The sequence below is a fragment of the Pelobates fuscus genome, chromosome 5 (genome assembly GCF_036172605.1).
Source record: "Pelobates fuscus isolate aPelFus1 chromosome 5, aPelFus1.pri, whole genome shotgun sequence".
In the NCBI taxonomy this organism is placed as follows: Eukaryota; Metazoa; Chordata; class Amphibia; order Anura; family Pelobatidae; genus Pelobates; species Pelobates fuscus.
This window is the reverse complement of record NC_086321.1, coordinates 318,569,120-318,857,477: the sequence shown is the minus strand read 5'-3', so window position 1 is coordinate 318,857,477 and position 288,358 is coordinate 318,569,120. Positions and strand designations below refer to the sequence as shown.

The 288,358-nt window shown below is 43.0% G+C and overlaps 3 protein-coding genes across 5 annotated transcripts; 2 read left to right on the top strand and 1 right to left on the bottom strand.

The window, feature by feature from the left end:
• Positions 1–8,501: 8,501 nt before the first annotated feature.
• Positions 8,502–10,730, bottom strand: LOC134612229 (tubulin polyglutamylase TTLL5-like). Its single transcript, XM_063456577.1, has one exon. The coding sequence runs from the start codon at positions 10,728–10,730 to the stop codon at positions 8,502–8,504; it is 2,229 nt and encodes a 742-aa protein (XP_063312647.1).
• A 94,118-nt stretch (positions 10,731–104,848) lies between these two features.
• PALM (paralemmin) lies at positions 104,849–195,374 on the top strand. 2 transcript variants are annotated; one of them, XM_063455577.1, is made up of 9 exons: positions 104,849–104,943; positions 154,322–154,367; positions 155,136–155,216; positions 159,764–159,894; positions 169,931–170,051; positions 184,342–184,363; positions 184,482–184,538; positions 189,021–189,152; positions 193,552–195,374. In XM_063455577.1, the coding sequence occupies exons 1-9, from the start codon at positions 104,939–104,941 to the stop codon at positions 194,064–194,066; spliced, it is 1,110 nt and encodes a 369-aa protein (XP_063311647.1). In that variant the 5' UTR covers positions 104,849–104,938; the 3' UTR covers positions 194,067–195,374. The 2 variants fall into 2 exon arrangements, with proteins under 2 accessions (XP_063311647.1, XP_063311648.1); XM_063455578.1 differs by lacking the exon at positions 189,021–189,152.
• Positions 195,375–200,645: 5,271 nt separating this feature from the next.
• Positions 200,646–264,528, top strand: MISP (mitotic spindle positioning). Of its 2 annotated transcripts, XM_063455575.1 has the most exons (6): positions 200,646–200,821; positions 233,740–233,914; positions 250,519–252,601; positions 253,060–253,196; positions 258,276–258,314; positions 260,257–264,528. In XM_063455575.1, the coding sequence occupies exons 2-6, from the start codon at positions 233,828–233,830 to the stop codon at positions 260,344–260,346; spliced, it is 2,436 nt and encodes an 811-aa protein (XP_063311645.1). In that variant the 5' UTR covers positions 200,646–200,821; positions 233,740–233,827; the 3' UTR covers positions 260,347–264,528. The 2 variants fall into 2 exon arrangements, with proteins under 2 accessions (XP_063311645.1, XP_063311646.1); XM_063455576.1 differs by lacking the exons at positions 200,646–200,821; positions 233,740–233,914 and adding an exon at positions 237,179–237,231.
• The last annotated feature ends 23,830 nt before the right edge of the window (positions 264,529–288,358 follow it).

Here is a 288,358-nt window from a genome sequence, read left to right as displayed (position 1 = left end):
CCGTTATAATCGGAACGTATTTAGCATCTTAAAACCACATACAATACTTACACATATCGAAAGCCGTAGAGTACGTTTGCTTAGTATTAGTGGACAAATCTTACCTGCGTAGTCTAACTACAGGCATGATTGATACCTTTTTTGAGCTGCAGAGGAAATCTGGACTGCGTGTTCTTTTATCTCAACCGTTACGTTTAAGCAAGGTCCGACGTCAGGACTTCGGAAGTGGCTAAAGTGGAGGAAACTGCAGGGGAACTTGAGACGTCAGGGTTAGTGTTTATTAAAGATAATACGATACCTGGAGCTATTTCTTGTAGCGTGCTGTGAGGAGGAAGGAAATGTAATAGGTTTAAATTATGCAAAACTCAGAAGCTCATTGAGCTTTCTCGTGTAGTTGAGCTGCTAGCTAATGGGAACCAATAGGTGAAGATAAGGACTATCCCGTAAGAGTTGAGGCCGTGCCAGTAGCCCTGTGTTTGAGAGAAGTCCTACCTACGATTTAGGCCATGTGGACTTGTACCATCTAAGCGTGGCAGGGTATAACCTCTTGTGGAAAAGTGATTAACCTGACCGAACACGTGCGATTACCTGCATTAAACCATAGCGAAAAAGGACTATAACAGGCGCCTGAAGAAACTGCCGTGACGTGAAACGAAGCATAGAATGCAAAACCGTGACCCACCGTAGGGAAGTGTTTGCACAAGAGAGGAACCTGAAGAGGAGCTTTGACAAAATTTGAAGACGATATGTGTTCGTATAGCAAGTACCCTATAGCGGTTATTTGATAGGCATGAGAACGTAAAGGATTGAACTACAGGATGCATGAGGTGATACGCCTTGAATCTGAACATCCAGCATGACCGAAAGTAACTCCCGATGAGCTACTTAAGCTTACATAAAGAGAAGCGTGAACGACAACAAATGCGTGACGAATGAATTGTCAGTGCATGGAGGACCCCGTGAATGTCGGGCGTGCAGACAAGTCCCTAATTAGCAGATAAGGATTCGAATAATATTAGTTTGGCCAAAAATGGAGGCGGAGTGATGCCTCGGTGTACGATATGAAACAGGTGGGAATTCCGTTCACCTGGTCCGAACAGATCGCTAAAGCTTGTCCTGCACAGCTCGTATAAGCGACGCCGACGTGAAAACTGGGTGATAGTATGAGTCGATAAACGGTAATTGAGAACACAGCGTACCAAAGTGCCGCCAAAACGTTGCGAATAAACGGTATATCCGTGATACCTGAGTCCAGAAGCGGTCACTGAACGTCACGTCAGCGCCTGGAGGACCCGACGATGGTCCGATACGAGGCCAAAACTGTGCGACGTGCAATGCGGAGGGCAACGTGAGACCCAACACACCAATTTGACGGAATATAAGCAAGAGATGCCCGAAACACGTTGTTGGAGGAACCGCTGGTCTTGGAGTCTCCAAGCTTGGACTGGGCACGTAGTGTACATGGTACCTAAGGATCGCCAGCGAGCGACAGGTTGGAGTAACATATATATGTATATATAAATATATACAACCATATATACATGGGTATCCTCGAACAGCTTAGCACTAAGCGTCTAGCAGACCCATTGCCCATAAGAGATAACGTATAGAAAGCACCGGAGTAGCCGAGTACGATAGTTCTTAAACACCGTTTTGCCTCAAAGTAGGAGTATGTAATGCACGATCGAATCAAAAGGCGGGAAATAAAGCGCCAGGATACCTGAAGCGGTTAAGGGGTCGAAAACATAGTGACTATGCTGGACAGGTCTGGGGATGTGCCGCCCCCCCCCCAGCTTACTAGGAGCGCGAGCGTGAGTGCGTGCGTGCTGGCTGACTAGCTAGTGCCGCGATGCAGCGAAACGATTACACTAGGTTGGTGACAGGTGAGGCCCTGCTAGTTGCCAAGCGGCATGAGAGGCTCTATCTATGCGTTGGCGTGAGGGGGCAGCGTGGCCACTGAATGAGGTGGCGGGGTGTCGGCCTCTCGGTGACAGTTAAACATAAGATAGAATGGGAGTGACGGATGAGGCCCTCTCTATGCCACAATGCGAGGCGACTAACTATGATTTGGCCCGAGGGGCATAGTACCTCCGAGTATGAGGATGGGTGTTGGCCTCGCGGGACCACTAACCTATGGCGAAGAAGCCAGGGGAAATAACAACTAGTGGACACCTAGGAACCTAACAGCCAGCAGTTGCTAACTAAGATGGAAGGTCGGGTAGTGAAAGAGGACATGCTACAGAGCGAGACGTGGGTAGCGATGAGGTAGGATCGTACGGTCTGAGCGAAACTGGAGTGCCCAGCGAGCATGTGGGGTCCGGATGGTCGGGACGTAAGAACTAGAATGCGTGTATGATCGTATGTATGGCCCTCGGGGCTCGTGGTGCCAGACCGTGGCCTTGAGTCGAAATGCAATGCGAATAAACGTGTATATCAGTTGTCGTAATACATATATGTTCGTAGTATCGTTAAAAGCGTACGTGCCTTAGCCGAGGCCCGCTCCCCAGAACTGCAATATGAAAGTAGACGCATTTGTCCAATAACGCAAGTGCTGGTCTGCGTAGGAGTACGCCGGGTTTTACACGTAACGCAAATCGCCGCGCTGACTGAGGATGAATTAGGGCTGGTAGAGACGACGCACCGCGTGCTGTGTACCCACATTGCTTAGAAGACCCTCACAACGATGAGCAGGCGAAAGAAAGTCAGAATAGCCAATTAACCAAAAATTTAGCCATAAGCAAACGAGCAGGCAAATGTCCGAAACCGCCAATGCGTGTCCCTGTATGTCCGTATGTCAGTGTGCGTATCTGCGTATGAATGCGTACGTGAATGTCCGGGATAATGTATTAATATAAACACGGAATCATGATATCATTATAGTTCTTTATTTTTTTTTTATTTTTTTTTTATTTTTTTTTTTTAAAGCTATAGAAGCTGTGACCTACAATCATAGGGCATGCATTCTAAACGAACCAGAGCGTAAAACCACCCACAGCTGTGCTCAGTATACCGCCAGCGTGCTGGAGGTACCGCGGGAGTGCTAAGTGACGGCTCCCCTACTCCCTGAAAATTAACGGCTGCGGTCCATAGACACGTAAAAACAATGCCGGTGGTATAGATACATTCGAATAAGATGCAAAACAGGCACAGGAGATAGGGAAAGTTTAAAACACAACCATTATGACAGCGAGCTAATAATGAAGTGTTTAGGAGACAGAGGTTTAAATGGAGTCACAAATTACGAAGGGTCAGTTCACCACCCGCTGATAATCCACGTGCAAGACAAAGGGGGAAATGCCTACTTCAAATATTCACCCCCTTAGCTACCTGTCTGCGCTACTGAACTTCGAATTGAGCAAACAGCTTGTCACATCACTAAACTCACTACTTAGTTGATAAACCCCGTACGACTGCCTTCCGTAACACGATCCCCCCAAACAGTGATAAACTATAGCCCCCAGAAACCCTATCCGCAATGGTTGAGAGTAAAGGGAGTTGTAGATTGCATTAGGTGTGAGTAGAAATTAGCTGTGTTCGAGATAGCATAAAGTGAATATAAATAAAACAAACTACACAGCCGGTTAGCGCCAGCAAGCCTACCTCTCCCTAATTAACTCCGTAACATAAGAAACCTATTTATTTACATATTATGTAATTATTAAATGATTAGTGTGTACATATATAAATTTGTGTACGGGAGGCATGACCAGGTACAGGAAGGACCCCCCGCCGGCGAGACGGCCATCGGTTCCCATCGGAGAAACGCGACAAACAGCTGTGGCTGCGAGAAACGAGGAGGCCGACGGGGTGAATCTGGCAGGAAATACCGTGGGTCAGCGGAGCAGGTAAGTGAAACCATTCACTCCCCTACAAAGCCCTGCCCGAGGATAGTACGAAAAGCGGTTGTAGCAGCTAGCTAGAGAAACGTAGCGGGAAGCCATACAGAGCGTTTGGTGTTGTATGAAAGGCAATGCGAACAGAATGTATGCGTGAAGGAAGGTAATTTGAAATAGACTCACGGTTTGTACGAGATCGATGGATGGCTTCCGCGCGTGAAAAATACTCACGAAACCGGCGGGCAGTGTATGAGCGTCGCGGGAGACTGACGTCGGAGGTCTGTGAAAACGGAAACGAATTTCCGAAATCGTCGCAGACAGGTGAGTGGGGGGAACGCGGGTTTAAATAGGCATTAAATCCCTCCCACAATTTCAGGCATAACGCCTTCTATATATATATATATATATATATATACACATATGCATACTGCTGTGTGTGTGTGTGTGTGTGTGTGAGGGTGCTGTTAGTGCGTGTGTGTCTGTGCTGCCATGCCTGATCCCTGTTGGTCCTAGTGAGTGAACTCTAGCCTGCAGGGCTAGAGTTCACTCTCACGAGATCTGAGCGTGGCCATGGCAACGCTCCGACCTCGCGAGAGGAACCAGGCGGAACTGCTGCTAGAGCTTCCCAGGTCCTCTCCTGCCTGTGGGCCGGTGAACAGGGCTGGACTGGGACAAAAAGTCAGCCCAGGCAGAGCAGCCCACTAGGAAGGGTGGGCCAGAAATGTGTCGCGTTATATCGCCACCATTGACAAGCACTCCCCGCCCTCCCAATTGTTATGTTAGTGTGATACCCCACCAGAGCATTCAGTGCTGTCTGATGGAGAAAAAGTCCTAGTGACTTGTCTCTGGTGTCCCCAGTAGTGGGAAAGGATTGTTAACGTGTGTTTTGCACGTTTGGGAATGCTCCCTGCTGTGTTATATGTGTTTGGATGTTTTTTATGTGATTGCATGTGTGTAGAGGTTATGCTGTAGAGTGTAAAGGGGTCTGTTTGTGGTGTATAATATGTAGCTGGGGCCTGTAGTGTATAGGTGTGTTTTTGGGCTGTATATTGTGTGTGTGTGTGTGTGTGTTTATAGGGTCTTTAGAGTGTGTGTGCCTAGTGGTGTGTTGCGTTTGCATGTAAGGACTGTATTTCATGTATCAAGGAGTTGCAGGGGATGGCATTGTGTATATGCATATAGGTGTTGTGCACATGTGTGTATTGGTGTGGTAATAATAGTGGGTGTAGTGTGTGTTTAGGGGAGTTGTGTGTGCATAGGGGTACAGTGGGTGCACAGGAGGTGTATATCGGCATAGTATGAATGCAGTGGTGAGGTGTTTATAGGGGTATAGAGTGTGTAGTGCTTTTGTGTGTGTGTGTGTGTGTGTGTGTGTATGTAGTGTAATATGTGTGTTTATAGGGAGTATAGAGTTTGTGTAGTGATTGAGTGCAGTGTATAGGGGGTATAGAGTGTGTGTGTGTGAGTGCAGAGGGTGTAGTGTGTATATAGGGGGTATAGTGTGTAGTGTGTATATAGTGTGTGTAGGTGCAGGAGGTGTAGTGTTATGTATAGGGGTATAGTGTGTAGGGGTGTATATAAGGTGTATAGTGTGTGTAGGTGCAGGGGGTATAGTGTTATGTATAGGGGGTATAGTGTGTAGGGGGTGTATATAAGGTGTATAGTGTGTGTAGTTGCAGGGGGTATAGTGTTATGTATAGGGGGTATAGTGTGTAGGGGGTGTATATAAGGTGTATAGTGTGTGTAGGTGCAGGGGGTGTAGTGTTATGTATAGGGGTATAGTGTGTAGGTGCAGGGGGTGTAGTGTTATGTATAGGGTGTATAGTGTGTAGGTGCAGGGGGTGTAGTGTTCTGTATAGGTGTATAGTGTGTAGGTGCAGGGGGTGTAGTGTTATGTATAGGAGTATAGTGTGTAGGCGCAGGGGGTGTAGTGTTATGTATAAGGGGTATAGTGTGTAGGTGCAGGGGGTGTAGTGTTATGTATAAGGGGTATAGTGTGTAGGTGCAGGGGTGTAGTGTTATGTATAGGAGTATAGTGTGTAGGCGCAGGGGGTGTAGTGTTATGTATAAGGGGTATAGTGTGTAGGTGCAGGGGGTGTAGTGTTATGTATAGGGGGTATAGTGTGTAGGGGGTGTATATAAGGTGTATAGTGTGTGTAGGTGCAGGGGGTGTAGTGTTATGTATAGGGGTATAGTGTGTAGGTGCAGGGGGTGTAGTGTTATGTATAGGGTGTATAGTGTGTAGGTGCAGGGGGTGTAGTGTTCTGTATAGGTGTATAGTGTGTAGGTGCAGGGGGTGTAGTGTTATGTATAGGAGTATAGTGTGTAGGCGCAGGGGGTGTAGTGTTATGTATAAGGGGTATAGTGTGTAGGTGCAGGGGGTGTAGTGTTATGTATAAGGGGTATAGTGTGTAGGTGCAGGGGTGTAGTGTTATGTATAGGAGTATAGTGTGTAGGCGCAGGGGGTGTAGTGTTATGTATAAGGGGTATAGTGTGTAGGTGCAGGGAGTGTAGTGTTATGTATAGGGGATATAGTGTGTAGGTGCAGGGGTGTAGTGTTATTTATAGGTGTATAGTGTGTAGGTGCAGGGGGTGTAGTGTTATGTATAAGGGGTATAGTGTGTAGGTGCAGGGGGTGTAGTGTTATGTATAGGGGATATAGTGTGTAGGTGCAGGGGTGTAGTGTTATTTATAGGTGTATAGTGTGTAGGTGCAGGGGGTGTAGTGTTATGTATAGGGGGTATAGTGTGCAGGGGTGTAGTGTTATGTGTATGGGGTATAGTGTGTAGGGGGTGTATATAAGGTGTATAGTGTGTGTAGACGCAGTGTGTATATAGGGTGTAGTGAGTAAGTGGTGGAGTATAGTTTATGTATATGTTTTGATTGTTTCATTATTTAAAAAAATTTTTTTTTAAAAAAACCTACACCACATTTACTCCCCTTCCCCTTATTACCTTATTACTTTGCAGGGGAAGAGGGAGCATGTTGCTGGTCATCCCTGGTGATCCAGTGGGCTAGTGATGTGGTCTGTACCTCCGCAGGGTACAGACCATGTCTTCCTCTCGCGAGAGCTGGAGTTTCAGAGCGTTGCCGTGGGTTACCACGGCAACACTCTGAAAATATCGGAGATCGCGAGAGGGCTGCCCTGTGTGCAGCCTGGAGGCTGTTAGCTCCGTATCCAAACGGAACGGAGCTCTAAGTTCAGAGCCTCTCTCGGGGCTAATCGGGTAAGCTTGAGCCGGCAGGGGAGATATTTTGATCTTCCCTGCCGGCCTCTATCCATGCGCGGCGCACGGGGATTAGGGTGTGCCCAGGCACACCCGGCACACCCCGTGCGCACGCCTATGCACGCGGCCATTGCCGCGCATGCGCATTAGGTCTCCCCGCCGGCTGACGTCGACAAGGAGGAGCGTGGACAGAGCCTGACCCGGAACCAAGGGACATTGGTGCTGGATTCAGGTAAGTGGCTGACGTGGGGTGGGGGGCACTCCAGAATTCTACAGTGCCAGGAAAATGGCTTTGTTTTCATAGCACTGGAGAATCCCTTGTAAAAAAAAAAGCAAGACACTTGAAATTCATGTTGAGCATCACATAAAATGTGCTTTCCTTGGAAAGACTTGTCAAAGTAGAGGTAAAGCAGGGCCACACTTTTCATGTTTATTAAATATAGGAAATAAGTAAACATAATAGTAAAATGCCACGGAGGTGAGGGTTCCACTTTAAAGGTGGACTATAGGCACTCAGACCTTTTCAGCTCATTGAAGTGGTCTGGGTACAATGTCCGTCGGTTCAATCAATAATTGTAATTATTGCAGTTGTTGTCTCTAGTTGCTATCTACCAGACAGCCACCAGAGACGCTTCCGGGTCGTTAGACGACTTTTAGTCACCTAACTAACTAACGCTGGATGTCCTCACGCTGTGCATGAGGACATCCAGGGTCCGCTAAAATCCCAGAGGAAAGCATTGATAGCTATAGTGATCGCCGCCAGTGCACTTTAGGTCCCCAACATCGGGGGAGGAGGAGCGGAGGCGGAGCCTGACACACCACTGAGGGACATCGGCGCTGGAGTCAGTTAACCCTTTCTGCGCTGCTGAGGGGCAGCATGTGGGATAGGGGCACTATAGGTTACTATAGTGATAGGAATACAACTCTGTATTCCTAGCACTACAGTTTCCCTTTAAGCGCTCGGTTCAGGGTCAGCACAGATTGAGGTCTGTCTGTCTCTGGCTAACTGAGCAGTAGAAATACTACTACCAGTCTTACCTGGCTTTGATAGTAAAGATGCCTCAGGAAGAATCGAATCACAAAGCTCCAGAACATTCTTTTCTAGATCCTCTTGTTCTAGTCCCTCCAATCAGCTCATCCTAAGGTTATTAACAAAAAAGCAAGAAAAAATGGTCACATATGGCCACATAACATACATTTTACAATCAAGATGCTAGATATCCATGGAGAATTCTACATATGCAATATGGAATAGGAATGTATTATGGATAAACATAAGATTAGCTTTTCCAATAGCTGTAAGAAAAGTCTAACAGATATTAACATTTTGTCTTAATTTATATTTTTGGGGTTGTCTGTAAGACAGAAAGCAGACATATCATTGTAATATTGTACCTGTTTTTGGTTTTGTGTCAGATTCGGGTGCATCCTAGTGCCACTATAGCCGATCGAGTTCTGCGCAAAGTTGTTGGTAGGTGGACGAGAAGCCAGTGATGATGTTTAATAGCTCACTGGAACCGTACACAACAGTAGGCTGTGGATCAACTTGTCTCATGCTTCCGGAGTCTGTGCTAGAGTCCCTGATGCCACATAGTCCCTGTCTCCTGATGTCTTTGGGAACTCTTTCGCTGCTCTGATGAAATATTTTAGATGGACGGACTGAATTATACCCACATTTTTGTGTGCAGTTTTTTTTACTATTAAATTGCCTGAGCGTCATCACATGATCCACGGGTCTGTTTGACTGCAATGGCGGCAGCTTTTGCTGATACAGTGCCGAGGGTCCACTACTGCTGGATTTTTGATCTGACAGCTTTGTTGATAAAAGTTGGCGAGGCTGAATATTATCCAAAGGTTTGCATGTTACTAAATTGGGCAATCTCTGTCTCTCCACCTCCCTGGAAACTCTTTCACTGCTCATGTGAGAAGTTTTAGATGGAATGACTGACTTATTTGTCTGCAGTGATGGCTGCTTTTGCCCACGCAGCACAGAGTGTTGCCCAACACCAAAACGACTGGCTTTTGGATCTGACATCTTTGCTGCATGCAGATGGAGAGGCTGAATCTTATTAAGGGGTTTGCATGTCCTCACATCCTTGGGAGTTGCTCTACTATGAGATGGACTGCCTTGACTGAGTGCCATCTCAGGGATGTTTGTCCGCAGTAGTGGCAGCTTTCGCTCATATAGCGCAGAGTGTTGGCCAAGTCCATTACTGCTGGATCCCGGCTTTGACGACTTCTTTGTAAAAAGATGAGAAGCCAGCATGCTATTAAAGGATTTGTATGTCAAGAAATTGCTATATTTCTTCCATGTATCCTTGTTGGGGAAGATTCGAATAAAACCGCCTCTTCTCTCTTCCTCCTCCTTGACCTCACGAATTATCTTCATCCTCTCTTGGGAGGTTTCGGTCTGTCCAGCCGCTGTCTTTTGATAACCTTCTTTCACTTTTGCAGTTATTATGGGCCCTTTGTCCATATTCTGCTGGGTATTTTGACACTGCACACCAATTAATGTCAGCGTGTCTGCAAGCAGATTTGCCTTGATTTTTAATTCAAGGGGTCCATCAGAAACCAGAGACGGCATTAGATTAACTTCCAACAGCCAGGGCTTTAAGGTTTCATCTACTAGGACATCAAAGCCGTACAATTCAAAACACTTTCTTCTGTCAGCGAGCGTTCCTTGCAACACTGAGGCAATAGAGCCTTCCGCCGATATTATGCTTTTAATAACAAGCTCTTCTATTTTAGACATGAGCGTGGCTGTGTCTTTTCCCAATTCCTTTAGGTGACGCAGCAATGCACCCATGCTCCATAAACTGCCATGATTTTCCACTTCCGGATTTGTGGATCTCACATAGTTTGCATTTGCTTTGTTTATGCTGGTGTTAGTCAAATGCATATATTGATTTTTCATGTTATCCTCCGTTGGTTTGTATTGATTAGTGGCAAACCTTGTCAGACCCTCTTCATATAGGTAAATAATGAGTGGATCATACGACGTGACCAGTACATAGAGGCGTAGGTCAAATTTAAATCCGTCAACAAGAAGTGGATTTTTTATGTAACGAGAGACTAGGAGTGTTTCCCTTCTGTTTATTTGAGAGAAGGAATTGATAATCTGAATTCCGCGTCCTTGACAGGCAGAGACAGGCTTTGAGATCCAGGGGCCTTGATCCTTGGAAATAACTTTGCGGAATTCCTTGTTATCATTGGGAAGTACATAACTCTGGGGTAGGAAGTTGTATGTCTGAGCCCCATGTTTCTTCTGCAGGGTTTGAATGTTTTTGCAGAGTAGATCCTTGCGTCCCAACTGCATAGAATTGGGGAAGTGGTTGATTTTCTGAAATTTGGAAAGATTTGCCAAGACAGAAGCATTATTGTATGGTCCTGTCCACATCAAATTGAAATTGCTACTGCTGGTTTCCACTTTCTGAAACCCATGAGCAGATAGCATTGTGCTGACCGGGCTATTCCCGATACGAGCCATCTTGTATGCCAGTTGGTAGTGTTCTCCCACCTCACGCAGGCATACCATTCCAGTTGCGCCTTCTGCTTGAAATTTCACCACTGGCGTTTTTTCTGAACCCCCAGTCCATATTATGCAGGGGTGGTGTTCTTTCTCCTGGCGCTCAGAGGGTTCACCCTTCTTAGGCTGTTGTCCAGCCATGATTATATATTTAGCTGGTATCAATATCTGTGTAATACCAAATAATGAATTTGCTACTGCTCTCTTAGCCTCCTGTTCAGTTGGCTGCTATGCAGTGCAATGACTAAGTGGAGCAGTAGCAGCACAGTCAGCTAAGAGGAGCATAGTGATGTCAGAGCAGCACTGTGAGGTCAGATGAGCATTGGGAGGCCAAGGAAAGAGATTTGCAGAATTTTCCCAATAAGGTTTCAGTTCAAAGTATAGCCCCAATATCAGATTATCCTAAAATTGCATTAAAATTGACGTTGCCTCAAAGATATACAGCTTATATGCTTACATTCTTCTTCGTCTTCAATAAAAATGAGTTTGTTGTTTTGAAAATGTGCTGCCCTGCTTGACTTTAGGTGCAACACGTCTTTTCAATGGCATTATTTTTCATATGCAGGTTCAGTCAGTTTTGCTTGAATAGTTGTTTTATTTTTAGGTTAGCATTGATTTTTAATTGCTATTTGTGTGTTTTATTTGCTGTGTTGCTTTTTTGTGTCCCTCTATGAAGCCTGCTTATTGTGTTTCACCACATTGAGAGCAGGCTGTTTTCCTGTGTGTCTCCTCGAGTACAAATAAAATCTCTTCTCCATGTTGTATTTAGTTATTTTCCAAGTGATACTGTTGCTTTGCACATGAAATGTTCTGCCCTGACTAACTTCAGCTGCTACTTGTCCATGGAGGTGCATCATATTTCTTCTTTTTTTTTTTTTTGTGTAAAACCAGAACTTTATCTTGCATAACATCAAGAACCAAAACAAACAGTTCTGCAGACACACAATACCACTCTCCTCAGGGAGATTTCTGGGTCTCTTACAACGGGCAGGAGAGCCTTAGCCCCCCATCTCTCCATCTCTTGGATGTGGAGATGCATCGTATTTCATGTGCGGGATCGCAGTCCAATTCAGGTTTATGTGGGTTTTTTGGTATTGATTTTGCATCTAGGAATCTGGATTTTATTTTATTTTTTTTCAATTTGAAAGTATTTTTTATTTCCTTTTGCCATATCATTGATTGGCGCCTGCACGCCAGGGTACATAAAAGAGAGGGATGAAGTTGCAGGTACATTTATTACATAGTGGGGTAACGCTGATGCTTTACATCTAGGTAATCGCGAAGCATTTGTTCATTTAAACGGCTATACAGTTTTACAGTTATACAGGTCACCATTTATACAGTTTCCCAATTTATCAGTGTGCCACTACCTCCTCCCGAGTTGTTTCTGTTGTGGTGTCTCTAGTGCTGTCTGTGATTGTTGTTCAATCCCCGTTGTTGCTGGAGTGGGGTTGTAGCCCCTCCCTCTCCCCCTCCCCATCCCCATCGCCATCCCCATTCGCCACTGATGCCCTAAATTTCTCCCACCTGTCCCCGGCTTGTCTAGTGTGTTTTCGTAGATTGAGATGTTTGTTGGCCATGAGTTCGTATTTCCAGTTCAGGGAAACTTGTGCAATCAGATTCTCGGTCGAGGGTGTCACCTGGGATTTCCATGCTCTGGCTATGAGCGTCACTGCCGCCATGAGCAGATGGAACAGTAAGCGCTCCTCCGTTTTGTCTAGGGCAGTAGGTATCATAAAAAGGATGCACTGTTCCACCTGTAGCGGCCATGCCCTCCCAAGCAGTCTTTGTATTGTGCCCTGGACCCCCTCCCAGAATGGTTGCAGAGCGCCACACGACCACCAAATATGGGTCATGGACCCCCCTGCCGTGCCACATCTCCAACACACATCAGGCGTGCCGGGGAATACCCGTGCTAGTTTCTCCGGTACCAGATACCACCTGTACTGGAGTTTTCTAATTGTTTCCAAGTGAGTGGTGCATAGTGTGTTGCCCCTATGTATATTGTATGCCCTTGTCCATTGGTCTAGTGGGATATTGTGCCCCAGTTCCCTATGCCATGCCTCTTGGTGTGTCACGTTTTCTGGTAGTTTGTGCGTGTGGAGGGCGTTATAGATGCGTGAGAGTATTTTTTGGGGGGGGGGTTGGGGGTTAGACAGATGTATTCTATGTCTCTGTCTTGTGGGGTTGCTGCTGCCTGTGTGTGTTTGCTCGTGAGAAAGGATTTCAGTTGTAGGTATTGGAACATTGCTTTGGTTGGTAGGTGGTATAGCTCCTGGAGGGTCGTGAAGGGCAGCAACTCCCCTGACTGGTATAAGTGGTCAATTGTGGTGCAACCTCCCTCCCTCCATGGCGCTGGGTCAAAAGTCGGTATTCCAGCTGCCAGAACGGAAAGTGGGGCGTTCCTAGGGATAGCCTCTGGTGTCCCCCCCGCCACTCTAACCTCCTCCCACATTTTCAGAGTGAGGGCCGTGGTTGGGAGGGGGTCCATGCGAGGTGGGCAAAGGTGTTTAGGGAGCCAGAACATATTACTTAGCTTTGTTTTCCCCGCCCAGTAGGCTTCTAGACGGGTCCACTGTGCTGTGTCCCCATCTGCCGTGGCGATTTTAACCGCCATTAATTGTGCCGCTTTGTAATATGCGTGTACGTTAGGAACCCCCAGGCCTCCAGATCTAACAGGCTGTTGAAGGAGTGTCAGGGCTACTCTTGGCCTTTTTTTTTGCCCATATGAATCTCGTCATTAGGCTTTGCATGGACTTGAGGAAGGATAGTGGTAAGGGTATCGGTAAGGTCCTCAGTAGGTATTGGAACTTTGGGAGCAGCATCATTTTTAGGGCTGCTATTCTGCCTACCCAAGAGAGATATTTGCCCTCCCAACCCTCCAGCACAGACATAAAATTAACTACGCCCCCTTTCAGGAATCTGGATTTTATTTTCAATGCTGCAGCATTGCCTTTTTTGTTCCCCTTCAGGGAATAATCTATACATTTATAATCTATATATTTATGATTAGTAAATGTGGCAGAAATCTTACTGAACAGATATTTAGCCTCGTCATGCCAGCAATGGCAAATGCCCATTAATTTAAATATGGGTATCAGAGCCTGAGAGAAATGAACAAAAAGTAAGAGAAGGAAAGGAAAGTACATAATATAGAGAAAGAATAGGAAACCAGCGGGGCAGCTTCAGAGAACAATTATGGAGGAAACATAGCTGTAGGAGGTAGTAGGAAGAGAGGTAGTAGTAGGGTGAGAGAAGGCCTGACACAAGGCCTGATACCCAGCTATACCTAGTTTGATCTAATGCACATTTTCTGGAGCATTCATTTTTGAGTCTAATACTAGCAGGCTCTATCATGAGAATGATACCAATACCTTTAGAACCAAACAGTTCAAGGGACCAAGTTTCAGTTCTGTGAGGTGGAAGATGGTTGGCAGATTGCCGTGTCTCCATATGACGTTTCCTCACTTAGTGTTGCCACATCAGTGTCTGCGACAGTAGTGGAGGTGTAGGAGAATCCATTTTTAAATACTAGTCCTGCACATCAGTATCAGACAAATTGAGGAAGTTTAAGAAGGAATCAACGTCCTGTATTTATTGATGATTATCAGGTCAAATGGAAACCCCCATCGGTATTTAAAATTCAGTTTTCTGTGTTTGGGACGACCATGAGAGATCTGGGACAAGCTGTAGTTACTGGCCTTGATATTGAATAGGTGAAGCAGCTTTACGTGCTGTTTGTAAAATTTCTTCCTTAAGGGGGAGAGTGTGTACCCTGCCGATAGCATCATAAGAGGAGTCCCTAGGTGCCACTTTGGGTTTCAGTGATCTGTGGGCCCTGTCCACCAGTCAGGTAGTATGATTGTGTTTTCATTTTTGTGGTGAGATGTTTTATCTGAGAAGCCAAGAGGTCCCTGTCATCCTCCAACTTAATGACACGTCTCCTAATATGACAAATTTCAGAGCTGATGCTATCCGATTTCTGCTGAATGATACTGCTATTTGTGGAGCATGCCAGCTAGGTACTCCTGCAAAGGTACGTTTCTCTACAGCTTCTTTTATGTAGATGTTAATCAAGCCTTCTGAAATTGCAGGGTTCCCCGGCCGAGGTCCTTCAAGTGAGGGCACCATATTATAATAATTGATGTCTGAACCTCTCTTCTCTGACCCTCAGAATAACAAGTAACAGCAGCTGATCCTTCCACCAGTGTCTTCACTGAGGAGATCGGAGATGAATGTGGCTTCATAGAATTGCCCATTTTAGTAAAATAGCTTCTGAGCAGCTATCACTAGATGGCCCTTCACAGTGGTGTATTTTGGATTTGTGCTGCCCTAGGCATGACGGAACTCGGGCACCCCCTAATTTAAAGGCCACACGTCTTAACACTTAACACTTGTTAAAGACTAACAGACGCTTTGACTGACATACACACAGACACACCAACTCACTGACCGGCACACACTACATGCCGTCTTCAGGAGCTATTACGTAATAGCTCCTGAAGACGGCGTGTATTCACGCTGGAGCGCTCTCTTTATTTATTTTTTATTTCACATTAGGTAGCACTTAGGTAGTCAGTATGTTTGGATAAGTTAGTTAGTTTACCAGCTTGTAAAGGATTTTTAGGCAGGCAGCTTTAGTCCTGTGGGGCTTCTCTGGACCTGGCACGGGGTTTGTTCACACTGGGTCTGTCTACCCCATTTAGTTTACAGGATTTTTGTCTGCCTTACGTTAGTAGGGGCACCTCATATATTCTTTTGGGTTATTAGCTCTTATCAGCCCACTCAGTCTGTGTATCCTGAGATCTAGGAGGCCTTACCATTTATATTGGGAGGAGTGGTTGGACCCCTTTTTATCTCTTTCTATACATTGTGTCATTTTATGTTGTGGATTTTGGGGATATTCAATCCTTCTCCAATAGATAGTAAGCTGTGGGTGGTATAAGGTAAAGATAGGGTTAACTTTTTCTACTCCCTTCCACGTTTTCCATCCCTTTACCCATTTATATGGGACCCCCCCCTTCTCTCTCCTATTATCTGGTAAATATATATGTTTCTTCTGTGTGTTCAGAGCTACTTTTGGGATTCCCTTGTTTCAAGGGTCTCTTCGCTGTATTTATTATTTTTTGGGTTACCCCCAGGGGCGGACTGAGAACCCTCAGGGCCCCCGGGCAAAATAAATCAAGGGCCCCCTTACAGGCCCCTCCCATACTCCGCAGCAAGCGCCACCCATGTCCCGCCTCCATGCACCGCCTCCAGCCACACCCTACACAATCTTTAGACACAAGGAACAAAAGTGCAATAATCCCTTCAAGGCCCCAGTAGAGACTACAATTGAGGGCTAATGGGCCATGGAGGGGGGGTCTTTCTAGCAGAGGCTATCTCAGTGTCCTTTAGAGAGTGTGTTAGAAAGAATCCCCTCCAGGCCCTATTAGAGACTACAATGGAGTCTAATAGGCTTGTAAGGGGTTCTTTCTAACAGAGGCCATCTCAGTGTCCCTGCTGGAAACAGTCGTCTCCAGGCCCCAGTAGAGACTACAATTGAGGGCTAATGGGCCATGGAGGGGGGGAGTATTCTAGCAGAGGCTATCTCAGTGTCCTGTAGAGAGTGTGTTAGAAAGAATTTCCCCCAGGTCCCATTTGAGACTACAATGGAGTCTAATGGGGCCTGGAGGGGGGTCTCTCCAACACTCTGGTTCCTATTCACAATATAGCAACACAACATAGCTCGCTGATACCTAGGCCAAGTTGGCTCCTCTTACCTTAATTACTGTTGTTGGCTGGCAGTCTGTGGGCTTGCTGGCAGGCTGTGGGCTTGCTGGCTACTGCCGGCAGGCTGTGGGCTTGCTGGCTGCGGCTAGCAGGCTGTTGGCTTGCTGGCTGTGGCTTGCTGGCTGGCAGGCTGTGGTTTGCTGGCTGCGGTTGGCAGGCTGTGGGCTTACTGTCTGCGGCTGGCAGGCTGTGGGCTTGCTGGCAGGCTGTGGGCTTGCTGGCTACTGCCGGCAGGCTGTGGGCTTGCTGGCTGCGGCTAGCAGGCTGTTGGCTTGCTGGCTGTGGCTTGCTGGCTGGCAGGCTGTGGTTTGCTGGCTGCGGTTGGCAGGCTGTGGGCTTGCTGGCTGTAAGCCTAACTGGTGGCCTGTGGGCTGGCTGGCTGGCTACTGGCCAGCCTGTGGGCTGGCTGGCTGGCCGGCCTGTGGGCTGGCTGGCTAGCTGGCTACTGGGGCACTTGGAGATTATTTAAATAAATAATCCATGCACAATAACCACTACTGCTCTGTGTAGTCGTTATGGTGCCAGGAGGGCCGGGCCCCCCTCCCAGAGTAAGTAGTCAGTGGTGTAATGTGTAAGGGGTGCAGTGTGTGTGAAAGGTTCAGTGTGTTTGAGGGGGTGTAGTGTGTGTGAGGGGGTGTAGTGTGTGAATGTGTAGGATGTGTGGGGCAATGTGTGTATGAGGGGGCTGTGTATGTGTGTGGCAATGTTAGTATGGGGGGCTGTGTGTGTATGGGTGGGCAGTGTATGTGTGTGTGTGTGTGTGTGTGTGTGTGTGTGTGTGTGTGTGTGAGGCAATGTGTGTAAATGTGTATGGTGTGTGTGGGGGCAGTGTGTGTGTATGGGGGGCAGTGTGTGAATGTGTATGGTGTGTGGGGGTAGTGTGTTTATGGGGCTAGAGTTCACTCTCACCACTGCAACCACCAGGAATCCCTGGTGGTCACAGTGTTGAGAGTGAACTCTAGCCCGTAGCTCCAGGGCTAGAGTTTACTTTCGCCAGAGCCGTAACGTTGCCGTGGTAACCGCGGCAACGATCTGTGCTCGTGCAAGAAGGACCCAGAGGAGCTGCAGGCTGAGCTCCCGGGTCCTCTATTCCTCCCTCCCCTGCCGGCTGCCCGCACAGTGCCTGCGGACAGGGGAGGGGGCAATTGCCCTCCTCTTACTCCCCCCTACCCCTCTTCTTACCCCCCTCCCCCTCTTCTTACTCCCACCTCTTCTTACTCCTCCCTCTTCTTACTCCCCCCTCTTCTTACCCCTCCCCCTCTTCTTACTCCCCCCTCCCCCTCTTCTTACCCCCCCTCCCCCTCTTCTTACCCCTTCTTACTCCCGCCCCCTCTCTTCTTACCCCCCTCCCCCCTCTTCTTACCCCCCTCCCCTCTTCTTACTCTTCCCTCCCCCCTCTTCTTACTCCCCCTTCCCCTCTTCTTACCCCCCTTCCCCTCTTCTTACCCCCTTCTTACTCCCCCCTCCCCCTCTTCTTACCCCCTTCTTACTCCCCCTCCTCTCTTCTTACCCCCTCTCTCTCTTCTTACTCCCCCTCCCTCTCTTTTTACCCCCTCTCTCTCTTCTTACTCCCCTTCCCTCTCTTTTTACCCCCCTCCCTTTCTTTTTACCCCCTACCTTTCTTTTTACCCCCCTCTCTTCTTAACCCCCTCCTTCTCTCTTCTTACCCCCTCCCTCTTTTTACCCCCCCCTTTCTTTTTACTCCCTCCCCTCCCTCTCTCTTTTTGCCCCCCCTCCCTTTCTCTTTTTGCCCCCCCCTCCCCTTTTTGCCCCCCCTCCCCTTCTCTTTTTGCTCGCCCCCCTCCCCTCCCCTTCTCTTTTTGCCCCCCCCTCCCCTCCCCTTCTCTTTTTGTCCACCCCCCGCCCCTCCCCTTCTCTTTTTGTCCCCCTCCCCTCCCCTTCTCTTTTTGCCCCCCTCCCCTTCCCCTTCTCTTTTTGCCCACCCCCACCTGTAGCGTGGCCGAGCTGCTGTGCGGTCCGTGGTGCCCGGCCGGAGTGATAGGAAGGTGCACACTGAGTGTGCACCTTCCTGTCAGTCCGGCCGGGTACAGGAAACAGAAACTCCTGTTCCGCGTGGAACAGGAGTTTCTGTTTCCTGTACCCGGCCGGACTGACAGGAAGGTGCACAGTGTGCACCTTCCTATCACTCCGGCCGGGCAGCGGACCGCACAGCAGCTCAGCCACGCTACAGGGAGGGGAGGTGAGAAGCTGCAGCCGCCTGAGCGCTCTTAAGAGAGCGCTCAGGCGGCTGCAGCATTTAAAGGGGCGGCCGGGCCCCCTGATGGCGGGCCCCCCTCCCGGCCGGGCCCTCGGACCTTGTCCGAAGTGCCCGACCGGTCAGTCCGCCCCTGGTTACCCCCTACCTTGTAGCTCAGAGGTAGGCTATTTATAAGATAGATTCTACAACTTCACATGTTACTGTGTCGTTGTAGATCTACCTTTTCTCTTTTTCTCATTTCTTAAACTCAGATTAGACTATCGAGCAAATTAGAGGTTACTTGTGTCGTAAGAAATACTTGTAAGCGCTTATTTAACAGCAAAATGGTTTTAAAATAGTGTAGCACAATAGATAGTGGATGTGGAATGTCTTAGATTTACAGGTTGGGATCCTGTGGATTCTAAACTGTGGTCGAAGTCAGTAAACTGTATTAGAAATAAAGTAACATTATTGCTGAAATTTCAACAATCCACAGTTATGGTACCTGTTCACCATTGATACTAGCAACCACACCCGGTATGTGTTCAGGGTTTGATCTGATATAGTGGTAGTTAAATATCTGCAATCGACAGGAGTCCAAATGTGGATCTTAAGACTTGCTTAAACCTAAAAAGGATACTAACATCTCCACTAAAGCTGAACTAGCCATAGACTTGACCTCCACCCCTCTGAATATCTAAATCGCTGAAAATATAACCTCAATAGTTACACTAGAGACTTTAGATATTGATTCCCACAAGTAAAAACAGTGGCGTCCACTCAACGTGCGTTTTGGCACTAGACTTAAGCAAGAGCAAGATCATTGAGCATATAATTAAATACTTTCTGGAATCTATATTGGAAAAACAAAATTGTAAGACTTATTGGTTCCCTCTTTTAAATCACTCCAATTCACTAATTTGTGTCTCTTTATGTGGGATTCTTTTTTTAGCTCTACTTTTATAATTTTTTTGTGCCGCATTGAAACATTATGTTTAAGAAGGTTTTCTTATTTCATTTTATTTCTTGTTAGTAGTGATTGACCGATTATTGGTTTTGCAGATATTAGCCGATATTCCGATTTTTTTGTGAGTATCGGCCGATAATCACCAGCAATACCGATAATGAATGAGTTGGCATGGCTCGTCCATAAAACGGCTCAAGTGGCCACCTTAGGGCGCACCGTCCCGGGGGGTGCTAGATCGGAATGACCGGCATGAGGTGGGCGCACAGCGCTTCCTCCTGCTAGGCATTCTGTGTAGCATGGCCGAGCACAGCAGTGTGCACCGCGGTACAGGAACTTATGTTTCCTGTACCCGACCAGACTGAAAGGAAGTGCACACTGAGAGAGCACTTCTTGTCAGTCCCGCCGGGTACAGAAGACTGAATCTCCGGTACCGCGGTGCGCACTGCTCCACTCTGCCATGCTACAAGGAGACACACCGGGGAGTGGGGACCAAGGAGGGGAGTGAGAGAGGGGCACTAAGGGTTGGGGGGGTCACTATGGGACGAGGGTGGGTGTAAGGGGTCCCTATGGGCAGGCCCGTCGCTACCGGGCAGGCAAACCAAGCAATTGCTTGGGGCCCCAAGCAGAGCCGGGGCCCCGAGCAGAGCCGGGGCCCCGAGCAGAGCCGGAGCCCCGAGCAGAGCCGGTGCTTCCTATAAGGCTGCAGCTGCCTGAGCGCTCTATAGAGAGCGCTCAGATGGCTGCAGCACTCCTCTCTCGTCACCTACCCTTCCCTGTAGCGTGGCCGAGCTCCTCTTCCTCCTGGCTGTCAGTCCGGCTGGGTACCGCGCGGTACAGGAGATTCAGTTTCCTGTTCCCGGCCGGACTGACAGGAAGTGCACACTTCCTTTCAGTCCGGCCGGGAACAGGAAACTGAATCTCCTGTACCGCGCGGTACCCGGCCGGACTAACAGCCAGGAGGAAGAGGAGCTCAGCCACGCTACAGGGAAGTGGAGGTAACGGAGAAGAACATGGGGGGGGGGAGTAGTAAAAAGAACAGAGGGAGTGGGGGGGGTAAAAAAACATAGGGGGGGAGTAAAAAAAACATAGGATGGGGGAGAGGGGGGGTAAAAAACATGGGGGAGTAAAAAAACATAGGGAGGGGGAGTAAAAAAAACATGGGGGGTAAAAAAAAACATAGTGAGGGGGAGGGAGGAGTAAAAAAAACATAGGGAGGGGGAGTAAAAAAACATGGAGGGGGAGTAAAAAAACACGGAGGGGGGAGTAAAAAAACATGGAGGGGGTGTAAAAAAACATGGGATGGGGGGAGTAAAAAAACAAGGGGGGGAGTAAAAAGAACACAGGGAGGGGGAAGGGGAGTAAGAAGGACACAGGGAGGGGGAAGGGGAGTAAGCAGGACACAGGGAGGGGAAAGGGGAGTGAGAAGGACACAGGGAGGGGGGAGGGGAGTAAGAAGGACAAGATGGGGGAGGGGAGTAAGAAGAACATAGGGAGGGGGAGAGAGGAGTAGTAAGAAGAACATAGGGAGGGGGAGAGAGGAGTAATAAGAAGAACATAGGGAGGGGGAGGGGGGGAGTAAGAAGAAAATGGGGGCAGTATGAAGAACATAGGGAGGGGGGAAGGAGTAAGAAAAACACAGGGAGGGGGAGGAGTAAGAAGAACACAGGGAGGGGGGAAGGAGTAAGAAAAACACAGGGAGGGGGAGGAGTAAGTAGAACACAGGGAGATGGGGGTGAGGAGATGAGGAGAACACGGAGGGGGAGGTGAGGAGAAGTGGAGATGAGGAGAACACAGGGAGGGGGAAGGGGAGTAAGCAGGACACAGGGAGGGGAAAGGGGAGTGAGAAGGACACAGGGAGGGGGGAGGGGAGTAAGAAGGACAAGATGGGGGAGGGGAGTAATAAGAACATAGGGAGGGGGAGAGAGGAGTAGTAAGAAGAACATAGGGAGGGGGAGAGAGGAGTAATAAGAAGAACATAGGGAGGGGGAGGGGGGAGTAAGAAGAAAATGGGGGCAGTATGAAGAACATAGGGAGGGGGGAAGGAGTAAGAAAAACACAGGGAGGGGGAGGAGTAAGAAGAACACAGGGAGGGGGGAAGGAGTAAGAAAAACACAGGGAGGGGGAGGAGTAAGTAGAACACAGGGAGATGGGGGTGAGGAGATGAGGAGAACACGGAGGGGGGAGGTGAGGAGAGGTGGAGATGAGGAGAACACAGGGAGGGGGGTGAGGAGAAGCGGAGATGAGGAGAACATGGGGGCGGGGGAGGAAAGACCACTAAGGGGCAGGGCAGAGCTCTAAGGGATGGAAGAGATAGCCCTAAAGGACAGGGGGCAGGACAGGGAGCTCTTTCACACTACATGCACAGCAGTTTTAGATAATTTGCACATGTTTGTGAAAACTGAAAAATGTGTGTGTATTTTAAGTATGTTGGATTTAGTTATTGTGCACTTTTTTAATGTATATTTGATTTTATGGTACACTGGTGTTTTTTGCAAATGTTAAATAGTTGAAAATGTTAAAATTGTATGCACATTATATGCAACAGCAGTATTTGCACTGTAAACCTTTTTTATTTATATAAAGTTATATTTTTTATAGTTTATAGTAGCCCTTCTCTGAACTCTCTCTAAAGTATCAATATCCTTCTGAAGATACGGTCTCCAGTACTGCGTACAATACTCCAAGTGAGGTCCACCAGTGTTCTGTACAATGGCATGAGCAGTTCCCTCTTTCGACTGCTACAACCATTCTGCTAGCATTTCCTGCTGCTCTATTACATTGTCTGCCTACCTTTAAGTCATCGGAAAAATATACTAATGGGAAACTGTTACTTAAAGGACCACTCTAGGCACCCAGACCACTTCAGCTTAATGAAGTGGTCTGGGTGCCAGGTCCCTCTAGGATTAACCCTTTTTTAAATAAACATAGCAGTTTCAGAGAAACTGCTATGTTTATACTGAGGGTTAATCCAGCCTCCAAAACCTCTAGTGGCTGTCTCATTGACAGCCGCTAGAGGCACTTGCGTGATTCTCACTGTGAAAATCACAGTGAGAGCACGCAAGCGTCCATAGGAAAGCATTGTAAATGCTTTCCTATGCGACCGGCTGAATGCGAGCGCGGTATTGTATGACCAGGGAGGACCACCACTCAGAAACCTAGAGTTTATAATTATACTCTTTGCCCGGTTTTTCATCACAGATTTGTTTACTATTCATGTTAGTCTACTTTGTAGTTATTTGACTAGTTCCTAGAGTCCTATTGAAATCCTGCATATACCTTTAAAAAATTATTCTGAAACACTTTGTTGCTTTGTTACATTTTAAAATGGGTATTATTTCCCTGTGTTACAATATTCCTGAAAAGCTTTTTTCCTTTCTATTTCTCCTTCTTTAACCCCTAAGGACGGCGGGTGTTCTATGTCGTCCTTTTCGGGGTGGCTCTAAAGCTGAACGGTGGCATAGAACATCCCCGCCATTCCCTGGGAGCTCAGGCAGACTCCCTCTGCCCGATCCGGCCCTCCCGTGGCATGTGATCGCGGGGTCCTTGCGATCGCATCGCCGGAATAGCTGGCTTATGCAGTGCCTGCAGGGAGACTGCCTGAGCTCTCAGGCTGTCCCCCTAAAGCCTGTAAAAAAGTTTTAAAAGTTAAAATAAAGTTGTAAAACACTTTATAAATATAATAAAAGTACTTAGGGTGTTCCACATTATAAAGCAGAGCACCATTGTAATGCAATATGGGGAAGAAAAAGGATCTCTCTGCTGCCGGAAAGAGTGAAATAGTTCAATGCCTTGGACGGGGTATGATAACATTAGATATTTCACAAAAACGTAAGCGTGATCATCGCACTATTAAGAGATTTGTGGTTGATTCAGAGCACAGATGGGTTCATGCAGATCAAGGTGTAGAGTCCTCCAGAGTCTTGCAACTGTGCATAAACCTTCTATTCGGCCACCACTAACCAATGCTCACAAGCAGAAACGGCTGCATTGGGCAGAAAAATACATGAAGACTAATTTTCAAACAATCCTGTTCACTAATGAGTGCCGTGCAACCCTGGATGCTCCAGATGGATGGAGTAGGTGATGGTTGGTGGACGGCCACCCTGTTCTAACAAGGCTCTGACGTCAGCAAGACGGTGGTGGAGTCATGTTTTGGGCCAGAATCATGGGAAGAGGGCTGGTTGGCCCCTTTAGGGTCCCCGAAGGTGTAAAGATGACAAAGTATGTGGAGTTTCTGACTGACCACTTTCTTCCCTGGTACAGAAGGAATAACTATGCTTTCCGTAATAAAATCATCTTCATGCATGACAATGCACCACCTCATGCTGCAAAGAATACCTCTGCATCAATGGCTGCTATGGGGATAAAAGGAGAGAAAGTCATGGTGTGGCCTCCATCCTCCCCTAACCTATATCCTATTGAGAACCTTTGAAGCATCCTCAAGCAAAAGATCTATGAGGGTGGGAGGCAGTTTACATCCAAACAGCAGCTCTGGGAGGCTATTCTGACATCTTGCAAACAAATTCAAGCAGAAACTGTCCAAAAACTCACAAGTTCAATGGATGCAAGACTTGTGAAGCTGCTATCAAATAAGGGGTCCTATGTTAAAATGTAAAATGTTTAAAAAGTTAAAATGTTGTTATAAGTTTGATTGAAATAGCTTTTGATTTCAGTAAATATGCTGCAAACACAACAAATGACAATTTTCAGTTCTTTACAACCTATAAAGTGTTTTGAAACTTACTGTGCGTAATAATTTGAAACAGTGCATTGTTTAAAAAAAAATACTGTTATCATTAGGTTTGTTCAATAAAATTTTAATTGTACTCTTAATAGTTGATAACATGAGAATTATGCTGACTGTTATATACATCAATTATTTAGGTAAATGAGAAAAATATAATTTGCATAATAATCTGGAACAGGGTGTAAAGTCGTCTTGGTGCTGGGGTGTCTCTTTATGCCAGTTAACTTACAGTACATATCTGTTTGAAATTGTATCCCACAAGAGCTTAAACATAATAGTGTAAAATTAGTAGATTACAACCACTAACGCATATCATTATTCACTTCTTCTTAACACAATTAAATAAGTTTGATAGAGTTTGTCCTTCATAACAGCAATGTTGGCGATCTAGAATATTATGACGCGCAAGGTATTCTGAAAATGTAAACCTAAAAATGGTTACTTTAATCACCGTAACACTTCAGTGATTTGAAATTGCCAGGGTGCAAGGAGTCACACATCCATCAGAGTCATTGGTGCTTCATTAGCCAGTCCCTAACAAGGATTGGAAACTAAATCGGAAGCCGGGGTCAAATTGGAGTAGAAGATCAAGAGACTGGAACACAGGCACTAAACACACAACAGGAACAAAGACTTGATAATGTTCCCAGGGCAAAGCAGTGCTTAAATACCAAGCTAATGACTGAGCAATCTCAGGTGAAGCACAGCAATTGATGAATTCCAGCCCCCAGTGCTGCAGACAAGCCAGGATGAACAGGACTAGAATAAGTCACAGGACTAGAATAAGTCACAGGACTAGGAACTGCTGTGGCTAAAGGGTAGATAGCAGGTTCAGGACCTCCTCCTGTCGGGCACTTCTGGGCCGACCACGTCTGGCCGTCTGGATGTCATGGTGAGAACCCTGACAGTGTGTTAGCAGTGACTGCTACAAACCACATGAGTGGTGACCCCTTATACCACTCTAAAGAATTCTAAAAAAAAAAATACTTACAGTAGGTGGAACACACATCTGATGATTCTACAAAGAAAAACAAAATAACATAGTGCAATATTGCCAATATGAATAACATATGGTTGATGTAGATATCAGGTACTCACAAACATGGAGCCAAATGGGTAGACAGAGGGACTCTTAATAGAATGTCCCCATGCTTATTCCAGCTGATAGATAGGTAGCCTTTGTGAATTTCAAAGTAATAATGAGATGGAAAATCTTCTCAAATGTAAAATACTTTATTAGATAAAATAAAAGTACCGTAAGCACAATGTGCAATAGAAGAAAGTGCTATATGGGTGAAAATAGAAGTAAAAAGTCCAAATAAGTCTAGATTAGTCCAATAGTGGTACAGCCTGATGGCTTAGTACCAACTCTTACTCTCGTATATATTTCATACCTCATAGATGGCTTTCTTTTCTTTTTAACATTTTTTTATTTTATTTTTGTTTTGTTTATTTCTGTCCTTCAAATGTATACATATACATATAAACATAAAGTCTAACACTGCGATTTTTGAGGACGAACAAAATGCCCCAGTGGAATGCACACGTCATACACATGCATTCCAGTGATGTTGACTCTGCGTTGTAACCGTGGAAGTCATGTGACCCGGAAGTGGAACACATGATGTGTGCATTGGAACGCATGATGCTTTCCAAGTGCGCACAGCCCAACCCGGGAGAGTCCACAATATATGATTTAAAAAGACGCCAAGGAGGCTCCCCCAATACATACCGACTGAGGAAGCCCCCACCATAGGGCGAAACGCGTATTAGACAAAATGTCTTAGAACTACAGAGATATGAAAAATGATTTATAATGATAACAATAATAATACACATATATACTTTTGTGTAGCCGCTTTCGATTAAAGTTGTACTCAGCAGCTCCAATTTTGCCAAAGATCTAGGTTTAAAACTGCAATTCACTCCTTGCAGTAACTTGCAAATAAATCTGAAATGCTGGACACATGCGTCATTTCAACAATCAATCAAGACTAAAAGGTGAATTTATTTGTAGGGTTTTTTTTTGGTTTTTGTTTTTGCTGCAAAACAAAAAAATTATATAATTTTACATTTCATTTAAATTGTAATCATAGGTAATGTTTTGAGATGTAATATATAACTTGCTGCTACTAGGTTCTGACCTCCCTTCTACAATTTGCCAATTCGCTCCATTAACCTTGCCACAGGTAGAATAGTTCCTGTAGTCTTTTGAATAGATGGTTAAGTTATATGATATAAAATATTAACAGACACATTTTATACTCTATTTTAGTTGCCCAGATGGCCTCTATTTCAAGTTCCCATAAATCCCACTCTGTCTTAAAGTGAGTTGGGTGTAATTAAGCTTTATACTTTATAATTAGTATATTACAAAATATTTCTGATTATTATTCTCTTAGTAATGAAGAAGGGATAATCTCTTAACCACCTAAGAAAAGGAAGGACAATTTGCATCATGCACTGTATATGATGAGGAATCAGTAAAAAGTAAGTGACTGTGCTCTAAATTCCTCCAGATGGCAGCATCTACCTCTACCACACAGAATTCGGATATGTTTGTATGAAACATAGAATGTGACGGCAGATAAGAACCATTCGGCCCATCTAGTCTGCCCAATTTTCTAAATACTTGCATTAGTCCCTGGCCTTATCTTATAGTTAGGATAGCCTTATGCCTATCCCACGCATGCTTAAACTCCTTTACTGTGTTAACCTCTACCACTTCAGCTGGAAGGCTATTCCATGCATCCATTACCCTCTCAGTAAAGTAATTCCTGATATTGTTTTTAAACCTTTTCCCCTCTAATTTAAGACGATGTCCTCTTGTTGTGGTAGTTTTTCTTCTTTTAAATATAGTCTCCTCCTTTACTGTGTTGATTAGCTTTATGTATTTAAATGTTTCTATCATATCCCCCCATCTCGTCTTTCCTCCAAGCTATACATGTTAAGTTCCTTTAACTTTTCCTTGTAAGTTTTATCCTGCAATCCATGAACCAGTTTAGTAGCCCTTCTCTGAACTCTCTCTAAAGTATCAATATCCTTCTGAAGATACGGTCTCCAGTACTGCGTACAATACTCCAAGTGAGGTCCACCAGTGTTCTGTACAATGGCATGAGCAGTTCCCTCTTTCTACTGCTACAACCATTCTGCTAGCATTTCCTGCTGCTCTATTACATTGTCTGCCTACCTTTAAGTCATCGGAAAAATATACTAATGGGAAACTGTTACTTAAAGGACCACTCTAGGCACCCAGACCACTTCAGCTTAATGAAGTGGTCTGGGTGCCAGGTCCCTCTAGGATTAAATCTTTTTTTTATAAACATAGCAGTTTCAGAGAAACTGCTATGTTTATAATAGGGTTAATCCAGCCTCCAAATCCTCTAGTGGCTGTCTCACTGACAGCCGCTAGAGGCGCTTGCGTGATTCTCACTGTGAAAATCACAGTGAGAGCACGCAAGCGTCCATAGGAAAGCATTGTAAAGCTCTTGCCGCGCATGCACATTCAGCCGAAAGGGAGGATCGGAGGCGGAGAGGAGGAGGAGAGCTCCCCACCCGGCGCTGGAATAAAGGTAAGTTTTAACCCTTTACTCTCCCAGAGCCCGGCGGGAGGGGGACCCTGAGGGTGGGGTCAACCGCAGGGCACTATAGTGCCAGGAAAACGAGTATGTTTTCCTGGCACTATAGTGGTCCTTTAAGGAAGAGAGAGAAATAATTGAACAACTATTTATTGTAAATAATAACTAGACTCTCTCTATGAAGTAGAGGACTGAAGGACAGATTGCAGGAGTTGATGTCCAAAGTGTGCTTCATTAGCAGCTCTAACATCCATATTATAATGTTTTACAAAAATGTTAAAGAATAACCAATTGACCGCTTTACAAATGCTTTCTGCAGAAGCATTAGCCACAGTTCTCAAAACTAAAAAATTGTCCTATTTGGTTAAAAATCTGAGAAGATAGTAATGATAGATAGTAATTTTGACCCTATTTCAGGCTCAAGCTCCAATATTTAAGGAGCATGAGCCCGAAATAGGGTCAAAATTCCCCTTTATAGCAATTTAAGGAATTAACTCTTATAGGGGGGAGGAGAAAGATTTAAATAAATAAAAAATAATAATAATTAGTTACCAACAATTAAATTAGAAATTAGAGTTTCCATTTTAAGATTATTTATTTTGCCAATGATGGATCTTTGAATACATAAGACTGGTCTTGGTAGAATACTGCTAGTGCTGCAGTTCCATTTATATTTGATATAGTTTGATCTGAGAATTGCTGGGATTTCATTGAATTTCCTTCTCGCCTGTCGAGTTGCTGGTGATAAATCTGGGAATAATTTTATGTCCTTAATCTGAGGATCTGTAAGAGAGGATTTCTGGTTAGCTTGCATTTACAGATTTTTAATATCGCCATTTGCACATTTGACTATTGTATCTCTTGGTGATGTGGGACACTGACACTGAACTTTCCTTATAGAGATTCATTGATTCAATTCATCTCTATGAGGAGATGCTGATTGGCCAGGGCTGTGTTTGAATCATGCTGGCTCTGCCCCTGATCTGCCTCCTTGTCCGTCTCAGCCAATCCTATGGGGAAGCACTGTGATTGGATCAGGCTACCACTTCTGCTGAAGTCAGCAGACTGCTTGTTTTTTTGAGACAAATAGCATGCCAATCTACAGCTTCAGGCTTGAATACAGTAAGATTTTGCTATATTTATGGAGACATGAGGGGCCCAGGGAGGCTAGATGGTGGTTTTAACACTTTAGGGTCAGGAATACATGTTTGTGTTCCTGACCCTATAGTCCTCATTTAATGTTCTCTTATTATCATAAAGTGTCTAGTTGTAGTGCTTTTTCAAAGTTGATCATGCTGCCTTCTACTTTGTATTTTCTAACATTAAATCAACAAATATTACTTTTCATCTTTCGTGATATATTCCCTTCTTTTTAATTAAAATTGTGTAACACTTAGAATAGAACATTAAAAACCAGTGAGGTGTACAGGACCAGCCTCATTCCTTACTCCTCCCCGCCCTCTTCCTCACCCACTCTCTCTCAAGAGCCCAGTGGACAACCAGTGTTCAAAGGAAGAGAAAAGAAAGGGAAAGTAAAAACACTGATAAAAGATATATATAACAATGTCCAAATGCTTGCACTCCAGTGTAATCAGTTATGTGGCCCGGTGCTTGTCGGCATCAATAATACATATAGTAGTTTTGAAAAGCACTCCAAGGACTTCATATAGGTGAAAATAAACTTAGCTTTATTCAGCAACAACCACAGGTGATCGACGTTTCAGTCCTACAGCAGGACTTTCATCAGGATAACAGTGCATTCAAAGTGTAACAATTTATATAATAAACATAATAATTCAAATACATTGGATACAGCTGAGTCTTACCTGAGGCTGTGTGTGCACCAGTGCTTTGCCCGCCGAAAAAACGCGGGCAAAAGCCGAATTCTACATATTGTATTCAGCAGCTGTTGCTGCTGTGAACCTCTGCGTGCAGGGGGTTGTCATGGCAACCGGGCGGGACGCTAGGAGGCGTGGCTACACTTGTTACTATGATCGCAAATGCGATCAGTGATCCGGCCCCGGCAACGACACACAGCTCAGGAAGAAGAAACACTTAGCGCAGGGGCTCAGTGTGATCGAGCATCAAAGCTCGGACAGGAGGAGCACTTAGCACAGAGCTTCAGTGTGATCGGGCATAAAAATACAAAGCTATAAATAAACAAATCCATACACAAATCAATACAAATATACAACGATTTGAAGGGAGGGCAAGGTACTAGTTAGTAATAGTATAGTTGGCTAAGGTCTATATACGTAATATCGGGGGAACTTAGACGAATATTCAGTGCCAGAAAATACATAATAAATATGTGAATATACTGATAATGGAAATCAGAAGAATTGGATACATAGGTAATACTTGCCCTGGCGGTATACAGTGCGATATATCCATATATTCTAGTTCCCTCTATTGTATGTAGTTATTAAATGGCTGATGCTGTGTATAGCTGATCGTATAGCCAACCAAGTGGTTCTACAGTAAATTTGGATGCTGAAGACACTTGCAGTCATCCATACATTGCACACTACCGGGACCCCGGCTTGCTACAACAAATACATATGTATATATGTGTCAGGCATACATACTGTACCGGGTGCTAATCGGTCATATCCTAGAGTTGGAAGTAACGGCTAAGGGAGGCCTAATGAACCAAACTACCATAATGGTGACCAGAATTAGTGGCATCAAAAGTTTATACATCTATTATCTTATTCACAACTCTGGCTGCTAAAGGTACCCTCGTGTACGGTACCAAAGTGGTTAGTAGTATCAGCTTGATTAACTGCTATGGAGATTAGCTATATAAAGTAAAGTGAAAAAACGCACTCAAAATCGGTGATAACCTACAGTGCAAAGTATATACATAGGAAAATGTCCATATTGCATATCTAGTATGGGTCTTATAGAAAGATGCCCAGACTGTATTTCTCGTTGAGGCCCCTAGGCTGTACCGTGTCCAAAGTCCTAATCCAGTGCAGTTCCCTCTGGAGCAGAATCTTCTTACGGTCTCCTCCTCTCATTGGTTGTGGGACATGGTCGATTGCTATGAACTTCAATGACGGTAGAGGATGGCTTTTTTCAAAGAAGTGTTTCGCCACTGGTTGTTCGGATCCCTTGTCTCTGTATGCCACTCGTATACTCGATCGGTGGTTCCGCATTCTTTCCCTCAAGGGTAGGTCTGTCTTGCCCACGTAAGTCAATCCACAAGGGCAGACGAGTTTATACACTACAAAGTCACTGGTGCACGTAAGTCTGTGCTTGATGGTGTAATTCTTGCCGGAATGTGGGTGGGTAAAGGTTTTACTTGGTAACATATGGCTACATGTAACGCACCCCAAACACCTGTAGCAACCCAGATTCAGATGGGGTGAGGGTTGATTGTAGCAATGAGATGGGTCCGTCTTGACTAGTAGGTCTCTCAAGTTCTTTCCCCTCCGGTAGCACATCATGGGTCGTTGTTTAAATTGGCTTGGTAGACTGTTATCATTAATCATCATCTGCCAGTTACTGTTAACGGTTTCTTTGATGTGGTCTGAGATGGTAGTGTACGTCACAGGGAATATCAATCTTTGTTCCTTAGGAGTTTGTACGGGCTGCTCTTCATAGCATTTACTGAGTGCTGATTGCAAAACAGTTGGGCTGTATCCACGGACCAGAAATTTGTCCCACATCAAATTTAACTGTAGCTTGGTATTAGTTATGTTGGAGTTGTTCCTGATGACCCTCATAAATTGGGATCGTGGTAGAGAGTTAATCAAATGTCTGGGGTGATAACTGTTGGCATGGAGTATGGTATTCCTGTCCATGGGTTTGTTGTAGAGTGTGAAGGCTATCTTCTCGTTCTCCTTGTATAGGCGTACATCCAGAAAGTCAATAGACTGGTCATTGGTGACCATAGTGAGCCGGACTGGTGTATTCAAGTTATTTATAGTTTCGAGCATCACTTCAGGTGATGTGCCCTCATCTTTCCACAATATAATGATGTCGTCGATGAAGCGCCTGTAAAATAAAATGTTGTTATGGAATGGCCTCAGTATGTGCTCCTGCTCAAACACATACATAAAGCCATTAGCATACATAGGTGCCATGGCTGCTCCCATCGAAGTTCCAGAGATTTGCTGGTACCATGTATGTTCAAACCTGAAGTAGTTTTGATTAAGCACCAGGAGGAGTAGTTCCAGTGTGTACTCTATCGGTGGTCCCTTGTACGAGGGTGATGCTGTAAGAATTTTCCTCATTGCCTCGGTGCCTGTGTCGTGCGGGATGATAGTGTACAGGCTCTTGACATCACATGTGATGAAAGTCACTCCTGGTTCCAAGTGGGTAAATTGTTTAAGTTGAGCTAGCAGGCTGGGAGTATCCTTAATGCATGTTGACAGGCTCTCAATTGGTTCTTTGAATAGTGAGTCCAGCCACTTGGCAATGGGTTCTAGTACCCCTCCGATTGCCGAGACTATAGGTCTACCGGGTGGTAGAGTCGGGTGCTTGTGGACTTTAGGTAGTGTATAGATAATGGGTGTCCGGGGTTTCTCTTGCAGTAGAAATTGGTAAAGTTCCTGTGTAATATAGGATGTATCTAATCCTCGTTGTAGTATTTGTTGAATTTGGAGCATGATCGCCTGTGTTGGGTCGGTTGTCAATTTTAGATAGGTAGTTACATCTCCCAGTTGGGTCAGTATTTCATGTCTATAGTCACTATAGTTCATCAAGACAATTCCTCCACCTTTATCTGCCGGGCGGATAACCAGGTTTGGGTCATTGGCCAATGAGGTGATGATTCGTCGCTCCTCTTTTGTTATATTTGGTCTGGGTTTGTGGCCATGCGTTAGGTGGTATTGTGTTTCTTGATTTAATGATTTCAAGAAGGTCTTAATGGTGGATTGGTTAGGGAGTGGGTCCCAGGTGCTCTTAGGTTTGAAGTGACTCATTGGTGCTGTCAAATTGGTTTTAAAGAAGTCTTTGAGTCTTAAAGACCTTCCAAATTTATAGTTTTCGACTTCTTGGGTCAGCGGTACAGGGTACGTTGTGGGCACAAAGGTGAGTCCTTTCGTCAGCAACTGGATCTCAGCACCATTCAGTTCTCGTGTAGACAAGTTGAAAACCGGGATTACTTTCGTCGAGGTGGTCTCCCTCTCAGACCGATATGTGCCGCCTCGCTGTCCTCGTCTCGTGATGAAACGTTTGGTTCTGGGTCTTGTCTGGCTCGTTGTCTTGTGGTTATTCCAGCTGTTGTTGTCCCTCTCTCTAAAAAATGACCCGATGCTTGGTTCTGTGTTGATCTTTGTTGGTTATCGGAGTCTGAGGTAGATTCTCCTGAGGTCTTGTCAATGGTGTATTGTCGTGGTTTTCAGATAGGGCGTCTATTCCTTGCAAAGCGTGGTAGTTCGTTTTGCCCACTCAGCCACCTGTACACTCTGTGTTCTGCGTAATCACTCCTCACCTTCTCTTGTTTTTCACGTTTAAACCTGATGAGGTCTGTTTTATATTCTTTGATATTTTGTTCCAACCTAAGTATGGTCGGGGCTGCCTCCGTTGATGTCAAGAGTAGTGCCTCTCTGGATTCCAGTTGCGTGATTCTTTGTCTGATTTTTATCAGGTCTTCCTTGACGTCTTCCATAATAATGAGAATCAAGTCCAATGAGCATTTGTTCAGGACTGCTATCCACTTCTTGCAGACTTTTGGTTTGGCCCTTCCTATGGTTGGAATATTTTTTATTCTAAATCCCCTAGGGATCTGCAGTTGTTACATAGTTACATAGTTACATAGTTAGATAGCTGAAAAGAGACTTGCGTCCATCAAGTTCAGCCTTCCTCACACCTGTTTTTTGCTGTTGATCCAAAAAAAAAAAAAAAACCCCAGTTTGAAGCACAATTTTGTCTGTGATAATCCGACAGGAACAATCCATGCAGGTCCAGATCAGTTTCTTTCTTTTTAAGACGGGTCAGTTCAAGGTATATGTCTTTCAGGGTCGTAGTTTGTGGTAAGTCAGTTGTTAGGGAGTCCCATCTAATGCGATCTGCATCCTCCTCTGTGTACTGGAAGGTTTCTGCCTGTTCCAGTAGTCCTCCCGCTTGGGAAAAAAATTCTTCCATGTAGATTTGTAAACTCAGTGTAATTCCAATGTGAAAAAAAAGTGATTAGTGAGTAGTGAATACCAATATACTGTCTAAAACAACACTGCAATCTGTGCAGGTTAGAAGAACAGTAGTGCACTAAAAGTAATAGGTTGTCGCTTTGGTAAGCAGAGGTTCTCCCCGATAGATGGATATTTACACTCCGATCCGATTATTCAAATCAAGGGAGACTGTGATACACAAAGAGTATTTAAGAGTTCACGGGTGCAAAGCTGGTCCTTTGCCATCTAGACCATAATGTATAACAATGTCCAAATGCTTGCACTCCAGTGTAATCAGTTATGTGGCCCGGTGCTTGTCGGCATCAATAATACATATAGTAGTTTTGAAAAGCACTCCAAGGACTTCATATAGGTGAAAATAAACTTAGCTTTATTCAGCAACAACCACAGGTGATCGACGTTTCAGTCCTACAGCAGGACTTTCATCAGGATAACAGTGCATTCAAAGTGTAACAATTTATATAATAAACATAATAATTCAAATACATTGGATACAGCTGAGTCTTACCTGAGGCTGTGTGTGCACCAGTGCTTTGCCCGCCGAAAAAACGCGGGCAAAAGCCGAATTCTACATATTGTATTCAGCAGCTGTTGCTGCTGTGAACCTCTGCGTGCAGGGGGTTGTCATGGCAACCGGGCGGTTGCCATGACAACTAAGTTTATTTTCACCTATATGAAGTCCTTGGAGTGCTTTTCAAAACTACTATATGTATATATATATATATATATATATATATATATATATATAGAAGGGGAAAGAAAAAAAGACAAAATGACTCCAAAAAAAAGATAAAGAAAAAAATATAATCCCGTAAAAAAACAAAGTTAGCAACTCTTTTAACTCCCCAAAAACTAATGCGATCAAAAGGAGAATAAATTAACGGATATAGAAGATCGATTCAGAAGAAATAATATTAAAATAAGAGGAATACCTGAGTCAATTTCACAAGATCATCTTTAGCAATACCTTAGATTGTTTTTCTCATCTTTAATTCTATCTCAACAATTGGACAACCACCCCTTTGAGGGATTTAATTGTCCCTTTAAACCACAAAATATTTCTCCCACATCACAGAGAGATACAATAGTCAAATTTGCAAATGGCTGTATTAGAAATCAGGCAATGCAAGCTAACCAGAAATCTTCTCTTACAAATCCTCAGTTTTACCAACATCAAATTATTCCCAGATTTATCACCAGCAACTCGACAGGCGAGAAGGAAATTAAATGAAATCACAGCAATTCTCAGATCAAATAATATCAGATATAAACAGAACTTTCCTGTAGCACTAGCAGTATTCTACCAAGACCAGTCTAATGTATTCAAAGATCCATCATTGGCAAAATAAATAATCTTAAAATGGAAACTCTAATTTGTAATTTACCCCCTTAAGGACACATGACGGAAATATTCTGTCATGATTCCATTTTATTCCAGAAGTTGTGTCATTAAGGTGTTAATTGTTGGTAACTAATGACTTTTTTTTTTTTTTTTTTTCTTCATCTTTCTCCTCCTATAAGAGTTAATTCCTTAAATTGCTATAAAGGGGAAATTTGACCCTATTTCGGGCTCAAGCTCATTAAATATTGGTAAATTTGTTACGCTATATTGTGTTTATGGGTCTTAACTGCGGGATTTTATTGTAGAGAACCAACCTACCTTTTCTAACTCTACTTTATAAGATTTATAATAGCAAGAAAATGCTATAATGTCTTATAACAGTTATTGGTACAATACTCCCCTTCCCATTTTTTTCCTTAAATCTAACGGTACTTTGTAACAAGACATTCTGACTACTCGTTGGGTGTAGGAGCTATTGATAATTACCAGATTTTACTAATTACATGACGTAAAGTCATGATTTTATAAAGGACACGGAGGCGAGTATTAGGCTTATCTCTTTCTTTTATTCCTCAGCAGCAAAGAAAAAAGCTAAGGTGTTTATTTGTAGGAAAAAAAGAAACATGCATAACTACCCTCACAGGGTTAACATTGCATCATATCTCTTAACCAATAGGAACAGTCCTAGTCTATATCCTTCCATGTTTTCCTCTTTCGTGATGGTGCCGAAGCTAACGTTTTCCATCATAACTTCTTATAAACTGAACACAGGCTGATTGATAACTGGATCCTGATGTTGAATCCGCTCATGAGAGAAAAACTGTGGATCTTCTGAACTGATCCTCTTAACTGTGAGAACAATCGCCATCAACCATGGGTGTTTGTAGGTTGTCATGCTGAAAGGACAAAGAAAAAACAATGGTAAAACTTGTCCTTGCCAACTATTTTCGTTTCCAATATTCTCTAGCCAAAATTGTTTGATTTATTTATGTAGTCAGTATATGTAAACCTGTAAACTTACTAGTTCAATAACTTCTCAAGGCAACTATATACATATGCCATTAAGTCTGTTAGAGTACCTATTACGTACCTGGGTTGGGGTACAACATTGTATGTACCTGATCCGGGTGGGCTAATACTCGCCTCCGTGTCCTTTATAAAATCATGACTTTACGTCATGTAATTAGTAAAATCTGGTAATTTTATTAAAGGACACGGAGGCTCTTATTAGGCTAGTTCAAAGCTGTGAGATGACTACACTTGATACATGTTCCATAGGTCGAAAGTAGTATTCCTTAAATGTTGATTCCCGAGACCAATCCGCTGTTCTCAAGAGGTCTTCTAATCTACCACCTAAGGTGAAAATCTTTGACGCCATGGCTCCTCTGGTAGAGTGTGCGCCATAGACAGTGATATCTATGTGTGCTAAAGCCATTATCCATTTCACCCATCGGGCAAGCGTCACCGTGGATACCGGTTGGTGAGGCTGTCTGATGGCCAAAAACAATTCTGGGTTTGAAGGATTCCTGAATCCCAAAGTTCGTTTCTCATATTCCCGTAAACAGTCCACTGGGCATAGCTTCCTGTTATGTGGGAACGAAGGGTAAGAAACTGATGTGGTTGACGACTTCGTACGCCTGGAGATGTTGAATGAGACACCTGTGGGAGTAAAGGATCGTGCATCAACGTCCAGTGCTCTAACATCGGACACCCTCTTGCACGAGATCAGGCAAAGGAGCATGGTGTCAGGATCGGGACAGGGATCCAATACGCAGAGTACAAACAGGTACAGGATACGTATACCGGACCTTAGAATGGCCGGACTAACGTACGGAGAATATAGAGAATAGTCAAAGACAAGCCGAGGTCGAGGGAACGAGAAGACAGGTAAGCGAGGAACAAGCCGGGTCAAGGGTAACAGAGATAAACAGAGTAAGTCAAACAAGCCGGGTCAGAACCAAAGGGATAACAGAAATACAAGAGCACTGTGTGACTAGGCAGACTAGAACCACGACAGGGCAATGAGCAAATGGGAGAAGCAAGTTTAAATACCCTGGCTCGGAAGGGTAGACACGCCTCCGACGAGTCCTGATTAGTCTCTGAAGGATTGAGTGACAGGTCGTTCCGGGTTGGCGTCATGACGTCGGTTTCTGGACGTCATGCTAGAAAAGGAAGTGAGTCCCTCGCGGCCGGCGTTTACGTGACCGGATGGACCGCGAGGAACAGAGGAAACAGCCCGTCCGGATGGATGGACGTCTAAGTCTCTACCTCTCTCGGAGGTAGAGACTTCAGGTACCCTGACAGTACCCCCCCTATCAGATACGCCCACCGGGCGGAAGGAACCGGGACGAGATGGGAAGCGGGAGTGAAACGCCCTGCGGAGACGAGGAGCATGAACATCCTCCTGAGGTACCCAACTCCTCTCCTCAGGACCATATCCCTTCCAATCGACCAGATATTGTACTCTCCCCCGGGAGATTCGAGAATCGATAATAGAGTTAACCTCATACTCCTCCTGACCCTCCACCTGAACAGAGCAAGGAGAGGATGATGTGGAGGAAAATCTGTTACAGACTAGTGGTTTCAACAATGAAACATGAAATGAGTTAGGGATGCGTAAGGCAGTAGGAAGAGCTAGACGATACGCAACTGGGTTAATGCGAGTTAGCACCCTGTAAGGTCCAATATAACGAGGAGCGAACTTCATGGAAGGCACTTTTAAACGGATGTTTCTTGTACTCAACCATACTCTATCACCTGGAACAAACACCGGAGCCGCCCTTCTACGTTTATCAGCGTGTTTCTTAACCAGCATAGAATTGTGCAGAAGAATCTGTCGAGTCTGATCCCACAACTTCCTCAAATTGGCAACATGAACATCAACCGACGGCACCCCCTGGGAAGAAGAAGCCGAAGGGAGAATAGATGGATGAAAGCCATAATTCATGAAGAAGGGGCTTGAACGAGTAGAATCACAAACGAGATTGTTGTGTGCAAACTCCGCCCAAGGAATCAAACCAACCCAATCGTCCTGGTGTTCGGAAACAAAACAACGTAAATATTGTTCAATCTTTTGGTTGGTGCGTTCAGCAGCTCCGTTAGACTGAGGATGATAGGCAGAAGAGAAATTCAATTTGATACCCAGTTGAGAGCAGAAGGACCTCCAAAAACGGGAAACAAATTGGGAACCTCTGTCAGATACAATTTGGGAGGGTATCCCATGTAATCGAAAAATCTCCCTTGCGAATATCTCCGCCAATTCGGGAGAAGACGGGAGTTTAGGCAGAGGAACGAAGTGAGCCATCTTGGTGAATATGTCAACCACGGTGAGGATAACAGTCTGTTTTTTAGAGATAGGTAAATCGACAATAAAGTCCATAGCCAAACAGGACCATGGCTTCTCTGGAACCTCTAAGGGGTGCAGAAATCCACAGGGAAGGGTATGAGGTTGCTTGGTCTTAGTACAAACCTCACATGCACCGATGAAATCTTTAATATCCTTCCGTAAATCAGGCCACCAGAAGTCCTTAGAGATCAAAGCACATGTCTTGCGAATACCAGGATGTCCAGCCACCTTGCTGTTGTGGAAACATTGCAACAGTTCCAGTTGTAGAACAGGAGGAACGAAACGTCGACCTTCAGGAGTCTGTTTAGGAGCTAGATGTTGCAGTTTAATGATCTCGGCAAGTAACGGAGAGTGAATCCTGAGATTCGTGTTGGCGATAATATTGCATTTCGGAACTATAGAGGAAAGAACCGGTTCAGATATAGTAGAAGGTTCATATTGGCGAGACAAAGCATCGGCTTTGGAGTTCTTAGAACCAGGTCTATAAGTAAGCACATAATTGAAGTGGGTCAGGAATAATGACCAACGAGCTTGTCTGGCGGACAGTCGCTTAGCTTCCCCAATATAAGACAAGTTCTTGTGATCCGTTAAAATAGTAACAGGATGTAAGGTCCCCTCCAATAAATGTCTCCACTCCTTTAAGGCCATAATGACTGCTAAGAGTTCCCTGTCGCCAATGTCATATCTACTTTCAGGACCAGACAGTTTCTTAGAAAAAAAACCACAAGGGTGTAGTGGTTTATCCACCCCTAACCTTTTGCCACAGAACAGCCCTTACGCCTGTCTCAGAGGCATCGACCTCGAGTAGGAACGGCAGAGTCGTATCAGGATGGACTAGAATTGGAGCAGAAGCAAAAAGATCCTTGAGAGTCTTGAAAGCGGCGAGAGCTTCATTAGACCAAGTCTTAGTGTCAACCCCCTGTCTGGTCATATTGGTAATAGGTGCAATAATAGAAGAGTATCCCTTAATGAAGCGCCTATAATAATTGGAGAAACCAATAAACCTCTGAATAGCCTTGAGTCCCTTAGGCAAAGGCCAATCTAAAATGGACTGGAGTTTGTCAGGGTCCATCTTAAAGCCTTCCCCAGAAATCACGTATCCAAGAAAGTCTATCTGAGACTGGTCAAAGCTTAATTTCTCCAATTTACAGTATAAGCCATGTTGCAGGAGTTTGTGTAATACCTTTCTGACCTGTCTGTGGTGGGTCTCAACCTCTCTAGAGTGTATCAGTATGTCATCCAGGTATACAATAACACAATCATGTTGAAATTCCCTAAGAACCTCATTAATCAAATCCTGAAATACAGCAGGTGCGTTACAAAGACCAAAAGGCATGACCGTGTATTCATAATGCCCATAACGGGTATTGAACGCTGTCATCCACTCGTGTCCTTGCTGGATTCTCACCAAGTTATATGCCCCTCTGAGGTCCAACTTGGTGAAAATTTTAGAGCCTTTCAGACGATCAAACAGCTCGGTAATCAAGGGAATCGGATAGGCATTTCTGATGGTTATCTTATTCAAACCTCGGTAATCAATGCAAGGTCTTAGTGAACCATCCTTCTTTTTAACAAAAAAAAAACCAGCCCCGGCAGGAGAAGAAGATCTCCTAATGAATCCCTTGTCTAGATTCTCCCGAATATACTCCTCTAGAACTGAATTCTCCTTAGTGGATAGGGGGTATACATTGCCCCTCGGAGGCATGGTACCAGGTAGTAAGTTAATTTTACAATCAAAGGTCCTGTGTGGAGGTAGAGTGTCAGCATTCTTTTTGTCGAATACTGCTTTTAAGTCTAGGTACAGGGGCGGTATCTGTATCTCTGTAGACTGGGTAGAACTACCTGGTGTGTTAATTACACCCAATGGGGAAACCCTCCGTAAACAATTCTCCTGGCAACCCTGGCCCCATGAGAGTATCTCCCCTAACTCCCAATCAATAATAGGGTTATGTCTTTTTAACCATGGGTAACCCAGGACTATGGGAACAGAAGGGGATGAAATAAGCATAAGCGATAAGTTTTCCTTGTGTAAGATACCAACAGTTAAGCTAACTGGGATGGTCTCACGAGAGATAACAGGCTCAAGTAAAGGTCTACCATCTATGGCCTCAACGGCCAAGGGTGTATCCCTTAACTGGGATGGGATAGTGTGTTTAGTAGCAAAGGCTTGATCGATAAAATTCTCAGCAGCACCGGAATCTATCAAAGCCATGGTCCTTAGTAGTCCCCTTTCCCAAGTTAAAGAAACTGGTAGCAGAAGCCTGTGATCTTTATAATTATGCGTAGAGGACAAAATAGAAACACCCAAGGCCTGTCCTCTAGAGAAACTTAGGTGCGAGCGTTTCCCGAACGATTAGGACAATTCAGGCGTAGGTGACCTCTGACTCCACAATACATGCATAATCCCTCCCTTCTCCTGTACTGCCTCTCCTCCTCTGAGAGGCGAGTATTGCCTATCTGCATAGGTTCAGGACATAGTGAGGTAGTGGAATCAGGACTTTGAAATGCGGGAGCTAAATTAAATGAAGGTCTAAGGTTCCTCTCTCGAGTGTTCTGTCTCTCTCTTAAACGCTCATCAATACGAGAAATGAATGAAATTAAATCCTCCAAATTTTCAGGAAGCTCTCTAGTAGCAACCTCGTCGAGGATTACATCTGATAGCCCACTCAAAAATACATCTATATATGCCTGCTCGTTCCACTTAACTTCTGCCGCCAAAGACCTGAACTCTAGTGCATAATCCACAAGAGTTCGGTTCTCTTGTCTCAGGCGCAACAGTAATCTGGCTGCATTGACCTTTCTACCAGGAGGGTCAAAAGTTCTTCTAAAGGCAGCTACAAAGGCATTATAATTATATACCAAAGGGTTATCATTCTCCCATAATGGGTTGGCCCATCTCAGAGCTTTCTCAATGAGTAAGGTGATAATAAATCCAACCTTCGCCCTATCTGTAGGATAGGAGCGAGGTTGTAATTCAAAGTGGATACTGATCTGGTTAAGGAAACCACGACACTTCTCAGGTGAGCCACCATAACGTACTGGTGGTGTAATACGGGAAGAGGCACCTACAGTGGCTACCTCTAGGCCTGAGCTCACAGGAGAAATAGAAGTAGTACGCGTCTCCTCTGGCGGGCTATTAGCACGAGACAATAACGCCTGTAGTGCTAGCGCCATCTGATCCATTCTGTGCTCCATGGCTTCGAACCTAGGATCAGAAGGACCAAGCTGACTGTTTGTACTTGCAGGATCCATTGGCCCTGTCGTAATGTCAGGATCGGGACAGGGATCCAACACGCAGAGTACAAACAGGTACAGGATACGTATACCGGACCTTAGAATGGCCGGACTAACGTACAGAGAATATAGAGAATAGTCAAAGACAAGCCGAGGTCGAGGGAACGAGAAGACAGGTAAGCGAGGAACAAGCCGGGTCAAGGGTAACAGAGATAAACAGAGTAAGTCAAACAAGCCGGGTCAGAACCAAAGGGATAACAGAAATACAAGAGCACTGTGTGACTAGGCAGACTAGAACCACGACAGGGCAATGAGCAAATGGGAGAAGCAAGTTTAAATACCCTGGCTCGGAAGGGTAGACACGCCTCCGACGAGTCCTGATTAGTCTCTGAAGGATTGAGTGACAGGTCGTTCCGGGTTGGCGTCATGACGTCGGTTTCCGGACGTCATGCTAGAAAAGGAAGTGAGTCCCTCGCGGCCGGCGTTTACGTGACCGGATGGACCGCGAGGAACAGAGGAAACAGCCCGTCCGGACGGATGGACGTCTAAGTCTCTACCTCTCTCGGTCATGGTCAATTTCGCTGACAATTGTTTAAGCGTGAGTGTTTCGTTGTGTGGCCAAGTTTCTAACAGTTTCAGGACTGCGTTGACGTCCCACATTGACGTGTATCGGGGTTGTGGTGGACGAGCGAATCGAATTCCCCGTAGAAGGTGGCATACTAGTAGCTGTTGGCCCATGGGTATTCCATCCACTCCCTGATGTCCTGCCGAAATCGCCGACCTGTAGACATTAATCGTTCTGTAGGCTAAACCTTGATTGTACAGGTTAGTAAGGAAGCGTAACAGGTAATTTACAGGAGCACGTACAGGATCCACCTGTTGTTCCATGCACCAACAATCCATCCATTCCAGGCGTAGAGATAAAAGCGTCTAGTTCCTGGTGCCCAAGCTCCCGCCAGTAGTTCGATAGTTTCCTGTGGAACGTCTGGTACGATCCAGGGTCCCCTGAGAGGAGCCATGCTAAAAGTTTGAATTGTCCCTGGGCCATCAGGGGGTGTGGGTTGCCCTCTGGGTCCGATAAAAGGAACAAGGCCTCTGGGAGCAATCTCGGAAGGTCTATGGACATCTCCATGAGTGTTGGGAACCACGGTTGAGCTGTCCAGAATGGTGTTACGAGGACCAGTGACGCTTGGGTACGTCCGAGGTGTACCAGTGTTCGAGCTATGAGGGAGAATGGAGGAAAGGCATACAATCGGCTGTTCGGCCATCGTTGGAGAAAAGCGTCCGCTGCCAGTGCATCTGGATCTGGTCTCCAGCTGAAGAATGCTGGTAGTTGGGAGTTCAACCGAGATGCAAATAGGTCTACTTGCATCGGGCCCCAGATCGTCTGTAGCTGTAGGAACACGTTGCGGTCCAGGCGCCAGTCGCTGGCGTCGTGCAGGTGTCTGGAGTGCCAGTCTGCCACTACGTTGGACATGCCTGGGATGTATTCCGCTTGGACCGAAATATTGCGAGCCAGGCAGTGTTCCCAGAACTCTTTGGCCAAATCTGTCAAAATCTTGGATTTCGTGCCACCGAGGTGGTTGATGTAGCGGACCGCCGAAATGTTGTCCATCCACAGGACAATGGAGCAATTGGTTGCGCCCCCGAGGAGGCTCTTCAGGGCGAATGATCCCGCCATCAGTTCTAAGCCGTTGATGTGTAGAAGTTTCTCTGAATAGGACCAAATTCCTCCGGTGGAGGTAGGCCCGCATCGCGCTCCCCAACTGTGATTGCTCGCATCGGATTCGATGATGAAGTCTGGAGCATTCCCGAAGATTGCCCTGCCGTTCCATGCCTCCATATGTTGTAGCCACCACGTGAGTTCCTGTTTGGCTGCATAGTTGAGTGGCACAGAATCTGAGTATGAGTGCCCTGAGCGTAGTTGTGTGGCTTTTAGTCTTTGCAAGGCCCTGTAGTGGAGTGGCCCGGGAAAGATAGCCTGGATGGAGGCGGAGAGGAGTCCGATTATTCTGGCTAATTGCCGTAGTGTTAACACTGGTCTTGTGAGTGTTCTGCGGATCTCCTTTTTGATGCTTTTGACTTTCTCTGTTGGTAGGCTGAGTGTCCCGGTAGTTGCGTCTATATGGAAACCCAGGAATTCTATGCCTTGGGATGGGGTCAGTATCGATTTCTCCCAGTTGATGAGAAATCCTAAGTTCTGTAACAACGTCAGTGCCCCCGATAGGTGTTGTCGAAGTTGGCAAACATCTTGAGCCATGATCAGCATATCGTCTAGATAAATGATCATTCGTATGCCTCTGCTGCGTAGCAAGGCGACCACCGGTTTCAGCAATTTTGTGAAACACCAAGGAGCTGATGAGAGTCCGAAGGGAAGGCATCGGAATCTCCATGTCGCCCCTTCCCATTGGAATTGGAGCAGATGGTGACACTCTTCCGCCATGGGGATCGTGAAATAGGCATCTTGTAGGTCTAAGTTGACCATCCAGTCCCCTAACCTGAGAAGGTCTCGTAGGCAGTGGATACCTTCCATTTTGAAATGGTGGTATCGTACAAATGCGTTTAGTGGCCGCAAGTTGATGACTGGGCGGACTCCGCCGCCCTTCTTGGGTACCAGGAATAGATTGCTCATGAACCCAAGGGGGGTTGACGGGACCTGATATATGGCGCCTTTTTCTTTTAGCGTGAGAATCTCTTTGCTCACTAAGGCCTTGTCCCGTGGTGAGAACACTATTCGATGAGGCTTGGTTGTCTGAACAGGGGTTTGTACAAATTCTATGTGATACCCCATCACAGTATCGAGGACCCATGTGTCTGCTGTCAGTTGTTGCCAGGTCTCTATAAAGTGTACCAGTCTGCCCCCCACAGTCGGTGTACCCGGGGGGGAAGCAGTGCACTCACCATAAGGTTGTCTGCTGTATGTGTTGCCTCTGGGTCCTCGCGGTTGCCATGGTCTGGCTCTGGTTGGAAAGAAAGGTGAGGGAACTCTCGCCTCTGGAGGCTGGAATCTAGACGTGGCGGGGCCTCTGTATCCCCGGTAGACACCGTGGGATGAACGGCCGGGCAGACGGCCCCGTTGTCTGCCGGCCCCACCAAAACTCTGGGGGAGAACACGCTTTTGATGTTCGTCTGTGCCTTGTCTAAGGCCGTAAAAGTGCTTACGTAAAGTCCCAGTTCTTTAACGAAACTGTCACCGAACAGGAGACCCTTGGCTTGTGGTCCTGGTTCGGTGAGGGCCATGTTTACGAGCTTGGGCTCGATTTTCATCAAAATGGTCTTGCGCCTTTCGGTGGCTAGCGCAGCATTTGCTTTGCCAATGAGGCATATAGATCTCTGGGCCCAGCCTCTAATGGCTAATAAGTCAAGGGGCGTTCCGTCATTTAAGGCCGCCTCGACCAGTTCAAAAATTTTGGCACTAGGGCCTAGTGTGTCCAGCACTTTATCCTGGCAGTGGCGCAGGGAGTAGTCAAGCCCCTTTTTTGTTTTCCAGACAGATTTTCCTAAAAATTGCGCAATTTTGGCGTCTATGTCTGGCGTGGTGCAGGCCATGTCAGGCACAGTTGGGCGAGGGCATTCTGCTCGCAGTTTCTGCCTGGTGGCTTTATCCAGGGGCTTACGAATCCTGGCCGCTATATACCGTGCCACATGATCTGTCGGGTACCAGTCGGCCGACCTGGGGTTTTGCAGCGTATCAGGGTCGAACAATGGTTCGCCCTGGGGGTCTAGTATGGCGGATGTATCCGCGGTGTCATACCCCGGTTTGTGTGCCTTGCGTGTTGGACTATGGCACGGGGAGGAACCCTCCCATTCGGCTGAGTCGACTACGTCGGACTCGCTCGTAACCTCCTCAACGTCCGAACCAGAGTCGGAAGATTCTGTTTGGGCTTTTGCCCATTTCCATGTCCGCGCCGCTTTTGCCCGGTGGGTGGCTCGTTTTCGTGGGGGCCCCACGACCTCAGGTGTGACAGGACGTACCCTGTCCGTCATTTCATTTTTGGAGGCATGTTTTCCCACGTTGTGGGTTTTGCACACGGCTTTACGTCCCTCTCTGCGTACAGGGGGCTCATCTGCGGCCCTGGCGTGGGTTATATTGGGTTTAGATGCCTTAATGGCGTTCGAAATGGAGTGGGAAATGTTGTCAGACATAACCCCCATTGCGTTATAAATAGCCTGGGTGACCGATTTTGACATAGTGGCATCTAGGAGCGAGTGGAACTCCTCTGAGTCCAGGTGCTCCAGGGGGTTCACCGCGTCCCCTTGCAGGGTTAAGGGCTCAGACCCTGTGGTCCTGAGGTGGGTTTTGGCGTCCCCCTTATCACTGGGGCCAGGGGCAGAATATTCACTGGTGTTCTGCATTTTAGAGAAGCTAAAGGGTGCGTGACACAGTAGCTAAAAAGAGTTAACCTTCTGCAGTAGCAGTAGAGAAAAAGGTTAACAGGGGCAGAGACAAGGCAACAGAAAAACCAGAGACAAAGAATTTGCACTGTCAGCTTACCGAGTGTTCCCTCAGGAATGGCCTCTGGGGGCACTGGGAAGCTGACAGGCAGGTTGGGCAAACCAATCAGCTTGCACCTTCTAAAGGGCTGTGCAAGCTGAGGTAGAAAAAAGAGCGGCAAATTTTTTATTATGCCGCCCCTTTAAATGGCTGCCGTCCTGCGTGGCACCCGTCCGCAGAGTGCAGCGGCGGGAAAAATCCCCTGGGAGAGAGGCTTCCCTGCGGCGAGAGGACAAGGAGGGTAATAAACTACCCGGTGGAACCCGCAGGGCCGGCACACCCGCGGGGGGGGGGGGGGGGGGGGGGTGCCGGCGGGAACGCGGGGAAGAGGCTCCCTGACGAAAACGGCAATTAACAGTAAAATCACCTTACAAATACATTCCAAACACAAGATATTGTAATGGAAAAATAAAGGTGTACTTAGCTGAGGCAGCAGCAAAGAAAGAGGAAAAGGAGGAGGTTACATGGAAGGATATAGACTAGGACTGTTCCTATTGGTTAAGAGATATGATGCAATGTTAACCCTGTGAGGGTAGTTATGCATGTTTCTTTTTTTCCTACAAATAAACACCTTAGCTTTTTTCTTTGCTGCTGAGGAATAAAAGAAAGAGATAAGGGGGGCGGGGCCAGGCCGCCATGCTGAATGGTCGCACGATAGTGCAGCTCCTGCAATATCTCCCAGGTTTAACACAAAAACTCGACTTTATACTTACCTGGCAACGACCAGCAACGGCAAATCAGCGCAAGCAGTCACCCTGGTTCCGAGGAGAGGCTTGCTGTGAAGTTCTAGTCCCTTGGAGGGGCGCTCTCCGTCTTCCACGATGGAGGCTGCTCGGGCGGTGAGTGAGGTGGACGGCCGCTGCCCAGCTATCCTGCCCACCAGCGGTGTGAGCGAAGCACAGAACTAGGAGGGTCTGGCCCTGTTCCCCCCCCCCCCTCTGGACCGGTGGGGGTGATCCCGGTCCCCACCCTGGGCCTGCCAGCGCGCAGAAGTTCCGGCGCTCCAGGCTACGGCAGAGCTACCTATACACGCGGAGGCCGCAGCCAAAAATGGCGGAGACTGCATGGCGAGCCACCCAAGAATGAAGGAAGGCGGACACACCCGCCACAAACATTCAGCGAGCCGATGCGGGAGGCAAGAAAACTGGCAAGTACCTGATCAGACCCATTCTGGGACCAGCCAAACCGGGACGAGGAAACCGGGGCCACGTTGAACCACCGAAGGCAGCAATTTAAGCGGCTGGCAGAGGTCGGCACCTACGAGCTACCACTAAAGCACGACCAAATACACAAATGGAATGTGCACCTGTGGGACGAGACCCCGGCGACGAAATCGTACAAGCTGATCCTCTCAGATAGCCGCTCAGAAACAGAGATCCATAGACTGACAGCCCGCGGCGTCGAGAACACACTGGGGAGACAATATGGCGGCGGCACTGGACTGAATCACAGGCACAACAGCGGGAATATTACCCTGCCACACAACCGGACCGCAACCGACACGACAGTCCCCGGGTTCTTGCCCCTCTGCTGACAATATATCACCTAGGTGGGTCTCATGCCATACAGTCCTGGACTTTCATCTTGCTGGTTTAGGGTGGGCCTGGGGCGGAAAACCTTACACATGTTTGATGCTCACATTTTTGTTTCATTAATTTAAGCGGACAGCTCTAGAGGCAGCATGATAGCACTTTTGTTTAGTCACCTAGGAGACTGCAATCAGGACCTAGATATGTTATCACAGCATGTAAACCATAGAAACTACAGAGCTAGCCAGAATCTAGACTACTAAATAATGTGACAAATAAGCTACTACTGAATAACAAATAAGCTACTACTAAATACTACTACTAAATAATGTGACATGTAACCGTATCCATGCATGTTTAGTTAATACGCTACACGTAATAGACGCTACATCAAGAATAACAATGTTGAACGCAAACTAACCATAAAATTGTGCACGTACTAACATACCCCTTGTTAAGCATGTTTATGACAAAGCTTGGGGAGTGCCGTTGGGGTACCTCATGCGTGTTGTTCCTGCAATTGCACTGCAAAAATAAAGAATATAAAAAAAAAAGAAAAAAAAAAGAAAGAGATAAGCCTAATAAGAGCCTCCGTGTCCTTTAATAAAATCAGAGACACCTGGGAAATAAATATTTAGGATTCATGTATTTTCACTATTGTAAGTGCTGGGTAATGCCAGTAGTTCATCAGAAAACTGAGATTTCTTTCTTCAGACCTGTATACTATCAGACAAAACTCAACTAAAAGCTCTCACTGATTATGTGAAGGATCTAATAAAAGAACAGGTCATTGTTCCCCACTATATCATGTTCAATAGTCCAAAGTGTTATAGAGACCAATATTATACATTTGTTTACTCAACAAACAGCTAAATATCAGTCCACTCAGGAAGGAATCTCTGAGGAGCAATATTATCATATCCCAATACATCCAGATCATTACTATCTTCTCAGATTTGTAACCAAAGAGGACAATTTTCAGTTTTGAGAACTGTGGCTAATGCTTCTGCAGAAAGCGGGTAATTGGTCATCCTTTAACATTTTTGTAAAACTTTTTAATATGGATGTTGGAGCTGCTACTGGAGCACACTTTGGACATCAACTCCTGCAATCTGTCCTTCAGTCCTCTTCTTCACAGAGAGGGTCTAGTTATTATTTACAATAAATAGTTGTTCAATTGTTTCTTTCTCTTCCTTAACCCCTTAACGCCGTTACGGCGTTCTATGCCGTCGCGGCTTTAAAGGGCTTTAAAGCCGTTGCGGCGGCATAGAACGCCGTAACGGCTGAAGCCCCCAGGAGGTAAGCTATACTTACCTCCGCCGCGATCCTCTTCTGGGGGTCTGCCTGAGAGCCCAGGCAGCCCCCCTCCGGCAAATGAGGCCCCCGGGGGCCATGTGATCGCTCTCAAAGAGCGATCACATGGCCCCCTATAGCTGGCTATGGATCTGCCAGCAGGGGGACTGTCTAAAATATTAGAGAGTCCCCCTGCTGGTAGGTAGTGTAAAAAAAAAATTAAATACACATGTTAAAATAAAATACAAGTATTTATATATATATAATATATGTATTTATATTATATATATAATATATATACATATTATACATATGTAACGTCATACGTAATGTATTTTAATATTAATATTAGTATATATATTAGTATTAAAATACACTTAGAATGACGTTACATATATAATATGTATATATATATTATATATATAATAGATCTACATATATATATTATATATATATATACGTATAATTACAATAATAAATAAATAAAATAATAAAATAAATAAATAAAATATTGAAACAAAATTTAAAATAAATTATATATTCATATGTAATTTCATTCTAACTGTATTTTGTTATTAATATATATATATTGGAAACAGAATACACTTAGAATGACATTCTATATATATCTATCTATATATAAAATACAAATAACCGCAAATATATATAGATAGATAAATACATATAATTACATGAAAGATTACATTAGTATACACGTAGAATTTAAATACCTATAAATGCATATATATTAAAATTCTACGTGTATATTTAAGTAATTTTTTAACATAATTATGTCATTTAATTAATTAAAATTTGATTGACATGCCTGGCAACACAGGGAGAAAGTGCAGAGAATTTAATTCGCAAGCACTATATTTGACCCTGTAACTCTCCAAGACACCATAAAACCTGTATATAGGGGGTACTGTTTTACTCGGGAGACTTCGCTGAACTCAAATATTAGTGTTTCAAACTGGTAAATTGTATTACAACGATGATATTTTAAGTAAAAGTGAAGTTTTTTGCATTTTTTACAAACAAACGGCACTTTTATGGACTATATTATTGTTGTAATATGTTTTACTGTTTTAAAACACTAATATTTGTGTTTAGTGAAGTCTCCCAAGAATAACAGTACCCCCCATGTACAGGTTTTATGGTGTTTTGGAAAGTTAGAGAGTCACATATAAGGCTCGCATTTCATTTTTTTGACATTGAAATTTGCCAGATTGGTTATGTTGCCTTTGAGACCGTATGGTAGCCCAGGAATAAGAATTACCCCCATGATGGCATACCATTTGCAAAAGTAGACAACCCAAGGTATTGCAAATGGGGTATGTCCAGTCATTTTTAGTAGCCACTTAGTCACAAACACTGGCCAAATATTAGTTTTTTGCTTTTTTCACACAGAAACAAATATGAACGCTAACTTTGGCCAGTGTTTGTGACTAAGTGGCTACTAAAAAAGACTAAACATACCCCACGTTCAATACCTTGGGTTGTCTACTTTTTCAAATGGTATGCCATTATGGGGGTAATTCTCATTCCTGGGCTACCACACCGTCTCAAAGGTAACATTACTAATCTGGCAAATTTCAATTTGAAAATGGAACGTTCTATATTTGACCCTGTAACTTTCCAAAACACCATAAAACCTGTTAATGGGGGGTACTGTTGTACTCGTGAGACATCGCTGATTACAAATATGTGTATTTTGTTGCAGTAAAACCTAACAGTATTATGACATTTACAGCTAAAATGTGAGGCGGAACTACAAATTAAAAAAAAAAATTCTAATTTCTTACAGTTTTTTTTTATTTTATTCATAATAAATTGTTTCATATATAAATATTTTATATGAAATGAAAGCCCTGTTTCTCCTGAACAAAATGATATATAATAAGTGTGGGTGCATTTAATATGAAAGAGGTGAATTACGGTTGAACAGACATATAGCGCAAATTTCAGTTTTTGTTTACGTTTTGTTTTGATCAGAACGTGCACTATTGACTCCGTCCTGAAGGGGTTAAGTAACAGTTTCCCATTAGTATATGTTACCGCGGTTAGCCAGTAAAACTGAAAATGTATTCATACTTACCATCATTTAATTTTACTGGATATTATCCATGGTAGCATATAGTTCCCTCCCAATAATGTATGACAATGTCGGGACCGTGAAGCTATATACTGACTAGTATTTAAATACCTACAAAAACAGACTCTGATCTCATACCTCTACCCCTGTAAGCACAGTGAGTATTTGGATTACCCTTTTTGCTTAGGTAGGGCACGAACAAATTGCATTGTAGCAAAAAACAGAGAATATGAGGACTCTGAGAACGGGCAAGAGCTTAGGAAAATTCAATAGCTTGCCCTGCAGTTAGTCCTTGCTCAAGTCTCAAATATGTTTACTCATTTGTGCCATTACAGAAAGAACCTAAACTCGAAATGCTGGCACGTTCTTTCTGCACAAGAGATAGAACAACCTCTGACGATCGTTTTGGCCTTCTTTGGGCCTCGTCAGCGAGGTGTTGCTGATATACCTCTAGGCACAGTGAACACTGGGTCGACCTCTGGATTACCCAGATCCAGAGCACTTGCAAATTGCATTGTAATAAAAACATAGAAAATATATAGGTGTACATGAGATATTTAACCCCCAGAATTGAAACAAATTGTGGCTCCATCCCTTCGCTCCCATTTATTCATTTCTCTGCATGCTCCTCACATGTTTTGTGCTCCTCACACATATTGCTCATTACACTGACTTGTTTGTTGGATACCCACATAGCTCCATAACTGTAAAACTTACAGTAATGTGCAGAGTGTATGAATATATCACACAGCTCCTCAGAGGTATGTTTAAAGTGTATGTATGTATTCCAAATTGTATGTATGCATCCCATAACTCCTCAGCAATAAGAATCACTGTAACTTTTCACTGTTTGACTGTGTCACAGACCTCCAAAGCATACAACTACAGCATGGATTTATTTTTGTTGCACTGGAGTTTTTTTCTCCATGTTTTTGTATTTGTTTATTTTTTAAATTGGGTCATTTTTATTTTTAATTGTTATGTCGGGTTATAATGGATAGGGTAAGTATGATTTTAGTTTTTTACAGGTAATAGATGTATTGGTGTCTCCCCTCACTATCATTCTGTGTTAACAAATAATATGTTTGTTGCAATTTAGCAAATCCAAAGTCGTTAGTTCCTTGTTAAACGAAGAAATAAAATTATATGAAGCCTGTGTCTTTTGCTGCTCTTGAGTCATCTACTACATATTATGTATAGAAATTATACCTAAAAAATAATAATGACATAAAAAGGTATATGTCTCATTAATGAGAGCACATAGACCATACTTTCTGACAGTCTTGTATTCAGCAGGACAGTCCCAATTTGAGTCTTCTTTCCCGCGCCACTGTGTTTGCTATCTGGTATTTTTCATTACTTACGATGCCAGTACAAAATTTGCATTGCACTTTAACCCCTTAATGACAAAACTTCTGGAATAAAAGGGAATCATGACGGAATATATCCGTCGTCTGTCCTTAAGGGGTTAAACCATGGTCATCTTGGCCAACCCACTAGTGCATCATCACCAATATTGTAAGCTATGCGTAGAGACAAAATAGCATGATATGACTTAGTAATATAACCACTGAAAATAACATACTGTATATACTCAAGTATAAGACAAGTTTTTTGGTACATTGAGTCTTATACTCGAGTCAGTGTCTGTATTATGGCAACTTACATTGCCATAATACAGACCAGGACCGCCGGGCTCATTACAAGCCCGGCAGTCCTGTTGGGGGCTGGGAGCAAGCTCTTACTTACCTTTACAGCAGCTCCGTTCAGCTCCCTTCTCCTCCGTGCCGTTCAGCTCGAGTGTAAGTCTCGCGAGAGCCGCGGCCGTCAGAGCGTTGCCACGGGTTACCATGGCAACGCTTCGCGTGGCACGCAGACCAAGAGATTTACACTGGAGCTGAACGGCACGGAGAAGGGAGCTGAACGGAGCTGCTGTAAAGGTGACAGCTTGCTCCCAGACCCCCTCCTGCACAGCCCATCCACTGGACCACCAGGGAATAATATAGCCCCCCTCCCCGGCCATGTATCAAGCAGGGAGGGGGGTTGAAAAAAATGCCCCCCCCCCCCCCACCAAGGTTTCACACTCTGCATCACATACGCAAACACACTCTGCATTATATACACACACTGCATTCATACACACACACACTGCATTCATTATATACACATACACACACTGCATTCATACAAAATACAAACACACACTCTGCATTATATACACACACTGCATTCATTATATACAAACACACACTGCATTCATTATATATATATATACACACACACTCTGCATTCATTATATACACACACTGTAAATAAATATTCAATTAATGTAATTTTTTGGGGATCTAATTTTATTTAGAAATTTACCAGTAGCTGCTGCATTTCCCACTCTAGGCTTATACTCAAGTCAATATGTTTTCCCATTTTGGGGGGGTAAAATTAGGGGCCTCGACTTATATTCGGGTCGACTTATACTCTAGTATATACGGTAACATTGGAGTTTAATTGGTCAGTACCAACTTCAAATATGTGATATATACTTCCAGAATAAACCAATCATAAGCAGCCTAGGATATCTATATAGTTTTTTTTTATATTTTGCAACTATATGTGATCTTAGAAAAAAGCTCTAAATCAACATCCTGATTTTGGCCCATCAGTTTTCCATATCAACATCTCTGCATCGTATCCCATATCCATGGTAGGAAAAATGAGACACGGGTGTACACATCTGGGGTGAGAGGATTTCCACAATATTCTCCAGAGAAAGAGATCACTCCTACAATACGATTCCTGCATACTAGAGGTCCTCCAGAGTCACCCTGTAGAGATGGGTATAACACTGGTTAGCATACAGTTTGTTAGGCACAGAGATGCTTGTCTCAGACTTAAGAGAACTAATGGAGAAACGTAGCAACAGTATAATTTTAAAGTAATTGGGTTTTTTACTCACCCTGCAGGATCCCTTGAGTTCTCCAGGGGTTGCAGTGCATATCATGCTTTCAAAGATATCATCATAAACTTTCATACAAGATTTGAGACCGATCACATTAACTTCTGTCTCCATAAGAGCTAGGGGTTTCACACGTGAATCCCTCACAAACCCCCACCCAGCAACTAAGCAAGGGGTTTTAGGGGCTAGATATGAGTTTGTACATGGGAGGTTGATGGGCCTTACAGCGGTATTGATAAAGGCAGAATCATTCAGCTGAAAACAGAGGCACAAGTAGAACACATTAAAGACAGTTTGTAGTTGAAAAAAGTTATGACAGTTTGTAGTTGAAAAAAGTTATCAACTAAGGCCAATGAGACTGCTAATGAAAAAAAAGACATGGTTTACTGCCACACTTGAGGGTCAGAATTGCTACAAATAAAACTACCCACCACCACGTGCTCATGAATCTGATTAGATATCTCCTTCTACAATGGCGCACATATCCAATTACATTACATGTGCATATTTATTGGATCAAAGCATTTTGGGATATTTATTATGCCATGTGACATGTTTACCTGTGGTAATGATGAAAATTAAATTAAATTTTGTTTTAATAATATTTGTCTAATTTCTTTAGTAAGTTGTTATGGCATACATTTGAAATTATAACAGTTTGGATGTTTATTTAGCAAAAAGCCAAAATTAGCAAAACGGCATATTTTTTGCCGTAACTTTGCTGTGAATGGTTTTCTATTTTGGCAGACCTAATATATATCTAGAGCATTTGTCTATGCAAATTATGTCTAAAACATACTAGTTTTAAATGCCCGTAGGGAAGTGGTTTATTAACTGTGAGAATGATGTTGATGCTTACAAATGAAATAGCAATATTGCCTAGTAAAAATAAATAAAATATGCTTTCTGTACTTGTACAGGATTTCAATATATGCTTTCTGTACTTGTACAGGATTTCAATATATGCTTTCTGTACTTGTACAGGATTTCAATATAAAATGTTAGAAAAAAACTAAGTTATTGATATCCCCTCAATATGGTACTCTGCATGGCAGAGCTCCCTGAATGTCTGTTTGATGAATGGATTCCTTTATTACCTTCAGCAGTAGGATATCATTCTGGAATAAAGTGCTGTTGTACTGTGCATGTGGAATAGACTTCAGGACACTGAACACCTGCACGTATTTGTCTGGAGCAGCAAGTGTATGGGCACCGAGTATCACATGTACTGATTTTACAAACCTGCCACAGAGATACACAACTTTAATTACAATAGACGTTTGCAAATTCACTTGCTTACTTTTAATTTGCAGTGATGGATTTGCTCTCCTGGTTATTGTATGCCTGGCATAGGCAACCTTCGGCACTGCAGATGTTTTGGACTACACCTCCCATGATGATTTTCCAGCATTATGGGTGTAAGAGCATTATGGGGGATGTAGTCCACAACATCTGGAGTGCCGAAGGTTGCCTATCCCTGTTGTATGCAGTGCTTGATTTGATGTTTTTTGTTTTGTGTGCCGTACAGGAAAACTTCAAACACCTAAAGCAGAGACTTAACTAGAAACTCCACCCCAATGTGTCTCATTCTTGTCCCTCAGCTCATCCATATGTCTCATTCCCCCCAGCCCCTCCATGTTTCTCAATTTCCCTCCCGGCTCCTTGGTCTTGCCACCAGTGAGGTACCTCAGGGATCTGTACTTGGACCCATTCTCTTAAACATTTTTATTAGTGATATTGCAGAAGGCCTTGATGGTAAGGCATGTCTTTTTGCTGATGATACTAAGATAACAGGGTTGATGTTCCAGGAGGGATAAGCCAAATGGCAAATGATTTAGGAAAATAGAAAAATAGTCAGGGTTGTGGCAGCTCAGTGCAAGATAATGCATTTTGGACATAAAAACCCACGGGCAGAGTACAGAATATTTGATAGAATCCTAACCTCAACATCCGAGGAAAGGGATTTAAGGGTAATTATTTCTGATGACTTAAAGGTAGGCAGACAATGTAACAGAGCAGCAGGAAGTGCTAGCAGAATGCTTGGTTGTATAGGGAGAGGCATTAGGAGTGAAAAGATGGTTTGCATCTTTCTCAAAAGGGAACAAATGTTCTCAGTGAGCAGTTCAGAGGTTTTGCTAGGATGTGTTTAAACTAGGAGGGCGGGTGGGGGGCAAAAGGGTGATAAAACATCAATCCAATTGTCCCCCAAAACAAGGACAGAAGGTGCCTGTAGCAAGTGTGTTAAAAAATGATAAGCTTAGAGTCATGTCTACAAATGCTCGCAGTTTAGGGAATAAGATCCATGAACTTGTGGCAATAATGGCAACTGATAGTGTAGATTTAGTCGCTGTTACTGAGACATGGTATAATGAGAAAAATGACTGGGACATGGCAATACCAGGGTACTCTTTATATAGAAAAGACAGGGAAGGCAGGAAAGGGGGAGGGGTGGCCCTGTATGTGAAGGATAGCATAAAATCTAGCCTAATAAAAGTTAGTGAGGTGAACATAGAGTCCGTTTGGGTTACGTTAGAATTTGGTAATCACACAGTAATTCGTGTAGGTGTGATTTATAGGCCCCCAGGACAAATTGAAGAGTTAGATAATCTACTAGTTGAGGAAATAGCTAAAATGACAATGAAGGGGGAAGTTATCATCATGGGTGACTTTAATCTTCCTGATGTGAATTGGAAAACAAAAATAGCTGCTTATGCCAGGAGCACACATATTCTACACTCCCTACTGGTATTGTCTCTAAAATAAGTCGTTGAGGAGCCAACTCGTAAAGAGGCCATACTAGATTTAGTGTTAACAAATGGAGATTTGGTATCCGATACTACTGTAGGTGAAAGTTTAGGATCCAGTGATCATCAATCAGTGTGGTTTAATATAAGAACAGTGACTGAGTCACACCACACAAAAACAAAAGTTTAAGACTTTAGAAAAACAGACTTTTCTAAAATTAGAATATGTGTAAAGGAGTCCTTATCAGACTGGAGCAATTTAAATGGCGTCCAAGAGAAATGGGATTATTTAAAAGTTGCACTACTGAAGGCAACAGAAAATTGCATTAGGCTTGTCAGTAAAAGCAAAAATTTCAAGAAACCACTGTGGTACTCCGCAGATGTGGCCAAAATAGTAAAAAACAAAAAGTTAGCATTTAGTAATTATAAAAAAACCAAGAGTGAGGAAGACAGAATGATCTATAAGATTAGGCAGAAAGAGGCTAAGCAAGTTATAAGAGCTTCCAAATCACACACAGAAGAGAAAATAGCACAGTCAGTAAAAAAGGGGGACAAAACTTTTTTTAGATACATAAATGAGAAAAGAAAAGTAAAACAAGGATTAGTTAGATTAAAAACAAAAGAAGGAAGGTATGTAGAAGAGGATAAAGGTCTAGCTGACTGCCTCAATGAATATTTTAGTTCAGTATTTACAGATGAAAATGAAGGAGAGGGACCTCAGTTAAGAAAAAGGACAAATTAGTTATTTATTACACGTGAGTTTACAGAGGAAGAGGTTCTATTTCAACTGTCAAAAGTAAAGACAAATAAGTCAATGGGACCTGATGGAATACACCCAAAGCTATTAAAAGAGCTTAGTGGTGTACTAGCAAAACCATTAACAGATTTATTTAACCAATCATTGGTAACAGGAGTAGTCCCAGAAGATTGGAAGTTGGCGAATGTTGTGCCCATTTACAAGAAAGGTAATAGGGAGGAGTCGGGCAACTATAGGCCAGTAAGCCTTACTTCAGTAGTGGGGAAAGTGATGGAAACCATGTTAAAGGATAGGATTGTTGAACATCTAAAAACACATGGATTTCAAGATCAGAGACAACATGGGTTTACTTCAGGGAGATCATGCCAAACTAATCTTACTGATTTTTTTGATTGGGTAACTAAAATTATAGATCAGGGTGGTGCAGTAGACATTGCTTACCTAGATTTCAGTAAGGCTTTTGACACTGTTGCACATGGAAGGCTTATCAATAAACTGCAATCTTTGGATTCCAATATTGTTGAATGGGTGAGGCAGTGGCTGAGTGACAGGCAACAGAGGGTTGTAGTCAATGGAGTATATTCGAAGCTTGGGCTTGTCACCAGTGGGGTACCTCAGGGATCTGTGCTTGGACCCATTTTCTTCAATATTTTTATTAGTGATATTGCAGAAGGTCTTGATGGTAAGGTATGTCTTTTTGCTGATGATACTAAGATATGTAACAGGGTTGATGTTCCAGGAGGGATAAGCCAAATGGCTAATGATTTAGGTAAACTAGAAAAATGGTCAGAAAAATGGTTGTGGCAACTGACATTTAATGTGGATAAGTGCAAGATAATGCATCTTGGACGTAAAAACCCAAGGGCAGAGTACAGAATATTTGATAGAGTCCTAACCTCAACATCTGAGGAAAGGGATTTAGGGGTGATTATTTCTGATGACTTAAAGGTAGGCAGACAATGTAATAGAGCAGCATGAAATGCTAGCAGAATGCTTGGTTGTATAGGGAGAGGTATTAGCAGTAGAAAGAGGGAAGTGCTCATGCCATTGTACAGAACACTGGTGAGACCTCACTTGGAGTATTGTACGCAGTACTGGAGACCGTATCTTCAGACGGATATTGATACCTTACAGAGAGTTCAGAGAAGGGCTACTAAACTGGTTCATTGGTTGCAGGATAAAACTTACCAGGAAAGGTTAAATGATCTTAACATGTATAGCTTGGAGGAAAGACGAGACAGGGGGGATATTATAGAAACATTTAAATACATAAAGGGAATCAACACAGTAAAGGAGGAGACTATATTTAAAAGAAGAAAAACTACCACAACAAGAGGACATAGTCTTAAATTAGAGGGACAAAGGTTTAAAAATAATATCAGGAAGTATTACTTTACTGAGAGGGTAGTGGATGCATGGAATAGCCTTCCAGCTAAAGTGGTAGAGTTTAACACAGTAAAGGAGTTTAAGCATGAGTGGGATAGGCATAAGGCTATCCTAACTATAAGATAAGGCCAGAGACTAATGAAAGTATTTAGAAAATTGGGCAGACTAGATGGGCCGAATGGTTCTTATCTGCCGTCACATTCTATGTTTCTATGTTTCTAAGTGCTCATGCCATTGTACAGAACACTGGTGAGACCTCACTTGGAGTATTGCATGCAGTACTGGAGACTGTATCTCCAGAAGGATATTGATACTTTAGAGAGAGTTCAGAGAAGGGCTACTAAACTGGTTCATGGATTGCAGGATAAAACTTACAAGGAAAGGTTAAAGGATCTTAACATGTGTAGCTTGAAGGAAAGATGAGACGGGGGGATATAATAGAAACATTTAAATACATAAAGGGAATCAACAGAGTAAAAGAGGAGACTATATTTAAAAGAAGAAAAACTACCACAACAAGAGGACATAGTCCTAAATTAGAGGGGCAAAGGTTTAAAAATAATATCAGGAAGTATTACTTTATGGAGAGGGTAGTGAATGCATTGAATAGCCTTCCAGCTGAAGTGGTAGAGGTTAACACAGTGAGGAAGTTTAAAGGAGCACTATAGTGCCAGGAAAACAAACTCGTTTTCCTGGAACTATAGGGTCATTAGGTCCCCCCACCCTCAGGGCCCCCCTCCCGCTGGGCTGAATGGGTTAAAACCCCTTCAGCCACTTACCTTTCTCCAGCGCCGGGCTCCCTCTGTGCTGGGGAGCTCTCCATCCTCTGCCGACGTCAAATCCGAATGCGCATGCATGGCAAGCCCGATCAAACAGCCCATATGAAAGCAATACTCCATGCTTTATTATGGACGTCCAGCGTCTTCTCACTGTGAGAATCGCGGAAGCGCCTCTAGCAGCTGTCAGTGAGACAGCCACTAGAGGCTGGATTAACCCTCAATGAAACATAGCGGTTTCTCTGAAACTGCTATGTTTTCAGCTGCAGGGTTAAAACTAGAGGGACCTGGCACCCAGATAGTGGTCCTTTAAGCATGAGTGGGATAGGCATAAGGCTATCCTAGATATAAGATAAGGCCAGGGACTAAGGAAAGTATTTCGAAAATTGGGCAGACTAGATGGGCCGAATGGTTCTTATCTGCCGTCACATTCTGTGTTTTGATGTTTCTCCTCCATGTGTCTCAATTCCCTTCCCCAGCCTCTTCATGTGTCTCAGTTTCTCCCCCATCCCCTCCATGTGCCTCAGTCCCCTCCAGCCCTTCCATGTGTTTCAATCCCCCTAGCCCCGCCATGTGTCTCAATCCTACTCATCCACTCTATGTGTCACGTCCCCCCAGCCCCACCATGTGTTTCAACTGCCCCCAATCCCTCTCTATGGGTCTCAATTCCCCCCAGCCCCTCCATGTGTCTTTATTCTCCACCCCCCCAGACTCTCCATGTGTTTCATCTCTCTCCCCCTCTAGCCCATCTCTGCTCTGCTCTCTCCTGGAGCTTGGCCAAGAAGACCGCGGTACCCATCTGACAGGAAGTGATCCGACAGTAAAATACGCACCGCCATTCTGTGTGACATACTATTTATTCAGTGGGCACCTAATGGCAGGCGGGGCGCATCAGCTGCAGTGGCGTCACTTGGGGGGCAGAGGGGGCCATGCTCCCCCTACATTATGCAGTGCCCCCCCCCCCCCCCAATTAAAATTGAAATCGGGAGCACTGCGTCTACCTTCACAAGCTGCAGCAGCTACAGCTCTTTGATAAGGACACATTGCAACCGCAATGCACATACACTCACAATGCTGGAACCAAAAAATTATAAAGACAGTGTATCTAAGGCGCTTCACAGTATTGATGATAATTCTTATTGTAGCACCAACAGCTATTACACCCTTAGTGGATATCCCAAAAATCCACTTAAATAAAAGATATAGACAAAATGTGAACTCAATGGTTAGGTGATTTGCCCCACTCACAATGCAGCCGCTAGATGCACATGCACACACTTTATAGGCCTTTTCAGCACGCACACACACATATTTTCTCACACACTTACAAATTGCTGTTTTTATTTTAATTTAAATCCATCCAGCCTTTGGGAGAGCTGAGTGGATCTTTCCCTGGTGTCCAGTGTGTCTCCTCTCAGTCTTCCTGCTGTTTTTCTCTGCTCCCCTGTGCGCTCTCTGTAGTGATGCCGGGGCCGGAGTGACATCATGTCACCAAACAACTTACAAGAAAGCAGAAAGGAACTGCTCCCCGCAGCGGCCAACTTTAATGTTTCCTGCGTGGCTTAGCAAAGGGCTGACAAATGCCATGTGCCAGGGTGAAATGTCTAGTCGCCATTACGACCTGCTGCCTGGAATTTGTTGAGCCCTGTGTATGTATGTGCGTATATATGTGTATATATATACACACATATATATATACACTCCTTTTATAACTGTCCCCCTACTGTTGTCCCTGACTCCTTATGTGCCCCCCCCCCCCAGTATGAATCCTGGAGATGCCACTGATCAGCTGGTGTGCTCAGCCTATCACCTTCCTTTAATGCAGCGCAGAGAGAGGAAACCAGGAGCCCCAACAGTCATTGCCCAAACACCCCATAACAATTTAAACTAGCGTATTTAATGAGTAACTCTGTAAGCAGATTTGATATTATATAGAGAAGTGTGAAGTAGGGTATTTGCAATCCAATCCAATCCATAAGTCATTGCTGGTACAACTTTACAAAGTTATAAAGCTCTCAATAATAATATGTAATTTATTTTAGAGTTGTTCTATCACTGCAGTTATAAGAAACACTCATCTTGGTAGTTTTGCTGTATATATTTGATATATGTCGTTTGAGAAGATATATATGCAGTAATACTGGGCAGGGAAAGGTGCTGAAGAATCCAGTATGGTACCTTTTATGCATACAGTGTGCGGCAGTGAGCACCCATTTACACTTTATTAGGGTTCCCCCACAGAAATGTCCTCTTCTGTCCTGAAGGGATGCCATATAGGGTCTGGAGAATGGCCTAACAACATGACCACCAACTATACGAAATTCACCTATTTGAAGAAATTGGATTATGGTACTCAAATACAGAATACAAATAATTAATTTTTTTTTTAATTATTTTATATATATATATATATATATATATATATAGAAATTTTGAAAATCCCCCGCACTCACGCTTAATTCTGTGTCCAATTCGCCGGGTGCCTGGCATGAACTCCAATAGAAATATAATTGCCAAAAAACTGCCGCTCACCGGTCTTGTAAAAGTCCAAAATGTTATTGAAAAATAATTAAAAGAGAGACCAACGTTTCAGTCCCAGCTCGGGACTTTCCTCAGGGTAACAAAACAATAAGTACAATTGCAAAAAACCGACAATATATAGGTAAATCTAATTGGTAACACTCACCCAGGTGCAGTGAAAACAGATCAGCCGAGTGCAATAGCCCTTCCGGGTATGCGCGCGCACGCCCGCTAAGACTCCTCCCCCTTTACGTGCACGTGATACGTGCTATGACGTGTATTGTGTATACAGTTGCTAAGCAACGTTATGTGTGCGAAATCTGCAGGCTGAACAAGAACGTAGTGAGAGATCTTACACACTGTGATAATATAAAGATACATTATCGTATCGACAATGTGCCCGGGATCTACAATTTAAACGAGCATGTAGTGAAAGGTCATAAACATGTGAAGTTATAAAATATTTACATAATGAAAATATTTACATAGTGAAAACAGTGTATGTTCCGCTATATTGCAGAACTTAAATATAGATGTGATAGATAGCCATGAAAATGTAGAAGTTTACTTATACCCCCAGTGAGGTGTCAATAGTGTATGTTCCTCAAAATGTAGAACATAATTAAATACATGGTCATTAGACATCTGAGTATACCTATGCCCTTGGACCATAACAACCGTGCAATAAACACCTGATGCAGTGTGGGATACCCAGCCACCTTATCTGCAAAACAAAAGTATATAAAGTATATAAATCCAAAACGCTTCTTTTTGGAGCAGCATCCGACCCCTGTTACCACCCCTTCTTGGGCAAGGTACATGGTCTATACCCACAAATTTGAGTGAGGATAATGGATGTGCTTTCTCCAAAAAATGTTTGGCCACCGGTTTGTCAGATTGGCCATCTCGATAGGCCAGCCTGATACTTGACCGGTGGCCACGTATACGTTCACAGATGGGGGTTTCCGTCTTACCCACATAATAAAGCCCACATGGGCACATGAGCTTATAGATGACATAGGGTGTCTTACAGGTAATAGTGTATCTAATGTCATACGTTTTATTAGTGTGAGGATGGCAGAACTTCTTAGACGGGATCATGTGCCCACAAGTAACGCACCCAAGGCACCGTACACAGCCACGTATGTTGGACTTCAGTTTCTTGGTGTAACTGTCCACAGGGTCTGTATGTACCAAAATATCACGTAAGTTTCGATTTCTTCTGTAGCAGATCATTGGCGGTTCCTTAAAAATCTTAGGCAAAGAGTCATCAGTGGATACCATCTTCCAATTGTCCTTGATTAGTGCTGTTACCTTGTCTGCAGAGTTATGGAAGGTCAATGGAAACACCATACGTTGTGAAGAATGAGCCTTATCCTTACTTGGGGCTAACCTGGCTTGGATGAGTGCTTCTTGCAGCACTCTATCTTCATAGCCTCTGTTCACAAACTTCTGGGTCATTGATCTCAATTGTATCTCCGCTGTTTCTGTATTCAAGTTATTCCGTATAACCCTCTGATATTGCGCCTTGGGTATCGATTTTTTCAAAGCCCATCGGTGTGCACTCTGGGCGTGCAAGAGGGTGTTTCTGTCAGTGGGTTTCGAAAACAAGGTATACTCAACACCCTTTGTTCCATAGGACAGTTCCAAATCCAAATATTGGACTGAATGTTCACTGATATTAGAAGGGAACCTGATCGGTGTAGGTAACTGATTCAGTGTATCCACCATGTTCTGAGCTTGTTCGGCTGTGCCGTTCCAGATTATAAGGAGATCATCAATGTAGCGGTAGTACCCCATTATTGATGTTGCATATGGGGTTAGTATGTATTGTATTTCATACATATACATGTATGCGTTGGCATATCTTGGTGCTACTGCCGAGCCCATAGAGGTTCCTGCTATCTGTAGGTACCATTGGTCTTCAAATCTAAAATAGTTGTTATTCAAAATAAACAATAATAACTCCAGTGCAGCTTCTATGGGGGGGCCTTGATATAATGATGTGTTACACAATACTTGCCGCATCGCCTCTACCCCTTCTATATGTGGGATAACTGTATATAGATTTGATACATCCATGGTAATAAAAATCGGTATTGTTTCTTCAAACTCCAAGGCTTTGAGGTGTTGTAGTAGAGACTGTGTGTCTTTGACACAAGTATACAGGGCTTCAACTGTTTTTTTGAAGATAAAATCTAGCCACTGTGCAATGGGTTCAAGTATGCCATCTATGGCTGAGACGATGGGTCTCCCAGGTGGTCTCTGTGCATTTTTATGTATTTTAGGGATACTGTATATCACCGGAGTGCGGGGATGGGTTTTGTTCAAAAAGTGATATAATTCTGTATCTATGTATCCGGCCCTTAAATACATGTCCAGTATGTCTACTAGTTTATTCTGTATTTCTGCTGTGGGGTCTCCCTTTAATTGGAAATACGTATCACTGTCCATGAGCTGTCTTTTCAAATCGTCGGAGTAATATCCATAGTCCATAAGGACAATGCCGCCTCCCTTATCCGCCGGTCGGATAACTATTGTGGAGTCGTTAGACAGTTCTTTGAGTAGAAATCGCTCTTGTTTAGTCATATTATGCTGTGGTTTGGACCTGCAAGAAAAAATATCCTGGGACATCTTAGCAGTTGAAGATAAAAAAGTTTTGATCGTATGTTTGGTACTGTGCGGATCAAATGTAGATCTTGTCTTGAATCTACCCGTTCTCATCTCTGCCTCTGATGACTCCTGTGTTGAAGCATTTTGAAAAAACTCCTTCAGTCTCATATGTCTCCCGAATTGAAATAATTCAGTACTCCATTTAAATGTATTGGGGCCACAGGTAGGTATAAACGACAGCCCTTTGCTTAAAGTGCTGATTTCAATAGTGCTAAGAGGTCTGCGGGAGAGATTGAAGATGGTGAAGATCTTCACAACGTATGGTGTTTCCATTGACCTTCCATAACTCTGCAGACAAGGTAACAGCACTGATCAAGGACAATTGGAAGATGGTATCCACTGATGACTCTTTGCCTAAGATTTTTAAGGAACCGCCAATGATCTGCTACAGAAGAAATCGAAACTTACGTGATATTTTGGTACATACAGACCCTGTGGACAGTTACACCAAGAAACTGAAGTCCAACATACGTGGCTGTGTACGGTGCCTTGGGTGCGTTACTTGTGGGCACATGATCCCGTCTAAGAAGTTCTGCCATCCTCACACTAATAAAACGTATGACATTAGATACACTATTACCTGTAAGACACCCTATGTCATCTATAAGCTCATGTGCCCATGTGGGCTTTATTATGTGGGTAAGACGGAAACCCCCATCTGTGAACGTATACGTGGCCACCGGTCAAGTATCAGGCTGGCCTATCGAGATGGCCAATCTGACAAACCGGTGGCCAAAATTTTTTGGAGAAAGCACATCCATTATCCTCACTCAAATTTGTGGGTATAGACCATGTACCTTGCCCAAGAAGGGGTGGTAACAGGGGTCGGATGCTGCTCCAAAAAGAAGCGTTTTGGATTTATCAGTTGGGAACAATGGCTCCGAAAGGGTTAAATGAAAATATCCCATATTATGCATTTATTTAACTCCTATAACTTGTATCAATTTTTATAGTGGATTATTTTATATATTATGATTCATAGTGTACTCGGGTATTTGCCTTTATCATATAGGGAGATATGAATTATAAGGTATTATTATAGTCATTTTTTATATTTAGAATATTGCATATACTTTTGTTTTGCAGATAAGGTGGCTGGGTATCCCACACTGCATCAGGTGTTTATTGCACGGTTGTTATGGTCCAAGGGCATAGGTATACTCAGATGTCTAATGACCATGTATTTAATTATGTTCTACATTTTGAGGAACATACACTATTGACACCTCACTGGGGGTATAAGTAAACTTCTACATTTTCATGGCTATCTATCACATCTATATTTAAGTTCTGCAATATAGCGGAACATACACTGTTTTCACTATGTAAATATTTTCATTATGTAAATATTTTATAACTTCACATGTTTATGACCTTTCACTACATGCTCGTTTAAATTGTAGATCCCGGGCACATTGTCGATACGATAATGTATCTTTATATTATCACAGTGTGTAAGATCTCTCACTACGTTCTTGTTCAGCCTGCAGATTTCGCACACATAACGTTGCTTAGCAACTGTATACACAATACACGTCATAGCACGTATCACGTGCACGTAAAGGGGGAGGAGTCTTAGCGGGCGTGCGCGCGCATACCCGGAAGGGCTATTGCACTCGGCTGATCTGTTTTCACTGCACCTGGGTGAGTGTTACCAATTAGATTTACCTATATATTGTCGGTTTTTTGCAATTGTACTTATTGTTTTGTTACCCTGAGGAAAGTCCCGAGCTGGGACTGAAACGTTGGTCTCTCTTTTAATTATTTTTCAATAACATTTTGGACTTTTACAAGACCGGTGAGCGGTAGTTTTTTGGCAATTATATATATATATATATATATATATATATACACACACACACACACTTTATTGAATGGCGTGTATGTAATGTAGACTGATGATTCTCAATTCTAAATGTTTTTTAAAACTTTTTTTTATGTAAACATGAACCACTTAATAACCATTATCTAATAAAATGAGGAGAGCCAGGAGGATCTCTGTCACTGGGGCCTTGTATCATGCTACATGTGAACAGGGTTCTCAAGCCCTGAGGACCCTAGGACCCATGACTCTTACAGTGGTATTGGCAGTTCAGCTGAGGAGCTCAAAGAATGCACCATTGCAATATCCTCTCTTACTATATAGTGTGGCAGAAAAGCAGCCAATTTCCTTTAAGGTTCAAGCTCAGGCTTCAGCTCATGCCAGAGACTGTCTGGACGATACCTGTGTACCACCTGGACTTCTATGAACTGGTTCTTTGGTGGTGAGGCTGTGAGAAAGAGCACAGAAAGGAATTCGGATGAACTATATTTATTTTGGCCATGCTAAATATTATGAAGTAAGAGGGAGGGATATTTGGAAGCTGGTTTGAAGATCACTAAAATTCAGTATTGTGAGTGAAAGATTGGCTACTGAGTATAACTAAGCTCTGTGGATCTATATAACTAGTGTAAGTGGTAGCAATGCATGACAATAGGAAACAACTTTGTTATTGATCTCATCTATAGTTAGCAAGAACAATGTGAGTGAGACCCCAGGACATATACACAGGCAATTTAACCCACAAGTGGATAAACTCTTAAAATGCCTGATTGTGAAATGCCCTGGCCCCCTCGAGAAATGTAAATTTCCCGAGCGGGCAGGATATTTCAAGTCTCCCAGCACCAAAAGATTAACTCCTAAAATGCTGATGGAGCCACCCTACCTAGGTTCCCAAGCCAATAGAAATCCCAAATAAATGTCTCTACCTACATCTCATATTTAAGAGTAAGAGGTGCCAAAATATTCTAAAGAAAAATAATAAACATGTACAAAAATATTTCATTTTTACCTGTTGAAATATTTCTTCAACCACCATAAATTCATTTTTATCTGAAAGCAACGATATCAAAAATATTTGGGTATAATGAATGATTTTTTAAAAATAATCTATGGGGGTTTCCTTTTCAGCATCATTAGGAGTTAATCTCTATATGGTGTTAACCTTCCAGAGCTGTAGTGAATCTATCTGACCATTTTATAATTAATTTATTAAAAAATATATATATGAAAAAAATAATTGTTTATTTTTTGGGGGAAGGGGGTTCTTCGCAAATGGCAAGGGGGGGTGTTTTTTTTTTTTCTCTTACCAGTATCATGTGGGAAAACATCTTGGGGAAAATGAGCTTCAAAAGTCGGCACAGAACCAAGAGAAGCCTGAAGATCTGTCCCTCTGTTCTTCTGGCTATGATGCAACATCTCCGTTAGAGAGCACCCATCAAAGAATAATAGTATGTAGGTTATAACATACATGCATAGTTGACCCATGGTCATCAGTTAAAATGAATACTATCCTCACAGTAATTCCCATAGAAATGCTGGCCAAAAAATGTAACCTATTCTTGCGGTTCATAAATTGTATAAAGAATGATCTGTGAGAAACTACTAAGTAGAAACAGAAGCATGCACTGTATAAATAGATACTTTCCTGTGAGGTAGTTGCAACATCAAGTCAATACTCAAGCAAAAATGTTTTATTGGAACTGCTTAGCTTCTCCATAGATACAATCCTAAGTAGCAAAAATAGAAAAGTTGTAAATTGGAGTCCACAATAAATGCCATGCATAACAATACTAATTTATGTTAGCCAACATGTTATCAAACTAGTCCTGGTAACAACCTTAATTGGCAACTATCATTTGTCTTGATATCTGCATTGAATAAAACATTGTAAAACACAGATGATGGTCTGTTTTCCTTTAAATATATATTTAAGATTTAGTTGACACAATCTTGTTCAATCCTCCCTGCATAGAGGGAGGATAAACTGAATGATTGTCTCTGTTTCTTCTCCTCCTTTCTCCATACTCTCTCTATGCTGACTGACAGGTGCAAAAGGCAGAGCATATGGCAAATATTGATAGGAAGCCATGTTAAGGGCACTTGGTTCCAGGATAGAAGTTAATATCGTGGTCAGGATTTGAACATTTTATTTTATTTTTATTTTTACTTCCCAACTCCATATCAGTGATATTTAGGGCAGTGGTTCCCAACCTACTCCTCGCGTGCCCTCTAACAATCCAGGATTTAGAGATCACCCAGTTATCTAAGGTGTTTTTAGAAAAAAACAACACACTTTAGACGTAGCATGGTGGTACCTAAATCCTGGACTGGTAGAGGGTACTTGAGGACTGGGTTGGGAACCCATGATTTAGGGGATACGTAAACATACCATTTATACTCTAGTAAGTGGAGGTTCCATTTTAAATCTTTGAAAATGTTTTTAACCTATATATTCTTCACTAAGGTGCCCATATTTAACAACGGATTTAAGTTGTGATGAGTCCAGAAATTGTGCAACCCCCTGCATATCTGAGAGGGACATACAGATTAAGATCAGACTCTGACTATACATTTAATTGGGAATTGCCAGGAATTAATCAAGGACATTTAAATTTTAGATCAAAATCATCAAAATTGAAAATTCTTCACCTATATTTCCAGCTTAGCTTTCTTGGAATACAATTTGCAGTTCCCCTGTCAATACACAACAATTCCTGGTTTACTAAATTTCCCTATGAGAGTACCAAGATATGACCATCAGGTCTGAACATTTATTAAATACAGAAACCATACATTGAGCCTCTTACCTCTACAGCCACCTGTACACATTTTCGCAACTTGGTTATATCAGTAGGACACACACAGGGATATGTTTTCCACAGACAGAGGAAAGACTCAAATGAAAAAAGTGATCCAACACTAGTTTATTCATGCAGTGACTGCACAGTAGAGATTTGATACACATGTTTAACTTTCATGACAATGTACACTATTGTGGTTTTATTTATATATTTATCTATCAGGTCTATTCTTGGTATATAAATTCTTCTCTCAGATCAATTTTCATAAAAAGGTATTCACTCCGTTTTGTTCAGCATTAAAAGTGAATTCACAGTGAATGAAATTCTTTTAGGTTAGCTAATGAGTGAACTCCGAGCAGAAGATGCTGAATGTGGTTGCTCAGTTCTTTATATGGCTGATATTGATAATGGCTGCCCGATTTCTTGACAACTTTTTGAAGTATTTTCAATTTCAATTTTCAAAGACACAAAGCATACCAAAACCAAATGTAGCCAAATTTTGAACACTTATTATTAATTTAAAAAAAGGCACTTGTAAAACTTAATACTGGGAAAACTATAGAAAAACACTTGCAGAAAGCAGAATTCTATTTCAGCTCAAACCTAACTCTTAAATATTAAAGATGTGACTACCATTATCATCGTAAAATAGAATGTTGTTTGACAGTAGCCATTTCTCTGGTGACTAATTCTGTATAAAGTTAATGTATTCTATATAAATGTTAGGCACCAGATGAGCATTGTTTACTTAATGTTTTCTTAGTTTTAGCAAACCTTGTGTAACCCATACCTAGTCAACATTTCTTTGCTTTTGCGTTGTCTAAAGTGTACTAACTGGTATTCATTTAACACATCCAGTCTACAAAAAGTTTCATTCTGAAAAAGAAAAGAAGGAGAAAGGAAAAATATGAGTGGTTCACTGGAAATAAGAAATATATGAAGTTGTGCTTTTTCTAGTAAATAGTTCAAACTTAAATCTTTAATAAACAACAAAAAAATCTACAGAATAAAATCAAATTCAGATTAAAGTTACGTGACATATACTACGCAAACATTATTATAATGTTTTAAAGTGTAAAACCCTATTGATAGGTCACATTGACTAGATAGAAAATATCAAGAGGCACATAGCTTAAATAATACAGAGGTATGTGGGGGAATTATGCTGTCCCACCAATATTAATATTTCACATAATAGTATGGGCACACTCTGTTCAAGGTGATAGTATCCTTAGGTGAATTCCGTTCTCCTGTGTCTTTTTCCAGTTGATTGATATATACGTCTTTTGTATATATAGTCTTGGGTCAAAGGCTCGCACATTAATATACGTCTATATTAATGAAAAGTACTAATACGCAATCTGACTTACGGTTTCTTAAGGTTTATCCTTAGTTACTGATACATAATAAAACAACAAAGGATGTTTCATGATCATGGATGTTCAACAGCAGATGGTAATTGCTGGACTCCTGAAAGGAGAGCTACATCATTGTGCAGGAAGAAGAGCCAAGAGAGAGAGTTAGAGATCTTAAGTAGTCATCTTAATATCAACAAGTCAGGAACACACCAGGAGAGGAGAGCAGATTGTAGGAGGAAGAGAGAGTGGTCTTTTGTCCTCAGTCCTTTGTAGGCAAAATTACGTCATAACGTTTAACGTTAGACGTTAACGTTAGACTCTGGCCACATAAGGAAACTCCCCATATAAGGACCCTACCCCCAATCTCCCTATACAGCACATTTCAGAGTCTTCATGGTACAGAATAGCAAACACCATCTGTTCTTTTTAACCCATTAGACAGCCACACCTTAATATGCATTTGAATAGGAACATATAGAATATGTAATATTCTACATACAACATGATAAATTGTTATCAAAGGAAATATTACAACTGTAACCAAAGTGCAGGTTATGGAAAACAATGTAACATATATTTACAGTTGTAGTGTCTAAGAGAAAAAAGGAGTAGAATGTTTAACTTAAAGGACCACTCTAGTGCCAGGAAAACATACTCGTTTTCGTGGCACTAGAGTGCCCTGAGGGTGCCCCCACCCTCAGGGACCCCCTCCCGCCTGGCTCTGGAAAGGGGAAAGTGTTTAAAACGTACCTTTTTCCAGCGGTGGGCGGGGAGCTCTCCTCCTCCGATCCTCCTCTTCTCCTCCCCGTCGGCTGAATGCGCACGCGCGGCAAGAGCTGCGCGCGCATTCAGCCGGTCACATAGGAAAGCATTCATAATGCTTTCCTATGGACGCTTGCGTGCTCTCACTGTGATTTTCACAGTGAGAATCACGCAAGCGCCTCTAGCGGCTGTCAATGAGACAGCCACTATAGGAAATAGGGGAAGGCTTAACCCATTCACAAACATAGCAGTTTCTGTGAAACTGCTATGTTTATGAAAAAATGGGTTAACCCTAGAAGGACCTGGCACCCAGACCACTTCATTAAGCTGAAGTGGTCTGGATGCCTAGAGTGGTCCTTTAATTGGTAACCCTAACATGCCTTCGAGGCACCCTACTTGGATCAAAACTAAGCTCCCCCCTTTAGCATGTAAAGCAATAAGTCAATATACTAGTAGATTAAATAAAGGTAGAGTTGGTTAATCATTAATCACTTGAGGATCAGAAATTCTTTAAAGCTAGGTGTCTTTAAAAAGTATTGGGTTCATAGGTATTTAAGTGGGGTGCCCTTGAATGCAAGGGAAAATAAAGCTCTACAATGAAAGGCATTTGAAAAAGGTTGGAGCAGCAGGAATAGTTTTTTTTGATGGGTTAACTAGGGCAGGGGTTCCCAACCCGTGGTACGCATACCCCCAGAGGGTCAATTCAGCTCTGGAGGAACACAAAACAATTTCTGTAATGGCTGAACTGAGTTCCGCAGGGCCGATCCAGGATATATTGCTCCGAGACTGACGTGCCCTGGATTTGTTTATGTCATGTTTTATGGCAGGAAGGAGTGACAGGATGGAGAAGCCTTACACTGCTTCTCCATCCTGTCAGTAAGATACAGGAACTCTCACAGCTCTTTTGGTGCACCCTCCTCACTGTCATCTCCCCCTCCCTACTGTAACTAGCCCCCTCCCACACTGTCACTGTCCCCCCTCCCCCCCCCCCCCCCCCTTTGAAAGAAATTCTCCAGGCACTCAGGGTGTTAAAGCCGCAGGCAGTTTTAATGAAACAAAAAAGAGAGCAGCAACTTTTCAACCTACTAGGTCTTTGTCAAGCTAGCTAGACACTCACTGGCAGACACACACACACTTGCTGATTTGATACACACTAACAAGCACACGCTCACTGATAGACACACCCACAGACTGTTACATGCATACTGACACACAGACAGACATACTGACACACACACAGAGGCATACTTGCACACACACAGACAGACGTACGGACACACAGACAGACATACTGGCACACTCACACAGACATACTGACACACACACACAGACATACTCAGGGCCGGTGCAAGGATTTTTGGCTATACAGGCAAAGATGCATTTTGACGCCGCTCCCCTCTTTAAAAAAAAAAAAATGATGGCTACTATTTGGGAAAGGGGCTGTGGTGTGGGTGATATGGGTTGCAATTAAGTGAGAAGAGCTGTATTAGGGATGTTATGGGGCTGTGGTGTGGGTGATATGGGTTGCAATTAAGTTAGAAGAGCTGTATTGGGGATGTTATGGGGCTGTGGTGGGGGGGCATGGGGCTGATGAAGGGGCAGGAGCTGAAAGGGGAGACAGGAGCTAAGAGGGGGGAAAGGGGCTGAGAGGGGGGCAGGGGATGAGGAAGAGGGACAGGGGCTGAGGAAAGGGAACAGGGGCTGAGGAAGGGGGGCAGGGGCTGAAGTAGGGGTACAGGGCTGAGGAAGGGGGACAAGGGCTGAAGAAGGGGATAGGGGCTGAGGAAGGGGATAGGGCCTAAGATCTCTACTCCCTCAATAGAGTCTTTATGCCTAATTATACTTTCCAGTGGTTTTATTGTCATTAAATATGGAAGTGGGGAAAGTGGACATCCCTGCCTTGTGCCAGGAGGGACAGACTTTCTTTTGATGCCATATCTGCAATATCTAGTCTCCTAATGTTAAATATTGGGGACCTGCTTTCTACAAACCCGACCTAGTCATGATGAATAATTGTAGGTATGATGATGCTTATCCTTGATGCTATAACCGAAGAATAAATTTTAATATCACTATTTAGCAGTGAGGTAGGTCTATAGTTTGCTATTGCTTCAGGGTTTTTTGGGGGGCTTTGGTATTGGTACTATATGGGCTTTTAACATCTAACTCGGTATATCTCCATAATTCATGAAATAATTAAATAAGTCTGTAAGAGGCCATGCTATGTTTTTTTAAATATTCGAAAAAAGCAATTACTGAAGCTATCCAGCCCAGGTGCTTTTTTTGTTCTTAACTTTTTTATAGCTTTTTTTTCTTCACTTTGAGAAATTGGTTTATTTAATTGTATCAATTGATTCTCTGATATCCTTGGAAGCTTAAGTTGTGAAAAAAAATCGGACATCTTAACTTTGTCTCTTTCTGGCAAGTTATAGAGTTCTAGATAAAAGTCTTGAATTGCTTGACCGATGATATAAGGCAGAAGAATAATTTCCTTTCCCTTAAAAATGTAAACAAAAATTTTTTGGTCTTCTTTATTAACCTGTTCGTAAGTAATTTGTCAGCTTTATTGCCTTTGTAATACCAGGTTCTTCTTAACCGTTCAAGGGCAAAATTGGATTTTTGAATCAAATGGATATTAATTTTTTTCTCTGATTATTTTTATTATTATTCCACTCTTGGATAACCAGCTAGTGGAAACCACGACAGGGAACTGCCAAAAATGTAATTTGGGTTTAAATAACGCTCCTTAGGCAGTAATTGGCTGTCTCTGACCTCTGACCCTCAAAGCGTGTGTGCATGATGTGACATTGCACGCTTGTTGGCGCCATCTTTGATGTGGGCGGAGGTAAGTCTCCTATTAAAACCGGAACCGCATCGGCCGGTGTCTCTAGGAATGCCATACTCGCTGGGGACCAGAATAGAAGGAGATTGGAGAGCAGTTTGCTGCGACCAAGGTAAGTATATGATTTTTCTGTCCACGTAGCCACTATGTTTGAAGGCGGCCACGCCGGCAGAATCGCGGGGACCATGACCATGGAATGTTGGTAATTATAATTTTTTTTAACCAATCTTGCTGTATCTATCTCTGTCAATATAGAGTCTATCCTGAAATATATCTGGTGTAGGTGGGAAAAACACGTAAAACCTGATTTTCTAAAGATTTCACTGAACCTCATAGAGGAGTGTTTTAAGTGTCTTCTATTTACTATTTTACATAAACAATTTCTATCCATACAAGGATCTAATATGCAATTAAAATCTCTGAGGTATATAATTTTCCCTTGTTTGATCCTTTCTAATTTGGGGACTGTGACGAAGTGCCCTTCGCCACTTGTGCCTGGAGAGGACTACTTGCCAGGTGATTATGGTCACTGGAAGATCTGGCCATTTAAATACAGTATTTGGGCATATTGTATTTTATTGTACTGTTTCTGGCCCTTTTAATACTTTGGGAAAAGACCTGCAGTTTTGGCATGGCACTTCAGATGCCGCACTTCGCCACCATTAGAAAATCGAACACGTGGCGGCGGCCATTTTGATTCATTCGAATGCAGTCAGCGGAATGTGCCGTCAAACTCATGGAACTAAAATCGTCTACAGAATGGCACGAACACTGCTGAAGTTTTACCTTCCCTGGAACTAATGCGTTCGACAGTTCATTCGACAGTTCATTCGACAATTCGAATGGTTGTTGTTCGTCTGTTTGAACTGACTTTAACATGGGAAATAGACTGGCGGCACATCCTGATTCTCTGGAACTGTTTTGGGCATGAAAATGTGCTTGCGGTCAGTCAAAGGTGACTTATGTCTATCTCCCGAACGGCTGAACGAGTCAAATGATTTTTGGGTATGTTTGTATTTGAAATATGCGACTTTTATTAATATTGAATGTATAGTTTTAGAGTTATGAAAGTTGGGTAAAAAGTATGTTTTAAACTGTATGGCTAATTGTGTTACCTCTCAGGCTAAGGGGAGGAGATGTGTGGGATGTAACCAGTGTGTGATTGGGTAATTCATAATTGTCTGTGGGCGTCTCCCTTGCATGGGAGAATTGCATGAAAGCAGAGTGTGTGTCATTAAAGAGTTCAGTTCTTCTTCACCCTCTATCTGAGTCCTGTCTCTTATTGGGGGAATCTGCTACAAGGTATTGCTATGCTCGTCACACTCCCTTGCTATAATCACTGAGCTCTTGTAAGAGCTGTTCTGTTCCTGTTACGCTCTCTGGGGAAAGAGAGGTTCACCCACTGGAAGCTGGATCCTGGCCTTGGGTCCTGGGTGGGTGGAGACGGTGAGACCCTGGCGCAGCTGCATCGCTGGAAGTGTGGTCTGCAGTGCTGATGGTGTCGGTTGGAGTGCTTGGAGTCCTCAGTGAGCACTAGGAGCATCGATTGGGGGAGGTACTCGGTCGGAGTGCCAGCGTTCCGTCACAGAGACCATTTTATATATACACTTTTGTAGGTGCTCTATTTGGGACGCATATGTTTACTATATTATATTTTTGGTTATTGATTTCACAAATTAAAATATGAAATCTTCCTTCAACAGTAACTTCTTGATGTTTTAATTTGAAGCCATCTCTAGTCTTCTTCTCGCAGGGATTATACCAAACAAAAACATTGTTACTACATATAAGACTTCACATTGCACGCCAACACTTAACATTTATTTACCCCACTTCTTTTTACCACCGGAAAGAAGAGAAAAAAAAAACTCCTGACAGGGGCGGACTGACAACTCACAGTGCCCTCGCGCAATAGAGGATCAAGGGCCCCCTCCTGATGCAAGGTCTTTGTGCGCTCTCACACAGATATTATGTGCACGCTGCCCAGCACGCATAATGGCCGTGTGAGAGGGCCTCCGAACAGGGCCAGATTTAAAATTAAGGGGTCAATCCAACCAAAAACAATGTTTTAATAAAACACTGTTTTTGAATGAAGCAACCCTTACTGGCATTAAAATAAAGAAATAAAGGAAATTTAATTACACGATTGCTCTGTGTTTGTTAGTGACATCACAAGTAGCGTCCCCCCACATGTGCAACCATACTAGTCCTTAAAAGTAGCCTCCAAACACATGTGTTTGTAGACTACTTGTGGGGTTGAGGGATGCTGCTTGTGATGTGTTCCTGTATGTCAATGTGCTGAGTTAGAATGAATCTGTCTTGTTTTACCTATTGTACTGGGTTGCTGAATATGTTGATAAACACTATACCCCTACCTACCCCCCTCACCCTAAAAATAATGAGGGGGGGACCTTTAACTAAGTACCTGTAAAAAATAAAATAAAACTTACCATTCAATGTTTTCTTTCTTCTAAAATCTTCTTTTTTCAGCCCCAAAAAAGGCCAAATAAAAAAACATAATAACCAACGCAATTATAAAAAAAAAAAAAAAAATCCATCTTCACCCATGGAGGGCTCCGCGCACGCTGAGCTCTGCAGGGTGGGGGAAGGCTTATAAAGCCTTGCCCCGCCCTGCAATTAGGCTCAGAGCACTCTGATTGGTGGGTTTAAGCCATCCAATCAGAGTGCTCTGACAGAGTGCTCTGATTGGTTGGTTTGAAATCCACCAATCAGAGTGCTCTGTGTCATTTTACACAGCGTGGGGAAGTTCTTTGGAATTTTCATGGGTGAAGATGGAATTTTTTTTTGCGCTAGTTTTTTGTTTTTTTTTCTTATAATTGCGTCGGCTATTATGGTTTTTTATTTGGCCTTTTTGGGGCTGAAAAAAGAAGATTTTAGAAGAAAGAAAACATCGAATGGTAAGTTTTTGTTTTTTTCACAGGTACTTAGTTAAAGGTCCCCCCCTCATTAGTTTTTAGGGTGAGGGGAGTAGGTTCGGGGATACGTTTTATTGGGGGGGGGGGAGGGGATGACTAGGGGTCTGGGGACCCCTAGCCACCTGGGGGGGCATTTTTTTAGGGCCCCCACCCGCCGCTCAGGGGTGGGGGCCAGGGGGGAGGACCTTAGGTCCCCCCCTTTTTAGTATTTCGGGCCCCCACCCGCCGCTGAGGGGTGGGGGCCAGGGGGGAGGACACTAGGTCCCCCCCTTATTACAATTTAGGGCCCCCACCCGCCGCTCAGGGGTGGGGGCCAGGAGGGAGGACACTAGGTCCCCCCCCTTATTAGTATTTAGGGCCCCCACCCGCCGCTGAGTGGTGGGGGCCAGGGGGAGGACACTAGGTCCCCCACCACTTATTCTTGTTTAGGGCCCCCAACAACCGCTCAGGGGTGGGGGCCAGGGGGAGGACATAAGGTCCCCCCCCTTATTCTAGTTTAGGGCCCCCACCCACTGCTCAGGGGTGAGGGCCAGGAGGGAGGACACTAGGTCCCCCCCTTATTACAATTTAGGGCCCCCACCCACCGCTCAGGGGTGGGGGTCAGGGGGGAGGACATTAGGTCCCCCCCTTATTAGTATTTAGGGCCCCCACCCACCACTGAGGGGTGGGGGCCAGGGGGGAGGACATAAGGTCCCCCCCCCCTTATTCTAGTTTAGGGCCCCACCCACCGCTCAGGGGTGGGGTCCAGGGGGAGGACATAAGGCCCCCCCTTATTCTAGTTTAGGGCCCCCACCCATCACTCAGGGGTGGGGGCCAGGGGCAAGGACATTAGGTCCCCCCTCATTAGTTTTTAGGGCCCCCACCCGCCGCTCAGGGGTGGGGGCCAGGGGGGAGGACATTAGGTCCCCCCCCTTATTAGTATTTAGGGCCCCAACCCGCCGCTGAGGGTGGGGGCCAGGGGGGGAGGACACTAGGTCCCCCCCTTATTACAATTTAGGGCCCCCACCCACCGCTCAGGGGTGGGGGCAAAGGGGGAGGACATTAGGTCCCCCCCTTATTAGTATTTAGGGCCCCCACCCACCGCTGAGGGGTGGGGGCCAGGGGGGAGAACATAAGGTCCCCCCCTTATTCTAGTTTAGGGCCCACACAGGCTGCTCACTGTTTACTAGACGTGCCCCTACTCGCGGTATAGCGAGTAGGGGCAACATTTACTAATACTAAGTAATTTTTACTTAGTATTAGTAAATTTGGCTGAAAGACCAATTTAGGTCTTTCAGCCTTTTGGTAGATAACTCCCTGATACCATGGAAATTAGGGAGTTATCTACCAAGCGGCTGCAAGAGCCGCTAATATTTCTCGCTTCTCGTGGCTTTTCAGACCCCATCCATACTGCTCAGCTTCCTACACCATCCGCAAGACATGACCAGCGTGCATCCTCAACGTCATCACTCCACCCCCTAAGATTCTAAGGACAATAATTTTAAGTGGATATACAACTATAATAAAAATTGGGTTTATTGTCAAAATTTACAGACTTCCAGCTGTTTGCAATAAAGAAACCAAACAAAAGCAAATGAACAGAGTCCTATAAGGAGAGGGATAGTGGCATGGAGAGACGGCTTGCAATAAGCCAGGAAAACTGAAAAGCCCCTCACTAAAAAAAAACAGCTTTTTGTACCCTGATTGTTGCATGGTCTAGCATACTGCCTCCCTCTCGTTTTTTTAGTGAGGGGCTTTTCAGTTTTCCTGGCTTATTGCAAGCCGTCTCTCCATGCCACTATCCCTCTCCTTTTAGGACTCTGTTCATCACTACGCAGTCTCAGTTTTTAATAGACTTTAATAAAGATTTTTTTGTTTTTTGCTACTTTACCAACTTTAAGATTGGACTGGGCTCCTACCCTTTTGGTTGTCTTCTTGTAAGACACCCGTTTGGGTTCTCTCCTTTTCACGTTATTCAGATTTTGGGTTACCCCCTATCACCCAGTCTAGGTGACCGTCTCTCTAGAGGCACGGAAGTTGGGTACGATTTGCTCTTCCCAGTCTTCTGGCCCCTTGAGGTCTCTATCTTTCTAATACATACACCCATACACGCACACTGCCTAATACATACATCCAAACACACATACTGCCAAATGCCAGACATCCCAAGTCTCCCGGTAGTTCAGGGAGACTCTTGCATGTTGAATGCGGTTCCCTGACACCCGCAGATCATACACAATATCCCGGAAATCACACACACAATCAAATCTATAAAGTATGACTTCTGTGCATGTCAATATGTGTGTGTATCTGTGTGTGTATCTGAATGTATGTGCCAGTGTGCATTTCAATGTGTGTATCTGTGTGTCAGTGTGTATGTGCCAGAGTGTGTGTATGTGCCAGTACGCATATCTGTGTGTCTGTGTGTTAGTTGAGGGGGGGGGGGGGGGGAGCGCAAGCATGTCAGGGGGAGGCGGAGTGACCGCACATGTGCACGGGGGTGACGTAGTAACTTGTGAAGCCACCTCCCTGAAATGCATTTTTGCATGTTGGGATGTCTGTAATACATACATTTTACATGAAATATATAATTTATAGCTGTGATAATAATATTTTTATTCATTTGTCGGGATTTTATTTATAATATTGTGGGATTTAATTTATAGTAATGGGTTTACGTTAATTAATGTTACAGTGGACCTGTCTGACAGGTTCACTGTAAGAAAAGATTTTTTCATTATAATCTATCAAATGTATTATGAATATAATTGGTCGCATAGTCACTCGCACACAATGTCACTTACACACTCTAACATACACTCTTACTGAAGTATACACACGTCACACACTCTCACTAACACACATTTATTAAGTATACACACAATGTCACACACTAACACATTATTACGTATACACACGACATCACTGACACACACTATTAAGTATACACACACACAATGTCTCACACTCTCACTAACACACACTCTTACTGAACTATACACACACGTCACTCACACCAGTTTAGTCACACTTTATACACACAAACATCCCCAAATTAGCCCCCTTGGACTCCATGTGGGCCATACCTGTGCTAGTGCTGTGGAGGAGGAACCATTCTAAACTTACTGCTGGCTGGGCTCCCTCCAGGTTACTGAGAGCCCAGCCCCTGAGCAGATGGATCCTGCAGGCAAGGGGAATCCCCCTGTAAACATGCACAGACACTGGAGGGAGGAGGAAGCAGGAAGCAGGCTGAAGGGGAGACTTCTAGTGCTGTGGAGGAGGAACCATTCTCCAGCCTGCAGGAAGTCTCCCCTTTGTTTCTGCTGGGGGAGCAGGAGAGCAGTGCACAGTGAGCACAGCCTGCTTCCTGCTCCCTCCTCCCTCCAGTGTCTCTCCGTATTTACAGGCCTGCAGGATCCATCTGCTCAGGGGCTGGGCTCTCAGTAACATGGAGGGAGCCCAGCGAGCAGTAAGTTCACTTTCAATTGGGGGGGGCACAGCCTGACCTAGGGGGGGGCCATGGCCCCCTCTGCCCCCCCCCGCACCCTCCCTGGTGACGCCACTGCTGGCTGCATGTTCCCTGTAACCCTGGGATAAATCAAGAGAGCTAGGCCTGAGAGCCGCAAGTGCCTTTGTAAAGGCAATATCTATAATTAATTGAAGCAAAGCTGCAGAGGAACAGGCAGAGGGGACAATACCTGCCTGGAAGAAGGGCTGCAGAAGAATAGGCAGAGGGGACGATACCTGCCTGGAAGGAACGCAGCAGTCTGGTCGGGTGGAAGAGCTCCTGAGAAACCCCAGTCAAGCTTCGGTGACTGGAGCGGAAGCGTTCCATGGTCCATGCAAGCAGCTAGGAACTGAATTAGGCGGAGGTACTCTGTCGGATCCTGAATATTCTTAAATATACTTGAAAAAAATAATGTGCTTGGATATTTTTTTGAAAAATAACATCTGCATAATATAATAAAATCTATATTGAAAGAACATTCCATATATTTTATTGCACTTACTTTAAAGAGTCCTTTTGGTGTAATATATACAATATGTTTTATTTTTTTAAAGAAATTTATCTTTTCCAACCCATTTTAGTGAATGTGGAATCAATGATTAGCTGAGAGCGGCCAATAGCCAGTCAAGAGCCAATTAGCGGCACCCCTGCCCAGAGGCACTCTGCGCCTCCTGTAAGTGAACATTCTAAAGCTGGATGCCACCGGGGGAGATGAGACCGGTGCTGGAGGCATCTTAAGGGTTAAACTGTTTGAGAACAGTTTAACCCCTTGAGGTAAGAGTTCCTGGAACTATAACATCTTCATTTAGATTAAGTTGTTTTAGTGCCAGGAGTATCCCTTTAACACAATCTATAATAATAACATTGTGCATAATTGTAAATTCCAAATAAATCTATGCAGAGGCGGCTCTCTAATTAGGCGGTTTAGGCGGCCACCTAAGGCCTCGCACTGGCTGGGGCCTCGCGGCCGCCTAAACCGCCTGTGGGCAGACTGTGTCAGGACCAAGGACCCGACACCAGGAGGGGGCCCGGCGGCTTGCCCGGTATGCCGCCGGGTACGAGGCCCCTCCTGGCTGCCTGGCCAGCCACCGCAGACACCGGTCTGCAGCTCCGCAGTGAGCAGTGTGTCTCGCGAAAACCGGCCAATCAGAGCGTTGCCTTGGGTTACCACGGCAACGCTCTGACATCTCGCGAGATTACATGGTCCACCCTCAGCATCACCACCCCCAACCACCCTCAGCCTCACTACCCCCACACTACCCTCAGCCTCACCCCCACCACCCTCAGCCTCACTACACCCCACACCACCCTCAGCCTCACTACCCCCACACCACCCTCAGCCTCACTACCCCCCACACCACCCTCAGCATCACCACCCTCAGCCTCACTACCCCCCACACCACCCTCAGCATCACCACCCCAACCACCCTCAGCCTCACTACCCCCCCCCACACCACCCTCAGCCTCACCCCCCCCAACCCTTAGCCCCACCACCCTCAGCCTCACCACCCCCACCACCCTCAGCATCACCCCCCACCACCCTCAGACTCACCACCCTCAGCCTCACCCCCCCCACCACCCTCAGCATCACCCCCACTACCCTCATCCTCACCAGCCCCCACCACCCTCAGCCTCACCACCCCCCCACCACCCTCAGCATCACCATCCCCCACCACCACCCTCAGCCTCACCATCCCCCACCACCCTCAGCATCACCCTCACCACCCTCAGCATCAACCCCCCTCACCATCAACCCCCCTCACATCACCCCCCTTTCTCACATCAACCCCCTCCTTCTCACATCACCCCCCCTCCTTCTCACATCATTCCCCCTCCTTCTCACATAATTCCCCCTCCTTCTCACATCACCCCCCCTCCTTCACACATCACCGCCCTTCCTTCTCACATTACCCCCCACTCCTTCTGACATTACCATCACCCCTCTCACATCACCCCCCACACCATCACCTCCCTGTCACCATCACCCCCTCTCACCATCACCTGCCTCTCCTTCTCACCATCACCCCCCCATACACACAACACACTTCAAGCAGCTACCCCATACACATAGGGTCTCAGACAAAAACGCAAACATGCTCACAGAGACATACATTCACACACAAGTATACTCTGTCAGACACACTCTCAGGCACATACACAGGTAAACTGTGCATCAATGTGTAAATGTGACACTTTTTTGTTAGTGGGGCCTCATGTTTGAGTTTCGACTAAGGCCTCATAAAGTCTAGAGCCGCCTCTGAATCTATGGTACACAAGTATATGTGTAGCTTTGCCAGTATCAATGGGCTAGAGTAAAGTTTGTCTTCTCTGTTAAGACACCTTTTGTCTTAATAAGTAAATCACCGTTTAGTCCACCTTCCCCTCTCACCGTATCAAGTCCTTGTTCGTATACTGTATAATCCACGAACCATAACCAGGGGAAGCAGTAATTTCTCGAATAACGATATCCACCAAACGGCATAAGTTTCCCAATAATAGTCCTTAAGCGTAAATAAGAATCCCCCCAATAATGAGACTGAAGCTCCGTGTTGAGGGTCAAAACAAGATCTGAGGACTGGAACATCCAGCCTGCTTTTTATTAGGAAAAGGCACACACAGGGCACTCCCAGGGGGAGGATGAAAATAACCAATTATACACAGGGTAACACCCCCACCTCTCCTCCCCTCAGATAACCACATAACACAATTATACTGTACAATATTTCACCCCAGTTCTGGATGTACCCCAAAACCAGGGGGTACACCTTTAAGTCCAGCACCGCTTGAAAGGTCTTGGTTAGGGGAACACTCTGTCCAAATCCCAGCCCATTCGGTTAAGGGGTTCGGGAGTTATGGATGATTGAAGTTTTGACCGACTGCACGGATCTTCTAGCCGAAAAGAGTTCCACAAGTTTTGGCCCTGCAGTCGGTCTCCGTTCGCCGGTTAGAATCATACGAAATCCTCATCATCCACAACTATCTCCGAGTTCGCTGGATTCCCCATAGCCGATTACAGGTAACTACCGAATGGCTCGTCGTTCGGTAGTTCCAACACGAATTTCTGGGTGTATGGAGGTCTCAGCGGTGTTCGCCTGTTTGGGTATCCGTTTTTAGTTCCACGTGTTCACAGGCAAACACCGCTGTTCGCACGCAAGATGGCCGCGAACACGTGCAAAAGTCCCGAAATGGCGGCCACCCATATGTTAGACATGGAGTTCGTGCGAAATGAGGTGAACGGCTGGAAAACAGGCTGGAACGGTAAAACATGCTTCATAACATAACGAATCAGTCATTTAGACGGATGGCACAAAATAGCCGAATCCACCAAAGCACTAGACAGACGGATGGTTCTGTCACATTCTCTATCCCAAGATAATGGTAGAATTGATCTGCACAAATTAGGCAGTTTAGATGGTTTATGGGTGTTTATAGACTTTTTCCCCATCTAGAATATATAGGGGAACCTTTACATTTTTAGTAAGTTAATAGTTACGTTTGCTAGTTATTGCATATACCACAGTATAATGTTAGAAGAATATTTTTTTACTTTAAAAAAAATACATTCATTTGACACCTTTTTTAGCTAACAGATTTTTTTTTTAAACTTGCATAACAGCATGTCACAGAGTAATTCAGAATATTATCAATGAACATAAATACTGTACACAGGAAACACTATATACAGGAACATTTTTTCTGTTATAGATAATGTACAAACATTCCACAGAACAGAATGATGGATTAAAACAGTTTAAGTGGCCCCTAATACATCCATTTTTCATTGCGTAACTGTGCATTATCAAAGTATCTCATCTGTGTCTTAGACACTTTCGTTCTTTTTTTTTTTCTTTAAAATGTAAATTCTGAAACCATTGACAATTCAATTACACTGTCTTACCCCTGAGTGCTTTATTTCCTGTAATTAGACATAGTCATCATGTTTCCCTTGTAGAAATACTTCTGAGCACATATAAAAGGTAGTCTGTTACACAGACAAAATGAATGTATTTAAATGGACACATACCATTGTAACAGTATTTATACCTGCTCAATATATCTGAAAATTGTAATACTCACTCCCTATTTATTAATGGAGACTGGTCAAGTTATGTCCCAAACAATGCACACTGTAAAATGATTATGATTATTGGCATTTATATAGCGCCAACTTATCTGCAGTGCTTTACAATTTTATAAAGAAGGGAATTTAACTACATATGAAATAAACTATTGAAAATTTTGACAGTAACTCTAGGTTGATGAGGAACCTGCTTGAACTAGCTTACAATTCAAAGTAGGTGGGATATAAAAGCCAGATTGAAGAAGGTCACGAAGGAAGGTTGAGAAAGCCCGTTATACGATTACAGGCCACTCATTCTAGAAGGTTTGAGGAGAAAGAGAGTAGAAATATGGGACGGTAGTTGGGTATAGGAGATGGGTCAAGAGATGTTTTTTTAAGGGTGGGTATGGCAATAGTATATTGAAGGGGAGCACGTACGATGCTGGAAGAAACAGAGCATTGAGAGATATGCATTAAGGACAGCACAAGTCAAGAATAGGGGGGCCTGGGGGCGGGGCCGGACCGCCAAGCTGGATGGTCGCAAGACAGAGCAGCTCCTGTAATATCTAAACCTTTAAGCCACAAAAATACGATTTCTGATCCTTATACTGACCAGCAACAGCGGCCCTCAGCGTGCAGAGAGCACTGAATCCAGGGTGAGGCTGGCTCTATGAGTATTAGTCCCTTGGAGGAGAAATCTTCACTACTAAAGTTGAGGCCTACTCCGGCGGTGAGTGGAGTGGACGGCCGCTGCCCCGCTATCCTGCCTAACAGTGCTCAGCCAGGGGCCCAGACCCACGAGGAACCGGTCCTGTTTCCCCACCCCTTTGGACCGGTGGGGGTGATCCCGGTCCACACCCTGGGGCCCCGACCACGGCACCACAGCTAAAGCTTAGCGGCATTGCCATCCCGACCCGCAACCCAGGGGTTACACCTAAGATGGCGGAGGCCGTGTGCAACAGCACCGAGATCAGAGTGCCTGAAAGCCACCCCCTCGTACCTGCTGCAACCAGCGCGGATCACACAAACCAACAGATCCGACACCTACAGCGACCAACTACACGCACGCCTTCTAGCAGCCTAACGAGTCACTCAACTCCTGAGACTCACCACGAGACCACGATGCCATCTCAGAGCCAGGCCCTCAGCAAGCGGCAGAGAGAGAGGCACAGCAGGTCAGCGCATGCCGAACGGCAAGGACCATCAGTCCTCAACCCACGCCACTCTACTCTCCAGATGCACCAGGGTCCAGGTCTGCCATGCCGGATGCCACACACCATGCCCGGAATGCCGTGCAGCACATACCAGCCAACCCCACAGGAGTCGCAACACCCGCAGACAGCCGGACTGAAGCGGGGATAAGCTAAGCCCACATAGGGCATAGGCTAGACAGAGACACACCGGGACTCTTTGATAATGGCCCCACTAATTTCAATCCGCTTATTTTATAGATGGCAATGCCGTAAACTTCATCTTTCATAATGCATCAACCACACTAATCTTATGCATGTGTAGCTATAGGGGTCTAAGGGGTGACGTTTTGTCTCTCATATCTAAAGCACGCACCCAGCTTAATGTAAAAAGCGTATAATGCCCACCTGTAACAATATAAGCTGGAAGACTTAAACTACCTTCTCATAACCTACTAATCGACCCACTATCTACTCATAGTCCCTAAAAAGCTATGATTAATAGATGCTACCTGCAAGTAGTCTAGTTAAAACATGCATAATCTGTTTCATTTTAGGCTCAAAGCCAGTTTATCCAATGCCATAACGTGTTATCCAATCTGGATTGTGTTCCTTTACTTAATTTGTCTTTAAACTAATTGTACGCAACCCTAGTTAACCATATTATAGAAACGCTACCTTGCATTGACTAAACATTGTCTAGATGGCATGTTGGCTTCACTGATAAACCTGTTTATTTCTTATGTTTAAACGAGCAAAAAAAAAAAAGGCGCAACAAATCCTCTTTACCACTATGTCACTGCATCAACTCATGTAACCTGTTAAATGTCATAACTGCACACTGTATCTGACATTGCGCTTCAAAAATAAAGAATTAAAAAAAAAAAAAAAGAATAGGGGGACCTGATAACATGAGAAAGAGAGAATGGGATAAAGTGGACAAGTGGTGGGGTAAGAGAAAAGGATAAGTGCAGACATCTCCTGTTCAGTGACTGGGAAAAGATGCCTGAAGGTTAGGAGAGGAACAGTTTAAGTCTAGTTGAGAGAGAAATGAAGGGGGAAATTAATTCCTTAACTGATTGATTTTATCAGGAAAATATATTGAAGGATATCAGCTGAAATGTTAGCATGGGGGGATGACCACACTCGGGCAAAGCAGAGAGTTGAAGGTAGTAAATAGACAGTTAGGATTGTGCGATTATGTACTAACGATGTGAAAGTATGATTGTTGAGCAAGGAAGAAGGCTGTGCTGTATGAGCTTAGCATGAATTTGTATTAAGAAAGCCTGACAAGGTACAAGACTTCTTCCAGCAGTGTTCAGCTAAGGGAGAGCATCTTTGTAAGAAGAGGTTGACTTAGTGTGCTATGGTTGAAAATGTATATGCCTTGAGGATTAAGTTTTGATTGGGGCTGCTTTGTCCAGGGCAGACGTAAGGGTGGTGTTGCTGAAGGTCTAGAGATTTATGGTTTCTTCTATGTTTAGGAAGGTTAGGCTGACGAAGTCAGATGAGGGAGTTATTGATAACAAAAGATAAGAGTTGGTGACCTGAGAGAGGAAATTGAGTGTTAGAGAGATGAGAGACTGAGCATGCATCTCAAAATAAAGAGATTGAGGGTATTGCCAGCAACATGTGTGGGAGAGGTAGCCCACTTGGATAGCACAATGTAGGATGTACTAGAAAGAAGATTTGAGGTCAAAGGAGGGTTAATTTAATTCTCAGAAAATTAGGGATGGAATGTGAAGTGAAATGAAGTGCGGAAGCTATACAGCAAAATGGACTAGGTCTAGGAAGAGGAGAGCGGGTCCAGGGGATAGTAAATGATAATGTTTGCAGAGATTGGTTTTGAACTTCAGATGAGAAGAAAAACATAGAGGGAAGAAGGTTTAAAGGAGCAGTGGTGGGGGGATTAACTGAACATAGAGGTGGCTACATTCGGTGTAGAGCACTGGCATTTTAGCATTGTTTGTCATGAAAAGCATCATTAGAGCATGGATTGAATGTTATGCTGTATTGATATAGGCACAACAGCGTACCCTACTCAGTAGCTTTAGGGGACTTAGAGTTAGGGGTGTGGATTATGGTCAAGAGGTCTACAATAATGTATAAAATGGATAGATCATTGGAGTTAAGAATGGTTTAGAGATAAGGGGCAACTGCTATGGCCTGCCTCTCACATTATTCTTAGTGAGAAAAAAGTACTCCTAATACTAAAGACCCAATAACCCCAAATACCTATCACTGACCTAGTGGCATAATGTATAATTAATTGCACTGTAATGATGCTGTGCTCTTATAAATGCAACAGAAATTGGTACTTTTATAAAATAACTTTTTTAAGTCCATTTTTTAAGGCAGACAAAATATAAATTTGTGTAGCTCAGTGAAGCTAAACTCAAGAGGCAGCAATTACCCAGATCACGTGCCTTGCAGAGATTTCTCATTGGGAAGTCTTTGATTGGACAACCACAGAAAGTCTGGGCGGGGTCAGAAGGGGAGGGCTTCCAAAGGCAACAGACAAGAGAACTGAAGCTTTTCCAAGCTGTTTTTAGATATATCCCCAATGAGAAAAAGGCATAATTAAATGCATGGTATTTTCATTTGGGGTGTATTTAAAACAGTGATTTTTTTTTTTTGTGGGGGGAGGGGACAATGAAGTAACCCTTTAACCCTGCAACATTGCTGTAATTACCAAACGGCAATGTTTAGTATTGTAGGGTTAAAACTGCACCCAGACAACTTCATCTCAATGTCTGGATGTCTCTAGTGGTACTTAGTGAAATCCCACTGAATCAGATTCTCAACACTTTATTGGATACTACTAGGGCTATTCACTAAACTAGGAATAGTGAAGAATTCAAAAGGCAAATATCCAAACTAATTAAATTCTCAAACTTTGCTTTAGATAATTCAATTATGTTGTCATTTCTAAACATATAGTGAATAAGGCTCCATGAGACATTAACACATGGCTCATTTTACTAGATATCAATATTAACCTTTGACCTTAAATGGACACAGTGAGCACCATAACCACTTCATATTATCAAAGCGGTTATGGTGCCCAGGAGGTCGCTTTTACTATGCAATGTTAAAATCTGTAAAGAATAAAATATACTTTAATTTAAGCTATATTTTAATCTAACAATTTATATCATGTTTGCTTTAAAATATTGATAAAATATATACCAGAAATTAATTTGCATTGGAATCTGCCCATGTTTAATTTAACAAACCCACAGAAACAGATCTAGAGATATTAATAACTTAATTATGCATGTAATTAATGCAGAACATTCCTGAAGATTAGATATAAAACATGTTCGCTTTTCATCAATAGAGTGTAACATTGCATTTGATACATTTTGAGGATGCAAGCATAGCTCATTTAGTAATTTGCCATAAAAAGCCATAATTAATAGACTTGTTCATTATGGACAAATTTGGTTTGGCTTGGTGAATACCGCTCATCTGGCTCTAGAGCTTTGTTTATTCTGTAGTTGCTGCAATACCTTGTCTTAGCTCATCTAATTGCATTTTTTCTGTAAGTTTTTTTTGCAACTATTATTTGCAGATAAATAAGAAAACGAGAGAGCGTGATCTGTCCTAATAGTATCACTATTATAATAAAGATGACAAATATAAAATATACCATTTAATGGGTTTAGTGAAAAAAGGTAATAACCTCAAAACACGGGGAAAAGGGGGGGAAATTAAAAATTGAAAGCCTTCAAATTGAAAGCCTCCATTCCCTATAGCCAATATCTCCAAGCGAGGAGAAACTGTTTGGAAAATGTAACTTTCCCAGGGGTGCCAACTCTTGAGATTTAAAAATCTAAGTTACCCAAATATAGTATTAAAAAGAGCGTATCAACGAGCCATAGAGATAGATAGACCCTCTAGTTTGAGGTCTCTCAGAAGAAAAGACAATTCACCTACACTGAGATGCATAGGTACCTTTGACAGGGCTTGGCCTACTATGTCTAACATTCTGACAAAGAATTGGCCCATATTGCATCATAACACTATAATCAAACCTCAGTTACTGGATTGCCTGGCAATCATTGCCCGTAGATCACCATATCTGCAAAATTTACTTGTACATAGCCACATGGCAAGCATCCCCCTAAATCCAACTGGCTCACCAACACCAAAGAAACTTTCAGATGTGGGCACTGCAAGGCGTGCAAGTTCATCACTCCTTCAACTACAGTTATATCTACGCAATCTAAGATCAAGGTACACACTAATGCACTAATAAATTGTAGCACCACTCGCATTATATTTATCTTATAACATGTAGTTGTGGTGCTCAATATATTGGCAAGACCATCGAGCAGTTTCAACGTCGGATACTCCAACATGTTGGCTCCATCACTAATGTCATCACCCCAACTCCAGTAGCCAGACATATTCAGAAATTTCATCAAGGACAAGTTGACAACCTTCACTTTCAAGCAATTGAAAAATTCACCCCTAATTCAAGAAAACTACATTTTAATAGACATTTATTACAAAAATAATCCAAATGGATTTATTCATTTCAGACATTAACTCACTGTGGATTAAATTAAGAATTTAATTATAATTACACACCATTTATCCATAATTGAGTTCTGTAATGGTGAATCACCTCATACCGATATACCTAAATTTTATTTTCTTATATAGAATCACTCAATCTTTATCTAATTTACTTTAACCCATTTTTTCATTATTTAAACTATAATTGCATTAATATTTTAAATAGTGCTCCAGGTATACTTTACTTTATAATCTTATATCTTTAATATATACTGTATATCAAAAACTCGTGAGTAACTTGGTTAAGTCAAGTTTATCTTACTCTTATAATACATAAAATATACATTGCACTAATTCAGTACACGATACATAATGATCTCTGCAATGTATATCCACATAATGTATTAGTCCACCCCTCGATTATGATTGATTATGATGTCATCATCAGGGTCTAGGTGGACCTATCAGAACAATGGGTGCGATATTTAAACAAAAAAAAAAACAGGACATGGGTTGAAGAGCCACTTACTGGCAAAACGCGTGTTGGGGCTCAGCTGTATTCCTTACCTTGTTATAAGACTTAACCTCTACATATAGATATCCACAGCTTGATTCGTATTTCCTTGTTCCTCTACATTGCATTATCGATCTTTGAGGTTGGCAGGGAGGGTGTTTGTTAATGTAGTGCATAGACATCAGTATTAGGGCTTAATGGGTCAGAGCAACTCCAAACAAGCAAATCTTAAAGGGTGTTCATGGTATGCAGCTGTTAGTAACTACCAAAACTGGTGCAAAGAAGGACAACTGGTGAACTAGCATTAGAGTCATGGGCATCCAAGGCTCACTGATGCATGTGGGGAGCAAAGACTAGTTGATCTGTTCTGAACACACAGAAGAGCTACTGTAGCTCAAATTGCTGAAAAATATAATGCCATGGTAGAAATTTGTCAGATGCATACATTTACTGCGTACCAGTCAGAGGGCCCATGATGATTCCTGTCCACCACCGAAAGCGCCTTCAATGAGAACTTGAGCATCAGAGCTGGACCATGGAGCAATAGAAGAGGGTTGTCTGATCTGATTAATCATATTTTCTTTTAGATCAGGTGGATGGCTAGGTGTGTGTGCATTGTTTACCTGGGGAAGACATGGCAGTAGTATATACTATAGGAAGAAGGCAGGCCGGAGGAGGGAGTTTAGCGCTCTGGGCAAGTTCTGCTGGGAAACCATGGGTCCTGGCATTCATGTGGATTTTACTTTGAGATGTACAACTTACCTAGATATTGTTGCAGACCACATACACCCCTTCAAAACAATGGTGTTCTCTGATGGCAGTGGCCTCTTTCAGCAGAATAATGCCCTCTGCCACATTGCAAAAATTGATTTAATTAAGCATCTGTACGATGTGCTGGAACAACAAATCTGATCCGCGAAGGCCCCATCTTGCAATTTGCAGGACTTAAAAGATCCACTGGTAATGCCTTGGCTCCAGATACCAAAGATGCATCAGAGGTGTTTTGGCAACATAAGGTGGACTTATGCTGGTGGTTTTAATGTTGTGTCTGATCAGTGTATATGAAAGCAATGTGTAGTTTGTAAAGGGTGTGTGAAATATTTAAAGTCCCTGGCTGGCTAAGCATTACTAAAACTGTAGACCACCGTAGCAGGGGTGCAACTGATACTGTAGCAGTCTGTGTAGGAAATAGCATAGTGTGAATACACAAGGTGATGCACATTGAATATCCCAGCAAGGATTGCACTGTGGTGGTTATCAATCACTCCTATCCATACCGCATGTACTTACACACAAGCTGTCCGGGGCAGCTGGCTGCATACTTTGTCCATGCAAAGATGTGATAACATCACTGAGCTCAGTATCTCTCAGCCAGCTCTGAGCACATAGCATATGGCATAGGGTCTCCTGCATGCCCCTGGACTCTGCAGTAGGACATTTCCTAGGAGTGAGTGATCCATGTCATGCAAAGTGATCCATTTCAGGCTAACCTGGGTGTCCAGCAAGAGCAGGGGTTGACAAGTTCTGGGCTGTCAAGAGTGCATGGAGCCATTCATAGTCTGACAGCAGATGCAACCGTCTTCTCCTTCATGTGTTACCGTGGTGGGAGCCTGCCAGTTGCCCTGGATCCTAGGATTCTTTGCTGAGGGGGAGTGAAGGACCTAAAGAACAAATTGGTCTGCAGCATCGTTCCCCCGGGACTCAGGACGGCATAACCGGTGTGGTAAAGTCTTAATTCTTATCATGTGGTGGTGGCCTTTGAGAAAGCTGCATTGCTAGAGTAAAGAAATGCAATCGGTATAGATTGGTATCGTGATCACTGTGATGAGGATTACTATATCTTTAAAGCTAAGTAATAATTACACTTTTTATGTGATAGTATTTATATTTTGGCTAGAACATTGTATATAGAATTTAGCCATTCAAGTGAAAAAGACTCATGGCCAGATTTCCCCGAGGGCAACCAAGGCTACATCCTCAGGTCGCCACGGCATGATCTCTCAATTGAACATGTTGCCCATCTCCTGACTGCCAAGATCTCGTGGCCTTATGGGAAATCAACTTCTGCTTTTAGAAGTGTTTGTGGTGTTAGGAATCCACAACTTGAAATATTGATATATTCACGTTTGTACCAGGGGCCAGTTACAAACCTGGCACAAATGACTTGGGCAGACTGGAACTCTATCCTTCCTAATGTTAGCTACTACCATTGCAGGCAATTTACCACTCCCTCCTTTCCTCTCTCATATAAGTTCTCCCTCATTTCGATCTCCCGATATTTCTAATAATCCCTCCACATTTTTTCTAATTGCTCCCTTCCCTGACCACTTCCTATTTTATCCCTCTCTCCCCTCCCTGGCTCACAAGGTCTGAGTCGGTGAGTACGGTCCAATCAAATGCTTGTCTTTGAGTTGGATTTGATTGGACCTCTAAGTGGCAGCAGTGATGTCTAAGCGAGGTGTGGAAACCACTGTAGGGAGCTTGATTTCAGGTAAGATTTTAAGGGGCTGGTGGAGTGAAGGAACGAGTAGTAATGCCCAATAGGGCATTCAAGATTTAAATAAAATGATTATTTAAAAAGAGTTAGAGTAACCCTTTGAGGTTTCTTTTTACTTTTTTCAATGAAAAGTAAGCATGTATATTTTATTAGTTGTAAACAATGCATATGCTTGTGTAAAAAACAATTAGCTGGCTCCATTCTTGGAAACATCCACCACTAAAATAAATGTATCTCAGGTTTCCTGGTGGACTGATTCTAAAATGTTAAATTGTTCCACACAGATAATGTAAAACAAGTTGCAAATTACAGGAATGTGATTTTATTTAAGCCAACGGGAAGCTGCTAGTCCAGGTTTGCCATGACCTATAGTAGGTTGCTCCATCATAAAATATCAGTACAGATGTTAGGTGTTCCTTTCCTGCTCTAACACACATATTTCAAGCTTGCTGTTGAGGGAATTGTTTATACTTGCCAGTTTTACTTCACTAGATAATGGCGGACAGGAAAAGTTTGAAAAGATCAATTATTATTACTTCTTAAATCCCACAGTGAGCATCACTAGTATTGAATTTTTTTATGTGGATTAGGGGTTATGATGGTAGGAGTACCCTGGCTTACCGTGTCTCCTTTTGAGCAGGATTACTTCGCCTGTCTCCCGCAGAGCTGCAGAAACAGAATGCTGATCCTGCAGCTCATGATTGGCTGAGAGTTTCAGTTGATTGTTCTCAGCCAAAGATTGTGTCACTGGTATGCAATCTCGGAACAATGTCAAAAATTGGACATGTCCAACATTTGAACCTATAGTGTAGAATAATTCATCACTGTATACAGCATGGGTAATTGCTGTGATTCGGGGATACAGCTGAACACAAACCGAGAGGTTTTTAAAGAATAAGACACACAAGGCTTATGAAACTCACAACAAATATATAGTGTATGTATAATAAAATTCAATATAAAAATAGAACACAAACATTTGCAGAAACCAGCAGAAAATCTATTTTGAGTCAATTTCTTTTGCTCCTTGAGTGGTGTACCTATTATAATGGCACAAGATGAGCAAAAAACAGCTTGAGAACTGAACGGTGACCGACCGAAGGGCAGGCTATTTCAGTTGCTGCCCGTTCTCAGTATTCTCTTGCGACCCATTTTTTACTCTCCACAAGTTTAAGGGATAATCCAGACGTGGACCCCTTGCTCACGGTGCCTAGGGAGATATCAGCTATGCCTCACTGATGATGCCTTACAAGGCTGAAACGATCGTCTGGGGTTGCTGTGTCTCTCGTGCAGAGGGAACTTGCTGGCATTTCGGATCTGGACTGCCCGTATGGGTGGGACCAGTCTGATATGTTTCAGAGAAGTTCTCTCTGTAATGGCACAAGATGAGCAAAAAACAGCTTGAGAACTGAGCGGTGACCGACCGAAGGGCAGGCTATTTCAGTTGCTGCCCGTTCTCAGTATTCTCTTGCGACCCATTTTTTACTCTCCACAAGTTTAAGGGATAATCCAGACATGGACCCCTTGCTCACGGTGCCTAGGGAGATATCAGCTATGCCTCACTGATGATGCCTTACAAGGCTGAAACGATCGTCTGGGGTTGCTGTGTCTCTCGTGCAGAGGGAACTTGCTGGCATTTCGGATCTGGACTGCCCGTATGGGTGGGACCAGTCTGATATGTTTCAGAGAAGTTCTCTCTGTAATGGCACAAGATGAGCAAAAAACAGCTTGAGAACTGAGCGGTGACCGACCGAAGGGCAGGCTATTTCATTTGCTGCCCGTTCTCAGTATTCTCTTGCGACCCATTTTTTACTCTCCACAAGTTTAAGGGATAATCCAGACGTGGACCCCTTGCTCACGGTGCCTAGGGAGATATCAGCTATGCCTCACTGATGATGCCTTACAAGGCTGAAACGATCGTCTGGGGTTGCTGTGTCTCTCGTGCAGAGGGAACTTGCTGGCATTTCGGATCTGGACTGCCCGTATGGGTGGGACCAGTCTGATATGTTTCAGAGAAGTTCTCTCTGTAATGGCACAAGATGAGCAAAAAACAGCTTGAGAACTGAGCGGTGACCGACCGAAGGGCAGGCTATTTCAGTTGCTGCCCGTTCTCAGTATTCTCTTGCGACCCATTTTTTACTCTCCACAAGTTTAAGGGATAATCCAGACGTGGACCCCTTGCTCACTGTGCCTAGGGAGATATCAGCTATGCCTCACTGATGATGCCTTACAAGGCTGAAACGATCGTCTGGGGTTGCTGTGTCTCTCGTGCAGAGGGAACTTGCTGGCATTTCGGATCTGGACTGCCCGTATGGGTGGGACCAGTCTGATATGTTTCAGAGAAGTTCTCTCTGTAATGGCACAAGATGAGCAAAAAACAGCTTGAGAACTGAGCGGTGACCGACCGAAGGGCAGGCTATGTCATTTGCTGCCCGTTCTCAGTATTCTCTTGCGACCCATTGTGTACCTATTATATGCCAAGTTATGAAAAGTTTGCCGAAATTAGCTTCCTATCATGAAAGGGAGATGCAATTAAATTAAATATAACAATTAAACGAAGTATACCATGTTAACATCAAATCACTATTTCCAGATTTCACTATACATAGAAACTGAAATACCTGCAAATAACACTGGGAAGAGCCCCGGGCCCTTATTAGCAATTTGGTCCTTGACATTTAGATGCAACTGATTTAGGCTTTAAATCCATTTTATTCTAAAGTACACTGTATTTCCCAAAGAAAGCAGTCCAGATACAAATATTTGGTGTCTATACCCTGTCTTGACCTGGTAACTGAACAAATGCCCAAAGGGCCATGATGACTACAGTACAATTTCTATCTTTGGAGCTGATCAGGTCACGGGCATCACATCATATTCCTATAGAGTGGCTGAGTGACATCCGCTACTGCTTGCCAGGTCTACGTTATAAAACTGCCAGGCCACTCTACACTTACGGTATGGAGAAGGGAGGGAGAAAATAGAGCATTGATCAGAAGCTCCTAATCTTAACCCCTTAAGGACCAAACTTCTGGAATAAAAGGGAATCGTGACATGTCACACATGTCATGTGTCCTTAAGGGGTTAAACTGTCTCTGTTACATCAAACTTTCCTTTCCTCTTTCAGAATCTGTTCTTCTTCTCTTCGTTTCTGATATATTGTTCTTTAAAACATAACACAAAGAGCAAGTGTTGGAAGTTATGTAGAGAGGGCCCTGGTGCAAGAAATGCCTTTGTGCTCCCCTCTGGCAAGAGTAGCAAAAATGTAGATCCCCATCTGTCATACAACTCCCATAATGCCATGCTAGATGGATTTGGTCATCCTTGCAAGGTTGTATTACTGAACAGGGTTTGTGCATTTGTTTTTGTATAGAGTATGTTAGTCCATGTAGGGACCATGTAGGTGTATTTACTGTTGCCCTTGGAATGCAGTGGTGTACTTGTGTGTAGTGTTTGTGTTTAAATGTAGGGTGTGTTTGTATGTAGTGTGGCTTTTAAATGCTGGTGTACATTTTTGTGTACTATTGGTGTTTGAATGAAGGGATGTTTGTATATATTTTTGGTGTTTGAATGAAGGGCTGTTTGTATATAATGTTTGTGTTTGACTACAGGGGTGTGTTCGCAAGCTGTGTTGGTGTTCGATTGCTGGGTTGTATGCACCTACACACATACACTGCCACATACATACTTACACACACTGACACATACACACTGATGTACAATATGCACATTGACACATACACACACACCTTGAGACAGACTTACATATACACACACTGGCTTACAGATACACAGAAACTGACACACACATACATGTTAAAAATGTTATATTTGCAGCTACCCTCCTGTTAAAATATCTGTGTGCAGGAGAGTGGCTTGCTTGAAGTGATGCTGCTGGTTGAGTTGGATTAGAGTGTGGGGTCTGGAGCAGCCCTCTCCTTGCTCCTCTCCCCCCTGCTGCTTGTACCACCACCTCCTCCTTTGCCTCCCGCACAGGCTCTCCCTGTAGCTCGGGGGGAATGACCTCTAACTTCCTCCACACATCACCAATATGAAAGGGGCATGGTTGCACTGCTAAAGGGCCGTGGCACCCCCAGCATGCGGGCTTTGGTGCAGCCGGACTGGCTCCACCAGCGATAGTTCCGCCACTGCAAAGAGTCACTTTAATTCCCCTAATGTCCTTAACTATAATTAGACTACCACCCCTAATGCTATTTCTCCTAACTATTTTGCTCTTAACCCTAAACCCATTAGTTCCTATAAACAATAAAATAATTATACACATTTCTGTGAGGCCAAGACTTGCCATTTTTTTTTAAAGTCTGGCCTGATTCTTTGATTTGGTGAGATAGAGCGCTAAATAGATAGATAGAGAGAGAGAGAGAGATCAGACAGACACACAGACAGACTGAAAAGAGAAATGCGTCCACCAAGTTCAGCCTTTCTCACACCTCATCCAAAAGAAGGCAAAAATACTGTTTGAAGAAAAGAGAAGAAAAAAAAAATTATGTTCAACCCCAGAATGGCAGTCAGATCTATTCCTGGATTAAGAAGCTATTACATAATATAAATGATATCCGTGAATATTATTTTTTTTGCAGGTATTCATCCAGTTGCTGTTTAAACATCTGAACAGACTCTGATAAAACCACCCGTTCAGGCAGAGAAATAGATAGACAGATAGAAGAAAGGTTGCACTTGCCTGAACATGTATATTTTATAAACGTGCTGCTGAACCAATAAATACAACATTTGGATTTTAAAGATCACAAAGATAAATACATAATGGAAATTAAATATATTTTAGTTAGCCTACACCCCAAATTCTATTTCATATTTCCTCCTAGCCATATTTCTCCTAACCCTAAACCAACTAACACTAGTTTTCCTAACCTTCATTTTCCTAATAATTTCAGATTATCCTAGCATTAGTACCTGAAAATTCAAAATTTTAGTAAAGACATGAAGCGAATATTTTGCATTACTTTCTTTACTCAACCTCGAATAGCAGCAAAGTGATGTAATGTTAAGAACAACCAATGAACAAAAAATAAAGATAACATAACCACGCCTCCCTTCAACTACCTCCTTTTTCTTTGAGGCTCACTGATAAATATAAAAGTCCCATAACAAAAAGCATGCAAAAGATGATGACATCCAAAATATCAACGAAAGCTGCAAAACACGTAGGCACAAAATACAAACAAATTCAAGGAAATCTGTACGAAACAGCAATACAGATAAGGATCGGTGTCACACTGAAATGAGAAATAGAGAATAGAGAGTAATAATGATACCAATGCAGCCAAAATGCCATACAAACAGAAATTTATATAAATTGATTAGACTATATAATAAGGTGAATAAAATCAATCATGATAATATAAAACCACGAAATTGACTGCAACGTAAACTAACAAGCAACTAATCCTTAACACACATGTACAGTACAAGTTCAATGAATCATAAAATCATAGGTATTTAAATTAAAGAGACTCTATAGTCTACATATAAAAGCAAGAAAGACAGGTCCCCCAGCCTTCCTTCTTGCTTTTATATGTACTTTCTGCCAAAAAAAATATATTTTCGTAGCTTTTTTATATTAAAAACTTACCTCCGTTCCAGCGCCAAGCTCCCAGCCATGCCGCGCCCCCTTTTTGGTCAAAATGATGAAATCGCGGGGCACCAATCGCGCTCTTCATAGAGCGGCATTGACTGCCGCCCTATGAAGACACTCAGCGCTTTACCGTGCATGTGCACGGAATGCGCGTTTTTCGAGCTGAGCTGTCTGACTGGCAGCTCAGCTCGCTTTCTATACCCGCCCCCTCCTACTCCAAACTTTGCATGCAAACACTATATATAGAGCGTTCTCTATATATAGTGTTTGCATACAAACACACACATATTGTTAAACATACACACACACTTTAAATAAATATTGTTAAACACATACACACTCTATTTCTACTTCTTTCTATTTATCTATGTCTATTTCTATCTAATTCTTTCTATCTATCTATTTCTATCTATTCCTTTCTATCTACCTAATTCTTTCTATCTATCTATCTATATCTACCTAATTCTTTCTATCTATCTATATCTATCTATTTCTTTCTATTTAATTATTTCTATATATTTCTTTCTATCTCTCTATCTATTTCTTTCTTTCTATCTACTCCTTTCTATCTATCTCTTTCTATCTAATTCTTTCTATCTATTTCTATCGATCTAATTCTTTCTATCTATCTATTCCTTTCCATCTATCTATTTCTATCGAATTCTTTCTATCTATCTATTTCTATCTATCTATATCTATCTATCTAATTATTTCTATCTATTCCTTTCTATCTATCTAATTCTTTCTATCTATCTATTTCTATCTAATTCTTTCTATCTATCTATTTCTGTCTATCTATATCTATCTATTTCTATCTCATTCTTTCTATCTATTTCTATTTATTCCTTTCTATCTAATTCTTTCTATCTATATCTATCTATTTCTATCTATCTAATTCTTTCTATCTATCTATATCTATCTACTTCGATCTATCTATTTCTATCTATCTATATCTATCTATTTCGATCTATCTAATTCTTTCTATCTAATTCTTTCTATCTATCTATATCTATCTACTTCGATCTATCTATTTCTATCTATCTATATCTATCTATTTCGATCTATCTAATTCTTTCTATCTAATTCTTTCTATCTATCTATTTCTATCTATCTATCTATAGCTTTCTATCTATCTTTCTATCTAATTATTTCTATCTATTTCTTTCTATCTATTCCTTTCTATCTATCTATATCTATCTATTTCTATCTATCTAATTCTTTCTATCTATCTATATCTATCTATCTCTTTCTATCTATCTAATTATTTCCATCTATTTCTATCTAATTCTTTCTATTTCTTTCTATCTAACTATTTCTTTCTATCTATATCTATCTCTTTCTATCTAATTATTTCTATCTATTTCTATCTATCTAAATCTATCTATCTCTTTCTTTCTATCTATCTATCTATCTATTTCATTCTATCTATTTCTATCTATCTAATTCTTTCTATCTACAGGGAGTGCAGAATTATTAGGCAAGTTGTATTTTTGAGGATTAATTTTATTATTGAACAACAACCATGTTCTCAATGAACCCAAAAAACTCATTAATATCAAAGCTGAATATTTTTGGAAGTAGTTTTTAGTTTGTTTTTAGTTTTAGCTATTTTAGGGGGATATCTGTGTGTGCAGGTGACTATTACTGTGCATAATTATTAGGCAACTTAACAAAAAACAAATATATACCCATTTCAATTATTTATTTTTACCAGTGAAACCAATATAACATCTCAACATTTCTGACATTCAAAAACAAAACAAAAACAAATCAGTGACCAATATAGACACCTTTCTTTGCAAGGACACTCAAAAGCCTGCCATCCATGGATTCTGTCAGTGTTTTGATCTGTTCACCATCAACATTGCGTGCAGAAGCAACCACAGCCTCCCAGACACTGTTCAGAGAGGTGTACTGTTTTCCCTCCTTGTAAATCTCACATTTGATGATGGACCACAGGTTCTCAATGGGGTTCAGATCAGGTGAACAAGGAGGCCATGTAATTAGATTTTCTTCTTCTATACCCTTTCTTGCCAGCCACGCTGTGGAGTACTTGGACGCGTGTGATGGAGCATTGTCCTGCATGAAAATCATGTTTTTCTTGAAGGATGCAGTCTTCCAGAAACTGGCAGTAGGACTGGGAGTTGAGCTTGACTCCATCCTCAACCCGAAAAGGCCCCACAAGCTCATCTTTGATGATACCAGCCCAAACCAGTACTCCACCTCCACCTTGCTGGCGTCTGAGTCGGACTGGAGCTCTCTGCCCTTTACCAATCCAGCCACGGGCCCATCCATCTGGCCCATCAAGACTCACTCTCATTTCATCAGTCCATAAAACCTTAGAAAAATCAGTCTTGAGATATTTCTTGGCCCAGTCTTGACGTTTCAGCTTGTGTGTCTTGTTCAGTGGTGGTCGTCTTTCAGCCTTTCTTACCTTGGCCATGTCTCTGAGTATTGCACACCTTGTGATTTTGGGCACTCCAGTGATGTTGCAGCTCTGAAATATGGCCAAACTGGTGGCAAGTGGCATCTTGGCAGCTGCACGCTTGACTTTTCTCAGTTCATGGGCAGTTATTTTGCGCCTTGGTTTTTCCACACGCTTCTTGAGACCCTGTTGACTATTTTGAATGAAACGCTTGATTGTTCGATGATCACGCTTCAGAAGCTTTGCAATTTTAAGAGTGCTGCATCCCCTATACAGCTTGGAGGAAGACAACATGCATAAAGAGGATGATGTTGTCAAAATACTCATTTGCCTAATAATTCTGCACTCCCTGTATTTCTATCTAATTATTTCTATCTATTTCTTTCTATCTATCTGTATCTATCTCTTTCTATCTATCTATTTATTTCTATCTATCTATATCTATCTCTTTCTATCTAATTACTTCTATCTATTTCTTTCTATCTATCTATTTCTATCTATTCCTTTCTATCTACCTAATTCTTTCTATCTATCTATATCTACCTAATTCTTTCTATCTATCTATATCTATCTATTTCTTTCTATCTAATTTTTTCAATCTATTTCTTTCCTATTACAGTGGGGGGGATCTAGTTCTTCCTGTGCCCCCAACTACGGGCATCAGATGGACGACTTTAAATTAAGCAACGGGGTGGACAGATCACTGTGACCAGCAGGTGGGGTATATTCAATTAAAAAAATTGGGGGCGTCCTAAAATTTTTACCATTCCCCCACCTATGGCCAGTCTATGGGGACTACTTATTGAAGGGGGGACCTTTGGTTCAAAGTTGTAGAATTGCCTCTCTTCTTAAGGGGTTAAATAAATGACCTAGAAACAGGGCCTATAGGCCAAATAGGCAGCCACCTCAGGCGCTGCTTAAGGGGGGCGCTGGCAGCAGCTTTACTGCAGTTTGGGCCGCCACTCTATGTGGGACTAATTATGTATTGCGTGCCGCAAGTCATAGCTATGGGCGCTAGGGAGCACTTACATAGCTGCAGACTAGCTCCCAGTGGCATGTCCTGCGGCATGCAAACATCACAGAGAGCCGCCCCCCCCCACCCATCTAATAAGCTGGCAGCACATGGGAGCAACGTTCCATTGCTCCTGACCCTTGCCCTGTGCACGGGGTCAAGTAGGCAGGAGGATAGTGGAGGCGGAACTGAGAGAGCGTAAATGCAGAAAGTCGCAGTCTACAAGCCTGGGACACACACAGAGAGACAATATGACTTAAAGGCAAGGTAGTGTATGTCTACTTGAGTCACTCTGCATGAGTCGGTGAATTTGTGTGTGCATTGGTCACTGATTGTAATTGTGTGTACCACAGACTGGGAAGAAGTGAATAATTGTGTGGGTGAGGGTGTTTATGTATGTATCAGTGATTGCATTTGAGCAGAAAGGAACATTTAAAAAAAAAAAATCAATACTTTTAAATGAACCCTATAGTGTTAGGGAGCTGTAATCCTTCTGCTCTGCTCCCTCGAGCACCGTCTACTGATGCCGGGAACCGTAATATGACGTCATATTCCGGCTCCCGACATCAGTAGACGGCCACTGAAGCTGAGCATATTCCTTGCTCCCTCACCGCCTCTAATGCACTTACAGCTGCCTGCCTCACCGCAACCCCACTGGACCCCAGGACAGATCCACTCCAGCTCTCCAGGTAGGGAGGCTGGGTGGGCAAATTAAAATATTAAGTGAATGTCTGTCATTGAGTGCGTGAGTGAGTGTCAGTGAATGTGTGTGTGTGTGTATTGTGTGTGTATCTGTGTGTGTGTTTGTTTGTATGTGTGTGTCTGTAGTGTGTGTATGTGTATGTAGTGTGGGTATCTGTGTGTTTGTATGTGTGTAATGTGTGTATCTGTGTGTTTCTGTGTATTGTGTGTAGTCTGTGTAGTGTGTGTATCTGTATGTAGTGTGGGTATCTGTGTATTTGTATGTGTGTCTCTGTGTATGCGTAGTGTGTATCTGTGTATGTGTAATGTGTGTGTTTGTGTGCTTGTAGTGTGTAGTTTGGGTATACTGTATGTGTGTATCTGTATGTATGTATGTGTATCTGCATGTGGCAGTGTGTCTTTGTATCTGCAGGCGTATCAGTGTGACAGTACATCTGTATGTGTGTCAGTATCTGCACGTGTGGCAGTTTTTGATACACTGCCACACATGCAGATACAAAGACAAACAGATACAATCACTGACACACATACAGATACAGACACACAGATACATGCATATAACACTAACACATGCATATACACAGACACTGCCGCACTGCACACACAAAAAACAAGCTACATCCTAGCATACACACAGACACACGCTACATCCCCAGCACACACAGACATATACTACATCCCCAGCACACACACAGGCACACACTTCATCAACAGCACACCCACATAGAGACACTACCATTGCAGAAGCATATATGTTGTTGTTTTTTTGTGTTTTGTTTTTGGTGGTGGGGGGGGGGGGGGGGCAGCATTTCGTACTTGGATCAGGCAGCACAATGTCTTGGGCTGGCCCTGAATAGGTTGATGAGGCATTAGATCAAAGGAGCTTACAGTCTAGAAAACTAGACATTGTATTTGACTAACTACAGAATCTCTGTGTAGCATTTCTAATGTTTATTATTCAATATTATATATGCAGTGAATCAGTGGGTACCACTGCCTTCTAACTTCCCTCCTGCCTGAGTGAGGATGCTTCTTGTACTGTATTTGCAGCAAAGCCCGTGCATGTAGATTAAATGCAGAAGGCGCATTTCCTCCAGTTACCAGCAAGGGTCGCTGCATGCATATATTTGTTGTGCGGAGAAATCTTTTTCTGCCGGTGCCTCCCTCCTGTCACATTCACACAAACACACATACACAGGGCCAGATCGGGCTCTGCCGCCTGCACATCACCCTGAGCTGTTGCAGGAATCTACATCATGGAGTGAGTACAAGAAATCGCTTTACCCCTGCATTTCCTGAATACACTGCTCCTTATTGCCTATAGCTGCAATTTCTCACTATTATTCTCACTATTACTCCTGTTTGCAATTGCACGCCCGTTTGTGGTAGAACCCTGTGTTTCTTGTTACTTGGAACCCCATATCTGCTAACATTCTAATTCTCCATCCTCTCCCTGTATCACCTTAGAACACTCACTGCATCTCATTGACCACAGGCTGTAGCACCACGCCTCGCAGTATCACTCTGCACCTACTCTCTGCCTCCCCAGTGCTCTGCCAAATTCCCTTGCACATCCCATGGGTAGCACCCCTGTAATCCAACACCTCTCCCTCCAAGCATGACTGCAATGATCCACCAGCCCTCCACTGCCAGGACCAAGCCATCCAACCGTCTGTAACCCATATCTCTCCCTGTGTGTTCCAGCACCACCCCCACCTCTCCCTATCTCTACATGCATTTTTGTTCCCTGCAATGGGTCCTCAAATTCCTGATCTTCCTGTAATCACATCTACTCCCTTCATCCCTGCTGCTCAGCCACTCCTCCTGTGTTTCTGCTTATCTCGCCTCTGGCTGCCCTGCATCTTTCCACTTCTTCACTGTATCTCTCAGCAGGCAGCTCCTGCATTTCTATGCCCCCCACCCCCCACTCATGCTGGCCCAGTCCCCTTGTGTCCTTGGTATGGGATCTTTGTCAGATAAGGGAGTGTTTTCATTCTCCAGGTGCCCTGTGTTGTGTATTCTCTAGTCTGTGGTGGGGTAGGGGAGGAAAGTGATTAAAATTTGTCTGCCCCCCCTTTTATGACATTTGGCTATTTGCCACTTGTTAGCACTGTTAGAGTCACCTCTGGCTACTGATGTATGATGCAAAGCAACATTATGCATGGCCAGAATGTGTGTGTGTGTGTGTATCTCCCTCTGTGTCTCTCGCTCTCACCACCTGTGCTGCTCTGTAGAGGAGAAATCTGTTGCAAACTGAATGCATTGCTACCAGGTGCCAATGCTTAAAATAAAAGGGGGTGGGTAAAAAAAAAAAAAAAAAAAAAAAAAAAAAAGAAGCATTTGAGACTGGAGGAGTGTTAGGGGCAGGAAGGCAAGGAAGAGATTAAAGATAGCATAGCAAAAAAAGAGAGAGAGAGAGAGAGAGAGAAAACAGAAGCAAAGAGGGAGGATGGGGAGAGTGGCCTCAATATAGATCCACAACCACATTCCTTAACCGGGTTAAATTCCCAAAGTGTCAGAAAAGCCAACAGTGCACTAAGAGCCAAGAAATAATAATCATAAATAGAGAGAACAGCACTAATAGGAATAATTGTCATAATGACGTGTTGTATAGCACGCTATTATATCATAAACTGTTTATAACATGGTTAATTACAATTATTAAGATAGCGTCAACATATTCTGCAGTGCTGTACAATAAGTAAACAAGACAGACATTTAATTCTATAAAATTAAACACTTATGACATACGGTAACAGTAGATGATGAGGGTCTTACAATCTAAAGATAATGTGCTTGCATGAACGTTCAAGCATATTGTAGCCCCGTACATTAATATGTAAAGTAATAGAGTGATATGCAATAGTTATACATAGCAATGTGATTAAGTTAGGGTTTTATAACACAAGTAATAATTAGAAACATATTAAGATACAAGACAATATAATAACATGATATAATAACATGCAAGATGATATAAGCTGGTAGCATGTACAGGGTGATATGATGCAGTTAATGATATAACATCTTCAATGTAGATGAAGATGAATTTAGTGTTCCATGTGGTACCAGCTTAGCTTCACCTGGCCCCAGTTAACCACACCTGCGATATCGGCGTAGCATCACGTTACGTGAACATTACGTCCCGATGTGTAGCAAAGTAAAGAGGTGTATTTTAGCGGGGGTTGACAAGTGAGTTGTAGAATTCAGCCCTTATTCAGAAGAGCCTATTCTGACGCTTATTTTGTAAGTTTCTGTCTGCTCACTGTTTAGCAAATAAACCCAACAAACTTTCAGGATACAGGTTGGTATCTTAGAACCTTCAAAGAGTTGATGGCTAACACTAATTTTGCTTGTTTGAAAGATATGTGTGAATTCTCATTCATGTTTGCTGAGATCAATTAAATCAGAGGTGTGTGTTTTACATATCTTATAGAGTAACTGTAGTCAGGGAGCTTTAAGTAGATGAGATCATGCAGTCATCAATGAAAACATGAACATTGGAATCAGGTCAAACAAGCTCGATTTATATTGGCAGCTAGAGGAAGGACAGGTAGAGGTCAGAGTGATAGGTACCCTGGTGGGGAGCTATTTGTAAAGGGATATAGAAAAAGTAATGTGGTTAGATCAGCTGGATTGAGATGGACCAGTAAGGAAGAGGTCATTTGGATGTGAATGCAATTTTACTATTGAGGTTAAGGAAGGCATTTGGGATTCTGAGGGTTTGCAGTAGATTGCAATAAGTGCTGGCCTGGTTGGCCTAAGAGGTTCTGACGGGGAAAGAAACGGGTGCAAGGGAAAGTAGAGAGGCTCCTGGATGTCTTCTTCTTCCCGGATGTTCATTTATATTAAAAAGGTTTTGTAATCGGACAGGTGTGTGGCCTTAGAGTTAACCTCCTGGGTCTATCACTGATGTGATAATTACCTCCTCCACACATTCCTGAGTTTGTTGCTTATCCCATCCTCGCAGCCAGGTATCCAAGAGCTAGTGAGTAGAATGGCTGTGTAAAAAAGGATTTGTAGTGGAGCGCTGATTCAATATAGATAAAGGAGATTGGGGTAAATAGATAGGAAACCTAACAACCTATATAATAAACGGCAGATGCATAAAATAAAATAAACCCCTCTCTCAAAAGGTCTTGAAACTGACCTTATGTATACACTCAAATTGAGTAAAAAATATACATTTATTGATAAAATGCAGACAAATATATCACAGAAAAGAAACAATCACTTTTGCATATGAAAATATGTCTATGAAAAATAGCTAAAAAACAGCCGCATAAAAAATGAAAATATTAAAGTCCAGACCTTATTTGAATGCTCGGCGTCCCGAGTTAGCAAAGATGTGTACTGCTGAAAAAAATATCAAATAACAGTCCTCTTTATACTCCAGATGCTGGCTGATATCAGACCTCTCCAAACGCGTTTTATACTCCAGATGCTGGCTGATATCAGACCTCTCCAAACGCGTTTTATACTCCAGATGCTGGCTGATATCAGACCTCTCCAAACGCGTTTGAATGGCTGGCAAGAAGCCATGATAAATCAAGTAAATCTAATTGGGAGGTTGTTGGTTACTCCCTCAAGGCTCAAACTGCATACTCTGAGGCAAAATGCAAGAGGCAGCCAATGTCAACTAATCCTTCTTCTTAATTATATGAAGTTGTTAAAGGACCACTATAGTGCCAGGAAAACATACTCGTTTTCCTGGCTCTATAGGGTCCTTAAGTCCCCCTCACCCTCAGGGCCCCCCTCCCGCCGGGCTCTAGGGTGAGGAAGGGGTTATTCCCTTACCTTTTTTCCAGCGCCGGGCTCCCTTGGCATTGTGGACTCTCCTCCTCCTTTTCCCGTCATCGGCTAAATGCGCATGCGCGGCAGGAGCCACGCGCATTCAGCCAGTCCACAGGAAATCATTCTCAATGCTTTCCTATGGACGCTGTCGTCTTCTCGCTGTGAAAATCACAGTGAGAAGTGCGGAAGCGCCTCTAGCGGCTGTCAATGAGACAGCCACTAGAGGCTGTATTAACCCATATGTAAACATAGCAGTTTCTCTGAAACTGCTATGTTTACAGGAGAAAGGGTTAATCCTAAATGGACCTTGCACCCAGACCACTTCATTAAGCTGAAGTGGTCTGGGTGCCTATAGTGGTCCTTTAAGTGATTTTGAATTACCTACTAAATCGTGTTCTCTGTGACCCACAGCTTGATGTGGAGGTCCAAACCATTGGTGGATCCAACAGTTTTATGTGGATATATTTTCTGTAGGAATATGTGGTCACTTTTCTATCATTTAGAATTGTTTAGCTCCACACAGAATTTTTTTTTCCCCAAAATATGACTGCATACACAACAGTTCAAATCTTCGGCAATGCTTTTGTTTATGTCTTATTAGTTTATTTTATGCCATTGTCCACCATTGTCATCTACAATAATCCTTGTTAATATGAGAGTTATAGGGATGTAAAATGGTGTTGAGCCCTGGATATGTAAGATGGTTGGGGGTTTGATAAAATCTATAGAGGTGTTCACTAAACCAGAAAACAGGAAATTGTCAAGGCAGTTATATTCAGACTGGAAAAATCTCCAAACTTACCTGTTTTTCTATGACCTTAAACTCCCTTGTTAAGTTCAACTCTTTTTGGTTTGGTCAATACGCCCAATATATTATGTATGGGTAATGAATTTGATGGTTGGAAACAACTGAAATACCATATTGCTATTATGGGATTCGTGTATGGGTGTTGTATGGTGCCATATTGATGTGGCAAAACTGGAACAATTTTGAAGAAATTAGCCAAAATGGGAGGAATAAGCAAGACCTCCCATTGGTTTCTATGGCGATTGGATTGCAGTAGCTCTATGCCCCAGAATAGTTCAATGTATTTCTTATCTGAATATGACACATGGTACTGTATTTGGTTATATAAAGACTGATGATCTAAACATTATACATGAGTGATTGCCTTTTTATACTACCATAAGTGAGCACTTACGTGTCACCACAAATATATACTGGTAGCTATGGAGATGTTGTGAGCTATAATACCACGTCTGGTTCTGAAAATGTTGTGCTACTACTAAACCAAATCTGCATAGTGAATAAACTTCATAGCAAAGCGTTATCAATTGCACTTAACATATCAGAGAAGCTAATTTGTCATGATTGTTCACCTCGACTAATTTTCAAGGTCACATAGTATGTCTTCATATTATGCATTCATTTTTTAATACAAGGACTCCTTGACCCAATGTCTCTGGTTCTTTTGTTTAAATGTCAATTGAGCAAGTATGGGCTATAAATTGTTTTATGCTTATGGTGCTTGCTGATGTGCATGATTTGTAGGCTGTTTGGGAAGAGGTGTGTTAGGTCAGTGCTGATGCCCTTATGTACTAGATTGAGACTTACTACTTTTCTGTAGTAGACAGCTCATGTTTTACCTAGCATACTACATCCTAATTAAAATTATTGAATTAAGGTCGTCTTTATTAAGGATGTTTTTAAGCGTTTGTGTTTCCATATTGGCTATAACACAACCATACAGCATATCTGGAGTGTCTTTGCTTAGAGTAGCTGGGAGATGTCGCTCAATGAGTTTATATTATCAAGTGTCTCAGAGATAGATCCATTGCAAATAAAACTTTAAAGGGATATTCAAAGCACCAAAATAGCATTAGATTATTGAAGTGGTTTTGATGTATAGATCATGCACCTGCAGTCTCATTGCTCAATTCTCTACAATCTAGGAGTTAAATCACTTTGTCTATGCAGCCATAGACACACCTCCTATGGTTTAGACTCACACAACCTCAATGCCCACTTCCTGAAATTAGTCTACATTTTTTAGTCTCCTGTGTGTGACTAAACTGGTTCATGAATTACATGGTAAAATTTATCAGGAAAGGTTAAAGGATCACTGTTTTAACCTCTACCACTTAAGCTGGAAAGCTATTCCAAGAGCCCACTAGTAAAGTATACTTCCTGAAATTATTTTTAAACCTTTGCCCCTCTAATTTAAGACTATGTCATCGTGATGTGGTGGTTTTTCTTCTTTTAAATATAGTCTCCTCCTTTACTGTGTTGATTCCCTTTATGTATTTAAATCTTTCTATCATATCCCCCCTGTCCCGTCTTTCCTCCAAGATATACATGTTAAGATACATTAACCTGTCCTGGTAAGTTTTATACTGCAATCCATAGAACTCATATATCAAAACTCTTCATTAATCTGAAATTGGTGGTGCTTAGAGTATTCCTTTAATATTAAGACTGATACAATGATATATATTTGTTTAATATATATGTATATCATATTTTTCAGAATTGTACAATTTTCTTAACAATACTGTAACAAACAACTGTATCAAATTACATCAGCCACATAATCAGGGTTATTCACTGTGAATTTGATGTGAATTGTCAAGAATTCAAATTGAATTTGACATATTATTCCAAAATAACTAAGATCACAACTAACCAATTTGCTTGTTTTGGCTTAAATTCGACATTTGTCTTGGGTTAATTTTTAATTCCCTACTATTGACACTTTATGACTAGCACTGATACTATGTCATTGTTTTGCTGTATGATTACGCTGTGCTTTTAATGTAGTAGGCAAATATGTTTTGGGGTATAATAGCATACAGTGTTTATTGTACAGTATGTGTAGATAAATGTGTGTTGCATATATACATAGATGTGTGGGGACAAGGGGGCAGAGACAGGTAGTAGGAAAATATAGTGAAACTAGAAAGCAGACAGCTTGGCTCACTGGAAGTCATGACAATAAAGGGCTGGGCCAATGATCATGACAATAAATCAGTTCATCACCAGAGCTGTAGTACGCCAAGGCAAACTAGGCATTTGCCTTGGGCGGCACTAACCAGGGGGCGGAAAAAAATGCCCAAACGCCCACTCGGACATCCCCGGTGTTCCCCATGTCATGGGGGGGCAGGTGGAAGAGCTGACCTTCTGGCCACCTTATGGACCCCCGGTGGGCGGCTGTATTGGCTCAGACAGTGGAGAGCGTTGTGATCACCCTGCTCCTTTGCAAGTCATTTGCTGAGGCCAAGAGCTGGAATATAAAGTGACTACGGCTCCCGGCATCAGTAGACGGCCCACAAGGCACGAGGGAGCACAACAGCTCCCTCATTGTCTCTGATGCCAATACAGCCACCCGCCTCACAGCAGCACCAATGGGCCCCCAACAACAGACCCAAGCCAGCTCTCTAGGTAGGAAGGCTGGACAGAAAATGTTAAATTATAAAAATAATAATGTGTGAGGGTATGTGTGTCTACGAGTGTATGTGTGCGTGTCTGTGAGTGTGTATGTTTGTGAGTGTCTGTCAAATCAGTGAGAGTCTGTTTGTCATTGAGTGTGTTACTATCAGCGTGTGTCTGTCAGTGTGTGTGTTTCTGTCAATGAATAAGTGTGTCAGTAAATGTGTGTGTGTTTGTCATTTAGTGTGTGACTGTCAGTGTGTATCTGCCAGTGTGTGGCTGTCGGTGAATGTGTGTGGGTCAATTTAGTGAGTCTGTGTCTCAGAAACTGCAATAATTACCTTGAAGGGTTAACTCCACCTCTAGTTGGCTCTCTACCAGACAGCCACTAGAGGGACTTCCGGGTGGTAAGGCAACCAAATATCGCCTAACTGATGCTGGACATCCAGTGTTTGCTAAATCCTTGTAGGAAATAATTAATACCATGCTTTCCTATAGGGAGCCTGACCCAGCACCTAGGGACATTGGCGCTGGATTCAGGGAAATGACTGAAAGAGTTTTAACCCCTTCAGTGCTGAGTAGGGGGGAAGGCATGAGGAAGGGGAGCTCTATACGGAACTATAGTGCCAGGAAAACAGCTTTGTTTTCATGGCACTATAGTATCCCTTTAAAAGGAGTAGGAAAAGGTGGAGTCTAAAGAGGGAGGGGTTGGTTCTTAATTAGGAAGAGGTGTGACCTTGATAGGAAGGGGTGGGGCAAATTTAGATTAGGGTGTGCCCTGGTTTAGTCATGTCTAGGGCAGTTCAAAACTAAAATACACCACTATTCATCACATTATTTATCAGGTGACTCCATCATTGCTTGTGCAAATCTACATGGTGATAAAAGTGGGATTTTTTAGCATATAACAAGCAGTTCTAGATACCCTAGATCCAAAGATCTGGTAGAGAATTGTGTCAGATCAGCCAAGCGTCTCCAAGAGAAATGAGTCCTACCACTGCTTCATCAGTGCCCACGATCTATTGAGATCCCCAAGTATGGCCATCCCAATTTATTTCTAAAAGGCACTTCCAAAATTGGATGTAATACACCACTACCACAAAATAGTGACAGTTGCAGGAAAGATGTTTCAGACACACAAGCCCCACTGGTTGTTACTCGATTGGGAAGTTCAATTACTTTATTACACGTTGATTTTACACAGCATTATGTGTTTTATGTTGCATGTTGTTACTGTTCATTGATGTGCTGCACTCCTCTTTGGTTTCATGTTATGTTATATATATATATATATATTTTTTTTTTTAAAGGGGAAATATGCCGATTATGTGTGTGTTGCTAAAATGCACATATGTGAGGTGACATGGGGGCAGACACAGGATGTATAAAAGGATAGTGAAACTAGAAAGCAGACTTGGCTCACTAGACAGTCTCAGCCAATTCTATGGTAAAGCATTGTGATTGGCTCAGAGAATCACTTCTGAAGATGTCAGGCAAGCAGGCAGATCAGGAGCAGAGGCAGCAGCTGCAGACTTGAATACAAGTATGATTTTACTATATGTAGGCAAGGGGGGACAAGGGGGCTAGAGGGAGGTTTTAACACTATAGGGTCAGGATTACATGTTTGTGTTCTTAAATCTATTGTGTTCCTTTAATAATATGTTGTTATACTGTAGCATATAAATAGGAAGAGGGTAATTATAATATAGAATGGTGCTGAACTTGTAGTTAATGTGTTTTATATATATATATATATATATATATATATATAAAAATAAAAAAAAAACACATTAACTACAAGTTCAGCACCATTATATATTTACACATTAAACTGTTGTCACTACAGACTATACTTATGTACCATATTAAATGTGTGTGTGTGTGTGTGTGTGTGTGTGCTATATAAGTGCTATAATAACAACATGTAGTGATTAAAGTATGCAACATTAGCTATAATCTGATATAGAATAACACATCAAAACACAGTGACAAGGGAAGTACAATATAATGTAATAAAATACAATGATTAATGCATTATATAAATAAATAGGTATTTCATATCATAACTACCTGCAGAGCAATAAGAGCAGGCACAAAATCTAATTGCATGCAGAGTAATACAACAATTACTGTGCTATTGTACGTATTAAAATGCTATAGTAACATGCAGTGAAAATAATATTTAAGTATGTGGCTGTAATGTAGTGACATGCAGTGAAGTACAATAAAACAAAACGTAGGGTATTGTCATAATATACAGATACAAACATGCATATTTGTACAGCCAAGCACGCTGCAATATGATAGCTAGCAGCTTAAATAATAATGACATATGAGATATAGTACAACACTATAGTACAACAATAGTATTATGTTATTTATAGTTTCTTTGCATTACAGATATGAAATAAGGACATTTAACTCCTTCAAAAGAACAGTTGAGGCACCACAACAGCTTCATAAGAATGAAGTTGAAGGAGTTCCTGGGCGCTGGCTTACCTTCATGCATCTGGGACTTCCTTACAGCATAGCAACTTAATTCTTTAACACTTCCCCTTGGTATAGAAACTATCGATATTATTTATAAAAATAACATAATGCATAAATTATCATAATGAGGGGGTACATCATAATTTAACTTGCAAAATACAGTATTTGTGATACGAATTTGTGACATGTCTCGAAAGACAAAAAGGAAAAAGAGGTCAACTCACTTCCAGGTTTTTCTGTTTGGCAAAGACATGTTTTTGTTCATATCTTGACCAAGAAGCCTATTATTAGTTATGTCATCTTTGAATTGTCATGCATGTGTGAGAACAGAATAGGGTTTATGTAAGATCCAATAAAACCTTCACAGATCTACGCCAATGTGGGTCAAACCAACACTATAGACATCTTTTGCACCAACTATTTTTTTCTGTTTTTAAATAGAACATCTGAAACCCTTTCAGTGAGACTTATCAAAGTATTCTGTTCTATGTGGTGCTAAATGGTATAAGGGGAGGAGTTACACATGGAATCTAGCTGCTGCTTCCCCTATAGTGCCATAAACCATAATTGGATTTAAATCCCTCTCCTCCCCTATGCACATTCAAGTTTAGTTAAAGGGACATTATAGTCACCTGAACAACTACAGCTTAATTTATTATATATTATAATTATCTATAGCTCCCTGCAGGCAATCTGATGTAAACACTGTATTTTCAGAGAAAATACAGTGTTTACATTGATTGATAGGAATACCTCCAGTGGCCGTCACTCAGACGGCCACTAGAGGGACTTCCTATCACGCAGTGCCCTAAAAAGGCCCTGTACACGTCAGACGTATTAAAATACGTCTGACGTGTTCAGGAGAGAGAAGGCACTGTGTGCGCGCCTTCTCTCTCCAGCCTGTCAGCGGAGGAGGGGGACGGGCAAAGACCGCGAGCTGAGCTGTCACTCAGCTCAGCTCGCGGCCGCGCACACCGCACGCATGCGCGGTAGTGCGCTCAGCACTTCAGAGGGCAGCATGAATACAAAGCCGCGCATGCGCACAAGGGAGCAATGACGCTTTGGGGGCGCGGGGGGGTGAAATAGGGGGCGCGGCTTCACGAGGCTCCCGGCGCTGGAACCAGGTGAGTAAAATCTCCTCCCTGGAGAGTCCCTTTAAAAGGACTTTCCTTTTTTTCCTTTTTTTTAAAAAGGAATTTCCTTTTTCCAGAGCCAAGACTCCCTCTTGCTGCTACCCACTCAGCATCACACAATGAGGCATCGCACTCTAGCTGATGTTCCAATCCAATGCTCCTCATAAACTATGCGGTTGCATGCCACATGCGTATCCAATCAAATGCTTCTCATAGGAAAGCATTGAATTAAAGGACACTTCACCTAGGCCACATTATTGAGATGAAGTGGTCTGGATGCATTTTATGGTCTTTCATGTAACAGTTTAATTTGTGTATATGCAGTAAAATGTTACTTACTCTAAGACTCTAAGCTCGTTTGAGCAGGGTCCTCTTCAACCTATTGTTCCTGTTTTCTTGTAATTGTCCTATTTATAGTTACATCCCCCTGTCTCATAATATTGTAAAGCGCTACGGAATCTGTTGGCGCTATATAAATGGCAATAATAATAATAACCAACAAAGCTAAGGAAACTTTACAACCACTAAACGTTCTCTTGATTTGCACCACCATCTTCTCAATATGCTCCCTGCCTGCTAGAAATCTTGAAACCATAATGTTGTATGCACTGTATATTGTGTATAGAGAATCTTGGGCTTTCACTGAATGTTAGATTGTACCAGTAAAGCTTTGTATTTGAAACAAATTCAAAACAAGCATAACTAATAGCCAACACGTGTGTCTCTCTTTGAAGGTAAACGCCAAACATGTTAGGTGCTGGAATGTATCTGCAATAAAATCACCCTGATAACAAATATATGTCCAATACATGAGATTCAAAACGCTCTGCTACCAAGTTTTTAATGATTTGGCACATTCTCCCAACATTATATATGTATACAAGAAAAGTCTATACTAGCTGGCTTGATTTGTCTCCTACACATTAGGATATCTCACAGGTAATACGACCCTAACGTTCTGCATTTTAATGGGTTCCTTATATATACTGTGACAATCAAACTCTGCACATCAATGGAATTCCATAGGAAACCAAGAGGTGGGGGGCTCAGGCTAGAAAGACCCCCACACCAACAGGTCACATCTGGGAGCCATATGTCAGGGATATCAAAGTTTGCCCCCTCCTTGTTTAATCCCTGCAGCACTGGAGAGGTCAGTATGGTGTGTGCACAGAGTGTGGTGTCATATATGCTTGTTAAATGGATTTCAATGACTATGCCCCCTAACTGAATATGTCTGCCTTACTACAAGGATGGTTAGTGGGATGCTGTTCAGGATCAAGGACTGAAATGCAATGTTGTTGCCAGAGACACATTAGGTATACATAGGTGGGTCATTTTGAAATGTACATAAATAAAGACTTAGCTATGGAAGTGTGAATATGAATAATATTATTATTAAATGTAATAAGTAATAATGTTCAGTCATGTTACCGCTATTCGCATTTAACACATTTGATATGGTTAATTAGCCACATCAAATTATGCATGTGTGTGTAAATCCTAAATTGCATCCACTTTTGGGCAACTAACATTAATACCACTTCTTGGGGCATTTATACCACTTCTGAATCAGTATAATGTGTTCCATACCTAGTTATTGTGTGTTAAAGCTCAACGCTATTCTAAACACTCTAAATGCTATTTTTACATATGTTGTATCATATCTCTTTGGGATTACCAATAGTGTGAATGGTGTACAGGACTTCAGACGAATGAGTGAGGGTGTACAATTTATGCATCTCAGTTGGAAAGTAATTGTGCAAACAAATTGTAAACAAATGTGAGGTCATTTTCAAAGGGAAATATTATCAAAGACTGACGTGACTGGACAGTAATTAGACAACATGGCTTTTCATTGTCCAAGGGTTCCTTAAAAACAAAAAATAGCATGCAGTGTAGCTAGAAGTGAATCCATCCCATCATTATATCTTACATTCCTTAAGTTTAGTTTTTATGTAGTGTGAAAAAAATACACTTTATTTTTTAATTAATTAATTTTACTTAGAGCTTTAACTCTATTTTATTTAATTTTCAGTGCATGTGAATGCAAAGGTGTAAACAAACTATTTTATGGGGCATACTAATGCTTTGAACATAATAATGCTGATATTAATAATAGTGTTGTTTTAAATGTTTTGCGTTCATTTAATTTGATCCAAATTCTTCACAGTCACGATGATTTGTGGGAGCAGTACTTGGGTATTTGTATATTTATATTTTTTTTTCCTGTAGTAGGAGAGGGTAGTAAGATGAATACTGGAATACTATACACGGTCAGTCTGGTCAGGCACCTTTGGGCCACAGACTGTTGATTTTTTATTTTTTTTTGTCAATCTCTTTTTTATTGAGGCAGAAAATCATGAGGGTACAGAATAAGAAAGGGGAGACGATAAGGTTTCATACAAGATGGGTTAAAGACAACGCAGTTTATATAATCTCTGAGTATTTGTCAGCCTCATTTTTGTTAGGGAGAGTAAAGGACTGTCTGTGAGTATATTGCAGGACTATTAAAGCAGTGCTGAGACAATGCGTATAACAGGGTATAGATACATTCTACTGATTGTTAATTCAAGCTAGAACTAAACAGTAATTTAACTGCTGGTTGTGAAAATGTGGGGTAAACTGTGGAGCATTAGAGTGAGCTTAAACAGGTTGATTACTATTTGCTAGCATTCGTTGTGCATATTATAGAATATCTTTAACGTGAGTACTCTGTTAGCTAGGCCTGACCATTAACATAAAAACAAAGCAAGTGGTTGGCACAAACGATAAAACAGAGAAATAGAAAAACAGTAGTTTGTCAGCGTAGGCTGGTAGTTAGGTGTAGGGCACGGTTCATGGGTATTTCCTATGTTGTCTAAATGCAACCTTTGGACGACATCATTAAGCCGTGTGGGAAGTATGGTGGAAGTCCAGTCAGTGGCGGATCCAGGGGGGGGGCAACGGGGCAATTGCCCCCCCCCGAGATTCTCTCCTGCCGGCTAACGCAGGGCTGGCATTGTCCAAGTGCCAGCCCTGCATTGTGCCTGCGGACCGGGGAGGGAGATCAGAGATCTCCCTCCCCGGTCCGCAGGCACATTACTGACAGCCGGCAGGGGAGGGAGAGAGGACCCGGAAGCTGTTACCAGCAGCTCCTCCGGGTCCTCCTCTCGCAAGATTTGGAGCGTTGCCGCGGTTACCACGGCAACGCTCCAAATCTCTCGAGAGTGAACTCTAGCCCCGGAGCGCGGGCTAGAGTTCTTCTCACCACCACCGGACCACCAGGGAATCCCCACTGGACCACCAGGGACTAAGAAATGTCCCCCCTCCTCCCAGTAAAGGTAAGAAGGGAGGGGGGACATGAAGTATATATTTATTTTAATTAAATTTAAAAAATAAAAACACACACATTTAAAAAAAAAAAAGCCCCCCCCTATCCTTCTTATCATACACACACATTGCCCCTGCCCCCCATACACACACACATTGCCCCTGCCCCCATACACACACACATTGCCCCTGCCCCCCCATACACACACACACATTGCCCCCCATACACACACACATTGCCCCTGCCCCCCATACACACACATTGCCCCTGCCCCCCATAAACACACACATTGCCCCTGCACCCCATATACACACACACATTGCCCCTGCACCCCATATACACACACATTGCCCCTGCCCCCCATACACACACATTGCCCCTGCCCCCCATACACACACATTGCCCCTGCACCCCATATACACACACACATTGCCCCTGCACCCCATATACACACACATTGCCCCTGCCCCCCATACACACACACATTGCCCCTGCCCCCCATACACACACACACATTGCCCCCCATACACACACACATTGCCCCCGCCCCCCATACACACACACACATTGCCCCCCATACACATACACATTGCCCCTGCCCCCCATACACACACACATTGCCCCTGCCCCCCCATACACACACACATTGCCCCCCATACACACACACATTGCCCCTGCCCCCCATACACACACATTGCCCCTGCCCCCCATACACACACACATTGCCCCTGCACCCCATATACACACACATTGCCCCTGCACCCCATATACACACACATTGCCCCTGCCCCCCATACACACACACATTGCCCCTGCCCCCCATACACACACACATTGCCCCTGCCCCCCATACACACATATTGCCCCTGCCCCCCATACACACACACATTGCCCCCCATACACACACACATTGCCCCTGCCCCCCATACACACACACATTGCCCCTGCCCCCCCATACACACACACACATTGCCCCCCATACACACACACATTGCCCCTGCCCCCCATACACACACATTGCCCCTGCCCCCCATACACACATTGCCCCTGCCCCCATACACACACACATTGCCCCCCATACACACACACATTGCCCCTGCCCCCCATACACACGCATTGCCCCTGCCCCCATACACACACACATTGCCCCCCATACACACACACATTGCCCCTGCCCCCCATACACACACACATTGCCCCTGCCCCCCATACACACACACATTGCCCCTGCCCCCATACACACATTGCCCCTGCCCCCCCATACACACACACATTGCCCCCCATACACACACACATTGCCCCTGCCCCCCATACACACACATTGCCCCTGCCCCCATACACACACACATTGCCCCTGCACCCCATATACACACTTATTGCCCCTGCACCCCATATACACACACTGCCCCTGCACCCCATATACACACTTATTGCCCCTGCACCCCATACACACACACATTGCCCCTGCCCCCCATACACACACACATTGCCCCTGCCCCCCATACACACACACATTGCCCCTGCCCCCCATACACACACACATTGCCCCTGCCCCCCATACACACACACATTGCCCCTGCCCCCCATACACACACACATTGCCCCTGCCCCCCCATACACACACACATTGCCCCCCATACACACACACATTGCCCCTGCCCCCCATACACACACACATTGCCCCTGCCCCCCCCATACACACACACACATTGCCCCCCATACACACACACATTGCCCCTGCCCCCCATACACACACACATTGCCCCTGCCCCCCATAAACACATTGCCCCCATATACACTGCCCCCATATACACATACACTGCCCCCCATACACACACATTGCCCCCACATACACACACTGCCCCCCATAAACACATTGCCCCACACATACACTGCAATACACACACACACACACTGTAATTGTCACACACACATACTGACCCACACACACACTGCACCCCTGACATATACTGCCGCCCTCACGTACACACTGCAACCTTCACACACACACACTGCTAATACACTGTCCCCCTCACACACACACACACTGCACCCCTCACACATTGCACCACTCACACATACCACTGCTCATCTGCCCTACTACAGCCCCATTTCCCAGAGGACCTCAGGTAAGTTGTCAAACAGTTCTTAAACAGTTTGACTACTTACTCTGGGAGGGGTCTTGGCATTATTGGCACAATAACCACTACACTGAACTGTAGTGGTTATTGTGTCTGGATTATTTATTTAAATAATCTACAAGTGCCCCTCCCGAGATCAGGCTCTGGATCCGCCACTGAGTCCAGTAAGAGGAGTTTGTGCCTGTCAATCGGGCCCGGTCCCCAAAAGTCATTGGTAGTGCGTTTGATGAACTGGACTATCAGTCCGTGAGGCTGGTTTAGCCTATACCGCTACTAGGTAGGGCCCCAGCGCGGTCCAGTAGTATGGGGTAGATAGCACCTTCGTCTTGGGAGATCCTCAAGGCTGCGGCATGGAGCGGGTTGATGGTAGTCGCCCTCCGGCCCCAGGTCTCCATGAAGGCCTGCACCTGCGTTCCACCGCCTCGGTTGCTCATAGAGGCCGGGTCGACCCGTGGTCGGGCGCCATGTGAGGCCAGGGTGTTCAGCCGCCGCCAGCGGCGGGCAGGCCTCCGGCGGTGTGGTTGGTGCTTCGGAGTGTCACTCCCTGCGGCCTTCAACCTGGGAAGGCATTGTGGGCGGCCTACTATGATGGCCTCCGGTAAACGACGGAAGCTTTGGGTGGTATGTCGGGGCAGTTTAGTGCCGCATCCCTGCCGCTGCGTGTGTAGCTTTGGGCCCTCAGGCAGGTCTCTGGATGCGGCTGGGTGTTTGGGAATCGGGCTTCGTTGCTTGGTCCAAGGCTGGGATGTCGCCTTATTCAGGCTTGTTTTACCCCTCTGGCATGCTGGGGCTTGTCTTATAGTAGGTTGCTTGTTACTGTGTCGTGTGTCTGGCTGGCACTTATGTGGGAGGCTGGCTGTCATGTTGGTTTGGGCTGGGCGGTTTATCAGTACCTCCAGTTTGCGCCAGAGTTCATGAAAGTATCCCTCCAGCCTGGCCTCGAATCCCGTTTCAGCCTCCTCTTTGCCGAGCGTCCACGTGCCCTGCACTGTTTCTCTAGCGTTTCGATTCTGGAGGTCGCCAGTGTGTAGATCGTGGCTAGTCTCTGGGTCTGTATGTTGGACCGGGATATTCCCCCCCGGTCCGGTGGGGGGGAAGCAGAGCCTAGAGTGATCTCGGCGGCAGGGGAGACCAGGGACGGGAGGTCGTCCGCCTCCCCCGCCCAAAGCCCCCGCCAGGCCGCACCCGGACTTCGGCGGTCGGCATTCCGGTAATCCACATCGGAACCCTCCTGCCTTCATCTACGGTAGGCGGAACCATGTTTGGGTCACTTAGTGTGTGGCAGGAGTCCCTGGTAGTCGCTTGGGAAAGTAGATTGGTAGGGAGCTCCTGCAATGTGCGACCGTCCGCCATGCCAGTCCGGCCCCGCCCCCGACTGTTGATTTTTTGAGGTAACTAGGGGAAATAGGCTTTTGACCTTGTGGAACCCCTGACTCATTACTACCAACAGGTATTTTTACACAGGATGGGAAGTAAAAGGGGACTGATCTTTAGTACACCCTAAAAAAAAGTGATCACCCTAAATCTCCACCTCTTGTTATGCTATTTAATTATTTATATAGATTTTTACATACCTCACAACATTTCAAATGGATAATAGGGGACACTTTAATTTTAGGGGAATGATTGTGGCTAAAGGGCTGTTCAGAGAAACTGCATGTAACTTGCTAATAACAATTTATGCAACTAAAATGTAATTTAGAACAATTTATCTTATTTAAACAGACTAACTACTAAACACGTTTATTGTAGTTAAAGTACACATTATATTGTATTATTGCTGTGGAGCTCTGTTATACACTCAGACACACCAACAATATGGAGCTCTCAGAAAAAAGGGACTTTGGGGTAGAAAAGAGGGACAGGTGAGTTTGGGTCCAAAATAGGGACTGTCCCTCATAAATAGGGACACTTACGGTCATTTTGTATTGTCTTATTTTTATGTTGTTTAGTTTTGATTAGATTTTTCTTTAATGTAGGGCGGTGTTGAATTTACACTTGATAGTGTACTAGATAATATAGTGTCTTTGTATGCATTAGGATTTGAATATGCAAGACCTTTTGCGGTACTATTTGCTTGATATGTTAAACCTGTTACATCATTGATGCAGATTAAGAAAATGCAACACAAAAAAAACATGGTACACCGAGTGCCTCTATTGTGACTGATGATTGTATTTTGTTGTATGTCTAGCTATAAATAAATATTTTTTTTAAAATAGGGAGATTTTAGAGGAATGTTATTGACATATGTATTTGTTCTACAGCATAGGGTACACTTTTCTCCTTCCACTGCAGAGCTAATAGCACTACATTAGTCAGAACTGGACAAGTTGCTTGTCACAATAGTATAGTGAAGCTTTTCATTTAAAATGAGCAATATATGTGCTGGGCTTGTGATCTTGCAATTCCTTGCCATAGCACGTTGAATGGCTATTTGTATTTTCAGTCCCATTTATTTGTGATGTGTAATATCCAATAGTCATAATCAGTTTGAAAGTAATACTGAATGGCAAAGCTAGCTATCATTTTATTTTCATTAGGTTTTTTTTCCCTCTCAATAGCATGTCTAAATCAGACGTATAACTTGGCCAAAGCACACAGCTTACCCACCCCACTGGTCAGGTTTCTATCGACTCTTATTTGGTAGCAACCAAGAGCAGTGTGTACTCCTGAGAAAACCTTTTAAATGTGTTAACAGAGGTGTAATTAAAGATCATAACTCCATGACATGCAGATAGCTATTTATGTAACAAGGAAAGTCATTTAAAACAAAGCCATTTTATTTACATTTATTTATAATTTATACACGCTCCGCAGTTAAACATACATTACTGTGAGTGTTATTCCTGTGGCTAACTGTGATACACTCATACACAGAAAACACCCTGAACTCCTCTGAGACTTGAGAAGAATAAAGGAACAAAGGCATTTGAGATCAGAAAATAAATGTCCCACCAAAAAGATATGTATGTACTCTTATAGAACTTACATATATAAATAGCCCGTCTGTGCTAATTTGCATGTCAAGTTTGGACCCTCTGGGATAGTTTTAGAAACATGATTTCTTTAGTTTCTATGCCCCAAAAAAGACTTATCAGAGTCCAATTTGAGAGAGATATGCTGGTGATGCCTAACAATATTTTATATATATATATATATTCCCAGAAAGTCCAGACATATTTATGGTAGTGTGCTCAAAGAACTACTAATTTTCGTTACCTGACTGATCAAACAAGATGTAATTAAGTCCTATATACAGCAGGGAACATGCTTTGTTGAGGCTATCAAGAATCATCAATGGGTGGGTGACTGTGGCCTAAATGATGCTTAATGGCTGTATTGATTTCTATGTCACCTTACTGTACATAATCTAGAAGGAAGACATAAAGTAGGTCCTCTCTCTAGGTTAATGGATAAAACAGCTCTTAAACTACTCATGTAAATGCCTCCCTTCCAAAGGTATGAATGGTCTTATTGATGTCCAACATACCTTAAGGGAGCTGTACTTCCTTTTAGTCAAAATTATCACGTTATACCGTGACGCCATTAACCCCCCTAATGCCAGATATCATTCCGGAATTATAATGATACAAATATTCCTTACTCCTTGTTGAGAAGAGGTGAAAAATCAAATCACGGAGGAAAAAAATCAATATAATAAAGTGCAATATAAAATGACATAGTATATCATATACATCATTTTCATGTAGAAAGCCTATCGGACAATATCTTCTTGACTTGACGGCAGTTCTGAATTTGCAAAAAGGAATTTAAAGACAATAAAGAGCCACACTTCAAAGTGTAAACATTACTGATAGCCACAAGCCTTGAAAAGTGAATAGAAATGTAGTAAATGAATGGTTCTGCCCATAATTGTCTAAGCGTGCACTAAAATATATATATTTTTTCAAATCTGAATACATGCTTTTGTTGAGGATTACTCTAAAATCATAGTACTTTACCAGGTAAATCTAACAATTGCTGAAAACATATTTCCTCTTCCACTCCTCTAGAGGAAAATGAAGTGTTGGCAGAAACATCAGTTCACTCTCAACTCCCTAAGGGAAAGCACTGTCCAAGCATTAGCGTCCATCAATAAAACCTGGGGTGGGGCTTGGACACAATACAATATCAAGGGTCGGGACAGTTATTGGAATAGCACTCCCTGTCTCCATCTGGCTTTTGAATAATATAATTTCTCCAATGCCTGCTAAGGAGCTGTTCCTTAATCAAAACAAGGAGATACATTGTTGTTTTTTTTTTTTTGCAAACACTATAGAATTATGACAGAAGTGCTTCTCGGTACCCTTTATCACTGTTAGGATTTATGTAGTGCCAACATAGTCTGCAGGGCTGTACAGTAGCCAGACAAGGTCAACGCAATTAAGCAAATGCAAACAGGAGGTTATGAGGGCCCTGCAAAAATGTGTTTACAAGCTAGAGCAGGCATTCTCGCTTGTGGATATTGGTGGAGTTCTATTATTTATTGTGGGTCTTTTTACAATTCTAGTAAAGTGACAGTGTAACTTTTTTCCTTACAGCTCGCATTTCATAACATTTCAAATTAATTTTGAACTCTTCTTTGAATTCTCATTTCAGTGAATAACTCTGAATGTCTCATGTGCTTAAGGATGACATGCAGATTAGTCATCCAAGATGCCTTAAATCAAGCATGTCAAACTCAAAGTGTGGCACGGGCCACATAAACAAGGTTTATGTTTATGTGGGCCGCACACACACACACACACACACACATACTCACTGACAGACACACACATACATACAGACACACTGACAGACACACGCACACATACTCACTGACAGACACACACACATACTCACTGACACAAACAAAGACACACACTCACCAACAGACAGACACACATACAGTCACACTGACACACACACTTCATTATTGCTCCTTACCTTATGGAGCCGATAGGGGGCATCTCCCTGGGGTCCTTCCTGCTCCCACGCGCAGTTTATTGATGCCAGGTGCCGGAATATGACGTCATATTCCGACGCCCGTCTTCACTTCAGTCGGCACGCGAGGGAGCAGTGAGGAGCTGGAAGGCTGAGCTCCCTTGCTGGCCCTCCTCCCCGGCCGGGTAAGTGTTAGCAGAGTAGACACCTGCAATATGGGGAAGCAGGTGCCTACTCTGCTATAACACTGAGCATGCACTCGCGGCTCGCAGGTCCCCAAAGATGGTCCTTATGGGCCGCATGCATCCCGCGGACCGCGAGTTTGACATGCTTGCCTTAAATGGACACAATAAGCCCCCAGACCACTCCAGCTCATTGAAGTGGTCTAGGCACAGTATGCCAGGTCCCTTAACTCTGCAAAGGTAATTATTGCAGTTTTAATAATTTGAGGGTTAACTCAACCGCTAGAGGGACTTCCAGGTCACATCCAGGGTCACCTGAAACCCCATGGGAAAGTATTGTATAATGCTTTCCTATGGGGAAAGTTCTAATGCAAGTGCGGCCATTGGTCTCATTGGTTATTAACCCCCTCTGCACCAAGGAGGGAGGGGGAGGGTGACAGAGGGAGGCACTATAGGGCGCTATAGTGCCAGAAAAACAACTTTATTTTCCTGGCACTATAGTTTCCCTTTAAATTTCATCCCAAGTACTCATGCTCATTCAGGTGACACGAGTCATGTGACAATGAGTTTATATTGGTGTGTTACAAAACTCTGCAACTAAAACTCACAATAATGAACTCACAGTGAAGTGTATAGAGACATCAGAGGCTTCCACTGCACACACAAAAAAAATGTGATGCATTGGGAGGGATAAATAATAGTGAAATAAATGAGGGAACATTGGAAGGGAGAAACAGCATTTTTGGGGAAATCAGTAAGATGCTAACTGATGGAATAGAGGGGAGTAGTGAAATAGAAACAATTAAATTTAAGCAAAGCAAAGGAAGGGAGGTACAATTAATCAGATGGGGAAAGGAAGTTGGGTGTAGACTGTGTGGAATAATACTGGAGAAAGCAATAGAAAATAGAGGGAGAAAAAGGAAGAAAATCAGACAGATACAATTATGAATGCAGAAAATGAATTAAAAAAGTGGGATAATATTCAGAGCCGGATTAAAAGCCTATTGGGCCTGGTGCTGACAGTTATGATGGGCCTCATTTTATCAAAATAAAACACTAAAACAGTCACACCTCCCAAGTTTCTTGTATCTGGTGAAGCTGGTGCAGAAGTTAGCCGCACAGGATGCTTTTATAAGAATACATATACCCAATGCTAATCTCTTACTTTCATCTCTCAACCAACTCCATACCCTCCAACATTGGCATCCTGTAAGCAGGACATCGATTGGCAGGGTTAAAGAAGGTGGCCAATAATGCAAATAATATCACTGGCACTGCCTTAAAGGGTGAATTTGTGTCAAGAATTGGAATGTCTGCCTGCCAATCACGAAGGCCTTCGAACAAGGGTGGACAGTGGACAGTGCTGTATTATCGCACTTGCTTTTTGGGCACTCACTAGTCCACTCCTTTCCTTCCTACTAACAGGCAGAAGCTACTGCTATTACAAATATGTAAAACTTTAATAAAAATTATTTGAAAAGAAGCTACTGATATGCAGTCTGGGACAGAGAAAAAGGTGGATGTAGATTGTGTAGCAAAAAGGGGACATAGCACACTGTAGAGGGAACGAAGGAGTGAGAGCAGAATTTGTACAGTGCACAAAGTCAGCTTTACGCAACCTATTTTATAGTCAGCCAGTCCCCACCCATTTTGTTCCCCTGAATATTTCCTAAATTCCAATACTTTATTCCCTCTGCACAAAGCAAGTGCCTTTGAAGAGTAGTAAAAAAAAAAAAAAAAAAAAATTTTTTTTTCTTTTCTTTTTTTTAAATCAATGGGTGTATTTCATTGGCATTAATCTCAATGTTAAAAGGACACTCCAGGCTCCAAAACAACTTCATCTAAATCAAGTTGTTACAGTGCGAGGAAGCCCCCAGAGGCACTCGGACCTCAATGGGTTAAACCATTCTCAAACGGTTTAACACCAAAGCTAACACCACTCACCCCCCAGGCAGTATCCGGCTTCTAAAAAAGGGGTGCCGCTGATTGTCTGAAAGCGGTCAGCTGGTGCTCTCGGTCAATTAGTGACTCCCCATTCACAAAACATTTTCAAGGGCTTGCCATTTTACTTAGGATGCTTCTTTAAAACTAATGGTATCAGCATGCACTACCGCCAGTCAGCAACTATGATTGACAGTCTGTCTCTGCCACTGCAGCAAGAGATCTTTGTTTTCAAGATAAAATCTGCCCAGGAGATCTAGTAAGCATGCACTTTACTAATTAAATGTTAAAATGACAGTATCGCAAAGCTAGACTGTCTGCTTCACAATAAAACATTGTAGGCTCCTGGCAGATAAAATTGCATATATGTTAAAAATACATTTACATGTCCCCCAAAAAGCGCATATGATGCTTGTGGTTCTTTTTTTCTTTTTTTAATCTTTTAAAGAGGCAAACGTTAAATACATAAATAAATAATGCCAATTACACACTGTGCTGACTGAAAAATGAAATAATTGTTCATATTGGTTGTGTGAGTGACAGCCGGGGGGTGTGGCTAGGGCAGGGGTAAGCAACCATTGTCACTCCAGATGTTGTGGACTACATCTCCAATGATGTTTTTCCCGCTATATGGATGGAATAGCATTATGCAAGATGTGGTCCACAACATCTGAGGTGCTGAATGAAGATTGCTTTCCCCTGAGCTAGGGATTGCATAAAAATAAATAAAAAAGAAACTGAGCAGGGGCATGATCTTTACACCAAAACAGCTTAATCAACTAAAGTTGTTTTGGTGCTTAAAGTATCCCGTCAAACTTTCATCAAAATTTCACTTTTCATGTTTTAAAAATGTATTACAGTAGCAGGAAAGTTAGGCTGGGCAGTAGTTGGTCAGATAACAGTAGTCTTATTCAAAATGGCTGCTCAGTCAGATAAAAAATAACATTTTCTAAAAAAAAAAAGAACAAAAAAACAGCATACATGATTAAGTTTCATTAAATGTAATAAGCTTCTAAAAAAAAATAATAATGATCTGGTGGCAGTTGTCCATTAAAGCTTGCACTTTTGATTTTTCATAAAGATCTGTATGCAAAACTAATTTAGACATCTTTGGAATTTTGTTAAAATTCCAAGGCAATCAGACAAAATCACAAGACAAAATGTGACACAAAGCAGAGCTTCAAGCATATTTTATTGGAAAATCTCGCTATTTCGTGTCAGCTTTAAAAGAACAGACATCTGGTCATGTAGCATAAATTCCTTCGATCTTGCATGCTCTTCCATAGACCGCCATTTGAAGACATCCTATTGTAGTGGTTATTGTGCAAAGTATCTGTTGACACCAACCACAGTGTGTGCCATATTGTTTTAGAGCAGTTTCACATCACCTGAAGTGGAGCTTCATATTAGCCTGTTGAATTATGGGGTTGCAGTGATAGGTTGTGTGCGGTGTGGGCGAGCTCATCATTGCTACCATTAGTGCATACGTTCACTAATACTTTTGATAAGAATCTTATCAAAGAGCATTTTTGAAATGAGGAAATTACACTGTTCCGATATGATTAGATAAAACTAAGAGGAAAAAGGCGTGTCCATCCGAGAATTGGCAGGGTATCCTTAGGTCAGGCTTCCCCAAACTCCGGCCCTCCAGATGTTGCTGAACTACAACTCCCATGATTCTCAGCCTATCTATTTCATTCATAGAATCGTGGGAGTTGTAGTTCAGCAACATCTGCAGGGCCGGAGTTTGGGGAAGCCTGCCTTAGGTGAATGCATGCTAGGCTGCCTGCCTGTCAAACAAGCTAGCCCACCACAGGCAGACAATGCAGGGAGCACTGTTTCAGTGGTCTCTGCAGGGTCCTTGTACCCTGAGCATAAGTCGAGCCTCTCTAATGATGTGCTCGTACTGTGCTGCCTGGGTACAATTCAGGACTGCGGGACAGGCCCCTGAAAATGTTGAGAGGCATAGTTTCTACATCTCACTGTAGTTGTTATTGTGTTCAGAGTATCCATTAAATCATCTTTGGTTTAGTATGGACCAGAGGGCCTGTGTGAATTAAGATATTTAGAGAATGTTGAGAATTCTTAGGGCTCCACATAAATTACCATCTAAAAGGGGTCTTAAAATGTTAAATTCACAAAGATTAAAAATTTATTCTGCTACACATAATACCTTTACATAGGTGCTATATATGCACTTTTCTGGTCCTTTGGGAACTAATACTTTCTGTTCCTTTTTCCTTCAATGATGTCCTTCTTGCCACACAGCTCAAAAAAATTTTTAATGTGAGTGTGTGACAACTTCATAGCAAAACTTAACTTAGTAAAGTGCATTGAATATTAATACTGTACATCAATTTATGTTACTAAAAATGTTTTATTGTTTTCAGTATGTATGTAGCATACATATAGTAGCTATGCATAGGTCAACAAAGCAAACCAGAAATCTCTGCATATTTCCCCCTTCCTCAGACTACACCTGCAATGACACTTCAGAAGTGCCTCATTTCTGCCATGTTGAAAGCTATGCTTGTGAGTGTTCTAAACATGTCCAGAGTGTTCCAGAATATGAACAAGGGGCCATACGTATTTGTACATATTGCATGCTTTTTGATGGTACCAGAATTCCCAGAGGAATCCTCCATTTATTTAGTTTCAACAAAACGGTGTAGCTCTCACTAGGTGCCTTACTGCAGTAAGACTTCAAAAAATGATTTCCTGACAAACTAAATTTCCACAGGGGATGTAAACAAATTTTACGACACTGCTGACCTAGATCATGTGACACATTGGTAATATGTATTTCTTTTATCAGCTGACACATCAGTTACTCTTCTTACTTCTATTGTATGTATGGCAGTCAAAACTATAATAATAACCTTAATAGTTTATTTACAAAGTGCCAGCCTTTCTCTCAACACTATACAAAGCTCTTTTACCTTAACATGGGCTGGCTTATAATGATGGTAACTGCAGTACATCAGCAAGTAAATGACCACAGCATGATCAATCCCTGGGAATATCATGATGAAAGCATGTAGAAGTATAAGGAGTTATTGATTATTATTAATATAAGTAAAGTTAATTGGATAAGGCAATAAATAAGAAATATCAATTAAATAAAGAATCCCATAAATAAATCCAGCTGGTTCAAATACGAGTCTGCCTCGTACAATTGGCGGATTAGCAGTCTCAAGGACCTAATGTTAGATTTCTGATGATATTGTCCCTGGTGAAGCTTTTAAAATGTCAGAAGATTTAATACTTTACCCAGCATCAATGTTTTCTGGATAGTGCATTGAGGACAGGGCTCGAGTCCTGCAGGAACGCATGGGAACGGCAAAGCAAAGCCAAAGCAGGAACGCCGTTCCCAGTCCTGCAGGACCTGCCCTGCTAACTGCACACAGGAACCCATCACACGCGGCGTTCTTCTCCAGCTCTCTCAGCTTCAAATCTCGCGAGACCCGCAGCTGTAAGAGCGTTGCCACGGGTTACCATGGCAACGCTCCGCACAGGCGAGTCTCGCGAGAGTTGAAGCTGAGAGAGCTGGAGAAGAACGCCGCGTGTGATGGCCCCTGTGTGCAGCGGCTGCTACCCTCCACCGGACCACCAGGCGATCTCCCCCCTCCCTGACAAGGTAAGAAGCAGGGAGGGGGGAGTAAAGTAAAAAAAAAAAAAAACACATAAAAGTTAAAAAGCAAATGCATCCCCCCATCATCCAGCACACACACACATAATCCAGCACACACACACACACACACACATAATCCAGCACACACACACACACATAATCCAGCACACACATAATCCAGCACACACATAATCCAGCACACACACACACATAATCCAGCACACACACACACACATAATCCAGCACACACACACACATAATCCAGCACACACATAATCCAGCACACACATAATCCAGCACACACACACACATAATCCAGCACACACACACACACATAATCCAGCACACACACATAATCCAGTACACACACACACATAATCCAGCACACACATAATCCAGCACACACACACATAATCCAGCACACACACATAATCCAGCACACACACATACACAATCCAGTACACACACACACACATAATCCAGTACACACACACACACACATAATCCAGTACACACACACACACACACACATAATCCAGCACACACACACATAATCCAGCACACACACATACACAATCCAGTACACACACACACACACACACACATAATCCAGTACACACACACACACACATAATCCAGTACACACACACACACATAATCCAGTACACACACACATAATCCAACACACACACACACACATAATCCAGCACACACACACACATAATCCAGTACACACACACACATAATCCAGTACACACACACATAATCCAGCACACACACACATAATCCAGCACACACACACATAATCCAGCACACACACACACATAATCCAGTACACACACACATAATCCAGTACACACACACACATCATCCAGCACACACACACACATAATCCAGTACACACACACATAATCCAGCACACACACACATAATCCAGCACACACACACATAATCCAGCACACACACACATAATCCAGCACACACACACACATAATCCAGCACACACACACACATAATCCAGCACACACTCACACATAATCCAGCACACACACACACATAATCCAGTACACACACACATAATCCAGCACACACACACATAATCCAGCACACACACACACATAATCCAGTACACACACACATAATCCAGTACACACACACATAATCCAGTACACACACACACATCATCCAACACACACACACACATCATCCAACACACACACACATAATCCAGCACACACACACATCATCCAGCACACACACACACATCATCCAGCACACACACACACATCATCCAGCACACACACACACACACACATCATCCAGCGCACACACACACACATAATCCAGCACACACACACATAATCCAGCACACACACACATCATCCAGCACACACACACATCATCCAGCACACACACACACACAATCATCCAGCACCCACACACATAATCCAGCACACACACTGCATTCATTATACACAATCTGCACTTACTACAAACACACTACATTCATTATACACACTCTGCACTCATTACAAACACACTAAATTCACTGTACACACTGCACTCACTACACACACTACATTCACTATACACACTCTGCATTCATTATACACACTCTGCATTCACTACACACACACTACATACACTGCATTCATTATACACACTCTGCACTCACTACAAACACACTACATTCACTATACACACTCTGCATTCATTATATAGACTCTGCATTCATTATACACACTCTGCACTCACTACACACTACATTCACTATACACACTCTGCATTCACTACAAACACACTACATACACTGCATTCACTACAAACACACTACATACACTGCATTCATTATACACAATCTGCACTCACTACAAACACACTACATTCATTATACACAATCTGCACTCACTACAAACACACTACATTCATTATACACACTCTGCACTCACTACAAACACACTACATTCATTATACACACTCTGCACTCACTACAAACACACTACATTCATTATACACACTGCACTCACTACAAACACACTACATTCACTATACACACTTTGCACTCACTACACACTATATTCATTATACACACTGCACTCACTACACACACACTACATTCATTATACACATTCTGCACTCACTACAAACACACTACATTTATTATACACACTGCACTCACTACAAACACTTCATTATACATACTCTGCTCTCACCACAAACACACTACATTTATTATACACAATCCGCACTCACTACAAACACACTGCATTCATTATACACACTCTACACTTACTACAAATACACTACATTCATTATACACACTCTACACTTACTACAAACACACTACATTAATTATACACACACTGCACTCACAACAAACACACTACATTCATTATACACACTCTGCACTCACTACAAACACACTAAATTTATTATACACACTGCACTCACTACAAACACACTACATTCATTATACACACTGCACTCACTACAAACACACTACATTCATTATCCATACTCTGCATTCACTACAAACACACTACATTCATTATACACACCCTGCACTGCACTATATGCATAGGAGTGCAATTTTTTTTAAGGCGGGGGGGGGGAAGGAGGCGGAATCTTGGGTGAGTTCCCACACTTTTTTCCCCAGGACTTGACCCCTGATTGAGGACAGATGAATAATGCTTTTAATTCTCAATGTGAATGCTTCTGCCCAGTCCTATAAGTTTTAAGGTTTTGCTATACACGTGGTGGCTTTCTCTAGATAAGAACTCATATTTTGTAAGTAGAAGTCCATTGTCTCCCTAAGTGCCTTAGTGCCTCTAGACCAAGAAGGGAGTTAGCTGTCCCACCGGGGTCTGAGTGCCTCTAATTTCCGCATATTATTAAATATGCAAGAATCCACTCACAGACACACACGCTTTGCCTCCCCCCTACAGTACTCGGATCTTTACTTCTTGTCCAGCAGCATTTAGCCTGCTCCCCACCACTGAACTCAGTCTATTCTGTTATACTCCCTGACACAGCAACTCCATCACTAATGTATCTCCTGTGCTGTCTCAGAACTATCGCAAATGGACGCTGTTATGTCCCCACAATTAAATATTTTGGATAATATATATTGAATAATATCACATTTAGATAATGTGAAAACAGTAACTTGTTTATATTTGAATATCGGATAGACTGAAAAATGGGGTATCAGGAAGCCTCTTTTTTAATGACCGTAATCTATGCTAATTGCAGCACCTCATTTAAAATCTATGTCTGACCAAATAAAGTTCAGCATGTAAGACATACCATAATTAGCTTTATACATTAGTTTGCATGGTGAATTTTATTTATAGAGTTTATAATCCCCTCTAAATATCAATCACTGTATACACTTTTCTTCCTCTGTTATAATATTTGTTGATCTACCCATAAATAATCTGTATATGCAAGTGCTTTATTTTTTTCTCTATCTGCACAGTACATGTTTCATGTTTACATCCATGTGTGCATAATGATATGTATGCCAAATACACACTGTATTCTTCCTCCATCTCTCTGGTCCCTGATGCCTCCTCGTCCTGGTTGCCATAGTGATGTTGCCTTGGTGCCCGCCTCCCTGTGGTGTCAGCCATTAATTCCACACATCCCATTTCTCCCTGAGGGATTGTCTGGGACACTAAGGGAGCACTTTATAGGTGACAGATTTAAAAAGACAGACTGAGGAAACATGGTGAATTTAACTAGTTGGACTAGAAACTCAAACAGTTCACGACACACTGCTGCACCCTGTTGCTTTAGGTTAAATATTATATATTTTATATCTAAATTCTCTTATAATCCGCTGGTAAAATTTCTAGAAGAACAAGCCTAGATTAAAAAGTGGTGCTGTTGGATTTTTTTTTTTCTTTTCCAAGTGCAGTAATCAGTGGAGCAGAGCACATGTAACAAGTACTAGAATAAAGGTTATATTGTGAAGAGTCTATTTATTTAGTGTTTTGCTCTGTTATGTACTGAAGTATTGTTGAACACCATAATTGTCTGTAGTACATTGACAGCAATTATCAAGCAGTATGTTTCACCTCTTTGGCTCAGGTTTGGGGCTGCTTTGTATAATAATCAGAGATGCCCCTGAATAAAATGCTCACTGTGCCTCTTGAAGAGTTCAGAAACCAGTTTAATAAAATAACTTACCGTACTTTTAAAAATGTTTTATTAAAAAGCTATATTCTTATGATGTGTTTGTTTGGAACTGTCAGGAAGGATTGCTTTCCAATCCGTATTTAACCAAGAATTCTAGATGCATGGGAGGCATAATCAGAATGCATGTCACAGGCAGACATGTTTTCAGAGCGTTCATTAGGTGGTGAGTGCATGGGAGTGCTGCCAACTTTTTGCTTGGGGGGCAAATACAAACATATATATGGATCATATATACATATTTTGACAGACGGAAGCTCCTGGAGTTGCATGGTGCCATTATATATCCATCAGTATGTTCTTCAAACTGTGAAGGAGGATCAGTGTATGCCCAAGAGATGTAGACTCTGTTTCCCATTGACTCTATTATCCCACCATCCTGACACCAGGTAACTGTCCCTAACAAGCATAGTGCAAGCGCATTATTAGACATGCTCGCTATGCTCAGGGCATTGGGACTGCACACAGCAATGAAACATTCTGCATTCACGCCAGGATGACCTGTCAATTCTGTTGAATTAAATAACGTCATCTTCATCTAGCACCCTAAATAAAAACAAGATAAAAATATTTTGTGTAAGCATGAGATTAACTGTACTTGTTCAGAGTGGGTCCCCCCCTTTAGGCAGATCTAGTGACGCGAATCACGTCCCTGTCCTTTTACCCCTCTTATTGTCTTGCCACTTCACAGGAAGCAGAAGTAGGATGGTATGGTCTAGGACTGGAGAGCACTGACAGCAGAGGCCACCAGCCCATACACAAATCCAAATAGTGCCAGGCTACCATTCCCCGCACAATTTGTGGCTGCTGTTTCATACCTGCAGGTCTGTGCAGACATCTCAACACACATCCCACTATTTTAATTTTCAGAAGAATAGTTAGAGTCTGCAGCCCATAATTGCCTTGCCACCCCTTCTATGGGTGCGTGATGGAATATGTGCCCCTGCTCCTCTTATTTAATGATTTAAGCATTTAAAGGAACACTATAGGCACCCAGACTACTTCTTCTTAGTGAAGCGGTCTGGGTGCCATGTGCCCCCTGTTTTAACCCTGCATCTGAAAACATTGCTGTTCTGCAGCAACGACAATGTTTTCATTGCATGGTTACCCTGCCTGTAGTGGCTTTCAGTCTGCTCTTTTAAGTGGGTGAGTGCCTTATGCTGGGGGTGGTTTAAAGTGTTCTAAAATAAAATATGTAAATGTGTAGAAAGTCACTCCCTGAGTATCTTTAATTTATAATCTGTATTTTATGTCTGCAGTGTAACCCATAAATAATATCACCTTCAACCAGCAACCTAAATAAAACAAGATAATACATATTTTGTGTAAGCCTGAGATTAACTGTAATTGCTACTGGTGATCTGTTTTTATAGTGTTTGGAAAATAATACAATTTTCTTAATAAAACATTCTCCCGAATGTCTCATCCACCCAATTACAGAAAATATGTAGGGAACTCGGTTAATACCATTTGTGAGTATGCCAACACACCCGTAATGCATTTTACAGCTTTTGGCCTAACATTTTGCTATATTTGTCCATCCTCAATTTTGTATAGTTTTTGCAAATAAATAAATAAATGATTTGCAGAATTCTGCATTTTCACTTCCCAATGTTTTTTTTCTTAGCTACTGTATACAGCTCCCTTTTTCTTAATCTGCAGTGCCTAATAACACAGTTGAACATGTTATCAGGAAGTACAGTACAGCTTCCAGGGAATGGTAGCTCAGCTAATAACCATTCCGGTAGCAGAGCTCCAATACCTGGACTAGGTATCTCCGCTGAATATCCTCGAAGCTGGAAGAAGCGCTCTTTAGTGAATAGCTCTATTCCCCCCAAGTCACTAGATGACACATAATTCTGGGAGTACAACGGATTTTATTGAGCTGAATGCAGCCTTTTATGCACAGACCCCCAACATGGGGTCTCTATTCTATACATACATAGCCCCTCTAGGTGCCTCTGTGGCCAGGAGATAATAGAGTACAGCTCAGATACAGAGTGCCTTACATAAAAACACCACAAAACATAGTAAAAACACACAGGAAACTCACATATTATACATTCCAGGATAGCTCTGTTCCGATTGCCAATGTTGGCAAAATAGCGTTTAGATCCATGAAGAATTGCAAAATCGACAAAGGGGTAAAGTTTTGACCGACCGCACATGAAGACTAAGCCCAAAATAGTTCCAGCGTAATTGGGGTTTAGGCCGGTCAAATATCATGAGCTCCTGCGGTCAAACAAATGGGGGGCTCCCCCTGATTCTCAAGGAGTGATTGGTCTATTTAGTCTATAGTACATTTCCTCCAAATATCGCACTCCTGGCATGTCGCCAAGTGGGGTAAAATAGTGAGCAGGGGCCATGAGGTCAAGTGGCCGAGTTAGAGTTGTGGCCAAGTACCGATAGCGTGGTTTCGGGAGTTTATAGCCGAATGACTACCAGAGAGTGGGCACTTTCGGCAATAAATGTTCTGGAGAAGGGAAGGTAACGAACCAGGGGTACTGAAAGCTATTTTGGGGAAAAGGTATGGGTAACATAGTACAGAGTCCGCCACACCTCCTTAAGAGAAATCTCTGAACTGAGGCTGTGCACATAGAGCTATGAAATCTGCTAGTAAACCCCTCCCTCTACCTGACTAGACAAATTGGAAGAGTGACAGATTATAGGTGCTCTTTATCTCATGTGTAGTTTAGTGAAGGTTGGTTAAACATTCTCACACTCCACAGACCAGAGCTGAGTTCATGAAGTGCGCCAACCTCTAGGTTGTAATATTTGGGGATTCACACATAAGTGGTATTTTTAAAAGTATCTTGATATTGTTTATTATTTCAGAATTGTGGTTTTTGTTTTAATGCATTATCTATACTGAAAAAGAATGGGGCAATACCAGCCTGCTCCTTTAACCGTCCCAGATGGGATGAGTGGGGAATAGATGCAATCTACTAGCTGGCTACAAATATCTAATTCTTCAGAAACTCATCCACAATAGCTATTTTATGTTTGCTGTTCCAAACTAGGCTTTAGAATGGCTTGTATGCTTAGCCCTTTCTCTAGTCCTAACAACATTGTTAGTGAGGAATGGCTTATTTAGTGATAGGGAACCTGAGCAGTCATGATGAGATATGTCATATAACATTTAGTGTGATATATAATTGTATATTACATATGTTTAAAGGAACACTATATGGTCAAAAATACAAAGTGTATTCCTGACCCTAGAGTGTTTAAAACAAAAAAAAAAAACACTATTTATGTCCCTAGATCCACCTTAAATAACTTAAAAGCTTATTTTTATTCCAGTGCAGCATGGGTCTGCCAGCAATGGCACTACCCCTAATCCGCCTGCCCATTGGAAAGCTTTGGATTTGCTGAGATGATCAATTCTGATTATCTCAGCCAAGGAGGCAGGGGGAGGAGCCAAATGAATGAACCAATGCATCTCTATGGGGAAAGTTCAGCATCCCCATGGAAAGTGTGGATAAACTGAACATGCACCATTGACCCATGAGGCAACTCTAGTGGCCATTTGAATTACTGCCACTGGAGGTGTAGTTGACATTCCACATAGCATATAAATATTGCCACTGAAATAAAACAGTTAAGCGTTTACTCCAACCTCTATGGCCACTTCTGCTTTTAGAAGTGGCTAACAAGGAAGGAATCTGTATGTGCAGTGTTTCTACTTGAGATATCAGCACTATTATGTTGGGGGCTAGTTACACCCCTGGCACAGATGTGACTTATCAACTCTCTCTGCAAAATATTACATGTCGTCAAGATGCACTGCATACTGGCAAGTTTCAACCCTTGCAGGCAGCGCAGGAAGAGCTCCTGCAAGGGGAAGCTTGAATATCCTCTCTCTCCTTGCTTCTTGTGATCCATCCCAGCGCTCCCAGCATTGACTACAATTTGACTTTTTTTTTTTTAACTCCCACTCCCTCCCCTCCTTGGTTTAAAGAGCGTCTGAACGGTCAAATTGTTTCAATCAAATGCTTCTCTATGAGATCTGTGGTTCAGTTAAATGCTTCTCTATTTGATTGGACCTCGGAGAGGGAATGATTGACGACAGATAGGGTGTGGAGACCAGCGCTGAGAGATTCGCCTGGAACTGGATTCCAGGTTATTTGAAAACTATTTGAATAGGGGTTTCACGTTACTAGTGCCAAATAGGGCATTATAACGTTTTACAAAAGACAAGTTAAAAATAATTGAAGTAACCCTAGTCATGGTTGTGTCCTGAGGTTTTTAAATGGTTTTATAGATCTGATTGAGTAGCTATTGTATTTAGCATCATGTTAGCTTTGTAACTAGTTTGTTGTTATTGCTCAGGCGGTTGCAGACCCCTTTAAAAATCAAATGTGCTAATTACATGGTAGGGAGTGTGGCCTGTCACACTCCCACACTTGTACTGTTAAAAGGCCTCTGCTACTAGTCATTATTCACAATACTTGTGTCATCCTCCCAGCTATCCTCTCCAGTCACCCAGAGTTCAACAAAACATGTGGGGAAGAGCAGGTCCTGAGATGTGTGGAAAGGATGGAAATGAGCCAAGTGGGGAGGGTGATCTAGGGTAGAGGCTACAGTGTTTTAAACATGCAAACTTCACAGCTGAGAGAGGGCAAGCTGCCTTGAAAACAGACAGAAGGCACTCAGAGATTACTGATTTAAAATAAAATATGGTAAACGAATGAGAAAACTGATTCAATGCAACAAAGACAGCTATTAAAAACTGAGCAATTTAAATGGAAAAATAAAATAAAAAAGTAAAAAAATGTTTACTGCAGGTTATTGTGAAGACAACAAAAATGATTCCAGGACATTATGATAGTTAGTAAGGTGTTTTATGGAGTGGAGCGATGCAGTGTGTAGCTAGGTTACCTCAGTTACTTGTTTTGAAATTCTCCTGTCCGATTTTGCGTGTATTATACTGACAGGGCGTAGTATCTCCTTCAATTGTTATTATAGGATGAGCTCATATGGCATCCTCCCTTTCCCTTGGGACATTTGTCTGTGATTGGATGCTTCCTTTCCCAATCAGAAATTCGCACTGAATATACACATTTCCAAGAGCATGCAGGAAAATATAGTCTCTTGTCACAGGTGTTACCAATCAGGTATGACTTCATCCTGATCAATCAGTATAATTACACTTATTGTAGTTTTATTGGTTTTACTAAGTCTTCTGGCAAAAGGATTAAAGGAACACAATGGGCCCCATGACCAGGGCCGGCCTTAGGCCGAAAAATCGCAACTGTGCGCCTCCCTGGCCACTTCCCCTTATCCAATACCTCCCACTATTTAATATCTCCCATCCGTATTAACCCAAACAAGAGATTAGAAAGCTTGATGAAAAAAAATGGGTGTCAGTAGAGACTAGTGTGTGTATTGGTGCTGCAGAGTGTGTTTGTATCTAGGGGCTGCAGTGTGTGTATATATGTGTACAGGGGTTGCATAGTGTGTTATTAGGTGCTGCAGTGTGTATGTTTATAGGGGCTGTAGTGTTTGTGTATATTGTTTTTGGGTACAGAGTGTGTATATTAGGGATGTAGTGTGTGCATTGAAGAATAGTGTGTGCAGAGTCCATAAGGACGTCTAGCGGCTTCAAATGCCCCATAATAAAGCATTGCTTCAATGATTTCCTATTAGGGAGCCTAATGCGCATGCAACACCCGCCACTCATGTGTACTAGGTTCTCCCTCATGCTGATGTCAGAGGAGGTGGAGACAGAGCCAGGGCAGAGGGACCTCAGCAGCTGGAATCATGTAAGTAGTGTGTAAAGGGTTATTTAACCCTTTCATTGCTGCAGTGATACCGCAGGGGCAGAGGGACACGTCAGTGTTAGCGTTGCACTCCTAACACTTTAGTGTTCCTTTAAAGTTTGTATCCTTTAATTTTTAAAATCACTGCTTGATTAAAGTAATTTAAGTTAAATCCATGAAGGATGTCAAAACCACTTTAATTTAATTTAAAACCAATTGACACATGCCGGATGTCAAATGCAAGTATTCTAAAATATTTTTGTGTGTGTGCAAATGTTGGTATTTATTCCATCATGCACTCAGTAATCCCATGATGACACTGCTGATGATCTTATCTTGTGACTGAACTCTCTATAGCTTCTGTTATCAAGGAGTGTAGTAATCACGGACAAATAGAGATTGTTTACAAAACATGTAGAAATAATGTACAGATCCATATAAATAAGAGTTCTAAGAAACATATGTACATACATAGAAACTGTTCTGGTGTTCTGATGTCACATCACAGTCACCCAGCTGTGGTATATTGGGTCATCAGCATATGCATTGCTACACATGGGAGAAGGAGGGGATTATGCCTTGCTTCCCCATGTGCCCCGTCGTTAAACTTGTACGGCCTGTGGGGAGATCAAAGATCTCCCTCACCTGCCAGGCCACCAAGGGGGAGATATGTACAAAGGATCCGCGCTAATATACTAGACCTTACAGAGGTAAATATAAGGCAGCACACCTGAAAAATAGGGCTCCCTCACAGGCCCTATAGAGTAAGCAAAGCAAAAAAAATGTAGGGGGAGGCGGCGCCACAGGTAAAAAACAAAAAACCTGATTATAAACTATACAAGCACATATACAAGACACTACATAAGAGAGAATACATATAAGATAAAAAAAAAAAAAAGAGTTCGAAATATAGATAATTAATAATAATCAGGAGTCCAAAAAGTAAGTCCAAAAGAGTCTATGCCTGATAAATACAGCAAAAAGTTCAAATAAAACCTTTTATATAAGAAGTCAATAACAATCTTGCCAGGGGAAGTATTCCTCAGTAAGGTATGGGCATGGGATATTCTTGAGATCCGTATTAAAAAAAAAAAAAGGACAGCAAATAATGGTGCAGTATATCCCAACGTGAAGTTTTGTAGTAGAATTTATACCAACAAGATATCCATCTACTACAAAACTCCATGTATCCCATAAGTGGGGATTGTACCACTGTATGCCATCCACACTAGAGCTAGTCTTATAGCTCTGGAAAATGTGAGTTGGACTATATAGACCTGTTGGGATATACTGCACCATTATTTGCTGTCTTTTTTTTTTCTCGAAAATAAATCTCCAAATGAGCTGTATCCCAAACTTTGATATTCTGACCTGAATTGTGCCATTTAGATTTCAGTTCAGCTTATAATTTAATGAATAATCCTGGTTTAGCCCCAAATCATCTAATTGTGAATAATTCCTGCCCATCTTTGTTAATTTTCCTGGTCTGTTTTGACTGAGTAGACAATAGCCTGCATGAGTGTATAGCAACAACAGAGATGGAAGTTTGGTCATACATGGCAGTGCTACAAAGGGAAGTTTATTTTTGCAAAGCCTAGAGAGACAGCAATGAGGAACACTGTACTTTTCACAAAATATGTAACAGGTTTTTACATTAAAGGAACACTTTAGTGGTATACAAATACAAAGATGTATTCCTAACACTCCTCTGCTCTCCCCCTTCCCCAGCAATGTAAAGGGTTAAATAACCCTTTATTCACTTACCCAATACTAGCTCCAAGGTAACTCGTGCTGGGTCATAGTCAGTCTCCTCCAACCCCATCTGACAGGAGGATCTAATGCGCATGCACAGCAAGCACTGAGCGCCCATTGGGCCTTCTCCACAGGAAATAATTGGTGCTGTTATAGTTTATTGCTTCAGTAAGTTTGCCGTTTGCAGGAAGCTGACAAGTAGCGGTTAGTAGTTTAATCTGTACATTTTCTGGTGATTAACTATGATTTCGGTTTTAGGGGGTCTGTCTAGTCACAAAATTCAAAAATCATTCAATAAAATCAACTGTTGCCCATATTACAGCTGCTTTAAACTACTTCAATCACCTTGTTGATTGTCTCTGCTGCTCTGGACATTTTTGTCCATCCAAGTTTTCTCAAGACAGACAGATAGCTTTTGGCATTCCAGGTATTCCTACATCTCCAATTATGCTTAATGGCTGACAACCTTTGCATCATCTTTGTAATTTATTTAATACAAATGTACTTGGACTCCCCGTGTTGAATTTCAAATCTCCATCACTATAATTTTAGAAGATTTTCTCTTGTCGCCTGGGAAGCTGATATTACAGATACATGCCCTTGAAATATAAGTCATTTATCATCTGCAGAGTTGTCGTTCTTCAATCGTGTTCAGGGGAACAATAAGAGAGTTAAGGACGTAGCAGTGGTTTGACAACTAAACACACAGACACACCACTTCCTTTTGTACAGACATCTCCTGTCATTTGCACAGTTTGTAGTGACATTGTTCTACTTTGCAACAGCAATCATGTCTATATGTGACATGACATAGACAGATTGTAGCATCTGTATATAAAAATATGTAATTACTATGTTTACCTAAATGTCAATATATTCCACAGTGCTGCACACATGAAGCGTAACGTTCAAGAAAATAATGGCATCGTTTAGACATACTTGCCAAAAAAAAGAACTGTAGATTGTTTCAACTTTCGTAGTTTGATTTTATGTTTTTTTAGATTTTCTTATGTATGAAATTTCAAATGCATTTGTTAGGTCCTTTCACATACTTATACTGTATTTAAAAACATTTTTTAGTGCTGATTTTTCAGTGAACAGATTTTCCAAAATCTAATTACACTCGCATCATTAAAAATTACCTCTTCCTTTAAAATGACCTTTAACATAGATCAGAGTTTAAATATTGGGTAATAGTTGGAGAGTCCCCCCATTTTTCAATTTAGAGTCTCATTCGGGGCTCAAGATGTGATTTGTCTTTTTTGATGAATACCTGTATATTATAATTAATAACCTGTATTCCTAACACTATAGATCCTTTTACACCCTCCTACCTTGTGTTCCCCCCAGCCAAAAAAGAGTTAAAACCCTTTATTTAGTTACCCTGTCATCATCCGATGATCACATTACGCCCTCCCTACAGGAAAGCATTAAATCAACATTGAATATATTTATTACAATGGCACCTATCAAGGGGTGGGATATATCAGGCAGCAAGTGAACAGTAATTTCTTGAATTCCATGTGTTGGAAGCAGGAAAAATGGACACGCAAAAAGATCTGAGTGACTGAGTACCAAAATGGCAAATGTCTTTTGCGTTGTTCCTGGTATGCAATGGTTAGTACCTACCAAAAGTGGTGCTAGGAAGGAGAGCCAATGAACTGGGATCAGGATCATGGGTGGCTAAGGTTTATTGATGCACTTGGGGAGCGAACCAGTCTGGTCCTATCACACAAAAGAGCTACTGTAGCTCAAATGGCTGAGAAACTTATGCTGGCCATGATAGGAAGGTGTTAGAACACACAGGGCATCGCCGTTTGCTACGTATGGGGCTGCATAGCCTCAGACCGATAAGAGTCGGCCACCACCACCTGCCGAGCATGCGCATTCAGCTGATGACGTCGCTATGGAGGAGGAGAGTTCCCCGCCCAGCGCTGGAGAAAGAGGTAAGTTTAACCCCTTCCTCTCCATCCATCCCCCACCCTTAGGGCACTATAGTGCCAGGAAAACGAGTATGTTTTCTTGGCACTATAGTGGTCCTTTAACAAATTCTACCTACCTAGAGATTGTTACAGACCACATGCACCCCTTTATGGCAATGGTTTTCCCTAATGACAGTGGACTCTTTCAGCAAGATAATTCACCCTGCCATACTGCAAACATTGTTCAGGAATGGTTTGAGGAGAATGACAAAGAGTGCAAGGTGTTGCCTTGGCCTCCAAGTTCCCCAGATCTCAATTTGTGCTGGTTCGACAAATCTATACCATGAAGGACCCACCTCAAAACATGCAGGACTTAGAGGATCTGCTGCTAATTGTGCCAGATACCACAGGACAAGTTCAGAGGTCTTCTGGAGTCCATGCCTCGATGCATCAGTGCTGTTTTGGCAGCACAAGGAGGACCTACACGATATTAGGCAGGTAGTTGTAATATGTACATACATGTTATACTGTGCTTACTGATTCTTGACCCCCAAGTTCCCCCCACCACATTTTCTGACACTGTGCTATTATTCACTGCGTGCCATGTCACTTCATGCATATTTACATTTCCTTCCTCAATGCCACGACTTATACAGCTATGATCTTACAGACCCTCCATCCTCGCAACAGGTTGCCTCCCTCTGTCCCCTAGGTATACCTATGACTGTGGTTATTTATCGAGTACCAACAAATTCCATATTGTGCTTTAGAATTTTACAAAACAAATGCCAGAAAAACTTATATTAACAGAATCAGAAGTGTAGAGCAACCCCTAAAAAGGCTTACAATATAGTCAATCTATTGTATATCCCAAATGTTGTGTGAAAAAGTTATGTATGGGCTATTCTGAGTCTCAGACAGATTTATTATGCATATGTTTAATCCTTCTGTTATTTATGTATGTATTCATAAATACACATATATTCTCACTGCGGCTGAGTATATGTACATAGTATCCATCTCTTTCACATCAATGAATTTGCAGATAATGGAGCCTTTCATATTCCCCTCCCCCACTTTTCCCTGCTCTCTCTTCCTCCCTCTCCCCCCCCCCCCCCCACTCCCCACATTTTTTCTTCCTAGCTCTCTCTCTCTCTCCCTCCCCTCCTCACTTATCATCCATCTCACTCCCTTCCTCACAATCTCTCCTGTTGCTGCTGTCACTGTACAAATGTCACAGAGTACAACTCCCACTATCCCCTGGACCATATTAGTGTGAATGGAGCCATTCTATTTAATCTTTAAAGCTCCAATGGTTTCTTGTCTGCTTCTTAATACTATGACTACCATGACCATTTCTTTCCTCCACATCTATTCCCTTACCTCCCATGTCTCTTATCTTTTTTTATGTACTCCAGTGCCCCATCCTCCACATTTCTCTATTTTCTTACCTAGCCACTATTCTGTACAACCCTCCCTGCACGCTTACAATTATTCAACGCTGCGCCTTCTGCTGGGTCTCGTGATCAAATCACAAGGACTACAACTGAGCCTGAGGCACAGGTCTGAGTGCTGTATTACCCATGAGTCCTTGCAAATGCTGCATTAACCCCATTGTTGCAAGCAGTCTAGTAACCGGAGATCAGGTGTACAGTGCTTTATATGTAGAGAAAGTTGATGTGGAATGCTGTGCAAAGCAATGGCATTCTTCATTGTACCGCGCTGCAGAATTTGTTGGCGCCTTAAAAATAATAATCATTTAAAAAAAAAAAATAACGGACCAAAACGTAATTCTAGTGTATATATATATATATGAGCAAGCTGCTGCTCATTTAATGAGGGTCCCTTGAGCATGCCGAATACATTTACTGTAAAACCCCAGTAAAAGCCAAGATACATCTTTAACCTTCAGCACTCCAGATGTTGTGGACTACATCTCCCATAACGCTCTTACAGGCATAATGCTGGCAAAGCATCAGGGGAGATGTTGTCCACTACATCTGGATTAGTGCTATGTATTCCTACCCGGAATTTGTGTAAACTATACATATTGCACTGGCTGCTGTTTTGCAGAATATGTATTTATTAGTGTCCACATTCAAATTGAGAAATGTATATCCTCCTATGTCTCATTGACCTCAGATCTGCCATTCATGGAGGATGAATAGCATAAATATGCATTTTCTCCTTGGAGCCTAGCAATTGCATCTTTCGTATGATTAAAGGATGAGGAGGCAATCCTGCTTACACATACAGACAGCTGTGTTTCTTGAAGGTGTCAGTGTAGGTGGAGTGTGCGTGGGTTGATGACGCACATGTTTAAAGGGTCTCTGTCAGTGTGTGCCATCATCCGTTCTCTAGTGTTTGTAGTGATGGAGATACAGGTTAATATTTTTCATCTACGGAGATGACACATGTAATAGTTTATTTTTTTCAGTTGCGTCACGAAGATTTGTGTACTCCAGGTAATTTATTGAAATCATACAGATTTATTCACTAAACATCAAATTATAGCATACTGAAATCCAAACGACAAAATCTAGGCTAAAGTAGCCAATCTGAATTATTTTCAAATTTTCTATTTGAAAACCAATTCATTATATATATATATATATCCAGATAACTAGATCTTATCTTTACAAGAGATTACAGAAAATGAATAGCGCAGGCAACCTTTGAGTTCATTGCTACATTAAAACATGACTCTTTTTTTTACATGGTTTGCTAAATAAAGGAGAGGTGTAGCCACTTTATTTATAACCTTTTTACAAAATCTCACCCTGAAATAAGGAATCCACAAAATGCATTAAAAGAATTAATTCTCCTACACAGCAGGAAGTCCCTTTAGGAAATCCTGCTCACAAAAGCATTTCATTCACTACAGGCTTGTGCTGCTCTCCTACAACTCCGCTCTCCCACTCACAAAACAATCGCCTCATCCTGCCCCTAATACACGTGGTCCATGTAAACTACAATTAATTCCCTCATTATCCTTTCTACAAAACATGTAATTCAGTTCTAGTTCATGCAATTTAGGGGGATTTTTCACTAAACACCAGATTTGACCGGTTGGACAAAATCTGCTGAAAATGACTCAATTCTGACTGCATTGGCAATTCTAATATTTACCAAAGCCAAATACGGTTGGTATTAGGTCAGCCAGAGCGCTCTGTATCAATCACCCTGATTAAAATTGGTCCGGTTAAAATCGGTGCATTCTCAGCCGATTCAGACAAAAAGTAAAGGAATCACAAAGCCCCTATTTTAAACTGATTAGTGAACAAATGCATCCAGCAGTGTGCATATTTGCAAATTATCGTTCACTTACTTTCATGCAAACTAATTATAATTTTAAGTACTATTTGCCTTCTGGGTGCTAGTGCAAATAGTTAAATAACCTTCATGTGAAGGGGTGTTAATTATGTGGCACCTCGCTGGCAAGTGCTATTATTAAAAGAAAAAAATATATTAAAAGCTTATGGGGCTTTTAATAAAAAAAAAACAAACATAATACAATAAGAGAGGTTTAACACCAATAAGAAGTAATTTGTTATAACAGAAACAATATAAAGGGACTCTATAGTCACCAGAACAACTACAGCTTATTGAATTTGTTCTGGTGCGTAGAATCATTACCTTCAGGCTTTTTGCTGTAAACACAGTCTTTTCAGAGAAAATGCAGTGTTTACATTACAGCCTAGTGAGAACGTCACTGGCCACTCCTCAGATGGTTGCGTGGGGTCCTTCCTGGGTCATGGCTACCTAAAATGCATCAAAACATTCAGTATCTCCTCCCTCTGCATGCAGACACTGAACTTTCCTCATAGAGATTCATTGATTCAATTCATCTCTATGAGGAGATGCTGATTGGCCAGGCCTGTGTTTGAATCATGCTGGCTCTGCCCCTGATCTGCCTCTTTGTCAGTCTCAGCCAATCTTATGGGGAAGCACTGTGATTGGATCAGGCTACCACTTCTGATGATGTCAGCACACTGCTTGTTTTTCTGAGTCTAACAGCATGAGAGTTACAGCTTCAGGCTTGAATACAGTAAGATTTTGCTATATTTATGGAGGCATGAGGGGCCCAGGGGGGGCTAGATGGTAATTTTAACACTATAGGGTCAGGAATACATGTTTGTGTTCCTGACCCTATAGTGATCATTTTCTTGCAAAGTTGTTGCATAAATAGTTTGGATAATAGTAACTATGTAACACAAATCTAATGGGAGAATCCACTTTATACAAGATTCACACCAATCTGGAACTAAATATTGCTAATAGGGATATCTTTATCACTACCTTGGTGCCTTTTGAAAATGTTATCATTTATTTAATTGTTCTGAGTGATTTTTAAAGATGGAATTATAAAAATTATAATCTATTTTGCATTTGCAGACCCTTTTACAAGGAAATAGCTTCTTACCTTACAGATTAAGCCCCAGTAATATTTTCCTGTACTTTGTTGTGATAGCTCTCTTCTTCTTATTCGATCAGTAAACATAATATTGGAAATCTTGAGTAGTGACAGTTCCTCTTAATGAAGTGGTCTGGGTGCCAAGTTTCCCCCGGGTGCCGAGTTGAAAACATTGACATTCTACAGTAATGGTAATTTTTCTTTGCAGGGTTAACCTGCCTGTAGTTTCTATAGTTTTAAACTCTGCTAATTCAATCAGATGGTCTCTGATTGGCAAAGTTTTTTGCCGCGCATGTACAATAGCCTCTGAAAGCATTGGATGGTCTGAGATTATCAACATTTATGACATCAGCCAAAGAGGTAGAGCTTCAAGGAGGAGACTTGTGCTGCGAGGGAGAAAAAGTAAGTAGACTACCTTTTTTTTTTTTTTAAACCTGACAGCACTGGTCCAGTAACCTAAACAGCAATTAGTGCACTATTCCTAATACTATAGTGTTCCTTTAATTTATAGGTGTTTATAATCTACTATTTAGGCCCAACATCTTGATGAAATGTTGAATGTATTGCACAGTGGCAGCTGGAGCTGATACTAATACAGAGTGTCTTCATACCAGTGCACATTTAGTAAGCAATGCATCGTGCATGTTGCATAGTTAATTAATCAATAGATGGCACGATGAATGTCAGGTCAGCTGCACATGTTCAGCTGGGTGACACACATCCTAATGATGCTTTGTCTTAGCCTACAGCCATTCTGAACATAGCCAGATTAAATATAAAGTGACCTTAGGCAACCTCCAGTGGAGGTTCATCATTGGTTGGGGTTAGCACGCCAGCAGGTTTTTTTGTTAGTTTTTTTAGCCGAAAATAAATCTTTTGAATTGGTAAAGACTACCATTTCTTCCTGGGAACCAAGATAATTTTTTTTTTAAAGTGGAAAATATTCATAAAAATATTAACTACCTATATCACAAGTGTGCGTTAGGAAAACTCTCTCTGTAATGGTTACATCTCTGCTGTTTCCCATTCCCCTGTTTGGTGGTTGCCTGGATAAGTTGTTTTATAGGAACACTCCAGAGATCATAACAAGTACTTCAGACAGAGAGCTTCCTACTCTCTGTTGGAGCTATGCCCTAGCGGTGCATCTTATTGCTTAGGTGGTCAGATCATCTGACACTCTCAGACAATGAGCTAGCCTTGCAAGGAACACCAGCTCTCAAGCAATGGTAGAGAAGGCAGGGAGCTGTCTTTTCTACAGCATTGTATTCTTGACACTAATAGTATCCCTTTAATGTGACAAAATTGAAGATTATGCTAGCGCAGTGTACTAATAATCTTAATTTTAATAATGACAGGAGGCGAATATTTGCATTAACTTTCTTTACTAACTCCATAGCAGCAAAGAAAAACTGTTTAAAGAAAGAACCAATCAGAGTGAGTCAGAGAGTATATAAGCCCAAGCATAGCCAATCATTTCCTCTTGACTAATGCGACATCACAAGTTCATAGTATGATAAACTGTGTCCGCTCCGTTCGCGCAATTGGAAGCGCGAACACGCACGAACACCGAGGTAGCCTGCTCTGATCGTGCAGTAAAAATGGCACGAACAAGGCGGAAAAAAACAGAATGAAAGTGGCGAACGTAGCCACTCGAAGATAGAGAGGGGAGGGGAGGGAAGGGAGGGGGAATGAGGCTTTCCCCACAGAACGGGTCTGAAGTAAAAGCAGGGGAGACCAATGACTGCTACCCTGCCACCCCCCCAGTACATATATAAGTAGATCAAACAAACTATGTATACAATAGCATTATTAACATACTAACATGTACATAAAGTGACAGTTAAGGAATCAGTACTCTGACCTGACTTGTGATGGAGCAGCAAAGAAAGAGGAAATGATTGGCTATGCTTGGGCTTATATACTCTCTGACTCACTCTGATTGGTTCTTTCTTTGAACAGTTTTTCTTTGCTGCTATGGAGTTAGTAAAGAAAGTTAATGCAAATATCATGTGATAAAATTACTGAAATGGTTACTATCACCTCACCTCTCACCATATTAAAATTTCACCAGCCACCACTGGTGGCCACCTATGGCCCAGGAGCTGCACAGCAGCTTCAGAGCTGTGAAAATAGTTTGCTAAGCTTGACCCCACTCACTGTCCCTGTTTTAACAGTGTAAGGGCCTCCAAACTATTAAACTAGTAGTATTATAAAGTAAAAAAATATATAATTTGACATAATATTGTATGTCCATCTCATTATAATATAACTGGACTCACTGCGCAGGTGGCTGATATGCCAAACAGAGAAAAACATGGCTCACAAGATGTAATAAATGTTGTACACTGTACTGATGTGTCTGATCAGCATTTCATACCTGATTACTCATTTTCTCATGTATTCGCCGTAGAGAAACATGAATAGTTATCTAATTTTTCTTAGTATTTCTTACGACGTGTTAGGGAGGTGTGATAGTTTTGGTTGCTGTATAGTAATAATTACTATATTGTTGCTTTGTGACAGATGGAAGTGGTATGATTGATATGGATGCCTTGATGTTGGGTCCATCAGTGCCATCTAGGTGGATGGTTGGGTCCATCAGTGCTTTCTGGGTGACAAAAGCCTTGTTGGGAGTATTTCCTATATTTGTGCTGTGTGACTAACATGTGAAATTAATGCAGTGTAAGCATTAGTTACGATGTGTCAATGATTGTTGAATGTTATGACAAAAACCAAACTGACCCATCTAGTCCAGACATTGTGTTTTTGGACCGATCTTTGAACATAATCCTGGGATATTTTGTTTTGTTTTTTAATGACAAACTGTTACATGTAAGTTGATAGTTGTGTTTCACTTATCTGTTACATGTTACTAAAGGGATTATTGGGGTAAGGCATGCTATTCCTGTAATTATAAAATACGCCTTCGTCTTTACACTTATTCCCATAATACCATATTCACACAAGTGCACTGGTCTTTCCCTAGATATGCTGGACAATTGCATTCCATCATAGCTAACTTGGAAATTTGCTGCATATTATATATCATAAATAAAGGAAAAATATGATTTTCAAAAAAATAGATGAACAAGTGTAATTAATAACCTAACCATTAAAGCTATTCTTGGGTTAATGGGTAAAAAAATTGTCATTTTATCTAGTATTTCTAAACCATTTGTTATTTTGCTGTGTTACACATTTGAACGTTATTTGGAACAATCCAGTTTCAAACAATACCAGAGAATAATAAACACTGCTAGGATAATTTGTGGTGATTATTACTAAATTTTATCTAGGCAATTAAATAATAATTTGAGTGTGTTATCATATGTTCTGTTATATATATTGAAGGTAATAGTTAATAGGTAATAGTGGGCTACCTTGATACATAGCACCATTAAGGATAGAAGAGTGCCTGTACACATTGAATCTTTTTGTCTAAATTTTATTTAACTGGTTTTAATTTTGGCGGCAAATTTCAATTTCGTTTTAGTCATAGTCTTTTGACCAAAAAGCCATTTTAGTAGTCATCTGAATGGTTTGTTTTAGTCGACTAAATCTCAAAAATGTTAGTTGACTCAAATTGTTAGTCAACTAAATTAACACTGGTTTATGAAGCCATGTGAAGTAAAACAAAAGATGTTTTATGAAACATGAGATAAACACCTTGTATACAAACTCAAATTCTTTGATAATGAAATGTAATCACAAGCAGTGAAGTAGTTATGCCTTGACCTGTTCAAGCCCCATCAAGTATTATTTAAACACTACCAATACTCCCTATAGGCCAACAGTAACCCAAAACCATCCTTCGTATTGCTACCAGGATGACTTCTAGGATGATTGTAATCTCACAAACCACTGGGGTACCACTTTTAGGCTTTACTGGATTAGGTTATGTTCATAGGAATTCTGTCTTTAAATATAACCCATGTTAGTCATTATAACTACAAGACTATAACATCCATCCATCATATGTAACCAGATTCATGCTGGTTGAAATTAAGAAGAGTTGTCATGCAACAACATTTTGCCTATCCTTGCATTTGTACTTAACATATACTAATGTTAAGTACACTAAATAGGTCACTAGCAAAGAATTAGTGGTGCTGCCGTCAAGACCAAATTATGTACAAAATACAGACTGGGAACAGCGACAAACACACACACACAAAAAAAAAAACTTTGAAGTTATAAAAGGCTACTTAAAATAACTTATGTTGGCCAACAAATTTAGAGACTGGGCCATATTGTGTTAAGCCCACCACTACTTCACACTACCCCAATATCTGTATGTCCTACACTAATTTTAATATGGGAGATTAACATGCTTACCGGTACTTATATTTTTAGTGCTTAAACGGTTTCCGACACTCTTCAATCTATGCTTTCCTGTGGTCACCACAAAAAAATATGGCTTTCCATTTTACAAGGCCACTTAAAATCCCCTATCTTAGCAAACAAATATGGGGATTCAGTTAAGTGCATCCAACTGTGAGGGTAAATGGTGACTGAAAAAGGGTCAAGCTGAATTTATTGTAGTTGTTTTTGTCATTGACATTTATTTAATTGAATAATAGAATCATGCGTTAATCAATATTAATTCTTGCTTTGCAGAATCAGCGAATCACAAACTCAGCTGGACAGGCGGCAGGCCATTGCGGTAAGCTTTAAAATTGTCTTTGTGTGCTCTTGTATACACATTTCAGTTTGTGGTCATTCATGCTGAAATTATGTATTACTTGAAGGTGGTTATGGTGGTTTGACCAGCTCTATCACAGATTCAAATGTAATTTGCATATACATTTAGGTATATTTTTATGTCAATTTACTTAAAGGGACTCTCCAGTGCCAGGAAAACAATCTGTTTTCCTGGCACTGCAGGTCCCCTTTCCCTCCCACCTCCCATCCCCGGTTGCTGAAGGGGTGAAAACCCCTTCAGTCACTTACCAGAGGCAGCGACATGTCCCACGTCGCTGCTTCTTCCTCTGCCGCCGCTCCTCCCCTTCATTACGTCAGCCGGCGGGGGAGACTGATCCCGCCGGCTGGGGAGACCTAACCAGCCGCCCATGCGCATTAGACCTCTCCATAGGAAAGCATTGAAAATGCTTTTCAATGCTTTCCTATGGGGATTTTAGCAACGCTGGAGGCAGTGATGTATCCTGGTTTTGTGCTGCCCTAGGCATGCAATAACTGTGACGTACTATATCACGTACCATAAGCCACAGGGAAGTATTTCTAGGTACGCATGTTAACAACTTCTTCCTTGGGTGAGTAGATGTCTCGCTGACAGTTGTACATCTTTTATAAATGTCTCTAGCTACAGAAGAAATCTGGTTACTGTAATGTAATGACACAGATACAAGCACTGTTCACAAATAACCCTCCATTTTATGTGTAAAACACACTAACAAACTGACTTTAACTTCAGGAGAAGCGAAGGCGCCAAGTTGAGATCGAAAATAAGAGACGCCAACTAGAAGATGACCGCAGACAGTTGCAGCATCTCAAGGTGAATGTGTTTTCTTTCCCTCATTTACTACTGTAATCTTCCAATGTCAGTGTGTCACTGTGTGGGCGAGATGTATAAATAAAGATGCATTTGTTATACATCATTCCCCACCTCCCTGTTGTTGCTTACCTCTGTGCTTTAGATTGTGATTTAAAGGGACACTGTCAGCACCAAAACACGCTGTGACTCATAGAGCCTTCATGAAAAAGTAGAATGGTTTCACTTTCAGTCAGATCTTATAGCATAGTTCTAACAGTAAAGTGTGTTGACTTTAGAATTTCTTATATGCTGTTTTTTTAATTGAACTTTAATAACATGCAGGAGACTGTTACCAGGGAAGGAGATAAGACATTCTAAATTAAACAAATTGTGCAAAAAATGTGGGCTCTTTGTGTGTAGAGAGGCTGTCTGAGTCTCAGAGAAAAACATCACTTCCTGCCTATCAAGGAGAGCTAGGGATGTATAAAAAAAGTGAAATGGGACCTAAATGACAGAGAATTGAGTAGTGAGACTACAGGGGCATGATTTATATAGGCATCCCAACATTCCGGATTTTGAGTCTTGTCTCAACATCTCAATTTAGTTCCTTGGTGTCTCGGCTCTGGGGACACCAGGGAATTGTCCCCAGGCAGCACAGCACTTGCGTCATGCAGGCTCTAGGACCATACTGGTAGAGCTTCAGCAGTGCTCCCCTCAGGGTCCTGGGGGCATTGTGTTCATCACTAATGACATGGGTCTGTGGTGATGCCCCCTCATGGCTCCACCCTCCCCGTCCCCATTTCAGTTATGATTTAGATAACAAAACCACTTAATTAAGCTAAAGTTGTTTTGGTGTGTAGAGTGTTATTTTAAGATGGTTGAATTGATTCAGTGCAATAAAAATAGATTGTGATTTCTTTAAAATGGCTCTGTTATGTTTTTTCTTTCTTTTAGTTTTCCTTTGTTATGCCCCTTGCTTCTTAATGATTAAACTCCCGTATTTGGCACTTGTCTTTATTTACATTTATTATCCTTTCTTCCTCGTGCCAGTGTCACGTATCCATCCTCGCCATATAAAGATTACAGTAGTAATTACCTTTCTAAGAATAATAGAAGTGCCGCTCAGCAGCTCTATGCCATATGTCAGTGGACGCCGGACGCTGCAGATCCACTCTAATATATAGCCCCACGTCCGTCCACGGCAAAGAAAACATTGACGTGCAGGTGACGTCAGGCAAAAGACGCACACACACGTTTTGGGGTCAAAGGCCAGGTTAGGCCAATTAAATCCACAAGAGAGTTATTTAAACTCACTTATTCCTTTAGCTCATTGCCTTGTCGTGGTTTCCCTTTGCTGGGTATCCGAGAGTGTGTTCCTGATCGTATTATTCTGGTTTTTGACTTTGGCTTCATTTTAACTTCCCTGATTTCTGGTATCGCTGACTTTTGGCTTTCCCTCATCGTTGTGTCTCATTCTGTATTTCTGACCTCGGCAAGTATTTTGACTATTCTTTGGTATGTTAAGTCGGGCCATTCTAAGGTCCGGTTAGACGTTATCCCTAGTCATAGGTGTGATACTATTTCAACTAGTAATCCTGACATTACGACATGGCCATAGATCCTGCAGAATTGTGTCAGCACATAGCAGCTTGCAAGAGAAATCTAGAGGAGAATGATCACCATATGGATCAATTTGCCCAGGCTTTCAGTACGCTTCTTAATCGGACGGCTCATTTACAGCCTGATGTTCCTCTGACTATTTCACCTCCGCCTTATATACCTCCACCTATAGTATATAAGGCACCTACTATCTCCCTATCTCACCCTCCACATTATGATGGCAATATTCAAGAACGCCGGGGATTTCTCAATCAGATTGAGTACCACTTTGAGGCCTCACCGGGGTCTTTTCCCATGGATAGAGCTAAAATTGGGTACTTTATGAACCAACTTAAAGGTAAAGCCTTAGCTTGGACCAGTCCATTATGGGAGAGTAATAGGAGCATTGCTTATAATTACCAGGAATTCCTTGCGGAATTCAAATTAATGTTTGAACCACTAGGCAGGGAGGATGTTGCTTCCACTGCCCTTATGCGTATCAAACAAGGGAATCTCAGATAATGGTATAGAATTCCGCACCTTGGCTTCTGAAGTAGACTGGACTAATAGCGGATTAATCTCTGCATTTAAAGAGGGATTATCCAAAGCTATCCTTGACAAAATTGCTGCCAAAGATCTACCTAAGAGGTTAAATGAATTTATGTGATGCAGATTGATAACCGAATTAAGAACAGGGAAATTACTAGAAATAAAACCAGACGTATGACTATGTCACTGGCAACTCGTTTTTCCAAACCTATCGTCCCTGGCCTCTCTGAATCTAAACCTATGCAGTTAGGGGTTACGAGACTGTCATAAGCAGAGAAACAGTATAGGAGAAAGGAAGGCCTTTGTTTATACTGTGGCAAGAAAGGACATATGAGAGATGGTTGTCCCATACGTTCGAAAAACTTCCGCACCTAAGAACCTTAAGGGGACAGATCTTAGGTGTGTTTGATATGTCCTCTGGTAATATCCAAAGTAGATTTCTCCTTGATTTCACCACCCTTTGCAACAAGAAAAGCTTTTCATGCAAAGCCCTGATGTACTCAGATGCGGCAGGAAACTTTATTGACATATATTTTGTTAAAAAACACTTCCTGCCTATTAAGGAGAGATCATCACCTCTGGGAGTTGAGCCTATTGATGGGAGACCTCTCTCTCAACCTCTGATTACCCACGAAACCATGCCTATTAGCATTACTATAGGAGCTTTACACAAGGAAGATATGACATTTCAGATAATTGCTTCCCCTTCTTGTCCCATCATATTAGGATTGCCATGGCTCATCAAGCACAACCCTCATATTGACTGGGCTAAATAGGAAATACTGGAATGGGGTAAAGACTGTATTGAGAGATGCATGTTACCCATTACTAAGAGAGTGGGCATTGTTAATTTGACTATTTCCACACCTCAGACTTCCGAAATTCCTATGCAGTACTGGGAGGTTAGAGAGGCATTCAGAAGAGTCAGACTAATACTCTACCTCCTCACAGATCGTACGATTGCTCCATGGATCTGCTACCCGGCACTATGCCCCCTAAGGGGGCAGTATACGCCTTATCCCCAAAGGAGAGTAGAATCATGGATGAGTACATCAAAGATTCTTTAATTAAAGGCAACATACATAAGTCATCCTCACCTGCTGGAGCAGGGTTCTTTTTTGTGTCCGAAAAAGATGGATAATTATACCCATGCATTGATTATAGGGCATTAAACAAGATCACCATAAAAATGCCTATCCCATTCCCCCTATCTCTGAGTTGTTTGACAGACTCCAGGGTGCTAAGATATTAAATAAGATCTTAAATAAGGTTGCCATAGATGGTATTGTAGGTTCAAATTAAATGAGTGCAATGATGACTCATACCTACTTCAAGCAAGCATACAAAACGTAGGTATTCTTTCCCCTCTACCGGCAAATACTAGAAACCTCTTGAGGACAGATTAGTGGGAAGAGGGGGCAAACATCCATGCATGACACACAAATATAATGGGTATTAAATGCCCTTGCTATTAGTCCCTAAAAATACCTTCATGGATGTTCTATGCAAATGCTTCATCTCTGCTCGATCCATGCCCTCAACTCCAGTCAACCAACACAAAGGCAAAGAAAAAAGATTTCAAAGTGCTCCATATTCACCCTTTGTTAATATTATTATTATTATTATTGCCATTTATATAGCGCCAACAGATTCCGTAGCGCTGATATGTATCACATTTTAGGGTCCAAGCCCTTGGGTGGATCTGGTACCACCACACTGACCTTTATGTCCCTAATCCAACAAGTTTGGATTGAGTGACATATTCTCTTTTTTGTTTTCCCTCTCTACTTTATTTCTGCTATTGTATTTAGATATCACTTTATAAGCTTACTTTGCTTTCTAAACGTTAATTACCTTTATTTTCTTATCCCCAGTCAGCTGCTTAGAGGAACCTTTGGCAGCTGAGTGTAAGCACAGTACCCTAAAAGAGTCAGAGAATATATATATATATATATATATATTTACATAGCTGTGTATATATATATTAGCAGCAATGTACAAAAATAATGCAGCTACAGCTGTCTGCATTTATTTGGGACACATTAACAAATAACCTAGTTGTTGGATTTTGTGAAAATAAATTAATGCAAGCAAAAATATTTCTGTCAGTTGTTATGCAGAGTTATTAATTGTTTGATTTTAAAATAAAACAGTGAATTTGACAAGTAATAATGTTTGGTCACTGTTTCCACTAGTGATTTCACTGTAAGGTCAGACCCTTAATTGTATATATATATACATATATTGAATAATCTCTGCACTCTCAACCTAATCCTGGTGTATTTATATATATATATATATATATATATATATATATATATATATATATACACACACACATTTATATACATAAATTGCAATATTGTATTATTTTATTTTACTGTAAACCATACTTGATTCACCCATTGGTCTGCCCACAGTCCAAGGCTCTTCGAGAGCGCTGGCTTCTTGAGGGTGCACCAGCTTCCACCCCTGAGGAAGATGAGACAATGAGGAGACAAATGCAGGAAGATGAACTCAAGACTCGAGAGCTGGAAGACACCATTCAGAGGTACCTAGAATTGTAAAGACCTGTGTTCAGAATTAATAAACTAACATTGGAAAAAAAAATTCTCCTTTGCAGAGTTTTACACAATACACAGTTAGTTGATTTCTCGTAAGACAGATACTTCTACCAATTGGAAGTCATTATGTATTCTTTGGTTGTAATATAGTCAGTAATATTATAAGTCCATTAAAATTTGCAAGAAGAAGACTGGAGCAAGTTGGTTGGGTTTTTGTTGTTCTCTGTTGGTCAGGCAGTGCAAAATAGGAGGGGAAAAATGGTCCTCTGGTTTTAACATTAAAAAAAAACCACACACACACACACCCAAGAAGGAGCTAATATTTTTTAAACATTGCATTGCATTGGGTAACTCCAAGCACCATGACCACTTTAGTAAATTGAAGTTGTCATGATGCTTGCACATATTACTCCACCACCATCAGCATCATCAGGAGATCATAAGCCAGCCTGGAAGAAGAGTTCCAGGTTGACCAATGTCAATTCTCTGCATATTTCTGTACACAAAGTTGCATTAATTGGCTGACACTCTCAGTCGATAACCGACTGGCAGTATTGGCATGAGGCTTATGCAGCTCTTTAGAAGCTGGGTGCATGTCACGGTGCATAGACTGCCTTCAAAGCCTGGCAAAGAAAGAAGCCAGAGTAATTCTGGAATCATAACCACTACAGCTGGCTAAATCCTGGATGTTGGTGTGCTTCGAAGACTGGGTTGGGAATCACTGCAAGGATAGTGTGACATAAATATAATGTGTGACATAAACATAATGACTGACAAGCATACAAGTTTGGTTCTTCTGGCTGTCTGTATTCATTCACTAAACCTATAATGCCTTGCAGGATCAGTGCAGTAAGGGCTCTATCCTAATGTCTATGAGCTATGTTGAATGAATGTAATGTTGTAAAATTGTTGAATGACTCAAATCATGGTTTGCTTTTTTAATCACGTAAAAAGCATTGCTTACTGTCCCATAAAACGTAAATGTGTGTTATCTCATGTGTGTTATCTCGTTGTGTACATATGCACAAACCTCTCATTTCCTCCATGCTGAGTGTATTCTCATAATGAACTATGTTGGAGCTACATTCTCTGGGTGAAGCAATCAATATGACCATTTTATTGGTTTTCATGATGATTGCCTTATATTGAGAACAATATTTCACCAGGATTATGCTTGCTTTATATATTTAAAAATAGAATACTCCCATCTCATTTTATGTTTTAACCTCATCAAGATGGTCAGAATATATTGGAATTTATCTATCCCCGAATGAAGCAATGTATTGCTTTCTATATAGTGACCTCCATGAATATTGGCACCCTTGGTAAATATGAGTAAAGAAGGCTGTCTCTTTAATCTTTCAAATACACAAAAATACTCTGATCTCATGGATATCAAATAATTGCAAACACAACACGGTTTATCAAAAAAATATAATATTTTTTGTTAAATATATGTGTGCCACTTCCGTTTCAATAATATTCCCATTGATATTTTTCATTGTTAGTGCACATGGGTGTCTAGGAATAAGAAATTGTTCAACCATGACTTCTTGTTTCACAAGGGTGTAAATACGAGTTAACACATAGGGTGAAATTTCCTTTTATCACTATGGTAAGACAAAGGAATATAGCTGCGATCAGCGGCAAAAGGTTGTTGAGCTTCACAAAATGGGAAGTGTCTTTAAGAAAATAGCAAAAGCATTGAAAATCCATTGATAGGGCAGTGTAAGAAGTTCCACTCAGCTGCAAATGTTATGAATCAACCTGGAAGAGGAGGTGTGTTTATTTTGTTTTAACGCACTGTGAACAGGATGGTTAAAGTTGCCAAAAAATCTCCAAGAATCACATCTGGAGAATTGCTTCTCGGGGTCAGAAAGCTCCAAAACTACAATTCGACATCACCTACATCACCACAAGTTGTATGGAAGGGTTGCATCCAAAAACAAACTCAAGCATCTTCAATTTGCCAGACACTACTAGAACGTCAAATGGGATCAGGTTCTAGTGCACAAAGAAAGCTATTCATATGGGAAAGTACCTCAAGTACACAGTTACTAGTGATGTCGCGACCACAAAATTTTCGGTTGGCGAACAGTGGACGCGAACTTCCGCAAACGTTCGCGAACCGGACGAACCGCCATTGACTTCAATGGGCAGGCGAATTTTTTTTTTTTTTAATTCTTAATTTTTTGTGCTTAGAATAACAAACAGCTTTGCTTCGCCACGACAGCTGGAGCAAGCAATGCAGTAACAAACATTGACATGGCATAACAAGACAGCACATTTTTATATTATAGAGAATAACAACAGTTGATATCTTAAGACCTGCTTTCATCAGTAAGTTAGGGCAAATAGAGCTGTGTCTGAGAAGGTCTAAGGCAGATTAATTAGAGTGGTAATTAAAGATTGGAAACAAGAGTAAGCTCCCAGGGGGGTCCCAGGCTGGCGACATTCAGTATGCTGGACAACAGTATAATACGATATTGGCAGCACTATTTTGGTGTTTTACATGATAATGAAGGTAAAGCTGTGTATATAGCACATTACACATGGAGAACTATGCTTTATGTAACACATGAGACGGAGAACAGGCTGGGTCTAGAGCTTATAGTTCACCTTATCACTGGTCCCTGCACAATGCCAGCTGACAAAATTAAGTTAATAAGTAAATAGCATATACACAAGGGCATGGTACATCTACTGGTGGCTATCTAACCACTTTCAACGCTTAAGAATTAGACAGCAGGCTTATGCCCATTAGAGAGTCACCGGTCAGCCGATTCCAAGGCTCAGGAAGAGGAGTGTGTTGTAGTAGGTAAAATGTCCTTGGCAGAGTTGGTTGCTCAGGTTGGTGATGCATGCCCCTGATGCCCTCCGTTGTTATCCTGGGCTTCTGTATCACAGTGAGGCATTTCGGATCTCTGCGCCCGGTTAGCAGTGGAAGGAGCTGGTCTGTACGTCGGGTCCAGGGTCGTTGAGGAGTTTTCGACGGGTGATACTTTATGGCTGTCCGAGGGTGATTTGCAGCATCTAGCATGGGAGGCTGGTTTGTGTGGGCGATGTGTGGCGCTAGGCTGTGTCTCTGTCCCCTCCGCCTGGCTCCAGTGTCTGATGGTGAGTGTCATAAGGTGTGCATCATGCTTGGGCACTTGTGTTTGTGTACCAGGCTAGCTGCTGCGGGTCTGGCGATGTCTGTGAGCCATTCAGGTTTCAAGTGGTGCAGGGAGAAAGTTTGTCCCTCTCCATAGGCTCTGGCGCACGTGGCCTCCGCCATCTTTAATGGAGGCTGCGGGTCACAGTGGTGATGTCGCTTTTGCCCTGGATGTTTTGTAGCGGTCGGGGCCCCGGGGCGTGGGCTGGGATCACCCCCCCGGCCCAGAGGGGGGAAACGGGGCCGGTACCTCGTGTGCTTAGGTCCCTGGGTGGGCACCGTTAGGCGGGATAGCGGAGCAGCGGCCGTCTGTCCCGCTCACCGCCGGAGTAGGCCTCCACCGGGGTAACGAAGGTCTCTCCTCCAAGGGACTGCAGCTCAAGGAGCCAGCCTCTCCCTGGATCCAGTGTCCCACACTCATCGAGAGCTGCCGCTGCGGGTCAGTATTGCCTTCCAGGATCATAGTTTCATGGTTGAAATTTAGCTAAGTTTTTGGAGCTGATCTGTCTTGCGGCCATCCAGCTCAGCGGTCCGGCCCCGCCCCCCCGGGCAGGCGAATTTAAAAATGTCATTGAAGGTCTCTTACTCCACCCAGCCACGTACAACACCAAGGGTCCCCAAAAGGTGACAACAAGCCCCCTGGGACGCCTGCTGTGTTTGGTCTTCCACCTCCTCAAAGCCACCTTCCTCTGACTTCTCTTCTTCAGACTCCTCTCTCTGCGTTGCCTCTCTCTGCGTTATTATGAGGTGTGTTAAGTAGTACTATTCCTATCAGTTTAATCCCTGTTACGTCCCCTATCAGGGGACGTGTATATGGCATTGATTTTAGGAACCGGGAGATGGAAAAAGATGCTTGGTTGGTCCTCCTACTTCAAATTTGGGGCACTGCGCGTGTAATCTAATGTGCCACCAGATAGGAGTGGTGTGTTAAGTAGTACTATTCTTATCAGTTTAATCCCTGTTACGTCCCCCTCATCAGGCCTTTTTTAGTCAAATGTATCGCCCACTGTCAGTCCCTTCGGGATCCATCCCTCATTCATCTTAATAAAGGTGAGGTAATCTAGACTTTTTTGACCTAGGCGACTTCTCTTCTCAGTGACAATACCTCCTGCTGCACTGAAGGTCCTTTCTGACAGGACACTTGAAGCGGGGCAGGCCAGACGTTCTATCGCAAATTGGGATAGCTCAGGCCACAGGTCTAGCCTGCACACCCAGTTGTCAAGGGGTTCATCGCTCCTCAGAGTGTCGATATCTGCAGTTAAGGCGAGTTAGTCTGCTACCTGTCGGTCGAGTCGTTCTCTGACGGTGGATCCCGAAGGGCTGTGGCGATGCGTAGGACTTAAAAAGTTTAAAGCAAACTTAAAGCATACTTTTTTATTTATTTTGCAAATGCTGCATCCTTTCCGACTTATTGTAATTTGGTAACATTTCCGCCACTTTCTGCTTATACTGGGGGTCTAGTAGCGTGGACACCCAGTACAGGTCGTTCTCCTTCAGCCTTTTTATACGAGGGTCCCTCAACAGGCACGACAGCATGAAAGACCCCATTTGCACAAGGTTGGATGCCGAGCTACTCATTTCCCTTTACTCCTCCTCAGTGATCTCAATGAAGGTATGTTCTTCCCCCCAGCCACGTACAACACCACGGGTACCAGATAGGTGACAACGAGCACCCTGGGATGCCTGTTGTGGTTGGTCTTCCTCCTCCTCCTCAAAGCCACATTCCTCCTCTGACTCCTCTTCCTCACAATCCTCTTCCAACGTTGCCGCAGGTCCAGCAAGCGATGCTGATAAGGCTGTTTCTGGTGGTGATGGTGACCACAACTCTTCCTCTTCACGCTGATCTACGGTCTGATCCAGCACTCTTCGCAGGGCACGCTCCAGGAAGAAAACAAATGGTATGATGTCACTGATGGTGCCTTCGGTTCGACTGACTAGGTTTGTCACCTCCTCAAAAGGACGCATGAGCCTACAGGCATTGCGCATGAGCGTCCAGTAACATGGCAAAAAAAATCCCAGCTCCCCAGAGGCTGTCCTAGCACCCCGGTCATACAAATATTCATTAACGGCTTTTTCTTGTTGGAGCAGGCGGTCGAACATTAGGAGTGTTGAATTCCAACGTGTCGGGCTGTCGCAAATCAAGCGCCTCACTGGCATGTTGTTTCGCCGCTGGATATCTGCAAAGTGCGCCATGGCCGTATAGGAACGCCTGAAATGGCCACACACCTTCCTGGCCTGCTTCAGGACGTCCTGTAAGCCTGTGTACTTATGCACAAAGCGTTGTACGATCAGATTACACACATGTGCCATGCACGGCACATGTGTCAACTTGCCCAACTTCAATGCCGCCAACAAATTTGTTCCATTGTCACAAACCACTTTACCGATATCCAGTTGCTGCGGAGTCAGCCACTTTTCCACCTGTGCGTTCAGGGCGGACAGGAGTGCTTGTCCGGTGTGACTCTCTGCTTTCAAGCAAGTCAAACCCAAGACGGCGTGACACTGCCGTATCCGGGATGTGGAATAGTACCTGGGGAGCTGGGGGTGTGCCGTTGATGTGGAGCAAGACGCAGCAGCAGAAGAGGACTCAGCCGAGGAGGTTATGGAAGAGGATGGAGTAGGAGGAGTAGAGGAGGTGGCAGCAGGCCTGTCTGCAAGTCGTGGCGGTGTCACCAACTCCTCTGCAGAGCCACGCATTCCATGCTTGGCAGCCGTCAGCAGGTTTACCCAATGCGCAGTGTAGGTGATATACCTGCCCTGACCATGCTTTGCAGACCAGGTATCAGTGGTCAGATGGACCTTTGCCCCAACACTGTGTGCCAGACATGCCATTACTTCCTTTTGCACAATCGAGTACAGGTTGGGGATTGCCTTTTGTGAAAAGAAATTTCGTCCGGGTACCTTCCACTGCGGTGTCCCAATAGCTACAAATTTTTTGAACGCCTCAGACTCCACCAGCTTGTATGGTAAAAGCTGGCGGGCTAATAGTTCAGACAAGCCAGCTGTCAGACGCTGGGCAAGGGGGTGACTTTCTGACATTGGCTTCTTACGCTCAAATATGTCCTTGACAGACACCTGACTGTGGGCAGATGAGCGGGAACTGCTCAAGGTGAGAGACGGAGTGGCGGATGGTTGAGAGGGGGCAAGGACGACAGCAGTGGTTGACGTGGCTGAAGATGCTGGACCAGGAGGAGGATGGCGGCTTTGAGTTTGTGCGCTGCTTGTACTCATGTGTTGATCCCATAGGCGTTTGTGATGTGCGATCATGTGCCTACGCAAAGCAGTTGTACCTAGGTGGGTGTTGGACTTCCCACGACTCAGTTTCTTTTGGCACAGGTTGCAAATGGCATCGCTGTTGTCAGAGGCAGACACACAAAAAAATGCCACACTGCTGAGCTCTGCAATGACGGTATTCTGGTGGTGGACACAGCATGCATTGATTGGCGTACTGTCGGGCTGACCCCGGGTTCCGATGCATGCTGTCTGACTGTGCCACTAGCTCCTTGCGACGACCTCCCCCTGCTTCCAACTCGTCTCCTCCTCCTCCTCTCTGTCTCCCCATCTGAACTTTCACCCTGTTCTTCTTCTTGCCGAGCGGGCACCCACGTGACATCCATGGACGCATCGTCATCATCAACCGCTTCACTTGTATCTGACAACTCAGCAAAGGAAGCAGCAGCGCGTACAACATCATCATCACACCGTACGTCCATGTGTGTAATGCTGCCTGCCTGAGATATATCCCTGTTATCTACATCCTCTGGCAATAATGGTTGCGCATCACTCATTTCTTCAAACGGATGTGTAAATAACTCCTCTGACATGCCAAGTGAAGCGGCTGTGGTGCTAGTGTTGGTGGTGGCGGCAGGCGGGTGAGTGGTATCTTGAGAGGTGCCCGAAGCTAAGCTGGAGGAGGATGGTGCGTCAAGGTTCCGATCGGAAGCTGTAGAAGATTGGGTGTCCTGTGTTAGCCAGTCAACTATGTCCTCAGAACTTTTCAAGTTCAGGGTACGTGGCCTCTGAAAACTGGGCATTATTCTAGGGCAAAAGGGAATCACAGCACCACGACCACGATGGCCCCTGCGGGGTGGCCTGCCTCTGCCTGTCATTTTTTTTTTTTGGATTAGTGGTACTATGCTTGCAAGCTACTGTGCGACCAGATATGAGTGGCACTGTGCAGTGGCAGAGGTTGGCAGAGTACACGCTGTAGGCCTGACACACCCGCTTGAAGACAACTAACTGCTATTCAATCTATAACAGTGAAAAAAATTTTTTTTTTTAAATCAATGCTATTGTGACACCAGATATGAGTGGCAATGTGCACTTGCAGAGGTTGGCAGAGTACACGCTGAAGGCCTGACACCTGCTTTAACCCCTTAAGGACCAAGCTTCTGGAATAAAAGGGAATCATGACATGTCACACATGTCATGTGTCCTTAAGGGGTTAAGGACACTGACTGCTATTAGCTTACAAGAAAAACTTTTTTTCTTTTTAAAGACACACTATAGTGACACCAGATATGAGTGGCAAAGTGCACTTGCAGAGGTTGGCAGAGTACACGCTGAAGGCCTGACACCCGCTTTAAGGACAACTAACTGCTATTAGCTTACAGTGAAAAACTTTTTTTCTTTTTAAAGGCACGCTATTGTGACACCAGATATGAGTGGCAAAGTACACTGGCAGAGGTTGGCAGAGTACACGCTGAAGGCCTGACACCGGCTTTAAGGACACTGACTGCTATTAGTTTACAGTGAAAAACTTTTTTTCTTTTTAAAGACACGCTATAGTGACACCAGATATGAGTGGCAAAGTGCACTTGCAGAGGTTGGCAGAGTACACGCTGAAGGCCTGACACCCAGACGCTTGCAGACAACTAACTGCTATTAGCTTACACTGAAAAACTTTTTTTCTTTTTAAAGGCACGCTATTGTGACACCAGATATGAGTGGCAAAGTACACTGGCAGAGGTTGGCAGAGTACACGCTGAAGGCCTGACACCCAGACGCTTGCAGACAACTAACTGCTATTAGCTTACACTGAAAAACTTTTTTTCTTTTTAAAGGCACGCTATTGTGACACCAGATATGAGTGGCAAAGTACACTGGCAGAGGTTGGCAGAGTACACGCTGAAGGCCTGACACCCAGACGCTTGCAGACAACTAACTGCTATTCAATCTATTACAGTGAAAAAAAAATTGTTTTTAAATGCAAGCTTAAGCTATTGTGACACCAAATATGAGTGGTGGCACAGGGCAAGTGGGCACAGTATCCACTGTGAGCCTGACACAGAAGCTGGCAGGCAGGCAACTGCAATTACATTACACAGAAAAAAAAAAGCAGACTGATGTTCTAGCCCTAAAAAGGGCTTTTTGGGGTGCTGTCCTTACAGCAGAAATCAGATGAGTCCTTCAGGACTGTAGTGGACACTGAATACCCTAGCCTAGCTATGAATTTCCCTATCAAATGAGCAGCAGCTACACTTTCCCTCCTCTATCTAAGAATGCAGCTTCAGAATGAATCTAAAATGGATGCTGTACAGGAGGTGGGAGGGTCTGGAAGGGAGGGTCTGCTGCTAATTTGCTGGAATGTGTCTGCTGACCGTGAGGCACAGGGTCAAAGTTTACTCAATGATGACGAATAGGGGGCGGATCGAACCGTGCATGTGTTCGCCCGCCGCGGCGAATGCGAACACGCTATCTTTGCCAGGAACTATTCGCCGGCGAACAGTTCGGTACATCACTAACAGTTACATATTATGGTGGCTAATGTTTTGGGACAGTTTTTCTGCCAGAGGACCTCAACATGTTGTTAGGATACATGGCATCATGGACTCTATCATATATCAACATATTTTAAATGAACACCTGACTGCCTCTGCTCAAAAGGTTAAAATGGGCCATGGTTAGAGCTTCCATCAGGCCAAAACATACATTAAAATCAACACAAAAATGATTTACTGCACACAAATATAAGATCCTGCCATGGCCATCTGAGTCCCCTGACTTGAGACCCATAGAAAACGTGTGGGGTGATAGGAGAGTCCACCAGCATCACCCTTGATATTTGAAGGATATGGAGAGATTCTGTAGGGAGAAAAGGTCTTAGATACCTTGCCATGTATTCTCCAACCTCATCAGGCATTATAGTAGATGTCTCAAGCACTTATCTTAGCAGAAGGAAATAGCACAAAGTACTGACTAAAAGGTTGCCAATAATTGTGCCACACATAATTAACAGATATTTTTTTTTTTTTATAAACTTGTATTGTGTTTGCAATTGTTTGATGTCCATGAGAGTATTATTGTGTATTTTTTTCAACAGAAGATCGAAAGGTTAAACAATAAAGAAACATTTTTACGAAGGTTAACGTTTGTAGAAAAGGGCCCAATTCTTTTCCACATTCCCTACATTTTTGCACACAGCTATATTTTTTGTTTCTAACAATGTTACCTAGTTTTCCATTAATCTATTCACTTTTTCTCAGAGTCTACTCTAACATTCTTCAGCCCAACCAATAAACACAAATCAATCTCATATTACCTCAGTTAAAAAAATAAATCCTCTTTGCCTTTACTTATATAACCTCTTTTACTCATTCTCCACTTTTTTGTGTTAACGTATGCATAACTTCCGGATATCTGGAATAAATAATGTCTCTGTACTGGACAATTTACATTTCTTGTGCCCTGTGCCCTAGTGATCTCCAATAAGCCTCCCTAGAAGATTTAACAAGAAATTCAATGTCTCTCTAGGATTTGCTCATTATAAATTGTCTCATTTACAAGGTTGGACATCTTTTTCAGGATGCCTTTTTTTTCCATAGTACTTTATATTATATTTGTATTCTCATATTTTTCCCCATCTACAGGTTGGAGGCAGAACTGGAGTTATTGGAGAATGGTTTGTCCACTACTTCAACCAAAGAGAGCCTGGTAGAGGAACAAGCACCCTCAGACAATGAGAATCAAGAAACAGCCAAGACCCACAAGGTCAGGTTCCTAAATATAATCGCTTCACTCAGTCAAAATGAAAAATAAAGGAACAATACGTGAACATATAGCTTTTTGTAGATGTAGAGACAACATGCATACTCTAAAAAGAAACATATTGAAAATATATTGGAGACCCAGAATGACTCTGAGGTGTTGTAGAATGAAGAAGACTTTAGTAGAAAAAAGACATCAGTTAAAAAAACAAAAAACCTTAATTGCTATGAATTCTGCTTCCAATCCCAAAGTTTATTACAGCCGAGTTCTGCACGTTTGGCAAATTACACTCCCACCCCTAGCCTATGGAATGTGAGCCAGTGCCTGTTGTTGTAAATATTTGCCTCATTGTCTCTATTATAAAGAGCTTGTTCGTAAGCAGCAGCCAGGTCTGTACAGGAAAAATCTTTATGTCTATCCATGTTCCTTCTATCTCTGTCTGACTTTCTATCTAGATGCAATCCAGAGGTGGAGTAAATTATTAATGCAAGGTTGTCCTGTCCACCAGGTCCTCGAAGTGCTAAAAAATGCTGTCCTTCCAAAACCTTAGAGCCATATGGACATTAAACAGCTGGTGTGTTAATCTATGACACCACAGCCTGATTTATAAGCAGTGATTAATATGCACAGTGTTGCTGTAAACAGAAAATAACTACATGTGTAGACCTGAAAAATAATGGAAAAAATGCAATTAAAACTGCAGAACAACTCCTACATAAATATGTAGGCAGGCATAATAGGAAACTGGCAAATGAACCAAGAAAGTAGTTGAATGCAGGGACCTAATGATTTAACAGAGTCACAGAGATAGCAACACAGATAATTTCAAATTACGAATACCCTTGGTTATATCTAGGAGGTCAATGAGCCCTTCACAACCAAGTTATGCACAATAGAACCTTGGAAATAACATCCTACAACTATACTAGATAAGGACACACCTTGGGATACCCAAAACATATTACATAGACTAGTTAAATAACTTAAATCTACTTTAGCTAATTACAGTGCTGTATATCAGTGTTTCCCAAACCAGTCCTCAAGGCACACCTACCAGTCCAGGAATTAAGGATTACCCAGTTTTGTCTAAGGTGTTTTTTCTTTTTTTTCTAAAAACACCTTAGACAAAACTGGGTAATCCTTAAATCCTGGACTGGTAGGTGTGCCTTGAGGACTGGGTTGGGAAACACTGCTGTATATGACAATGCTCAGGGCAGTGGCTCCATGCATTTTAGGAGACCAGACCACCCTTTCATCTCCATTTACAAATTGTGATTTTGTGGGTAAAAATGACCGCTCTCCATAAAGAAGTGGTAGCAGTGGTGATGCTTAAGGGTTTATCTGATTATCTGACTGGTGATTCCTTAAATACAATAGGTTTTGGTCCTGATATATACACAGGGTATCATATCCTTACAAGCAGCATTGTCCTCTTGGTATTGATTAACCACAGCCTTGGAGAGTCACAAAGCACTCAGTTTATTGACTGCGATAATTACAGTCCATATTCAATGTGCAGTAGCTGGCAACTTAACCATTAAATTTAAATTAAAGCTGCAAGCCATTGTCTAGAAGAGCGACCAGGACTATCCATAACAATCCTACTGTTCCATACCCTTGAGTCAAGGGAATAAACTGGCTTTACTTTTGAATGTGAGTACTTTTGTTTATATGTTCCTCTCTAATTAGTACACCTAAACTATTGTGTCTTCCCTTTTATAGGATCATGTCATATCTAGCCTTAGATAAATATTTCGTTTTTATCGCTCTTCTCCCCTCCCCACTCTCATTCCCCCTCCTAACCCCGTCAATTCCCCTCCCTGTCAATTTATTTCCCCCCCCCTTTCAATTTATTCCCCCCACCCTGCCTGTCCATTTATTCCCCCACCCTGCCTGTCCATTTATCCCCCCCCCTGTCCATTTATTCCCCCCCTCCCTGTCCATTTATTCCCCCCACCCTACCTGTCCATTTATTCCCCCACCTTGCCTGTCCATTTATCCCCCCTCCCTGTCCATTTATTCCCCCCCTCCCTGTCCATTTATTCCCCCCCTCCCTGTCCATTTATTCCCCCCTCCCTGTCCATTTATTTCCCCCCTCCCTGTCTGATCATTTATTCCCCCCACCCTGCCTGTCCATTTATCCCCCCTCCCTGTCCTTCCCCCCCCTGTCCATTTATTTCCCCCCTCCCTGTCCATTTATTCCCCCCCTGTCCATTTATTCCCCCCTGTCCATTTATTCCCCCCCCTGTCCATTTATTCCCCCCTCCCTGTCCATTTATTCCCCCCCTCCCTGTCCATTTATCCCCCCATCCCTGTCCATTTATCCCCCCCCTCCCTGTCCATTTATCCCCCCCCCCCTGTCCATTTATTTCCCCCCCCTGTCCATTTATTTCCCCCCCTGTCCATTTATTCCCCCCCTCCCTGTCCATTTATTTCTCCCCCCTCCCTGTCCATTTATTTCTCCCCCCTCCCTGTCCATTTATTTCTCCCCCCTCTTCATTGATTTATCCTCCTCCCCTCCCTCCCTCTCCATTTATTTCTCCTCCTCCCCTCCCTCCCTCTACATTTATTTCTCCCCCCCTCTCCATTTATTTCCCCCCCCCCATCCCTCTCTATTTATTCCCCCCACCCTCCCCTACCTCTATTGTAGCGTGGCCGAGCTCTGTATCATGGTCCGCGGGTACAGGGAGCTTTTGTTTCCTGTACCCGGCAGACTAACAGGAAGTGAACACTCAGTGTTCACTTCCTGTTAGTCCGTCCGAGTACAGGAGACAGATGCACCCTGTACCGGCGAACTATACAGGGCTCGGCCACGCTACAGAGAGGGAGTGACAGGAGGGAGCGCTGAGCGCTTCCCTCCTGTCAGCCCCCTCCCTCTCCTCTGGCTGCGCCCAGGCGTTGCGCCCTCATGGACGCACCAGCCCGGGCGTGGCTGCAGCCGCCTGAGGCTCTCTACAGAGCGCTCGGGCGGCTGCAGCATTAGGGGGGCCGGTGCTCCTGGCAGGGGCGCCCTAGGCGGCTGCCTAGTCCGCCTTACAGGTAGCGCCGGCCCTGCCTGTAACTTCCTAAAACACCATATAACCTGTACATAGGGGGTACTGTTTTACACGTGAGACATCGCTGTATACAAATATGTGTATTTTATTGCAGTAAAAGCAAACAGTATTATGACATTGACAGTTAAAATGTCATGTAGAACTAAACAACATTTCTTATTTTCTCCCATTTTTTTTATATTTTATTCATATTAAATTATGCTCCATAGCTAAATATTTGATGTTATTTGAAAGCCATGTTTCCCCTGAATAAAATTATATATTATAAGTGTGGGTGCACTTAAAATGAAAGAGGTGAATTTGGCGTGTACATTTGGCTCAGTCCTTAATGGGTTAATGTAGTTATAACTGTCTTTGGACAGAAACAAAATCAGTGAATGTGAAAGTGAAAGGATGGGTAGCAGGAAGATAAAAAAAAAAAGGGGGGAGGGGGGATAGGGGAAACTGCTGTGGGGTGGGGGAGAGAGTGAAGGGTATTTTTTTCTTTTTTTTATAGACCCATTGCTGCCAAGTTTTGTTGAAAGAAGCCTCAGTGTGCCATCAGTTTATCAATAAGATATGCATCTTGTACCCTACGCTCCACTTCAACTATCCCTGAGGTTTCAGCTTTTAACCATGCTTGACTCAATGGCTTTCAGGCAACAAGGGAGATCTTATTAATGAATTATTGTTCATGCGATGGCATCCCATCCCAAGGTTTAAACAACAAGAATTTCTATGGATCCAGTGGCATTTTTCTATCTATAACCCGTTTGATCAACCTCTGTTGACAAAACCACCACATGTGTGCATAATTTTCTTGGTTGCTGCATAGGCATACGACATGTATCTGAGGGAATTCTTCCCATTCAGGGCAGCTGTACTGGAGTTGTGTACCACCTAGAAAAGTGTTTTAACGGATTGTTCCTGCATAGTGGCACAAATTGAGAACCTAGAGCAGGGGTAGGCAACCTACGGCACGTGTGCCATGCACGGCACTCAAGGTGTCTTTGCACGGCACTCAAGGCTGCTACAGCCAAACAGGCTCTGGCCTTTCAGGAGTCCCAGTGAAACTTCAGATATCTGCTAATACGAAAAGGTTGTGAAAGACAATCCTCAATTTATGCATTGCAGCACATAGAGGAAGTGATCTCAGATCACTTCCACCCAGCGCTTGTGAATGGCAATCCACACTATTGTAGAGCAGCCTTGCAGCTCCTGTCCTTGACCTGTACCTGGCCAGCCTCGTTCCCACTGGAACCCAGGGAAGCCACCCACACTGCTAGATTTACACAGAAATGCAGAATAACCCTCCCCTCATACAAATAAGACGAACAGCCCACAAACAAATATACCTACAATCCGCACAAACGTAACCTGCTAACAATCCACATATATGCACACAACCCCACATGCAGCCTCTCACATGCAATACCCCAAACAGTCCCCACACATACACACACTACCAAACACACAATGTGACATGTCCATCCACACACACAATTCCACAAGCAGCCCCCATACACAGCCCACATTCATATGTATCATACACGATACCACAAACTACTCCTGAGCATATACAATATAATAGCTCATATAAGCACAAATACAACTATACAAAGCAATTACAGTATAAATAACACAAACAGAATATGTCAGCATACACACCTCAATTTAAAAAAATAGGACTGGCACGCTACGGGACATCACAATCCTATATCGGCACAGTGCTGCTAAAAGGTTGCCTACCCCTGACCTAGAGCATGCTTCCCATATTGCCTCCCAATTGCTCAGAGTAAAAACGTTGTGCATGTTTTCATGAGGGATATATCTACTAAACAGTGTTTTTTTAGTTTATTTTTTAATGATTGAAGTATTAGGGCAGTGTCCCTTTAAGATGCTACTAATACTCTCTTTTGTAGGGCATTATCATGAAAAAATATTGGACAAGGGTAATGGCTCCTTTAATCTTAGGACAGCACCAGGGCATATTACATACCCCAGTCTGCCCAGCAATGTTAGTAGTTACATTCCCACACAGCAGCTGCCATTTTCCCTTCTCCATTTTGTGACATGCTGGGACAAAAATGAAAGGGAGAGAAAAGTGTTCTGTGTCCCTCGCCCCTTTTCCACCTTTTTTAGTATTAGGAGAATGAATGTCCACAGCTACAAATAACAGTTGCTGTATAAACGTGTAACTCCAAAAAATCTCTGGCACACCTGGACACAGATTTCCTGGTTCCATTCTGTGATTACAGACCAGCCATCACAACAATCTGAAAAGGCAGTGTTTACATTAATAACCCTGCAGGGACAGGCTATAGACACCAGAACAACTATATCCCATTGTACAGCGCTACGGAATCTGATGGCGCTATATAAATAATAAAATAATAATAATATTAAGCTGTATCTGTTCTGGCGACTATAATGTCCGTTTAAGCACTCTGAGCCTAAACCTGAAACAAAACACTTTACTTTAACTACTCGTAAAGATTTTACTACTCTTAAAAATTAAACACACCATGTATATTATACCAATACTAAATTTAACCCCGCTCTAATCCTAAAACCCATTATATCACAACTATAACCCCTCTCAAGCTTTTAATGCTGTTAAAACTAAACACCCTAATTTAACTCAGACATTAATGACCGCCCTATAACCTTAAAGGGATTCTATAGTGTTCAAAGTTGTATTCCTAGCAATATAGCTCCCTCGGCCCCCTCACCTAGCCAAAAGTCACATAGCAAGCAGGAAGTGCCTATAGTGGCTGTCTGACTGACAGCCACTAAAGGTAGTCTTAACCCTGCAATGTAATTAATTATTGCAGGGTTAAGGGGACAGGGACATTGCACCCAAACCACTTCAATGAGATTAAGTGGTCTGGGTGCCTTTAGTGTCTCTTTAACACCCCAATTCCCCTTATCACATCTAACATTAGTTTTAACCCTGCTTACATTTACTCAGTTGCATACACTCACTATACTCACAGATCAAACACAACACATGACTTTTCCCAAGTCTCTCAGGTAATTTAAAAAAAAAAAAAACGATTTTCAAGTTTACAAGTTACAAGGTAATAAACCATTTCTACAATAAATTATAAAACAATATGCAACACAAGTGCAAGTGCTTTTTCATGGACAAGTGTCGTGTTAGCTATTCTGTTTCTTATTTACATAGTACCTCAATGTGTTTGAAATTTTATTGGTTTTAGCATTTACTATGTGTTTTACTAACTACACTTTGCATGCAAACTGCATTTTGGTGAGGGATGAACTATTCAATACGTCGATGAAGACTTTGTCCATAATAGCGGGGTTGTTGTTTTGGTTTACTTCTTTTGGGAGGTTGGTAGACCCATGAGGTTTCCAACGTTGTCTGTGGTTTCATTTTGGGAGTCAGTATAAAGGCTGATTGCAGCAAATTGTCGGTCGGATCTGAGATACGGACCTGGCTTTCAAGCTGACATACTTCCGAAAGCCTCTCCCCTCAACACAACTTTTTTTTCTTGCTTTATCACACGTCACAATAGCAATAAGGGACATGCTAGCTGGCACTTACCTCAAACTTTCCTTCTGTAAACTATTTCACGATGATCAATGTAAGAATTTGCTACCATGAAGATTTATTTAATAAACCACCAAGTCTCAAAATACCCAGCTACATAATTATTCAGTGCCATTTTGTATTAATTTTGATGTTTTATGTTTACACTAGTAAGCTTGTTTACTTTATGCAATCAAGTTACTTATTTATCACCTCTAGGCAGACTTCAGCTGTTTGCTGTCCATATGACAGCAGGGTTTAAAAGGGCAACCGGCTTCACACGTGTTGAGTAAATTAGGAGTGTTTGTGTTTGATCTTGCAAGCACTTATGCTATCTATATATACAAGATATATGTTATCTTTGTTGTAATATATGTTCAAGTGCTGTACTGGCAAACGAATTTGGTTTCGATTTATATCAGTAGTTCTTAGCCTTTTTCTGACAGATACACAGATTACGGTATATATGCTTAACAGCATTTGGTTTTTCAAATGTAAAATGTAATATTGCTAGAGTTACTGAAATAACCTTTACTACTCCAGTGACAAATGCTACTGTCACCAATATTTTGGGGACAGTTTCCAGGGATTAAATATAATGAATATGATGTCTACTCCTGCCAGTGGTTCCTTTGGAAAAAGGAGTGCAAAACTACAGGTTATTCACAGAAAACACTGATTTTTGTTTGAATGGACAAAATTCTGTGAAAATTTTTGAATTCTGACCGCATTGGCGATTTGCTGATTTATTAAAGCCATATGCGGTCAGGGTTTGGTCTGGAGCGAATCTGTATCATTTGTTAGGAAGCATTCGGAAAATCAGTAATATCCGCATGCGAACCAATATAAAGCACAGGAATCGGACATTTATCAATGACTGCATAGCAAACGAATGCAAAACCAAATGTATCTGACAGGATGCACATAATCAGTTGTTATCATTCACTTGCTTTTTGCAAGTATCCTTGAGACAAACGGCAGTAGCGAGATAGGGCGGTAGTTGGATGGGGAATTAGGGTCAAGGTTGGGCTTTTTCAGAATCGGGGTTATGGTTGCATGTTTGAAGGATAGAGAAAATGTGCCAGAGGAGAGGGAGAGATTGAAAATTTTAGCGAGAGGCAAAGCAAGAGAAGGAGACAAAGTGTGGATGAGATATGAAGGAATAGGATCGAGGAAACAGGTGGTGGGGCGGGAGGAATGGAGTTCAAGGTGAACCCCCAACAGATAATAAAAGATCCATATCGCTGACATTTGTTAGCTATGGAAGATAGTGTAGATAACTGTAAACAGGAATTACTCCTCTAATAAGATTTAGTCATCCACCCGCCTCCCACCCCCCATATAAAAGTTTTACATCGTTGAGGATAAACATTCCTTAAAGTGATTTAGACCAGGAATTAGAAAATTTGTTTTAACACGCTGCATTACTTTTTTTCATAAGGTGATGCTAATTATGTAGCATTTTGTAATACAATTCTTATATCAACAGTAATTTGGTTTGACAAGCTTTCTGGAGTTTAATTTTTTAAAGTATTTTTTATGAAAATGAAAAGAGCACTTAAAACTAAGGCGTTACATTGGTAAAACAACAACAGGTTAGGCATTGCACAGATTTATAGTCAGAAATTCTTTAGATCTATTAAAGGGGTCAGGCGAACTACTGAAAGTTTTTTGATGTCACATAGACAGACAGCTTGAGCATCTTTTGAGAAGCAGGACACCAGTGCAGAAACCTGGAATGATTGGATAGGAGTCCTTTATTTGGGAATTTCCTGCCGAATCCTGGACTGTTGTGAAGCATGTATACAGGTGGTAACAAAAATCTTTATATTCAAAAATGACCAGGCAAACAGTTAATAGAGTGTTACACAGTCTTAACTGAAACTAATAGGAAATATTTTAGCTCAATACTTCATTTTACCCCTGCTCTCCTCTAATCTCAGTAACAGTTTCCCTATTGTTTGTTTTACTGTGTATATATCTTTTTTTTTTTTTTTACAAAACTCACTTCCCTGTCTCTTTAAAATGTGTAAATATATTATCTAATTATATTAACTTTATAATTTTAAAATTATTTACGGACTATCCCATATTTTTTAGTTATTTAAAAAAAATATTTGATAAATTATATTGTGATGGGCCATGGAGACCTTTTTAATGCCCCCCATGAATAAGATTATCTGATTTTGTATTTTATTTTTTGAATACTCATGTGGGGTATTTTTTTTTTTTTTTTTTACTATTGTTAACTTATGAGTTTCCCAACAAATTGGGTTTTTACATGTTAAACTTCAAACCCTGCTATAAGAGTTATATGTCTGTGCAGTGGGTGCTTATTTTAACCCTGCATCTACTGGATACAGATTCCTGATTGGTATACCTCTGGAAATAAATTAATTTATATCAGCAGCCTACACCAACATCATGTACAGCAATGGGCCAAGTCCATTGCAACCACATGCAGCTGTACCATATATTTATTTAAAAAAACAAGTTGATGGTTATAGCACCAGTCATAATAGCTGCAGCCAATGGCGACCTACCAGAAAATTGCCCATCACTCTGGTGGGCCAGCCTTGGCCTGTATATCCCATTTTTGAGATCTGAGAGGTTATTAGGTGTTAAAATATGGCAGTATGAACTCCTGAAATAATTGTTTCAATATGATGAGCACATTTGTCTTTAGAACTGTTAAGGTGTACAAGGTCACAGGTTCTACTCCCGGCAGGGTCAAGTCAGCCCTTCATCCTTCCGAGGTCGATAAAATGAGTACCATCAATTGTGTAATAATAACATCTATTATTCAGCTGTTGATTTGGTTAATTCTGAGAGTGTGCACTGAAAAGTGCTTTGAGTACCACTAGGAGAAAGGCGCTATATAGTCTGTAAATAAAAGCCTACATTTCGTCAGAACTTTTCTTTGCATGCCAGTAGATTTGGTGTAGTGCAATAGTTAAGAGCTGCCCTGTCTGGCTCAAGCTTCTGAGATTTACATGCTGCAGAGCAGTTATTTCAGACTTCACATTGATAAACAAGAAGTTTATTCTTAGCTTGATGCTTTCAAAATCATTTTAAAAGAACCCTCTAGGAACCATACCCACTACAACCCACTGTAGTAGTTGTGGTTACAGAAGTGCTCTGCCCCCTCCCACACCCCCACCATGTAAGTAGTAAGGAAAATTGTTCCCAAATAGGCCCGTCCATATTAAATATAACTTGTCCTACCGCTTTAGTTTATATAGTTATAGCTAAGCTAGATAAAAATATTATTATAGATTTAGGGTATTTATGGATTTATAGACTGAATATTTTAAAACACATTTCAAAATTAATATTTATAAGCATACCATTATTCATAAGTCATTATTTTTTTGTCATTAATCATTATTAAATTGCTATAAAATATGCAGCAATTCAATTTTTTTTCCCATTTAGCACAAATCGTACATGTTTATTAATTAAGCATTGGCAATAATTGATACACACCCATATTTGTAAGCAAGATTTTAGGTAACATTTTCTGTGCTAGATTACAGCTCCACCTTGTGGTTATATATGGCATTACGCCTACATTTACTACTTTGGTAATAGTAATATCCAAGTTTCCTGGATTCATCAACTGAACTAAGCAGAGGCAGAATTCTCTTTGTTACCGTTGGATACTCCCGAGTCCCTAATAGACTGAGATGGCAGTTAACCTGAAAGAACTCAGACTGGCATTAAAGAATCTTGGCAAAGTATGAATTTTGTCATAAGCTAAATCATTACAGTACTCCCTAACATATTGACAATGTTGGTAATGAATGCATAAAAACAAAATTTTACAGAAATTGCTCTTACAGCTTTTACAATTTTAAGATACTCTAACTCCCCTTGCATCCATCTCATTATTTCCCTAATCCACCTTGTGTCTCTGACCCTCGTACTCCAATAGTGTGACCAGTGGGAAAGTCCTGAAGCCCTGGTGTTCACAATTTGCAATTGAGGTCCTGGCATCCCTTGGCAGCCCTCTATGTCTGTAAAGAGAGGTTGGTACTTAGAGAAGCCAATATATTTTTTCCTCCTCTCTGTACTAGCTACCCCTGCTTGCATAGGGCAGCACTTCTGCACAGTGAACATCAGTGCAGACTTTGGACGAAACAGGCACATCAGGGCTTTAGCATTTTCCTGCCTTGCTATAAATGCAGAAGAGTGGGGGTACGACATGATCACCACCAATTACCCATCACCTCTCTTACAACTGTAATCGGGGGAGGAACTGCCTTGACCCCATTAGTAGGTCAGCAAAGAGCAAATACTTTTTTTTTGTCAAATTCAAAATAGAAGCACTACTATCTTGCCACCTGAAGTGAGCTGCAGCTGAAGTACCTTGCATGTGCCAATGCTAAAAAGGTGGTGTACCTAATAGACATTCAATATCCCACTCAGCAGTTTATTCAGTTATGTACGAAGTTAACTGGTTAAACATTTGTTCGTTACATAGTTACATAGCTGAAAAGAGGCATACATCCATAAAGTTCAGCTTTTAGATGTTAAAGATCTTGATGTTGCTTTTGTCAACCGTTGTACCACTAGTGGAAACGTTTCACAATGAAGTACCCATAATAATCACCCTTTCTTTCTCCACAGTCTCCTAATATCTCATATGAAGAGGGGCTACCTTCTGTAAATAAAACTATTATAAAACTAGAGTGGGTTTAAAACGACAAAAACGTACATAGCCTGTATTCTGTTAGAGGCTCTGCACGCTGTCTCACGCGCTATTTACTCAAATGCAAAATCCCTACAAGCTAGCAACTTGCATCCTCTGTTGTAAAACACCTTAAAATATACTGAAAGTCTTGTTTTTGCAAACAAAACCATACTGGTTTTAATGGCCAAGGAAATAATGCTTTAGAAACCTTAAAAAACACATCATTTAATGATACACAATTTCTCAGGGAGTTAAAGGACCACTCTAGTGCCAGGAAAACATACTCGTTTTCCTGGCACTAGAGTGCCCTGAGGGTGCCCCCACCCTCAGGGACACCCTCCCGCCCGGCTCTGGAAAGGGGTAAAACTTACCTTTTTCCAGTGCTGGGCGGGGAGCTCTCCTCATCCTCTCCGCCTCCTCTCCGCCCCGTCGGCTGTATGGGCACGCGCGGCAAGAGCTGCGCGCGCATTCAGCCGGTCGCATAGGAAAGCATTTACAATGCTTTCCTATGGACGCTTGCGTGCTCTCACTGTGATTTTCACGGTGAGAATCACGCAAGCGCCTCTAGCGGCTGTCAATGAGACAGCCACTAGAGGATTAGGGGGAAGGCTTAACCAATTTATAAACATAGCAGTTTCTCTGAAACTGCTATGTTTATAAAAAAAATGGGTTAACCCTAGCTGGACCTGGCACCCAGACCACTTCATTAAGCTGAAGTGGTCTGGGTGCCTAGAGTGGTCCTTTAAACTAGCGCTGACTGCAAACGTCTGGTGCAAAGCAGTACATTTCCTGTGAATGCCTTGGATGCGCTATATGGCTTTTCTTTCCTTGAGTAGTTCTCATGCAACATTTGCATACTTTTGTATCAGTTTGTGTGTGTTCACGTTTGTTCAACAAACAAATATTTCTGCACAGAAAAAGTACTTGGTAGTGAATGCATAAAAACTAAAATTCAGAATTTAGGACCAAATAATTGATTTGGAATAATGACTTCATCTCCATCTCTGCAAAAGTCAAATCTTGGCTGTTGCAATTCAGTTTTTACTACAATTTGGTAATTTGAGAATAAACTCAAAAATTCCAATATTATACAATCTTTTCATTTTAAGGTGGATCTTATGATCATAACATGATAGAATCTCATGTGAAATTATTAATTGTGTCTATAGAGTATGTTAACCAAATGGCTTACAACTGCAAATATATTACTTAATTCCTTAATCTCTATTACCACGGTTTCCTCTAAGTAAAACCCTTGCATTATAACACACTATACCTTACCACATATGCACCCTATCTCACTAATTTATATGTTATGACTAATATTCTCTGTACTTTATATCAGAATTCACTACTTTAATCCATGAATTACATCTTAAATTAATTCTCACACCATCCAGTCCAGCCATGTACGTAGGGCGGATCTCTCTCTGTGTCCAGCTGTTAGTTATTTTCATGTGCTCTGCACTAGAATCTACCAACACTGAAGTTACAACACATGACTCCTGAGTGCCATAACTGTAGTGATAATGAAGCTGAGCACAATTTGTACAAGATTCAATGCTAGCCAAGAAAGAATGTTAAAGGAACACTATAGTCACCTAAATTACTTTAGCTAAATAACGCAGTTTTAGTGTATAGTTCATTCCCCTGCAATTTCACTGCTCAATTCACTGTCATTTAGGAGTTAAATCACTTTGTTTCTGTTTATGCAGCCCTAGCCACACCTCCCCTGGCTATGATTGACAGAGCCTGCATGAAAAAAATGGTGTCACTTTCAGACAGATGTAATTTACCTTAAATAATTGTATCTCAATCTCTAAATTGAACTTTAATCACATACAGGATGCTCTTGCAGGGTCTAGCAAGCTATTAACATAGCAGGGGATAAGAAAATCTTAATTAAACAGAACTTGCAATAAAGAAAGCCTAAATAGGGCTCTCTTTACAGGAAGTGTTTAGGGAAGGCTGTGCAAGTCAAATGCAGGGAGGTGTGACTAGGGTTCATAAACAAAGGGATTTAACTCCTAAATGGCAGAGGATTGAGCAGTGAGGCTGCAGGGGCATGTTCTATACACCAAAACTGCTTCATTAAGCTAAAGTTGTTCAGGTGACTATAGTGTCCCTTTAAAATAAAAAGAAATGGGTTAAAGGGACATGCAACACTTTGAAACAAATATACAAACTATATTAAAGCAAGACAAACGTTAAAAAGTATGTAATACTTGTTACATCATGTTGGTCAGATTGCATTGTTAGGCACACCTCCCAAAGAGAGAACCTTTACACTCCCTCAAACTCCCTATCTTCTACCCTTGTCAGGATGTTGCAAGGTGAAGAAATCTGGTAAATCTGCCAGGCATGCCCAATGCACATTTCCTGCCTTCCTAGGTATATTACACTTATTAGTTAGATCAGTGGCCTACGTCCCCTCAAGTGGGTGTGAAAAGCATAAGAAAGAAGAAGCAGGTAAACATATGAAAAAATAATCATAGTTATCTTTTTGTAGCTAGAGTGAGGCAAGTTAAAGATTCTGAATAAGACAATTGACTCAAAGGGATGTATGTCTCTTTAACAATGGGCTGTGAAATTTAGACTTTGACTTAATAAAAACACAGAGATGGAAAAGAAAAAAAACAAGAGCAATAAATATGGGAAACCCAACAGGGAATCTGTTGTAGGCAAGATATTTTTATTTCCACACCTTTAAGAGAGAGGAAAATTGAGGTTGTAGGTCATTTATGAGAATAGGGATTAGAGGACACTGGAGGGTCTTTGATGGTAAAAAAAAAAATTAAAATGGAATGGGCTTAGTGGAATACAAGAGACTATATAAAAAGAGAAACCTGGGGGTGAGGGGATGAGGAAAATAGGTGTGAATAAAGTTGTGAAGTGATTTAAAATGCCTCTTTTCTTGTACTTACAAGGAGAATTATGTGTTTTTCTGCGCAAATATATTAATTTGTTTGGCTAGCATCAGAATTTTACTCATGTCTCTTTGTTTCATTCTAGACCTCAGTGAATGCAATCCGAGGTAAGACTGCTTTCTATTTACACTTTTACACTTTTTTTGAGGGGGGGGGGGGGAGGGGGGTGGTGTTGGGAAGCATTTTCTAATGATTCCTAATGTTGTCCAATTATTTTCTCCATAGACCAGAATGCATCTTCTCCTGCTAAGAAAACAGACAGTCCAGACATGATGAGGGCAGGTATGTAAACATCAAGGATGAAAAAGAGGGATGGGTACCATCCTGCAATGAGGCACTGCTTGGCTTTCATAGCATTGAAGGAAGTGGCATGGCTGGGCTGTCCCTGCTAAAAGTAAGGCTCCAGTGTCACATGATAGACATGTAATAAGTACAGTCACTCAGCATGGAAACGAGTGATCAATGAAACAATATCATCTAGAGTTGCTACAGTGTGATTAATCATAGCACATCAACACATTAATAATACATACAATCCACAAAATGATTACAATAGCACTCTGTAATTACAGTATACCTTACCACCATACCGTGTATTTCTACAGTTACAGTTTGCCATATCGCTAAAAATGTCACAGTATCACACTATGGTTACAGTAGACAATATCATTGTTCAATGATTCAATTTCGCAGTATGGTTACAGCAGGGCTCAAGTGGCCACTAGCCACTGGCAAGTAAACATGTAGCCCTGTTGAATAAAAATACACCCTAAGTTTGGAGCAAAAGGTAACTTTTAAAGCCTGGCTAGTGGTGTTGGACTTTAACATGTAAGTGTACTTTACAGTATTTACAGTGTACCATGCCATCATTGTCACACTACATTTGTTGTATCAATAAACATAGTGTGACATTGTATCATTGTGTGGTGATATGGCATACTGTGAACATATTGTGACAATGTATAAATGTCACACTAGGTTTACAGTATGGTACATCACCACACAATGACATACTGTCACACTATGTTTACAGTGTTCTATATCACCACACAATGATACAATGTCACACTACAATGACCATATATCATATCACCACACAATGATACAGTGTCACACTACATTTACAATATGTCATATCACCACACAATGATAAAATGTCACACTACGTTTATAGTATGCTATATCCAGCGGTGTATTTAACATGAGGCTGACAAGGCATTTGCCACGTGCGGCACTTTCAGGGGGGCGGCAAAAAAAGCCGCCCCACAAACGCCCTGGCAAATGACTTGCCAGCCTGTTGTCCTGTGGTGCTCGAGCTGGCCGGGTGGCCACCTCTGGGCCCCCCCAGGCTGGCATGGACTGAGGTGGGAGACAGGCACCGAGGAAGCACTCTGAGCTCTTTCCTGCTCAGCTCCCTCACGCGCACCGCAGTGATGCGGGAGCCGGAATATGACATCACTAAAAGGCGCGTGATGGAGCCGAACAGGAGGATCACTGCTCCCTCGCCGCCTCCACTATGAGCCTGCCCTGCCAGCCCAGCCAGCAGAAGCCCCACTGAACCGAGGAAGAAGCCACCAAAATGTAAGCAAATAATAATAAAAAAAATTGTGAGTGTGTTAGTGTGTGTGTTTGTTAGTGTGTCTGTTAGTGAGAGTGTTAGTGTGTGTCTGTTAGTGAGAGTGTTAGTGTGTGTCTGATAGTGAGTGTGTGTGTGTTTGATAGTGAGAGTGTGTGTGTGTGTCTGTTAGTGACCGTGTTTGTGTGTGTGTGTCAGTTAGTGAGCGTGTGTGTCTGTTAGTGAGTGTGTCAGTGAGAGTGTGTGTGTCTGTTGGTGAGTGTGTGAGTGTTAGTATGTCTGTTAGTAAGAGTGTGTGTCTTTTAGTGAGAGTGTGTGTGTCTGTTAGTGAGTGTGTGTGTCTGTTAGTGAATGTGTATGTATGTCAATGTGTGTATGCGTGTGTCACTGAGAGTGTGTATCTGTCAGTCAATGTGTATGTCTGTTAACGAATGTATGTCTCTGACAGTAAGTGTATATGTGTCTCAGTAAGTGTGTATGTCAGTGTGTGTCTGTCAGTGAGTGTGTGTGTCTGACACTGAGTGAGTGTGTGTCTGTCAGTGAGTGTGTAGGTGGTCTTGTCAGTGAGTGTGTATGTGTATCTGTCAGTGAGTGTATGTGAGTGTATGCATCAGTGAAGGTGTGTGTGTTAGGCGAAGAGCCGGCGCTATCCGAGCGTCGGCTCATGCAGAGCCGGCGCTATCTGAGCGCCGGCTCTGCTCTCAGCCTCCTTCCCCACCGACCCACATGCAGGGAGTGAGGCAGGGGAGCACCCGGGGAGCTGTTGCCGGCAGCTCCGCTGGGTTCCTCTCACGAGATCTGAGCGTTGCCGCGGCAACGCTCAGATTTCGCGAGAGTGAACTCTAGCCCCGCAGGCTAGAGTTCACTCACCACTGGACCACCAGGGATGGCAGAAAGGATCCCCCTCCCTACATAAGATGAGAAGGGGGGGGGGGGGGGGTATTAAGTCATCTGCCCCCACCTCCACTGGACCACCAGGGAAGGCAGCAAGGAACAAGAATCCCCCCTCCCTACATAAAGTAAGAAGGGAGGGGGGATATTAAGTAATGTACCCACAGACATAAACAGCACCCACAGACATACAGCACCTACAGACATACACAGCACCTTCACACATACAGCACCCACAGACATACAGCACCCACACACATACACAGCACCCACACACATACAGCACCCACAGTTATACACAGCACCCACACACATACAGCACCCACACACATACAGCACCCACAGACATACACAGCACCTACACACATACAGCACCCACAGACATACACAGCACCTACACACGTACACAGCACCTACACACATACGCAGCACCAACACACATACAGCACCCACAGACATACACAGCACCCACACACATACAGCACCCACACACATACAGAGCATCTACACACATACAGCACTCACACACATACACAGCATCAACACACATACAGCACCCACAGACATACACAGCACCTACACACATGCAGCACCTACACACATGCAGCACCCACAGCCATACACAGCACCTACAGACAAACACAGCACCTACAGACAAACACAGCACCTACACACGTACACAGCACCTACACACATAAACAGCACCCACACACATACAGCACCAACACACATACAGCACCCACAGACATACACAGCACCTACACACATACAGCACATACAGCACCCACACACATACACAGCACCAACACACATACACAGCACCAACACACATACAGCACCCACACACACATACAGCACTCACACACACAGCATCCTCACAAACAGCACCCTCACAAACACACAGCACCCTTACACACAGCACTCAAACAGCACCCTCACACACACACAGCACACTAACAGTACCCTCACAAACACAAACAAGACCCTAACAAACACACACACAGCACACTACCAGTACCCTCACACACAAACAGCACCCTCACACATAGTACATTAACAGCACCCTCACAAGCGCACACACACAAACAGCACCCTCACACACAGTACATTAACAGCTCCCTCACAAGCGCACCCTCACACACAGTACATTAACAGCACCCTCACAAGCGCGCACACACAAACACCCTCACCCACATAGCACACTACCAGCACCCTCACACACACATCACACTAACAGCACACACACACAGCGCAGTGTGTGTGTGTGTATATATGTGTATATATATATATATATATATATATATATATATACATATATATATATACATACATATATATATATAGTCAAAGATGAAGTAGGAGCACTCAAAAGGACTTTTTTCGGTGATTTTAATGTGGTGAAAAAAAGTTTACAACAAAGTGTAACGCATCTAATCAATCGACGTTTCGACCCCTAAGGGTCTTTTTCAAGATCCATATATATATATATATATATATATATATATATATATATATATGCGGCTTGTGCTTTAGGGTGCACACCCTGATGCAATGGGCTGTGCACGCCTATGTGGGTGCCTGAGTTTTGTCATGCCTAGGGCAGCACAAAACCAGAATACACCACTGGCTATATCATCACTCAATGATACAGTGTCACAATACGTTTACAGTATGCCATATCACAACACAGTGATACAATGTCACACTAGGTTTACAGTAAGCCATATCACCAGACAATGATGCAATGTCACACTACGGTGACACTGCAGTTATAGTTTATTACCACGCAAAGGCGCAATTTCACAGTAAATTATACTATGTCACCAAACAAAGATGAAATTTCACAGTACATTTAGACCATGTCACAAAATTATAAAATGTCATATTACATTTATACCATGTCTCAACACAATTGCACACTTACATGCACACTAGTTTACCATGATATCATCTGACAGTATCACACAAAGCTATAATCAGATTATGCAATCAGACTGTCAGAAGATATCATTTAAAATAAGGGACATATTGTCTTAAGATTCTCATGATCACATCAAACTATTAGTGGCCCCCAGTGCTTACAGCATGATCAGGGAGCTTACTCTAGAACCTTGCACAATGAATGAATGAGCTGCACACAAGCACATGTCCACCCTCAAGTGCTCTCTCTGCTTTGCTGTCCCACTAAAAGCCATTTTCCCTACATCCTTCTGCCCCTGCTTGCTGACCCTGAGCAGGGCGGTGGGAGGGATTGAAAGTGTAATGGAGTTTAATGTGCTGTCCTGTTTGTATCCCAGCTATGTACTCTGTGCAGATAACAGTAGAGAAGGACAGAATCACAGGGGAGACTAAGGTGCTCTCCAGCAACACTGTGCTCACCCAAGAGCACCCCCTGCAGGGGGTCAAGGTGTATGAAGATGACCAAAAAGGTATGGTGAGCTGGGAGGTCAGGGGTCTGACACCTCTAACACCATGCAAAAAGGTACTTTCACCAATCTATGCTGAATCCAAAAATGTTACAACATTTTTTAAAATTCTATTTCCCAACATCCACCACTTTCTTTCTTGGATGTTTGAAACCAGCATGTAATAAACGTGTTCAGTTACCACAATACATTAGTGCTAACATATTGCAGAATATCTACTTTGACGGTAAAAACCAATCAAGGAGGCTATTTACAATGTGTGTTGCAAATGTGTATCTAATCTAATTATTATTTCTTTCCAGTAAAGCAGAGTATAGGATTTTGTATAAATGTCAAATCTTATCTAATACATTGACTTAAGTTCAAAAGAAGCTTGTCCTGGTTAATTGCCATTTGAGTACAATTCCTATAGTCTGTGGTTGCTTGGACAAACATTTCATGACCAGATCCATGGTCCTTTTCTTGTTCTTCATCCATCATCTCCCCATGCAGTGATCATGTGAAGCAGTCTTTACATTAGATAATTAAATGTTCCAAAAACCACGCTGTTTTTCCTACAAATATCATTGAGAAATGCTCTGTTTTATTCAGATCGCCGTACAATTTAATAAAAGCATTGAGAGAGTTCATGATAGAATACAAGCTGTAACATTATATTTGTACAGTTACGGAATAAACAGTTCCAATTAATTTATTCACAAACAGTTTGATCAATTTAAAAATTATGCAGCCCCCTTGTGGTTGAATTTGTAATAACTTCCTATCAACATTTTAACGTGTTTTGAGACTTGTGCTAAACGCAACAGCATATTGTTTTTGTTCCATATTGAATAGATTGTAAGCTCGTTTGAGTGAGACCTTCTTTACCCCTTGTTTCTGTTATAAACTGTGTGTATATTACTTGTTGTCAAATACCCTCATGTTATCATTGTAAAGCACTGCAGAATGATGGATCTGCATAAATGCTAATAATAACAATATATGATTGCACATAATCCATTATGAAATTGTGAGCATAGTAAGGTAAGTTAATGTATTAAAAATTAGATACATAATGTATAGATGAATTAATGTGCCTGTAATGCGCTTTACAAATATAAAGCCAGCACTCAAGGTGTTTTTCAAATAAACTATTTAATCCAGAAATAGATCCAAATAAAGCTGGCGTTTCAGTACATCTTATGAACATTTTTCAGAACATAAAAATGTTGGCTAAGTGTAAATATAGCACGTGTGTGTGGCCGTATGTCTGTCCGTTGGTGTGTGTGTGTCAGTACGCCTATCAGTGTCCGTATGTCTGTCAGTGTGTGTTTGTGTCAGTATGTCTGTCTGTTGGTGTCTGTGTGAGTCAGTATGTCTCTCAGTGTGTGGCAGTATGTATGTCAATGTGTGTCAGTATGTCTATCAGTATATGTGTCAGTGCGTCTGTCACTGTGTGTGTCAGTATATGAATCAGTGTGTGTCAGTATGTGTCTGTGTGTGTCAGTATGTCTGTCAGTGTGTGTGTGTGTCAGAGTGTGTCTGTGTGTCAGTATGTCTCTCACTGTATGTATCTGTCTGTCAGCATATGTGTGAGTATCTGTTTGCTGTCATTGTGTATCTGTATGTTGTCAGTTTGTGTATCTGTGTGTGTTTGTCTCAGTGTGTGCATCTGTATGTAGTCAGTGTGAGTATTTGTGTATCTGCATGGTTTTTATAGTGTGTGTGTGTATCTGCGTGTGTTTGTGTGGCAGTGTATGTGTATATGTGCATGCATCTCAGCATTCAAACACTCACACGACACACAAATACACCCCTGCATTCAAACTTCAGCACTTTATACAAGCACATTCCTTCATTAAAACGTCAACAATACATACAAAAACAATTGTGTTAATCACCCAAATTAGATATAAACACACACTTGCATTCAAAAATCAACACTACTCATAAATGCATGCATGCATTCAAACACCAACACCACATACAAACATACTCCTATATTCACACAAACATACTCCATACAAAAACATGCTTACATTCAAACACACAAACACTGCACAGTGTTAAATACAAACCTGCAAGCATGAGAAAATTCGGAGCCCCAACTGTTAAAGCATTGTTGGAGCTGCGTGACTGATGTGGATCTACGTTTTGGCCACTCTTGCATTAAGAGGCACAACAAATTATTCCACCAGGGCCCTCTCTAATTTAGTGCCGTCACTGCGATGCAGTATATGGCTTGATTGCATGCCAGTGAGCGGGAGATGGGGGACAGAGTCCAGGGGGCCCAAGCTAATGCTTTCCCAAAGGTCCATTCAATAATTAAAGATGGCCCTGGCCATACATAATGATCCTTTTAACTATTAGATGTCTAAAGAGTGTGTAAGCCTAGATTGGCAGTGATGGGAGTTATACAAATAACCTTAGATGTACATAGCAAGTGATGGGAGTTATATACAACATTTTAGATGTAAGTAGCAATGAAGAAGTGGTTTCCGCAATCAGTCAGCTATTTGAAGCTGCTTTTTGCAGTGCTGACCTTAATTCAGACTCTTTTGTTTTTAAATTCTTCTTAACGGCTTCCTTTTTTTTTCATACCTATGAGCTTATTCAGTTTCCGCTAACAATGCTTTTCTATTGTTGAGTTTCCATAAATGGAAGCTCACATGATCATCTTAATGTAACTTTTGAAATAGATGCTATCACAGATGATTAAAGTGCACATGTAATGTAAGAATACTTGAGTGAGCAAAACCTGCTGCAGAAATCAGAATCGCCGTACAACAGAATATTAGAAGCCTTTATAATGATGATTATGTTATAATAATAATAAAACCTTTTTTAATAGGAGTGTCCATTTGTGTTAGTCTCAATTAGTTTAATTTGTTCATGAAAGAACAACAAACATGTTTATTGAGTGCATTATTACATTACTGTACAATGGTCCACTATTACAATCACATCACTAACATTTATCCAAAATACAGTATGAAAATTCATGTCAATCGCTTACACATTGATTGTGTAGAGTAGGAGAAGACAGATAAACCATTTACATTAAAGGAACATTCCAAAGCTGCTGCAGTGATTATGGTACCAGGTGAGCCTTGATGCTCCCCGTGTAAGTAGTCTAGCCATTTGCTAATGGTTTGACAACCTACCTGGGGTAGTTCTACCACCTGTTAAACCCTCAGTGAGGCCAGTAAACTCACTACATTGAGCTAAATCCAGGGGTGCAGGGTTGAGGTCATTGTCTGAGCATGATCAGCTAATTGGATTTTGCTCAAGAGAGTTTACAGAAGCTCCATGCAGGAGCTTCTGACTACCAGTGAAGAAAGTGACAACCAGTACATGGCAGACCCAGGTAATCTGTCAAAGAGGTAGCAAATGATTTGACTACTTACATTGGGGGTTCCAGAGCACTCAAAGCACCATAATGCACACAAATGGCTTTTTCTGTGTGGATTTTCCCACTCATGTGGAACATGCAGTATATGGGTTAGACAGATGAATGCTGCAAGTTTTGAGGTGTGACATTAAATCTCTCTGCAACCTCCATCACTGTGGCCTGAGCATCATAATGGAGCATTCACAGAGAGATTTGTGCAGCCCTAAGAAACACAATTCTACTTCCACCAATGACAATGGCTTTTGTTATGAATGTCATGAGCACGTTCTCATCAGGAACAACATCACATATTCACTGTAGAATCCTCAGATGATAAAGGCCATCATGAAATATCTGAGTGGAGCAATTCAGGCCTGGAGAACATAGTGGGCCACCAGCTTTTGTACAACTTCACACAGTGCTGGACTAAGTGCTGCCTCATTCATGCATTACTCTGTCACAAGACATTACAACTCTTCTCCTCCTTTTTTAACCCACCGAAAAATTATGTGAGCCTTCCGTGCACAAACCCTGCATGCCACGGACCATGGGTAAATAGTACCCTTGCAGCTCTTTTTAACTCTCCAAAACACATTTTAGACATTTATGTAATGTTTAAAAGCTAAGGTACCTAGAGTCTGGTAGTTATATTGAGACATTTCCAAATGTTTCTTTTGTTAAATGATTTAGTTTGTTTATGATGTCAGATGTGGTGCTTGGGATATAATGTAAATACATTTTACCTTCAAAAACAACTTACTGGTGTTTCCTGCACTCACTGAATCCTATGCATGGTCAGGGGAGGCATATGATTTATTTGAGAATATGTATCCATTTTTATTGTATTTTTGTTCTGTATATATCTCTTCTTTGATCTTCTTTTGAATTCTTCTTTTTTTTCTTTTCAACTCTGTTGATACAAAATTTTGTTATATATTCTCCAGATACATGGCACCTTTATTTTTATATATTTTACATAATTGATCGTATATTTTCCTCCTCTCACATAAACTCTTTCTTGTACTGTTGCAGTAGTCCATGCGGTGAGATCAGAGGCCAACGCTCCTGATGATAGTGTCCATCAATTAAGCTCCGTCGAGGTGGAAGATATGATCCATAAAGCAGGGGAGACAACCCTTAGTGAAATCTCTCTAACGGATGACAATCCTTCCATACAGAGAGCTTCTCCTAGAAAAGAGATCCCTGGTGTGCAGGCACGACCACCTCAGACACCTACAGGCCCAGAACCACCAGTCACTATGATATTCATGGGCTACCAGAATGTTGAGGATGAGAATGAGACCAAAAAGGTCCTGGGCCTTGAAGGGGCCATCACAGCTGAACTAGTGGTCATCAGTGATGGAGACCCTCAACCTGCGGCTGATGGGGACCTGCCAGAGAAGACCCAGCATCCCCCTAACGGGGCCCCTGTAGATCCTCCCGCCAAGAGTGATAAGCAAGAGACCAATGATACAGCACCACCAAAGAGTGGGGAGCAGGATCTTACCATGAAGAAACAGAGGTGCAAATGTTGCAGTGTAATGTAAATTCAATGATAAATGGGGGTTGCTCTTCATCCTCTATCCTTTCCAGAGGTATGATGTTCTATCACAATGTAGCCCGGAAGGGGCTTTCTCCTTGAGATGGTTCTCTTCATAGCCACTGCCTCATTGGAGAGAGTACTCTCTTAAACCCGTGAAGAACTCCTGTCTGCCACATATATCCTTATTTCCAAAACATAGGAGTTCCTACTTTAACCCCAAATAACCTGGGAGATAACTGAGCCCTGCCCACTTGACTTAAACAAGATAATATAATCCCGTTATGTCTCAAAAAAAGTGGGATTCCTTCCCCCAAACTGAAATAACAATATTAAACACGGGAGAGATGACTCCATATAAATTAAAGGTCCCCAGCCAATCTTCTTATACTGGCAGAAATATTCAAACATCCTCTTGTGTGCTTCCCATCTTCCAAAATTTCCATCCCCCTCCATGGAGAATCTGCAGTATTCTCTATAATATTAAAGAAGATACTGCCATTTTATGAAACATAAAGGTCTTAGACACCTTTCAATATCCCTTAATGGCTTATGTCATGCTATCCAGTTTTATATTGTGTAACTGTAGGCTTTGGGTAAATTGAAGGAACTTAGGTATTTTTGAACTCTTGACTGCAAGAAGGAAAATGAAATTATAAAATGTCAAAAAATGTTCTTGGAAAATAGAGATCATGTGGTGTCATCAAATGTTGGACTATAAAAGCGGATGGTCTGATGGCTACTGCTGGTGTGTCCGGTTTCACACACCAGTGCATGTGCAGTCTGCATTAACCTATATTAGTTTCCTGTTGTGTGTGGGGAGGGATTAACATGGTATTCCGCATGCTGGAAAGTATTGGTCAGTGGGATTTCAATACACACATATTTCAACTGGACTATTGCAGGATGTTGTCTTTAACAAGTGTTTCTCTTAACAAGATGATTTGGAAGGGGGATTTGTACATGTAGCTTATAATTTCCCCTTTCAATGATGGAAAGGTTTGTGATGCTTTGAAAAGCTTTGCTATGATATGCATGGAGAATTGTTGCAGGTTCTTCTGGAGTTATCTTGACCCCCTATATGTGTGACCCTCATTCGTTTAGTATGTCCCCTGCTCATATGAATTGCCATGGACTTCATTCTGGGAGTTCTAGAGGCAGTGGGGCCAGGCTGGACATTCACATTGGTGCCTCTGGACTTCCTGCCGTGCCTGATATTGAACCTCACCCGTACTCCTTGCTCCTGTTGCCCATATTTCATTTCATTGTAAAAATATCTCAGTAAGTCAATAAACTGTGTTATATAATCTCCTAATTACAGCGCATTCTGTGACTGATGACAGAGACACACTGACACACATTTGATTACAGATGGCTACATGCATACCTCTGAACTTTAGGAGGTATGCATTTGGGACAGAGGGTGGGTGGTCTACAAAGAGACATGAAGAGAGGGATGTGTCCACCTTTACAAAGGGTGGTCCTTTCTGGAAAAAGGGCACCTCATCTCAAAGTGAATGCACACCCGGCTTACTAACAGCCTCTCTGGGAAACTCCACACAGAGCTGGTTATGCACAGAGTACTTCTGAAGGGGCTAAATACCCTCAGTGAAAGAATTGGATTGGTTCAGTCCAAGAACTGCACATCGGAGGTATGCACATGGGTAACAGTACACACAGAAGTATGTTTAAATATTTTGTATTAATAATTTTGGACAAAACTGAAGAAGAAGACATGCAAATATACACAAAGCAGTGGTTCTTGAACCTTGGGCCAGGTCATAAAATGAAGATTCTTGGGTTAATTCAGAGAACTCCCAATGGTTTGCAAAGTAAACACATACATAATTTTGGTTAAGCCAATACTCACAATAGTTTTCCTTAGTGCCCATTCCCATGTACAATGGAGGACCATTAGACCCTGAGTAAAGTGTAAAAGAAATAGATTTTATATTACATTTCAAAATGGGTGTAAAAAAAAAATAATAATCTTGAAAACCAGCCAATGTCCAATGGCATATACATAATGCTATACTACATACTTTATACTATATACTTAGTATAGTATAGAGAGAGCAAATAATATTTTACTTGGTTTGATGTCAAGGCCAGTGGATTTGGAAAGAGAATTACATGTCTCTTCTATCAAATAGAACAGTACAAGGAGAGCAAACCTCTGCCTTTACTACCTTCCACTTGTTTCTCTGTGTTCTAATTTGGAACCTTAGCATACAACTGTAGTCCCTTTCAATCCTATAGGTGTAGTTAGACACCAGAAATGATAAATAAAGGTCTACCAAATTCACAAAGTCTTGAATTGACAGTTAAATAGAAATACATTGATTTGCAGTCATTGGGTTACATTAGCCAACATCCGTGATAATCTTGGATCCCTAAAATTCTGTACTGGTCGACTGTTTCGGCTTTACCATGTCAGACCTCATTTGTCTGTATTATCCTGGAAGTTCCAACTGTTCTATCTAGTAATATAACATATGCTACATTGTAGTAAGTAGCTACCAAATTGCAAAACTGGACCAAAAAAAAATTAAATTCCAGGCACCAGGACCACTTCAGAGATTTAAAGTATTCATGATGCCTGGAGTCTGTGAAACACTGCACATATGGAGTTTAACCACCCCTTTGCTCATGGAGATGTAATTCAGGGGATGTCATCAGCCTAGTAGTATCCAGGGCCGGCGCTACCTGTAAGGCGGACTAGGCAGCCGCCTAGGGCGCCCCTTGGGAAGGGGCGCCGCCAGGAGTGCCGGCCCCCCTAATGCTGCAGCCGCCCGAGCGTTCTGTAGAGAGCCTCAGGTGGCTGCAGCTCTGCCCGGGCTGGTGCGTCCATGAGGGCGCAACGCCCGGGCGCAGCCAGAGGAGAGGGCTCAGCGCTCCCTCCTGTCACTCCCTCTCTGTAGCGTGGCCGAGCCCTGTATGGTCCGCGGGTACAGGGAGCATCTGTCTCCTGTACTCGGACGGACTAACAGGAAGTGAACACTGAGTGTTCACTTCCTGTTAGTCCGCCGGGTACAGGAAACAAAAGCTCCCTGTACTCGGCCGGACCATACAGAGCTCGGCCACGCTACAATATAGGTAGGGGAGGGTGGGGGGAATAAATAGAGAGGGGGGGGAGAAATAAATGGAGAGAGGGGGAGAAATAAATGGAGAGGTGGGAGGAGAAATAAATGGAGAGGGAGGGGAGGAGGAGAAATGAATGGAGAGGGAGGGGAGGAGGAGAAATCAATGAAGAGGGAGGGGGGAGAAATCAATGGACAGGGAGGGGGGAGAAATAATGGACAGGGAGGGGGGGGGAAATAAATGGACAGGGAGGGGGGAAATAAATGGACAGGGGGGGATAAATGGACAGGGGGGGATAAATGGACAGGGGGGAATAAATGGACAGGGAGGGGGGGAAAATGGTCAGGGGGGGGGAATAAATGGACAGGGGGGGGGGGAATAAATGGACAGGGAGGGGGGGGAATAAATGGACAGGGAGGGGGGAATAAATGGACAGGGAGGTGGGGAATAAATGGACAGGGAGGGGGGAATAAATAGACAGGGGGGAAGGACAGGGAGGGGAGGGGAATAAATGGACAGGCAGGGTGGGGGGAATAAATGGACAGACAGGGTGGGGGGAATAAATGGACAGACAGGGAGGGGGGAAATAAATGGACAGGGAGGGGGGAATAAATGGACAGGGAGGGGGGAATAAATAGACAGGGAGGGGGGGGGAATAAATGGACAGGGAGGGGGGGAATAAATGGACAGGCAGGGTGGGGGGAATAAATTGACAGGGAGGGGAATTGACGGGGTTAGGAGGGGGAATGGGGAGAAGAGAGTGACAAGGGAGGGGGGAGAAGAGAGGGACACACAGGGGAGAAGAGAGTGACAAGGGAGGAGGGGGAGAAGAGAGGGACAAGAGGGGGGAGAGAGGGACAAGAGGGGGGAGAAGAGAGGGACAAGAGGGGGAGAAGAGAGGGACAAGAGGGGGAGAAGAGAGGGACAAGGGGGGAGAAGAGAGGGACAAGGGGGGAGAAGAGAGGGACAAGGGGGGGAGAAGAGAGGGACAAGGTGGGGGAGAGAAGAGAGGGACAAGGGGGTGAGAGAAGAGAGGGACAAGGGGGGGAGAGAAGAGAGTGACGAGGGAGGGAGAGGGGGAGAAGAGAGTGACAAGGGAGGGGGGAGAGATTGACATCCATCACACACACACAGTGCACCCCTTGCACACAGAAAAACACACAATGCATTACACACACAGACACACACACAAGCAATTCAACCCTTACACACAATGCATCCCTTACACACACACAGAAACACACAATGCATTCCTTACACACACTTAATGCACCCCTTACACACACTCAATGCACACCTTACAGACGCACACACTGCATCCCGTACATACACAGAAACACTCATTGCAGCCCTTACACATACAAACACAGATTCACACAATGCATTCCTTACACACATATCAGGACATCCCCTACTCCTGTGAACAAACTAATTGGTGGAACATGAAGGTGGACCCTGGGGCCCAGACCTTGAGCTGTGCAAAGGGCCTTAAAAAAAATGGAGCTGCTTCCCGTTCTCCCAGAACACAAACAGCCTCCAGAGAGCCTGTTCTACACCAGACCAGTGGAGCCAGACTGCAGCTAGAGCCCATCACCATCCTCCTCTGATTGTAAGTAGGCAATCTAGTATATTATTCGTGGCACTAATCTCTAATTTACCTCACATTAAAGGGACACTTTAGTCCCCAGAACCACTTCAGCTTAATGTAGTGGTTCTGGTGTCTATAGCCTGTCCCTGCAGGCCTTTTAATGTAAACACGGCGGCACTGCAGCACTTGCGTTGGTTAACATGGGGCATTGTGATGGCATATCGGGGGGGATGGGGGGCGGCAAACTTTACTTTTGCCTAGGGCGGCAAAAATCCTTGCACCGGCCCTGGTAGTATCATGGGATGTCATCAGCCAGGCTGGAACAAGAAGTTCCAGGCTGGCTAATGTCAATTCTGGGCAAATTTAAATGAGAGCAGTCAGCCAGTGGAAGAGCGGCAGATGGATATCTGGCGTTATCAGCTCTGCAGAAGCTTGTTAATGTAAAACCTGCTTCACAGTAGACCAGATACCCAGCAGGACCAGGTAAGAGGATAAACCATTGTAAAACAGTTTACCTCATTGCCAAGGAACTGTAACTCCTATCATCAAAACCCCTAACGCGAACTGTGGTGGTTGTGATGGTTGAATAATCCTTTAACTTAGTTTAAAATGTATCCAAAACAGCCAAGTCTGATATTTGTTTTGCATCTGAGTTATTTTGGTTAGTTGACAACTCCCAGCAACTCCCTGTTTAGGGAATAAATCTCTTAGTAGCCAAACTAAATTATTATTTTTACTTTTAAAAGACCAACAGGTTTTACAACACTCTACAACAACTAAACAGAGCATACAAGCAAATGGTGATGCATCTTTACTGGAATACAAACTTAGGAGGGAAATGTTTTCGCCCTTTGCCACAATTTGAAAAATAGAAAATAGATAATTTCATTGTGGTAGTGTTCTTACAAATCTTTTCAGAGCAATGGATTTACCATAAAGTAGCACACAAATTGAAATTTATCCCCTTAAGGGCACATGATGGAAAAATTCCGACATGATTCCTTTTATTTGTGAAGTTGTGTCCTTAACCCCTTAAGGACACATGGCATGTGTGACATGTCATGATTCCCTTTTATTCCAGAAGTTTGGTCCTTAAGGGCTTAAGGGGTTATGGGAATAAAGAACAACACACGCAATTTTCTCAGTTTGATTCCTCGATCCAACGGTTTGAATGTCTCGTCTTGCCTCTCGCTGCTCTGGGAAACGTGAACACACCCAATGTGAATTTAATAAGCAATGTCATTTCAAGTGTAACAATATGACTTAATTGCAGAATGTTCTGATGCAGGTATTTCTTTTATTATGCATAGCACGGCTATCAGCATTTTTCAGATGGTTGTAGGTTGTTATGATTATTGTGATAGAATTTGCCCAACAAGAGTACTATAATACATACCTGTGTAGTTTTCTATCAGACTTTGAGCCATTTTTAAAAGAAAAAAAACAAACATTTATTTACAGAATTTGTTTTTTTTTGTGTGTGGAAAATAGACAGTAGAACTGTAGATTTTGCATACTCAGCAATAAAGTGTTAACTTTCCTGGCCTATTCTTCAAAATTTGCTGTTTAGTAAATAAACGTCTTTGTGTGGTTCATGTGCCTAACATTCTGCTGTCGGCTGCCTTGATTTTAAACAGTTTCAGAAATCAGTATTGTTTATTGTGTGCATTAATATTCTGTGTTCACGTAGCTTGATGTAATACTAAAACATGCCAATGATAACAGCAAGGATGACTTTAAATTGTCTTGATATACGAATGTTCAGAAAACGTTGTCCAAGAGCATCCCCTGCATACACGAGAACTCTGGCAAACATACAAACTCCCCTCCCATTCTCCTGAAGTTTCCGGACTCCCAGGCTTTGCTCACAAGCTAATGTTTGGTTTCATCTCTAATAAAAGCGCCTCTGTAATCAGCAACATTCCAGGGTATGCATTCCCTCAGTCAGCATCCCCTGACTATTGTCCAGTGTCACTCCTGGTCACTCCATGCCAACAGCTAGCAAACAGCATAGACACCCTGCCATTTACCACCCGCTGGGGATGGGCAGAGGCAAGAGGAGAATGGATCCCAAGCAGAAAGTATGGGGGCAGGTAGGACTTAACCAGTTTTTTTTTTAAATTCTGTATATGAAAATGTACAAATATTTCAGGGGCACGTTGTTAAATGTGGGGAACGGAGTTATTTAACCCCTTCACGACAAAAGGTAGGCAAATCCAAATATATACATAATATATAATTTGTTATAGGTATATTATTGATCATTTAAGGGCTAATGCCAAAAAGTTATTGCTGTATGTTTTTTTACTTTATACTTGCCATACATTTTAACAATTAGCTATCAGTCTGTGAAACATTTAGAAGTGTATCTACTACACGTTGAATTAAAAAAAACATCTTTTTTTTTCTCCAATTTTGGCCATTGTGGTGTAAATTGTTTTCAAATAATTGGTTAGTAATTAAACCCTTTAGCTAAAGTTCTTTTTTTTTTAAATGGGAGGGGTTGGGGGGGAGCAAAAATCCAATGCACCACAAGATTAGGTGTTTGTTATCACCAGGAAATGTATTTTACTCTGTATGAATAGATAAGATAGGAGTGAAGGAGCGTATTGGATAACATTTATAGTATGGAGCATATAACACTGGGCTGCATATCCCATCATGCCCAGCTCGGATAGTAGTTGTTGTTAAATACAGTTGGTTGTTACCTGGCAGGTTGGTAATGATAACCAAAATACAGTAAAACACAACATAAAAGTTCATACAATTTTCAGTCCACAATGCAATGCAACTTGTCTACGGACTCTTGAAGAAAAGTCTTAAAAGGTTATTCACTAAATTGAGAATTGGTGGGAATGCAAAGGGAATTTCAAAATGAAGGCCAAAGTAATCGAACTGGATACTTGGAGAATTATTCCAGTTTAGATATATTGGCCTTAATTTGAAATTTAGTTTCAGATTAGTGAATAAACTGTCTCATAGATTGTAAGCTCTACAAAAACAAAGCGCTGCGGAATATGTTGGCACTGATAATAATAATTGCTTAGCAATGAAGGACGTTTACCGCCATGCACTGACACTTATTGCATTTTTCATGCTGTTTGCCCATTGTTTTTAAACAGACCGAATGTCAGTCTGCTGCTAAGCAGGACTAACTAGCAGACAACCACTGTCAAGATATAAATATATGAATAAATACATAAAACATCATCCTGCCAGAGTTTAATATCCATGAATGGGCTTGAAACCTTGTTTTCTTGCATACATTTTCTTTTCCCTCCCTAATGTACAGTGTTGCTTGTAACCAGGATCCCTGGTGCTGATGATGAACATATCACAACCTCTTGGCGTTAGTAACAGCAAAACCATTCGCCCCATGCAGAGTGCCAGGAAGTGCCAAAAATATAGCACTAATATTGTCCAAGGAACCTCAAATCAGGCTTTCAAATATGCTGACCCTTGAAGCATACATCACAACAATTAAGAAGGGAGAATGGGATGTGGTGAAAGGGTTATGCTCAGTGACTAGCTGCCCCATGGCCTTCAGAAAATGTAGGGAGCACTACTGCAGCACTCCATGTATGGTCCTACTATCAGCTGTAGATGACCAACACTAGGGAATAAAAACGGGAAAGCAGACCAGTACCTCAAAATCGTGTCTGTCCTGCCAAAAGCAGGACTTTTGGAAGGCTTGTAACGGTGACCATACTCAATTTGATACAAAAATTGCTCTGCCCGGGGCCGATCAACACCCCTCCATAAAAGAAGGCCTTGAGTGCTCCCTTTTATTTTACTTTAAGCCTTATTCACTAAAATGTAAAAGAAACTTTAAAATTTTAGTCTGAAAATATGGCTGACTTGGACATATTCAGTTTGGCTTAACGCTACACTCTAAAGTTCTAAATACATATATATTTATAATAGAGTGTTCAGGGTGTCTTTTTTTATTTTTTTTTTGTAAATTCTTTATTTTGACAATCGGGTAAGTACAGAATCACATACATACACCACAACAGTGTAAATGTGCAGAGAAACAAGTCGAATAATGGTGCTGGTAATAAGCATTGATATCTTTTGACCATCTGACATGCATCCAGCAACATGAAAGCATTCAATCAATCGGATATAGGCAATTTTAACAATTTTACGTGAGTGCATACTTTGAAGCAGAAGCAATTTCAATAACAATAATAACAGATTGAATACAAACAAGGAGATATTTCCGAGCCCTGTTTTAAGGTTCTTCTGGAGAGTTAAGCTTATAGATCTGATGGCAAAAAACAAGGTAGTAGTTTCAATATCGAAAATATGTGACATATTGAGCAGAAAAGCATACACATCCTCGATTAGAGATACCTGACCTATAGGCTATGAAGCTTGTGATATGAAAGTATTCGCTTAGCTAGGTGTATTGTTATGGAATCAAGAATTCGTATTCCAATTACATACTCTTCACTGATGAAAAAGCGGCTCCCCAATTCCGAGCTTTGACTTGGGATCCCCTATAGAAAGTAGCCCTAGGGATCACTTGTGTAGTAGAAAGTAGCTTGGATGTGTCTGTCTGTTAGTATAACCCGTCGGTCAGGTGCCTGTTGTGTCGCCCTGAGATGTCGTGGAGCGGGTGTTGAATTCCCATCCTCCCGTCAATTAAGTGTGTCGTATTTTGGAAACTATTTCTCTGTATGTCCAGTGTCTTAGTACCTCCATCAGTCAGCCGTTAGTTAAGTCAATGGCTCGTGCCCTCGGCATTCACTTCGTGCTATGGCTGTAAATCTTGCATTAGCACGGTCGGGTCCTCCCGTTCCCGACCTCCTCGGACGCAGATCAAGCCGCTATAGCTAGGCCCTACAGAGAAGTCATGTGGGCATGAGTAGATACAATGGGTGATAGTAGAAAGGGGGGGGGGGTCTACATAGAGCAACATGTGTTAAAGTGCGCCCAGGCACCCTCGAACCCACTGTGTTGTGGTGTGCGCTATGTCCCTCCAGTTCCTGGTCGTGAAAGGTAGACATACCACGGGGTCCAGGTGGCGACGTGTTTGGTGCTCCTCCCGAGCAAGTCAGGGTGTCTTTTAGACCACTCCACTTTATGAACTAAAATAATAATAGTTAAACTTGCCTTTCTTGACCTATTTACTAGAGAATAGCATCTATGAAAGAAAGCTAATGCTACCAATATATACTGCTCATCTTCGTTACAGTCAACTTGGGAAGTCACTTGCTCCCACTGCACCAAGTTGTGTCTGACATTTCTTAATATGTCAATCTGGTTTGTGTATGGTCTCTCATAAATCTAGGTCTTTCAATTTTTCAAACAGTAGCATCAGCCGCTCCACCACCTCCATAGATTACCTAAACAGATGATCTCATATCTCAATAAGCGCATCTCTATAGAGAGGTCTTGAGGGCCTGCTTCACCTGCGTAATCGGAGTCTCCTCAAAGAGAAGCCTTATAATTCTTCTCTATAAGGAGACTTAACTGTGTTTGGCATCATCACTGCACCGAAAGAGAAGTTTGGGGGGATTTTTTTGAGTCTTCACTAGGAAGTGCCTTTAGTAGTTGTCTGATTGACATCCACTAGAGTACACAGCACACTGACTGACAAACGTAAACATTGCACGTCTCACAAGCGGCAACGCTTCCATTTGTCACAGTGCAGAGACTGTATTATGCTCTAATGGTTTTAGTGCTTAGAATGTCTTGTTTGTTTTTCTCATTCATTTTGAATTCATTCTGAAATCCCAACAATTCACACTTTATTGAATACAACTGTGAAACGTTTTATTTATGGTGTTTATAAAGTCAAGTTATTTTTTTTTCATCCGCAGGTTGTTTATGACAGCGCTCAATCTCAAATTCACAACATAAACAAATTAGACTGGCATCTTTGAAAATGTCAGCTATTACTTAGTGAAGTTTAAATAACTAACTTGCTAAGTTCACTGATAGCAAGATAAGAAATATATATTGGTACCATCAGTTGTCTTTAATAGATGTTTTTTCTTTAGTGAATTGCTCATCTAGAGATTAGACTAGTTTCAAAGTTTTATTGGACAATTCCTTCAAATCAAGTGTCTTTGTATTCAATTAATAAGATTCCACAGGTAAATCCCAGATGACCAATTTGTCAATGTGTGGATTAAAAGGCATTTCATTAATAGATTTATTGATTTGCTAGAGATAGTTTTCCTCATGTCAGCTATGCTTCTCTGAGCAAACTTCTACGACTGACAGGACACTAAAATGTATAAAAATTGTGTGAAAATGTGCTAGTAATTTAAAGTGATGTGATCCATCTATCTATCTCTCTGTTTATACACAAACAAACAAACCATGGAATAGCCACAGAATGCACACATACCTTTAAATTACTAGCACATTTTCACACAATTCAATGTTTCAGTTCCTGTTCGGAACTTTCTTCAGGACAAATAAAACACATTTTATTTTTAACCTCATTATGAAAGAATAAAGGAATTAATATACTAACCAGGCCATATATGCTAATATATATATATATTTTTTTTTTAATGTATGTATTTAAAGACCATTATTTAGCAACCTGGATAGTCATTCTGGATTTAGCTAGAGTGTAAGGTTTTACACACACATACATATTTAGATCTTAACCCCTTAAGGACCAAACTTCTGGAATAAAAGGGAATCATGACATGTCACACATGTCATGTGTCCTTAAGGGGTTAAAAGTAAACCATCTAGGGGGCGGAGCCTGACTGCCAAGGGAACCAGACGTGCTCGGCAAGAGCTCCTGCATCTGGCCCCAATAAAGCGTGATTTACACCCAGGTCACTCACCTAGCAGACCGTTTTCGGCACCTATCTTACCGAGGGAGTCGCGGTACACCGGAGGATACTCATCGTGAGCTGATCCGGCTCCGGTACGTCCCGATAGCAGTCAGCGGCCTACAAAGGCTGAGCTCTGGAGAGACGGCCGCTCTCCAGGCTCCTTCGTTGCCTGAATGGCCCTGGTGACCGAAGCTATGCTCCTCCCCCCCCCCTCTGGACCGGCGGGGGTTATCCCGGTATCGACTGGCTGGTGCCCCTGTCAACCCTGCACAGCTCCCACCTCCCGACACATGATCGCGGCTGACCCACCTAAGATGGCGGCCGGGCCTCTGCATCACCAGCAGGGCCTACTGCAGCCCATGGAGACACGAGGAGGTGCTGCAGAATATGTGCTAGAGCGACTGGATGCCACCTTTGACTTCTGGGCCAAATTGGAGGCTTTATTTGCAGCGACACCAAATCAATCTCCAGAGGGAGATCAACCCAACGAGCTATCCTACCTACCTGCAGAGAGCCAGGCAGTTCCAGGGGGATATTCTACTACACGAAGCGGCAAGCATAAACACCCCCCCCCCCCCCCCCGCACAACTAACAAACGGAGAAAGCGCAAGAAACCACAGTGGCGAATGACACTCCGCCGACCAGGCCAGCTGCATGGACACTACTACTCACCTCGACCACGGAGCTCCAGACGCCCGCAGCAGGGGCAAAGACCCCCAGAGGCGATCTCCTTAAGCTGCCTGGCACACAAAAATGCCAACCCATGGAGGTCACAATCTTCACTGGCTCAACACCGCACATGGAAAGCGCAAGAAGGGGGAGCAGCTCAGACACCCCTTCCAGCTATCACGCCCCTGCCCAAGCAGGGTACCGGCTGACACGGCTACACCATCAACGCACCAGCCCTCCTCCACGAGATGCAGGCAGGTCGGACGACTGGCGCACAAGCCCTACATACTCACACTACGGGACTCTCTCCTGCAGAAAACATCGATCTGACTTTACCTAGTACGCACCCCTAAAACGTATTTGTGCAGCATTTTATTATGTGTAAGATTCAGCGATTTAAGCGATCAGCGGATTTAGGTACCACCTACCCGACCGGTACAGGCTGAAACAGGGCTTCACAGCAGGCTATCGGACACTCTGAACTCAGCATGGCAAATTCACACACGCAATAAGTTTGTTCTCTCTTGATTTTGGTTGCCTCCGGTCCACGGTGGGAGCGGTCCCAGTGGATGTACCCATGTTGGTTTTCACAAGTTTATAAGCTGTTTCACATGTCATATAATAGCTGGTGCACCTAGCACATAGCTTATCGTTTATTAGTATTTTCTTTAATTTTATTCTGCAGTGAACTTAAAAAGCATAATGTTTCACTCTGTTATGTTACACTGCACTCAGCAGCCAGCAGAGTAAGACCCATGGCGTCCAAACAAAGTCACTGCTTCTCACATGTTATCTACACTATGCAAACCGTGCCTGATAGCTAGCAGGACCTTGAAACCAATACTATGACTCAAGCATCCTCAGGCACTCATGACATTACCTTGTCAACCTATAAAAAAGCTCAGTATAACCCGATTGTTATATGGAACAACAATAGCTGCACCTAACTGTAGTATCGCATGCACTCAAGCATGATGTTTTTTTCAATTTCGATTGTGTTTAGATTGTTACTCTCATTGCAATTGAATACCAGGCTAGATGGTAAACCCGAAGGGGAACAATACATGACAAGCCCAGCATAGACCTGTATCTCTAGCCTATTGGTTAATCCTGTATTATATAAAAAGAAAATGTGCACAGTATAACAAGTCACACTGTCTTTTAACATTGTTTATTGCTCTGATAGCACCAGCTGTTGTGGCGGTGCAAATCTGTTCTGTTAACCCATGCACAACCTAAATAAAGAATTTAAAAAAAAATTTAGAATGGCAAAGCAGCATGGAAGTTGTAGTTTTAAAACATTGGGGGATCTATCTATTTGACACCCCTGCTATACAGCATTGTTGCTGAATTTGCACATTACATACAACATGGACAGATTTGCAGTAAGCAATGGCGTTGTTGCAAAAAGGCTATGATCTTCAGCCCAAGGGTAAAGTATGGTTTCTCCCGCATATATTCATTTAAGCCTTTCCTAAAATACCACACACTATACAATTTATTAAATCCAACCTTAAATCCTACCATGTTCTATGAATCACATTATGACACAAAATCTTTGAATTAATTCAGAATATTATATAAACCATACCTTCCAATGTCTCTGTTTAAGAGGTACAGTCGTTATTTTGCACCCAAATCCCTCTCTCCCTCTTTTCTATCCAAATGCCCCTCTTTTCTAGGATATTCCTATTGTTGTTATTGTTCGTGTGTGAATGTATAGCAAAGCTTTACAATAATAATTCTCACAGTAATGTGTTTTTAAACTACAATAAATGACTTTTAAAATCAGTTTGTATAAATAAGATACATTGCTATTGATCTAAATTGCATTTTAGTTTAATACATTGTTGTTAGTAAGCCACCTAAAATTACTCAGAACAGCCCCACCCCTGGCAATACACCACTCACACCCCTAAAGTTAAAGTGACCCTCTTTGTCCATTTTAAATATTGGGAGGCATGTATAAACTTATATTTATAAACCCCACTCTAGACTGTATTAACTCTGCACTTGCATCATCAGGGCCGGACTGGCCCACCGGGATACCTGGAAATTTCCTGGTGGGCCGGCATACTATAAGGCCGGTGAGCGGCCACCTAGTCTGCACTGGCCCACAATTACACAGTAACCGGCAGGAGGGGATGCGCTCCCCTCCTGCAGGTCACAGAATGTAACGTGGCCGAGTAGGCAGGCCGTGGTAGAGGTGCTTCTGTTCCCCTACCCGGTCTGACAGGAAGTGCTCAAAGAAAGCACATGACTGCTTCACATCAGACCGGGTAGGGTAGGGAAACAGAAACTCCTCTACCATGGTCTACCTGCTGGGCCACGCTACAGCAAGGTACAGGGAGGTGGAGAGGGGGGCTATAATGGGACATGGGGGTGCTACAATGGGACACATTGGGGCTAGGGGGGGGCTATAACTGGACACCTGGGGGGCTATAATGGGACACATGGGGGCTGGGGGGCTATAGGGACACATTGAGGCTATGAGGGGACATATGGTGGTTGGGGTGGGGGTTATATTGGTACACATGGGGGCTGGGGAGGGGGCATTAGGGACACATGGGTGCTGGGGAAGGGGCTATAATAGGACACATGGGGGCAATGGGGGCTATAGGGACACATGGGGGCTAGGGAGAGGGGGCTATAGGGACACATGGGGGCTGGGGGGGTATAGGGACACATGAATGGCTGGGAAGGGGTGATACGGACACATGGAGGGCTGGGAGGGGGTATAGGGACACATGAAGGGCTGTGAGGGGGGCTAGTGGGACACATGGAGGGCTGGGAGAGAGGGCTAGTGGGACACATGGAGGGCTGGGAGAGAGGGCTAATAGAACACATGGGAGGGCCATGGACGTATTAGCCGCGAGGCAAACAAGGTTTTGTCATGCCTAGGGCAGCACAAACCCAGGATACACCAGTGGGGAGGGCTCATGAGTCACATGTGGGGATGCTGCTGAGACACATGGGAGGGCTAATAAGACATACAGGGCTGGGAGGGGGGGTAAAGGGACACATGAAGGGCTAATAGGACACATGGAGGGCTGGGGGGAAATGGTACACATGGGGGGGCTACTGAGACACATGGGAGGGCTAATGAAACACATACAAGGCTGGGAGGGAGCTAATGGGACAAATGGGGGGCTAATGATACTTCATATTAAAGGGACACTATAGTCACCAGAACTACTACAGTTTAATGTAGTGGTTCTGGTGTCTATAGCCTGTCCCTGTAGGCTGAGCACTGTAAATGCTACCTTTTCAGAGAAAAGGCAGTGTTTACATTGCTGCCTAGGAACATCTCTAGTGACAGTCACTCAGACGGCCACTATAGTTGCTTTCTAGTGCAGTGCTGCACAGTGTGCCTGGGCCTGGGCTGTTCTGAGAAATTTTAGGTAACTTACTAATAACAATTTATGCAACTAAATTTAAGTTTGGAACAAGAACAATGTAACCTATTTATACAGACTGATTTCTTAAAACATTTATCGTAGTTTAAAGACACATTACTGTGAGTATTATTGCTGTGGAGCTCTGTTACACACTCAGACACACCAACAAAAAGAAAAGAGAGAGGGGGCGGGCCGACTGGAAGCAGACAAGCATGGCTCTGAGCCCGAGCCCCAAACAATGGCTATAAAACATCATATAACTCACCCAGAGGCGGCTCTAGACTTTGAGGCCTTAGGCGAAATTCAAACATGAGGCCCCACTAACAAAAAAGTGTCACATATACACATTGATGCACAGTTTGCCTGTGTATGTGCCTGAGAGTGTCTGACAGAGAGTATCATTGTGTGTGAATGTACAGTTGCAAGAAAAAGTATGTGAACCCTTTGGAATGATATGGATTTCTGTACAAATTGGTCATAAAATGTGATCTGATCATCATCTAAGTCACAACAATAGACAATCACAGTCTGCCTAAAGTAATAACATACAAAGAATGAAATGTTGCCATGTTTTTATTGAACACACCATGTAAACATTCACAGTGCAGGTTTCCTGCAGTACAGGTTTCCTGTAGTTGCAGATCAGACGTGCACAACGGTCAGGAGCAATTCTTGACCATTCCTCTTTACAGAACTGTTTCAGTTCAGCAATATTCTTGGGATGTCTGGTGTGAATCGCTTTCTTGAGGTCATGCCACAGCATCTCAATCGGGTTGAGGTCAGGACTCTGACTGGGCCACTTCAGAAGGCTTATTTTCTTCTATTTAAGCCATTCTGTTGTTGATTTACTTCTATGCTTTGGGTCATTGTCCTGTTGCAACACCCATCTTCTGTTGAGCTTCAGCTGGTAGACAGATGGCCTTAAGTTCTCCTGCAAAATGTCTTGATAAACTTGGGAATTCATTTTTACTTCGATGATAGCAATCCGTCCAGGCCCTGACGCAGCAAAGCAGACCCAAACCATGATGCCCCCACCACCATTCTTCACAGTTGGGATGAGGTTTTGATGTTGGTGTGCTGTGCCTCTTTTTCACCACACATAGTGTTGTGTGTTTCTTCCAAACAACTCAACTTTGGTTTCATCTGTCCACAGAATATTTTGCCAGTACTGCTGTGGAACATCCAGGTGCTTTTGTGCAAACTGTAAACGTGCAGCAATGTTTTGTTTGGACAGCAGTGGCTTCCTCTGTGGTATCCTCCCATGAAATCCATTCTTGTTTAGTGTTTTACGTATTGTAGATTCGCTAACAGGGATGTTAGCATTTGCCAGTGACTTTTGTAAGTCTTTAGCTAACACTCTAGGATTCTTCTTTACCTCATTGAGCAGTCTGCGCTGTGCTCTTGCAGTCATCTTTACAGGACGACCACTCCTAGGGAGAGTAGCAGCAGTGCTGAACTTTCTCCATTCATAGACAATTTGTCTTACCGTGTACTGATGAACAGCAAGGCTTTTGGAGATACTTTTATAACCCTTTCCAGCTTTTTGCAAGTCAACAATTCTTAATCGTAGGTCTTCTGAGAGTTCTTTTGTGCAAGGCATCATTCACATCAGGCAATGCTTCTTGTGAAAAGCAAACCCAGAACTGGTGCGTGTTTTTTATAGGGCAGGGCAGCTGTAACCAACACCTCCAATCTCATCTCATTGATTGGACTCCAGTTGGCTGACATCTCACTCCAATTAGCTCTTGGAGATGTCATTAGTCTAGGGGTTCACATACTTTTTCCACCTGCACTGTGAATGTTTACACGGTGTGTTCAATAAAAACATGGCAACATTTCATTCTTTGTGTGTTATTAGTTTAAGCAGACTGTGATTGTCTATTGTTGTGACTTAGATGATGATCAGATGACATTTTATGACCAATTTGTGCAGAAATCCATATCATTCCAAAGGGTTCACATACTTTTACTTGCATCTGTATGTCTCTGTGAGCATGTTTGCATTTTTGTCTGAGACTCTATGTGTGTGGGGTAGTTGCTTGAAGTGTGTTGTATGTATGGGGGGGTGATGGTGAGAGGGGGGTGATGGTAATGTGAGAGTGAGAGAGGGGGTAATGTGAGAGTGAGAGGTGGATAATGGTGAAAGGGAGAGGGGGTGATGGTAATGTGAGAGTGAGGGGGGGGTAATGTGAGCGTGAGAGGTGGATAATGTGAGAGTGAGAAGGGGGTAATGTGAGAGAGGGGATAATGTGTAAAAAAATGTGTAAAAAACTTTTTTCATATAACGAATACTTACACCTATAAACTCACCAACGATCTGGAACCTCAAGAAATCCATAGACGGGGATTATTCCGTCCAAGCTCTTAACACCGAGCTGATATAGCTCCTCAAAGTGTGAGTGTGAATATAACACATTTGTTCTTGTGGAATTATATCGTTCATACATACTGTACCATTATTTGTATCTTTGTTTCTCCTTTTTTTTAAGTTACTCCGCTGGCCAGTATTTCTACTAAACGTATGTACAATTTCTGATCTTTAGCGCTGTTCACCTTTCTATTTTATCTGTCCATTTATCACAAGGTAGAGGGAACACCTTGTTGGTGAACTGCTGCTCACCCTTGAGAAGAGAGCGCTTATTACCCTTTTGCGAGGGGATAATGTGTGTTAAGACACTCACAGCTTAAATAGATGAAACCGCCGTTTAGCCGATATTCCCCCTTTCCAGAGACACAGGCTCTATACAGCCGACTGCCAAACTCCCGAACGGAGTGCAAGGGAATGCGGTAAATCCACGAACATAAAATCAGCCGAACTCCTTCCACGGCTAAAACAGGCTAAATAAATCCTTCCAAGTAGCAATCCCCCCAAACACGAGACCAAGCTCCGTCTTGAGGGTAAAACAGGAATCTGTTTAATGAGGGCTACCTGCCCGGTATTTATGCAGGTCTCCCACCTGGTGGACACTCCCCTAGGGGACCAGATGGGAGACTGGGACATATATTGTACAGTAGCCAATCGCAGTGGCCCAGTTTTAAACACTCCCCTTTACATGAGTAAATCCCTCCTCTCTATCCTGGAGATAATTGGGAAGAAATCGAATTATCTCCAGGGATAGAGGCACACCGCCATTTTACACGAGACAGTAAAAACACATAAAAATATATAACTATACAAATACCGAATACATTGGATTCGTGCAACGTATCCCCAGATAGCCTGGATCTGAGTGCATATTTCTACCGAATAGCACTCAGATCCAATGCGCACAGTTCAATCGCCATGGAGTCAAAGTCTTTCACATGTCTTTCGGTATACGATTGACTCCATGGGATGGTTATCTGGGTTAAGTCCATGCGTATTATCCAAACTCCCGAACGGACTGGTTTTCGTATGCCTCGACGAAAAAGAAGGGTGGTCAGTAGTTTCAGCGGTGTTCGGTAGGTAAAGTGTTCGTTTATAGTTCCATAGAATTTTCGTTGAACACCGCTGGTCTTTCGCGTGTTTAAAATGGCCGCCGCCTCATGGTCGGCATACGAACGACGACCACCCTGCATACGGTTAGAATGGAGAGGTGTCTGTGGTTAACCACAACGTTCTTATTGGGGCCAAGAGGTTAACCAGCAGCACACTTCTCTCCTGGGTGGCCGTCCATTCGGTAGTTTTGTTCGGTATATTCTGTAACAAACGAATAGGGGCATACAGACAGGCAATTACACGAAAAGAGGAAAACAGACGAACCAGCAGTATCAGTTTATACAGATGGATCTGTAACACGGCTCCCTCCTTGTGGGACACTCCGGCAGACCCGGCTTGACCCTTTGGCGGGTCAACTTGTGGATGACTAGAATAGGAGGTGGTAGGGATGTCAGTTTGCCGGGACAATCCATCAGCATTCCCGTTCTGCTTACTGGGTCGGTAGCTGATGGTGAAGTTATAAGGTTGTAGGGCTAAACTCCACCGCAGCAGTCTACAATTGTCTCCTGAGACCCGGTTAAGCCAGACAAGGGGATTGTGGTCCGTTATAAGAGAAAATCCCTGTCCGTATAAATAGGGGCTCAACTTCTTCAATGCCCAGAGCAGGGCTAAACACTACTTCTCCACTGCCGCATAGCTCACTTCCCGAGGTAATAGCTTTCTGCTGAGCTATGCGACAGGGTGCTCTCCTCCATCTTCCCCGACCTGGCTCAGCACAGCCCCCAGTCCATACATGGAAGCATCTGTATGAACAAGAAAGCGTTTGTTAGGGACTGGAGCAGCCAGGACAGGGGCATTCACAAGAGCCTGCTTCAGTGCCTGAAACGCGGCTTCACAAGCTGGAGACCACAGGACCTGCTTAGGTAAATTATTTTTCATCAGGTCAGTCAGAGGCTTGGCAATAGTACTGTAGTCCGGGACAAAACGTCGGTAGTACCCTGCTGTCCCCAAGAAGGCTAGCACCTGGGTCTTCGTGATAGGTGTGGACCAGTTAGCAACTGCCGCTACCTTGGCTGGCTCTGGTCTCTGGCTCCCACACCCCACTCTGTGACCCAGGTACTGTACTTCAGCCATGCCTAGATGGCACTTGTCTGGTTTCAAGGTCAGGCCAGCGGCCCGAATCTTGTCCAGAACCACCCCTACATGCACCAGGTGTTCTTCCCAGGACTCACTGTAGACTGCAATATCATCCAGATATGCACAAGCAAATTCCTGGAAATCATCGTGGAAGGTAGCCGGAGCATTCTTCATCCCAAATGGCATGAGCTTAAACTGGTACAGGCCAAATAGGGTGACGAAGGCCGCCTTAGGTATAGCATCCTCGGTCAGGGGAATCTGCCAGTAGCCCTTACACAGGTCTATGGTGGTCAGATAGCGTCCCCTGGCAATACGGTCTAATAACTCGTCTACCCGGGGCATCGGGTAGGCATCAGTGGTGGTCCGCTTGTTGAGCCGCCTGTAGTCCACACAGAACCAGGTGGTCCCATCTTTCTTAGGCACTAGGACTACAGGCGAGGCCCAAGAGCTGTCCGAGTGTTCGATGACTCCAAGCTGAGTCATCTCCTGTATCTCCTTCCGCATTCCTTCCCGGACTGCTTCAGGGATACGGTAGGGTGGCTGTCGTAAGGGATTATGTCCGGGGGCCTCTACCTTATGTACAGCTAGGGTAGTGTAGCCTGGCTCTTGGGAGAACATCGCCTGCTTCTTCCACAGAAGCTGTTTTGCCTGTACCTTCTCCGTAGGGCTTAACCGATCCCCTAGCTGTACAAGACTAGTGAGGTCAGTCTGGGGGTCCTTCTCTAATAAGTCAGGCAGGGGTAAATTCTCTGGGTCGTCTGCAGCCAGGGCACACACTGCAGCGACATCCTCCGGTCTCTCCTGATACTCCTTCAGCATATTCATATGAAAGGATCATTGAATCCTTTCATCTGCACAGCTGGCTATAAGGTAGGTAGTATCACATACCTGAGCTACTATCTTATATGGGCCCTGCCAAGATGCTTGCATCTTGTTCGTCTTCACATGCTTGAGCACTAAAACCTTTTGCCCCACCTGGAAGACCCGCTGTCGGGCACCCCGATCGTACCACCTCTTCTGTCTCCCCTGGGCCACCTGGAGATTCTCCCTTACCATTAGGGACAGTTTCTCCATGCGGTCCTGGAGTTCCAGCACATATGGCACGATGGGAGTTCCTTCCTGCTCTGTCCCTCCCTCCCAGTGTCCTCTAATGAGATCTAGGGGTCCACGGACCCTTCTCCCATAGAGTAGCTCAAAGGGAGAGAACCCAGTAGATTCCTGAGGCACCTCTCTGTATGCAAATAGCAGATGAGGCAGGAATCACTCCCAGTCTCTGCAAGTGTCAGTAAAGGTCCTCAGCATCTGCTTGAGGGTGCCATTAAATCGCTCGCAGAGACCGTTAGTCTGTGGGTGATAGGGTGAGTTAAGCAGCGGTTTAATGCCGCACACCTTCCACAGCTGCTGGGTGAGCACAGCGGTAAACTGAGTTCCCTGGTCGGAGAGAATCTCCTGAGGGAACCCTACCCTAGTAAAAATCTTAACCAGGGCATCAGCTACTGTCTCTGCCTCAATATTAGACAGCGCTACTGCCTCTGGGTAACGAGTGGCATAGTCCACCATGGTGAGAATTTACTTCTTACCTGATGGACTAGCCCTGGCCAGTGGACCCACAATGTCAACGGCTATGCGGGAAAAGGGTTCCCCAATGATAGGCATAGACATAAGCCTAGCTTTTGGGTTATGCCCCCGTTTACCTACCCGTTGACATGTGTCACAAGTGCTACAGTATACCCGCACATCTCGGTTAAAATTGGGCCAAAATTAATTTTGAGTGATCCTATGAGCTGTGCGGCGGGAGCCTAGATGTCCAGCAGTGAGTGGGGGCACCGAGAAGCAGTAAGTGGGGGAAAGCAGGGCAGGGGCAGAGAGAAGAGAATAAGTGAGTGGGGAAGGCAGGGCAGGGGCAGAGAGTGGGGGCATAGAGAAGAGAAGTGAGTGAGGAAGGCAGGGCAGGGGCATTGAGTGGGGGCATAGAGAAGATAAGCAGTAAGTGGGGGATAGCAGGGCAGGGGCATTGAGTGGGGTGGCTCATAAGGGACTGGATACACTTACCTTCAACTCAGCTTAGTGCTGGCTGAGGCTGATGGGAGTGGGAATGAGCAGCAGCTCATTCCTGCCTCTCCTCCCCATGCTGCTACCTGCTGCTGCCTCCTTCCACTCGCGGTGCTCTCTTCTGAAGCTGGGAGGAAGTGATCGGCTGTCACTTCCTCCCAGCCAGCTAATACTACAGGGGCCCGGTCGGCTCTTAAAGGGCCAAGGCACCCCGCTGGGTCCCTGTTCAGAGATACCCATCGGGTGGCTCTAAATGCATGGGCCACCTGATAGGCCCCTCCAAATTGTTGTGGGCCCACAGGGCAGCTGCTTTGGCCCCCCCAGGAGTAACTGGGCCCGGGGCAGCTGCCCCGTTTGCCCTGTGTTAAAGACGGCCCTGGATGGAGGGTTTACGGTCCTTTACCCACTCTCTGACGCCTGGGGATAATTTCTCAAAGCAATGTTCCAGCAGGAACATCTGCAGCACCTCTTCCCCAGATACGGCTTGACACCCTACCATCCAGTGAGCGGCTGCGGCATACTTTACATGCCCATTCAACGTAGGAATCCCCAGTTAGTTTGGCAGTGTCTCTGAACCGCCTCCGGTATGCCTCCGGTGTAACGGCATACCTGGAGAGCAAAGCTTCCTTTACAGCCACATAATCCCCGATCTCCTCATCAGGAATGGCCCGAAAAGCGTCACTGGCCCGGCCGGATAACTTTCCGGGTAATATAGTAACCCAGTCTTCTGCGGGTACCTTGTGTAGCACACATTGCCGCTCAAAATCAGTAGGGTGATGCTGAGGGTGGTGAGGGAGGGTGATGCTGAGGGTGGTGGGGGGTGATGCTGAGGGTGGTGGGGGAGGGTGGTGTGGGGGTGATGCTGAGGGTGGTGTGGGAGTGATGGTGAGGGTGGTGTGGGGTGGTGAGGCTGAGGGTGATGTGGGGTGGTGAGGCTGAGGGTGGTGAGGGGGTGATGCGGAGGGTGGTGTGAGGGGGTGAGGCTGAGGATGGTGAGGGGGTGAGGCTGAGGGTGGTGGGGGAGGGTGATGCTGAGGGTGGTAAGGGGGGGTGATGGTGGTGATGGTGAGGGGGGTGATCGTCACTGACCGAGGACCCGACACAGTCTGCCCACAGGTGGTTTAGTTGGCCGCGAGGCCCCAGCCAGCGCAAGGGTTAAAGGGGGGTGATGTGAGAAGGAGGGTGTGATGTGAGAAAGAGGGGGGTTGATGTTGAGGGTGAGGGAGGGGGGTTGATGGTAAGGGTGGTGAGGGAGGGTGATGCTGAGTGTGGTGGGGGAGGGTGATGCTGAGGGTGGTGGGAGAGGGTGATGCTGAGGGTGGTGTGGGTGGTGATGCTGAGGGCGGTGGGGGAGGTTGATGCTGAGGGTGGTGGGGGAGGTTGATGCTGAGGGTGGTGGGGAGGGTGATGCTGAGGGTGGTGAGGGAGGGTGATGCTGAGGGTGGTGAGGGAGGGTGATGCTGAGGGTGGTGGGGGGTGATGCTGAGGGTGGTGGGGGAGGGTGGTGTGGGGGTGATGCTGAGGGTGGTGTGGGAGTGATGGTGAGGGTGGTGTGGGGTGGTGAGGCTGAGGGTGGTGTGGGGTGGTGAGGCTGAGGGTGGTGAGGGGGTGATGCGGAGGGTGGTGTGAGGGGGTGAGGCTGAGGATGGTGAGGGGGTGAGGCTGAGGGTGGTGGGGGAGGGTGATGCTGAGGGTGGTAAGGGGGGGTGATGGTGGTGATGGTGAGGGGGGTGATCGTCACTGACCGAGGACCTGACACAGTCTGCCCACAGGCGGTTTAGTTGGCCGCGAGGCCCCAGCCAGCGCAAGGCCCCAGCCAGCGCAAGGCCCCAGCCAGCGCGAGGCCTTAGGCGGCCTCCTATTCCGCCTTATTAGTGAGCCGCCTCTGAACTCACCCCAAAGTCAGACATCCGAGCATGCTGAGGTGAAAGAATCACCCCAGCTTCAAAATGACACCTGTAAAGGGCCAACAGCACACCGGGAACACTGCCACGGTTAAATCCAGCCTTCCTGCCATCATAAGCTTGCCCTCAGTTGGCGTAAGAGCGAGACTTAGAGGCAGTTGGCCCGCTCGGACGGGAAACGCACCTCAGAGACAACTATCCTCATAGAGGACCATGCTGGCTCGGGGAATGGCCCCGCTCCCAGGTGGGGGTGATCCCGGCCCATGGGGACACCCCCGCTCAGGGACCACGCTGCTCCCCTACACTGGCAAAGGGCGTCCAGATGAGGCCCACCATAAAAACGGAAGCTGAGTATGGGGGTCCCGGAGAGCCATGTCCCTGCTGGGGGTGGGGGGTCGTGCACCCGCTCCAGGTGTGAGGCCGGCACCGGGAGAGCCTTGGGAGTGTGCACACTCTATAGGGAACAACACGGTGCTGGGGAGGTGCAGGGGGCGGGCGGGCCGCAGACTTTGTGGTGGGGTCGAGTGGACAGTCTCAGCCACTGAGTGCCCACGGCGCCGCGGAGGACCAGTGTGGGGAAGACGGAAGGAGGCTCAGTGACCCTGGGACTGTACTGTAGCGGAGGCATGTGAGGCCTCCCTAGGACTGTCACGCAGGATGACATCTTATGCTACAATGCTCACGGGGGTTTAAGTTTAATGTCATTAACTAGTGCTTGCTTAATAACCTGATTGCTGCAATATATGATGAATAGCTACATGACCACAACCTTAGCTTTATGACACAACATACTTACTGCGCATATAGACATTGCTTGCGTCAGATTGATATGTTATATGATGAATATACTCATGTTCATAACTTAGCTTACAATTGAATTTGTATTTTATGGCACACTGCCTCAGCGGGCTTTAGCACCGCGTTACTTATTACCGCTTATTTAATGGCAAAAGGCCCAAGACATACTTTATTAATTACTCATAAGGCCATTAGCACTCTGATGTTTAATTGTTGAATGTCATGTATTGTGCACAGGTGAACCTTGCATTGTGAGCCATAACCTGATATGACTAGTGTATACAGCCCACGCATCTGTATGCAGCAAATAAAATGTTTATTATTATGCCCATGCGGTTAGTTAGTGAATACATATAGGGGACACACAATTTGGGCATTGCTGTTAGCCTGAATTGCTGCATATTAAGATGTACTGCGTTTTACATGAGGATAAGTTAAACGTATGCTTGTATATTTTAGACTCTGTTATGCCTATATTATTTGACTTTTATGTTACGGTTATAATTTTGCAAGGAATTACTGACAGCTTAGCACCTGACTTTACGGTGATGACTTAAGCCTATGTTTCCTATTGCTATTACAGGCTTTAGTTATCAGCATATCACCATATTAATTTGTCACATAGCCAAGTGCAGGTCGGGCAGCCCATGGCCTGCGCTGACTGCTAATACGGAATGAGGGAGTAGAGATTAGTCTGAATGACACACAGAAAGATACTTATGATATACAGATTTATGGTAGTGCAGAATAGAGTTTAATCTGCGTTTAACGCTCCCTTATACGCTGTCGTTTTAAGAACATATAGGTTGTTATTAGCGTTACTGTTATATGTTAGTAAAATGCTGTTAATTATCCAGACTAAATCATTTCAGCGCAGTAAACTATGCCGACACTTGTTAACTGTAACTGACTTAACGATGCCTGCATCTTCAGCTTTCTAAGCCTCTGCGTAGGCGACCATACACCTTATGTGACCTTTCCCTAACTTATTACGCCTCTGCGCAGGCATCCATGCATTCATTTTTTTAATTTGCTCCATATCTGCTATCATCTTGCATATAAAATAAAAACGATTTAAAACAGAAAAGAGAGACATTAGGATAGGAAAAAGGGACAGAGGGACTTGGGTTCAAAATAGGGACTGTCTTTCCTAAATAGGGACAGTTGGAAGGTATGTTAAAGTGACACTGCCACAAATTATGTAATTGGAGGTGTTATCTCTCAGTCTCTCAGCAGTGTATATCACTCTCAATATTATAAGGGATTCAAGGCCAACAATAAAATGATGCCAAAATCAGACCCAGGACCGCAAAGGGGCTCCAACCTATGTCAGTCAACCCTAGAAGTGACTAATTATGCAAACAAGGTTATTTACCAACGTGAAAATTGTCATGAATTCAAAGTAAATTCAAAGATAATTTTTAATATTAGACCAAAATAGCTAAATAGAAAGCATAGCTGACTTGGACATTTTCCAGTTTGCCTAATTTTGCCTTAAATTTGAAATTCACTTTGAATTCACAATAACTTTCACTTTAATAAATCACCATGTAAGTTTTGGCTGCATTTTTCCTTTGCATATAATGGTCAATAGTGATACTTAAAATCATGCCAACGACTCAAAGCCAGAGCAATCTTGAGGAATTGCATTGCAGGTGACAACATTGCTACATACACAGCATATGTTTTCTATGTTCTGTTATGTTTGCTGATAAAGTATAGTGAGAGAGAATGAATCTTCAGTAAGCAATGATATTGACAGAGGGAGACGATCATGTAGTGAAAAAAAGGGAGCGGAAGGATGAGTGAGGAAGTGAAAGCAGTATTTTCTGCCTGGCTCCCTGCCAAGACTACAAGTTATATCGATACTGGGGAGTCCAAGGTCGTCAGTGACGATAGAAATACCAGGCATCTCTTATGGGTGGGGTCGGAGGCAGCAGAAACACAACATGTATTACATTAGATTATCACGTTCAATGTCATACAACGACATGCCCCACTTCTCCATAACAAAAATTCCAAATTCCTTAGAATTCACCAGAATTTCAGCAATGCTATTTCACAGTGCATTTTTCTGGGTTGCTGGATATTATTATTATTATTATTATTATTATTTGCATTTATATAGCGCCAACTTATTCTGCAGTGCCTTACAATAGAAATGGAATATGAAGAAGGCCCAAACAAGCTCACAGTCTTGGAGGATAGGAAAGTGAACATTTTAGAGAGATTGAATAAAACGCTAGAAAAGAATAGGATAAATGTGTTATATTTTCTCATTCGCTAATTACAAAGAGGCTTTGAGTAAATAGAAGTTGGATTTCAGGATGCTTTTACAGAGTAACAATTTAAAATGCTGTTTCAACCCTTAGGAAATAGTTTGTGATCATTATATTTTATACAGTCAAAGGACTATTAACCAAATAAAAAAGCAATAAAACTGCAACGACAAAAAAAAATGTAGTTGCATTTTGCACCCCATGGCCCAAAACGACTTTGGTTTATTTTACAGCTTTTCACCTAAATAATTAAAGGATTACTGCAATCACTATGACCATGACCACCATGGGGTAAATAGTAGAGCATCAAAAAAATGTGCCCTTAAAGGATTGAAGTAGTCATGGTGGAAGAAGTCTGTATAATACTGCACCTCCAGAGATATTGCAATTGTGTACATGTGACTATATTTTCTAGTCTTGACGTCAGAAAATATAGATTTTATTAAAGACAGGAGGCTATTATTATTCTTCATTAAAGGGACACTATAGTCACCCAGACCACTTCAGCTCAATGAAGTGGTCTGGGTGCCAGGTCCCTCAGGTTTTAACCCTTCAAATGTAAACATAGCAGTTTCAGAGAAACTGCTTTGTTTACATAGCAGGGTTAAGCCGACCTCTAGTGGTTGTCTTCCTGACCGCCGCTAGAGGTGCATCTGCGACGCTGGATGCGAAATTCGCATCCAGCGTGCAGAACGTCCATTGGAAAGCTTCATAGGACTGTTTCAATGCGCGCGCGGCACTTGCTCCACTCGGGAGCTGACGTAACCGGGGGAGGAGAGGTCACCAGCGCTGAGAGATTAAAGTAAGTAACTGGGGTTTTAACCCCTTCAGCACCAAGGGAGGGGGACCCTGAGGGTGGGGGCACCGTTTGGCACTATATTGTCAGGAAAACGGGTTTGTTTTCTTGACACTATAGTGATCCTTTAACTTTTTACTTAACTTTAGAAGCAAAGACATCTTTTCAATAAAGTTTAGTGAATAAAAGTCAAAAAACGGAGTAACTGAAATGGAACACTCGGTAGCCAATCAGCATCCGGCATAGTCTATATAGTGAATGATCCCCAATATTCTTCCTCTTTTGAGCTGCAAATCTAGAAGAACTATCTAGTAGAGTAAACTCCAAGGGTAAGAATGATGAGAAGCTACAAACAGGATTAAGCCAAATCATAAAGAACAGGGTGGGTTAATGGGACGGATAATACTCGCCTCCTGTCTTTCATAAAATCTATATTTTCTGACATCAAGACTAGAAAAATCTTGAATTTTATAGCAAGACAGGAGACTCGTATTATGCATGTCAAAAGCCAAATAATGATAGAAATATATATCAAAAACATTGTTAAGAAATTACAATATTATTTTGAAACATGCATGCTAGGTCTTAAATAAAACTGTTTAAATGTAGATTCTGAAGACCAATCTGCAGTATTTAACAGATCTGATAAAGAGCCTCCTGCTAGAACCACTTTAGTAGTCATAGCTCCTCTTGAAGAGTGAGCTCCAAACACTGAAATACCAATACCTGTCTTACCCATCTGGCTAAAGATGTAAAGAAGACAGTCAGAAAAGGTTTACGAAAAGAGATTAGCATTAGCATCCCGACGCATCTGTATGAGTCGTGGGTAGTCAATCAGCAAGCTGAGAAGCTGAGGGAACCATGGTTGTGATGGCCAGAAAGGGGTTATTACCACTAGTGTTGATTTCTGAGACCATGCTTTCAGAAGCACCCAAGATATCATCGCAAATGGGGGAAATGCATAATTGACTCAGTCTTTCCAGCATTGGAGGAATGCATCCTGATATGCTGCCTCTGGATCCGCATGCCAACTGAAAAATGTTTCTAATTGGCGATTGAGTCGTGATGCAAAGAGGTCATATTGAAACGGACCCCACAGGGAAAGTGGTCATTGGAAGATGTTAGGATCCAACATCAAGTCCGGTAATCCACTAGGAAACTGGAATTCCAATCTGCTACTGTATTGGAAAGGCCAGGAAGATATTCTGCTCGTAAAACTATGTTTCGATCAAAGTAAAAGTGCCCAAAAAAATTGGCAATGTCCACCAGTTGCTTGGATTTTGTATCTCCTAAGCGATTTATGTATTGGACTGCTGATATGTTGTCCATCTTGAGCAGAATACAACAATGGGATTTATGTTTTGCAAAGCTGCGTTGAGAAAAAAAATCCTTACATGAGTTCCAGGCAGTTTATATGCATACTTGTCTCTTCTAGAGACCATTTGCTTCCTATGAAATTGCCTCCACAACGGGCTCCCCAGCCTACTCGACTCGTGTCGGATTCTATAATCAGATCTGGAAATGAAGTGAAAATGGCTTTCCCATTCTAAATTTGAACGGGATCTAACCACCAGAATAGTTCTGTTGCCACATTTTTGCCACAGGACCAGATAAGTAAAGGACTTGACAGATCACTAAAATCATTTAATGTACATATCTGGTCCTGTGGCAAAAATGTTTGAGACTTTAGAAGAAGCTGCAGCTTCTGGAATTACTCCCAGCATTGATATTTTAAGAGGTTGGACCCAATGCATTGTATGCTTTTTGGGGAATGCTAACGCAGCTCTGACCATTTTAATGAAAATAGACCCTCCGTTGTCCAATTTAGCCACTTCTGAACCTTGACCAGAGGCTAAAGGTCTCCTATTCAGAGAATGCTTTATTAAAGACATTAATAAATATGTCAATTTAATTAGCTCCCTTGATAAGGCTCAGTCATCTCTGAGGAAAGTATTCAACACTAAGGTTTTTGGAAGGGCTGGAAATATATATATATATATATATATATATATATATATATTAACACACACATACCTACACTGCTGTGTGTGTGTGTGTGTGTGTGTGTGTGAGAGAGAGAGAGAGGGTGCTGTTAGTGTGCTGTGTGTGTAAGGGTGCTGTGTGGAGGGATTGTGTGTGGGGGTAGGGGGACAGATTAAGAAATAGCCCCCCTTTCTTCTTACATTTTGCCTGGGAGGTGGGATCCTTGCTGCCATCCCTGATCCCTGGTGGTCCTAGTGTGAGTGAACTCGCGAGATCTGAGCGTTGCCGTGAGCGTTGCTGTGGCGGGAACCCCGCGGATCTACTGGCAAGAGCTCCCTGGGTCCTCTCCTGCCTCCCTCCCTGCCTGTGGGCCCATGGAAGCACACCCGGCACACCCCGTGCACATGCCCATGGGTCTGTGCGACTTTCTTAGACAAAGTCGGTCTAGGGCATTCAGCTGTTAGCATTCAAGATATTTGGCTACATGAGCTACATTGGCTACATGGTTTCCCATTAACATCCATTATAATATTCTCTTCATCAGATTTAGAGAGAAACTCAGGTGCCTCTGAAACAAATGAATAATTTGAGGCAGAATCAGATTCAGATTTTTTTATCTTCTGAGTGTGAAGATGAGTCATCATTTGAGGAGGTTTTACTGGAGTCAGGTTTGCTCCTGTGAATGGCCTTCCGAGCTCTTTTATCTTCCTCATGAGCAGAGGGTCTTTTGAGTGATTGATTGCACTCTTCAGTTTTGCGTGAGACATGCAATTTGTTCTGATCTTGGTCCTTTCCCATCTTATGTGACTTAGAACAGCTAGGGGATTCTAAAGGACCGTCAAAGCAGTGTTTGCGTCTCTAGGTGTTTGCGTTCTGACTCCACAGGTGACCAGAACTGGTCTGAAGGAGTTTTAAGTGAGTCTTATCACTAGGTTTTGAATTGCTTATGGCCTGAGCCACAGACTTTGCAATGGTTTCTTGCATGGAAGACATTGCAGTATAAATTGTAGATGAAATTGATTTGTGAACGGATAAGTCTACAATATTTTGTAAAGAATCCTCAGTGAGAATTTCAGAGCCATGAGTAGCACCAGGTTTTTGTAACTGAGAAGGAGTTTGTCTAATTTCTTTATAATTCATTGTTCAATATTGCAACAAATTGTAATTTGTAATTACTATTAGTAAATAGTAAAATAATGTTGCAAAACATTAGGTAAAATCCTGACAGGAAAGTCAAATAATTTGAAACTTATAATAATTACCAACAAAGAGCAACACAGTTGTGGAGAAACGCTGTGCTGAGGTAAAGTGGGTGGAAAAGTTAGCTGAGAAGCAACTAACTGGAATTCCCGCCCATAATAACGTCATCAATCTATGAGGGACTAACTGAAATCGCGCGTGCAGCAATTCGCATGAAAAACTGTTGAAATAAACTGAACAGTGAAATACACATTCGTACACATAACCCGCGAATATATAATACCCGCGAGTATAATAAACTAATACAAAAAAACTAATGGCCACGATTCGCGAGTAAACTACCGAACGTGAGTCATTCGAAATAACTGAAAAGTAACAATTTGTATAAAAACTACCGAACATGGCAGCTGTGGTTTATGTATATTGCCCAACACTCACAGGGCGAGAGTGCCCGCGGAACCGGGGTGGATGCGCGGACGAGCCCGGACCCCCCATAGCACGGAAATCCCACCAACAACCCCCCCCTACCTATCCTCTCCTTTCCCCTTCCTCTTCCCCTTCCTCCTCCCCCCCTAACACAATCACTAATCAGGAACAGAAATAGACGACACGCTGCCAACACCCAACCATCACAAGAGAAAAAGGATACACAGACTTGGACATCTGCCACTCAACAGACTCAACGGCATACCACAAGCCACACAATACATATGGCTGTAACCCATAACACACTGAACACAGAAAAGTCAATGCCACTAATGCAGCCACAACACTATTGATCACACTCAACACCACCTACACACCAATACACATCACCTTATCTAAAATGAAGATGACAAACATAACCCAATCAGAACCAACGGACAGACACAACCGACAAGACAGACCAGGACCACACCCTACCGAGGTTGACGCAGCTCAAAACATACACGGGGGAAACCTAAGGCCCAAAACATAGGCAACTGCGTGAACTAAGCCCAGTGAAAGGAAATAAACTGCATAACACATGCGGAAGTGAATAGAGATCACATGGGAACCTACATGCAGTGGCCTCAGGCTCAAGCAATCAGAGAGATACACAAGCCTCCCATGGGAACACCACGAGAACACATGTCACACAAACGTAATGCTCATAAACTTGTTATGCTGGGGACCTGCGTGTCCCACCTGATATACTCTACTGTATCTTGTTTCTACTGTCAAATCTTCAATAAAAACAGATTTACAAAAAAAAAACTACCGAACGCAGACGAACCGCAAACTCACTTCGGATGAAAAGGCGCGAATGCCAGTGTGTATGAACCAAATATATATATTAAACAAAAAAAAATTAGAAAAATATATAAAATTACTTCAAAAAACATACAACATAAAGGAATAAGTATATATACAAATATATTTAACCAAGTCAGAAGGTATTATTATAGAAAACAGTAGCATAAGTCAATATATATGATACTTATCTCTACTGGAGCAGCAAAGAAAGAGGAAGAATATTGGGGATCATTCACTATATTGACTATGCCGGATGCTGATTGGCTACCGAGTGTTCAATTTCCGTTACTTTGTTTTTTGTCCTTTATTCACTAAACTTTATTGAAAAAATGTCTTTGCTTCTGGAGTTAAGTAATGAAAGTTAATGCATAATACGAGCCTCCTGTCTTGCTATAACATTCCCAGAAACCCTTACTTTGAGTAGAACGGAGGCTGGGCACAGGCAGCTTTGAAATCTGTTCGTCACTCCTTTCCCCTACAAATTATTCAGAAAAACAGATTTTCACAGATTTATACCCCTTGCAGTGCTGGGTTAAACATTTCAGAATTGGCTGAAACAAAGCCCTGTTATGTGAAATGTATTGCTAAGACTGTCTTGATATAAAGGTTTTGCCTAACTAATTGTTATGATGGGGCTATGCTAACATTATATTTGCATGTGTTTGTGTGTATTTTGCCTTTTTTTTTATTAATAGCAGCAACGTTAAACTTGCAAGATTTTAAGTTTTGTTTTTTTTGTTAACCTAAATGAATAGACTTAGAGATTTATTTTGGGCTAAAAGGCAGTTCTAGCCTGCCACATGCCAGAATCTTGGGGAAACCGACTTCTGGCATCAGAAAAGAGGGGATGAAATAGAGAAAAGGCTGCTTTGTTTTGTTTTATTCATTTCTGGTGAGGCAAATAAACCAGTAACTTACCATGACTGCCACCACAACCACTTACACGTCTATAGGGTTCCTACCTCCAGGGCCAGTTAAGAGCCCAGTGGTCCTGGTGCTGACAATTTTATTTTATTTATCGACCAAAAACGCTAAAACAGTCATACCTCTCAAGCGTTATGCATCTGGTGGTGGTGTTGCCAGAGGGAAACTCATAAGATGCAGCTATAAGAAAACTCAGATTCTCTTAAAATATGATAATCTCTCTCTAATTTGTGCTTTCATCTTTCAAGTAAATCCATACCCCCAAACAGCAGTGTCCAGTTAAGCAGGAAGTCAATGGGCAGTGTAAAAGGGTGGGCCACTGACGCGCATCATGTAACCAGAATTCCCGAAAGGGACGAACATGCCTAAAAAGGTGGCGTGTCTGCTCAAAGAATTGGAAGTCTAGCTTGGCATGAATGCATGTCAGGCTGCCTGCCAATAATGCATGCTGGCCAACAGCATCCTGAGTTTGGCTTAAATGCATCAAATGATGCGCTCGCTTCATGCTTTCTAAGGACTGTACTCTAGCACTCACATGTCTCCTTACCTTCTTACTAGCAGGCAGAAACTCCTGGTATACAGTCTGAGACAGAGAAAAGGTGGGTGTAGTGAGTGTAGAAGAAAGGAAATATGGTAAAGTGTTAGAGAGACCAAAGTCAGCATTACCTTAACTAATTTCATTTCAGCCATTTCACACAAGCTTTGTTTCCATATATCCCTCTTAAGTTTCCATTCTTAAGCAAGAGTATGTGAAGCGTATTTAGGGTTGCCACCTTTCTTGGAAAAAATACAGGCCTTACTAATTTGCATAACTAATTATGTATGCGTGACATCACATTATGTAACTCACAAGGAGTAGAGAAAATTCAGTGAAATCACCTAAAAACTACTTACACAGTTTGTTCTGCTCTATAGATGGATTGCTCCCAGTATCTCTGTCTCCCAGTGTCCCCATGTCACCCAGTGTCTTCTAGTGTCTTTGTCCCCATGTCTCCCAGTGTCTCCATGTTACTAGGGGACACTGTGAGACATGGGGACACTGGGACTATGTATCACACTCTCCCTATGTATCACGGTGTCTCAGTGCCCCATGTCTCCCAGTGTCCCAATGTCTCTGTGTCCCCATTTCACCCAGTGTCCCCTAGTGTCTGTGTACCCATGTCTCCCAGTGTTCCCATGTCACTAGTGGACACTGAGAGACATGGGGATACTGAGACACTTGGGGATATTGAGACACTTGGGGACACTGGGAGACATGGGGATACAGACACTGGGAGACATGTGGTCACTGAGATACTAGGGACACTGGGAGACATGTGGACACTGAGACACCAGGGACACTGGCAGGGAGACATGGGGACACTGAGACACTTGTGGACATTGTGTCCCTAGTATCTCAGTGTCCCCATGTCTCAGTGTCCCCAAGTGTCTGTATCCCCATGTCTCCCAGCATCCCCTACTATCTCAGTGTCCCCTGGTCTCAGTGTCCCTTAGTGTCTGTGTCCCCATGTCTCAGTGTCCCCAAGTTTTCCAATATGTTTCTGTGTCCCCATGTCTCAGTGTCCCCATGTGTGTCTGTGTCCCTGTGTCCCCAATTGTTTTAGCGTCCCCAGAGGTCTCCCTGTGTCCTCATGTCTCACAGTGTCCCCTAGTGTCTCAGTGTCCCCATGTCTTTCTGCAGTCTTTACCCCATCCCTCACTTACCTGAGTTGTTGGCTGTCTCTGCAGGCTGGGAGCTGCTGTCTGGACTCTGTGCTGTGTAGAGGCTCCCCCGCGGATCAGTGAGTAGAGAGATGCCGGTATATGCTGTAACTTCCTATCCCTGCTTCTCTCCACACACACACAGCGACCCCTACTGCCCGTTGCTGGTATTGCAGAGTAAACTCAGTATACTAAGAAAAATACCGGCATTTGTATTGCCAGTAATACTGCAATATCGGCACTGCCAGACAGGCTCAAATAAATACCACCCAAGTGGCAACCTTAAGAGTAGTGTGTAAAAAAATTGTTTTAAATCAATGGGCCTATTCCATGGGCCTGGGCCTTGAGCTGCAGCTCCATCAGCCCCTATGTTAATCCGGCCCTGCCTTCCTGCCTCCCAGTGCCAGGACTGCCACCAAAACCACTTACACATCTGTAGGGCTCCCGCCTCCCAGTGCCAGGAATGCCACCACAACCACTTACACATCTATAGGGCTCCCAGTGCCCAGACTGCCACCACAACAACTTACACATCTGTAGGTCTCCCAGTGCCAGGATTGCCACCACAACCACTTACACATCTATAGGGCTTCCAGTGCTTGGACTGCCACCACAACCACTTACACATCTATAGGGCTCCCAGTGACAGGAATTAGCTTATTGGTCAAGATTCCTGTCATCATTCACGTAATTTTCCCTCCCTCTCTCTTGCTTTGCCACTTTTCTGAAATCTGAATCACTTCGGAACTTCGTTCGGCACTGTAGCATCCGAATGTGCGAATTTCACGAAATTTGACTGAATATACATTCGCAACGAAACGAATAGCACATGTCTAATAACTTCCCCTAAAAAAGGAAAATCTGTGAATATAATAGACACAAATATCACTTGATTTATGCAATCTAGTTAGAAACATGGGGATAATAGATACAAATTAGTAGCAGTTTATTGAGTTGATACACACATATCCAGTGTCTCAGAAGGCTTTATTGGATATATGCCAATTAGATCTCTGGATGAAACAATAGCTGCTACTAAGTTAAATTACAGGCTGAGAGATTGTGTGGGGAGGTGTAAATATTTGATAGCTGTATCTCTAATATTCCCAAATAAAATATAATAATTGGAAATACAATAATAGGAAAAAAAAAAGCTATAGGCAGCTGTAACTGGATAGTTATTATGTAATTCTTGCTCATACCTCACAAAAAAGGTAGAAAAGTATAAGCTGAAATAGATGGATAATAAGAATAGAATTAGATGCGTAAATAAGTCTAATGAGTCTCCCTCATTAGTACATCTGAAAGATATGAAGAGTAAATAGAATACACAGGGAAGAGGATGAATAAATCCTCTCAAAAAAGATAGTTAATTTAAAATGCAACAAATAATAAGATGGACAAAAATTAAATAGAATTTCCTTCACTAATATATCTAAAATATATAGTGAATAGGTCAAGAACACAGAGATTATCTCCAATGGCTGTCCCTATAACACTCCTCAATAATTCTAAAGTGTCACATAACTAATTCTATAGCATACATAAATAAACTCCACTTACAAAGATTAGTAAAATCTGCAGCTAAGCTACCTAGGTTAAATTACCAGATAGCTAATACCTCAGCTGCCTCAGCCCACTACCTCCCACTAAATAATCAACCTCACAATCTCAAAAAACAATCTCAAAAGAAAATCCCCATATGCACCCTCTTAAAAAAATGAAACAAAATTAAAGGTGCTACAAGGTGCTTGAAGTGCTCAAAGTGAAAGAACAATTAAGAGGCTAAAGGCCTGACGCATGTCTCGGTGACAAAATGCACCTTCGTCAGGGGAGATTTTTTCCCCAACCTTTACATGCTACTTCCTCTGGCACTGCAGCTCCTTCTACCTCAGCTAGTTTAAGTCTGCTTTCCCTAGCACTGCAAATATAGCACTTTTACGTCTGGCCCAAGTATAAATGGAAAGGCAAAGGGCCGAGTATTACAAAAACAAAGCAAAGCAAAGGATTACTTTGAGTCATTCGAAAAATGCCAACTTGCAAACTACCAATTGTGCTGCAACGAAATGAATAGGAGGCAAGTAATGGATCATCCCGCTAGAGCTAGTATGAAGCATCATCTGAAAAGACACTATTACTAAGGGAGGCAGCAGGTTCACTGTTGCTGTATCTGGTTTTGCACAGTCGTCACAACCTACCAAAAGTGATACCCCCTCCAATACTGTGCTGTGTTCAGTGTAGTTAAACACAATTGCATTACAGTAGTAAATCCACCAACCAGCAATCCATTTTCTAGCACAAACACAAGGCAGGGTAAAACCACTACAATGACAGGCATTTTAAAAAAGAGGAGCAACAGTGCCTGCTCCACTGCTAGCATCCATTGACAGAGGTGGGGACATGTTGAGGATAGTGGCAGTCATTAGTAGAGTCAGAGAGGCAGGTTAGACAGTGATAGACTTATCATCCCAGGAAAATTCCCACCATCTTACTCTTCTTGAACAATTTGTTAGACTTCATTTCAGGGCCATGTTTAAACATCAATCTAACAGAGCCACCTGCTTGATTGCTCAGATTTATGGAATGCTTCTACTGTCTAGCATACCCTGTTTTTCTTCATGGCACAATGGTGGCAGCCCATGGTGCTTGGGTATGGTAGTGGAGGAGGACCCACCTTCTGCAAACCATACTTGAATGTTGCAGGAGGATTGATGAGCATTTCCCCCATAATTTTGAGGCACCAGAAAGAGAGAGGAGGGCTTCCCATTTACCATCTATGACAAAAAGTGGAACTATTCTTTAGATAAGGTGCATTTTGTAACAGCAAATGGCAATCCACAGTTTATCTTCCCACCACTCTGTTGATGTTGACTCCCCACTGGGCAGAATCTTTGGGCCACAGTAAGGCCAGGCAATATTGTAGTAATTTTTGCATGTTATCACAGTCATAGGCACCATTGTATCTGCTGATAGAATTTCTTCCCTGAATTTGTTCTGCCGCCCCTAAAGAGAAAAGCATTTTGGCTGCAGTGATTTGGAAGACGTGCAGAAGTCTATAACATAACAATCACCAAATGAAGATCCTGCTGATTTAGTAACGTGTTTAATAAGTACATGTATACAATGCTGCACAAAAGCTGTTCAGTTTATAAACAATAACAATTATAATAATAGGCTGAGAACTTAAAAACTAGACTGGATTTCAGAATGTGCTGCTGATTCTGGTGATAACTAGAACTGGTTTGCCGTTGACCAGTAATTTTTGCTTTGGGATTCACTGACTTCACACACACCAGAGTTTTAATGGAAGTAGGGCCCACAAATGCATCATAGACCTTAGAGCATGGTAATAAAATGTTCTTCCCACAGACAGCTGTCCTGCAATGAACTAAAGGGTCAATAACAGATTACCTAATATGCTATGGGGATGTGCAGTTAGTTCCCTATTAAAGCAAAAAAAAAAATAACAGCAATGGCCAGTAGATGCCTGCATGGACCCCCATGGACCCCCAGGATCTAATACTGCACTTCCAGATAAATAACCAGAGGATGTGCTCTCCTGGGTTACCCCTACATCTAACACAGTCCAAGGAAATCAAGAAAGCAGGTTAATTAAAAAACAAGGGGTACAAGGATCACAACTGTTGTATGTCTCATGAGGCACAAGTAGTTTAACCTAGGGGTGATGGTGAGCAGGAAATCCATACTATGGGTAATGGGGCAAAGAGCATATTTATAGCATTCTGGTTGTTAAGCGAGGCACAGATTAGATAGAGATTTGTATATACAGTGCCAAAGTTACCTTTGTTAAAGAGTCACTGTAGTCACTTTAACTGCTTTAGTGGTTATAATGTAAAGAGTCCCCTGGCACTATCCTGCCATTCAAAGTAAAATAACTTTAATGTGTTAGTTGTACATAAGTCCATTCCCTCTGTGCTGCTCCAGCTAATAAAGCCTGAGCACAATGGATGGCTGTAATTGGTTGAAACTATCAGCTGACCACTTTTAGCCTATCACAGCGTTAATTGCTGGTATGAATTGAAGCTATGTCTTAGCCATACCTCCAGCAGAGGCCATGTTGTAGGTGGCCAGGGACCCATATATATTGTTAAAGTGCAAATGGACGGACAGTGCCTGGGGACTCCAGGAGCTATAACCAATTAAATGAGATGAACTGACTATATTGCCTACAGTGTCCCTTTAAGCAATTATGATGCCCAGCCAGGCCAAGGAAAATGTGTGTGCTTTATTGACCACTTACATGGTATCCATCATTTCAGGACAGCAGCAGCATATCACAAAACTAAAATCAGGCAGCTTGGTTGCACGATTGCAATGCATGGCCTGTAGCTTCAGCTCCAATAGCCCCTATGTTAATCTGACTGTGCAGCTCTATATAGACTATCCTTAATAAATTAATACTTTAATAATCAACATGCGCCCATTAATATGGATATTTCTTATAATCCCAAAGAATATAAGGACTCTGGATAGCTGTTAATGTTAAGACAGAATAGGTGGCAATGACAGAATTGTTTTATTGCATATTGTAGCGTGCACTTAACTTGTTTATATATCTACATGAGATTTTTTTTTTCCTGAATGTGTGCATAAGTTCACTGCTGTCCCTCCTTCTCTACCTTCTCTTTCATTCTGAGTTTTTCTCTGTAGAACAAATAATCACTTCCCTGGCACAGAGCTTGTTACAGCCTGAATCTCTCCAGTGTTTGGACTTCTGGTATCCTAGACACAAGCCCTCATGGCTGGGGGTACGAAACCATACGAGATGCTTAAATATACTGCCCCATGGCAGGTGCTTTGCAGTGGCTTGGAAAGGAGAGAGCAGGTGAGTTAACAAGGGCGCTAAGCTGTATTTAAGTTGCATACATGTTTATATATTTTTGAGATTATAATATTCGTCTTGTGCTTGGTGCTGTGCTGCAAGGAATATTAAATCTCTATTTATATTGAGCACGTTACTGAGCAGAGAATTACTGTCTAGGTCTTGAAAAGTTTACTTGTTTTTTTACTCTATGGAAATAGCTGTCAGTGTGACTGTTACTGTATTGAAATGGATTTCTTTTTTTCAATATTGTGGGCTGTGAGCCTGGTGCATTGCTGCTTGTGCAACAATGTCTAAACCTAGAACCTCAAATCTGGGGTTGAGTCAGGAATAACATTAAATGAAAAGGAATTGGGAACAATTGTAGATAACAAACCAGGCAACAGTATGTTATGCCAGTCTGCTATTGCAGTGTCTAGCAAAGTGTAGTTATTTACAAAAAGTGGTATTGATTAATGTGATCAAAATATAAGTTTGCCTTTTTTAAATCACCGGCACCAATTTAAATAAGGATATTGCAGAACTAGAAAAATGCAGAGGCGAGCTACGAAATTAAAGAGACACTATAGGCGCCCAGACCACTTCAGCTCATTGAAGAGGTCTGGGTGCAGTGCACCTGTCCCCCTTAGTCCTGTAATGTATAACATTGCAATTTTTTAGAAACTGCAACGATTACATTGCAGGACTAAGACTGCCCCTAGTGTCTGTCAGACAGCTACTAGAGGCACTTCCTGGTGGTTAAGCAAATTTTGGTTGTCTAACTGATGCTAAACGTACTCATGTTCTGCGTCAGTTAACTCCCAATAGGAAAGCATTAAAGCTTTTCTATGAGGAGGGCCTAATGTGCTCGTGGTGCTAGTCATGCATGCGCCTCAGCCACCCCATCAGATGATATCAGGAGACGGAACATCGACCCAATGCCGAGGAAAACCAACGCTTGAATCAGGTAAGTGTTGCAAGGGTTTTTTAACCTTTGCAGTGCAGGAGGGGGATGCGTGTGTGGGGGGACTAGAGGGAACTATAGTGTAATGAATACAACGTTGCCTTCCTTACATGACAGCATCCATAAGGGGGATGGAAAACATTAGCTATGAGGAAAGGCTAGAAAATTATTTATTTGTATTCTTTAGAAAAAAGGTGTCTCAGAGGAGATGTGATAGCACTATACAAATATATATAGCATGATTACAAAGTTCTAGGTGTTAACCTGTTCATTAGCAGGAATATACAACAGACAAAGGGTCACCCATTGAGACTGGAAGAAAGGGGTTTATTGACAGCAGAGGAAAGGGTGCTTTACAGTCAGAACCAAAACAATGAAGAATTTGTCTTGTCAAGTTCTGTAATATATATATATTTTTTAAAGGCTTGGTTGTGTTGAAGCTCAGTCTTACTGTGTGCCTGTTGCTCTGTTTAATTGATCTGTCTTTGTTCAGGGCAGTGTGCTTGGTGCTGTATAGGAACTGCTGTCTACAGTTTGTTACACTTTTAGCAGTATGATTGGTGCTGTGTGGAACAGGGAAATTATAGTATCCGGACGTTCCATTACTCACAGGTTGGACTTAATAAAATAAAACGTCTTATTGATGCATGTTGAGAGTGTATGGGCATACTATAATGTCACTGTGCTAAAGTCGTGACAGTATGCTTACTGCTGTGTAAAAGTGTTGCTTTTGAAATGCAATACTGTATACTAGAAGTATGACTGAAAAGGCAGTTTATAAAATAACTGAAATGTGAAACCTCACTATCTCAAATGTTACCCTATCTACAATTATATTATTAAAGCAAAGATCAGATATGATTTCAAAATTATAGATCATATTATTCTTCATGTATATTGCATTTTCTTTAATTTTACTTTCTGTTTCAGTATTCCTTATTTTTGCCATTTCACGGATAAATTACTAAGACACAACTTTTGGATATGCAGTTTTCTAGATTTGATTTACTTGCTGCACATCTGAATTATAACACTCATTTCATAGCATAATGTTATCACAGTCAAAGAGGTATTTACTAAAGTGAGAATTCAAAGAGAATTTAAAATTTAAAGGATCACTATAGTGTCAGGAAAACAAACTTGTTTTCCTTACACTATATCATCTAGAATGCTGAACGTTGTCTATCTGTGCATTAAAGGCTTATATATGTAAGTTTACTGGTATAGCAATATTCAAAATACTGTGGACAGCCACTCCAATCATTCTCAGCGAGTCAAAGCATGAATTTGGGTAATTTGAATTGCACTCAGTATCTCCAGTGTGCAGAAAGGTTAGAAGGTTCAATGCTCTGAGAATATGTTTATAGAACACTTTAGAACTATTATTAGCTGAGCTATAATGGCACTCATAGTACAGTGTCATTACATTGACATTGTCATAAGCCTCATCATTTAGAAATGTCCTTTTTAACGGCAACATTTTAAAAATACGTTGATTTAGAATATTTTACCTTTCTCTGAAGCTGCTATGTTTACATCTGAAGGGTTAAAACTTGGGGGACCTGGCACCCAGACCACTTAATTGAGCTGAAGTGGTCTGGGTGACTGTAGTGTCCCATTAAGACCAGACAATCCAAACTGAAAACATAGTTGCTTGCTCAGCTCTAGTGTTCTTTATTCTATCTTGTTTGCACAACATGTTAAACAACATTTATTACTTAGCAAGTTCCAACCATCTCTTGATTATCTTAGCTGCAGCATTTATTCAGAGTTTCAGACACGTTTGCCTAGCTTCATTTTTCCATCTCAAAAAATGTGTAGAATTATCAAACTTCACTGTTTTGTCATGTAACATGTCTTGCCTGCTCTTGCTGTTGTGGCATTGCAAGCTAGCCTGTATCTTTTCTTGCATAGCATAAAAAAAAAAATATTTATATATATATATATAGTTTAATTTTTCCGGGTTTATAGAGAATTTTTTAACCTTAGCTATTTTGACTTCAAATTGGAAATTCACTTTGAAATCTCACTTTAGCAAATAACTCGGTGTCACAGTCCTTACTCACAGTTGTTTTATATCATTGTTTCTATACTTGCTGTATACTCACTAACATTCCATTGACATGATACCATTTATGGTTTTGCAATGCTATTTATTTACAACGCCTTGCCCAGCCACCAAGCACACTTAATAAGCCACAATCTGCACCTTAGACCAAATTACTACTCACTCTTGACTTTAGATCCCTCCTCTCCCCTGGGTGTGGCACCCTAATGTTCCTCGGACTTTGCCTGCCAGCCCTAATCTAACACATCTTCTAAAGTCAAAGTAGACGAGGGGCACAAGCTGGGCATTGCATTGTACCAGGACGTTAAGGTCAGTAATTAATTTTGGGTGCTTAAAAAAAGAACAAGAGAGGGTTAGGGGATACCTATTAAGGGCAGCAACTCCACAGTAATACAGGCTGATAAAGGGGGAGGAATGAGGGGGGGGGGAGGGGGGGGAGTGACAATATGGTTAGGCTAAAACAGGATAAAATTAAAGAAGTGCAGGGGTAAGTAAGAAGAAAATCATTAGTCATCCAAATGTGTTGTTTAACACCATTGGCAGTTAAATGGACTTGCATTAGCTATTTCATGCAAAATTGTTCTCACTTCGGTCTGGCATCACCAATTTGGTCGCATGTTAACAGATATGCTTTACTTAGAAATACATTGTTTTAATGTTATTCTCTTTATATCACAAAAACTAACAAAAAATATTCAAATTCACTCCATATTTGGGATTTATTCACTAAACTAGCAATTGTGGAGAATATCAAGAATTTTTTTTGCTATTGCTCCAAATTAAAAAAAATTTGGCCTCAAATATGTAATTCTCTCACCAGCACTGTACAATTAGGTGTAAAGTAAATATTAAGACGCATGTGAATATACTCTATATTGTATAATTAAATTTGTCGCAGCTTGTTTTTAAACGATTCACGTGCATACAGTCAGTGTTTGTTGTTTTTTAAAGGACTGGTAGAGAGAGAGTCCGAGAACCATCTGCAAAACTTGGCTTATCAGTTGCACACAGAAGTATTGGACCATTCTCAATCCCCTCCCCACCCTATGGCTCCTACTGAGGGAAACCGTAATTGAACAATGCATCAGTTGCTGATCAGTTTCCTCCCTAAACATGCAGAGTTATTCACTAGTGAGAATTCACTGTGAATTCAAAGTGAATTTCAAATTTAAGGCCCAAGTAGCCAAACTGGAAGCATCCATGACTTAAATAATGTTTCCAATTCTGCTATTTTTACCTTAAATTTGAATTCTCTCTTTAGTAAATAAATCTGATAGACACATATAGAATCTTTAGATCTACCAACTAAGCAATTTGGGTTTTTTTCAGATGCAAATGTCTCTAGTAGTGTACTATTTTTTGGAATAGATTGGAGTTGTATCATATTGTATATTGACAATATAGACATCAATTTACTTCTTTACTAGCGATAGCAGTAAAAAGGTGTTCCAAAAATAATTTTGCATCAGGTATCCCATAATAATCAAAAGAGGCAAATGGATATTTTTTAGATTTTGCATAAAGCATAAAGAAACAATGTATTATTGACTGAATTTACAATCATATTAGTATTATTTAAGCAATATGAATTAATAATTGACTTGCAATTTTTGATCAGAGGAGCCAAGTTTAGTTGAATAACATTAAAGTATTAAAGTAGATATATTACATTAGTTAAATTGTATATATACATATATTTTTGTATCAGCCCATGACTATTTGCTGATAAGAGAATAAAATCCAGAATATTATTTTATTGGGTTAAATGGAGTACTAAGATACATAGAGCACGCGGAAAGGTAAAATATTCTAAATCAACATATTTTTAAAATGTTGCCGTTAAAAAGGACATTTCTAAATGATGAGGCTTATGACAATGTCAATGTAATGACACTGTACTATGAGTGCAATTATAGCTCAGCTAATAATAGTTCTAAAGTGTTCTATAAACATATTCTCATAGCATTGAACCTTCTAACCTTTCTGCACACTGGAGATACTGAGTGCAATTCAAATTACCCAAATTCATGCTTTGATTCGCTGAGAATGATTGGAGTGGCTGTCCACAGTATTTTGAATATTGCTATACCAGTAAACTTACATATATAAGCCTTTAATGCACAGATAGACAACGTTCAGCATTCTAGATGTTCTGGACTACATTATTCATGATACTTTGCCAGTATTATGGCTGTAAGAGCATTATGGGTTATGTAGTTCACAACATTTGGAGTGCCGAAGGTTGCCCATCCCTGCTCTAACTCCATGAACCTTCTAAACATAACCTAAGTACTCTCTAACCACAACAAAGACTTATTAACGTTGGGCCGTTGCAGCACTGCTCAAATGAATTTATGTTTCAAACGTATTTTAACTAATCTCTTTTTTCCTGAATCCTTTTTGAATTCAGTGTTTATATTTTCCATGCATAGGTTACCCTGTACTAGGAACAAAAGATATTACTAACTAAGCTTGATTGGTGGTTATCAGTATGATAAGATTACAAGGGAGATCTGCTTAAGTGTGATGAGTAATGACTTTGAATTTATCCTAAAATTATTTCAAATACAAAAAAACTGGAAGCCAATTACCTTAAAACATATTATAAGATTTTTTTTTTTTTTAAAGGGGAATGTAATTATTTTTTTAAGTGTTGACTTGTAGTCATCATATATATGCGGTATTAGTGAAATTAGTATAATACACTTAAAGGAAGGAACCTTTTTGAACACAGCTCAGAAATTGCAGTTTTTGCAAAATGTCCAGAATTCCTATATATACAGATTTTTATAAACAATATTATCTTTGAAAGAGCAAATAGTTTACTCTTCCTTTAACGTGGATATTAATGATAAAGCTACAGAAGTAGTTTGCTATAAAAGCAAGATGGCTTCTTCAGCTGTCTTTGCAAATTGTATTTATATATGACAAGATGCTTTTGGATTCACCCTTGACTCATTAAGATTATGCATAATAGCACCACTAGCTTCCCGAAATGCTATTGAATAATTCTTACAGTCACCTATAACACAGAGTGTGGCACTTTTTTATACTAACAATACTGTTTTATAATACTAATAATAGCACAAGACAATTCAGTAGAATGTTAATATACACCTGTTGCAACATTTTATTTATTTGTCACTACCATAATGTTGCTGCATATCTCCTCTCAGTAGACCTTTCCATCCACTAAACTTTACTCTGTTAGTTATTTGAATGGAACTAGCTAAACCTGCAAACTTTTTTTGTAATGATCAGTACTGTTACAATTTCTACTACATTCAGCAGTTTTTATGTAAATCACTTTTATTATTCCATACATGCTGAGCCCCTTGAAATTCATCTCTGAGCAAGATTGTGTGTTAACAAACCCTAGAATAAATATCAAATTTGACTCATTTTCAGCAAATATCAATTTTACCAGTCTTGAGGCAAACTCTTTTTTTCTCCATCGTTACTTTATTTTGCAAACAACTGCGGTGATAGCATTGCCACTAGAGGTGCAGTGGCAAAGGAATGCAGCAGATGTTGGTAACATATACCTGAAACTGTCCCCGATAGGAGCCGCGATCTTCATTCTTAAACTTCTGAAGCTTCAGTCCCCAAAAGTACAACACTACTGTCTATGGAGTAAATACCGAATGAACCTCCATATATCAAGCGCAACACAATTCATGATTCCCATAGGGGTTACTGACAAAACTTGACAGTGGAAGCTCTGCCTTTTTGTCAAGTTTTGTCAATCACAGGCTTTACTATAACACAAAGCTGTCCTTACTTTTACTTATGATAACTTTTGACTGCATTAGAATTTCAATGAAATTCCAAAGCAGTCAATATGAGCATTTCATAAATATTATTTTTTTCTGAAATGCTCATCAATATTTTTTGGTGATGGGGCCTCTTTACTAATACCACATAGTGTTCTGTATTTCTGTGGGTGCACAATTTTAATGCAGTGGAGTGAAGGGTAATTTGTAAATGATCCGGTAAACAAACTCATACTGGAACCGTTGCAAAGCCACTGCCGCAGAGACGTATTAGGAATGGGAGATGGATTACTGTAGGATCTGGTAGACTTAGAGTTGTGGATAAAAGGCATATTGCACAGCCTGTTGCTCTACATAATTCATTTTCAGCACTTTCAGAGTGTAATGGTGCTATGGAGACAGGCTCAGGCACCAAGTGTAGTGGTGTTATGAGACAGGCTTAGGCACTGAGTGTTGTGGTGTTATGGAGACAAGCTCAGGCACCGAATGTAGTGGTATTGTGGAGACAGGCTCAGGCACTGAGTGTAGTGTTGTTGTGGAGACAGACTCAGGCACCGAGTGTAGTGGTGTTGTGGAGACAGGCTCAGGCACCGAGTGTTATGGTGTTATGGAGACAGGCTCAGGCACTGAGTGTAGTGGTGTTGTGGAGACAGGCTCAGGCACCAAGTGTAGTGGTGTTATGGAGACAGGCTCAGGCACTGAGTGTAGTGGTGTTGTGGAGACAGGCTCAGGCACCAAGTGTAGTGGTGTTGTGGAGACAGGCTCAGGCACCGAGTGTTATGGTGTTATGGAGACAGGCTCAGGCACTGAGTGTAGTGGTGTTGTGGAGACAGGCTCAGGCACCAAGTGTAGTGGTGTTGTTTATAAAGGCTCATACACTGAGTTTAGTGGTGTTGTGGAGACAGGCTCAGGCGCCAAATGTAGTGGTGTTGTGGAGACAGGCTCAGGCACTGAGTGTAGTGGTTTTGTGGAGACAGGCTCAGGCACTGAGTGTATTGGTGTTGTGGAGACAGGCTCAGGCACCAAGTGTAGTGGTATTGTGGAGACCGGCTCAGGCACTGAGTGTAGTGGTATTGTGGAGACAGGCTCAGGCACCGAGTGTAGTGGTATTATGGAGAAAGGCTTGGAGACTATGGTAAGGCCTGGTAGAAAGCAGTTGTTGTTGGGGGATTCTATCATAAGAGGTGGGAAGCTGGACAATGGTGGTCTTGTGAGATATCTTCCTCGAGCTACTGCTCACAGAGACAGGAGATGTATTTGTAATATTGTTAAGCGAGCAAAGCAGGAAGGTGAATTGGATGTACTTGTCCATCTAGGGACAAATGACTTGGCTTGCAATGAGGTTTCAGGGGTAAAGGAAGTTTTTTGTGTTTTTGCCAATGATATACGGCAGGTTGCTTCCACACTGTCATTCTCTGAAGTTCTGCCTGTGCATAACACTCAAAACGACAGGCAGATGCATATTAGGGACTTTAACTTGTGGCTTGCTGAATGGTGTCGTTAGCAAGGATTTGGCTTCATTTCTCGTGGTAGCTCTGTTTGGAATGGAAATAAACTGTACAAAAAAAACATTTGCATCTTTCTCAAAAGGGAACAAATGTTCTCAGTGAGCAGTTCAGAGGTTTTGCTAGGATGTATTTAAACTAGGAGGGGGGGGCAAAAGGGTGATAAAACATCAATCCAATTGCCCCCCACAACAAGGACAACTGGTGCCTGCAGCAAATGTGTTGAAAAATGATAAGCTTAGAGTCATGTCTACAAATGCTCACAGTTTAGGGAATAAGATCCATGAACTTGTGGCAATAATGGCAACTGATAATGTAGATTAAGTCTAATGAGAAAAATAGAGAAAACTAGTATACCTAAAAAGATATACAGAAATCCCGTCTCTGAAGAAGTAGGGCTCTTTTCCCTACGAAACGCGTCAGACCACATAGCAGGATACAGATCCAGTCCACCGTTCACCAGCAGATGTTCGTTCACATGCAGAACCCTTGGTCCACCTGGTAACCGCAACCGTCAGATCTGTCCGTCCCCCGGAGTGAGGCTTCTGCCGGGATGCACACTCAGATGCACGCCGTCCTCACCGGCAGTCGGAATTCAGGAGGCATATTTACAAACATCCAATCTGCATCCATCCCGGCAGAATCCGAGAGTTCATAGCACCATCTGGCATTTATAAGACTGGTAACAATACTGTGAACTGTTCCTGATTTATATTTTTATTCAATTCTTATATTTTTAAATTTTGTTTAATAAACTGGTTTTTAAAATTTATATCCAGTTTCTGCATCCGCTTCAGTCTACAGCAATACCTTGTATTGCACTAGCACACAGTTCTATATACTGTGTTGCTGATTTATTACAATTATATATTTTATATCTTTGCCCACACAAAGTATAATACCCAGTGCAAGTATCATTTTTACCCTGCATTATATCAGGGATAGAGATACATACACTGTACATTGATTTGCTGCATATTGATCCAGTTTTTATAATTATTTCTACATCTTCATATCTTATTCATTTTCTACAACTATATATCTAATTTATTTTTATATCTATATATTGTTTGTACAATTTCTTTCATTTTGTTTCTGCTGCACATATGGTTTTTCATTTATATATATATTTTTATCCTCATTTAAAGGCATAGTACTGATTTTTTTTTGATTTTTTTTGATTTTGTATATTTTTATATTTCTATCCTCTATCTGTCCATATATTCCACTATTTATTGTGCCATTACACCATACTAGTTCTACTATCATCTTAGCTATCATCACTAGTTAGCTCCTGGGTCCAACACCATCTTTCAGGGTGTTCCCTTTACTATTCTAATGAGAAAAATGACTGGGACATAGCAATACCAGGGTACTTTTTATATAGAAAAGACAGGGAATGCAAGAAAGGGGGAGGGTGGCCCTGTATGTGAAGGATAGCATAAAATCTAAATGAAAAAATAAATAACAAAGTTTCCCTTTGTCTTTAACCAACAATCAATTGGATCAAAGGCTAGGGAAATAGGTCAGGATGGTGGTACCAGCTCCACCAAATATGGGCTTGGACCCAGATATTATAGATACAGAAAAAGACTATAATTATATTAGACACTGAACAACTATGTATCCTTACGTAAGCAATGATACACTGAAACTTTATTGGCTATATTACAAAAAAAGATACAATAGTATCAGTTCACTCTAAATAATAGTGCTTCTAAACCCTATATTCCTCTGGAAGACTGCCTCAATACAATTAAGTGGCAATTCATAGCATTCTGAATACTTGGACAATGAAATGAAAGACCTTTGAAGGTAATCCACAGAGGGAAAATAAATGATTCCTTCGACCCATTTAAGATGGATAAGCAAGGCAATAGAAGGGACAGTAGAGAGTATCAGACCTTATATTTCAGACTGGGCCCCTTAAAACAGCATTAACACCCAGCACTCCCAAGCAACCAAGTCCTGCTGAATCTTCAGAGCAGAGACTGGGCCCCTTAAAACAGCATTAACACCCAGCACTCCCAAGCAACCAAGTCCTGCTGAATCTTCAGAGCAGAGACTGGGCCCCTTAAAACAGCATTAACACCCAGCACTCCCAAGCAACCAAGTCCTGCTGAATCTTCAGAGCAGAGACTGGGCCCCTTAAAACAGCATTAACACCCAGCACTCCCAAGCAACCAAGTCCTGCTGAATCTTCAGAGCAGAGGTATCATCTCTGGAAGATCTACTCAAGAATACCTGTATTACTGTTTCCTTTAAACTCTTATTTTAAAATTGTGTTCTATTCCATCTTCCTCCCTATACTATCACTACTTAATTGATACCTATATCTCCCATCCCGATCTTCTGTTCTTGTTTTGCTTAAAGCTGCTGTGATCATGTCATTTTATGTTCATTCTTTAAGACTTTTTGTTAATTGTTTGTTTACCTAGTGTTACTACTCACTGATAATCTTGTAAATTTATGTTCATGGTTTATGACTTTCACCTATCTGATCCTTCCTATCTTTTTATCCCAAATGTTATCTCCTTTTAGTTTTTCATCTCTAATTAATTACCTCAATAGCCCCATGTCTCCCCACCCATAATAGTGTGTTTTATTTCTTTTTTTTTTTTCTAACCTCAGACCTTATATTTCAGACTGGGCCCCTTAAAACAGCATTAACACCCAGCACTCCCAAGCAACCAAGTCCTGCTGAATCTTCAGAGCAGAGGTATCATCTCTGGAAGATTGCCCACCCACCCCTCCCCACACCATCCCGCCCCATGGTCGACAACTTACTTATAGATAGTGCACATCAGCTGGTTTCCTTAACACACCAATCAAATCACTAAACCTCTCCTCACCTGAATATATTTAACACACTGCATCCTTACATTGGTTTAATCACTCATTGATATTTGTGTGTTTGTATATATGATCTACAAATCTATATAATACACTTTTTCTAATGTTCTCCCTTCTATTTTTCACTTTAACACTAACTTCTCTCATCACTAAAATATCGCTATCCTTTCACTCACCTATCCCTAGCAACACCATAATTATTACTTCAACCTTACTCCCCTCCCCTCTCTATTCAGCCCATGCACTCTACACATACCTTTCCAGCCTATCTCCACCAACTCCTCACAAATCCTCTACATACATACCCTCCTACAAAACTTTCAAATCCTACTCCCACCTTCACTTCCTTTCTATCCTTCTGCTCCTAGCTGCTGGTGATGTCTCTCCTAACCCCGGCCCCCTCGCAACAAACTCAGCACATACTAACCCAAGGATCCACACTAATCTCATACCCATCTCATGTTCCTCTAAATCCTCCTTCAATACTGCCCTCTGGAACGCACGCTCTGTTTGCAATATAACTAAATCCACTGCTGTCCATGACTTCTTCATCTCTCGTTCTATAGATTTACTAGCCTTAACAGAAACCTGGCTCTCCCCCTCTGACACTGCCACCCCTGCATCTTTGTCCTTCGGTGGTCTCCAACTTACCCACAACCCAAGAAACTCTGAATGTAAAGGTGGTGGTGTTGGGTTTCTCCTCTCCCCTCACTGCTCTTTTAAACCTCTTCCCACCCCCCCTTCTCTCTCTTTCCCATCATTTGAAATACACTCAATTCGCCTTTTCAAACCCTTCTCTGCTAACATTGCTGTTATTTACCGCCCCCCTGGTTCCCCTCTTCTCTTCCTTGACCACTTTGCTGCCTGGCTACCCTATTTCCTCTCTTCTAACATTCCATCCCTAATTCTCGGGGACTTCAATATTCCTATAAACCCACCTTTGACCTCTGCAGCCACCAAACTACTTTCCATCACTTCCTCCCTCGGGCTATCGCAGTGGGCAGATTCTCCCACCCATGTAGCTGGCAATACCCTTGACCTAATCTTCACTTATGCATGTACAGTATCTAATATCTGCAACACTCCATATCCACTCTCTGATCACCACCTCTTATCATTTGCTCTCACATACCCCCTCACCCAAAAACCTCAGCCTAACCCCTCTCAACTCAGGAGGGACCTTAATTCTCTTGATCTCCAACAGTTGTCATCTGACATTGATTCACAACTGCTGTCCATCCCTTCCCTCTCCTGTCCTTCACAGGCCATCTCCATATATAACTCTACTCTTACATCTGCCTTGAACACTGCAGCGCCACTCCAAACAAGCACCTCAAGGAGGACCCGCCCCCAACCATGGCATACTAAATCAACGCGCTACCTGCAAAGATGCTCCCGTTGTGCTGAACGCTCCTGGAGGAAGTCTCGTACACAATCAGACTTTCTCCATTATAGATTCATATTGTGCTCATACAGTGCAGCCCTTGCCCTTGCCAAACAGTCCTATTTTTCCACTCTCATTAGTTCATGTTCCCGCAACCCCAGGCGTCTCTTTCACACCTTTAATTCTCTTCTTCACCCTGCTGTGGCCACCCCCAAAACAAACCTTACTGCTGATAACTTCGCATGTTACTTCACTGACAAGATTGAACAGCTAAGGAAAGAATTCTCCCCTCCTTGCCTTTCTGTTTCTCAATCACACATAGATCATGCCTTTCCTACCCTTCAGACATTCTCCCCAGCTACTGACCAAGAGGTGGCTGCTCTTCTTTGCTCCTCTCGCCCCACCACTTGCCCGCTCGATCCTGTCCCATCTCACCTTATTAGATCTCTCTCCACTTGTCTCGTGCCTTCTTTAACACACATCTTCAACTGCTCGCTCTCCTCTGGCATCGTCCCTGCTGACCTTAAACATGCCACTGTAGTACCTATACTAAAAAAACCATCCCTCGACCCATCCACCCCCTCTAACTACCGTCCCATATCCCTGCTCCCTTTTTCCTCAAAGCTTCTGGAAAGACTTGTCTTTACCCGTGTGTCTCATTTCCTCAATTCCAACTCTCTCCTTGACCCTCTTCAATCTGGCTTCCGCCCTCTCCACTCTACAGAGACTGCCCTTATCAAAGTTACTAACGACCTAATCGCAGCTAAATCCAAAGGCCACTACTCCATACTAATTCTTCTTGACCTCTCAGCGGCCTTTGACACCGTTGATCATGCTCTCCTTCTTCAAACTCTTCAATCGCTTGGTCTCTGTGACTCTGTCCTCTCATGGTTTTCCTCTTATCTCTCCCAACGCTCATTCAGTGTCTCCTTTTCTAATGATACCTCCTCCCCTTGCCCTGTCTCAGTTGGAGTTCCCCAAGGCTCCGTCCTTGGTCCCCTTCTATTTTCTCTTTATACTGCCTCTCTTGGCAAACTTATTACCTCTTTTGGATTTCACTACCACCTGTACGCTGATGACACCCAACTATATCTCTCCTCCCCGGACCTCTCCCCTGCCGTCCTGCAACGTGTCACTGCTTGCCTTTCTTCCATCTCTGACTGGATGTCCTCCCGCTTTCTGAAACTCAATCTCTCAAAAACTGAGCTCCTTGTCTTTCCTCCTCCTAATACTGATCCTCCTCTTTCGCTCTCCCTCCAAGTTTGTGGTACCAACATCAGTCCATCCTTGCAAGCACGCTGTCTTGGCGTCATACTTGACTCTGGTCTCACCTTTGAGCCTCACATCCAGCATGTTGCCAAATCCTGTAGATTCCATCTTAAAAACATAGCCCGCATCCGCCCCTTTCTTGCACCAGATACTACCAAGGAGCTTGTCCATGCTCTAGTAATTTCCCGCATGGATTATTGTAACCCTCTCCTGATTGGTCTCCCCAATAGCCGTACTGCACCCTTACAGTCCGTAATGAATGCTGCTGCTAGATTGATTTTCCTCTCTAGTCGTTTCTCTCACACCTCACCCCTCTGCCAGTCCTTACATTGGCTTCCTGTATGCTATAGGAGTCAATTCAAGGTACTAACTCACACCTATAAAGCACTGAACAACTCTAGCCCCTCTTATATCTCCTCACAGATCCATAGGTATGTCCCTTCTCGGTCTCTCCGTTCTGCCCGTGACCACCTCCTGTCCGTTGTCCGCACTCGTACGGCCAACTCGCGCTTGCAGGACTTCTCACGGGCGGCTCCCTTCCTATGGAATAGCCTGCCTACCACCATCAGACTCTCCCCTAGTCTTGCATCTTTTAAGAAGTGCCTTAAAACCCATCTCTTTAGGAAAGCTTATGGCCTCCAAGACTAACCCTTACCTCACATACCTGTCTCTTTCCCTCTCCTAAAGGGCAGCCCACCTTATTTGATTGTAAATTCCTGTCCTAATGTGTTTTACACCCCACCTCCTATAGAATGTAAGCTCGTTTGAGCAGGGTCCTCTTCAACCTATTGTTCCTGTAAGTTTATTTGTAATTGTCCTATTTATAGTTAAATCCCCCTCTCATAATATTGTAAAGCGCTACGGAATCTGTTGGCGCTATATAAATGGCAATAATAAATAAATAAATAAAATAGTATGCCTTTATATGAGGAGCATAGCTAGGGCTAACTCTCAAGGCGATGTCCCTGTATCGATTGCTCCTGCACTAATCCAACTCCAAATAGAAAGGTTTCATATTAACTAAAGAAAAAAATAATAATAATAAAAAAATAAATGATTCCTTCGACCCATTTAAGATGGATAAGCAAGGCAATAGAAGGGACAGTAGAGAGTATGCCTTAATAATAATAAAAAAAAGTTAACAAGGATTCCCTTTGAGTGCATAGTGACGTGCTCAAGTGAGGTGAAGGGATATCCAACTGAAACCTGAAAAAAATTATTTCTGATTTAGGGGGGATTTAGGGGTGATTATTTCTGATGACTTAAAGGTAGGCAGACAAAGTAACAGAGCAGCAGGAAATGCTAGCAGAATGCTTGGATGTATAGGGAGAGGTATTAGCAGTAGAAAGAGGGAAGTGCTCATGCCATTGTACAGAACACTGGTGAGACCTCACTTGGAGTATTGTACGCAGTACTGGAGACCGTATCTGCAGAAGGATATTGATACTTTGGAGAGAGTTTAGAGAAGGGCTACTAAACTGGTTCATGGATTGCAGATAAAACCTAAAAGGAAAGGTTAAAAGAACTTAACATGTATAGCTTGGAGGAAAGACAAGACTGGGGGATATGATAGAAAAATTTAAATATATAAAGGGAATCAGCACAGCAAAGGAGGAGACTATATTTAAAAGAAGAAAAATTACCACAACAAGAGGTCATAGTCTTAAATTAGAGGGGCAAAGGTTTAAAAATAATTTCAGGAAGTATTAATTTACAGAGAGGGTAGTGGATGCATGGAATAGTATTCCAGCTGAAGTGGTAGAGGTTAACACAGTAAAGGAGTTTAAGCATGCGTGGGATAGACATAAGGCTATCCTAACTATAAGATAAGGCCAGGGACTAATGAAAGTATTTAGAAAATTGAGCAGACTAGATGGGCCGAATGGTTCTTACCTGCTGTCACATTCTATGTTTATATGTGTATAGGTTATTATGGCTTGAGGTTGATACAGCAGGTGTGCTGTTTTTTTTTAAGTATAGATCCACGTAATATTAAAATGTGGGATTTTTAGAAAACATTAAGGTTTAGGGTTGGACTTAGGGCATGGTATAGGACTGGTTTTAAATTTAGAGGATAAGTCAAAATCTGCAGAAGAATCTTTAAAATTTACCCTTGGGCTAGTCACCTAGTTTGCTTACACCCCTGTCAACTTGCTTCAATGCAATCTTCAAACTAATAATTATCCTAGCATAACATCACATATTTTACCAATGTATTTTTTACACTTTGAACTGGTGTACGATTTTACACATTTCTGCCTCTCACCACCAGTAATTGAAGATATAAACTGTTAGATGATTCACAGTTAAAGGATCTACAGAATTAACAATTAACCAAGACTAAAGAATATTGTTATTCAGATAAGACATGGTTCAAAAATACTCATAGAAACTTTGACCACAGTAAGGTATTTATGGCAGAAGAATTGAAATTACTTTGTTGCTAGATTATTTGAATTTGTTTTATTAACACCTTTGTTGCCACAGAAGACCACATTAACAGGGTTATTTACGAAAGTGAGAATTGTCTGGAATTCAATGTGAACTTCAAATTTAAGGCCAAATTAGATAAACTTAATGCGTAGTTGACTTGGAGATCTTTCCCAGTTCGGCTACATTCACCTTAAATTTGGAATCACTTTCTTAAATAACTACCATTAGCTAATTACTGTTGTTCTAATGCCTCTTATAAGTTATATTTATGTTGCTTGATAACACATTGCCAGATCAATTTTCTTTTCTTGTTACCCTGGTGTTTTTAATTGCCATTGTGGTAGGCACTGATGATTCCATTTGTTTATTTTCGCAACAGCCAGCTGTGAATGAAAAAGCAAATCGTCATACAGTTGAGCTAGACTCTTCATCACTCAAACATCAACAAGATTATGAACGTGAACTTGGTGTCCCTGACTCTTCAGTGGTTACTAAACACCAATTTATTAGTACAGAAAGTCAACAAGTGATAAAAAACGAGTCAGTGGACCCACCGGATCTTATGGTATTTGAGACTGAACAAAATGCTTGTGATGTAGAAGTTAATATACTTGCAGACAGATCTGAAGTGAACATCTATCAGCAGAACAATAACATCTTACTTAGTCAGGATACATTTAGCATACCTAAACAAACAACTTCTACAGGTGCCCCAGAGTCAACCATGGACAGAGTTACGAGAAGTCAAATTTTTTCCCTGTCCTCAGCAGGAAGTACATATACCTTACATGAGGAGCCAGATCTTAAAACCAATGTCATCAGTGAACACAGCCAAAGTGCAGAAGGTAAACACAAGAGCACTCCAGATGGAGAAAGAAAGTTAAAGTTGCTGAAGGAGGAAAGCCACTTTGGTATAAGGGCTTATCTCCCTGAGACCAGTCCAACCAAGTTATTTGAAAATGGTGATGATGATGATGTTCAAGCTCGGTCCCACGAGTTTACCCAGGAAAAAGCATGGGAGCTAGAGAAACAGAGGAGAGATATCATAAAGAAACAAGGACAAAGGAAAAGCTTGGACGTGGATGAGATCATCATTCACAGAGATGTAATGGACACCTCAATTTCAGCCACTGACCTCAATGAATTAGACAGTGATCATATGAAAGTGAATGTGGACACAGAGCAAATAAATTTTGAAGCTGCCAGAAAGCAATTTTTGATGCTGGAAAAAAAGCGTAATAGTCTCCCAATTAGTCCTAGACCACAGTCAAAACCCCCCCGCTCTAAATCATTTTATGGAAGTGACTGGAATTCAGAGATGCAAGGGATAGAAGACACCATAACAATACAATCTGAAGTGAGAACACAGTTGAATGAGCCTCCACAAACTCAAGCAGTTAGCTCCAATGAACTGCGAAAACAGTTCTACAGGGAATTGTCAACTGATGACAGAGATGGTGAAACAGAAGATAATTCAAAAGGAGTGACCAAAGCAGAACACTCCCAAGAGATACCAGAGCAAATTCCAAACACCAGCAATGAGACACCCATTGAAAGGGAAATTCGCCTGGCACTTGAAAGAGAGGAAAGTTTACGTAAAGAGAGAGGTATTCAAGGTGTGGGGGAAACCAAAGAGATGGTAGAAATACTCAAAAACCCAGTGCTTTCAAAGTCCTCTGATACTGCTATCCAAAAAAAGAGCAAAGAGAGAACTCGTTCCATAAATTTCCTCCAAAGAGAGATTGAGAAGGATGCTCAACGGGAGGCTGTCCTTAGAAATGAAGGGAAAGTGGCAGGACTTTATGATAAAGGTAACGTCCAAGAGCTAGATGAACGCAGAAAGGTATTTGAGCAGCTAGATGACATTCCTGTTCAACCACAGCTAGGGAACACAAAACGACTCTCTAAAGCAGCAACAATTGATTTAGGAACAAGTGATTTTGCAGGCCAAGCAGATCGTACGCAGACTTCTGAAAACACCAACTGGACTGTCTTGGATGCACCTCAACCCTATAGTGCAAGAATAAACTACAAACCAACACCACTAAATATCTCTAGATACAGAAGGGCGAGTGCGGATAATATTCTAGATTTTAACCCACCTACTCATGCTTCATCAGGAGTGGATATTTCAGCAGAAACACAGATTCTGAAAAGGGAGAATTTCCACATTCAGCCCTGGAAATTCCGACAACACGGGGATGAAGAGAAAGTGCAGAGCCCAAAATGGACAGAGAAAACTCAAGATAATGCAAACCCTGAAGAGATATACAAAACTACACGCCTGAGACCTGTATCAAGTGTGATAGAGAAAGAAATTCAGCAAACATTAGAGAGGGACCTTGAGCTAAAGGAGCAAAGGAGGAAAAGTGAAGTACCGTATGGTATCACATCTACAGATGGTCAGATCACCACCCCAGTCAATGGGCACAACCAATATGGAAAAACAGTGTTAAGTTCAGGTAGGCAGTGTTTGCTACTGCAAGTCTATATTGTTAATTTCTATATAAAAAGCTTTGTGTATAAATAGCAACTTAATCAAATATCACCTTGTGATCTACTTGTAATATTAAGTAGTGCTTGAAGAATGAAAATCTCATGACTTCTATTAAAATTGTCAAATGATTTAATCAAATTTCTCAAAACACAGCAGTATAATTACACTACTGCTAAATAATTATGTTGATATTAAGGTGGCATGGGATATCGGCAAGATGTATTGTTGCATTTTTAGAATTTTAAGCTTTACATGTAGATATCAATATAATTTTGTGATTAAAAAAACCTATATATTTGATTTGATTTTTTAAAACAACCCAATTTCAATGGAAAAACAAACCTGATTTTAAGAAGGATTTCATTATTAATTAAATTTTTTTTTCATCCTCTGATTTATTTATTTATTCTCTTTCATTTGTAGGTGGCTCAAACAGATGGAATTCCTCCAGTCAAGGTTCTGCATCTTTTGTCTCACCTATACAAATGTTTAGGCCAAGGAAAACTCCCAAGTTTGTTGTTTCTGAGTCAGATTTTGACAGATTCAAGAGATACGGGGATGTAAGTGCTTTGCCCGACAATACAGTGCAGCTATTGCAGCTATACAGCTGAAATAATTAATTTTACAGCAGAATATTAATACTTTATTAGTATTTGAATAATTTAATGTAAATAAATTGTTTATATGCCACCTTTCTTCTCAGCTACGATTTCAAGTATTTAGGGACCAGATACGTTTTAACATGCATATGTATTTTCTTCTGGTGAATTGTGTCTGGGTGCTAATACTTTTAAAGCATCTCTGTCACCTTCTGGGGTCTTTGCATATTTTGCAAAGACTGCAATGATGACATTAAGGTGTGCAGTGGCCCAGGTATGCAGCAGAGGTCCCCCGCAGGAGCCACCATCTTCAAGCTTCAGCTCCTGGTCCTTTATCCACCAGGAGCCCATGTCAATGCTGTACTCTCACACATGCGTAAGAGTACAACACTGAGGTCTATGGAGGATCCCATAATACTACGGAAACTGCCAAAGATATTGTCTCGCAATATTATATTATATATACTGATATTTTAGAGACATTTGGGGGAAGTGACAAAACTTGACTGTGTGTCAAGTTTTCTCAACTTTAGAATTCTCTGATATATGATATCTTTTGATTGTGGGAGAGTTTCAATGAAATTCCAACACAATATTTAAGTGTGTTTCAGAAAAGCTTTGTCTTTATGAAATGCCTCTGTTTTCTGCTTTTTATGTTGTTGTTTTATTGTGGAGGAGAGTTGCTTTGAAAACCAACAATTATTCTACATGGTCTTCCCTGCTTCAATGCAGGGAATCAGGGAAGATCGGAGTGATTAACTGTTGGCTTTCAAACACTACCTGACCCAAGGTGCATGTATACGGCTGAAAGATTCTGTAGTATACTAAAGGTAAGGATGATTTGTTTTGTAATTTTTTTCTCATTTTGTTTACATATACTTCATTTAAAAAAAAAAAAGAAATTTCCTTTCAAAACTTTATGAAATAATTATTATATTCAAAATAGTTTGGAAGTGAAAGTTGTCTTTTAACACTTTGGCATTATCAATATTAACTGTGTCCAACATGGATGAAATTGATTGGCTAAGCGTGAGTTGATGTATTGCTTAGAGTGTCACTTTAATCAATCCGCCTGCAGGCTACTTCATGTATTGGGCCAAAACAGTAGGAAAGATCTGGAAAGACACGGCTGAGATAATGTTCTTTCAAAAGCTAAAATCGCCCTCCTCTGAGACAGTCTATATTTTAAATTACTTAAATAAGTCATTTAATCATAGTGGTAATGAGTTAAACAAATTTCCAACTTATACCAGCCATTACTTGCTAAAATAGCTATCGCCAACGTAAGTAGGGACAGCATCCCAATTGTAAAATGTCACCATTAGTAACAGGGATTTACCAGCAGATGTTATTGTTAACCATTTCCACAGAGTATAATGGAACCACATGGTTACCAACCTTGTTATTACATTTTACTGCAGGTGAACCTACAAAATGAAGTTAACTATTAAACACTCCCTCCATCATATAGAGAGACAGTCAGTGCGCACATACACAGGGAAAACACACATACACATACACTCACTTACTTAATGGACAAGTCTTCTAAGCCAACCAATCACGGTGATTTGACTGACATTCAAAACTTGAGAAGGCCAAAAATGCTCAGTCAATGTGGAGTTTTCAATGAGATCATATGGATGATTTTTGTTTAATTTTAAAGAGCAGATTTTATTTATTTTTTATTTTTTTTAAACTGTTTTAGCAGCCTATGATGCATGGTCATGTAACCTTTTTTTAGGGGCAAATAAAGATTATTACCCAAAGAAAACTTCATATTTTTATTGTAAAAATATTTATTTTTCACAGGATTTTTTACATTAGTTTAGACTTATTGGGCCCCTCACTATTATGAGTGTGAGAGGATAGGCAAGGACATATTTGTGAGAGGGGCTGTCTAGTGCTTGGGCACTCATAGCTTTCCAGGTGGATAGACAAGGGGGAGAGATGTCCACTTAGTTTTGCCTTGGAAACTATGCATTTATTTATCCACCTTAAACAGGCAATAAAGGGGCCCAGGGCTCTGGGCATCATCTGAGTTGCACTATATGAGCTCAGAAGACTGGGTAACCTCTTGACCCCATTATCGGAGCAGTTATAGGGACCATTTCCAATGAAAGAAGGGACCACTTGTTATTGGAATCAAAGGACACCTCATTATTTTTTAATCATTATTTTTGTTTTGTGCCTGTAATGCCACAGCTGAAAGCATCATATTGCAATGCTCTCTGCCGTGACACGGAAACAGATGTTATGGGTTTGTGTTGCAATAGTAATTGATTATTACATGCCCTTTGTTTTTAATTTTGTGATTGCTACCAGTTGCTGTACACATAAAAGTGCTAGGCCATTAAAGTAACATTTCAAGTGCTGTAGTGTTTATGATGCCAAGAGAGCAATGGTTCCCCTCCATTTTGAGGAGTCAGACATTTTAGAACAGTATTGGCCAGAACTGTTTTAACTGGAAGCACTCTGTCTGACCAAAGCCCGGCAGTTCTCAGAAGATTTAATGGATTTACCTAAGAAGGTGTGCTGTAGTGATTTTATTGCTTTGAGTGTTTCTTTAAAAAATAACATTGGGGGGCGGAGCTTGACCAGCGAGCAGAGAAGACGTGCTCTGCAACAGCTCCTGGAAAAACCAGCACGATAAAATCAAATAACTCGGGATAAAGTTCGCTCACCCACCTGTAAGTGGGCTCACTGGACCGGGGTGGCCGACCCGAACCCTAAGATGCCAAATCCGATGTCTGGGACAACCGGGTACCGCATCAGCGGATTGAGGCCTACCGAGGGAGGAGGCGGAGAAAGGCGGCCGCCTTCCCGCCAGACGCACACATCCAAAAGTAAGCTGGGAACACTACCTTCCCCCCCCTATGGACCGGTGGGGGACATCCCGGTCCCCGCCAGTCGGAGAACCCAGCACCCGGCACTCTCCGAACAAGCCTGCGGCCTCCACAAGCAGTACGGGGGCAGGGGACTCCAAAATGGCGGACACGCGCACCTCAACCCTGCGACTCAGACTCGAGCCTGCATGGTCGGACACTACTTCCCAATCCCTGCCGGTAGAGTTGACCCCCACACGACTAAAGGGAAAGACACAGCCTGTGACGAACCGCATGCTCCACCAACCGCCCAAGAACACAGAGGAGCTCTACGACAAGCTATATGCCAATCTGTGGACTAAACTTTCGGCCCGAAGACAGGCCTTCAAGATGGCGATAAAAGAAGTGGCGGCATGGATCCGCCCGGCAACCCGGCGCCACATAGGCGGGACTCCCTGTCGCACCCCCAAAGCTGCCCCTAGACGGAGCAGAAAACGGAGACCTACACGGAGGGAAATAACACCACAGTTTGTGGGCACCAATACTCACATCCCCCTGCCTCAGAATGGGACTAACCAACAAGCACAACCTGCTTATCCCTCAGCGGCTCCAAAGACTCTTCTCAAGCAAGGCGCTACCTCACGCGGGAGAAGCGGACGGAGGGGAAAGAAAGCATGCCCTGATGGACGAGAGGTCCTACCATTGAAACCCCCACAACTGGACTTATTGCTGACACATTACCCGCACGCCCTTGATGACTGCTTGCCACAAACCGGCATGGGCTGAACGAGACTGGTGTGAGGACACATAACCCTCTTTAAGTCTCACTTCATGTCTAAAATGTTTAAATGTTGAAATGTTTTGCTCCCCAGTATAGTCTCAATCGTAACCCACATTAGCTACTGACAATACCCTGGCACTAGAGAGGGGAATGGGGAGTAGTCAAATACATTTTATTATCATGTTTTACCCTTCATGTCTAGCCAGCCAGTTACCGTTATAAATTCTATAGCTTACACATGAAGAACTAGCCTATATTCCCTGGCTACCCAATTTAATCTTATTGTACTTTTACCCAGTGTAGCGCAATTAACCCAGCAGCCTGTATCACAACAGACAACCGATTTACTAACACTGTTTCATGCGCGCACGTAAGCCTCATGTTGCCCTATAAAATTGTGCTGCACTATAAAAAAGTGCAATACACCTAGAATCATATGCACGACTAGTTGTGGTGAGCGCACACTTAGCCTAGCATGATTTACTGCAATGATTATATATTGTGCAAACTCCAAAGAAGCAAAGTGTTACTATATCTGAAGCATGTATGGTTCGTATAATTATTTTATGTTTGACTAGCTTATGACACAACATAAAAACCCACTATCTGGAAAGTTACAAGCGATGTTATTTTGTGTTATGTACTAAAATGCCTAAGCAACGTGAATATATACTGTTCATAACCTTATTTACCTAAACAATGTGCTAGATCCACTGTATACCCCTATGTTTACATTGTTTACCACGCGCTAGGGGACTGCCTTTGGGGTACCTCACAAGCGACTGTTATAATTATATGCACAACTAAAATAAAGAATTAAAAAAAAAAATAAAATAACATTATCTAATAATTGCTGGCTGTAGTTAATTGTACAAACATATTTAGTGACAAGGTTAAAAGCAAGGTTAATCTCCTGCTGCCTTAAAGAAACACTCAAAGTGTCCTAACAGCCACTTACCCCCTACGTAAGTAGTCAAACTGTTTGCTATTGGTTTGACAACATATGTGTGGTTTGCAAAGTGCCTCCTCCACTTGAAGCCAGAAGCTTTCTGCTCTGAGCTACCCCAGCAGTGCTCAGCTGTGCTATCTGGCAGACACTGGCGGTGCCATTTTGCTCTTGCAACCATAACCACTATTGTGTGCTGAAGTGGTTATGGTACTTGGAGTGTTCTTTTGAATAAGATCCTTTACCTGTCTTGCTGGTGATTTTGCAGAGTGTACAGATGCCTATTTTATGTGCATTATTAATGTTGGTAGCTTTTTTGTTACCATTTGTTTTGTGTTGGTTAAATCAAAATGTGAGCTTTGTGGATGACAGACATGTTATGCAAATCTCTTTGTGTCACTGCACACTGTACTGCAGGGTGTGGTTTATTGTCTGAGATCTCCATTCTGACGACGGATAGTTCTTAATGCTTTTAATTTTTTTTTCATCAGTATGCCGGTATTGATTCAAGTGACGATGTTAACACAGAGGTAAGGAAGAAAACTTATTTTTTCCTATAATGTCTAAATTTCCCTTCTAAAGGGAAACTCAGTTTTAAAGCATATAATTAATATCTGTAAAAATGCATTTGCTAAAATTTAGAAAATTTGAATTTTACAAAGTCAAATCAAAAACCGAGCTAACTATTTTCTAAATCTGCTATTTTGTAAGGCCACAGTAACTGGACTGAAAGTATATAACTGACTTAGAGAGTTTTTCTATTTCAGATAGCGTGACCTTTAACCCCTTAAGTACACATGACATGTGTGACATGTCATGATTCCCTTTTATTCCAGAAGTTTGGTCCTTAAGGGGTTAAGAGACACTCCAGACACCTCAAGTACTTTAGTTTGTGAGATGTGTGTCCTATTTTTTTCATTTTACATAAAATGCAAATTTCAATAGAAATTGGCACTTTTTATAAATTAACTTTGTTACACCCCCCTGGCTTTCAATCAAACAACCGGTCCTGTTACTTCCTGGTTTGTTTAACTCAGTGGAACTAAACTTAAAAGGCAGGTAATTGCTCTGTGAACCTGCCTTGCAATGTCTTCTTATTGAGCTGCATTGGGAAGTCTCTGATTGGACAGCCACAGAGAGTCTAGGCTGGGGAAGAAGGGAGATTTTGCAAAAGCTGCAGACAAGAGTTCTGCAGCTTTTGCGAGCTGTTTTTAGATATACCCCCAATGCATAAAAAATGAATAAATAAATGCATACATGTTTTTATTGATGTTGTACTAAACAGTGGGGGTTGTATTTATCAGTTAAGTCTCCCTTTACATTTGAACTTCTCTTTGAATAATCACTTTAGTCAAATAAGTCAGTAATGGTTTTTAGTAATCAACCCTGTCTTAGATGCAGTATGCATTGTAAAACGGCTTGTGGACTCTTTGTGGCCTTTGCAACGATGCCACAAAGAACAAATTAAGTAGATATAACATTTAACTTTATTTAAATTCTCACTTTTATGAATAACCTTGACAATGTTTGACCTGCAGATTTCCATAGTCTCTTCAGAGCTTTAAAATGCATAGTTCTGTGCCCTTGTCTGCTATGTAACCCTCACATTACTGGGAGGTCACGCAGCCTCAGTGCTCTCTCTAGAGCAGAAAAAAATGGATTTCCCACCAGCCATTGTCACAGTGACTGCCTTGTGGGTGTTCGAATCGGAAAAAGGAAGGGAGACTTAATTTCTATTCACCAAAGGACATCATTGACTATAGAGATTAATAACCGAGTAGCAGTACAGTGTCCCAACAGAAAATGTCAAGCAATGGGATCAGCCCTAATAGGCCACTCTAAAGAAACAAATCAGCTACATCTTCATGTAGTGGTTATGGTGCACATACTTTGTCCCTTTTGTTTAATAATGAAAAACATTACAGAGACACTGCATTTTGTAATTTAAGTTTTTTGTTGATAAAGAAGCAATAAAACAATACAACAATTACTTTGTAAAATTAGATATAAAAAAAAAACTTATTACAAAATGACAGAAAATTACATTTTGCAAAGAACATGCTTCTTTTGGCTGTAAGACTAACAGACTTTGGAGGTACTTCCTCTTTATGACTTCCAAAAATCAACACAGCAGAGTCCCTTTAAGTGAGGTGAAGGTATAAAACCAAAACACTGAGTGCCATTTTCACTTGCGTATAGCAATAAACCAATAAACATAGCAGCCGTGCATCTTTAATTTTTTTTTGTCGAAAATTACATTCTCTGACAGAGGAACATTTGTTGACAGCATTTGGATCTGATTAATTTACATTCGTATAGGCATATGTGTTGTATCTTGTTGGACCATGGAATTGAAAGACTCATCTGTAGAGCTTCTATCAGTCATCAAGTGGGCTTTTGTTTAACATTTCTACTTTTATAACGTGTCTGAAGAGAAAACACAAAGACTGACCTTCTTGTTCTGTCCCTCAGATTGTGGAGTCTACACGAGTGAATCGACACAAGAACACAATGGCTTTGCGCTGGGAAGCAGGAATTTATGCCAACAATCCAAGTGATTAGATCCTGGAGTCTGGACACAAATGAGTTACTTCTGCACAATGCATGTTAAACACTGAGACATTTCATATATGTTTTACTTATTGATCTTATCCGATGAAGGGACAAATATTTTTCTGAACTCAAGTTGTTTAAGGTCTTCGCTTTTCAATTGTAGGCCTTAAAGGGGAATGGCCCTAGGATGTGTCTGCTTTTGTATGGGTGTGTATGAGACTTCTTCAACTCTTATTTCTGTTGAAGACTAGTTGAAAACGAAAAAAACAAAACTATTTTCTAATTGTTGAGATTGGCTTTGACTAATTCTCCTGAACTGTTAAACTACATTAGATTAAATGAATAATTCTTACTGAGATTTTTAATCATTCAAAATCTTTAAAACTGCCTCAAAACTGCTGATTTAATTTTTAAACAAATAGATTCCTTCTCATTGATGAGACTGCCAATGATACCATTGATTTGATAAACTATTGTTCTAGGTTTGTGGCTTACTGACCTGTACCTTCACTAGTAGGGTCATTTACTTAAGTGAGAATTTAAAATGAATTTCAAATTTAAGGCCAAAGTAGCCAAACTGGAAACATAGCAAAGTTTAAGACATTTTCTTGTTCGACTATTTTGATCTTAAACTTGAAATGTACTTTCAATTCACTTTGGATTCTCAAGTTAATGAACTAAGCTGTTAAATTTACACTTACCTGTCTGAGTTAAAGGAAAACTGCCATAATTTTTATTACTATTTAAAATAAAAGATTAAATGTATTATTATAGCTTCTGTGTGTATTATTTTTTATTATAAGAAAATACTTATTTTCAATGGGTCCCATGGCTTAGCATTGCTCTGTGGGGACCACCATGTTAAGCCCTCATTGGTCAGAATCATGGCTTATCTCACCAAAGAGCTGCTGTGTTCACAAATCCTTATATCCTAACTAAATGGCAAATATCTAAAAAAAAAAAAAAAAAAATGGACTCTGGTACAATTTCAGACCAATAACAGTTTTTTTTTTTACTAAAGTGAGAATTCAAAGTGAATGTTAAATTTAAGGTAAAAAAAATACAAACTGGAAAAATTATGTAAGCCAGCTATACTTTAGTTCACCTACATTGGCCTTCAATTTGAAATTCACTTTAATTCTCTTTGAGTTCTCACTTAAATGACCCTATAAATCATAAATGGTCTTAGCATAAAAGTTTTTCGTCTCACCATTGAGTCTCACCAGTGAGTCTAAAGATGGCCTCCCCCACAATATTCAAGAGTAACTCTGGAGATGCACCAAAAAGAGTTAACATACATATTTATTCCAAAGTACACAGCGTGGCTCCATAATATCTAATATTTTATTTTCAGAAATAATAAAAATGTTGACCGTTTTCCTTTAAGCACCTCCTTCAGATGTTTAGAGCAGTCACATCTATACAGTCACATAGGAAACTAAGCAATGGTCAGAGCTGACACAACATGTGCTTCCTACTCCTAAGAAAGTCTAGGAGGTAAATACTTATATCATTGGTGTTAATTTCGTAGAGAAAACATTACTATGAAAGTTATTTACTAAAGTGAGAATTGTCAGGAATTAAAAATGAATTTCAAAGTTAAGGCCCCAATAGTGGAATTGGAAAATTCTCCAAGCCAGCTCTGCTATTATGGCCTTAAATTTGAAATTCACTCTGAATTCTCTTTTCTCATGTTTGTGAATAGCCCTGCATGACTAGATAGGACAAGTAGTATACGTTAAAGTTAATGTGATTTGGGTGTTTATTTCTTCCCATGTTTAAGAATACAGTGAGGTTTATAGCAACAATAAGCATGCAGGGCCACTAGCCCTGGATTATGTGTTGACTAGGAGACTTTCATGAAAAGGTTAATTTTTGTATGTTAATGGTTTGCGTATGAATAATATGTTTTAATTAATGAATGTTTATTTAACTATCATGTAGTGGAGTGTTGACTGAGTGCATCAAAAATGATACAGAATAAGTAGTGTTGTGGACTTATACCCAGTTGTGAAAAAATGGAGGGAAGCTGGCTTCACTCCACACTCTTAATATTCTAGCCACGCCTCTCCTGAGTACTCAGATACCAATAAATGAAATTTAAGATTTGTCAATTTTATTTTAGTCATCAAAGTCATGTGTTTTTGCATTGTTAATGCAGATAAAATAATAGCCTTAAGATAATCAAGTTAGCAAGTAAACACCTTGCAGCACTCTGGGTTATAGAAGTACAGTAAACCAGGTTAGAGGGATAATTTGAGCAAGCGCCTTAACCACTACTTACCACTGTTGTGCGTATGGTGCCAATAATGTCCTGGTGCCCTCACAGGTTATGTAGTAAAACTACTTGAGCATGGTTTGACAACATACCTAGGATCCGCCAGTTGATGGCCTCCTCTTCTCTTCCTCCAAGGAGCTTCCATTAGCTCTCCTGCAGTTTAGGACCCACTCATTGACTGAGCGCTCTCATCCAATGAGCTAAGCCATGTACCAATAAGCTTACCTCAGTACAAGAGCTTCTGGGGAGGCCTGGCGGGGCCTGGTAATTTATCAAACCACTATAATCTCTTTCTTCAAACGTGCTATGCTATTGGGCGAAGGTCTTAAATACATTAGGTGGAATAAATGAGTAAAACTCCTTTCTCTATTCAATGTTAATTGAGGGTTACTGAAAGTCACCAGATTGTTGTATTAAAGAAATATATGTGAAGCTTTTTACAGAGTGGATAAAGCCACATTTGTGTTGTAAATTTGTTTGAAAAGTACCAGGTGAAGTGTATTTCAGAAGATCGTTGTTAGCAGATAGATTATTTGCGAGCATCCTGTCTTGCAAATTCGATTGATGTCTAAAATGTTTTGCTTATGCCAGAGTTCTCTATGGGACATCCTGGAGATATCCTTCTACTGAGTGGAGAGTCTTGAAAGTGCAAAGGATCTATTGAAAGGTCTTTGCTAGTCTAGTAAGTGGGTGGCTAGGTCCTCATTAACTCTAAACAGTAAAGTTCTTAGATTTTTGCATATTGGCCAGGGGAGTGTCTCAGACAAAAGTACTTATGTGATATGACCTTAAAGACATGGTACTGTGGGACCATGGGTGGGTGATGCATACCGGTTTCAGAAATACATGATAGAAAAAATCCACATGAATAATATAAGTGAATGGAGTTTTATTCCATCGGAGAACAATTAACACAAAGAGTACCTTGGAAGGACAGGGATTGCAGTGTGATGGTCCTTTCTGATTTTACATTTGAAGTGTGAAGTTCTAAGTAAAATGCCATACTGAGAGTGAATAATTAACAAGTATATGATGAAGAATAGATGAGGAAACACAGATTGAGTGGGTAAATCTTTTTTCTTGATGCCAGATTTTTAAAAAGGCACATTTCTTATAGTCATTGTTTTGTGGGTGGGCTATTTTCAGATTTGTGTTGAATGCTTATTAGTTGTTTTAGCTTGTTTTTTGATAAGTGTTAATATTTTGAGTGATATCCTCAGATAGCTACCAGGCTCGTAGATGAAATATCTTAGTTTTAGGTTAGTTTAGATGTTCCTTAGAGAGTGAAAAATACTGGGTCACATTTCATGTATTTGTGGATATTTTGATTATATGACATTGCTTGTTGAGCGTTGACGTTATAGCATAGTGAAGGTGCTGTGATTAGATATGTTCAATAGATATGTATTAATGCATGTTCAATAGATGTGTAAACAGCCATTTCCTGTGTAGCTTCCATCAAAATTGAAGAAAGCCATGCCGTTCAATAATTGAGTACTGGTATGGGGAATGGTAAATGAGGTGCCTATAAGGTCCACAATGTATAAACACATCTCCTTACCAAAGGGTCTTCTCCTAGGTATGAGACGAGTGGGTGAAGTTCTATGTTAGTGGATTGCACTGTCATACAAGTTACAATGTTGTTAGGGGAAGTTGTAGATTATTGAGTGACTTTTATTGCAGCTGTAAATTCTATGTTTAGCAGGAATATGCCTTCTCTATACAATTAAAAAAGTTGCAATGGAAATGGCAAGTTTTATATGTTTGAAGCAACACAGTAATGTTGCAGTTTTCACAATAACAATGGAGAAGTTTAGAACAATGCCACCAACAGAGGAGGTTAGAGTAAGCATGAGAGTTTTAGGGGAAGTTTGATTGGGGGCTTCAAAGTTCACTTAAGCGCCATAACCTCTGTAATGATTCAGTTGCAAATCAATTTCAAGGGATTTACCAAAATTAAAGGTCTCATATACTGCTATCGAAGAACTTTTGCATTAGCTCTTGATTTCCAAATTAATTTGCGGTAGCAATATCAGTTTTATCTAAATCTGGGCAACAGGGCCGCCATCAGGGGGTGACAACCATGACGGTTGTCACGGGCCCGGCGGCCCTGGGGGGCCCGGACTGCTCTGGCAGTCCTGGGCCCCACTTTCCCTCCCTGCACACATAGATAGCGAATATCGCTATCTATGTGTGCAGCCGCGGGCCCCCGGCTCCCTGTTACCGCAGAGGGGGCCCAGGCAGCACACAGCTTCTCCTCTCTTGTAATAACTCTCGCGAGACCCGGTTGCCATGGCAACGCTCCGCGGGTCTCGCGAGAGTCATTGGAACAGAGGAGAGAAGAGAAGCTGTGTGCTGCCTGGGCCCCCTCTGCGGTAAAGGGGAGCCGGGGGCCCCCCCACCGGACCACCAGGGATCATGGAATCTCCCCCCTCCCTGGACAAGGTAAGCAGGGAGGGGGGAGAAACATGTAATTAGATTTTTTTTTTTAAAAAAAATGATGTAAAAAATTTCCCCCCGTCCTCTGAGTCCCACCGGGTGGCCCATGCACTTAGGGCCACCCGGAGGGCTTGTATCAGCAGGGGCCCGGTCGGGCGCTCTTTCCCCCCACGACCGGGCCCCTTGCTTTCCGGCAGCCGGCTGGGAGGGAGTGAGGATGGGGGATCCTCACTCCCATCATCCTCAGGCACCACACTGGAACCCCATAGAATCCACCCTCCAGCAAAAGGTAGGAAACTGGAGGGTGGGTTTAAAAATGTACATTTTACATGTGTTTGTCTGTGTGTCAATATATCTGTCTGTGTGTCTGTATATGTCTGTTTGTCTGTGTGTCAGTATGTCTGTTTGTCTGTGTGTCAGTATGTCTGTTTGTCTGTGTGTCAATATATCTGTGTGTGTCAGTAGGTCTGTCTGTGTGTCAAAATATTTGTGTGTGTGTCAGTATGTCTGTGTGTGTGTCAGTATGTCTGTGTGTGTGTCAGTATGTCTGTCAGTGCATGTGCATGCATGTGTCAGTCTCTGTATGTGTCTGTGTGTGTCAGTATATGTGCCTGGATGTGTGTCAGTATTTCTCAGTGTATATGGGTGTCAGTGTGTCTGTCAGTGTGTGTGTGTGTGTGTGTGTCAGTATGTCTGTCAGTGCATGTGCATGCATGTGTCAGTCTCTGTATGTGTCTGTGTGTGTCAGTATATGTGCCTGGATGTGTGTCAGTATTTCTCAGTGTATATGGGTGTCAGTGTGTGTGTGTGTGTGTGTCAGTATGTCTGTCAGTGCATGTGCATGCATGTGTCAGTCTCTGTATGTGTCTGTGTGTGTCAGTATATGTGCCTGGATGTGTGTCAGTATTTCTCAGTGTATATGGGTGTCAGTGTGTCTGTCAGTGTGTGTGTGTGTGTGTGTGTCAGTATGTCTGTCAGTGCATGTGCATGCATGTGTCAGTCTCTGTATGTGTCTGTGTGTGTGTCAGTATATGTGCCTGGATGTGTGTCAGTATTTCTCAGTGTATATGGGTGTCAGTGTGTCTGTGTGTGTGTGTGTGTGTGTCAGTATCTCGGTCAGTGTATGTGCCTGTGTGTGGGTGTCAGTATTTCTGTCAGTGTATGTGTGTCAGTATGTTGATCAGTGTGTGTGTCAGTATGTCTGTATATAAGCCTGTGTGTGTCTGTCAGTACGTCTACCAGTGTATGTGTCTGTGTGTGTCAATATATGTACCTGTGTGTCAGTATGTCTGTCAGTGTATGTGCCTGCTTATCTGTATGTAGTCAGTGTATGTATCTGTGTATCTGCTTGTGTGTCAGAGTATGTACCTGTGCATCTGAGCCGCAGCTTTATATACAAATACACCCCTCCATTCAAACTTCAACACTACATACAAGCACACTCCTACATTCAAAAACAAACACTACACATAAATGCACACTTTCATTCAAACTCCAGTACCACATACAAACACATTAACACAAACATACTTCATACAAACACATGCTTACATTCAAACACACAAAACAGTGCTAAATACAACCCTGCAAGCATGGGAAATTGGTAGAGCCCCACCTGTCAAAGCATTGTTAGAGTTGCACGACAGATGGGGTTCTACCTTTAGTCCAATCTTGCAATTGGGTGTCCCAATAAAATTCATTCTATTTAATGCCGCCACTGCATTGGGATGGATGCCGTGATTGCATACCAGGGAGTGAGGGGCGACGGCGGCAGGGCCCAGGGGGCCCAAGCAAGCGGGTCCAGTCGTTATTAAAGACGGCCCTGCACACACACACTGCATACACTAACACAACACACTCTGCATACACTGACACAACACACTCTGCATACACTGACACAAGACACACTCTGCAAACACTGACACAACACACACTGCATACACTAATACAATACACACACACACTGCATTCACTAATACAACATGCACTCTGCATACACTACACACTAACACACTCACTGCATCCACTATACTGACACACTCTGCATTCACTACACTAACACACACTCTGCATCCGCTACACACTAACACACTCTCTGCATTCACTACACATTAACACTCTGCATTCACTACACTAACACACACTCTGCATCCGCTACACATTAACACACACTCTGCATCCGCTACACATTAACACACACTGCATTCACTACAAATGTACACACACTACATTCATTACACTGACACACTCTGCATTCACTACACCCTAACACACACTCTGCATTTATTACACCCTAACACACACTCTGTACACACACTACATCCACCATAAATTGAAACACTCTGCATTCACTGTACACAGACGCTGCGTCTAATACACACACTACATCCACTACAGACACTGCATCCACTAAACACATTTCATATAGTACATACAAACACTACATCCACTACACAAACACACACTACATCCACTACTCAAACACACTCTATGTTCACTATACACACTGCATCCGCTACACAAACACACACTCTGCATTCACTGCACAAACAGTATCTAATACACACAAACACTACATCCATTACACACATTCTAATTTACTTCCACCATACACACCACATTCAGTCCTGCATCATTGTCAGCGAACTAGGTAGGGCGTGGGCGGGCCCGGGAGGGAGGGGGGGGGGGGCCCAGACCTTGTGCTTTGTCAGGGGCCCCAAAATTTCTGATGGCAGCCCTGCTGGGCAACATTCATTGGCTGAAAGCATTAACGGATATAATCGTCCAGTGAATGTTGTACAAATATGGATGGAATTGTTATTTCCAATGTAAATGTGAGGGCCAGGTCACGGTCATGCCTGGGAAAATCATTTTATGCCAAACCACTTGAGAATGGTTTGACACAAAAACGGGAACGGTGCTAGGGCCATGCAGACACAATAACCATTGTAGTGTTTACCATTGTCATAATTACGCTTATAGTACTACTTTAAATTCAGTGGGGTCATTAACAGTGTTTAGAAGGACTATGTAGTGTGAGGGGACAAGGTCAATACCTGCATTCAAGATATGAACAGTAATTCCTCGCTCTCTCAGCAAGGCTTTGCCCTAACTCATCCAACCCTAACCCTCAGCCACCCTATTCCTAGATAACATGAAGCCTTCATTGCAGGTCACACTGTTGCACTTGGTGCTATAATGATGGCCGTCACTCTAATATCATATAATAATATTCCCCATGTCTTTTTAATGCAGCACCATTATAGCGTCACTTTTAAAGATGGAGACTTTTCAAATTTAAATAAGGATGTTTTATTTCTAAAACTAATCTGAGGGTTCTAACATATCAGAATAGATTTTCTGGATTTCTATATGTATGGTAAATTTATATTAGCACTGGTGGCCATAAAAGGAAGACGATGAAAAGAAAAGTAGGTTATAGATGCATTATCCAGGGGTAAAGGTTATTGGGCAAAGAATCTACCAGCTGTTGAAGGGACACTATAGTCACCTGAACAACTTCAGCTTAATGAGGTTGTTCAGGTGAAAACTATAGCTCCCTGCAGCCTTTCTCATGTAAACACTGTATTTTCTGAGAAAATACAGTGTTTACATTGAAAGCTAGGAACACCTCCAGTTGCAGTCACTCAGAGTGAACCAGAGGGACTTCGGAGTTGATTGAGGCATAATATGCCTCCATCCACTCAGATCTGCTGTCAGCAGAGCACAGGGCAGCACTGTGCACAGCATCCTGTGATTTAGTATCTCCTCCCCCTACATGCAGACACTGAACTTTCCTCATAGAGATTCATTGATTCAATTAATCTCTATGAGGAGATGCTGATTGGCCAGGGCTGTGTTTGAATCATGCTGGCTAAATAATTGGGTACTGGTATGGGGAATGATAAATGAGGTGTTTGTCAGTCTCAGACAATCCTATGGGGAATCACTGTGATTGGATCAGGCTACCACATGTCAGCAGACTGCTTGTTTTTCTGAGTCTAACAGCATGCAGATTTACAGCTTCAGGCTTGAATACAGTAAGATTTTTACTATATTTATGGAGGCATGAGGGGCCCAGGGGGGCTAGATGGTGGTGTTAACACTACAGTGTCAGGAATACATGTTTGTGTTCCTGACCCTATAGTGATCCTAGAAACTAGCGGTGGCTGGCAGAGGTAGATATGAAATTTCAAGAGATTCCATAAAACAATGTTGCATTAAGCTATATATACAAAAATAAAATATTCACAATCTTCCACATTTTAGCTACTAGCTCACACTAAAAAGTTAAAGGGACACTCCACTGCCCAAATATTTTTTCTTTTCAGTATTAGTTGATATACCTCAATGAAAACATGCATGCATTTAATTATGCATTTTTTTTCATATGCATTTCATATATAAATCTCTTGGCTGCTGCCTTTGCAAGTCCTCCCCTTCTAACCCCAACCAGACTTTCTGTGGCTGTCCAATCACAAACTTCCAAATGTAGCTCAATGAGAAGCCTTTGCAAGTCAGGTGCTCTGGGCAATTGCCTGCCACATAAGTGTTATTCCACTGAGCTAAAATACCAGGAAGTAACAGGGGTTGTAACAAGGTTCATTTATGAAAGGGATTACTGATCTATTGAAATCCACACTTTTTGTAAATGAAAAACAAGACAGACTGTTATACTACTATAATATTTTACAACAGTTCCAGTTTAAAATCCCAGCACAGTATATCTAAATAAATTCCGCTTCATTAGCTTAATGTGACTTGGGCGGATAGCATGGAATATTAACCCTTTCAGTCTTCGCACACAATCCACTTGACCAAGCTAAAGTACTTTTGGTGTGTTAAGTGTTCCTTTAAAACCTATTTTCTGTGTATGGGAGTTGGCGATTGAATCAGTGGGACAATTGTCCTTCTTCTGATTTGGCTATACGTCAAAGGGAGCTTTACCAGGGTTATAGGAAGCTGTATTCGAGAGATTGAATTTTTAAAAAATTTCCTGGCTTGATGTGAGAAATAGATGTGTCCAAGTGTTTGTCACTTGATTGGTGTGCCATTTGGTTTGCGTGACTCATAAGCAAACAGTCATCACGAGTGCCCCATTTTTTATGTTCTATTTAATTAACTGCCACTAAATTTGCAATAGTCAGAATTCTCAGCTAAAAGTTTGGATACAAACATACAGTTTTTATTCTACAGAATGCAAGGGGGGAAAAAAATGGGCACTGCGAGAGTTATTCACTAAAATGTGAATAATCAGGAATTGCAAATCTGAAAGACAAATAATTGCGCTAGAAACATAGATGACTTTGAGAAATGTTCTAGTTCAACAATATTGGTCTAAAATGAGCAACTCCATAATGTATGGCAACATATCAAACAGAGTTGCAGAAAATAAATTTCCATGAAACAACCTTCATAGCCAAGTTAGTTGCCAACCAATAAATGTCCTTAACCCCTTAAGGACACATGACGTGTGACATGTCATGATTCCCTTTTATTCCAGAAGTTTGGTCCTTAAATACATACATAATTAATTATTAAAAGGGCCGCTGGTTTCTTTAGTATAAAAATAAATGCTTTAAAAACAAAAAAAAAACATTCTAACTACTGCTGTAAAAAAATTGATACTTCTATATATACGGTTATGTGTGAAAACAAATGACTATTGTAATTTTTTGTGAGATTTTTTTTTTACTATTGTAAAATTTGTCTGTTAAATTGCTGGAATAAAATTGCGGATTTTATAAAAGAGCCAACCTGATTTTGGGCATTGATTTCCTTGTCTCCTCAAATTGCTGAACTGGGGATAACTCATGCGCATTTCCAATCTGATACCCAATCAACCTGACACCTCTTTAAGCCAAGAGAGGCATCTTTCAGGGCTTGCAAGCTCTGGTGGTTTTTACCTTTAAAAACTGGAGGTTTTTTTGTTGTTGTTGTTTTTTTTTATTATTCTTTATTTTTCTTGTGTATGTGAAAACAAACAACATTTAATCTTGCAGTGCCACAACAGCAACCACAACAGCAGGCTTAGTATGAACAGTAGATTGACATGGCATGCGGGTAAACAGCACAATTCTATATTATATTATCAAGCTAAATAGTAAAAGATTATGTCAAGGTAAGAGATGCATTTTTAAACATAAGATTTCATACAGTTCAAGAATATTCAGACTAGATATTGGTATGAATAATTGCATTTTTTTGCATAAGAGGCTTAAACGTGTAGCAGTGGTTTAACGCAGGTTAGATTAGATTATGGCTTGATGTAGTGCTGCACTATATGTAAGCAATGCGACATACAACCATGAGTTGGTGAGCAGTCATTATAGGGTAACCTGGTGCGTATTCTGACATAAGATATAGCTGCGAGGGGCTTAGTGCACTGCAGCACTGTACATTGGTTTGTTCAGGCTAGACATTGGCAGGCACCTTCGCACTTGTCTAATACAATCATTTGCATACTGTTTCAGGATCAATAAGACATGGGCATGCAGGACATGTCAGTTAGTGATCAGGTAATCATTACACGACAACATGGTACACATCTGAACTGTTAAGGTTTGAAAGATATAGCTTAGAGCAATTATAAGGTAAAAATAAACATGTGAACTGAAAAACCAAGCAAATAAACTCCACTGGGTTTTCTTGGGTAAGTCACTCCGTTCCCCAGGTCCTGCTCCGCTGGGCTGCTGGAGGCGGTAAGTTGTCAGGTGTGATAGATCTCCCGGGCTTGTGGTTTCCGTGCCTCCGACCTGGTTGGAGAGTTAGTTGAGTCCCGCTAGGAGGGTGGGTCCGGTGTATGCCACACTGCATGAGCCAACCATCTGTGCCCTCAGTTCCGGTTCCATGAATGGCTGGTAACGGAATGCCTGGTAAGTGTGGTCACTGCAGGTGTTGGGCTGCGGTTTGAGGGGTGTCCTCAAGAGCTCAAGGCCCAGGAAGGCTGTCGTGGGGACCAGGCTCAAGCCTTGGGCATGGAGGTTAGACAGTCCAGGATTACTTCGGGGGAGTGATAAGGGAGCCCCCCAGCTTAGTCCCAGAGTGAAAGTGATATGCTTCCATCCGCAGTGCTGCCCGTGAGTGGTGGGTGAGTGGTAGTCATGCCCGGTGTGTGCTTTGAGACCGCCATGTTGCAGGCAGGGCACATGTGCTCCGGCGCCATGTGTGCTTTGTGGGGGTACACTGCAGAGAGTCGCCCCCCCCCCCCGGCCCAAGGGGAGGGGAACGGGGCCTGCAAGACGTGTCACAGGGTCTTGGTGCGACAGCCAGGCTTGCAAACAGGCTAGCAGCCATCTGTAGGCCGCAGGCTCCGAAGTTTTGTACCACAGGGGCCCCAAAACTCCCGATCTCGGAGTCTGCAGTGGTGCCCCCCAGTTCCCGTGCACAGTAGGGGACTTCTCCTCCCTGTTATCTATGGTGAGTCCATGATTTCTGCCATTTCAGGTTGGATTCAGCAGGAGTCTCTGTAGCATGCGACCGGTCAGCATGGCGGTCAGGCCCCGCACCCCCCATAAACTGGAATTTTATAGCAAACATTTTGTGAAATTAATCTATATGAAAACATTCTCGGTGTAAATACAATCTGATTTAAGTCACATCCATTAATTTGCAGTATTCGAGTGTTTACAAGCAGGGTTTGTAAATTAGGTATCACTCATGGTTAAAACAGGGCTCAACAATTCAGTTTTAGAGTAGCCGAATGTCTCCCCCATTGTCAGATTGTCTTTCTGTACTCTACATGTGGACACATACTCTAAATCAAAGAGACATTCAAAATCAAGCACGCAGACTCCACACAGTGGCCGAACTACAGCCGGTGCAACAGCTCCAGGGCCCGCAAGCTTTGTGGGCCCATCTGTTAGCCAATGCACTTAGGGCCCACCTGACAGGCAGGCTTGTCTGATCAGGGGCCTAATCAGCCATTTAGCAATGCAACAGGGTCCCTTTAATGTCAGCATTTCCTGTCACTTCCTCCCAGCTTAAAGACCATGCAGAGGCTGGGAGGATGGAGGAGGCACAGAGAGGGGAGGAGGGAGAGAACTGCCAACAGCCTCAGACTTCCATCATCCTCAGCAAGCCTAGGATTCGGAAGCCACCCGCCTGCATCCAAAAGGTATGGAGCAGGGGTGGCCAAAAATATGGAAATTGCAACTTGTGTGCCAGAATGTGTATATGTGTGCATGTGTGTATGTGTGTGTGCCAGCGTGTGTATATCTGTATGTCAAATCCTACTCCACACCGTACAAACACATTCCTGCACTCAAACACACTACACACAAGTATACCACTGCTTTCAAGTGGCAGCAATACATACAAACACAGAACTGCATTCATATACTAAAACTATGTTCTCACATAAATTTCTCTGTGTACTGTATTGGATATGTTATTCCAGCACAACCTACAGATGCTCAATCGGTTTGAGATCTAGTGAATTTGGCGGCCAAGGCCCTCTTGAACACTTTGTCGTGTTCTTCAATCCATTCCTAAATATTTTTTGCAGTGTGGCAGAGTGCATTATCCTGCTGAAAGAGGCCACTGCTATCAGGGAACACTATTGCTATTAAGTGGTGTACGTGGTCTGCAACAATCTCTAGGTACATGTCAAAGTAACAACCACAAGAATGACATGACCGGTGTATAGTCGCCATATGGGCAGTCGGATTCCAGGACAACCCTCCCACATACTTAACCCAATAACTCACTGACACGCAGGTATATGCAGGGCCGGCGCGTCCATAAGGCGGCACAGGCGGCCGCCTTAGGGCGCACCGGCTCCGGGGGCGCAAGATTTCAGTGACCGGCAGGAGGGAAGCTATCCCTCCTGCCGGCCACCATCTCCGCCCCCTGCGCGGCAGTGCTGCGATCAGGCGCTGCGAGGGAGCTCTAACCTCTCTGCTCCCTCGCGCGCTGTCTGCTGATACTGCGGGAGCCGGAATATGACGTCATATTCCGGCTCCCGCGGCATCAGCAGACAGCCCGCGAGGGAGCAGAGCAGAGAGGTTAGAGCTCCCTCGCAGCGCCTGATCGCAGCACTTCCGCACGCCGCCCAGCAGCCCCACTGGACCCCAGGGAATGATCCACACCAGCTCTCCAGGTAGGGAGGCTGGGTGGATATTATTTATGTATTAAAATAATTTGTGAATGTATGTGATGTGTCTGTGTGTGAGAATGTCTGTCTGTGAGTGAGTGTGTGTGTCTGTGTGAGTGTCTGTGTATATGTGTCTGTGAGTGAGTATGTGTCTCTGTGTGAGTGTGTATGTGTCTGTGTGTCTGTGAGTGTGTATGTGTCTCTGTGTGAGTGTCTGTGTGTGTGTGTGAGTGAGTGTCTGTGAGTGACTGTGTGTGAGTGTGTGAGTGAGTGTATGTGTGTCTGTGAGTGACTGTGAGTGTGTCTGTGAGTGACTGTGAGTGTGTGCGTGAGTGAGTGTATGTGTGTCTGTGAGTGACTGTGAGTGTGTGCGTGAGTGAGTGTATGTGTGTCTGTGAGTGACTGAGTGTGTGCGTGAGTGTATGTGTGTCTGTGACTGACTGAGTGTGTGCGTGAGTGAGTGTATGTGTGTCTGTGTGTGCGTGAGTGTATGTGTGTCTGTGAGTGACTGAGTGTGTGCGTGAGTGTATGTGTGTCTGTGAGTGACTGTGAGCGTGAGTGTATGTGTGACTGTGAGTGTGTGCGTGAGTGAGTGTATGTGCGTGAGTGAGTGTATGTGTGCCTGTGAGTGATTGTATGAGTGTTGCATGTGAGTGTGTCAGTGTATGTGTGTGTCTGTCAGTGTGTGTTTGTGAGTGTCTGTCAAATCAGTGAGAGTATCTTTGTCATTGAGTCTGTGTGTGACTATCAGTGTGTCTGTCAATGAGTGTTTGTCATTGAGTGTGTGTGACTGTCAGAAGAACACTAAGGGCAGGGAAGGGAGGGGACCAATAATGGACGGGGAGAGGGGCTGGTTAAGAGGCACATAGGTGAAGATGTTATTTTTGAATGGGGGGGCGGAAAAATACATCTTCGCCTATGTACCCAAAAATACTTGCACCGGCCCTGGGTATATGGGAAAATTTGTCCACAGCTTTATTTAAAACAATCCTGAATAATAACAATGTATTAATTTCCATATTAATAACCATAACAATAATAGTTTAACAATAAACATGGGTCATTGCCCCCCATACTCCGCCCTCGCATCCGAATCCTTCTGTTGATATAAAAGGCAATGACCCCCATATAAATAACACATATATATAACATATATACCAACATATTCCAACATACCAACTTAAAGTGCCAAACATAAATTAACCATGGCAGGGGTATACCCGGATACCCCTGTCCCACCAGATTCTGAGCCACCGACAGGACTCGGAACCTACCAACCACCAATGACCACAGTTTTACGTCTCCATGACGTTCATCCTAGGGAGCCTATTTCTTCTCCTTCAGCTCCCTATCCCGTCACAAGCTCAGACCTTGACTCCTTAAGCTGTCTGAGCTCTGCCACCCCGAAGAAAAAGTGCCTTGGTTATGCCATCCTGCCAGCCCAGGGTCAACAGATCCCAACCAACTGCCGAGAGATGGACTCCATCCGAGCGGTAGTACCCCGGTAACCCACCTTCCAACTCGCTGTGCCGTACCACCACACTCCCTAGCTTCCGCACGACCTTTCTTCCTACACCTGTCAATAGCCTCCGGGTCCCTAGCGTGCCGTCATCGCCTCCTCGGGACAATCTCCGACCAGACCAACATCACCCCAGGAAGCAGGTCCCTTAACCCCTTAAGGACACATGACGTGTGTGACATGTCATGATTCCCTTTTATTCCAGAAGTTTGGTCCTTAAGGGGTTAAACTGTTAAGGTCCTGCTTCATCCACTTCACCAGCCACCGCTGCGGTGTGAGGCCTAAGTCGTTGCCCCCCGCATGGAGTACCAGCAAGTCCGGCCTTTGCCCGCCTACCACCATCCGGAACACCATCCCGCAGACCTCCCCCCAACAAAAACCCCTGTACCCAAACCATTGCACTGCCAACTGGTCCCTATGAAAGCCCAGCTGGAGGCCCTGAGCTCGAGCTGCAGCCCTCCTTTTGGCCCAGAAGACAAATGAATGGCCCACGATCCATGCGACACGGCCTGGGGGAGAGAAGAAAACAGATCGTAACAACCCTTTTCGTATCCAGCCCCCCCGGAATCCTCGAAGGCCCCCCACCATACTAGTCCAATAAACCCAAGCGCACATACGAACGGAACCGTACCGACTCCCATCTCCCAATTCGCTTCACTATGTCATCCCCCAGACCCAACCGTGTTGCCTCTGTGGCCGCCCCAATGCGAAAGGAGTGTGTACCAAACTTATCCGCCCTCAATCCCAGCTACCCCGGGCCTGACCGAAAAACCTTGGTGAATTGGAACCGGGAGAGGGAAGACCCGTCCGTGTGTACCAGCAGCGATCCCCCAACCCCCGGCCTCCGTGCCATGTACCCCGCCACCGCGGCCACCGGGCACAGAGCGGAGCCCGGCAGGGCCCGCAGCGTCACGTCCCAGGCCAACAGAAATGCCGCCTGGAACAACGATGTTTCGAACCTGTTGAAACAAATATCAGGCAACAATCCGACCAGGTCCCCCAACACTCGCACCGATACGGGGCGCCGAGTGTCAGGCCGCCTGCGGCCCCGCCGGTACCCCCTCAGTGCCTGCCTGATGACAAAGACTTTAGTAAGATCCTCTTTCCCGTGTAGTTTAAAACAGAAAGCCATCGCCGCCATGGACCTGTCAACCACCGCCGGGGATGCCCCCTTCGCCAGAAATTGACAGGTGTTCCAGAGGAACGCATCCGTGAGCGATTTCCCCGCTGGCGTGCGGTCCAACCCATCCCATGACCTTTCCCAAGATTCCCAGACCTTACTGTATGCGGCCCATGTGGCTGGCGCCAGCGAAGCCTTCACAAGTCCCCCAAGCAGGTGGCACCGAGCCGCCAAATCCCGTCTGGGCATGCCTGCCCCACCTCCTGCGCTTCCGGCGCCACCGTCCGGAATCGGGACCACTGAAAACGAGACAGAGCATCAGCCACATCATTCATGAACACAGGCACATGGCGTGCGCGAAAAACAACATTTGAGCGACATGCACAACAAAAAGAAACACCGTAGCAACCTGACCACGGGTTTCGACGCCGCCGACTGATTATTCACAGCATGCACCACGGCCATGTTGGCCGAGAAAAAGACGACCTTCCGGTCCCGCAGCCTATCCCTCCACAGAGCCAACGCCACGACCAGCGGGAACAGCTCCAAGAAAGCCAAGTTATGCATGAGGGGGCTCGTTCGCTGCTCCCCTGGCCATCGCTCCGCACACCAACTTCCCCCAAAGTAGGCCCCGAAGCCTACGCTACCAGACGCGTCGGTGAACAGCTCCAGTTCTGCAGCCGACATGCCCTCCTGCCTAAAAATTACCGTCCCATTGAACTCCCGCAGGAAGGCCTCCCATATGGGCAAGTCGGCCCTCATGGCCGACGATACCCGAATGAAGTGACGCGGGGATCGCACCCCCGCCGTCGCAGCCGACAAACTACGGCTGAAAACCCTGCCCATTGTGATCACCCTGCACGCAAAATTCAGCATCCCAATCAACGACTGCAGCTGCCGCAGTGTAACCTTGCGGGCTTGTGCCACCGCTGCCACCTCCCCTTTCAGCCTCTGTAGCTTTTCCAACGGCAGCCAACGGTACAAAGCTTGTACCGCGTCTATCTCCAGCCCAAGAAAACGAAGGCACTTGGCCGGCCCTTCCGTTTTGTCCACCACCAGCGGGACCCCGAATTGGCCAGCCACCCACTCGACTGTTCTCAGCAAGTGTAGGCAGGCGGGGGAGTCCGCCGGCCCCACACAGAGAAAATCGTCCAGATAGTGCACCACTGCTCCACTCCCCACCTCAACCCTAACCACCCATTCAAGAAACATACTAAATTTCTCAAAGTAGGAGCATGAGATAGAACAACCCATTGGGAGGCACAAATCCACAAAGTACTCTCCGTCGAAGAAACACCCCGGCAGGTGATGACACGCTGGGTGGACCGGAAGCAGCCGAAATGCCGCCTCAATATCCACCTTAGCCATTAGTGCCCCGTGCCCAGCCCTCCTTACCAGCTCGACCGCCTTGTTGAATGATGCGTAGGAGACCGAGCACAAGTCCCTGTCAATATCATCATTCACCGACTCCCCTTCTGGGTAGGAGAGGTGGTGAATGAGCCGGAACTTCCCCTGTTCCTTCTTGGGGACCACCCCGAGTGGGGAAACCCTCAGCCCCTCCAACGGAGGAGCCGGGAACGGTCCTGCCATCCTCCCCAACATGACTTCCTTGCCCAGTTTTTCCCGCACCACATCCGGGAATTCACCCACCGATTTAAGGTTGCGCAGAACCCCCGTTCCCCCCCCGGTTCCGGAAAGGGATAAAGAACCCCTGCCCAAACCCCGCCCAGAGCGCCGAGGCATCCGCCCTATTACCGTAGCGGCTTAGCCATGGCTCCACCGCATCTAGCCTCACCGGGGTTAGGCCCCGGGGCAAGCAAAACTCCCCCTCCTCCCCCCGGCCACAGTAAGGACTCCGGCGTGCCCAGACTTTCTTGAAGCACCGGTTGAGCCCATGGGCGCCTCCGCAGCCCGAACACTCGTGCTTAAAGCGACAGGTGCTTCCCCATTTGCACTGGCCCTCGTTAAAGAGCCAGCAGAAGCCCTTTTGCAAGGCGGCCAACGAGGCGGACTGCCCCTTTGCGCCGGCCATGGGCTGAAAGGGCTGCGCCTTCTGTGCCATCATCAGCTTCATCCAGAGAGGCAGGTCCATTTGATCCCACCTCATACCTGGATTAGCCGCCAAACGCTGCCTGAACTGCTCGTCGTACTGCCACCATGCCAGTCCGCCATAGGTGCGGTACGCCTCCCAAATACCGTCCAAATAACAAAACAGGGAGGAGCACAAGCCCGGCGATTTCTCGCCCAGAACACTAGCCAACATGCAAAACGCCCTCAGCCAGTTACCGAAAGACTTAGGTATCTTACAATAACGCTTCTTTTTCTCGTCCTCCTCCTTCTTCTCGTCTTTTTAATCGTCCTCCTTGTTGTCGATAAAATCCTCCAAAGGGAGAAGAGAAAAGATCTCGCAGAATTTTCCCTTCCAGATTTTATCCTTCACCTCCTGTTTGAGGTGGACCCCCAGCGGACCCGCAAATGACACATATGCGTGTTGCCTGGCCGCATCAGGAACCACCCCCCAGCCAACTCAGCCCGCTCGTTCGTCGCGTCCGCCCCGGTAACCGTCGTTGCAGTGTCCCCACCCGAACTCTGCTCCGCGGAAGGAATCTCACTAGGGCCCGCTACCCCAGCCCCTTGAGCCCATACCTGACCCACATCGCCCCTTGTGTCACCCCTCGCTCCCAGTGAGTGGAGAAGCGCTTGAAGTGTGTGAACCAGCGCACTGGATTGCAGAGAAGCACAGGACTCACCGGCCAAGCCCCTCGTTCCTGAAGCTCCCGGGGCTGCGTCGTGCACCGTCCCACGACCAGGATGAGCGACATCCGTCAACGATCCTCCAACCAGGGAGCCCAACCGGTGCCCGGGCACTGCAGAGGCGGAGCAGCTCCGAGATCTGTAACGAGGAGAAGAAGTCCTGGGCAGAGCATACTGATCCCGAGCAGCCCCCACGTCCCGACCCTGGGAGCGCCTGCTGGACACCAAAGCCTCCCGCCGCGCAACCACTCCTTTCCGCCCACCTAAGGCCCGATCGGCCCTGCCTCTGGGACTACGACTCCTCTCGTTCCTACCAGAGGCCCGCCCCCGTTGTCAAGCCTGGGGGTCATGACCCCGTCCCCCCCTGAGCTACCGCTGAGCCCTACCCTTAACCCCCCTGGACCCCAACCCACCCCCTACCCCGACCTGGCCCAAGGACCCCCCTAGCCCATCTACCCTCCCGGCTACAGGCCTTCACCCCTCGACTACTGACCTTGTGCTTCCTAGCGCACACCCCCCCCCAGGCCCCTGGACCCCGGGCCCAGTAGGGGCCTGACCCCTCACCATCCCCCTCCCAGGCCTCTGGACCCCGGGCCCAGTACTCAGGTGCTGATCCGCGCCAAGGGGGCCCCTGCCGGAGCCCCCTGCACTTGCCTGTTCTAAAGGCCGTCCATGCGCTCCTCCCAAACCGGCCCCGCCAGTCCCCGGCATGGGTGTAGGGTTCGCCCTCCCGGGCCGCAATCCAGCACCAATCCAGCGCCCGATGTCTTCCGCGGCCCCCGCTCCAGGCGCAGCCCTCCCCGAACTGGGAGCCGCGCCGTCCATCTCCCGGGTAGCCGCCCGCCGGCTACCGCTCCTCCGACGTCCCGGTAGCACACCGGGAGGCGGGGCCTCAACTATGCGGCTACCGGGTCATTTGCGGCCTGGTCCTGCTGCCACCCGGCTACTAGAACCGTCCAAACTGGACTCCGCGCCCGGGCTCAGCCATCTCAGCGGCCTCCGGGCCCGCACAGGCCGACCTCCGCCGCCCTCAGGATCTGTAGCTCCCGCCAGGGCCGGTCCAAGTTGGGCCCGCAGCCAGTCCACGCCACGTCCTCGAGCCGCCGACCGGATCCCCTCCAACAGCTTCTCCATGTCGTCCATCGACCCCGCAGAAGGAGAGAAAAACAAAAAGGCCCACCAAGCCAAATCTGTGGACACAGGAGTGCACACAAACTCGGCAAGGTAGTAATTAAAAGTGAAAGATTTAAAATGGCTGCCTATTTAAATAGCCAAGCCTACTTACCCATAACTCCATTCCTTCCTTACTTCCTCCTATGCCCGCCTCCTAACCCCTGTCAAGGCCTTTTTCCGCTTAACTGCACTTTGGCTACATGGGGCTACAGGACTTAAGGTTTCCCAGAGCATAACACTGCCTCTGACGGCCTGCTTTCTTTCCACAGTGTATCCTGCTGCCATCTTCAGCAGGTAAATGACGCACACAAACCGATCCATCCACCTGATCTAAAAGAAATGCAAATATCCCTTATTCTAACAATATGCTTTCTCTTTTGGTTCACAAAAGTCCCTTGTTTATGGCTCCAATTTTATCTCCATTGTTGGAGCCGCGCCTCTCTACTAAAGGCTTGGCTCCGTTATATAGGCTTCGTATTGATGCCAATATTTACCCTTTTATTCCCCGATTAGTCTACCTAGCTGGACATATGTTTATTTTTAATAGTTATAACTGTGTGCACTGGTCATTTTTTGTTATTTTCGGCTTTACGCGCAGCGCTATCTTGGATTTAAAATATCTCCTCCTATAATGTTCTGCAACATTAAAACCTTATTAAAACTGCTAGTTTTAGGTTATAAATATCCATATTTATTCTGCTGTGTGCAGTGTTTATAAAAAGTTTATAAAAGTTTTTCAGTCTTTTTTATTGTTATGCTAATTAACTTCTGGTCATGTGACTTTAATTTTAAACTTCTAAAGCCCTTTTTTTCACATTCCATTTTTTCTTACGGTGTCCACTATTGTGGTTTTTTATTTCTCTTTTATATAAATATCCAGAGAAACACCACCAATCAAACCTATATCTTTGAGTGGGGATTAAACCACTTCATGCTATACTTTGGGAGCCACTGTCTATGCTCTATATATGTAAGTGCACATTTTTATTTCTGTTTATTGCAGTTATCTGGTCTGGCATATTGTACTATATTTTTTGCCCACATATCCACGAGAAAATTATATACTATCAAGACCACGTGCAGAGCCTGCACCATATCATATCCCGACGCGGGGATCATTCCGCTCAAGCGGAGCTAAATTGAAGCTCCCATAAATTGTGAGTGTATTACTTTTATCTTTTTATTTCAATACATTTGACATACTACACCATCATTTTTTCCGCTATATATATATATCCTCATTTATATCACAGGCGCTACACCTCTTGCTGGTTTTTCCAATCCTCTACCAGACAAGAGAGACTCTGGATACAGTGATCGAGCTGTCTTTGAACTGTTATAGTTTTTAACCTGTACAAGCACTGAACTTCCCCCTACTTGTATGATCTAAAAGAAATCTGGATTCATCAGATCAGGAGACCTTCTTCCATTGCTCCTTGGTCCAGTTCTGAAGCGCACATCACCATTAAAGGCGCTTTCGCACTGGACCGGGCTTATCAAAGGCACTCTGACTGGTCTGCAGCTACGCAGCCCCACACAGTAAACTCATGCATTATGTGTTCTGATGTACATTATGTGTACCTTTCTATCATGGCCACTATTAAGTGTTTGCTTTTATTTAGCAATTTGAGCTATAGTAGCTATTCTGTTTAATCAGACCAGGTGGACTAGCCTTCACATCCACATACAATGAGCCTTAGGCCAGTGGCGGATCCAGAGCCTGATCTCGGGAGGGGCACTTGTAGATTATTTAAATAAATAATTCAGACACAATAACCACTACAGCTCAGTGTAGTGGTTATAGTGACAATAATGCCAAGACCCCCTCCCAGAGTAAGTAGTCAAACTGTTTAAGAACTGTTTGACAACTTACCTGAGGTCCTCTGGGAAATGGGGCTGTAGTAGGGCAGAGGAGCAGTGGTATGTGTGAGTGGTGCAATGTGTGAGGGGTGCAGTGTGTGTGTGTGAGGGGGACAGTGTATTAGCAGTGTGTGTGTGTGAAGGTTGCAGTGTGTACGTGAGGGCGGCAGTATATGTCAGGGGTGCAGTGTGTGTGGGGGTCAGTATGTGTGTGTGACAGTTACAGTGTGTGTGTGGGGCAGTGTGTGTATGTGGGGGCAATGTGTTTATGGGGGGCAGGGGCAATGTGTGTGTATGGGGGCAGGGGCAATGTGTGTATATGGGGGCAGGGGCAATGTGTGTGTATATGGGGGGCAGGGGCAATGTGTGTGTATATGGGGGGCAGGGGCAATGTGTGTGTATATGGGGGGCAGGGGCAATGTGTGTGTATATGGGGGGCAGGGGCAATGTGTGTGTGTGTATGGGGGCAGGGGCAATGTGTGTGTGTATGGGGGGCAGGGGCAATGTGTGTGTATATGGGGGCAGGGGCAATGTGTGTGTATATGGGGGGCAGGGGCAATGTGTGTGTGTGTATGGGGGGCAGGGGCAATGTGTGTGTATGGGGGGCAGGGGCAATGTGTGTGTATATGGGGGGCAGGGGCAATGTGTGTGTGTATGGGGGGCAGGGGCAATGTGTGTGTGTATGGGGGGCAGGGGCAATGTGTGTGTGTATGGGGGGCAGGGGCAATGTGTGTGTGTGTAGGGGGGGCAGGGGCAATGTGTGTGTATGGGGGGCAGGGGCAATGTGTGTGTATGGGGGGCAGGGGCAATGTGTGTGTGTGTGTATGGGGGCAGGGGCAATGTGTGTGTGTGTGTATGGGGGGCTGGGGCAATGTGTGTGTGTGTGTATGGGGGGCAGGGGCAATGTGTGTGTGTGTGTATGGGGGGCAGGGGTAATGTGTGTGTGTATGGGGGCAGGGGCAATGTGTGTGTGTGTATGGGGGCAGGGGCAATGTGTGTGTGTGTGTATGGGGGGCAGGGGCAATGTGTGTGTGTGTGTATGGGGGGCAGGGGTAATGTGTGTGTGTATGGGGGCAGGGGCAATGTGTGTGTGTGTATGGGGGCAGGGGCAATGTGTGTGTGTGTGTATGGGGGCAGGGGCAATGTGTGTGTAGAAGAAGGATGGGGGGGGCTTTTTTTTTTTTAATGTGTGTGTGTTTTTTTTTTTTTACATTTAATTAAAATTAATATATAATTTATGTCCCCCCTCCCTTCTTACCTTTACTGGGAGGAGGGGGGACATCTTTCTTTCCCTGGTGGTCCCAGTGGGGATTCCCTGGTGGTCCCAGTGGTAGGAGTGAACTCTAGCCTGCGCTCCAGGGCTAGAGTTCACTCTCGCGAGATTTGGAGCGTTGCCGTGGTAACCGCGGCAACGCTCCAAATCTTGCGAGAGGAGGACCCGGAGGAGCTGCTGGTAACAGCTCCCGGGTCCTCTCTCCCTCCCCTGCCGGTCGGCTGTCAGTAATGTGCCTGCGGACCGGGGAGGGAGATCACTGATCTCCCTCCCCGGTCCGCAGGCACATTGCAGGGCTGGCACTTGGGCAATGTCAGCCCTGCATTAGCCGGCAGGGGAGAATCTCGGGGGGGGGGCAATTGCCCGGTTGCCCCCCCCCCCCTGGATCCGCCACTGCCTTAGGCAACCATGACTCCGACGACAATTCACTGATTGTCCTTCCTTTCACAACTTTTGGCAGGTACTAACCACTTTATACTGTGAACACCCCACAAAATTTGCCATATTGGAGATGCTCCGACCCAGCGGTCTAGCCATCACTATTTCACCCTTGTCAAAGTCACTTCATCTTTTCATCTGCTTCCAACATTTGAAATCCAAGAACTGACTGTTCACTTGCTGCCCAATATATCCAATCCCTTAGCAGGTGCCATTGTAGCAATATAATCAATGTTCATTTCACCTGTCAGTGGTTTTAAGTGTCTGAACTGTGTATATATGGAGCACTAGTTTGTAACAACCTATCACATGCCATATTAATTTCTACAAACATAATTATTTATCCACATCCACAACTACCACACCCGCTTACATCCCCATCCTCGTGCTAAATATATCCAACTGATTTATATACCCATATCAACCCATGCCCCTAAACTTAAAGAGACACTATAGTCACCAGAACAACTACAGCTTAATGTAGTTGTTCTGGTGAGTATAATAGCTCCCTTCAGGCATTTTCGTGTAAACAGAGAAAAGGCAGTGTTTGCATTGTCCCTAGGGACACCTCCAAGTGGCCACTCCTTAAATGGCCTTTGGAGGGGTTCCTGGCTCAGTGCTGCACAATAGGCAGCCCTGCCGTTCAGCGTCCCCACGCTCTGCATGGAGACGCAACATTTTCCTCATTTTGGCATTTGGCACCGCCCCGTGCTGATTCCTATGGGAAAGCATTGGATTGGCAAAGGGGTGGAGCCAGCGCCGGCAGACCCTGGAAATAATATAAGTTTTACATTTTTATAGGGGGCTAATGGGGGGGCAAGCCACCTAAATGGTGGGTTTAGCACAATAGGGTCAGGAATACATGTTTGTGTTCCTGATCCTATAGTGATCCTTTAAAAGGCATAGCTGAAACAAAGATCTGGGAGCTGCCTCTGTTTGCCTGCAGATAGACAGAAAGGCAGCGGTGTAATTAGTGTTGCATTATCAAGTTATATATATATATATATATATATATATATATATATATAATTATACATTTCAAACTAACAATATCAGTTTTTTACATTTGGAGTGTTCTTTTACCCCTGTAAATGTAAATCAGCTCCCAAACCCAAATATGAACTTAGCTTACCTTTTTATCCAGTCCTCTTTCACCGTGGCATTTTCAGAGTATATTAAGCACATGCACTAATGCTGCAGCAACCCTGAATATATGAGCAGCCTGTCAGTTTAACAAACATATTATTTGTCTGGCTTATTGTGTCACATAGTAAAAAAGGAAATTGGCGGCACACTTGGAAAATGCATTTCTCATCAATGGCGTTGCCATTGAGACCAAAATGTATTTTTAAAAAATGCAGATTAAGGAACAAAGCACACACAAAGGCCTAGGCTTACAGTCACATATATGACACATATAGACACATAGTCACACATATAAGCACAACCATGTAATGAAAGAAGCAGGCACACAGGAATAGAGCAACACAGACACATATATGTGCACAAGCTCATACAAAACACAGAAACACTAATGTAAGTATTCAAAGAGAAACATATTGACACATACACACATTTCCTATTGCACATAGACATACATAAACATACTCGGGCCCTTGATGCTGGAAACAACAAAACAAAGGCTAACAAATGTGTATATCTGTTAAATTCTTCCACTCTGAGGCCCAATCTCAGAAAACTGACCTCATAATAAAGTCCAATATAAAAGAGTGTGTATATAGAAACCTAAATACACTTGAGGGTACCAGACTCCAGTGTAATATATTAATACACATCATTTCACACAGTGTAAAATAAAAAATAAATTTCCACTAATTTATATACCCATATCACCCCGTCTTGTGAAAACCCTACAATTGATTGATTGATTGATTGAGAGTTTGTAGGATTTATACACCTCTGGGAGAAGATGCTTTTTGTAACAAAGTGGGATTCACTAATAACGCAAATACCTTGGTTAGTTATTATTGCTTTATTGTATGTATCCATACACCACCAGTTAATATGACACAATGTAGATATTACTAGGTAGCAAAATCTTTGTATTTGAGAGACTTATTACAATGTCATTATAGCTAAAGGGCAGAGGTGGCTCTCTAATTAGGCGATTTAGGCGGCCGCCTAGGGCCTCGCGGCTGCCTAAATCGCCTTAGGGCAGACTGAACTGTCGGATCTTTGGTCCATGATCGAGGATCCGACAGTGAGAGGGGACCCGGCGGCTTGCCCAGTATGCCGCACGGTGGCCCCTCCACATGGTCTGCCCACAGATCTGCAGCTCCGCTGAGTGCAGAGCTGCTGATCAAATGTGGTTCTTGCGAGCACACAGAGCGTTGCCGCGGGTTACCACGGCAACGCTCTGATAGGCACTCGCGAGAACAAGGTCTGCAGACGGAACAGTTATCCCACCGGACCACCAGGGACTTCAACCACCGGACCACCAAGGTCAAAAATAAGGTATTTAATTGTGTGGAGGCTTCTTACAGCCTCCACCTCCATTGCCCTGTCCCCAACACTACCCTCCCACCCCCATTGCCCTGCCCCAAAACTGCCCTCCCACCCCCACTGCCCCAACACTGCCCTCCCACCCCCACAGCCCCAAAACTGCCCTACCACCCCCACTGCCCCAACACTGCCCTCCCCCAACACTACCCTCCCACCCCACCACCCTGTCCTCAACACTGCCCTCCCACCCCCACTGCCCTGCCCCAACACTGCCCTCCCACCCCCTCTGCCCCAACACTGCCCTCCCACCCCCACTGCCCCAACACTGCCCTCCCACTGCCCCAACACTGCCCTCCCACCCCCACTGCCCCCCCACCCCCTCTGCCCCAACACTGCCCTCCCACCCCCACTGCCCCAACACTGCCCTCCCACCCCCCACTGCCCTGCCCCAACACTGCCCTCCCACCCCCACTGCCCTGTCCCCAACACTGCCCTCCCACCCCCACTGCCCTGTCCCCAACACTGCCCTTCCACCCCCACTGCCCTGCCCCAACACTGCCCTCCCACCCCCACTGCCCTGTCCCCAACACTGCCCTCCCACCTCCACTGCCCTGTCCCCAACACTGCCCTCCCACCTCCACTGCCCTGTCCCAGACACTGCCTCCCACCCCCACTGTCCCAACACTGCCCTCCCACCCCCCACTTCCCTGCCCCAACACTGCCCTCCCACCCCCACTGCTCTGCCCCAACACTGCCCTCCCACCCCCACTGCCCCCAACACTGCCCTCCCACCCCCACTGCCCCCAACACTGCCCTCCCACCCCCACACTACCCTGCCACCTACATACCCTGCCACCAGCACTGCCCTGCCACCCACATACCCTGCCCCCCACACTGCCCTGCTCACCACACTGCCCTGCTCACCACATACACTGCACCCATGTTGCCCTGCCACCCACATTGCCTGCCCCCACACTGCCCTGCCCACCACGTACACTGCACCTACGTTTCCCTGCCAGCCACATACCCTGCCCCCACATACACTGACCACCACATACACTGCCCCCCACACTGATGACCCCCACATACACTGCCCCCCACACTGACCACCACATACACTGCCCCCCACACTGATGACCCTCACATACACTGCCCCCCACACTGATAACCACATACCCTACCCCCAACACTGACCACCGCATACACTGCCACCCACACTGACAACCACATACACTGCCCCCACACTGACAACCACATACACTGACGACCACATACCCTGCCCCTCACACTGACCACCACATACACTGCCCCCCACACTGACGACCACACTGACCACCACATACACTGCCCCCCACACTGACCACCACATACACTGCCCCCCCACACTGACCAACACAGAAACTGTCCCCCACATTGACCACCACATACCCTGCCCCCCACAATGACCACCACATACCCTGCCCCTCACACTGTCTCCCACACATTCTGCCTCCTCCACTGACTCAATCACTCTCACACACCCTGCACTCCACACTGTCATACACACTGTCTCTCACACAAAATGCCCCCCCACTGTCACACACACTGCCCCCTCCACTGTCACAAACACT

Excerpts from the sequence above, each read along its gene's own strand:
- MISP (XM_063455575.1), top strand. The coding sequence starts at position 233,828 with ATGGCTGGGGGTACGAAACCATACGAGATGCTTAAATATACTGCCCCA. Across the intron at positions 253,197-258,275 it reads GATTCAAGAGATACGGGGAT|TATGCCGGTATTGATTCAAG; the intron begins GTAAGTGCTTTG and ends TTTTTTCATCAG. Across the intron at positions 258,315-260,256 it reads GTGACGATGTTAACACAGAG|ATTGTGGAGTCTACACGAGT; the intron begins GTAAGGAAGAAA and ends TCTGTCCCTCAG.
- PALM (XM_063455577.1), top strand. Across the intron at positions 155,217-159,763 it reads GACAGTTGCAGCATCTCAAG|TCCAAGGCTCTTCGAGAGCG; the intron begins GTGAATGTGTTT and ends GTCTGCCCACAG. Across the intron at positions 170,052-184,341 it reads AAACAGCCAAGACCCACAAG|ACCTCAGTGAATGCAATCCG; the intron begins GTCAGGTTCCTA and ends GTTTCATTCTAG.
- LOC134612229 (XM_063456577.1), bottom strand. The coding sequence starts at position 10,730 with ATGGCTGGACAACAGCCTAAGAAGGGTGAACCCTCTGAGCGCCAGGAG.